General features: G+C 42.0%; 18 protein-coding genes across 30 annotated transcripts in view; 8 read left to right on the forward strand and 10 right to left on the reverse strand.

Annotated features, from left to right (window-relative positions):
* Positions 1–7,181: 7,181 nt before the first annotated feature.
* Positions 7,182–21,647, forward strand: fscn2b (fascin actin-bundling protein 2b, retinal; the record flags this gene model as incomplete). The annotated part of the gene is made up of 6 exons (XM_080455050.1): positions 7,182–7,274; positions 8,208–8,940; positions 19,363–19,519; positions 20,533–20,654; positions 20,888–21,055; positions 21,442–21,647. The coding sequence occupies 6 exons, from the start codon at positions 7,182–7,184 to the stop codon at positions 21,645–21,647; spliced, it is 1,479 nt and encodes a 492-aa protein (XP_080311176.1).
* A 1,541-nt stretch (positions 21,648–23,188) lies between these two features.
* Positions 23,189–30,523, reverse strand: faap100 (FA core complex associated protein 100; the record flags this gene model as incomplete). The annotated part of the gene is made up of 8 exons (XM_080455685.1): positions 23,189–23,535; positions 24,600–24,686; positions 25,628–25,753; positions 26,038–26,974; positions 27,521–27,680; positions 28,970–29,961; positions 30,130–30,248; positions 30,449–30,523. The coding sequence occupies 8 exons, from the start codon at positions 30,521–30,523 to the stop codon at positions 23,404–23,406; spliced, it is 2,628 nt and encodes an 875-aa protein (XP_080311811.1). The 3' UTR covers positions 23,189–23,403.
* Positions 30,524–31,366: 843 nt separating this feature from the next.
* On the forward strand, positions 31,367–33,875 carry birc5a (baculoviral IAP repeat containing 5a). Its single transcript, XM_080454540.1, has 4 exons — positions 31,367–31,541; positions 32,502–32,611; positions 33,148–33,265; positions 33,446–33,875. Exons 1-4 carry the CDS (start codon positions 31,434–31,436, stop codon positions 33,533–33,535), a joined length of 426 nt encoding a protein of 141 aa, XP_080310666.1. The 5' UTR covers positions 31,367–31,433; the 3' UTR covers positions 33,536–33,875.
* A 1,732-nt stretch (positions 33,876–35,607) lies between these two features.
* On the forward strand, positions 35,608–49,660 carry tmem235b (transmembrane protein 235b; the record flags this gene model as incomplete). The annotated part of the gene is made up of 4 exons (XM_080455686.1): positions 35,608–35,791; positions 40,458–40,523; positions 40,929–41,066; positions 49,437–49,660. 4 exons carry the CDS (start codon positions 35,608–35,610, stop codon positions 49,658–49,660), a joined length of 612 nt encoding a protein of 203 aa, XP_080311812.1.
* A 1,569-nt stretch (positions 49,661–51,229) lies between these two features.
* Positions 51,230–62,520, reverse strand: LOC308104758 (uncharacterized protein C16orf52 homolog A-like). Of its 4 annotated transcripts, none has more exons than XM_080455267.1 (3): positions 61,613–62,520; positions 55,138–55,374; positions 51,230–53,754 (listed from the first exon to the last, which is right to left on the reverse strand). In XM_080455267.1, exons 1-3 carry the CDS (start codon positions 61,716–61,718, stop codon positions 53,570–53,572), a joined length of 528 nt encoding a protein of 175 aa, XP_080311393.1. In that variant the 5' UTR covers positions 61,719–62,520; the 3' UTR covers positions 51,230–53,569. The 4 variants fall into 4 exon arrangements, with proteins under 4 accessions (XP_080311393.1, XP_080311392.1, XP_080311395.1 ...); XM_080455266.1 differs by having other exon boundaries at positions 61,604–62,520; XM_080455269.1 differs by having other exon boundaries at positions 51,231–53,754; positions 55,162–55,374.
* Positions 62,521–62,992: 472 nt separating this feature from the next.
* On the reverse strand, positions 62,993–75,107 carry uqcrc2b (ubiquinol-cytochrome c reductase core protein 2b). Of its 2 annotated transcripts, none has more exons than XM_080454693.1 (14): positions 74,985–75,107; positions 72,158–72,235; positions 71,527–71,676; positions 71,203–71,267; positions 70,943–70,999; positions 70,531–70,655; positions 70,228–70,325; positions 70,049–70,106; positions 69,093–69,188; positions 67,419–67,618; positions 66,968–67,048; positions 65,942–66,018; positions 65,271–65,424; positions 62,993–63,395 (listed from the first exon to the last, which is right to left on the reverse strand). In XM_080454693.1, the coding sequence occupies exons 1-14, from the start codon at positions 75,015–75,017 to the stop codon at positions 63,312–63,314; spliced, it is 1,356 nt and encodes a 451-aa protein (XP_080310819.1). In that variant the 5' UTR covers positions 75,018–75,107; the 3' UTR covers positions 62,993–63,311. The 2 variants fall into 2 exon arrangements, with proteins under 2 accessions (XP_080310819.1, XP_080310818.1); XM_080454692.1 differs by lacking the exon at positions 72,158–72,235 and adding an exon at positions 72,027–72,122 and having other exon boundaries at positions 74,985–75,089.
* Positions 75,108–76,246: 1,139 nt separating this feature from the next.
* On the forward strand, positions 76,247–77,759 carry LOC308104469 (NHP2-like protein 1). The gene is made up of 3 exons (XM_080454900.1): positions 76,247–76,483; positions 76,660–76,780; positions 77,340–77,759. The coding sequence occupies exons 1-3, from the start codon at positions 76,481–76,483 to the stop codon at positions 77,600–77,602; spliced, it is 387 nt and encodes a 128-aa protein (XP_080311026.1). The 5' UTR covers positions 76,247–76,480; the 3' UTR covers positions 77,603–77,759.
* A 646-nt stretch (positions 77,760–78,405) lies between these two features.
* On the reverse strand, positions 78,406–82,292 carry crym (crystallin, mu). Its single transcript, XM_080454899.1, has 8 exons — positions 81,748–82,292; positions 81,492–81,642; positions 80,402–80,464; positions 80,171–80,272; positions 79,896–80,079; positions 79,491–79,612; positions 79,019–79,103; positions 78,406–78,656 (listed from the first exon to the last, which is right to left on the reverse strand). The coding sequence occupies exons 1-8, from the start codon at positions 81,912–81,914 to the stop codon at positions 78,586–78,588; spliced, it is 945 nt and encodes a 314-aa protein (XP_080311025.1). The 5' UTR covers positions 81,915–82,292; the 3' UTR covers positions 78,406–78,585.
* Positions 82,293–83,344: 1,052 nt separating this feature from the next.
* rac1a (Rac family small GTPase 1a) lies at positions 83,345–88,815 on the reverse strand. The gene is made up of 6 exons (XM_080454587.1): positions 88,525–88,815; positions 87,596–87,667; positions 87,199–87,316; positions 86,220–86,282; positions 85,745–85,904; positions 83,345–85,539 (listed from the first exon to the last, which is right to left on the reverse strand). The coding sequence occupies exons 1-6, from the start codon at positions 88,557–88,559 to the stop codon at positions 85,409–85,411; spliced, it is 579 nt and encodes a 192-aa protein (XP_080310713.1). The 5' UTR covers positions 88,560–88,815; the 3' UTR covers positions 83,345–85,408.
* Positions 88,816–99,521: 10,706 nt separating this feature from the next.
* On the forward strand, positions 99,522–137,351 carry cyth3a (cytohesin 3a). The gene is made up of 13 exons (XM_080456370.1): positions 99,522–99,864; positions 114,857–114,939; positions 115,674–115,738; positions 117,279–117,345; positions 120,191–120,309; positions 122,623–122,703; positions 123,048–123,160; positions 126,051–126,199; positions 126,384–126,495; positions 130,311–130,387; positions 132,924–132,995; positions 133,304–133,458; positions 136,188–137,351. Exons 1-13 carry the CDS (start codon positions 99,846–99,848, stop codon positions 136,258–136,260), a joined length of 1,185 nt encoding a protein of 394 aa, XP_080312496.1. The 5' UTR covers positions 99,522–99,845; the 3' UTR covers positions 136,261–137,351.
* Positions 137,352–139,907: 2,556 nt separating this feature from the next.
* usp42 (ubiquitin specific peptidase 42) lies at positions 139,908–154,549 on the reverse strand. 3 transcript variants are annotated; one of them, XM_080456368.1, is made up of 18 exons: positions 154,464–154,549; positions 150,569–150,818; positions 149,335–149,544; positions 148,774–148,884; positions 147,993–148,092; positions 147,744–147,811; positions 147,452–147,522; positions 147,114–147,196; positions 146,517–146,628; positions 146,186–146,326; positions 145,948–146,048; positions 145,286–145,445; positions 144,020–144,682; positions 143,833–143,915; positions 142,392–143,513; positions 140,948–141,219; positions 140,218–140,330; positions 139,908–140,057 (listed from the first exon to the last, which is right to left on the reverse strand). In XM_080456368.1, exons 2-17 carry the CDS (start codon positions 150,807–150,809, stop codon positions 140,251–140,253), a joined length of 3,618 nt encoding a protein of 1,205 aa, XP_080312494.1. In that variant the 5' UTR covers positions 150,810–150,818; positions 154,464–154,549; the 3' UTR covers positions 139,908–140,057; positions 140,218–140,250. The 3 variants fall into 3 exon arrangements, 2 of the variants coding, with proteins under 2 accessions (XP_080312494.1, XP_080312495.1); XM_080456369.1 differs by lacking the exon at positions 139,908–140,057 and having other exon boundaries at positions 140,285–140,418; XR_013934911.1 differs by lacking the exons at positions 139,908–140,057; positions 140,218–140,330 and adding an exon at positions 142,025–142,299 and having other exon boundaries at positions 141,083–141,219.
* A 2,139-nt stretch (positions 154,550–156,688) lies between these two features.
* Positions 156,689–170,857, reverse strand: eif2ak1 (eukaryotic translation initiation factor 2-alpha kinase 1). Of its 2 annotated transcripts, none has more exons than XM_080454867.1 (15): positions 170,457–170,857; positions 168,392–168,559; positions 167,957–168,093; positions 167,179–167,222; positions 166,978–167,077; positions 166,358–166,438; positions 166,166–166,259; positions 166,018–166,066; positions 165,027–165,417; positions 163,818–163,926; positions 162,581–162,687; positions 158,855–158,969; positions 158,584–158,663; positions 158,215–158,448; positions 156,689–157,023 (listed from the first exon to the last, which is right to left on the reverse strand). In XM_080454867.1, the coding sequence occupies exons 1-15, from the start codon at positions 170,629–170,631 to the stop codon at positions 156,898–156,900; spliced, it is 2,010 nt and encodes a 669-aa protein (XP_080310993.1). In that variant the 5' UTR covers positions 170,632–170,857; the 3' UTR covers positions 156,689–156,897. The 2 variants fall into 2 exon arrangements, with proteins under 2 accessions (XP_080310993.1, XP_080310994.1); XM_080454868.1 differs by lacking the exon at positions 170,457–170,857 and adding an exon at positions 168,806–168,932.
* LOC308104453 (ankyrin repeat domain-containing protein 61-like) lies at positions 158,896–163,596 on the forward strand. Its single transcript, XM_080454869.1, has 5 exons — positions 158,896–159,801; positions 160,155–160,249; positions 160,559–160,730; positions 161,109–161,309; positions 161,827–163,596. Exons 1-5 carry the CDS (start codon positions 159,631–159,633, stop codon positions 162,472–162,474), a joined length of 1,287 nt encoding a protein of 428 aa, XP_080310995.1. The 5' UTR covers positions 158,896–159,630; the 3' UTR covers positions 162,475–163,596.
* Positions 170,858–181,753: 10,896 nt separating the features above from the next.
* On the forward strand, positions 181,754–189,424 carry pms2 (PMS1 homolog 2, mismatch repair system component). Its single transcript, XM_080454428.1, has 15 exons — positions 181,754–181,967; positions 182,597–182,736; positions 183,012–183,098; positions 183,332–183,434; positions 183,707–183,890; positions 184,323–184,490; positions 184,723–184,820; positions 184,973–185,072; positions 185,159–185,243; positions 185,871–186,023; positions 186,166–187,063; positions 187,325–187,492; positions 187,646–187,746; positions 188,156–188,325; positions 188,765–189,424. The coding sequence occupies exons 1-15, from the start codon at positions 181,954–181,956 to the stop codon at positions 188,906–188,908; spliced, it is 2,613 nt and encodes an 870-aa protein (XP_080310554.1). The 5' UTR covers positions 181,754–181,953; the 3' UTR covers positions 188,909–189,424.
* A 2,120-nt stretch (positions 189,425–191,544) lies between these two features.
* rsph10b (radial spoke head 10 homolog B) lies at positions 191,545–198,641 on the forward strand (the record flags this gene model as incomplete). Its single annotated transcript, XM_080455687.1, has 18 exons — positions 191,545–191,616; positions 191,755–191,823; positions 191,929–192,096; positions 192,344–192,429; positions 192,586–192,706; positions 193,142–193,318; positions 193,649–193,793; positions 194,046–194,173; positions 194,521–194,710; positions 194,896–195,007; positions 195,275–195,354; positions 195,494–195,642; positions 196,334–196,441; positions 196,737–196,859; positions 197,423–197,516; positions 197,853–197,945; positions 198,129–198,360; positions 198,455–198,641. Exons 2-18 carry the CDS (start codon positions 191,758–191,760, stop codon positions 198,639–198,641), a joined length of 2,259 nt encoding a protein of 752 aa, XP_080311813.1. The 5' UTR covers positions 191,545–191,616; positions 191,755–191,757.
* Positions 198,642–199,644: 1,003 nt separating this feature from the next.
* Positions 199,645–207,666, reverse strand: dlgap5 (discs, large homolog-associated protein 5). Of its 6 annotated transcripts, none has more exons than XM_080455276.1 (18): positions 207,559–207,666; positions 206,287–206,537; positions 205,983–206,167; positions 205,686–205,742; positions 205,420–205,588; positions 205,160–205,219; positions 204,976–205,035; positions 204,707–204,828; positions 204,307–204,521; positions 203,992–204,138; positions 203,806–203,894; positions 203,249–203,409; positions 202,878–202,979; positions 202,429–202,684; positions 201,667–202,115; positions 200,239–200,413; positions 200,026–200,075; positions 199,645–199,801 (listed from the first exon to the last, which is right to left on the reverse strand). In XM_080455276.1, the coding sequence occupies exons 2-18, from the start codon at positions 206,522–206,524 to the stop codon at positions 199,694–199,696; spliced, it is 2,643 nt and encodes an 880-aa protein (XP_080311402.1). In that variant the 5' UTR covers positions 206,525–206,537; positions 207,559–207,666; the 3' UTR covers positions 199,645–199,693. The 6 variants fall into 6 exon arrangements, with proteins under 6 accessions (XP_080311402.1, XP_080311401.1, XP_080311400.1 ...); XM_080455275.1 differs by having other exon boundaries at positions 204,707–204,861; XM_080455274.1 differs by having other exon boundaries at positions 204,707–204,882.
* Positions 207,667–210,958: 3,292 nt separating this feature from the next.
* ccz1 (CCZ1 homolog, vacuolar protein trafficking and biogenesis associated) lies at positions 210,959–227,885 on the reverse strand. The gene is made up of 17 exons (XM_080455263.1): positions 227,761–227,885; positions 225,440–225,515; positions 225,234–225,330; positions 224,972–225,069; positions 224,025–224,118; positions 223,846–223,926; positions 223,707–223,754; positions 223,218–223,301; positions 222,218–222,393; positions 220,447–220,528; positions 219,752–219,813; positions 218,620–218,731; positions 217,423–217,456; positions 216,383–216,500; positions 212,836–212,994; positions 212,162–212,289; positions 210,959–211,658 (listed from the first exon to the last, which is right to left on the reverse strand). The coding sequence occupies exons 2-17, from the start codon at positions 225,451–225,453 to the stop codon at positions 211,603–211,605; spliced, it is 1,443 nt and encodes a 480-aa protein (XP_080311389.1). The 5' UTR covers positions 225,454–225,515; positions 227,761–227,885; the 3' UTR covers positions 210,959–211,602.
* A 2,987-nt stretch (positions 227,886–230,872) lies between these two features.
* Positions 230,873–232,500, reverse strand: part of pvalb9 (parvalbumin 9) — a 4,151-nt gene continuing 2,523 nt past the window's right edge. Inside the window, exons 4-5 of the mRNA XM_080456029.1 lie at positions 231,937–232,046; positions 230,873–231,191 (exon numbers count right to left, since the gene is read on the reverse strand). Of these exons, the coding sequence (XP_080312155.1) occupies positions 231,166–231,191; positions 231,937–232,046 (136 nt within the window). The 3' untranslated portion in view covers positions 230,873–231,165. The remainder of the gene's footprint in view (positions 231,192–231,936; positions 232,047–232,500) is intronic.

Raw genomic sequence — 232,500 nt, forward strand, 5'->3', positions numbered from 1 at the left:
TGAAGAAGTGTGGTGGAATGACGAGGGGAGGAAGAGGAGTGTGCAGCAGAGAGGAAAAGGGGGGAACACGTAAATATGAGGAGCAGAGGAGAAGGGGTTAGAAGGCCAGGAGAACACTTGGGGTACAGAGGGAGGAGTGTGAGTGTGTGTGTGGGGGGGGCACCCTGCAGTTCCAGGTAATGGGAGAATAGGACTTAATAGGGTAGAAAAAGCTAGGGGCTGTTAACTCAGAAATGGTCATTTTTAAATTCCCCCCACCCTCTCTCTTGTCCCCTTCTCTCTCTCTCTCTCTCTCTCTCTCTCTCTCTCTCTCTCTCTCTCTCTCTCTCTCTCTCTCTCTCTCTCTCTCTCTCTCTCTCTCTCTCTCTCTCTCATCTCTCTCTCTCTCTCTCTCTCTCTCTCTCTCTCTCCTCTCTCTCTCTCTCTCTCTCTCTCTCCTCTCTCTCTGCACCCGTGTGCTCGCTATATGTATCTTTAACTCAGTTTCCTTCCCTCTGTCTATGTAATTTGCCGCCGCGACACCCCCCCCTCCGCCCACAACACTCTCACGCACGCACACACGCACACACGCACGCACACACGCACACGCACGCACGCACTCACGCACGCACGCACGCACACACACACACACACACACACACACACACACACACACAAACACACACACACACACACACACACACACACACACACACACACACACACACACACACACACACACACACACACACACCTCCCACCCGTCTCTCTGCACCCTTAACTATCTCCCACTGCTCACCATTCCAATGTTCCATCCGTCCATCCTTCCCTCCTTTTTCCTCTCATTCTTGGAATCTCTCTCCCTCTCCTCTATTTCTCTCTCAAAGCTCCTCTCTTCTCCCTACTCCTTCCTCCCTCCCGCTTTCACCCCCCCCTCTTCCTTGTCTCTCTCCCTCCTCCTCCTCTTTCCATTCCATTCTCTGTCCCTCTCTTCCCCCCTGCCTATATCCACACCTCTCCCCATCTCTCTGTCTCCCTCCCTCCCTCCCTCCCTTCCCTCCCCCTCTCCTCTCTGTCTCCTTGGAGGAGGTGTAATGATAGCTATTTGAGTGTCATCAGAGGAGCGCCATAATGGCTTCTAAAGCACCATTCCGCAGTTGCCACGGTGAACCTGGCACAGCCTCTCCCCCCCCCCCCCCCCACACAACACCAAAAAAAAGAAAAACATCTGGTTGCCTGGCCATCGACAGGCGTCGCCGTGCCAACGGCTCCAGCAGGAAGCGTCGGTGCGTCAACAGACAATGACAACGGCCCCTGGGGGCCACAGTGAGAGAGCTAATGACGCGTGGGATAGGACGCGTGGATGGGAGGGAACATACAATAATAGTGATATTAGTGAAAGTAATGAAAATAATGGCATTGATAACAGTAACGGCAAACTGCTATTTTTTTTTGGGGGGGGGAGACATGATTTCCTGTCCTTGCTTTTCCTGCCTACTTCCTTGCACTTGCTCTCTGTTGTGTTGTACAGACCAGAGGTGGTATGTAACCCAGTTTCAGTATGTCGGCCCTATTCTGGGCATGTCATGGGTTGAACGTTTTCAAACATTTCTGAGAATTTTCCAATGCGACGCGTTGTGAGCTTATTGATTGGTTATCTATTATATTATACACCCTTGTATGACCAATTATTAAATAGGGCTTAAATGGTTAAAAGAGGGGGTACAAAAGGAAGCGAGAGAGAAAATACTAGAGATGAATGAGCCGAGATGGTGAGTGGGAGAGAGAAAGCAGAAGAGGGGAAGCAGGAAGAGAGTGATGGAGATTGAGATAGAAAGGAGAAAGGGAGAGCGGCTGTCTTCTTGATGAGGACTCTATAGTATGCAAATGTAGGGCTCTGATTTCCAATTCATGTCCGTTATTTCAAAGATAAGGAGTATTGAATTCACAGAAGCGCGCGCGTACACACACACACACACACACACACACACACACACACACACACACACACACACACACACACACACACACACACACACACACACACACACACACACACCACACACACACACACACACACACACACACACACACACACACAAAGCTCTTCTCTTACAGAGGGGGGAGATCAGTTGACTTGGCCATGTAGAGAGCATAGTGAATGTATAATGCACTGTGAAGTGATTTGATCTCCAAAAGTGAGTATCTTTTCAGATCTAGACGGGTCGGGTGGTTTTATGAATGAAAATTCGCATTTCCAAGTGAATCTGTATAGCAGCTAGATCTGAAATGGCAGATCTACATGCATAGAAACACACTCTCAAAGAGCAGGCTTACAATTAAAAAGTAATTTTAAGTTAAATACATCTATTGTATAATTTAACATTTAAACATAGAGGCACACTGCGCTGTAGAAATATAAGCACACTATCAAACAATAACTTAACATCCAAACTTGGGCAGAAAATGCTGAGGCTGCATGTTTGGTCATTCAGTCTATGGAACAGGAGCGCCCCCCTGTTGGTATACAGTACGAAACCTCCCTAGTATGCACATAATATTTGACTACAGCAAATATTTGTTCTAGTCAGAAGTTAGGAGTCATTTTTTTTTCCATTGCTTTTCCTACTCTTAGTCTAGTTTTAGTGTGTTTAAGGACAGTGGGCAGTGGACACTGCTTTTGCATTTTCCATGTACTGAAATAGACAGTAGGAAAGCTGCATGAGTATGCGATGCGCTGGAGAAAAGGCCCCATCTCCACTCTCTCTTAGGTTATGATGCCTGTCGAAGTTGCACTTGGTCTGATCACCCACGAGAGTCACTACCACAGTAGTCTAGAAATGTCCTCTCAGCACAGGGTTGTGTAGCATGGAATGGCCTTCCTCTTGCGTATAAGGGATTGTGCTACATTTCCATCTTTTAAATTAAATCTGAAAAGATGGGTTGCTTGAAAACCAAAGCTGCAACCATTTGTGATCATGTTTTAGGTTTATTTTATGCTGTGTTCCCTATGTAATGTTATGTAAATGTATTCCACCATTTGTCTGTATGTTTTGTCTGATTCTATGTTTTGTGTGAGGACTGCGGATGAAAATTAGCATCTTTGCTAAATCCGGTGTATTTACGTCCATGTGATGTCCATTAAAGGTATCATGACATTCATTTTCACTTTTTTTATTTTCAATGTTTTATTTGGGGTTTTATGACCTCAATTACACCCAAAAACCTGAACTTAGAACATTCAGTGGATTTTCTGTGGTCTGGGGTTTTCTGAATAATTAGGCAGAAAAGTAATCTGAGCTTGGCCCTTCGAACAGTGAGGTCACTGTCGATTAATCCCGCCCACTCTCCTCCTCGCCCCTCCCCCTCCCCTATCCTTTCCTTTGGGGGGGGCGGAGCAGAGGCGATGATTGACAGGCAAAATCCCTCACCAGCGACACCCGCAGGCAACAGATTTATTTTTTCATTGCAGTTGAAAAGGCTTTAGAAATGTGAGAGAAAAACACCTGCCATGGATCACTGGAATGGAATTTTCACTTAAAACTTTTTGTACACTTTTGAAGGACCAGGACAAAGACTTTGAATGTGGTGTAAATTGAATGTCATTAAACCTTTAATATGCTCTGTCCTGTCCAAATAAACAAATAAAGTAAAAGTAAAGTAAAGTGGCCTTTGGCTTTAAGGTTCAAACAAACCTAGAGCATGTTCCATCTGGGCTATGACTTTATCCAACAATCATTGAACGACGTGTTATAGTTTGAGCGTGGGGTGGTCACTCACTGATGAGAATCGAACCCCTAGTGTTTGTGCCAAGTCCAACTTTTTGAGCTTAACTACTACACGGTCAAATTCTCATTCATGTTCATTTCTGTGCAGGATTCAAACCCATGCCAGCGCCAGCTGTACACATGGCGTCATAAGCCAGCAAGTTGACCCACATATACAGTACAGTACATCTAGTAATCAGGGATGTCATTATTATAGTCGATGGTAGCTCTCTCAGAGATCCAGACCATAAGACCATTTCACTCATAATTGTATGATCGAGTTAATGATTTCAGAATTATATGAAGGCTAACATTCCAAAACATTTAGGTGGTAGGCTGTGTATTAGCGGGTATACACTTCATAGAGTATACAATTAAATGAAATTATATTTTTGATTAAATTAATTAAATCTTTGAAACATATTTCTACGGTAACAATATTTTGCAAGCAGCAGATGACTGAACTTGAATAGTAACTAACTCATAATGTGGTTTACTTCACACTCTCCATGACAACAGTGTTGTGGTTTGAGTAGGTGTCATTTCTGTGGATGAATTCTGTGAACTGTGGAGAGAGAGAGAGAGAGAGAGAGAGAGAGAGAGAGAGAGAGAGAGAGAGAGAGAGAGAGAGAGAGAGAGAGAGAGAGAGAGAGAGAGAGAGAGAGAGATGTTGATCACATTTTGGGTAAGTTCAAGTCTGGGTCACAGGAGGAGTAAATCTATGAGTGGGTGGATTCTACTATGACCCTCAGACCTTCCTCTGACCTCTGTGTGTGTCTAACTGAGTGTGTGTGTGTGTGTGTGTGTGTGTGTGTGTGTGTGTGTGTGTGTGTGTGTGTGTGTGTGTGTGTGTGTGTGTGTGTGTGTGTGTGTGTGTGTGTGTGTGTGTGTGTGTGTGTGTGTGTGTGTGTGTGCGCGCGCGTGCGTGCGTGCGTGCGTGCGTGCGTGTGGTGCTTATGTGTATATTGTTAGGGGTGAATAGGTCTATGTGTATGTTTATGGTTACTTGACGGGCAGATGGCCACTGTGTGTGAATGTGTGTGTCTGTGTATAAGTGTGAGTGTGTGTGTGTGTGTGTGTGTGTGTGTGTGTGTGTGTGTGTGTGTGTGTGTGTGTGTGTGTGTGTGTAATAGGGAGAGGGGGTAGTGGTAGTAGATTAGCCAGGTTGGGATAAATGGCTGGAGGATTAGATGGACTCGCAATGGGCACACATGTTTACTCTGCAAACACAACTTCTATCAGGCTGATAACACACACACACACGCGCACACGCACACACACACACACACACACACACACACACACACAGGCCTCTACCCCAATACTCATGCACCGACTGCATAGTCAAATCCTCATGTCAATTTAACTGAGAGAGTGAAATGGACCCAAATTGACCTGTAAACTCTCTGTTTACAGGATGTGCGCTGTCCCACATTCAGACATGTAGATTGTCTCTGTCAGCCTCTCTAGACTTTAACACAAAAACCCTTCGCTGTATCCATCCTCCACACCTCACCTCCCGTCACACTCACACTTGTTCTATTAGCGCCGACCCACACAGAGCTTGAAATCAGAGAAGGTGTGTAACCCAACCCTCAAGCCTCCGCAGGTAAGGGGAGCCGCATTCAAGCTACTGCCCCAAAGACACAGGGAGCACTCTGGTTACCATGCGACACTGTGTGTGTTAGAGAGAAACACACATATACAGAGAGTGGGACAGAGTCAGTGTGTACCTGCACGCACGAGTGCGTGCGTGCGTGCGTGCGTGCGTGCGTGCGTGCGTGCGTGCGTGCGTGCGTGCGTGCGTGCGCCTGGCCTGTGTGTCTTCATGTGTACGCAAGTGTGTGTGTGTGTGTGTGTGTGTGTGCAGTGCACGTGCATTGTTTCCAGTTACCTGTCTTTGTGCATGCCTCATGGTGAGAGGAAGGCGAGAGGAGCAGAGCTTAGGATAAAGTGGAGAGCAAGAGAAAGGCAGGATTACACACATGGTAGGTTACAGAGCGAGAGGCAGAGAGAGAGTGAGAAAGAAAGAGAGGAACAGAGACAGACAGACAGAGAGAGCAAGGGAGCAAGAGAGAGAGGATGAAAAGAATGAGTGACCGAGAGAGAGACTTAAGACTACAAGAGCGAGCGCTCTTTGTTGTTGAAGTTTAACGGCGATGGAGGGCTTATGCTTGGGAGCAGAGTGAGGGATTCGTTTCTTCTGCCGCCTTTGACCTCGCGGGACCTGGAAGGATGTTCTCCTCGCGCCAGGCCTGCTGATCAAACCCGCATCCAAACGCCCCAGGAACCTGGACCACAAGTCAGCGAAGGAATTCAAAGAAGCGTGCATGTGTAGGAGAGAGACGGTCCGGAAAGCTCCGTGGGATAAAAGACGGACAGAGAGAGAGACGGAAAGCAAAGGGAGTAGGAGGAGAGCCAGAAGCTAAAAACAGAGATAGAGAGGAGAGAGACTTTGGAAATATTCAGGGAGAGTAACGGGACAGGTGAGAAGAGGGAGTTGGGGAGAGAGAGCGCTGTCGAGTAGGAGGTGGAGAAAGAGAGAGGCAGTGAGAGAGAGAGGTCGCAGAAGTGGGAAGAGAAGAGAAGAAAAGAAAAGAGAGGAGAAGAGAAGAGGCTGCTGAAGTGGGGATAAGGAGACTGAAAGAGATGGAGAGGGACTGACAGAGGGTTGCAGAAGTGGGGATAACTAGAGAGACAGAGAGAGAGCGAGAGAGACAGGGAGAGAGAGAGAGAGAGAGAGGGGGGGGGGTGACGTCAGACTCCGGATTGAACCATCAAGTCCTTCACTGGTTCTAATCCTGATTAGGGAACATAAACAAGGAAGGAACCCCGAACGACAGAACGTGAGAGAAGGACCACGAGCAGAGAGGAAAGAGAGCCTTGTCCCAGGGGAGAGAGAGAGAGAGAGAGAGGGAGAGAATAAGTGAAAGACAGAATTACAAAGAAGAACCTTTGTAAAAAGAAACCTTTTTTTTAAATCTGGGAGCCCGGGACGGAAAGCCACAGAAACTCCACAGAGGAAGCCACAAACCACAGTAAGTAAATTAGGAGGCTGTGGGTGGAGAGATATAAAACCAGGACAAGGGCGGAGAGGGGTGGGGGGGCAAGAAATTGTGGTCTCTGGAGCACTTTATATACTGTACCTTAATGAATTGATTTCCTGTCTTTCGGCCATTCTCATTTCATCATTCCCAATTTCCCCATGACCTCACCGCTCAGCCCCCCACCCCCACCCCTTGAAATACATGCCTCTGCGTGTCGTGTACTCCTCCTTTCTTTTCAGTCTTTAGCCCCTCTCTCTCTCTTTCTCTACTGCTACACTCCATTCCTGACATCTTTCTCCACTCCAATCACCCCCTCCACCCCACCTCCTCTTATTCACTCTCTCTCTCTCTCTCTCTCTCTCTCTCTCCTGTTTCTCTTGAGGTTACGATGCCTGCCAATGGGAATCGCCCGTTGAAGCTGCAGTTTGGATTGATCAACCACGAGAGTCGCTACCTCACTGCAGAGGCCTTTGGCTTCAAGGTACACACAAACAACCTATGACATATTATTCCATCTGGGGTACAATTTTATCCAACAACCATGACGTGTTATATTTTAAGCGTGGGTGGTCGCCGACCACAAAAAAAGGACCATACACACAGCATACAGCATAGTAACTATGCGGTTTTATCAAACCATGCCCATAGTTTTATAAACCCATGATTTGCACCTTTCTCTGGGCGTATATTCTTCTTGAGAGTTTCATGAACTTAACGGAAGGCATTTGGAAGAACATTTTTGTCCGCGTTACAGACAGTACTATGAGGGGTTTAGGAATGGGCGTTGCTGTTGGGGATCAAATCCCCAAGCCAAGGAGTGCTGGTGAAATCCTCTACCTCTAGAGCCATATAAGAGCACATTAACTATTCTGGCTTACACCTACCTTAGTAGTACTATTCTACACAGTAAAATCCTCAGTGTTCATACTTCATTTAACTCTCCAACTTGAATGGGACTCAGTTAGTTCCATAGAATTTAAAAAGATTATACAAAAATCCATCTGCTGTACCACCAAAAACTTTGTTGGGATAGACGCTAGCAGCCTTCTCCTGAGGATTATTCTACAGTACATTTACAAGGAGGTGGCTACAGTCTGTGTGGAAGAGGATACCCATGCTTCGTTTCACATGGTTTTTAGTGACACACAGATTATCACAAGTTGTAGGTGAGACATCAAAGCCAAACACACAGAGAGGGATTATTGTGTACAGACGGAGGTAACTATATCCATCATACGAGATGCTTCCCACTCGTGTTGGAAGAATGGCAACAGCAGCACAAAACAACAAAGCATTCATAAAGGCCAAGTAACCCGGCGGCCTTCATGAACTGATTATACAATCGCATTCTTCCAAATATTCCTCAACATGAGAGCTGCCTTTATAAAACAAGCCCTCCGTGTCTCTCACCCAGATCAATGCGTCAGCTCCCAGCCTCAAGAAGAAGCAGATCTGGACATTGGAGCAGGACACCCAGGACTGGCAGGTGGTGTACCTACGCAGCCACCTGGGACGCTACCTGGCCTCCGACAAGGACGGAAGGGTCACCTGTGAGGCAGAGGGAGAGGGACGCAACTCTGACTGCCGCTTCCTCATCGTGGCGCAGTCGGACGGGCACTGGGCGCTGCAGTCCGAGCAGCACCTGCGCTTCTTCGGCGGCACTCGCGACTACCTGTCCTGCTTCGCCCAGATCATCAGCAACACCGAGCTGTGGGCCATGCACCTGGCGCTCCACCCGCAGGCCAATCTGCTGTCGGTGGCGCGGCGGCGCTACGCGCACCTCGCCGCGGAGGACGGCGAGATCGCGACGGACCGGAACATTCCGTGGGGCGTGGCGGCACTGCTCACCCTGGAGTACCAGGACGGGAGGTACTGCATCAAGACCTGCGACAGCCGCTACCTCAGCAACGACGGGAAGCTGGTGGCGCAGAGCAGCAGGGCCACGGCCTACACGCTGGAGCTGAAGAGCGGGAAGCTGGCGTTTAAAGACTGCGAGGGGAAGTACCTGTCCCCCATGGGCCCCACGGGGACCTTGAGGTCTGGACGCTGCTCCAAGCCGGGCAAAGACGAGCTGTTTGATCTGGAGGAGAGCCACCCGCAGGTGGTGCTGATGGCCGGGAACGGCCGCTATGTCTCTTTACGACAAGGTGGGATCATGGCACACACAAAAACACACACACAAGACTATGTATAAGAATACGTGTTTAAACAAATATATGAATACACATGCACAAACAAATTAGAGGTGATGTGTTAGACTGGTATACAACAAATTCAACTTGCTGATTATGTCAACTTCTCTGCTCCACTCCTCTCAATATCAAAATGTTGCACTCTTTATGTCGGGTCAAGCATTCATTATCTGTTTAATTGCTGCAGACAGCATGTCATCCCACAAACATAACATGCATACACAAACGCGTGTGCACACGCACACGCACACACACACACAGTACGCTTCAGGAAACCTACTTAGATTCTACATACCAAACTGTCAAGGCACACACAAGCTGATTAGAGGAGGCCGTGCACAGAATCACAGGAGCCAATTACGAGTACGTGGTCAAAGGTTCCCCTTAGATGCTGGCCGACGGTAATCACAAGAGGACGCGGCCGACACACACACACACACACACACACACACACACACACACACACACACACACACACACACACACACACACACACACACACACACACACACACACACACACACACACACACACACACACACACACACACACACACACACACACACACACACAGGGGGACCACTACATCTACTACTATTACAATTACTACTACTAGCCTATACGTATTCACGCTGTACACCGATACCACCCTGAGAAAGCTGAGCTTTGGCTTGCAGAGGAAGCACTTCAGCGAGTGGACACGGTGAATATGCGCGGCCTATAGGGAATAGACCTCTCTCTCTCAAATGATTGACAGCTGATAGGGGTTGCATGGTAATTATGGGTAATGTAGTCCGTGGTGTTCATGTGCCTGTCTCCATTTATCTGTGGAAGGACATCACACTGGCTCTGGCTGGATCTATCCAGGAAAACATGATTGATGTGGCTGATATGGGAGAACTGAGTACGTCATCCCCTTTTTGAACACGTGCCCCCCTGACAACCAGTATTCTGTGTTTTTATTCTATGTAGAGTGGGAGGATTGGGTCACTCTAACGGACTGCGCCATTCTAAAAGCTTGTCTGTCCATTTTGGAGAAAATTGTGATAAAAGGATATTCTGTATTTATTTAAATAAAACTGATAGTATCATTAGTTTCAGGCCAGCAATCCATTTTTCCAGTTAGGCTTTTTTTCTAGAAACGTCTTAAATGTGATAGAAAGAAATGATGGAGAGGCTTTCACAAAATAAGGGAAGCAACGTGAATTGGCCAAAAGGGAATCCCCCTCGGCCAAAGCAGATATCAGGCTTAGATGGGCCTCAGACAGAGCTGCTGTAATACACTGTACTGTACTGGCTGGTGAGGGTTTATTTAAAGAACCTACACTTTGTGCTTCATATGACTTTTGATTGATTCACTACTTCAGTTATACAGTTATACAATAATGCTAAAAGGATAACACAAAATAGCTGCTCTATCAGTACAGCAGCCCAGCCATCAGCTAAGTACCGTTAAACCTCAAACGCCCGCGTAGGTGAGAGGACTCCACTGGTAAAAAACAGTGAAAGTGGCTGGTGAGTTTTCCACTAGGGCCAGTGGACAAAAACATTTCCTGTGGTTGTTCATGGCGCATTAATGCTTTGTTGCTGGGCCAGGCCTGTTTGAGTGGGTTATTTAATCAGCATGTGGGCACGTCAGCACAATAGCATACTGATGAATTACCCTCTTCCCCATGTGTGCTTCAAAGTCATTCTAATTTGGCTCGATACGATCAAAAGCAGCACAATATGTGTGGTCAGTGTTTAAGCAAACATAATTGCGAGTTCACATTTATTGTAAACCATAGGTTTATTAGAGGCCCCCGCGGGCCCCCTGTGAGCTCAGCCCCTGATTGCCTTGAAGGCCAGAGGACTTATTTGGATCTGGGATAGGGGACGGATAAGTGCACACCAATCGTGTTTGTCACCATACTTGGCCATGACGCCCATCCTTTGGCTGCAGATTCTTGTCTGTAGTGTAGTGTTACCTTAGCCCTGGGTACTGTAACTGTAGAGCTGCCCGCTCATTGTTCCTGGTTAGCAGTGGGAGCTGGAGGCAATAACCAAATGGCTGAGTCCAAGCAAACTGATTGGCCTCAGGGCTAGATGACAGAGAAGACAGAATAGATAAAGCATGTGATACACACACACACACACACACACGTTCACATATACCCAAATACATGTTCATATGTTCACACACAGACAGAAACAAGTAAAGGCAAGCATGTGCAGGAAAAGATACGCAAACACATACCGCTATGTGCATATGAATACACAAACTGTATTACTCATATGCTCACATACAAGAGAATTCATTCTGTCTCTCACACACACACACACGCACGCACACGCACACACACACACTTTGTCTTGTCTTGCACAAACAAAAAAGCTTTCTCTTTCTCTGACACACTCACCCACATACAGTAGACTGTCCTGTTGCAGTGAGTGGTGAGGTGAGTTGAGCATGTTGAATTATTGATAAAGCCAGGCCCTTGTGCATGGAAGCTAAGGGGGGGGGGGGGGGTCTGCTTTCAGAAACCCAAGCTGCCTCTAACCTCAGGGCCAGGGCCTCCATGCAGCCAGGGCCCCTGATCTTTTTGGATGTGCCCAATAGCTGGATAATTAACTGATACTTCTAAAAAAAAAAAAAACAAGGAGAGTGGGTAGTCCATTCCCTGCAGTATTTGTATTCAGACAGACAGAAGGAAAGCAGAGAGGGTTATGCAGCACAATGCAGGCACAGCAGAAAGGGCCCTGGTGGGATTCAATCCCAGGCCAGCACGGGTCTCAACTGCTGTGACATCTCTGAGCACAGCTAAACAGAACAATATTATACATTTTATGTCGTTACTTTTAAATCTGAACATGTAAAACAGTCGCCGCACACTCGTTGCTGCCGATGACAGTAATTTATTTAAGACTAAAAGGAGCCCAATGTTTTAGACAGACTAGGCTGCCTTCTTCAGGGTTCAGAGATCAAGGTATGTGTGGCATTCAAGTACACAGGTGACACAAATTACAGATCAGATGTGTGTGTGTGACCAATCAACAATGAGTTAAAGGAGAAGTTCACCCAAAAAAGTACTTATTTTCTATCAACTGCACACCCTATGAAGCCTTGAATCCATGGATTATTTTTTGTTTTTGTCGCATTCCTAAGCTAATAATTTGATTCCCGTCTCCTACCGGCTAATGTATCCGGTAGGAGACACAAAGTAGATTATTTGTGTCTCCTACCGGAAATACACACGGTCATCAAATTATTGTCTTAGGAATGCCACAAAAACAAAAATAAATCCATGAAATCAAGGCTTCATGGGGTGTGTAATTGATATAAAATAAGTCATTTTTTGGGTGAACTCCTCCTTTAAGACTAGTTCTAATGGTGGGACAATTACCAGTCTACAGTGTGGAATGGGAAACAGGTGAACAGACTCAAATTCCCATCAATTCAATCAAGCAAGCAAGCAAGAATACACAATCAAATAGACATCACAAGTGAAAAGAACACCATGACAATACATTAAATCCAACACAAGGACACTTGTAGAAACACGTAAGCCACTTCTAATAAATACAACATGATGCTTTTAACCCATTTAGACCTGTTGTAACTTATACGTTGTTCTACCTTTCAATCCGAGAGACACCTCTGTGTCTCCTTAGTTGTTTCTATGCATATAGCAACATTATTGTTTATTTATTAGTAAGAATTATTTATTTTTCAGAAATTTTGGTTAGGTTTTAGAAGGCGTTTTTAGAATCGGCCTCAGGTCTAAATGGGTTAAAACTGCAACATATCTTAACACTAACACATGTGTTGCACATAGGGTTGCTATACGTAAATGGGGACCACACTCTTATGTCTCATTTCAAGCACTGTGTGGGTTTAGTTTGGAGCAACCAGTAATTTGCCTCATCACGTATCAGTAGCATCACGTACAATATTAATGCAAAGATTTTGTTTTAATATAATGGCAGGTGTCTTCAAGGTTATCTATCACTGGTGCATTGACAATGGAAACAAGCCCTTAGGGCTTTTTGTGTTATCCTTTCAGCATCATTGTATAATCGTACCACTGTACTATATGCAAACGGAACATAAAGTATTCAATAAATCAAAACATAAAAGACGAAAATAAAAAGGAATCGAGGGTCGTCACTCAAATGCTTCAGCCCTAGAACTTATACCCAGGGCTGAATCATTTGTCTATCCTACGCCTGCATGATTCATTAAAAGATACTCATGAAGTTGATTGGGACCTCCAGGGGTACATCATTGACCCCTCCCTTTTTCCCTCTGCACAAAATCTTTTTGCCAAAAATAGCCCATCTACAAGCTCTCAAGCTTTTTGGCCAAATGTTCACCTATTATGACATGACCAGAATAGGGTCCACAGGGTTGAACTAGGGATGGGACGATAATCGTTATTACCGCGATAAGAAGCCGCTCACAATAATCGTATCGCAGAGATTTTGATATATCGTGAAATTGTCCTCCGTCATACACTAAGATCAATTAGCTTTTGTTGAGCTGCAAATTCAGAACCACTTAAACCCTCTATACTTAATAGAACTGAGGATCAGCCAATTGTAGATCGGCTATTGTTGGCGAACATCCCCCCCAGAATAGGAATGCTGGGGTTTAAAGTGGTTTATTATTTTTGCCACAATAATCGTGACATGCAATTTTCATATCGTCCCATCCCTAGGTTGGACTGGTTAAAATATGCCACGTTGAAAAAGCAGCACAGTATGAGTGGACATGTCGAAACTGATATATCTTTTAAGATTGCACCTGTAATGTTGGCCAAATACACCACTTGGACACAGTATGAAGGATGGGAAAGGGAGAAGATTGAAGAGTGCAGGGTTGAAGGTCTAATCCAAAAAAAACAACAACAAAGGGCCATGAGACAATGGAGAAGAAGCAGGACTGAGACAATGAGAGAACCAGTAAGTGAGGAAGTGGCACAGGAGAGAGTATGGGAGTCGATAAGGCGTCACAGTAAAAACCCCTCAATACAAGTGTTCATTTAACTCTGAGTGGTTTTAAATTGACGCAGAGGTTTTGGCGTGTTGGGTGAATGTGATGGAAAGATGACAAAAAGTGAAACAGAAAGTGTAAAAAAAAAACTGAAAGGAATTCTGAAGAAAAAACAGAAGCACTTTAGAATGGTGAAATACGTTGCTGTTAGCATGGAAGCTGAAGAGATGAGGTGGAAGGGGGGGGAGAGAAGGGAGAAGGGAGGATACAAGTGAAGCAGGACTCTCATAGGACTGGAGGACAATAGGAGCAGGTGGGTAGACAGGTGGGCCTTCGCTATTGTCACCTGTGTGTTTGCACATAAATCAACGCCTGAGTCTGTGCTCCCATCAGTGCCGAGGTGTCAGGTCGACTATTTGAAAATTAACACTAATGCAGAAAATGTCTGGATAAAAACACAGGGTTCAGAGCTGCTAACATGGCACTTGCTGTAATTAGTTGGCTGTAAGGGAATCTTTACAATACACCACACAAGGGATATCCGTGCTTTGTGAATAACTTCTTAGCAGCAGCAATTCTGTATTTCTTATCAGAGGGAAGTGGGTGATCCACTCATATTTGCAATTCATGCAGACAGATAAGATATTTATTGATCCCATGGGGGGAAATCATGTGTCACAACAGCAGTAAGACTAAACACAGGAACAGGTGAGAGTCGGGAGCAAATAAATAATACATTTAAAGATTCAAATAAAAATAAACTATCGGGGGGCATGAGCCATAGCGACGGTCAATAGGCTTCATAGTCCTATAGTGGTCATTAAGGGTGCCTTAATACCACTGTACCACAGTTTTTAGGGGAAAATTGACATGGCCATTTGGCCATAAACTGGAAATAAGTGTGTCATAAATGTACAGTCTATCACCAGTGATTATATGAATGACTATGTGAACATAAATCTCTCAGTCTATCACCAATAAATATATGAATAGATATATATGTGTACAGAGCATCAACAGTATATGTTGAGTCAACAGGCTTCAAAAGTGAGTATCTGGGTAATATGTAGTCTATCAGCAATTAATATATGAGTGAATATTAAGTAAGTCTTTCATCAGCACATCCTAGTAGTCCATGTACAAGTGTGGCAGAGTCAGTAGTAATCCAAAAGAACACAGTGCCAGAGTTAAAGCAGAGAGCAGAGAAGCTGACCGGGTCATAGCATAATAGGTGCTTTGGGGAGGTCCAGGGGAAGGGTGGGGGTACATTCTAGGTCAGCTCTGCTACATTTGCGTCCAGAAACAGGACATATCAGCCACTACTAGTGACTACAGCATCACTGTGCCGTGCTTTCTGCTAAACCTTTGTGAAAACCCTACAGCAATACCAATGTACACAATGGTGAAAGTACACCTGTAGAAAGGCAGGTTGAATCCCTTTTCACCACCTATACGGCTTGAGTGTGTGCGTGCGTTTTTGTGCGCGTGCGTGTGTGCGTGACTGCGTGTGTGTGGGTGTGTGTGTGTGAGTGAGTAATTTTGTCTCTCAACACCTCGCTGTGTCCTTTAGTCCAGAGTGATCTTGGAAGGGAAAAAATGATATGCCAAAGACAGACAGACTCACACACTCAAACAACCCAAGCAAGTACGCACTTGCATTTACACACGCGCACGCAAGCACACGCAAGCACACGCACACACACACACTCAGGCACAAACAGAGCAGAAAGACAAATGAATGGAGGGAAAGAAAAAGAGAAATAAAAATGCAATTGTGAAGGATGAAGGATTGAGAGCAGGAAGAAAACAGAGGGATAGTGGGGCCGTGGCATCACCTTACCATTAATAATGGATGTCAGAGCGGTCCATCGCTGATGGATTAGTCAGGTCTGCTCCACTTCTTGCTTCCAGGCAGGACAACACCAGAAAGTCGAGCTGGATCTGGGGTCTGGTCCAAAACACGGCACTACTGGGGCACTGTGTGTGTGTGTGTGTGTGTGTGTGTGTGTGTGTGTGTGTGTGTGTGTGTGTGTGTGTGTGTGTGTGTGTGTGTGTGTGTGTGTGTGTGTGTGTGTGTGTGTGTGTGTGTGTGTGTGTGTGTGTGTGTGTGTGTGTGTGTGTGTGTGTGTGTGTGTGTGTGTGTGTGTGTGTGTTGGTGTTTGAGTGGACGCTTCATGCACAGGCGTGTAAGAATTTGCATGCAGGTGTGTGCTTGTATCTATCTGTACACCTGTGTATGAGTTTGCATGTGTGTGTGGTGCTTGTATCCATCTGTGTGTGAGTGCCCAATGGTTTACAGTAAAACCGAAATGATACTTCATCATATGACTGTGTACAGTAGTTCGCCCCAAAATTGCTAATTTTCAACTACAAACAAACAAACAAAAGATGATTTCAGCTATTTTGGGGCGGGCAACACAGACATACAACTAAGTATAAATTAGCCACCAGCGAGTGTGGTTGTTACGACATCTTCTTTGGTATACTTGACCAGCTGAGGTGTCAAAGAGATGGCCTCTGTGATAAAGCACGCGTCTTCAACACAGCTACTGATATCCTGCAGATTCCTGGCTCAGATTCCACCCCCCCCATCCAATCTCTCTCTCTCTGTTGTTCTCCATTTCTTCTCCTCCTCCTCCTCCGCCTTCCGTCTCTTTTCTCTGGTCTATCAGATAGTCGTTGCGAGGCCCCAGCTGAGCCCTATCCGTGGATCATATCTGGGCTGAATTAGTGTGAAATAGACACACTGGACTGGTAAACAAAGCATGACATTGAGCTGGAATGAAAGTGGCTGATGGGCATCTAAAGGCTAGTGCATGGCTGCATAGTATAGGAGGGTGACTTTGAGAATTCAAATTAAATTGAAATTAATGCTAACTTAATTGGTTACACCAAGTCACTATATTTACTTTAGATGATTGACTTAAAATAACAGCGCGGGTGGGGTGTGCTGCCTCTGTGATAGGCTGTGGTATGAACCCAGATCAGTGTTTACGTATTTCTTCAGCGTTTTCTCCTCACGACTGAATGCTCACGTCTTAGTTGGCACAGGGGTCGAGAGGGGCAGGTAATTATCTGTACATCCTGCCAAGCATGGACTGCAAAATCCTCTGGTATTTTCCTGATTATTATTATTTTTTTGTTCTTTTATTCTTTCAATGAGGGGATTGAAGGATTGGGCGGTTGGTACTCCAAAGCTGATTATGTCAGAGCCCTGCTGTGACAGGGGTGGGGGGGGGGGGTGGAGAGGAGAAGGGGAGGGAGGGTGGAAGGGAGGAGTGAGGGACGGATAAATAAGGAAGAATGTAAAGGGGGAGGGGGGGCAGAGATAATAAAGGGTGGTAAGGGGGAAGGAGATAAAGGGGTAACGTGCATGGATCAGTGTTGTTATTGGATTAAGAAAATAATTCAGGGATATTCAGGGATCCATCTAATGTGGGATTTAGTCCCCCGCAATCTGCATCATGGTTGAGTGCCTGACAACAAACTCACTGCAGTACAAACATTTAGGATAATATTACGATTTGGTAGGTTGAAAATGAAAAATACTGTATGACTGATGACTTCACTATAGCCTATATACTTGCCTGTTTTGATCACAATGATTTAGAATTCAAACGGCGTACTACTGCAGGTTAGTTGCATGCATGTGTGCGTGCCTCAAACTTTTGACACTAAAGTCTTGAGTTTCATATGATCAGGCATGCAAACAGCCCAGAGGTGAAAAAGGTGACAACATATTGTTTCTTTTTTTCGGGTCAGGTGTCACACAATTGCCCTATTTGGATTCAAAACAGCTATTGTAGCTGAAAAGCTACAAGTTTGCTTGTCTGTATGATTTATAGGTGGTTTAATGAAAACCCCTTAGCACTGAGTATGCCCTGCTTCTAAGCCATGCCTATAGAGCTTGTCATTTGATTGAGAGTAGCTATTTTGTGCTTGGGTCTTCATTAAAATGGCAATGAAATGAGAAAAAAAAAAAAAAGAACAGTAGGCCTATATGCCATCAAATAATGTGTTTCCGTTTGGTCCTAAGTGAAGTAGCTATAAATGTATTTTCTTAATTTGCAAAAATCTATAAATAAACACCGACCTACACCAATGACTGGGCTTCTGGTGGGAAGCATTAACAAGGAGAAACAAATTACTGTAATATGGGACAAATTCATTTTTTAGCTCACCTTTTTCGGTTTCAACCACTTAATGACAGCTTCTGGACAGCTTCTTAATGACAGCTTCACCAATGACTGGGCTTCTGTTTGGGAGATTGTATGCATCGGCTTCCCTGATTGGCCAACCCAAACCGTCGGCTTCACAGATTGGTGGAGCACCACGTAACGTTTGAGCCGCTAAGCCAGTATAAGTCCCTGATTAGCTAACACGACCCATCAGCGAAACTTATTGGCCGAGCTTCGCATAACATTTGTGCCTCATAGCAGTATAAATGGAACAACTTGCATCGATACCGACATGCATGTCCCCAAATAGGCCGGCATAAATTAATTAGACCTATTTCATCCCACAGGGGTAATTCAGTTCTCAGCTTCACCCAGCTGATTGCTGCCCATGTAGTCAGACTTGAGCGCAGGGGGAAGCAGTTAGGAGTAAGGTATCTTGCTCAGGGACACCTCGACACATTGCCAGGGCTGAGAATCTAACCTGGGACCTTCCGTTCACACCCATTCAGCTATGGCGGTCCCATTAAGGACGATAAGGTTGAAAATGGGTGAAGTGCTCCTTTAATCTTGAATGACACTTTTCATATAATCATCATCATCGTATTATTATTATTATCATTGTGGTTTCCTTGAATATGCGGTGAAATCAAAAGTATGCTGGCTTTCAGCAGCTGTCAACAACAACAAGCTTGAACTGGTCCCTCACATAGTTCATGTTCGTAGAGCTTAAAAATTGTTTGAGAGATGAGCGGTGAGATATCGGAGGGACAAATACAGAGGCAAAAAATAACAGGCTGTATTTTCTCTCACATAATGAGTGTTCTGTCATTTCTTTAGCCCAAGTATGTTGCCTATCGCCACTTTAAAGTCCATTGGTTAAGCATCATTTGGACATGATAATGAAGCACAATGATGCAAAATGTGGGTGTAGTAAAAAACTAAAACATAAAAGATAACATTGCAAGGGCTTTGGTTAAATCTATGTTTGGCATTATTCAGCCAAAAAGGAATCTCAACTCAATTACTAGGAACCCATTCCACTTGTAATCCTCTACCAGGCAATTAATTCCTTTCACCAGGTTTCCAAGTCTAAATTAGTGCCTAATTGGATAGCTAGATTGGAAACCAGTAATACTCTGGGTCCCCAGGACTGGAGATGAGAACCCCTGGCTAAACAAGATTAAGCTAGTGACACACAACCCTCACCAATCCATATGCTCTATGCAGGAGTGAGCCTCTCAGCCAACCAGGCGGATGAGACAGACATGGAGACATTCCAGATGGAGATTGACAAGGAGACGAAGAAGTGTACATTCCGTACCAGCCAGGGCAGCTACTGGGACCTGGTGGGTCACGGAGGCATCCAGACAACCGGCACTGAAGTGTGAGGAGACATCATCTAACATCTACTACCAATACTACTAATGCAATAACCATCAGTGGTGGAAAAAGTACTCAAATGTTTTACTTAAGTAAAAGTACCAATACTGCAATATATAAATACTCTATTACAAGTAAAAGTCCAGAATTAAAAAGTATTGGCATCATAATATACTTATAGTACCAAAAGTAAAAGTACTAAATGTTTGAAAATAGCAGATCTACAAGCTCACAATGCGTCACAATGCGACGCGTTGTGAGCTTGTAGATCGGCTATTTTCAAATAGCCTATAGGTATAAAATAGGGCTAAAGTGGTAATGTATGTTTTATAATATAATAATTGATATCTGCAAAGTAACTAGTAACTAAAGTTTTCAAATAATTGTAGTGGAGTAAAAGTACAAGTATTGGAAATTAGAAATACTCAAAGAACTAAAGTACAAGTACCTCAATATTGTACTCAAGTACGGTACTTAAGTAAATGTACTTAGTTACTTTCCACCACTGGCAATAACCATATCACGACTCTATGGATGAGCAGAATCTCTGGACTACAGTACAAATAGAGAAAGGTTTTATATAATTAGCCAATTTTAATTTGTAGCCAATATTGTGTAGCGCTTTCCTGTAACTGAGTAGCTTATTCATGCACTCAAATCAGTGATTGTACGTTTCACTTAAATCAGATTAGGCATTGTAGGATGAACTATTCTACTTTTGAAAAGGCAATAATTACGGTGTAGCCTACAGTTTTGCAGTTAACGGCACAATTACAAAAACTGAGGCACCCAATACTGTAGATATGGACTTATACTAAGGAGTGATAGCTTAAGGTATTATAATGGAAACTTTGCTTACAGCAAGTAATAAATGCTACACATAAACAAGATATAATGGAAATAGCAATTGATAGGCAGGGAGAGCATCTGTTAAGCACATGCTATGTCAAATGGAGTTAACCTTTTTGACTCGATCTGAAATGTTGCGTTTCTCCCCTGTGATGTTTGACTGTACAGTTCAGAAAACAGTATGTTTGCACTGGAGTGGATAGGCCACCGGGTGGCGCTAAGAGCCAACAATGGCAAATACATCTGCATTAAGAAGAATGGCCAACTCCTTGCTGTCAGTGATGCCATAGGTAAGAATTGAGAAGTTGACTTTTATTCCACTCGTCATGATATTAAAACTCCAGAAGACATTGTCCTTCATGTTTGCCTGCATGCTCCAGTTACTCAAAACTACAGAAATATCCAAAGACATTATGTTTTGTCCTGCATCTGTCCCTCAACATGATTGTGCTCTTTACTGCACCATTCCTCTGCACTCTCTCCCGGCTCACTCTTTGTCCCTCTGCTACCGCCTGTTGGTCAGGTGAGGATGAACTGTTGATTCTGAAAATGATAAACCGGCCCATGCTGATTCTCAGAGGAGACACAGGTTTTATCTGCCACCACAAGAACTCCAACACGCTCGATGCTGGACGATCTGTCTATGACATCTTCACCTTGGAACACAGTAATGGGGCATACCATATTAAAGGTTTGTACACACACACAGTCATCTTGATAGACTGATTGATAGTCAAATGCACCCACAAAGATGCATGTCCTAACACATTTTTCCTTAAACAAAGTGATATTGTTTTCTGTCTTGTCTCACACATGCTTGTGCAAGCGTGTGCACACACACACACACACACACATACACACACACAGGCACACATGTGTGTTAAACAAAAGATTTTGCTTTAGAGGTCAATAAGATCCTCTTCATTTTAGGAGACACACACACACACAGTATATATATCCACAGACTCACAGTCCATATTACTGCACTCTAGTTATCAGTATCACCTCCCTCAATCGTTAGATATTGATCACCAAAGTGATTGATCCCTCTCCCACTCTCTCTGTCTGACCCTTAAGGCGTGAGCGGGCACTACTGGTACGTGAACAGCGCTGGGCTAGTGTGTTCAGATGGTGAGACTCCGGAGGACTTCATCTTTGAGTTCCTGCAGCGCGGACGCTTTGCCATCCGACGCAAGAATGGCAAGTACTTGCGCGGAGACCAGGGAGGCAATCTGAAGGGAGACGGCCTCGGCCCCAGCACCGGAGCCCTGTGGGAGTATTGACCCAAGACTGGACTACAGCAGAGGCGAGACCTTCCCTCTGACCCCCATGTCAAGGTAGAGGGTGGCCGCTAATCAACGATCACCGCGGGTCAGGATCGCGGGCTTGTCTTCAGCTGCGCTTGGTTGCATTTTGGGGTAAAGGACATTCATCATCAGTGACTAGGTGCAGTCTCTACCGTGCCACAACAGAGAGAAAACTATTTGTTACGAGGGGATGAGAGTGTGTGTGTGTGTGTGTGAGGAGAGACCTCACATATTCAGCCAAGAAGAGCCTTGATGAACTGAATCGTTTTTTTTAATCGATTTGATTTCAGAACTGCAATATCAGTGTGATCAAACGTTACACTTGCCGTCTTCATTTTTTGTTTCGTTTCCCCCCCAAGAGAATTTTATGCAACGTTTTAATGTAATTCTCCCAACAACTCTAACGTGTGGGGATTAGTCACTGATGTCGATTTCCCAAATGACATACCAGACCCATTTTCCTACCAATAGTTATTTTTTCTTCCAACAATTCTGTCTCAAGCTAGCACCCGAGAAGAAATCAAGAAGCTCTGACCATTCATCTACATTTCAACTTGTAACTAGTTCTTATGATTTATCATTCCCTTTTTCTTTTCCTCTTTTTCTGCTTCGCCCTTGTCTATTTCTCATTTTGCCAATCCTGACAGGTATTATTTGAGTGACGGTGTATATTTGGAGTCAGTCAAAGGCAGCATGTCACAACAGAAGTGTGTAATGACCTTCGGGCAAAAGCAGACCATTCACTCATCCACTTAGCGCTCTGGGGAGTCCCTAGGAATAGGGCGCCATTTGAGACAGCGGTATACCATACCATATTGCATGAGGTCACCTTCTAGCGAGGGTCGGGTTCATTAGTATGATAGTCCTGTCAGAGGATATGCTCATTAACAGTCAGGAATGATTGGGTTTCTAAGCTTATTAGCAGTCAGGAATGATTGGGTTTCTAGCACAGAACAGGCGATCTACAATCACTCATAGATAGTAACAGTAGACCGTAACCATAGAGACCACTGCCTGCATGGTAGTTAGTTACTGTGCTGATTTACAACCCACTAGTTGATGCTGATGCATTTTTCATTTATTCTTATGTTATGTTTTCCATGCAGATTTCTTATTTGACTCTTTCATGAACACAGAAATAAATAAAATATAAAAGCAATAAAAAAAACTCCTGTATGACAAGTGATGTTTCATTTCAGTATTGCCGTCTCATAGCATCTGAATATTGGAATTGTCAAGTAAGTAAGTAGCCTTGGGAACCAACGGATCCCGAGACAAGTGGCGCCTATCTCCTGTTTCTGTTGCGTGAGGCAGCTTGATTTACAAGTACACCCCCTGGACATGACACTAGTATGTCACAGGGACTTATTACCCCAGTACAACCCTTGATGCCAAGTGTGAGGCAGGGAGGCATTGGGTATCATTTTTATTTAAATGAGACAATATGCACCGTATTATATGTTCACAAATGAGACAAATCCCCAAATCATACTGCAAGTTGTTATATTTGAGGTAATATTAGCTCAAGACTTTCTTTTTACAGTACTGTAGGTTTGGTTGCCATCCACTATAAAAGCATACAACTCTCAAACAAAATAGAGTTTACCATGACCATACACAAACACGAGAGGAGGTAAACAGTCACCTATTTTACCATTAGCAGCCAAGACAAGGATTGCAGCTGAGAAAGACTTTCTTAAGTTTGTGCATGCGTGACTGAGAATCATACGTATTACATAATAAGGAGAGGATTCTCTCTTAGCTGTCGGTAGACACTGAGAAGAGACTGGGTCATCTGCCCTCCAGACGAGACCAACCTAAAGGCCTCTGAGGTACGACACTGCTGGAGCTGCTGCAACATGGCCTGATGGGAAGATTCAGTTGTTAAAACGGGTAATACTGTAACTAGAAGTAGATATGGATAACAAACAGCACAATAAGAAATAATTTATAGGGCGCCAATTGCCTAGTGGTTAAGGCGCATACACATATACTTAAGGTTCTAATGCAGGCTGACAACGAGTCGGGAGTTCGATTCCCGAGCCCGATGGCCTTTGCTGCATGTCACTCCCTGTCTCTCTCCCTGTTTCCTGTCACTCTTTACAGTACTATCAAATAAATTAAAAGGCAGAATAGCCCAAAAAATCTTTAAAAGAAAGAATTTATCATCATACTATTACATGCATCTAAACAAAATCTGAGACTCTAAATATAAAAAAGATTCAAATGACAGAACTTGGTATAAAAAAGCAGGTGCCACTGTGTACTTCAACACAGTACTAAAACTATGTTGCATAGTGTATAACTTTATGTCTGTGAAATGTAATTCCTTTTGAACGTCAGTGCTGCCTCTATTGAGGGCATATGTATGGGTTTTGAGTTGACACAATGCTTAAAAGGCCATACCGGCGTCAATACATGTAATTGTCTATTCTCAGCTTCGGCCATACAGTATATAATATATAAACGTAAAACATTTTCCCATGAATTACTTCATTGCTAGAGTTGTCATTTATTAAGTCATTAACGGTACTATGACATCAAAATTAACGCTTACATTTTTTATCACTTGCTTCACTTCAAATATATGGCCCCAAAATGACACATACGTTGTTGTTTTTTAGGTAGCTGGTAGGAAAAAGATTTGATGATGCATGTTGCGCAAGGGGTTGTGCACTTAATTTGTAAATATTTGTATTGCATTATTATTGAAAGTATCTGTGGAAACATCAATCCACCAGGCAAGGAGAAACATTCTCTCTGCCTGAGCCCCCTGCCCCCCCGCCCCCTCGCCCCCCATCACACCAAAACCAGTAAACATCTACACGGTTTTCTCTTTTAGTTGTTCATCTGTGTATATAAAATATATATTCCCTTGTGAGTCGTACTCAATGACTGAACAAGTATAAAGGACTGAGTAAGTCTTACCTCAGCCCTGCGTAGAGCCTGTCTCAGACCCAACCCCTCAACTCTGACGGTGGAGACAACCTCTTCAGAAGCTCTCTGCAGCAATGTCTACCAGGTAAAAAAGCAGAAGATGGAGAAAGAAAAAAAAGACAGTTTGATTTCTGAATATTGTTATACTCTTTTTAAAATGTTTTAAATACTCTTCAATCATGATACTGTACATTTCTGTACATGCGCTTGTGTTAAAGGACAACTTAGTTTTTTTACAACCAAGATTTATGTTTTAGTTTGTACTGTAATTAAAGTAAATAAAAGATGAGGGGGCATTCGGGTAGGTGGCTAAATATGTATTTTTTACACAATAAAAAAGGTCCCGTCCGTGGTCTTTGATGGCCAGATGTGAGTTGTTCGGGCTAGAAGAGCTACTGTAAATAATAATAAAGAAATCGCCGGGTTATTGTGTAAAAAAAAGACATATTTAGCCACCTGCCCGAATGCCCCCGCCCACTGTAAAAAAGATCGCGAAAATTGCTAAAACTATAGAAAGCAGTAAATGAAAGAATTAACACTCATCTTTTATTTACTTTAATTACAAGCTAAAACATAAACCTTGGTTATAAAAAAAAGTTCTTTAAGTCTGTACAATTGGCTAAACTTATAACTATTACTCATAATTTGAAGAACAATACTACGTCTCATCTCAACACCGTGACTTTTTTTAAACATATTTTTCAAATCGAATAGGCATTTCAAAAACCATTGTCAAGGCAATGATATTCTAAAATTGCAATATAGGATAACACATTTGATTAATTGTACAGCCTGAAAGAGAGAGTCTCAGGAGCGGACATATATAACTGAATAAAGGCGGCGCTGGAGCAATAAGCTGTAACCCGACATCGAAACATTGTCGTTTTTTTCTGTGCTCTGCAGTCTGCACCCTGCTATCAAAATTTAAAAAAAGGCTCCAATCATCCGAGTTGCTCCAGCGCCTTCTTTATTCAGTTATGTGAGTGTGAGTGTGAGTGTGTGTGTGTGTGTGTGTGTACCTGTAGACGGCGTAACACAGCATGGTGTAGTCCGCACACAGCAGCCATTGAGGAGCTTTCAATCTGTAGCTCCACTGCACGCAGTGGCATCTCTGCCTTCTCCACCATCTCTAAACCTATAGTTACCTGCAGAACAAATATGTTTGGCATTTTATTCATTTTTTTGCGTTTTATTATTTTCATTCAAGTTATTTTCATAAGGGGTTTTGATCTCATTTGTGTTCATTTGTGTAATAGCAGTGAACTCCCCCCCCCCCTCCAATCACTTTTATTTATTATTATAGTGCTTCCACAGACACGATAAAATACATTGGCCACAAACCTCAGTGAACTCCCCCCCCCCCCTCCAATCACTTTTATTTATTATTATAGTGCTTCCACAGACACGATAAAATACATTGGCCACAAACCTCTTTTGCAGTCAGTTTGACCATGTGCCCTCCTGGACCCCGGGCATGGACCACCGAGATTCCCTGTCCACTCATGTCTGCACAGGACCCCATCTCACCTCTCCCAGGACTTTGGGAGAGCAGCCAGTGCAGCATAGACACACATAGATGTGTGGGAGCCAGCATGGGTCTTTTAGGATCCACTTCAAGTGTGTCCAGCACCACTGTGGCACTCAGCAGCTCTGATGACACCCTAATGCACGCTGAATGGTGCTCTCTCTCATGTTCTGGTCCTCCAACTGGCCTGCCAGTTCCTCTACCCCTGCGAGTGCTTATAAAACCTTGGATCGTATCCATGGTGACGGTATCTGTGGAGATTATGCCCAGTTGCAGAGCATCCAACCAATCCACCGTCAACGTTTCCAGGGCCAAACTGACACAACTACTGTCCAATACCGGACGAGGTCCAGCAACGGCATGTCCATGGGCCAGCAGGCTCGCCAGCACATCCTCACCCACCAGGCTTTTCAGCGAGAAGATAAGTGTGCAGCACACCGTCATGGGGAAAGTGACATCACCTGCAGCCGCAAGGGGCAACGACACTTCAAACTTCTCCCCCGGGTGGAGAGAACTAAAGGGGAACATAAAGGTTCTTGAGGTGTTCTTTTCGGCCACAGCGGGAGAATAGGAAAGCGGTAGAACAATGACACAGAAGGACCAGCCGTGTTCTAAAACATAGCAACTAGAATTTTCCAGAACACAGGTCAGGTTCAAGGAGTCCTGCTGTAGCAACCTGTTCCACCTGGACACAGCGTGACATCTGATTGGCTTCTCCTGGACGGGAATCTGTGGTTCACTGTCGTGATTGGCTAGCATCAGGCAGCTAATGTTGAGGACCTGATTCAGGTGGCGTAGGATGTCATTTTTGTCCTGGATGGTCCTTTTCAACACTGAAGCCCTGGAGAACAGAATCTCACGTTTGCATGAACAAAATAGATATTTTTGGCTGCACTAAATCTGTCTCATCAGAGAATGCAGTGAATCACAATCACAGTTATAAGCCCTGACACACTGCAAGCATCAAAGGCACACATGTCATCAAACACACCCATTGTTTGACACTGGAAGAGTCAAATGGACGCGTCAACACGTTTTGATGCGAAGTGGTGTCTTTCAGAGCACAGTTCTATTTTGGAGCATCAAGGCTCTCAGCAGAGACCACTGACTGGCAGCAACACACCATACCAATAACGGTGTGTGTGTGTGTGTGTGTGTGTGTGTGTGTGTGTGTGTGTGTGTGTGTGTGTGTGTGTGTGTGTGTGTGTGTGTTTGGTGCGTCTGTTTCATTTGGATCAGTACAATATGGTTAAAATTACTAATAATTATGGTGCAGCCACATAGAGACTATTAGAGACCAATGTGAAATAGTTCAACATGACACGTGTCCATGACGCTCGCATCAATGACGCTTCAGGGCCTTAAGAGTCAATGAAATGTAATATACCTGTCACACACATCTCCAATAGCTGCCAGCAGGTCTCTGATCCTTTGGCCCACCTGTGATGAGGGTAGGCTGGGCAAGCCTCTGTCATCTCTTCTCTTTGGCAGGGTAATCCTCTGGAGCCTACCTCTGGAAGACAGCCCTACCAGCTGCACTGCACCTGCTGATCAGTTACACAACAGCAATAATAAAAGTCAGTAATACAAACATATAGCTTAGTGTGTGAATATGAAGATCCTAAGAAATAAAACAAATACAGTACAAAGTATGAGTATAATACTTGACTTTGACACACAAGTAGTACTAACACACATAATCTTACCAGGAAAAAACAAAGAGTAAAGACAAAAATAAAATGAACAACATCTAAGATGAATCACCTTAGTCCAATTAACTGCAATCCGGCCAAGTATTATGCCCTACCTGGGATTCGAACCCAGATCTTTCACATGAGAGACCAAACCATCTACTGCTCAGCGAAGAGGGAATCCCTGCTTGGCCAGGGGACATATTGTGTTTATGAGCTTCAGGCAGTACTACTTATCAACAGTAGTTGACATTAACTGTTGTCTGTTGTTGGTCAATCCATCAGCTTTTGATATCAAGTGATCACCAAACAGTTCCTCAGCCACAAAGTTACAGTACCAATGTTTATGTACTGTCGCATATATTTAAATTCAACTTGATTTGTCACATCGCAATTTTACAGGTGTAGAAGTGTGCAAACTCTCCACACATTCTTGCAGTCAAGTAATAATGACAAAAACATTAAAACAGAATACAGTATCAAATATATAAACAAAGCGTACTAAAAAGTCAGAATACCTCAGACTTGTGCAAGTAAAGATATCATATCAAATATAAGTAACAGTCATATATACATAAAGTGATAGTACCAGTGTAATGGGAGCTTATTATGACTGACATATGGCGATACACAGTGTTTCCCCTATATGCATTAAGCAGTGGCGGGCCGCCACCCCTTAAATCTGTCCGCCACAGTATGATTTTCTTTTTTTTTTAAATAATGGACATATCCGTGATTGGCAGGTAATGTGTTAAGTAAGAAGTGTGAGTACTTCCTCCACCACTGTCTTTTTTGTTATGTATGACGTACTTACTTTTTATGGCAATACATGTATATTCATATATTCATTGGTGGTAGACTGTACATAATGACTGTCACCGTACATATGGTAACTATTTCCTTTAGAGACTCAGTGCAGATGTCTAGTGTCAGGGGGAGTCTTACCATTTTTTTATTTGTTCTATTCTTATCCATCTTGGTTTGGTTCTTGCCTACGTGTCCTGTGTTTCACGCTTACTGCTGTTGCTGCTATGACACCTGAATTTCCTCCCGGATCAATGAAGGCTAAGGCTTATCTTTATCTTTTAAAGTACAATTAAATCAAGTATCAAATACGTGTTTGGTTTTAGATCTAATCTGGTTACCTGCGTTTCTGTGAGAAGGTCCAGTTAGGGTGGTAATTCCATAGACATTCAGACTGGCAGGTCTCTGGAAGGCAACCGGAGCTACTGTCTTGCTGGGTATCTCCTCACCATGACCCAGGCTTTGCCTCTCCCTGTGGCCCACTGCATTACTCCCTCCTGGGCCAGCTCTCTCTGATGCTCCCACTGGTAGGTCCAGAGCGAGGAGGTCTGTACCAGTGCTGTAATAGAGACGGTCTTCATCGACGTACCCACACTCCACAGGTCCCGAGACAAAGCCTTCAGTGAAACCAGCGACCTTACCACCTGCTTCTGCCCCCTCCTCGCAGGTGCTGACCAGCAGCAGTCTCCCCTCTCCTCCCACCACCACCAAGCACTGAGGGCCTTCTGTGCCCGTGTCCATGTCAGATGGAACCACATAAGTCCCAATGAGCACCACTGGCTGCTCGATGCTGTGCAGAATTCTGACCTGTGACCCCGGGAGTCGCAGCGGGAAGGAACACAGGCGCCCGTCGGGCAGGCCGCAGAGGATTATGGGTGATTTGGAAAGGGCCACGTCGACTCCAAACAGGAGCTTGAAAAGAATCGGCTGCAGGAGGCAATGGCCGTCGCTCAGGGATGGCGATGAAGGCGACGATGCGGAGGAAGATGAGTTGGCAGATTGTGGTGAGTTATCACTGGAATAGACACAAGTAAGCACTGGCCGCCTTCCACGCCAAGTCCTCTGGTTTAGCTCCATGTTTTCATGAGAACCATCCGACACCACAGAGAGGCTGAGCTCTGTGACTTTCTCATGCCCACTGGCTGCTGACTGTATTGAGGAGGGTATTTTGTAGAGAGCAAACCCCCAATGCGAGTCTCTCTTTGACAGGGTCAGCAGAATGGTACCGACGACAAGCAAGGAACAAACCGTTTCGTCTTTGACAGCCAGCCAATCAGAAGAAATCTCAAACACAGCCAGGCTGGAGGATTGGTCAACCGGGGAGCTCGGAACCCTGGCGAAGACAAGAGCAGTGAAACTGAAGGAGTCACAGTAGTTGTTCAAACACATGAATTACAATTTTCGAAATGTATGATGTGTGAGAGAAACAGATCTGACACAATCTGTTGTCTGCAGCATAATAATCCTGATCAGTAGTCTACTAGTACAAAGGGGTCCTTACCTAGACAGTATAGATGATAAGTTAACACAGTAAACGCCACTGTCACAAACTGCATAGAGGCTGTGCTTATCCTGACACAGAATGACATCAGTCAACGGAGAAGGGAACAGGAGGCTAGCCTGCAATAAAAGGAAAAGCAAAATAACAGGTTAGTAGGAACAATTCTAATCTAAAAGGGACCACCTTTATCCAAAACAGTAAAAGGACACAAATACAATGTCACCTCAGAATCTTAGGATGTATCACCAATTTTAGGCTAAGATTGATGATACATCCTCGATCCTCCAGACTAGAGCAAACTATAGACTAGCAAACTTGCCGTGAGTTTCTTCTCTTGCTTATTGAAGACATGGACCTCGTCGCTGCAGGCACACAGCAGCACATCTGTCCCCATGGACAGAACTTTAGCTGAGCGCGTTGACGCACGACAGCCCAGCTGTGCCCAGGTCTCTACAACACACCTCCCTTCCATACATACAACATATACGTGTAGTCCTCCTACACACTGCACTCTAAAACACACTCTGTTAACTAGCTGGCATTGGATCTGACCGAATAAGATCGATTAAATTAACCAGGGACACCAAACTGCATTCTTCACTGTCACTGATTCAAGTTCTGATTCAAGTGAGACCGCTTTCCCGTTCCAAACAGTGTTGCCAGGTTTCGCGAGAGAAACAAGCAACCAGGTCTATGAAAGCAAGCCCAAAATAAGTGATTAGGCCACTACGGCGATTTGAAAATAGCATATCTATAAGCTCACAACGCGTCGCAATGTGAGCTTGTAGATCTGCTATTTTCAACCCAAAACAAGAGCTTATTTTGCAATACTTTTTAAACATCATTAACAACACACATCTAGTATGGGGGTCCCACTCCCTGGCACAAAATATTTTCAGATGGCATTGGGGGTCCGTGGACAAATACGTATTCATTTGGGGGTCCTCCGGTCCTTGACATGAAAATGTCTATGAACCACTGGTTTAAAAAATATTAGGAAACAAGCCCAAATAAGCAACTACACTTTAGAAACAAGCCCAAAGTCGCTTATAATAAACAGACATGGCAACGCTGGTTGTTGCGTTGACACAGGATGCAAACCTCCGTGCGTGAACTATCCGTCCAATAGGCGTTAAGAACTACATTTCCCATGAAACAACACAAACCAAATGTGTTTCCGGGTCATAGATCGACCAATCAAATGTCGACGACTCGAATTTTCAAAACCGCTGAAAGTGAAGCAACACCCGCTATTTGTTTGGACCAGGACGGTTTTTTGTTCATTTTACCCATTTAATTTCACAATGGATTTGTTGAACGACGACGACATTAAACTGTACTTTTACGAAAACAGGCTCAAGACTTACGCCGGGTGGCCGTTTGATGAAGACTGTACGTGTACTCCAGAGAACGTGAGTTAACGTTACGTTAAACTATACGCTCAGCTGTAACATAACATTAGCCAATGGCGACATTAGCTCATACAAGCTAAATCCTAGCTGCTAAAGTACCATGTACCATTAGATCACATGCCCCCCAAAAATGTATCGTGCAGTGGTGGAAGAAGTACTCACATTTTGTACTTAATAAAAGTACCAATACCACAATGTAGAAATACTGTTGCAAGTAAAAGTCCGGTATTAAAAATGTACTTGAGTAAAAGTACAAAAGTATTCGCATTGAAATATACTTAAGACTGAAAGTAAAAGTACCAATTTTGCTGAAGGTCCCATTCCACAAGTTTCCAAATGTAAAACAATGCTTTGAAAATAGCAAGCGACGCGTTGTTTTCAAATAGCCAAAGTGTGTAGGTTTTTGTAATGATAATCAAAATCTACAAAGCAACTAGTAACTAAAGTTTTCAAATAATTGCAGTGGAGTAAAAGCACAATATTTGCCTCTGAGATGTAGTGGGGTAGAAGTAAAAGTATTGACAATTGGAAACACTCGAGTAAAGTAAAAAAAAAAATCCTCAAAAGTGTACTTAAGTACAGTACTTGAGTACATGTAGTTACTTTACACCACTGCATGTGGTACCATGGTTGGCTGAATAATGAAAATGTACACAAATGTTTTTTGCGACCTAAACATGGCGCTCTGTGTTGACCTAAATATTTTGTAGTTTTCCCAGAGTCCCTATTTTTTAATCTTTTTACTTTTCTTCCTTCCTTCTAGCCTTGGACCAAGACTGTCAATCATTGATTTATTTGATCAAGTCTGACATATAATATGCAAATGTAAGACTCGAAATCCAAGGCTGTAGTTTTGAGCTTGCCGATCTAGGCTATTTTCGACATTGGCTTAAGTGCTTAACTCTGGAGACGTGGTAGCTGTTTATTTATGCCATTAAATGATTTCCTTCTCCTCTCCAGATGGCCCAGGCTGGTTTTATCCACACCCCATCAGACAACAGTCCAGACACTGCAATGTGTTTCTTCTGTCTCAAAGAACTGGAGGGCTGGGAGCCAGATGACGACCCAGAGTAAGATAACATTATATTATGCCTGTGTTCAGTTTCAAAACTGTCAGCTCATCATCCTATATTTGGCCTTTTATAATACACAGTGGTGGGGAAAGTACTTGCATGTTTTACTTTAAAGTATCAATCTGCAATCATGTACAAATACTGTAAGTAAAAGTCCGAAATTCAAAATCTACTTGAGTGAAAGTATTGGTATCAAAATGTACTTAGAGTACCAAAAGTATAAAGTACTTATAATGCAAAAAAATTGGAGTGGTTAATGAATGTTTTGTAATAATAATACAAATCTACAAAGTAACTAAAGTTTTCAAATAATTGTAATGAAGTATAAGTATAATATTTGCCTCTGACATGTAGTGGAGTAGAAGTAAAAGTACAGAAAATTGCAGAAAAACAAATACCTCAAAATTGTACTTAAGTACAGTGCTTGAGTAAATGTACTTAGTTACTTTACACCGCTGTTTATATATGAGATCACTCAATTTGAGTTGGTCGACACCATCACCAACAGTCTATTTTATTTCTTTCCTTTCCAGAAAGGAGCATAAAGATCATTCCAAAGGCTGCCACTTCATATCCCTGAAGAAGAAAGTGGAGGAACTGACGGTGGAGGAGTTCTACAAGTTAGAAAAAGAGAGACTGAACTATATCATTGTATGTTCCTCAGACTACACCATGAAATACTTTTTTTTTAATTTTTTTTTTTACTGTTGTTAGTTTGATAACTGAACACTGAATTGTTTTTAAACCTAGACTACCAACACTAAACGTAACTTGTAAAATATAACTATATTACTGTAGGCCAGATTGTGATTCCTTTTTTGTCTTTCACAGATCAAAAAAACAGCTGAAATCAAAAAGTTTGAGGAGAAAGCCCAAGAGACGAGACAAGCAATGCTCAACAAGGCCATGGATGAAGAATGACCCGAGATCAATAGAGTCTAGATCTGTGAGGGCGCTGTATGTGTATTCTGTGTGGTTGTGTTGTATAATTTTTATAATGGCGTTTTTTTTTGTTTAATAAAGTTTTGGGGAAGAAACAGTCTAGATCTGTGTGTGAAATGAGGATTGATAAATGATATAGAACATTAATTGAAAAACAGCAACAACATAAACAAACAACAGTGGCTTCATGGTCTCTCTTAGACAAAGATTTTCCGCTGTAGCTGAGGTCCATTTTACCCTCAGATTTACTTAATTAGTTTTTGTCTTATGTTTATATTCCTCTGGTGTTTATATCATTAAACATGTTCTGACTGTTTAACTATCTTGCTTTGCAGTCATTTCTATCATGATGATATAACAGTGTTGTCCAAGCTAACCTAGATACAGATAATGGTACTTTTGGGTATGCAAAGCCATAAAGGTGGCTGTGGCAGTGTGGCCTTATCTACAGTATAACAATCCTTACCATGAGACAAAGACAGCTGAGATACAATAGTCTCACTCTCGGATGTGGGTTTGTTTGTTTTTACCATGTACAGTTGAGTTGAGTTCTGAAAATGTGTTTAGCTGAGAATGGTAGGACAGAGGCCATAAAGTTTGGGCTATAAAATATGTATACTCTTTAAAGGTAGGGTAAGTGATTTGCAATTATTCAAATAATTGCAAAATGGGTCTATGTTCTGATAGAGCTCGTTACTATAGAGTGTCCTGTCCATATAAAGAGTCTCCATGTCTCTCCAGCTCTTTATAAAACAGAAAATGTATTTTGTAGTTTTTTTTTTTTTTTTGTAGTTTCATTTCCAATTTTATCCAACCAGGACAGAGAACTAAATCAGGATATAGATTAAACAAGTGAAATTGGAAGTGATGACACTAAGAAATGAGCAGACAAAATTTTAACTGGAACACTATACAAATTAAGCTTAAAATGGGTACTTTCTCCTGATTGGTTGAGATTTTGACACCTACCGAAAAATGTATTTTCTGTTTATTAAAGAGCTGGAGAGACAGGGAGACATCTGTTACTGAACAAACACTCTATAGCAATGATTACTATCAGAATATAGTATTTTAACCTTTTAACAAAATACTTTTTGTTTTAACCAAAAAATATCACTTACCCTACCTTTAATGCACTGTGTGGTTTGAGTGAGACTGTTTCTTTAAATGTGACTCAAACATTGTGAGTCACATCAAAATCCAGTCTACCCCATGCAGTGGTGTAAAGTAACTAAGTACATTTATTTAAGTACAATTTTGAGGAACTTAAAATAATCTACTGGAGTATTTCCAATTTTCACTACTTCAGTCCTATATTCACTGGTTTCCTAGGCTGTGTGTTTTCCACTTCCTGTCGGATTTCATTGGATATCATTAGTCATTTGACCAGTTTCATTGGATTTCATTGGATCAAATCGACAGGAAGTGGAAAACACACAGGAAGTGAAAAGCCTAGGAAACAGGTGAATACATTCCGGCCATTTGAAAATAGCCGATCTACAAGCTCACAATGCATCGTGAGCTTGTAAATCTGCTATTTTCAAAAGATTTTTATAACTTTGAAATGGGACATTCTGCATAATGAGTACTTTAAGTACATTTTGATGCCAATACTTTTCTACTTTTCTAATACTTGTACATTTTGAATTCCAGACGTTTACTTGTTGTAACAGAGTATTTCTACATTGCTGTATTGATACTTTTACTTAAGTAAAAAATGTGAGTACTTTTTCCACCACTGCCCCCATGGACTTGATTACGCACGGCGTAAACTTGATTGGTGCGTAAAATTGTGCGCCAGTGCCCCAAAAAAAAACTCGTGCCTAGTTGCTGTCGTTGCTCTGTTTTAATCTCTTTAGACCGCCACCCACACGCACGATCGGTCATTTGGCACATTTCAACTCTAACTGAAATGGTAGTGTTAAGGAATCAGCGCAAACCTTTACCTAAAATATAAAAAGACCGATTCCAGGTGATCCGTGGCGTCTACAGCAGGACGCCACTGACTGTCACGCAACGAGTTTAAACTTTAACCAAACAAACAGTACAAGATGAGGATAATAACTTTTGGCACCTTAGTGATTTCTGCGGGCATCTCTGGCATGTTGAGCTTCGCGTTACTGGCAGCAGCCATTGGCAGCGAGTATTGGTACATCATAGAGATTAATCCACTGAACCGAAGCGAGCTGAAGGATGTCAGCTCCCACTCTGGACTGTGGAAAATCGTGGAAAATGGTACGGTAAGCTATTATGTAGTTATTATCATACCTCTGCAGTGGTGTAAAGTAACTACTAAGTACATTTACTCAAGTACTGAGTAGAAGTAAAAGTACTGAAAATTAGGCACTACTACATTTCAGATTGGGGTCTGCGGCCAAATTCATATCAATTTGCGGGTCCTTGACATGAACATTTTTGAGAACCACTATATTAATTGAAGGGGCAGCCATAGCTCAATGGATAGAGCAGCCGCATGGTAAGCAGACGGTAACCATAACAGGTTCAACTCCCACCCTCGCCAGAGTCGCCAGTGTTAAAAACTTTATATTTGAAATCCGAACGTTTATGTAGATATTCTAAAATAGCAAAAACAGCAGATCGACAGATCTCCGTAAACGAGATGGTGTGTCTTGATGATTTTTGTTGCGCGAAAAAAAAAGAAAAGCGTTCAGCATTGGTTCTCAAAGTGGGGTCCGGGGACCCCCAGGCCAGGGGAAAATGTTATTATTAAATATGGCTATTTTAACTTTTTAATGGATCCTACAGTCTGATAAAAGTCCCCAAATACACCAGAATACTGGAAATTACTTCTAGGCTACTCTGTAAAAAAAAAATCCGGGGGGGGGGACCCCCAGCGTGGTCAAGAGCGCCCCCCCCCCGGACGGTCTGAGATTGGCAGGTATGGCACACATACAACAACGCCCAAACGCCGTGTATACGCCGTCCATACGGCGTCCGAGTCAGACGTGAGTCGACGTCGTTTCAACGTATTTTTTGCAAATTAGCTGCTGACTGAGGCTCTTACTCGGACGTCGTATGGACGGCGTATGCACGGCGTATGGGCGTTGTATTGTGTGTGCCCAGTGGGTAAAGAGATATCTCGCAAAACGCTGATGGATGGATTACTGACAATGAATTACGAAATGGTAGAACCCCCCCCCCCTCTAAATTCAATAAAGCTAAGATATGATTGCTATTAACTAAATAGAGAGTGAGGTTCCCTTAACTACCATAAAGAACATAAAGTAAAGCAGGCTAAAATGATTGTGTCAGGCGCCATAGAGTTAAAAAAAAAATAAGGATGTCAACCAGGCAGGGACATTGCCTGGTATTATTATTTTTATTTATTTTTTGATATAAATACATTTGACTACAAAAGGCAAAAAGTCACGTGACTATCAAGTATTTTGGTCTCATGTTGTTGCCGTGACACCTGCTGGCTGACAAAAGTCAATGCAGGGCTTAATAAACGGCACTGACAACATAATTATTCATGGCATATTTTTATTGTGTATGTTACAGGTAAATTGGCATTCCAGGTAAATTGGAAAAAGGGCGCTTGTTTTCACCGCCCCCGGGCAATTCTGTAGAACCAACGCTAGAGGGCAATGAATGCACACTGAATCCACGCTGAATCCACACGCATGCACATGCGTGTGTGCGTGTGCATGTGTGCGCATGCACACGCATGTGTGCACACGCGTGTGCGTGTGTGCATACACAGTTGCGTACACATGCACACGCACACATGTGTGTCGTCGTGGACACTGGATAGTAACCATAGACTGTATGATAGTAACCCATAAAAAGATTTATTCTCCCCCATCGGGTTACAACTCGGACGGCGCTGATTCGAATCAGCAGACCTTCGGCCGGTCGGCGCGGGCTCCAGGCGCGAGCCTCCTCGGCCTCAAGCTCTGCTGAGTCGGCGCGCCTCCGTCATGGACAATAACTATTATCACGTGCGGTCCGCGTCGCATCAAAGCCCCGCATCGCGCCGCCACCTCCTTCTCCTCCTCCTCGCGCCGCCTCTTATCAAAGCCCCGCTTCGCGCCTCCTCCTCCTCCTCGCGCCGCCTCGTATCAAAGCCCCGCATCGTGCCTCCTCCTCCTCCTCGCGAGCCTCGCGCAAAAAACCCTGTCTCGAAAAGCCCCGCCTCGCAGCCCCGCCCCACGCCTAAAAACAAGCGCTCCCCTTCCAATTTACCTGGAATGCCAATTTACCTGTGACATATTCACCTGTTTCCTAGGCTGTGTGTTTTCCACTTCCTGTCGGATTTCATTGGATATCATTAGTCATCTGACCAGTTTCATTGGATTTCATTGGATCAAATCGATAGGAAGTGGAAAACACACAGGAAGTGGAAAGCCTAGGAAACAGGTGAATACATTATGTAGATACATCACTGATAGCATTCGATGTTGGTGGGGAAATGTAAGGTGTGTGCGTAATGAATCTAAAACTCACCTTTGGACAGAGACGACAGGAGGATTGTAGACAGTGTCTTAACACAGTGACCTTACCAGCTGCCTGCTCAGCATCTGTTTTCCTCCTGCTTTAACTAACAACAAACATAATATATATCAAGATAATTATGCAGTTGAATTTATTTTTGTTTTTTAATACAGGTATGTCGTTGTTTGCTGTGCTGTTGCTTGTCTGGATTGTTTATGGAGACATTTGAGCACAATTTTTTTTTATGATAAATCCATTTGGCTTCTGAAAAGTAACAATCTCAATAGCTCACAGTGTAAAAACACTCTGTACATGATCCAAGGGTCCTGGGTTCAAATCCAATATAATTGTCACACAGATTCTTCTCAGTTCAGTCATGATAAAAACCTTTAGTCATCCTCTGAGAGCCTAGCCCACTTGAATTTACCACCATGCTTGTTGTTATCACAATAGTGGTCAACTCAGGAGGTAGCACAATAGAGACACAGACAGGCATATGATCTGTTGCTGCCAGCCCATATAAGATCTCAACTTGCTCCACACTGTCATGAGCGTCAGCTGTGCATATAATATGGTCCAGCCAAGACGTAAATTATGCATTTCATCCTCTATATATTGTCCAGCAACCTTTATGATAAAGGCGAAAAAAGATAGTAGACCCATGGGGGCCAGATTGCTCAGATGCCGAGGTCCTTGTGTTGGGATTCGATCCCATGATCTTGTGGTCTGAAGTCAAGAGCTCTTCCGACTGAGCTAAAGCTGGGGAACATTGGAGCAGCTGCCTTACAACAAGAAGTCACACTTTCAACTCCCACCCTGCATGGTCAAAAACTTTATATTTGAAATCCGAACGTTTATGTAGATGAATGAACGGGTCAAAAATGGAGAAAGTGCAAACACCAGGTCGACCGCATGGCTCATTTGCATAAGACGTTACCATATTGATTTTATCCCACTGTTGAGGGTTAGGGTTATATTTTATATATTTTATTTAAGACTTACAGTAGGCTGCCTTGCCCCACTGGAATACAGTGACTGATATGAATTAATAATATACTGGACCATATGTAAAATGAAGAATACCTTGTGATGGCAGTGACATTTTATTACAAATAAAATAAAAATAAGAAACAGTGCAGTAACAATACGTTTTCGTATAGCAGCAATTTTGCATGTACAAAATATCCTGAAAAGTAACAGTTTTTGCCATAATGAGGTTTCCGCCCGACAGACAATATAACAATTCTAAAATAGCAAAACTAGCAGATCGACAAAAAAGACCAAGACTCTCCCAACTAAAATCGGCAAGACACACATTGGAGGCCCTCATTGGAAACAAGACCGCAAGGACTTTCATGAACAGACCTGTTAGACAAAGTATTTTAAATGTAACTGTGCTGTTAAATTTTTTTTGCCTAATAAAATATTCAATCAATATTCAATCAATCAAACACCATCTCCGGTTTACTTCCCGTATCTGCATAGTCTCGCGTCTCACTATCTGCATAGTCTCGCGTCCCACTTCACGCAGATAGCTACGCGAGACGCAAGACTACGCAGATACATGAAGTAAACCGGAGATGGTGTGTCTTGCCGATTTTAGTCGGGAGAGTCTTGATTTTTTTTTTATCGATCTGCTAGTTTTGCTATGGAAGGAGTGGGAGCAGGGTGGCTGGGAGTGGGACATACCATATAAATAGGCTATGGGACATTTGGACTGCTCCACTCCTTGTAATAATAATAATAATAATAATAATAACAATTATTATTATTATTATTATTAGTAGTAGTAGTAGTAGTAGTAGTATTAGTAGTATTTATTAGTACCAAAAGTAAAAGCACTCATTATGCATTGCAGAACTTGCAGAAAGCTTACCGAATGGCTGAAATGTATATAGGGCTGAAGTGGTTAATGTATATTTTGTAATAATAATCCAAATCTACAAAGTACCGAGTAACTAAAGTTTTCAAATAATTGTAGTGGAGTACAAGTATAATATTTGCCTCTGAGATGTAGTGGAGTCTGTACTTAAGCACAATTTTGAGGCATTTTTTACCTTGTTGGTGTATTTCCAATTTTCAATACTTTTACTTCTACTCCATTACATCTCAGAGGCAAATATTGTACTTTTACTCCACTACAATTATTTAAAAACTTTAATTACTAGTTACTTTGTAGATTTTGATTATTATTACAAAACATACATTAACCACTTCAACCCTATTTACATTTCGGCCATTTGAAAATAGCCAATCTACAAGCTTCCACCTCTGTACCTCTACTTAAAAAGGAAGGCGATTTCAGATGTATTAATCTCACACCACTCTTCTCTTCGTAGAACTGTCTGTCGTATTTCTATGAACCCTTCTCAATAACAAACTGCATACAATTGCAATTAAGTTTTCAAATTTTCCTTAACGTCCCTTTTTTCATTCCAATATCCAGGTGGTAATGTGTACTCCTTCACAGCGGACTCCTCCAACTACTCTGAGTCTGAGCTGCACATGCTGAGTGAGTCTCATTAGTCATTACAACCCCTGAATTGTACTGCTTGACATTAATGAAGTTCCATTGTCAGGGCACTCCTAACTGCTGTTACCACATAGTGTGTGTGTGCGTGAACGTGTGCGTGAACGTGTGTGTGCGTGCGCGCGCGAGTGTGTGTGTGTGTGTGTGTCCACATGCATCTGTCTTTTCTTCCCTTCATGTTTTTTGATAATTAGTTGTCTTTGTTAGCTTGGCACTGTTGTAAATGAGGATAATGATGTGTGTGTGTGTGTGTGTGTGTGTGTGTGTGTGTGTGTGTGTGTGTGTGTGTGTGTGTGTGTGTGTGTGTGTGTGTGTGTGTGTGTGTGTGTGTGTGTGTGTGTGTGTGTGTGCATGTGTGTGTACTGTATGTGTGTGTCTGTCCCACAGACATGCACAGTGTCATTGTGGTGGTCCTCCCCCTCAGCCTGGTCCTGCTGGTGTTTGGGGGAATCTGCGGACTGGTCAGCTCCATGGCCCGCAGCCCCACCCTGCTCACTGGCACCGCCTCATACTTCTTAGTGTGCAGTAAGTAATCTAATAGTTCAGTTCGTTGAAACAATTCCACCAGTTCTGGCTCAATCGTGCCGCCCGACGTCTTGCATCAGAGTCTGGGCCTGGCTGGTAGGTGATGTCTTTTCTCAGCGTTGGCTAGTTTGGAGAAAAGGGCGATTCTGGGATGCATTGACGACAACAAATGTAACTCCAGTCCAGTCCACTTACCTTGTTTTTCCACACACTCATTCTCTTTTCCGTTTACCCCTGTCTTCAGACTTCTAGGCTGTCTTCAGACCTTCAGGCTCTTACATAACACAGGGAGAAAATTGGATTTTCTTAGTAGTCTAGGACCTGGCTAAGATATGTATGCACTTCATTTAGGAGAGAATATCTCAACTGTTCTTGGCTAATTTGACCCCAGGGAACAACTTAGGAACTGTGACTAATTCTCTATCCGGGACGAAATACCCGAAAATGACCACGCCCTTTTTAAAATGACCATAACCGGTGCACTACTTCCAACATGGCTCTATCTGCTAAACCGTTGGAGCTACAGATGAACTGAGGTGCTCAAAATGTTCAGAATACTTATATTTAGGGAAACATAGTAAAGTGTAATATTTCTAATTTGATATTTTATGACAGAACAGCTAAAAAACGCAAAAGAAACTGCCAACATATTACAGTCCAGGGCTATAATTTTGTGTGAATCAGTCTAGAAGAAACTAAATTGATGTAACCCAGGGCATGCTCTAATGATTTAGCAAGGGTACCTGAGCTATTTAACGCTCTGGGTCATCATTGTGGCCAAATCCAATATGGCCACCACCTGAAAAAGGTTTTGGCTAAAGCTTTGAACCAGATGAGCTATAAATGAGCAAACTTGGTGTCTAAATCATGTTTTTTGACAATTAGAAACATGTTGGAATGCTTATCTTTATGACTGGGTGTGGCTGGACCTCCATTTTGCATATTTCAAAGAAAGAAATGGAGGATGGCGCAAGCTTTACTGGCATCTGCAAGATGGGTCCAGTACGGTTCCCAGGTTCTGACATGCTGAATCAGTGCAGCTTAGGTGGGAGGAAGGTTCTCAAGGGACCTGGTACCATTTGACCAACATCAGCCTTCCCTGACTATGGGAAAAGGAGTGCAGGTATCTCAAAGAAACTCTGGTCACCCTTACTTTGGAGCCTGAAAAGATCGATTTTCCATGTCCAAAGATTGGAGTATATGGTCATCATCATATACTGTACGGCAAGAGCCGTGGTGGCCACAGCAGAGTAGATGAATCCTGACAGTGGCTTTTCTCAGTCCCTCAAGAACATTCCTCCCACCCAAGCTGCACTGATTCAGCATGTAAAAACTGCTGCAGACCAGCTCCTATTGGAATCAGACAACCTCCGTCCAACAAAATATCCCAGATTTCAAATTGGGCTGGTACTGGGACTCCATGACTAGTGTGAACCTTACTGGACCTATCTTGCCAGTAAAGCTGTTGCTGTTGTAACACCAAGACCATAATGTGATATAAACATTATTGTAAACAATTCTATACACCTTTGACTATAGTACTGTATGATATCATACTAGTCAATGGTGTATAGAATAGTAATACTATTGTATAGTTGACTCCCACAATGGTTATTTACAGGATTCCCCCATCTGCACTTTAGGCGGATGTACGCGTCGCACCGCAACGCGTTGTGAGCTTGTAGATCTGCTATTTTCAAACATATTAGTACTTTTACTTTTGGTACTTTAAGTACATATATACCAATTATTTTGTACTTTTACTCAAGTATTTTTTTTATTCTGGACTTTTACTTGTAACATTGCAACATTGATACTTTTACTTAAGTAAAACATTTCCTCCAGTACTTTTTCCACCATTGAACATCATCATGCAATGACATTACAATGTCATCATCACACCCATGTCATTTTCTTTTTAAATGAATTGTCGAACACAAAATATCAGTTTAGCTGCTTTTAACAACCGATCAACTAGCTTTCTAGTAACATCCGCAGAACATTAGTTGTGAACTCTGATTCAGGGCGGAGCTGCTGTGTGAAATGATTCGCTGGACCGTACATCTGAAAGAAGGGCCACATACACACTTCCTCTCTGCTGTGGTGGTGGAGGACAAGCTGTACTGCTTTGGAGGAGACTTTGGAGATGTTCACATCTTCAACACAGTCTCTTTATGCTGGAGGAAGTTGACCCCAGTGGCACCTGCAAGAGTTCCCTCCGTGCGTGAGGGACAAACAGTTGTGCTGATAGAAGATACAGTCTACATCTGGGGAGGCAGGTGCAGAGAGGAGTACTGCAATGTGCTTTATGCATTTGATGTCGACACCCACAGATGGTTCAAACCCAGGGTTTCCGGGACTGTTCCACAGGGGAGGTTCAACCACTCAGCCTGTGTCTTGGAGAAGGTCATCTTTATCTATGGAGGATACAACCAGCTGACTGGATACACTAATTATATCTACAAGTTGGACACCAGCACAATGGTCTGGTCTTTAATTAACACCAGAGGAACTCCACCACCTGGTTCATCACGTCACTCTGCCACCATCATCGGGTCAAAGATGTTTGTATTTCAGTGAATATGGGGGGTACAAGAACCAATCCTCAGAGTATTTGACACAGAGACCACCTGCTGGCTGAACACACCTTCTGCACAGCCTCTTTCAGAAAGATGCTGGTGTCATCCATCATTTACCTACAATGGAGAGCTGTACATATTTGGTGGTAACTGGAGCTTCGAACGGACCTTCGATCTGTGGAAATTCAATCCAAAGACCTTCTCCTGGAAGGAGGTTGAGCTCAGGGGGAAAGGACCAGGTCCAGGTCCAATATATAACATTTGCTGTTGCATGATGGGAGATCGTGTCATCCTCCTTGGAAGAGACAACACTACCACTGAGGACCTGTATATCTTAGACTTAAGTCCTCATTTGAAGACACTATGCAAGCTAGCAGTTATTCAGTACGATCTGGAGCAGTCTGAACTCCCACACAACATCAGGTGGGAGCTGGCAGCCATGACAGCCAACAACAAAAGCGCAGGTCTCCGGCAGGCCAGGTTGCCTACCCAGCACCCATAAACTTTGTCATAGCCAATTGCAATGGACTATGACGAATCTGACGTATACGTCACAGCTAGAACAAGGCTGTGCATGGCACTGGGGGCGTGTTCTCTCCTCCGCGTTATCAGTGCCCATACCCTAGGTGGGGTTGGCGAAAGGGTCTTTCTGTGTGGAGTTTGCATGTTCTCCCCGTGTCCCCTAGGGTAGTTAATACCCTCACAAAAACATGCAGTAATCCTGGTCACTATACTGCCTCCCCCTGGTCAGACGGGGCGCCTGATGGAGGGGAAAGGAACTGGTTGGAATAACGTGTTCCTTCCACACGCTACATCCTACCGGGGAAACTCCCCCGTCAGGTGATAAGAAGGCTTGTTAGCTCTCATGCATTGAAGGAGGCATGAGCTCGGCTCTGAGCTCTCCCTAGGTTGGCAGAGGGAGTGTAGTGCCCAGGATTACTTAGATAATTGGCACTGAGTGAAAAAATGGGGTTACAAAATTGTGGGATAAAAAATGTGTTAAACAAATGATAAAATAAAAATAAAAAGGAAAATGTGCTCCTCGGAGCTAGGCGAGTACTGTTCCTGATTAATCCTGTCTTATCTATGACCAATGTTAGCTTGGCTGAGACGGACACACACACGGAGGGTAAAACTCTCCTGGCGGAGACAAAAATCACACCCCGTGTGAAGTGAGCGGTGTTATTTAGAAACAACAGTGGTCATCACAGTGATGGAAGCTCACTTAAAAAAAAAATGCTTTTTTGAAGTGCGTGGTGCTATTTATAGGTTATTATTTCATCATGCGTCTCGCTAGCCAATCAAAGCAAAGGGTCTGAATAGAGTCAGCCAATCACGGTACAATATTACATATTGTCACGTGTCACCGCCTGGGAAGCCAAAGGTCCCAGGTTTGATTTCCCGGCCTGAGTAATATGTGTCGAAGTGTCCAAATTATTATAATTGGGCCGCTTCGCGGCCCTCACATCTAGGCCCTATCAGAGCACTGATCAACATTCTGTGGCAAGTTTCGTGGCAAAGGAGTGATCGTGTGTTGAGCAACCCCGGAGGTACATTGGTGGTCATTTCAATTAAAGTAGTAGGAAGTAGGATACCTATAGTAGTATAGTATAGTAGTAGGACCTATAGTAGTATAGTATAGTATAGTTGTAGGAGTAGTAGGAGTAATAGTAGTAGGACCTTGGCCACCTCTGGGGCCAAGGTCAGTAGACAGGACGAACAGGAAATAGCCATAGATTGCAACAGAACTCAGTAAGGATGTTTAGAGCCCGGAGATGATGTCATCACTTGATAATAACAGAAACTATACTACACTTCGGGGGGGCGCTACGTTGCGGCCCTCACACTACGCAACACAGCCGATCCGACCGATATGCCCATACAGAGATCTCTGTATCTGTCATTCCATGTCCCTTTTATGCCCATACTTTATATGGAGATCCCTGATGTCATCAGTATATGCCCATACATGGGCAGGTGACGAGGTTATGTCCGAGTCATAGTGTCTTTCTTTCTCTATTTAGACGGGACAATGCACATTAATGAGCTCGTTTTCACCAAAAACGCAATTTGAGAAAAGAAATCCGAGAAATAATGTATTATATATATTTTAAATCTGATAACATTGTAGTGGACGGAGTGAAAATGTTCTAGACTACGTCAATTCCGGGTGTATCCTTCTCTCGAAATCAAGGCGTCATTCATAGGTTGGCGAGGAGCGCCCTCTAGCCAGTATTACATTTTATGCTGAGCATTGTTGAACATACTGTATTAGCTGTAGCTGTAGGCCTATCATCATAGGAATTAGTTCTACTGTTAAATCATTCTTGTTTCGATACAATTACATCGTAAGATAGATTGGTTGTTTCATAACATAGTGGCCATATTTGTGATAATCAAATTAGTGTCCTCTAGATGGATTAAATCATAAAGATAAGCATTCAAGCATGTTTCTAATTGTCAAAAAACATGATTTAGACACCAAGTTTGCATTCATAGCTCAAAATGTGGTTCAAACGTTATAGCCAAAACTTTTGTCAGGTGGCGGATATATTGGATTTGGCCACTATGATGACCCTGAAGGTCGCTGGCTCGGGCGCCCTTGCTAAATCATTAGAGTATGCCCTGGGTTACATCTGGGACAAATGTGGTGCTCTTAGATTGATTTGCGCAAAAATATCCCTATGGCCCTGGACTGTAATACATTTTTAGCGGTTTCTTTTAGCTGTTCTGTCAAATATTTACACTTTACTATGTTTCCCTAAACATAAGTATTCTGAACATTTTGAGCACCTCAGTAAATCTGTAGCTCCAACGGTTTAGCAGATAGAGCCATGTTGGAAGTATAATGCACCGGTTATGGTCATTTTAAAAAGGGCGCTGTCATTTTCGGGTATTTCGTCCCGGATAGAGAATTAGTCACAGTTCCTAAGTTGTTCCCTGGGGTCATATTAGCCAAGAACAGTTGAGATATTCTCTCCTAAATGAAGTGCATACATATCTTAGCCAGGTCCTAGACTATAGCATGTTGGCTGAGAAGTGCAAAGAGTGAGGAAACACTGAAGAGCTGAGCAAACACTGTAACATGCCAAACAAGGTCAGATTACTTGGATAGTCTTGACCACAAAGAATGCCAACTACCCAGTACAATAGTACAGTATACTATAAGAGAAAGCTCTTACCCTTTCAGCATCATTCTCCCTATGCTTTTCTTTGACAAGTGCAATGTGCTGCTCCAGAAACGTGTGGAATTTGGAAAGGCTTTTAATCGCCCGATTGTGGCCTTAAAGTGTTAAATCCTGCTTGACAATGACAAACTTGACAAGGCCTTATGTGACTCTTGCATTTGAAGGGCAAGGATGACTAAATGAACTGTGAATTTTAGCTTTTCTAGCAGCGGGTGTGGCAATACTGGCAATATCAGTCCACTTGGCCAACACATTGGTCCCAAACAACATATCTCAAAAAACAACTGGCTGGATTGCCATGGAATTTAATGTGCATCTTCATGCTCCCCAGAGTATGAACCTTACTGATTTTGGTGATCTCATGGCCTTCCCTAGAGCCACCCTTATAGACCAAAATGTCCAAGACAAGATATCTCAAAACTCTAATAGGCGGATTGCTGAACCACATTGGTCTAGTTAGGTTTTTAAAACATTCTTAAATTCTCATGAATTCCCTATGAAGTCCCCATAATTGGAATGGGAAGCAGTCTGAAGCTTTACAGGTGCTCTTTTAACAGCAACACGTTGCTTCATGTGGATACAATAAAACTGCCCTCTATAACCAGTTTTGGAGAAAATGGCCTTTTAAGTGCCTTGCAAAAGGCAGCTGGTCTGGGGAATCAAACCGGCAACGCTTTTGGTCACAAGCCTGTTTCTCCTACTGTATGTCTGGGCCACCTCCACCCTACGCTGTGAAGGCGAAGGTGGAAGGAAGACGAATGCGTGAGGTGAATTTGTTTACCTATTAAACACTGAACAGTTTTGCATCTGAGCTAATTTCAACCCAGAGTGTCCGAGTACAGGCTCTATGGCTTCCTGCAAACATCCCAGTGTCATGCTCCAATCAACACCTTATGACACTGATAACGGAGGCCCTTGTGTGAGAGAATCCACTAACTAACCCCTCTAACCCTTTAATCAGCAGCACATGGAGGTGTATGAAATGGAATCAAGGCGAGAATTAGATTGGACCTGTCTTGTGAATTTTGCACGCCATCTTACTGCATGTCCCATCTTGTCCTTGACACCCTGCCGCTACCCAGGCTTGGGAATGCTTTCCTTTTGATGCCAGTGTTTCCACTGCTTATCTCATTTTATAATTTGTCTCTTAACTCAATTCACTTTAGTTGATCCGGTGAACCTTTCTTGATCTTCTAATGCCTCTGACTTTTCAGACAGGCGCATGCATGTGTGTGACTGTTTGTGTTTTATCCGTGTTCCCTGACAGAACGAAATTTACTGAAACCTTTAAGCTAATAAAACGCTGACATGAACAAGATCTTCAGTGTTAGCAGCCAGACGGGGGGATGTAGAAAAAGAAAAATATCCATATATCCATTATCTTACGGTACACTACCATTAAATCACACCTTTATATATACCAGGTATGCTTGATTAGGCATTAAAAATGTTTTTATTAATTGCTTCCATTGCTGCCACTAAGGTAGGTTGGTTTTATTTGCTCTAACATGGCAACCAATATTTTCCAAAGGCCAATAAACAGTGGGATAAGATATTTGGTTGTATCCATACATGAAACTGTGGATATCAACAAGGTTTATAGTAACAGCATGTAGCCTATTAGTTTAGCAGAGATAGTCAAAAAGATACAAAACATGGTATAAAACTCTGCCATGTACAGAATGTACAGTAGTATCAATAGGGTGACATGCTATGTATAGCATATAGTTTGTAGCATGTAGTTTTGTTTGATCTATACCAATTCTTTATACAGCAGAAAATGTGACCATTCATCCAAGTCAGTGGACAGTGGACACACACTTTATATGCAACAGCAACCTAGAAACAAACAGCCTTACTAACAATATTAACATATTGTGCGTGTGTGCGTGCGTGCACACTCTGTATCTCTATACTTCCATCTGTTTGCTGTGAACTGTAGGCCTGTCAGAATTATTACACAATCGCATTTATTTGAGATCGTACTTATTTCGCATAATTTTCTGAATTGTTTCCACTCATCTGGAAACGATTACATTTACAGTGCCAAAAACACAATGAAATCATTAAATAGTTGTATTTGTACAACCATTAATCGTCAACTAACATTTAACGATCGTGACAGCCCTGACTGTGTATGTCTTCTTTGGAGGATTATGGTTATTTAAGTCAAATGCATCATATGTGTCAGTGCATTTCCTTTTGATCTTGAGATATCGCCCTGTGACGTGGGATATTCTGTGGCTCAGATGTTATTGTTCACTCTTAATATGTTAAATTTGATGAGTGGGCCTCTTTTGTGGTTTCTACTCTGAGTACTCTGATGATGGCTCTGATCTAAAATAACTGTGTTGTGGTAGGATGTACGTACTCGTACATGTATGCTTGTGCATATGCATGAATGCGTGTCTGTGTGCATTGTTTGTGCCCACACAGTCACACAGTGACACACTGCTTTATGTTTCAACATTGTCCTGCATTACACATCATTTTCACACTGGGGACAGTTTGCTCTTGCGTCATAATATTTGAGTATGACATAAGCACAGTAAGAGAAAATGGTCGCTGTGTGAGTATGCTCAATGTCCTCCCTTTTGCATTAGGCCTGCTGACCCTGTGCGGTGTGAGCCTGTACATAGTGTACTCTTACCAGGCCCTGGCTGAGACGAAGAGACGGGTGGGGCCGGAGTACCTGGCTCTTGTCAGCACGTCCTTCGGCTGGTCCCTGGGCCTGGCCTGGCTCTCCTATGTCCTGGAGGTCCTCACTGGCCTGCTGCTCCTCATGGCTGCCCACACAGCCAGGCTCCAGCAGTTGGCCATGGCCTAATGTAAACCTGGAAATGGATGCACGTTGTAGGACATTTCGACAGCACTGAGCTGCCTCTGGGCATTGGAACTTGTGTGGCTAATACATTGCTAATCACTGGTCGAGTTATTGTACACAGGTACAGAAGCGAGATATACGTATAAAGGATGTGATTGAGAAAGGAGACTGCTACCTTGAAAGTGAAAGGAACCTTTTCTTATTAAAGTATTTTTTTGTCCTCAGTATCATAAGCTGTGATGTATTTTAAAAGTTATTTAAGTCAAAGATTGTTCATTGGAGCCCAAACTACAGTACTTGGATATGAACCACATGAACCCCAGTGTCCCTATTCTGGGGGCGAACAATCAGCGAAAACAGCCGGTCTACAAGCTCTGCGAAGATATTTAGTAGAGGTAAAATAGGAGTGGGCCTACTATAATATAGTATATAGGTGACTATTAGGTAGCCTACTGTATATAGGGTTTAAGTGGTTAAGAACTACAGCAGCAGAACAAGTTCTCCCCCTTGTGGTGAGAACTGAAATGACATTTCATTGCACAATGCTTTTGTTAATTGGTAGGAACTTTTACTCTGTGCCAAACATAATTAATATGCTTATTGGTTTATAACTTTTGTTTTGAGATTGAGGTGAATTTTCTTCAGATTCCTACAGTTTGTACAATCTTTTCTTCGAGCTTTTTTGAGTCATTGTCACTGTATTTTACATTGAAATATATGAGTATCAATAAATGTGTTTATTGTACTGCATGTAATGGAACAGTGATGAAGACTGCTATGACACCACAAACCAAACCTAAAAAAGTAGATTATATACATATGTGTTAAGCCATATAAACATTTTCATTGACTGTGCATTGTCCTTTTCATGCTACGTTGATGTGTATACAATTGCTGTAAAACAAAAAATCATCTGGTTATATTATTTGATGAAAACAGACCACTGAAAGGGGACATTGTGACAAATGACTCAATCCTTCTTGAGAGCCTCTTATCTTTTGTGACCAGGTGATGTCACTAAGGACAAATTGTACTCAAATAAAGTAATATACACTTTACACCTGTGGTTCCCAAAACAGTATGCCACGAGACAATTGTGATAACCACACATTATTGCAATATACAACTATACACAATGTTGTGAATTTATTTAATTTACTATATCAGTAATCTGAGTTCCCAGAAGTTTTTGCCAGCTCTCGCATACAAACGGGAGGGGCGAGGAAACTATCAGTAACCTACTTTTTGCACATTCATTCCCCAATACAGACTGGCAAATGATACTCACAAATATATTTAAAACCTATTTGTCATTAGTAAATAAAAATAAACATTTAAGAATGATAACTTGTTATAGAAGATATTTTGCACAAATATGAATACAGCTGTGGCTTGATTTACCCTTTGATGTGCCTTGGCGGACAAAAGCTTTAAAAAAACATCGATTTACACCATGCTGCCCAAATGTACCAAGTAAGTAGATAAAGAAAATAAATGAGACAAAATATTATACATGGTCATTTATTTATTGCAGAAAAGGATCCAATATTGCAGATCTGTGAGTGACAAAAGTATACAAAACTCTAGGAGTTTAATTCATTATTTTTAAATATTTAACACACCTGATTTTAATCTCACGTTGAAATTAACCCAAAATCCTAGAGGTTCACATACTCTTGCCACTAACAGATATGGAATTTTGTCTCAATGGTTTAATTGGGTTCTCTTTATCTACATTTAGGACTTCACAAGGCTTTGGGAGTATGTAGTGTAAAACAGTAGTTTTGAAACCTTTTGAACACTTTCATATTTCAAATAACTAATTTACGCTACTATGAAATTAAAATCAACTCATTGAATTGACAAATTGTTAAGGTGTTTCTCAGGGTTTTATTTACAGTATAATAAAAATCGAATTACTTCCCCTCAAAGACAATGTTTTGAAAAAAATGTATTTGTGACACACCACCACTCGGAACGCATAGCATTTTTTAAACCAGAAAAATGACATTAAAAATACACTAACTGAAGTACTCTGTGTTTAAAAGTACCGTTTTATTTCATGTTTATTTCAGTATTTAAGTTCATCATTAGGAGTACTTTGTAAGAAGATAGTTTGATCAATCTTGTCCACGTTAAGAGCGAGAGGACATGCTCATCGATGTAGCTACTTACCAGCATCCCCCAGTAGCAGCCATTTGTTACCATGGGAACCACAAAGTCTAAATTGAAAAGCGGGTGTAAAGCAACGAGCAAGGACACTGCAAGTACACTTGCAGAGAAGGAGAACAAAAAGTATTTGAATAGCAGCACTTTTGAGGCTGGTTGAATTAGCTAGAAGGTCAGAGGCAGGAAGCATATTGAATATTGAACAATAGCAGGGAGTGGATGTGAACCTCTGCAAACAACATGGGTCTCTGGTCCTGCCGTTCCCTGTGTGCTGTCTATACACAGATAACACACTCACACTCTCTCTCTCTCTCTCTCTCTCCCTCTCTCTCTTCGTCACCATCACCTCTCGCAACAATAAATACTTTTCTATCAGGTTTCCATAGCAACTTTAACATATCCTGCGAGTACTTTAGTGCAATGAACCTCACAGATCCCTCACATGAAGGAAGAAAGTGGATGGAAGAATCGGGCGGCATCTTAGCTCTGCCTCACTGGTGGGAAAAGAAGACAGAACTAAAGGATTACATTTGTTTTAGTTACATGTAACTAACTCCTGCTCCAGAGCGCCACATGACCTTAAACATCTACCAACTCAGCTGAAAAGGTCTTGTGGTGGCATGGTGCTGGTACTTCACCTTAGGAGTGAGTTTTTACACCAAGTTTACTCCAAGGGGACAAATTAATCAGGTTACACATAATACAGACACTAACGCCAATTGTCTCATTTATATCACATAACGATGTGAATTGGTTATCATCAAAACAGTCCACCGCCAGAACGAGTTGAACTAATGAGCGATTGAGTGAGGTGGTTCTCCATACTGATCAATGTATGATCACAGTGCTTCTCAGTCCTATTTGTCTATTGCTATATACAGGAACTGGGCAACAAAATACCTGTATAAACATAGAAAACAAAGACGTTTGACAGATTTATGGACCTCTTTGATGCAGTGCATAATTATCATTTCAAATATAATAAACCACAATGCAGTGAATTAACACATTTGCTACAAAAAAAGGGATTACAACTGAAACATCACCCCCAGAATAAGTTTTACTTGCTGTTTACTGGCTCCAATATTGACCGACTTAAGAGTTCACAGTCAGACACCATCCTAGAGAACAGCTTCATGTCCTACTGTACATGTATGTTATCCAGAGATTAACTTATACAATGTATTTTTTTCTCCATTTACTGGCCCTCTTTCGGCATGATCCTCATATTAACATGGACAGATTCCTGAAAGCATAACCTTGTCAGACCCCACGAAATCTGACAGATTAATGTAAAATTACATTCTGTGACATGTGATCTTCTCGGTCTTGCAAAGACAGAACAGTCAGGAGGCTAGTGGACAAATGCACATGACGACCTCTCACTTTCATTGAGATACAGTATATTGACACACATACGATGGAACAGGCTTCTATTCCAGTATTTCATTCCTATGACTCTCTTTCCCATAGCTTCCTCTCTTCGTCCGTCGGTTGCCCATCAATTGGATCGTTGAGAGCCATCTGAACCCCTCTCACACCTGCCCAGTCTGAGGTCAGTGCTTACAGATTATTCAACGGATACATACTGGGGTAACCAAGCCGCATCAGTACGTTAAGACCCCACAGAAAGATCCACACAGCGGCACACCCAGGTCTACTCATCGTTTTGACGATAGGCTAGTAGCCTCCCGTGCGCGGCACTTTTCTGAAGAACGCAAACGGAAACGCAGGTCCAATGTATCAACCAGGCAAGCAGACCTTGCCTGCGAACAGCAGTCCCACTATGGTGAAGAATATTGAGAGAACAAACAGCACATAGGAGGAACCCACCACCGTGTTGTTAGGGAGCTTGTACGGCTGACCTCCCACCTCATTGATGTAGAAGCCTATCGGGAATATGAGTGCTGCCATGCAGAATAGAACCACTGTGGACGAGAGACAGTGAGAGAGACAGAGGTGGGGAAAGAGAGATGCCGTTTGTTAGAACAAAGTTGAGAACACAATGTGAAACATTCTGTTTGTTATGTACCGGTACGTATACATATGATCCAATGCAACTTCATCCACAACGTGGAGCACCTGCAATCACAGTTATACCAAAACTATTACAAGTACATCAACAATAACAAAGAAACTCAGAAATGAACGAATGTTATTCAATGCCTGTGTGCATGTCTCGCTCTGTCTTTAGGGTGGTAAAAACCCCAGTTGCTGCTCCTCACTGCAGCTGCTAATACAAACAGGCTCCATCTCAGCTCATAAAAATAGAAACAGCTCCATCTAGGACAGCTTTCAAGCAGCCACTCAGACAATGAGATCCTCCTCCTTATTAAAAGCTAAAAGCTTCTTTCTTTTTTTTACTGAAATTATGAGCATGCATGCATGCATGCATCACAAAATGTTAACATCAAATGTAATGTCCATTACACTAAGGCTGCACAATATGGCTTATGAATAAATACATCACAATTTCAGTTTCCACAGTTTTTTTTTGTGGAAACTTTTGAATTAAAATCTGACAGGTCTAAATGGGCCTTAGGTCTAAATGGGTTTTAAATGGTCAGCTTCTAAAGTTTCTTTTTTTTTACTTAATTTTTTTATCCCACGATTTTGTAACCCTATTTTTTACACCCAGTGCCAATTGTCTATGTAATCCTGGGCACTACCTTTCCTCTGCCAACCTAGGGAGGCCAGGGCCGAGCTCATGCCTCAATGCATGAGAGCCAACTGACCTTCTTGTCACCTGACAGGGGAGAGTTTCCCTGGTTGGACGTAGCGCGTGGAAGGAACACGTTATTCCAACCAGTTCCCTTCCCCTCCATCAGGCGCCCCGGCTGGCCAGGGGGAGGCAGTATAGTGACCAGGATTACTGCATGTTTTTGTGAGGGTACCTACCCTAGGAGACACGGGGAGAACATGCAAACTCCACACAGAAAGGCCCTTTCGCCAACCCCACCTAGGGTATGGGCACTGATGACGCGGAGGAGAGAACACACCCCCAGCGCCCACAGCGTCCCCTGCGGGAATCGAACCCAGGACCTTCTAGCTGTGAGACGACAGCACTACCGACTGTGCCACCGTGCCCCCCAGCTTCTAAAGTTTCAACATAATTACCGTAAATCTCATCATTGAACAATACAACTTGGGAATGTATTACCATTTACTAAACCAAAGGACCAGTTACCAAAACCAGCAATATTTTTGTATTTAATCTTCATCATTTTGTTGTATGTTATTCATGTATGTCATGTGTGTATGATATTCAATAATGATTCAGAGGAGGGCTGTGTAACAAATGGACACATTACCCAGGGTAGGGAAGGGAGACCTACTTCCAGTAAAGGCGACCCAGCGTGCGTAGCGCGTGGCCTCTCGCCGCCAGTGTGACATCACCAGCAGGCCACAGGTGACAGTGAGGGAGATGATGCCCAGGATGATGAAGAAGAGGGTGGTCACCCACTCCGGGGGGAGACTGGGGGGGATGCAGACCCGCTCCCGTCCATGGATAGTCTGACACTGACGCACAAGACCCACCGTCAGAGAGCCTAGAACCAGAGAGAGAGAGAGAGAGAGAGAGAGAGTGGGAGAGGGATAAAGAGGGAGAGGGTGGGACACACACAGAGAGAAAGACGGAGGAAGAGACAAAGAGAGAGTGAGGGAGGGAATGAAGAGAAAAGGAAAAAGACAGACATTAATTTTAATTGTTTTTATTTATTTGATGATTATTACATTGTCACTCATTACCTTTTTAAACAGTCCAGTGCAAATACAAAAGCTTCTTGTGAACTCTCTTGGTTGTTTCATAATGAGTGCGGACGATTGTGCGCCCATGACATCATTTATCAAGCAGGCCGACATGTCAGCTGGGCATGTTTCTCTGTATTCCACAGAGGGAACAGAGACCTAATCACCTCCCAGATGACAAGATTTGTGCTCTGGGGCCAAGGACTGAAACAACCGCAATCCAGCAGCAACCAATGGATGGATGGTTCAGGGAGCTAGAGAGACAGATGAGGAGCGAATGGGACGGACAGGCGATCTACCTCTCAATCGATGGAGTGTAAACAGGTACACAGAGGTAGAAATGAGGGGCGAAAAAGAGAACGGGAAGGAAAGGGGATAGAGAAAGAGGAAGAAATGGACACGAGAGGAAGAAACAAGAGAGAGAAAGGGAGGAAAGAGACGGACAGAGTAGTGAGACTCACAGAGCTCCCAGGCAAATGGACAGGAAGAGCCCACAGACCAAGAGAGAGGGGAGCGAGAGACAATGGGAGAGAGCAAAAGACAAAGAAAGACAGCAAGGAAAAAGAGAGAGAGAGACCAATAATTGAAAGTCAGTCTGAAAGTCAATGGAGTGCAGGAGGAGTGGAAAGGACCAATCAGTGGTTCCATGTCAAGATGGTGAGTCACTGGCTGAGACAGAAACTCATATGTGCTCTTAAAAGGCCTGGTGGGTCCAATTAGAAAGACCTCCACTCCACACACGCATACACATCTTGTGTCTGTGTGTGGTCATGGTCTGTCCATTATGCATCTATCCTGTTGTAGGCTATTCATACTAAATTCCTTCTTGAACTTCTCACAGCTGAACAACAAACAAAACTCTCGACTGACAAACTACCAGATGATTCCTTTTCTAACAGCTGATGATGACAGAGAAAATTGTTCAATGTCAGTGGAGCGAAAAAGAACTATTCGTTTTGATCAAGCAAATATAAATGATTAATTGTGCAATGGGCTGCATCTGCACACACACACACACACACACACACACACACACACAGTAACCCCACCCTGGCTGTGAGACCCAGTGGAGATAGAGAAAGCATCTGCTCTCAAGGCCCCGGCTGCCTGACTACAAAGGACTCCTCACAACAGCTTATATCATGTCATGAAAGATGAAGCCCAGTTTTTTACTCTGTTTATACCTTAAATTCAATTCATTCTTTTTTTCTCACTCTTTATATTTATTTATCCAGTTACCCACTAATTGTCTTGGCTATTTTGAGACACCTTGTTTATATACTTCAGTACATAGTATGTAGAAAAAGAATAAAAATAAAGAATGTTTAAAAAAAACTATAATGATGCCCAGAATTATCCTCCTATCTTACAATTTGACCAAATAAAGTCCTTACTAGTTTGTCCTGCCTTCTCTCAATAGTGGTTGCTAATGTTGACGAAACTGTTGATTGGCTAATGTGGTTCATCTGGGAGTTCAAGTTCCTTTTACTGTTGTAGTCATTGGAAGCTGTTGTGGGGAAACAAATCAAACGCAGGTCTGCATTCATTGCCTTTGGGTGACCCTCTATGGACAGCATGTTATGAGAGAAAGCCTAAATATCCCATACAATCAACCCTTTTATCTCTTTTATGTCTCATCACAAGACAGTTGTTTGTTAAGCAAGAGATAAGGCACAATTTCATTTGAGGAACTTGAGGTTAGCGGTTTACAGTTACATTTAAGTTCCTGAAATATTGTTCATTTTGAGAGTGAGAGAATGTAAATAGTGCTACTGTGTAACTCTCCCACAGAATGTACAGAATAATTATAAGCTGATATTCAGCTAGGACTTGAGGTGCGTTGTTCAAATCTCATTTCAGAAGATGCATGCCGAGTTTAGAATGAGTAAGCTATAAAACTCCCAAGTGAAAATAAGATTTGGTAACCTAAGTTCCAGCAAGATACTTCAAAATGTCTGTCTCAGGTGGGAACAGTTTTTTAAGAGGGCAGTGTGTGTGTGTGTGTGTGTGTGTGTGTGTGTGTGTGTGTGTGTGTGTGTGTGTGTGTGTGTGTGTGTGTGTGTGTGTGTGTGTGTGTGTGTGTGTGTGTACGTTCACATCTTTTAAGGGGCTAAAAACAGCACTTCCTGAGTCCCCTTCAGTCCCCCCACAGTTTCAAAACTCACAACAAAGAACCTACTTGAGAGTTGCAGGGTGGCTGGAAAGCACACACACACACACCCACGTACAAAACGCAACCTGCTGCATGACAAAGCCTCAGGGATTATTACAGAGGATAGAATGAACACAGTGGGGAAACAGCAGGTTTGCGTTAAGTGAGACAGCAATGTCACAACAGCGGCTAATGAGCTAAAGTTGTCACCATCTGTGAAACTGCCGTCTAGAGATGATGACTACATTACAAGAGAGAACAATGTGGTGAGCAACAACAAGTGCAATTAGGGATTGAACTTGAACTGGTTGTAGCCTTGTCTCGGACAAAATTTCAGGTTGAAAAAGCCCTTAGCTCTGAGCTCGGTAAAATCTGCACATGGCTTGTTGATAACAAACTGTCACTACACCTGGGCATGGGCAAAACTTCTCCATTCTTTTTGGGCCCTCATAGATTTTTGTGTTATGCTTTTAGCATTATTGTATAACTGTACCTCTGCACCTTTTGCAAACTGTTAAAGTATTCAATCAATCAATCAATCAATCAATGTTAACATTATGAGAAGAACATCACAAGTGTTCTCAGTCCTTGGGGGAGTACACATTCAAAAAGTGCACCCTAACCAACTTTCAGGATGGCGATACACGAGTTAGTCAAAGATGTTTTAGTTCTTCTGCGTAGTTGGTTCTGGGCAGATAAAAAAATGTTTCTCCAGGGTGTGGCACCTATTTTCTATCATCGGTTTGTTGTTCTTTTTCATCCCAATAAATTTTTATTGTAGCCCATAGTCCCTGTCACTGCGAATCCCTACGGTTTGGTCTGGGGAGGATGTAGACAGCCACATATCTCCTCCAATACATTGGCGCTTCTTTTCACCTGACAGTGAGGAGTTTCACTGGGAGGGTGTAACGTAGGCGGGTGTAACGTAGGCGGAGGAACACAATACATCTCTCCCAATTCCGATCCCTGCTGAGCAGGCAGCTCAACCAACCTGCAAGCGACTCCTACAATCACTTCCCACCTGCGAACACGTACGGCCAATTGTGTTTGGTGGAATGCCCAGCCAAGCTGGAGGCACCGTGGAGGAATCAAACCCCAGTCTCCTGGATGTGGCACCTCTTCACATCACAGGAAAACTCCTCTGATTTATTTTTCTAAATTCCTCACAGACGTGGTGAGAAAGCACAACAGAACCAGTGTAGGCGAACACACAGTCTGAGCACCGCCCTGTTGGAACACCAACACCGATTCTGTAATGTTTTTCACTTCTAAAACAAACACCACACAAATGCCTCTAGCCAAGTCAATTTCCGTCATAATTGGGGCTTAGAGAGCCTTAGTTCTCTCAAAGGAAAAGTTTTTCCTTCCCACAAGACCTAATTAAAATTCACTGCATACATCTCCATTTACAAACAACACTTCCCCTGGTCAGGTAATTACCATTAGGCTAATTAAACTGGAACAAGAGCCTTTTAGCTTTGCATCTGCCTGATTTCATACCATGACTTGCAGGATGAAATGGGAGGGCAGAGGCCCTCCCGATAACAAATTGAATTGGGTTTAATTTTGCAGAATGAAAAGGTAGGGCGCCTGGGTCAGTAATCACACACAAACCCTTTAAGATAATTTGGTGGATGGCTGCCTGGTTAATGCAACGCATTCTGCTTATCATTTACTGATTTACCTGCATGACAATTCATGTGGTGGTAAGTTATGAAACACAAAATGCAAGACAAGAACCGTTGACATGAATGTAGTGATATACGCTATTTGCTCTTGCCTATAGTCTATGTGCCTGGCTAGTCAAGTGCACTACTGTGATAATAACTATGTGGTATCTTCAGGTATCTGACAGATTAAGTAGATTGTAACATTTTATCCCCTTTGGGTCTACATTTTTTCTCATCACTGAACAAGTAAACTAAACAGATGAGGAAATGCAACTACAATTCACTAACAATACTGCAAGTTCCACATGGCTATAGCTGTCCATTCTTTCTGTCTATATTGTATATCCCATGCATGGCAGGGTCGGACTCAAACACCCATACACACGTAACACTTTACAATACAAATCTGTTTCAACACTTTTGTCATCTGTCTGTCTTGCCTAGAAACGACACAAAGAAGTGGAGATTCCAAAGTGGAGATTTCTTATTTTTGATTGATTTTATTTCACACTTGCTTTGGCAATGTAAACGTATGTTTTTACAATAAAGCTCCTTTAAATTCAATTGAGTACTTGGGTTCCCAAAAAGGCAAAGGTCCCAAGTAAAAAGGATACCAGGAGACCATTGTATAATGCAAAAAATAAAACAATCACACAAAAGACTTAAAAACATGCACACTACTTGGCAACAGGCTTCGAGTCACAACAACTCTCCCTCCTTGCCAGTGCTGCCTGAGAAAGAGTTTTTGTGACTCCAAATGTGTTGCCGAGTAGTCTGCATGTTTTGTAACTTTTAGTTTAGTTTAGTTCTAGTGCCTAGAAAAACGCTGTAAACTAAAGGATGCAAATTTGAAGGTGTTAAAAGATTTTTGCATTACAGTGGTCTCCCACCCCTACCTTTGTACTTTACATCTAGAAGCGCCTAGACACAGCCTTGAGGGGGTCACAGAATGTGAACATACTGCATAATGACAAACAGAAGGTTGTGAACCACCTTTAGTTCTGTATGCAAAACACAAGAGGTGCCAAGTAACTGCTCAGTAGTTGGAGACAGTTAAACTGGACATTCTGGAGGTGGTGCGGTCGGAAGCTGGACACTGGCGAAGCCCTCCCATCTATGATGAGCTAGCAGAGACAAGGAGCAATTCGCAACCTGGGACAGTCCTTTGTGCCCGTTGCCATCAGGCTCCACAACAGAGCCTGACCCTCATATGAGAAGAACTGAAGACCTACACTGACTACACTGTCTGTTCTGTTCTCTGGGACTACTGACTCCTGCTTGACTAGGTTTTATTTGTCACTGACTCATACAAGTATGTGCAGTGAAATGTTGGTGTGATATGCTCCACAGACTGTGCTAACCAAACACAAACAAGATATAATAACAGGTTATAACAGTTTACAGGGTACACATGCACAATGGACTACTGGGATGTAAATAGTAGCCTACAGAACTGTCACGTTTGCCCAGGACTGCATAATATTCATTGTTGATAGACTGTAGGCCTACATACTTTTGATTGATTGAACACTTTTTGAAACTTAATTCAAAAGGAGAAAAGAACAAAAAAGCCCAATTACTTGTTTCCATTGTGGTCCTTTTGGGGAAGGGAGCAACAACACCAAAACAAAGACAAAACAATACAAAAAACAACAACAATACAAAAACATATTTTCACACAAAAGGGATCAAAATAAAAGTATTTCCACATTAAAGACAAAATAAAAACAGGAAACACGTATTTAAAATTAATCAATATAAAGCAATACTGGGTTAAAAACGAATTATTGGACAACCAGTTTCAGTATACCCATTCATATATTAATTGGCGATAGATATTATGTATATTATGCTTTATGCATATAGACAGATTGTACATTTGTACTTATATTTATACAAAATCTAGTTATTTATAGAATATACGTTCATCTTAATGTTAACTCAGCCAGATCCAGTGCAGATGTATTGTATTTCACGCTGGTGTTGATGCTACGTTTCCAATAAATAACGGTTCATCTAATGAAAATTATTCAGCCTTTTTCATAGTTTATAATAAAGTCTTATACTGAAGGACGGGGGAACTCATACGAGACAGTCCAAACAGCACAATTAACACAGGTTCATGATAGTTATGCATTTGCCACGTATAGGGGGTTTCCAATGCAATGATACTTAGAATAAATAAAGAATAATAACTTGTGCCCTCACCTAACTTACCAGACGATTCCCCCGTGTTGATCCAGTCTGGATTGGCAATGCTGGCGATGGCGAACATGTCTGCGGCCAGGAAGAGACATCCTGATATAATAGTGAGTTTATCCATAGCAGAGAGAGGGAGAGAGTCGTGACCGACGACGGAGCGTGGTGTGTTGCTCCTCTGGAGGTACAAAGGAGGTCAGTTTGTGTTAGCCTCTCTCTATCTCACAGACGGGCTCTTATGTACTCAGTTGCACGGATCCACAACGTTCCAATCCTGCCCCTAGCACCGTCGTTTGCGGACAAGGAGATGAGTCTGTGTGTGTGCGTGACTGTGCACCATCTTTAAAGCGACCCCCACGGCGCGGTGGACACATGCAGAGAGGGTTTAGAAGTTCCCTGTGATGTTCTTCAGAGAGTTCACCACCATGATGGCCAGAGAGATGTGGGGAGTTTTCCAGGCAAGGTGGCGAGCTGACCGAGCCCAGCTCGTCGTGCTGGGGGCATTTAAAACAGTACAACTCCCTGCTGTTTTCACACCGTTCCAGACGGCTAAACGGGGTGTTACCGCAAGGAACGAGACAAACCACCCCACTGGTTTATTCTTAAAGCGTTTGGTTTTTAATTAATTTACCCACGATATAAACGAATTCATGCTCGCAGCCTACTTGTTTCCTGACTCCGACGAGAAGCCCCCCCGCTCCTTCTCATTTGGAAGCTGAAGCCCCCCGTTCCAGGCAAACATAAAAGGAAAAATCACATTCCACGCTAACGCGGCCAAAGCTCTTTGTTTGGAATGTTATTGAAAAGGTTACAAAAATCCACTTCCACTTGCAATTCCGTTATTTGTATTGGGCGAGAATCCTTTTATGTCCCGAGTTTCTTCACAACACTGTTGTCTCTCTCCCTAAAAACTGACGAACCGACGCTTCTCTGCCTTGTAGTCATAGTAAGTACACACTGCTCTCTCGCGAGAAACGCCGTGAACCTTGCACAGAGCAAGCATGGTCTATACCTCGCCGTACGACGGTGTCGCGCACCGAAGATAGCCGATCAGCAGCCATCCTTGGGCGCAACACCGCTGTAACACGAATCATAAATTAGGAATCAAAACGAGAATGAGGTGCACGTAATTTCAGCTGCTGTCTGCTGAAACAATACATTTGTTTTTACCATTAGTACACAGCCTATTGATAGAGTACATACTGCAGAATACATTCAGTTTAAAAAAAAGTTATAGATTCACAGAATGTAGCCTAGTATTGTACCAAATTAACTATTTGATCTCTCTTGTTATGCCTTGCACTTGATATATTCATTTTCTTAGAACACTTCTACTACAGTAAAGTTCACATAGGCTGAATGAAAAAGACACTACACAACACACCCCCAAACACCAAGAATGATCTAATGTAGATAGAATTTTATTCATTAATTTACATCAACTATACAGTTCAAGAGGACAAATGAGAGGACCGTGATATTTCAACGCACCAGGGAAGGGTCCACTAAAATATAGTACGAATAGAAACACCCACTTTTGTGGTGCTGGTGACATTTAACCTCTCTGACAAAAGAGCATTATGACAGATCAGTGACCAGTGTATCTCTTTCAATGGTTTGTTGAAATGGAACAGAATGTCAGACTTCGTTCTGTCTTGTGCCATTTAAAATGACAGGTGGATAGAGTGGTAGAGGGAGGCAGGAAGGAAGGAGAAGGTTAGATCTCGTCAACGAAGGGTGTTTTTACAAGGTTGCCACTGGACGCCATGGATTTCTTGCCGGTCACAAACTTCTTTGCAGCCTGGAAAAGAATAGGAATTAAGATAAGGTATTCAGCACACTAACACAAGAAAAACTACAAAATGTTCATATTTACTTATATTAATTAATGTGTTCACAGACAGACAGGCTCCATACAGATAGATAGATAGATGGATATAATATTCGTTTTATGCTGCCGATAGATAGATATAGATATAATATTAGTTTGTTATGCTGCTTTTTATCCAGCTGTTGCATCATGTGACATTCAGTGTAGGCTGCTTGATGGTGAGTTAGTAGTGTAACAGACTGCTTCAGACAGAACATCTGACAGTCAGTGATGGAATGTAACTAAGTACATGTACTTAAGTACAAATTTGAGGAATTTTCACTTTACTGGATTATCTTAAATTTTCAGTACTTTTACTTCTACTCCACTACATCTCAGAGGCAAATATTGTTCTTTTACTCCACTACAATTTAGTTACTTTGTAGATTTGTATTATTATTACAAAACATGCATTAACCACTTTATCCCTATATACTTCAGCTATTTGAAAATAGACGATCTACAAGCTCACTGCGACCCGTTGTGAGCTTGTGAGTATTTCTGCATTGCAGTACTGATACTTTTACTTAAGTACTTTTTCCACCACTGCTGACAGTAGCCTATTACACCTACCTACCTAGTAACAGTAGACTAGCAGGTCACACAATGGATCAATGATATGCATATGCATCCAGCTAATGTTAATTCATGGTGTTGACAAGCTTTTGTAAGCGAGGTACGAATTGTTGTTTTTAATCGGTACGCGAGGTCCGTCGATCCATGTGCGTGCGTGCACTCTTTATGCGGGGATACCGTGGCTGTTTCACCCACGTTTGGTTAAAAGTTATATCGAGTGACGTTCGAACATTGCAAACTTTGCTATTAACTTTAGTTTGCACCGTGTCGGTTTTGGAATATCCAAATGAGCCTGACTCTCCGTCCATTACTGCTGTTGTGCAGACTGACAAGAGCGACGGTCCCCTCGCTGCCAAGAAGAAAGGGGGCGGGGACTTTGGGAGCCTGTGTGATGAACACAACAGATCTTCAAGCAATCAATGCGGTCCGGACGTGCGGTTGAGACGCGTTGTTAGCTTGTAGATCTGCTATTTTTGGCGAACGAAACCGTCGTACTACAGAAGTATAAATTAAGGTATAGAACTGCAAATCATAGAATGTGAGTGCACACTCTATGACTGAGTGACTCACTTTATGACGATAGATACGATAGCTCTGAAAACGCATATCGTGGGGACATTCTATCGTCTCGACGATAGTTATCACAATATCGAACACCCCTAGTTTTATTTATAATGTACATTATGCTTGCTCCAAAGCAAGGAATTCAAGCTATTTTGTGTTTCTTTTTTATCTCACCTACCAAGTGAGCGATTGTTGTTTTTTTGTTATACATTGTATCACAGATTTTAATCACTTGGATTCTGTGATACATTGTAAACTAAACCTAAAAAAGTAAAATAAAAACCTCAAATCCATCCTTAAATAAGTAAGTGTCATCTGACCTGGTCAAACCCACCATCTTACAACAGAGGGTATGAATCACAAGCCAGCATGTCCAGCAAGAAGTCCAGGGAAGCCTATGATTGCTTGGGTTGTGACTGAAATCTGTGGTTGGTCTAATGATAACTAACTTTTTTTGTGTTTTATGTTGGGGTGGTCCTTTAACACTTCTCAATAATTTGCGCACCCGACGGCGGTTTGACGTCTCTCTAATCGGCTGGCTACTGAAAGACTACTAAATAAGTAGTCTTGAAATCCATCCCTAATATTTATACATGTGTTATTACTTTTCAAATAAACTCAACTAAACTAAAGCAACCACAAGCAGAGAGAGGAGAGAAAGCTTACATTGGCAACATCAGTGAGGGAGACATTGTCGATGCTCTTAGTGACTGCGTCAGGAGTGAGGTAGACTCCTCCAGACAGGGCCTGGGAGCCCATAGCATCTATCAATCCTTCAGAGGTCTCCAGAGACATCAGATACTGCGCCTTCAACTTGTTCCTGCACCAACACACATAAAAAAACATCTGATCAGAAGCCTAATAAACCTTCATTTATGTAGCATCTTTCCAAAGTGCTCCATAATGGGACACACAGGGAAAATAGCAAACACATACAGCAGTAAACATGAATCAGAGTCAGAATATGAAAATACAGATTTCACAAGCGGTGGGAGAAACACATCAACATAATGCTAATTAAACATCAGAACCTATCAAAGGCAAGAGAAAAACATGTGAATCAAAATGACAATTGATTCAGATAATTTCACATCAAGGGAAAGGTTCAGAAGAAACTATATTAAAAGCAAAATAACCCTTTAAATTTAGTGAAATTACATCACCAACGAATGCAAAGAAATGGCAAAATACAAAACAACTCAAACAACTAAAAAGTGGTTTTGGGATCAAAACATCCAACAAATGACGGATCACACAAATCACCTAACAGCAATGTGTACTGTAAACCACATACAGTACAGCACAACGCTAAATAAATGTGTGTGGAGTTTTCATACTTGGCCTGGGTGAGGTCAGCAGCAGTGACTGCACCATCAGCAACAGCTTTCACCTGGGCCACAGCAGCTTTGATCACCTGGAGACAAACAGGAGACCATGGACAGGTCAGTCAGCATTTGGCAATGGTTCTTCTCACCTCCAGTCCAGCAGGTTCTTATTTCAACCATCTCTATATATAATATAATCTATTATATATATAATCTACCGTCATGCAGCCGCTGCCACACTCAAGCCTAGACTCAATTTATCACTCAGCTCTGAGGTTTATTACTGGTGACAGCTACAACACTCATCACTGTGCCCTGGGCTAGGTGGGCTAGTCTTCTCTGACGGAGAGGCGCAATAATCATTGGCACCTCTTTATTAATAAAGCTCTGGTTGGAAAATTAACACCTTATATCTCTTCCATGCTACGTCAGAAACCTAGTCACATTCTAACTCGCTCCAGCGATTGGCTAGTCCTTCTGGTTCCTTTTGCCAGTTCGGAACTGGGAAAGACTGCGTCTTGGAACCTCTTGCAACAAGAGCTTAAACGGAATACCCTAGCATATATTGGCCATTTTAGGAATTGATATAATAACCGTGCATTACCTGTATGAAACGGTTTTAACTGATTGCTGTGAACATGCAACTGTTTTAACTGTTTGTTGTCAACTTCATTGCTGTTCTTATGTTATTTATATGTGTGTAATCTCAGCATCATTGTAAATGAGGGTCTCCCTCAATGATCTCTCAGAGAATCTTAAATAAAGGTTGAATGAATTAATGAATCTCATCAGGGACTCATTTAGATCAGGATACCAGGCAGGGGTGGAGCTTGCCTTTTCACCATATGGGTGCAAGCTAGTAGTGAAATCATACCGTAAAAAGCTACCTGCCTGTGTGGAGGAGAAGGCTATGTAGGGCACCATATTTCTGTTTGATTGTGATGAATAAACAAAAAGAGAAATTTCCCTTATGTGTAAATGAGAAATAAGTTGCACATCAATGGAGCCAGTCTAGACTTAGAACAGTGGAATACTCACATCACCGGCTACAGCATATTGGCAGATCGTGTAGACTCCAAACAGACCAGAGTCAGAGTAGTTTGCATTGAAAGCAGAGACCTGCACAGAACAGACAAGAAATTGGAAAACCATAAGGTTACCTTCACTATCAGAATGACTTTTTATTCCACATATGAAAAATAAAACTTAAATGCATAGGTTTGCACTACCAAAGTTCATATAAATTTAGAATCTCATCAAAACCAACTGGGTGGCTATCAGCTGAGTGAAGCTGAAAACTGAATTTCCCCTGCGGGACTAATGAGGTTATCAAAAATGGATGCCCTAGTAAATAAATAAATAATAAGGCTTTGTGGAAATGGCATTAACTCTATTTCCCTCCAAGTCCAGCCCCTGGCTGTGACATTAAGCTATGTGTCAACTTCAACAGAGGGTAGCGTATGAAAATCCCCAACTGCCGGCCACTCACGTCAAACGGGTCACTGGTTGCCTTGGAGACGGCCTGGATGAGTTTGCTAGTGGTGTTGGAGCCCCTCTTGACGTGGGGGCCGGCCCCCAAGATGTGCTGCAGCACGCTGAAGGCCAGGGCCTCCGGGGACCCTACGATTGCCGATTGGCTAACCACCACAGAGTGGACCAGACTGTTGGAGCTCTGCTGACGCACCTCACCTGGAGAGATGCGACCGAGGAAATAGTTGAGAAAGAGACTCGTAGGAGGTAGAAGCACATACTGTACATGTGTAAACACACACAAAGACCAAGACATAGAGATAGAGAGATAGGGAGACAGAGAAAAGGAGACCTAGAGAGAGAGAGACTCCATAACAAAACCCTCATCTACAGAGAAACTCTACAGAGATGCCCCCTCAGCCACACAAACACAAGCAGAGCCACCAGAAAGAAATCCCACTGGACTAAACCAAATTATAACAAAACAAAAAGAAAGATATCTAACACATATTGTAGTATTAACCCAAAACCAGAGCCAAATGGAATGCTATTTGGTGGAATGGTGGAACATGGTGGAAACTGAGCAACACTTTCTAACCACCAACTATACCAAGACATGAGACAAATACTTCCCACAGATGACACAAAAAAAACAGTACAACAATGTGCAAACACAACAGTAAGATTTGTGAGCAGTTGTGACAGGAGAAGGATGTCCAATGGAATACAACATTTGGAAAATTAGCCCAAAAAAAAGAGTGCAGACTAGCCAATACCAACTCAGGACTCCTGAATAGGCTCTCCACTCCCTCCTGTCTGTATAGCAACAGAGGGTCTTGAGCTCTGCAGTATTGCTAGCTCCGCGGTCACAATGTGTCTATGTAGGTGGTGCGCCTCTTTTCCATCCTAGCAGTGCCTTGTGTTGGCTCCCACTGTGTCAGTTTGCTCGCTACCCGTTCCTTTTGCCTGACACAGTACCCTGCTAGCCTCATTCTTCTCTCCCTGACCCTGACCATGTCCATGACGTTTCATGGACGTTTCTGACGTGGTCTGCCCATGTGATATCAAGTGCCATTCCTAGCATTCTTGTGTAGGTCAGAACCTTGGCTAGAGTCCGACTAGCTAGCCGCTATCGTCTACACTGCATCTTCTCAGGACCACCATAGACCCCTTTGCTTTGGCAATGTATAATAAAGCCCCTTTTAATTGAGAGACAGAGAGCTGGAGAGACAGAGGAAAAGAAAGCAGTGTGCAATAATCCAGTAACACTCTAGCTAGTCTGTGTCAAATTTGTATTAACATACAAATCTGACACATACAAACATACTTATACTAACATATGTTGGTGGTATTAAATTACAACTGGAATAGATGCTGTATCTGTTTTTTCACCTCTTAGGGGACAATCACACAGAGAAGCGTTGCTAGAAACGCATCAACAGCAAAACCTTTGTGTTCCGATGGTACATGTACTCTTCCCTTGCGCCGCCGTTGCGCGCATTTTTTAGATGCGATTAAAAGTTAAAATATTCTCAACTTTTCACCACTCCTTCCGGTTTGAAACTGGTAAATGTGGTAGAAATGGTGGGACAAATTATTGTGTGCTTATCAGTAGTGGTACCTGTTGATTAGTTTATGGTGATAGTGACAGTCATCTAAACATGTGGTCTGTATGTGGCATCACTGTGCTCACCTCCACGGTACTGGGACATCGCCCCGGTGGTTCCAAGCCCACTGCGGATGTTGAGGAACTGCTCTCCCACCTGCCTCAGCACAGCATGGTCCACACCTGGATGAGAAAACAAAATCTGTAATTTATTACCACTGTTGAGGAAGTTACTTTCGATGTGTAATTAATTACATACCGCTTTCATATAAAAGTAATGAGCTACCTTAGTAGTTTCATGCATTTAAAGTTACTTCTTTTTTTTAAGTCTCTCTCTGCTGTATTATCTATTGTACAGAAGGCCTTGCCATCTGCAGTTGTCATACTGTTGTCTTAACATGAGCATCCATATATCTTTGTGTAACTGTCACAGACAAATTCCCAGAAGGAGCGAGTGCATTCTCCGGCAGCGGCAGCGGAACTGCCGCGGAACTGCCGGTGGAGGAGCGGCAGCTCCCGGCAGTGACTGCCGGCGGTGGAGCGGAACTGCCGCGGAACTGCCGGTGGAGGAGCGGCAGTCGCGGAACTGCCGGTGGAGGAGCCGCAGTCAACTTATTTTTTCCGCCGATAAAGTATAGTTTTGGACCATGGCGGAGGCGCGCCGACTCAGTAGACCTTGAGGCCAAGGAGTCGCGCCCGAGCGCCTCCAGGCGCGAGTGCCCGCGACGACCGGCCGATGGTCTACTAGTCGACTAAGCGCCGTCCGAGTTATGTACCGATAGGCACAGAATCGTAAATAATATTGGTGGGGACTGCGTTACACAAACGCAGCACACTCCCAAAGCTGGCGCCCCCGGCAGCTCCGCGGAAGCTGCCGCTGCCGGAAAATGCACTCGCTGTCCCTCCAAATTCCAGCAGCGCTACTACACTTGGTAGATGATTCTGTCATCACCATTCATCAGAGGTTTAGTAGGTAATTGTTCGGCTTATTTCAGCAAGTAAACATCCAATAGAGTCAGATGCTGGTAGTAACAACCCCTTACCAAGTCCAACAAGAGCCATTCTCGAGCTTGTGAAATTGTTCTGGACAAATTGGTGCATCTGGGGAAGAATGCAGACATTACAATGTAGGCATCACAAAGATACAAAAACATACTGAAGTACTATTGACAATGTAGTTAAAACTACATTTATGCAGTGGTGAAGATCTAAGGCGTCTCACCTGCTCAGAATGGATGTTGCCGACCATGTGGTCTGGACAATACAGGGAGTTAGAGAGTGCGTTCTTGTAGGCAGCTCCATGCAGACTTTCGATCACAGCTGGAGGAGAGACATCAGAAGAATATGAAGTATAGTGTTTTGATTTCACAAGCTATATAAGCCATGTACGGAGTGAAACATAAAATGAAATAAAAACGGAAACCATGAATTAACCTTCAATTATATGACTTTTAAACCTTTTACAGAATTGGACTGTATACTAATTGTCAGGAAAATGAATGCTAGAGAATGAATTAACGCAGACCATTCTGTGGGCTTTGAGCAGCCAGGGCCTTGTCCATCTTCACCCTGGGGGTGAGATCTGACACTTCCCATGACCTGAACTCTGGTGCTGTGGTCACATTGATCAGGAGCTCCATCACTGTATCACTGTAAGGAAGGAAGATTTTACTTTACATTCACAACATAATAACTTGCAAAGAAAAAAATTATAATTAAGAGACATAAATAAATAAATGAATGGGAAGGTGGGCAGAGGAGGAAATGTTGTCCGCTATGGAGACTGGCTTGTCTGTCTCCTATGATGCTTTTGAAAAGAGAAAAATGCCTGGTTTGCACTTGGAACTGTATGTATTGTCTTCAAATCAAAAATGTCAACAAAAAGGTTGTATGTGTAATACTTTGTCAGAAAGAAAAGTCATTATCCTTGAACTCACATGTCATCTCTCAAACAGTCTACAGAGTAGACCATGTTCTCTCTGGATGCTGTCACACTGCAGGGTGAAAACACACATACGTTAAGCTTAAGCATACGCACACATTAACAGGTTTGTGCTTGGACCGACTATCACCATTTCATAGTCCTCTGAAATGTACTTGTGTTTATTCTACATCGTGACTCAAGAGTTTTTTTGTTTGTTGTACACTGGTTCAAGGTGACCAGACCATATAGGTTGAGCTGAACAGAAATACTAACCTCATGCTGCCTCCCACTGCCTCAACGCCACGACAGATTCTGAAGGCTGAAGCCCCTTTGGTTGTCTGGGGGGGATAAAAGGAATAAAAGTGCCAACATTGGTCAATAGGCAGCTCGGACACAAATTGCATTCAACTTTCAAACAGAAAACTTTCAGACTACGAAAAAAATGATTGTTGAAGACAACCTGACTCATGAAAATGTTTGTTAAATAATGAAATATTTAATTTTAGAGGGGTTTATTTATTTTACTTTATTTTTTTAAACTATTTATGATTTTCCAGCAAATGTGATGAAAACAGGGAATTGTATTAGGAATCTTACCAGGCTGGCAGCCAATCGCAGGAGGTGAGTAACCCCCAGGTTTTCAGGGGTCTCATAGCGACAGCCGGCTCCGACAAACACCCCAATCTTGGAGACAGGGGAATAGTTCTCCAAAGAAGTGATCACCAGCCCACTTGGCAGTTTGGTCACCTAGAGAGAAAGTGTGTGTATTTAATGACAACTTAAGACTCTTTTCCTACAACTTCTCTATTAAATTGCACGATCATTGCAATATTATCACGGCACTTGATCTCTCAACCAGTTAATAGTAGTATCATAGGGATCTAGGAATGTAACCTCACTCTACAGATAGATACACTGAACGTATCTGAAATTGTTAAATGGCCAAAGCACCAGTCCAACACACATACTGTAGTCGTGTTTTTGAATAAGGCAACAAAAACGGCATCCTTATTCTCAGGCCACACACACCCACACAATCAAACCCAACATCCCTTCCTTTCCCGGCCCAGCCCTTCTCCACTATTCCCCACACATACATGGACATCCTGGCAGGAGTGGGCAGCTCCGAGTTTGAGGCCAGATAGGGGCTGGATAAGGGACTGGCCTTTGCTGGTAGCCGCATAGCAGCGTCTCTGTGGAGAAGAGAGAGAAGTCAACACCCACTGACCTGCGCTTCCTGCAGATCAAACTTTACATGGTCGGCGACCTCAACCTTACGGGCAGCCTGGGCCGCATAAAGCCTCCTCTGAAAGAAAACATAAGATACATAGGTGGAACGTCATAGTAGGGCTGGGTAGGCCTGTCACCAATTATTACATAATCGTTTAATCGCAATTATTTGAGATAGTCGCAATTATTTTGCATAATCATCATAATCCATGTTGAGAAAGCAGAGTCATACATTTTTTATCATTTTCTAAAAATAGTGGAAATAGCAGATATACAAGCTCACAACGTGTCGCGTTGGGACACGTTGTGAGTTTGTAGATCGACTATTTCCACTATTTTGTAACAAAGTTTGAGTGTAAAATATGGCGTATTTTCACTATTTTGGCCATAATACATTATTTATTTTGATTATTGGTATCGGTCATTATCAGTCATTTCTTTGTGTATTTAAGTTTTTCTTTGGTCATATCTGGCCTAAAAGCCACACAATTAAATCGTTAATCGCATTTATTTGTACGACAATTCATCTTCAAGTGAAATATCATAATCGTGACAGCCCTAGGTCTAGCTAGGCAATTAACCAAAAATACTTAGAAACTCGTTATTTTGAGCCAATAACCAACTTAATCTTGCTCATGTAGGCTAGCTAATCAAATACATATGTAGTGGGGGCCCCTGCTTTGTCTCTCTCTCATCTTTTTTATACAGTAATTGACCAAATGAATAAGTCTGATTAACCACTTAAACCTCTACTATACTTCGTTGTCACACAATTGTACAAAAGATAGTGAAAATAGCTGATCTACAAGTTCACATTGCGATTCACATCGCCACACTTTGTGAGCTTGTAGATCTTCTTTTTTCACTATATTAAAAAAATCCTTCATTAATAGTAATCGAGGCAAAAGTTTGACATAATCATGATATTGATTTGAAGTCATATTGCCCAGCCCTATGTCATAGCAAAGGGGACTGCAGACCAACACTAAGGCCAGTGTGAGTGTCGGTGAGACGAAATCAATGACAACAATGCTGCAGATTAACAATCTGATGCCTGCTTTAATATGTTCTTGAAAATACTCATTATATATTTAAATTATATTGAACTCCACCAATAAGATATATTTTAATAAATTATATGAAGAGTTCAAGATATTGAATTGAATATACTTATTCACTTTCCATCTTTCAAATATAATATACATTGCTTAGATGTAATTAAGGGTGTTTAGAGATAATGTGATGATATTGTATATTGACACTGTGTCAATGTTCAATATCAACTGTGTGCTAATAAGAAAACACCATGACATGTATCAGAGTAAGTAAGTAGCCAGCCTTCCTAGAAAGTGTATCTCCTCAGTCAGTTCCAGGCTGAGGTCAGGAATGATTATTTAAGGGGTTGACACTTAAGGTCTCAAGAGGCACTTGCCTGTCGGGCAAGTACAAGTCATATTCTACTTGCCCAAAGGTCATGCCCACTTGCCCGAAGGGTTATTTGTCCATTACAAAATTGTGGAAAAACTTGTTCTTCATAAATAGCCAATATTTAATGAAGACTCAATGAAGTCGGGCAACCTGAAAGCAAACACCACTTGCCCAAACGTTTTATTTACTTGCCACGGGCAGTCGGGCAACCGTTACTGTCAACCCCTGATGGTTAATTCAAGCCCATTCTGTCCTGGAACTGGAAGTTTAATAATACTGGCTCAAGTTCATGGAAACTGAATGGTTGGTCCTTCACAGACAAGACTTCTCGTGTATATTACAAAGCTAACCCCATCTGTGTCCTCACCCATTGCTGAAGCTCATCCCGGGCAAAACATAGATACTATAATCACGCCATGGAATTTGTTACATGCTAAACTAGGAATGGCATCGTATTTGTTCCAGTCACCCAATTCCAATGTTGTTTTCTGAGGGGGGAAATGCAGCTGTGCACGTAACTAAAGTTTGCAGTGACTGTATGCTGAAAACACCTGGCTACGAATACGAGTAAGATTACATAACTACCTGTCAGTGGTGTAAGTAACTAAGTATATTTACTCAAGTACTGTACTTGTACTAATTTTTACAAGTACAATTTTGAAGATTTTTTACTTTACTGGAGTTTTTCCATTTTTCTATACTTTTACTTCTATTCCACTGCATCATTATTGTACTTTTACTCCATTACAATGATTTGAAAACTTTAGTTACTAGTTGTTACTTAGTTGTTACGTAGATTTAGATTATTACAACATACATTAACCACTTAAACCCTATTTAAACGTTGTCTATTTGAAAATAGCCAAGTATATTTTTTATTCCGGACTTTTACTTATTATTTTAGTATTTCTACATTGCATTATTGCTATTTAATCAAGTAAAACATGTAAGTACTTCTTCCACCACTGCTACCTGTTATCTGTACATTGTTGACACTATGTGACTGACGGTGGTCGGCGGTCAGATGGATGAGGATCTTTGACAGTCAACGAGCCATCAAATGGTTAAATTAAATAGCATGACATCACGGATGAGTTATGTAGCCTAGTACTGGGGTTTTAAAGAATGACCAAATGTACCCTCTGACTACAGAAACATTCCCTATTTCTACCTTGCGTCAGATAATAAATAACCAGTTAGATTAATATTAGATTTATTTGAGTGAACCTGGTGTTGAGGACAACAAGGTGTGTGTATGTGACGTCTAGATTCGTGTATGACATCAGAGCTGGTTGGGGACACGTTTTAAAAGCAACGAAAATGTCAGAGTTTCGAACAGCGGACTGTTATTGGACGGAACCGTTCCTTTGTGTTAATATGTAATGTTTATTCCTTACCGATAGTTGACTTATTCCCCGAACACCCTTCATATCCCCTCTTCTCTCCTTCAGCCAGGACGATAAAACAATATGGCTGACCTGAACGTCCTACCCAGAATTCCAAGCACGCTGAAGTCTTCCTCGTTGCCTTTATTGGCGGGTTTGACGCGAACGCGTGCGCCCCTTTGCGACGAGGAGAAACATAGTCGTGTACAGTGGTTGTCAAACGTTTTAAGGACCCCCAGCCCCCACAGTTACAGACATGTAAAGGGTCCATTTGGAACAGCAACATAAAGCATGGGTCTTCAACAGGGGGTCCTCTGAGTTAGGCTACTACAGGCTAAATACATGCACATAAATCCAACATATCATTAGCAAAGATAATGTGTAAACAAACGAAACAAAACAAAACAAAACCACAAAAACATTTCATTTACACACAACACTGATAATAGTGATGTCTCAAATGCAAGCGTCATGCTGCAATTTTGCAAGAGTTTCTTTCCCCAAGACATCAGACTTGTGAACTCTAGTGAAAGTGAAGTGCAATATCCCCTAACCTTTCTCCTTATGCTGCTGAGGACTCCTCGCTGTGCAATATCTCATTATGATGAACTGTGATTTAGTTTTTTAGTGGTGTTTTTAGTATTATAGTATTTTAGCATTCATTTAACTAGGAGTAGTTTTAGATTATAGTAAGCCAGTGGAACAATATTTTGTTCAATTATGCATTTCATGTGACAATAAAGCTTTCTATCAAGCTAAATAATGGTGAGCTAGCTTTGAATTAAAGGCTCTTATCAAAGGCTCTTACCCCTGAGGAACCCTGAGGGTCACTGGAGTCTCGAGGACCCGACTCTGAGAACCATGTGTGGAAGAGTTGTATTTAATTACGCATTTGATTGAAATAACTAGCCTAACAAATAATGGTCTGTCAGCAGACCCAGAGAGAATAACTGCATTAACCAATACTGACAAACCAAAAACAGACAATATATTTCCTGACATAGGCTGGTCTGTTATGACAACTTTTCATGTTTGTAGCATGACATTTTAAACAATAGTATGAGTTGTTTTTTTTTTTATTGTTTGTCTGTAAAGACTGCTGGGAACGGAATCAATGGATCATATTACTTTTTTATTACGGGGTTATGACTTCCTTTTAAACTGCACACTCCGGTACGGTAGAGGGCGGTACACACAAAGTATGGGGGCGGGGCAAACTGAATCGTCCAATAAGAAGAAGCCTGGGGGAGCTCAACACGCATGTGTTCCAAGAACGTTTCACACACGCGTCTACTGCTCAGTTGCCTTGCATCTTACCTACATGCTCTACAACTCGTAAAATCTATAAAGTATAAACAGTTATTAAATTTTTTTGGGGGTCCGTTTCTCTATTCTCTCAGTATTCCAGCTTGTGTTAGTTTCACTCTCTCTCTCCAGTGAAGGCACATAGTCCTCCGTGAAGCATTTCGCCGAGAGGACAGAACATCTTGAACACCGAAGCCGCAATCATGGTGAGTTGACGTAGGAGCTAACAAGCTAACCCCATGGAACCCGGCTACTAATGCTAGCGAAGCTCCTAGCCTAGGTATCTTAAAGTACTTTCGGTTTGGGTTGTTGTTCTAACGTGTTTGTTGTAGACAGCCATCTCACGTTTTAAAAGTAATTCGACTTTTGTGTAAACTTTCAGACTGAGTCTGAAGTGAACCCCAAGGCCTACCCGCTGGCCGACGCTACCCTGTCTAAGACCATCCTGGACCTCGTGCAGCAGGCGTCCAACTATAAACAGCTGAGGAAGGGAGCCAATGAAGGTGAGCAACGCGATTTAATTTCAACAGGGTATAAAACTGTTTACCCATCTTCAAAATGAAGTGCATTCATTCTATTAATAGCATGGCTAGATTGAAACATGTGGGTTAAAGAGCTGGCGTAAAAATTCCCATGTGATGCTAGCATAATATGAAATGGGCCTACATTCTATGTTTTGCTATTACTCCAAGCCATAAATAATATAACATGAAATTAATGTAGGGGGCTATTAGTTTATCGATTTAATTGATTATTAAACATATCTATTATTAATAACCAATCCCTGCTTTGGACATGTCATAGGTGAAAAGTTTCAAAAAGTCAAATTTTCAAAAATAGTGAAAATAGCACATATGCAAGCTTGCATGGCAATGTGTTGTGAGCTTGTAGATCTGCTATTTTCCCTTTTTTGTATGATGCAGTTGTGCGATAAAGTATAACTTAACACTTCAGTGGATAATCGTTTTGTCAGAAGAAAATAATGGCTAGTTGCAGACCTAGTGTGTACAGCTTTAGACACTTTATATCCTAACCATGCTGGTGTCCTCTTGTGTTCCACAGCCACTAAAACCCTGAACAGAGGCATCTCTGAGTTCATTGTGATGGCTGCTGATGCAGAACCCCTGGAGATCATTCTCCATTTGCCACTGCTGTGTGAGGACAAGAACGTCCCCTATGTGTTTGTCCGCTCCAAGCAAGCCCTGGGTCGTGCTTGCGGGGTGTCACGGCCTGTCATCGCTACTTCAGTCACCATCAAGGAGGGCTCACAGCTCAAGCCTCAGATTCAGGCTGTGCAAATGTCCATTGAAAGACTGCTTGTGTAATTGCCTTACACAACGATGAAGTTGTCTCTTTGAAAGGGACAATCAGAACGGATTATATTCCCCTTTTTTTTTATTACTTCAAGACATAGACAGTGGTCACTTTATCCGTTTTCAAATTATGTACTGCTGTTCTGTGAATAAACCAGTTTTTTTGTTACATTTCTCTTTTGTCTCATTTATTAACAAATTTGAAATAAACATGGCATTTTTTTTAGGTTTTAACTCCTGAATTTTATAGTGAGAAGTAAATGCCAGTAAAAAACAATACAGCAGTATACTTGTATAATGTATGGGCTATCATAGAAGAGGAAAGGGAAAACTGCAAAACCGTTGTTAAAACCGTTGGTATCGACTTAACCTACTGGATAATGAGGCAAAATGGTAGCTATACTGTAGAAACAATTATACCAAATGGTAGATCAGAAGAAAATCCACATCGACGTAAATGTAACAAGATTTATAAACCAATGAGCATATTAATTGCATTTGGTGCTGTCTATTTACACAAACATGTCATAAGTGCCATGAAATGCCATTTCAGTTCTCACCACAAGGGGGAATACTTGTTCCACTGTAGTTTTGGCACCAGTGAAGAATATCCCATCTTTGATTTAAATTACTTTAAAATGCATTAAAAATAGGCCACCAATTCCATTAACCTTTGAAGTACTCCTCTGTCAATCACATCCTTACTTACTTGATCTTGCTTATGTGTACAATAACTAAACCAGAGTTTAATGTAATCCTACACATTCTTAATGAACTGCTGACTGCAGTGAAACCACTTGAAGGCTGGTACAAAATACGATTCAAATATTTTATGGATAGCACCGACCAACTAAATTATTTTCACTGTGTCAAATGTTTCCTTGACTCATGAACTCTCAAGAGAAACAAACAATTTCAATCTAATGTCTAATTTATACTCCGTAATACGACTGTACCAAATACCCAAAGCCACTCAATGATATTGGCTGACTCTTTCAAAGTTTGGTTTTGTTCTTCCATTGGTCCAACACCAGCTTTGCTGACACTGCATCCTCCACCGCCATCCCTTTTGTAAAAGAAAATAAGAAAGAAGAGACGATTTAGACTTTTTTAAAAACCCTATATACTTCATTAACCGGGGTCCCCCAGGGGTCTGTAATTGGTCCTCTCCTTTTCCCCCTCTGTACACCAAATCACTTTGCCGATCTATAAGCTCACAATGCACCGATCTGCTATTTTCACTGAATCTTTGCCTAGACCTAGGTCACTTGAGTCCATGTGGTTAAGCAAACACATAAAACCAGAGGTGTATGTTTTAAGTCTAGAATACTATGAAAGTAATTACACCTCTACATGTGAATTAACTGTACAAAGGAAGGTGTAATTGGAAGGACAAGCCACTGGGGTGGAGTATAATAAATGTCTCACCAAGGGATTTGAATACAGTTGTCCTCTCTCTGTGGGCAGGTCTAGCTCCATTAAGAACCTCTCCAAGCTCTGCAAACACCTCAGCCTGGAAAATGCACACACACACACACACACACACACAATTTAACAAAATCTCTCTTAATGCACATCACACTTTTCTTTTTCTTATGTATTTGTTACACTTTCTTCTCTTTCATTCAAATCTTCCAACAAGACAGACAAAACACAACACAACCACATCAACACACACCAGATGTATTGTCATTCATGGTGTGTGTTGATGTGCTTGTGCAAAACACTTCACACTTTTAAGTGAAACAGAATAACAGAAGAGTTATAATATGTTTTTATTAAAAAAAACTTAAATAACACTGACTGACACATTTCTCTTTTGTATATGGTGATTCTCTAAATGTGTTTTCAGTTTATATTTGTTACATTTGAATAACAAAAAAATAAAAACAATTCTCACCCCAGAGAGGATGACATCTCCAGACTCAGCCACCGCCCCCTCCTTACTGTCCACGTACACCACCGCCCCCCTCATCAACTCATCGTCCAGTTCCCGCCAGTCTGGACGGCAGGCTCCCACAGCTGTCCAGTCACATGGGAAGAGAGAGAGAGAGACAGACAGAGTGAAGGGAATAGGATGATTCAGCCATGGAGGGAGAGGGAGAGTGGAACCCAGCAATGGTGTGCAAGGCTCTTGCAAGAGTACCAGAGTAGCCCTGCCTGAAGACCAGAAGTCAACGGTGGACCCAGGCTCGATTCCAGATGGTTACACATGCAAGCTAGCCTGGTACATGCAAGCGCACATGCATGATGTACGTGTGTATTTGTGAAAGCATACATATGTGATGAAATTATGCATTCTCACCCGCCACATGGGCTCCTGGTTTGACCCACCGACCAAAAAGGACCGGGTCAGTGGCGCGGGTTACAGTTACTATGACATCTGCTCCCCCAACTGCCTCCTCCACTGTGTCACACACAGTCACAGGCCCACCGACAGACCTCCTAAACCTCTCTGCACTCTCCCTTCTTATGTTCCAGATGCGCACCTATGGAGAAGTCGTCAAATAGTCACTGTAGTACAGTACAGTACATATCCAGCCCATGTTTGTGCCTCGGCTATATTTTCTATAACCGTACCTCTTTAAAAGTAAAGAGTTCTGTGAAGACTTTATAGTGACTGATGGCCTGATGGCCTGTTCCTAGGATGGTGAGCACCGAAGCTCCAGCTGGCATCAGTAACTGCAAGAAGTTGATAAGTTTTGAAATGTTAGTGTGCAGAGGTGCAGGGACAGCCGCTATCACATGCTGCATACAAAGATACTGGGCGAGTATGTTTGAGAAACGGTAGTTAAGTTTATTATAGTTTACTTTTGCAGAGATGGCCGAAACGGCTGCTGTCCTCATGGCAGTGATAACTTCTCCATTGATAACCTGCAGATGGATAGATAGTTAGATACAGTAAGATTTCATGAGTGTGCTATTTATGCAAATGCCTATTAACGACCAAATAATAATATGCACAATATCAGTATGCATTTATCAAAATTATAAATGTATAATGATTTGTAAAATAGAACAGCATGTTCTGGATAGTGTATGAACATACTCAGTAAAGTCTTGATGTTTTGGGGTTGTGCCCGCTTGGAGTCGCAGGGGGGCCGCCAAATCTTTGTGTGATAGGGTCTTTAATTTGTAATTTTTACATGAACCACTTGGACCCTTGCATCCCTATTCTGGGGGGGAACATTAGCCGGAAATTGTAGATCGGCTGTTTTCAGCTAAGAGGTTTGGTGTACAGGGAAAATAGAGCAGACCAAGTACCGAGCCAAAGGTCAAGTTTACAATGTATTGAGGGTTTAATTGGTTAAATGTCTGAAAACACACATTTAACATGAATCCAATATGTGGTGGGGGTCCCTGCTTCATCTCTCTCTTAGCTATGGGGGTCTTGGCCTGAAAAACGTGGAAGACCCCTGTGTTAGAGGTATAGTCAGTCAATAGGAGTGTCTACAACGTGAATCTCTGTCAAGTTGCTCTTGCAACTAAGCTACATCAACTTAACCATGTCATGTGAAATGCAAGTATACTTTGTTGTTAAGTATTACTTACTGGGACCACTACAGAAAATTAGCAGATGAACACTTCAACATCCAGCATCAATTTATAAACACTCCCACACTTAGCCATGGATCAAGACATCGGTCATAATGATATGACTGTCATATAATATATGAGTCTTATATCAAGGCTAGTATCAAGGCTACTCCCACTCTGACTATCCCTATAACATACAATTATTTCTGCTAACTGATGATTAAGCATTAGACCCCCAAATCCTTGCAGCAGTTATACAAACTTAATCAAACATGAATTCTGAATGACTGTAACATTGTTACAGTCATGTTTTGCTTGCATCATATTTTCGTGTGTTAAAAATTTCACCCATCATCATACTCACAGCTTTTACATCCCCATGTTCTGCATCAAAGACGAGTACAGTTGACTGTGTGGATGGCAAAGTAGACCCGACTGGCCGACTGTAAAAGCACACCATCTTTGTGCACAAGATTCCTTCCTGCTCCATGTATGCTGGCATCAGCCCCAAAAATCTGTCAATCCGTGATTTAATGCATGCAAATCAATACTTTTTGCATACAACTGCACTATGTTGTGTCTCTCGAGAATGATGACGAGTTTAAAGTGGAATAACTTACCCATTATATTTCTGTAGAGGAACAGTGCTGCGTACAGGCTGGATCACTAATGCACTGTCCCTTTTTGAAAATGTCCCCAAAGCTGCCTCCAGACGAGGAACGAGATCTTTGTAGTGCAACAGGCTTTCAACTTCAGCTTGCCCGATAAAAACAGGGCTGTCAGCCATGGCTATGGCTGCCCCGCCGCAGACTGTGAGATTCTATTCAGAGCTGTTTGTTTACAGCGCTTGTGTTGAGTGTGTCGACTCCAAAGGTCGGCTGATTCCTGTGAAATATTTGCCCCTGCCCAACCCAGAATGTTTAGTAGGACTGTCGATCCAACCTAGCCCTGAAACATGACTGTCAAGCGTCATGTGAACCATGGATAGATAGATCCAACCAAACGCGAGTAGCGTTCGGACTCGCAATTTGTTTACTTAAATAAAAGTATCAATACTACCACAATGTAAAAATACTCAAAAAGTACTGGCATCAACATGTACTTAAAGTACCAAAAGTAAAAGTAGTCATTACGCGGAAATGTCCCGTTTCAAGTTTTCAAACTGAATAAAATCATTTATTTTGGTGTGACCCCATGTGGCCTTAACTCTAGCGCCACCCCTAGACCCAAATGTCTACTTGTCTTGACTCTTGCACACAGAATATCTCAAAATCTAGGGTAGATTGCTGAACCACTTTGGTCTAGTTAAGTTTTTAAAACATTCAGGTTCTTCATGGTCATTAATTCCCTAGCAGTTTTACGCATAGAGTATAAATCAGTATTAAGGTTATGAAAGCCAAATATCTTCTTGTGACGTGGGATATTCTGTGGCCAGAGAGCAGATGTAATCATCAAGTTCAACCAGGGCCTCTTGGGTGGTTTGATGATTGTTAGTACTCTGGTGGCTCCGATTTAAAATAATTGTGATGTGGTATAGGGTATACATACATACATACATTTGTGTACAAAGTGTGCTTGTGCACATAGGCTACATGAATGTCTGTGTGCTTTCTTTGTTTTTGCCCACAGTCATGCTATTCTACATTTCAATATTGTCCTGCAGGCTGCAATGACCATAATTTTCACACAAGGGACATTTTGCTTTTGCATCATATTTGAGTATGACTAAGTAAGAGTAAATGGTCACTGTGTGATTATGCTTTATGTCCCCCTTGAGTCTGTACATAATAAATGTACTACCAGGCCCTGGCTGAGACCAGTGGGGCCCGAGCACCTACAGTAGCTCGTCAGCACGTCCTACGGCTGGTCTCCTATGTCCTGAGGCCAGTACTCACTGGCCTGCTGATCCTCATGGCTTCCCACACAGCCAGGCTCCAGCAGCAGGCCTTAGCACTGCCTCTGGGCACTGGAAGGTGTGTGGCTGAAACATTCCTCAACTCTGGTTCAGTTATTGTACATACAGACGCAAGATGAAGTATAAAGGATGTGATTGAGAGAGCAGTGCTACTTCAAAAGTGAATGGAATTGTGGCATCCCATAATGGATAAAGGGATTGCTTGTAAAATCTGTGCCTTACTCCCATTTTATTTACCTATAAAAAACACTACTGCCTTGAATTATACACTTTGAGACCATACTATACACTTGAAACAAGAGTAATTTTAAATGAATTTATTTGCTTAAAAAAAAAACATCAGCAGATTACTACTATATTATGTCAAAAATAAAACCACATTTAGCGAGAAGATAAATCAAGTGTGTACTTTTCATTGTGCCAAAAACACTGCTAAAATAAAGTAGTTACAATGGTTCTTCAGACCATCTATGCATTTTGATCACTGCTCTTTTCAAAACTATAAAAAAAAAACATGGACTTGGGAATATCACTGCTTTAAGTACAGTATGCTGGAACAGACAAAGACATTGTAGTCAGTTAAAACCTCTGAATGATAATACATTTGCTCAGATTTAGTGAAATACAGTCATATAGATGTGGTCACAAATGGCATGGTTACAATTACATACTGTCATGATAGCAATAAGAGACTTGGTATATTGGGTCAAAAAGCCTAAATGCCCAGGTAGCAAACACCAGAATTCTTCAAACTGGAGTTTTGTATGAAACTTAAAACATGGCCTCGGCTACCAACCAAGCCTGCCATGGAATGTTAGAGAGTGGTTACCAGTGGTTACAAGGGACGTGCCACCATGATAGATGTTAACCACCTTTCTCACTAATCTTTCCCATCCCTTTTGTAGGAGAAAGATACTGTACTTAGTGTTCCCATGATGGAAGAGGTGACATTTCAACCTCTCCATGTGTCATAATTTCTCCAACATGATTGTGACTCGCGAGTCCCTCGTATTCACTGGTAACCGCTGTCCAAACACACGACATGCCTATGTTGATAAAATGTTTACAGGAATGGAAAAATGCGGGTTCACGCAACATTTAACATTACAACATAACATTGGAGTGTTAAGATTTCTGGCTGACGATGCAGCATCCATTCACCTCTGGTAATTAAACGTATGTACAGAAACAGAAACCAGGAAGTTGGTAAGCCTTTGACTTTGCTCCGAGTAGGAATTTCACCATTAGACTTCCGCGCACCTACGCAACACCTGACATTCAATGTAAAATACTATGTGTTTCACCTTAACAGAATGAGACAGGATGGGCACAGAGATAGTCAAGATTTGTTTACAAAGCTTTTCACTGATTAACAGATAAAATTATAGGCATTGCACATTTAATATCTAGTGTACTACTGTAAAGCCATTGCTCTGACTGTACTGGATGATGACAAAAATGCACTTCAACAAGCATGAGTTGTGCTCTAGATTTTTCTTCCGCTGGAATAATCATTACAGGACTTAGCAGCTACTACTACAACACTTGTTTAGAGCCATATTAGAGTTTGTTAAAAAATTCTTCACAGATGGTTAAAACCATTCTTTCAAGATCACAAAATGATGGTCATATCTGAACAAAACAAAAAACCCTCAAAAGGAACAATATCATTTATACATTTAGTGTACATGGAGTGACCACAAACCGAAGGCTGTTAACTGCATTTTGGCAACGCCTCAACTCTACAGTTTGTAAACAAAAGCAAAATGGGCTCTCGAGAAAAATTGGGGGAAAATGAATTGAAAGCAAGAGTGTTTAGTTTAATCTACCCCCTCAAAAAAACTTGAAACGAAACAAAAAGTAACATTTTTACGAAGGCAGCAGGAATTTCTTAGTGTGTTGGGAAAGGTGACATCTTTCTCTTAGAGTAGGAGAGTTAATTCTAGGGTCATTTTATGATTTAAAAAAAAGAATAAGTAGTACTTATTAAAATACCAGAGAGAAACAAAATGACATATGGATGCATATGCTTTTGTTGAATCCTCCCTCTTTCTCTTAAGACACTAGCCCCCCCAAGGCCCTACTTAATTCACTGTGTTGATCTGAAATAAATTGTATAGATGTAAGCAAAACTATTATAAATCCACTTGAATTATCAGAGGTGGTACATCTATTATAGTGTTGCTTAAACCTAAACAATGTTTTCAAGAGCTTGACAATCAGGAGCATTTGGGGAAATAAGGATTAGAGACTAGAGGCTTGACTAGAGACCCAAGGTAACTGCACTGTCAGCCTTCCTCCTCTGAATAGATGAGCTCAGACTGAAGACATGGACTTTCTCCTCTCCGTTAAATGTGCCTACCACTTTACAACAGTAAGCACTTCCTCTTCTTCCTCTTCACGGGTGGCGGGCACAGGACGGCCCTGATGGCTTCATCGAAAACTGTCTTAAGGCCGCGCTGTGTCAAGGCTGAGCATTCCAGGTACTTCACTGCTCCTAATGGGTTAAAAAAATGGTAATACGTTTACTTTGATTGAAAAATAGAGACAAAGTGATAGCAGTCCAATAAAATGTTGACAACCTGGACGGAAATAATCAATTTGCAATATAAAAAAAAGAAAAAACAAACTTCATGTGTTTTAAGTAAATAATATAGAAATATTGCAATTAGTCATAATTAAATGCATTAATTAGAACGGACCAATCTCTTTGGCCATGGCCAGGCCCTGAGGGTAAGTGATAGGGGAGAGCTTCTTCTCCCTGAGCTTTTCAATCGTGTCCTTATCGTCCCTCAGATCCAGCTTGGTGCCCACCAGGATAATGGGCGTGTTGGGGCAGTGGTGTCTCACCTCAGGGTACCACTGGGGACAGACGAGAGAAGAGAGAGGACAGAGTTAGAGCCTATGGATAGTATAGTCAGAGGCAAGTGCTGAATATTTTCTCTGAAATGTTATGGTATGAAACAAAACAAATAGTTTAAAAAAAGAGAAGAAAATCCACACCAATACAGTACTACAGAATTTATTAGGTAACACTTCAAGCCTCTTCCTCGGACCATACCCAAAACAAAAAGACCTGGACAGCCAAGTGAATTTAACCCCAGTACCCAAGAACTAAGCATGCCTTTTCAAAATGCACAGAATATGAACGCTGATGAAAAGCAAAGCTATTCTCACCTTGGCACGGACGTTTTCAAAGGAGGCGGGACTCACTAGAGAGAAACAGATCAGGAACACATCCTGCGGGAGGCAGAACCATACATTTGTTATTTGAAGATGTAATGGCTAACAGAAGACTGTGAATCTTTGTTAAATGACATCAGAACATCATCAGAACATCATTCGATCTACCAGCAGCATTGTGAGCTTAGATCACAATCAAGACCCGCTATTTTCAATTTTTTGCATGATACCGCCGTGGGACAAAGAATAAAATAACTTAATCGATTTGTTGATGTATTAAAAAAAGAGAATAAAAAACACTTTTTGTTTATTCGATAAACCAAAAAAAGTAATGGACAGAATAATTTCTCAAGCCATAGCATTGAAGCTCATCATAAAATGCCATGTAAATGGTTTGATATGTACATTGTTTTTAGCATTTAGTCTTTGCGTGCAGACACAACAATAAAGTGCAAATGACAGCAAAAATAATTCCAGACAATTTGGTTGAAAACGTATCAAGTCTAGTCGCTAAATGGGGACTGGCTCCTTTCACTTCCCTGTATGCCACTGGCTGATGGTTAAGAGCACAGAGCTCAGTGTGTTGTGAAGACAAAGAAAGCGAACAGAGTCCCCTTTCACTTCCTCTAGACATTGTATAGGTGCTGTGGACACAAGGCTCCACTCTCCACTGAGTGCACCATAGACTCTGTCCCTTAGCCATCATATACTGTGGCTCATGAATAACTCCAGTTCAATCCGAAAAGTGGCATTCTCAAGCAAATGGTGTTCATGCATTGTCTGTCTGGCTGGTTTGGTTCAATGTTAAACAGTGGCCTGGAAGAAGCCATTATTTAAGTGTGTGTTTGTTTGTGTCTGTGAGAGATAATAGATGCTATAGATTCTATCTGTGCCTAAGGCATTTGTCTGACACCAACTATTATTTGTGTTTTGTGTAAGCGTGTAGATCTTTTGTGTGTATGTGTGTCAATACCGTCTGTGGGTAAGACAGTGGTCTGAGCCTGTCATAGTCCTCCTGTCCAGCTGTATCCCATAGGCCTAGGTTGACTGGTTTTCCATCCACCATTACATTGGCAGAGTAGTTGTCGAAGCTACAGGGAAGGAAACGGAACGTTAAAAACTACCAACCATCTTTCATTCTGGCTGATGAATAACACAAGTTCAACACAGATGATTGCAAACAGAAAAGGGCGTTCAAGTGGGACAGTAGGGACTAGGGAGTCGAGCACTAAAAGCTCAAACCTGGCATCATTCCACATGCTGACTAACTCCTTACATCAGTCATTCAGAGGACAACTGCTCAAGAAACGTACTTGAACGCAAGAAGAGGGCTCTCAGAGTCAGCAAGGGTCTGTGTGTGTGTTACTTACACTGTGGGGATGTATTCCCCAGGGAATGCATTGGTAGTGTAGCTGATGAGCAGGCATGTTTTACCAACCGCTCTGGGGGAAGAGAGGGAATACATGTTATTTTTAATACACAATGATAAATAAAGCACAGAAGCTTGCTGATAACAACTGTAACCTCATTATTATTTTCGACATCTGGCATTTTGTTTTTCGTCAGGGCTGGTATGGCAGACTTTAAGGGATTTAGAAAAATGTATATGAGTAGCTTAAAATAAATTATATATATATATATATATATATATACACACACACACACACACACACACACATATATACACACACACACGCCATTAAAACAGATAAAGAGGATTTATGGGCATTGAGGAAGGGCGATGGGAAGGGTAAGAAATGTTAGTGATGGTGTTGCTAGGTCCAGTTTTCAGTCTCTGAACTGGAAATGAATGAAAGTGACATTTTAGTCAGTATCGTTGTGATATCTGTCAACTTAAAACAAATGCGACAAAATGGCATTTATTGTAGAATGTTTTAAAAGGCTTAAACATTCGGCAGCATACTGAATTAACGAGTTACTCTGATGCAAACACGTGAGATAATAACATGTGTCTTTAGTAGTTAAGTAGGAGAATCTATAAAATGCTTGTGACCCTTCCAAACGCAAGGAATGCGGAAAGCTAGCTTGCTAATAAGTATCTAACAGTGTGCTGTGACTGACTGACTGACCAGCTGGAGCCACAACAGTTGTCAATAGTTAACGTTAGCATGTTAACTAGCCTGCCGCAACACAACTAGTATCGTCAACTAGACTTGAGCAAATCAATGCCCCAAAAAAATGCCAAAAACTGCACGAACTTAATTTTAATTTAATTTAACTAAGGTAGTGTTGTAGTTAGCAGTGGCATTTCCTAGATATAAACAATAGTGCAACTTACCCGTCCCCCACCACCACACACTTGATGGCCTGCATTGGACGCCTCTCTCTCTCTCTCTCTCGCTAGCAAGCCAGCTACAACCCAACAGCCCCTTCTCTAGTTAGCTTAGCTCAACTAAAACCACTCTTTTTGTTGGTGTGAAGCTATTTTCCCAAACAGGGGGCAACAAGCGATAACAAGGCCTCGGGTTTACGGATGAAAGTGTTTAAAACGCGCTGTTGTGAAATATCCCTGTCGCCCCTCTCTTGGTGGAATTCCAAACTTGTAAAACAGGAGGCAGCCACCACCCAAAAAAACCTCTGGAGCAGATTGAAAGAGTACGCCCTCCTTATCCCATGGCCAGGACGGATGGTCGCGTTATGATTGGGCACTTTTTGGTTGTCAAGGCAACTGCTTCGTGTGCTCCGTTTAGAGCAATTATAATGAAACAATGTGATCAGTGGTGGGGAAAGTACTCGTATTCACTGGTAACTTAAGTAAAAGTATCCTATACAGCAACGTAGATATACTCTGTTACAAACAAAGTAGAAGTCAAAATGTACTTGAGTAAAATTACAAAATATTGGTATCAAAATATACTTAAAAGTACCACATGTAAAAGTACTCAATGTGACTGTCCCATTTCAAAATGTATAAAACATCTTTTGAAAATAGCAGATCTACAAGCTCACAATGTGTCGCATCGTGACGCATTGTGAGCTTGTAGATTGGCTATTTTCAAATGGCCAAAATATATATAGGGTTGAAGTGGGTAATGTATGTTTTGTAATAATAATCCAAATCTACAAAGTAACTTGTAACTAAAGTTTTCAAATAATTGTAGTGGATTAAAAATACCTCAAATGTTTTTTACTTAAGTGCAGTACTTGAGTAAATGTACTTATTTACACCACTGATAATGTGATAATAAGTTAAGAATGTATCGGACACGAGGAGCCAATATTTCCAAATATTTTATATAAAATATGGATCAGCAACTTTGTACAGTGGTAGAGGTTTTCATTAGACTAATATTGTATCTTTAAGATCTATGACTTTTGATTGGTTGATTGAATACTTTACTACAGTTTGCAATTTGTGAGGTACGGTTTACAATGATTGAAGTTACCCTCACGTCATAGCTTTACAGTACACACTCTCTAGGTGTAAAAACCATGGAAGAAACCTAACTCTATGGGAAGAAATCGGTGTAAACCATAAACTCTGTAAACAGTTGCCTGACTACCAGTAGCCAATCTCAGCGTTGCCTACGTCCCTCCTGGCAATGGGATTTTTTGATTGAAACGCCCTCGGACGACGGAAACTGCAGCTCCAAAGCGTGCAAGTCATTTCCGCCGTGGAATTTTCAGAGAAGCGTCCAAAATTGCCACCTAGTGGCGACAATTAAATAAAAGCGACAACATTCTAGTGTTAAAAATATCCCCATATCCTTTATATTTGAGCATTTGACCACCAGAGAGCAGCACACCCTTGGCATTACCATAGAGTTGGGCATTACCCCCCTTGTTTTGTGCAATTGGAGTTTTGTTGTATAATATGATATGGAAATCTCTCTTACAAAATTATTTAAAAAAAAAAAGGTGCAGTTTCTGTCAAAAATAGTTATAGGCCTACATCCATATAGGAAAGGGTAGCTTGGTTTAAACTTTTGGAAGTTGATAGCAGTATTTCAATGTTTTCCATTCAGTTGCTATAAAACCTTTGAGACAAATAGCAGCAATTTATTCAAATGTAATTAAAGGTAGTTGCTCTCTCTCTCTCTCTCTCTCTCTCTCTCTCTCTCTCTCTCTCTCTCTCTCTCTCTCTCTCTCTCTCTCTCTCTCTCTCTCTCTCTCATTGCCTAATGGCTTTGCTTCTGCGTTAATTAATTAGTGTTGCCATAGTAACCATTCTTTGCAATATCACCTTTAACCCCTACAGGTGCACATACACATTAACCTTGGCTCAGGATGTCTTGAATAAACAACTCATTAATAGGAGATAACATCAACATTAAAAGTGTGGGGTTGGGGGGGTGGGGGACTGAAAGCAGAAGAAGAGATTAATGAAGGATGGAGAGGCTGTGCCAGGGACATTAGAGTCAGTGAGACAAGAGATGGGGGACCAGAGGACCTTGTCATGACAAACACAAGATGTGTCTAATCTGTCCAAATCTGACCAAAATGTGACTAAAGGATTGGGGCAGCAATCAGCTTGGTGAAGCTGAAAACTGAATCCCCCCTGCAATCCCCCCTGCATTCACTTGGTACAAAACCTTTGCGACAAATAGTAGAAATGTATTCAAATGTAATTAAAGGTAGTTGCTCTCCCTCTCCCTCTCCCCCCTCTCTGTCTCTCTCCCCCTCTCTCTTTTCCCTTCCAGTCCCTTTCCCATCTTCCCTCCATAAAAGTGAGAATGCATGGAAACACCATTTAACTGGATCATTATCCTCCAATGTTATTTCTCAGAATAATCACCAGTACTTAATGACCACACATTTCGCATACCAGTCAGCTTGACGGTCTAGAGTCGAATCTCATGCGTATGCTCAAACCTATGTATGTGGACTTCATAACAGTAGCACTGACACTACATACCATGGTCGTGGTTGTTCTACGACAGTGGTTCTCAAAGTGCAGTCCGGGGACCCCCAGGGGTCCTTCAAGGGTTCCAGGAGGTCCTCAGCAAAATTCGTTAAAATAGCACTACAATCAGTTTAACCACTTTAACCCTATTTTATACTTATGCCTATTCAAAAACAGCCGATCTAGATGTGCCATTTTTGAAAGATTTAGAAAAATCTTGAAAACATCACAATATTTTGAAATAATTTATCTTTTCAGATAGTTGTCCACAGCCAAATATATATCAACATGGGGGTTCTTGACAATGTCCTTGACAATGTCCTTGAAAATGTTTGAGAAAAACTGTGTGGGCGTCAGCAGGAAAAACACGACATTAACCCTACAATGAAATGGAATGAAAAACAGGTGTGAGAATCAGTGATGGAAGTAACATGGAATATTAAATCCCCTACTAAATAAAATCTTCTGTGTTAATTTAACTTTTAAAGTGAAATTAAAGTGTCCGTATTTAATGAATACAGAAGCTGAGGCCATGCTGTTGATGCACATACTGTTACTTGATGCTTTGTGATCAATAGATGACCATAATGTAACATGATACAGCACATTTCTATGTGTCATGCCTGTCATTAGCCGTTTGGGACACTTGATGGATGGAAGGCATCTGTGGGTACTGCATGGTATATTTTGACCTAATAATATGGGTTTTATAACTGTGCGTTTTGATTTCACAGCTGCACCAAAGAACAAAAATATTTGGCTCCACACGGACGTCTTTCCTTTCCATAAAATCCACCCACTAAGCTGGATGTTGCACATAAACTAACACAGGTCACATGCACATTCCGTATGTACAAACACACGCACGCACGCACGCACACACTCACGCACGCACGCGCACACACACACACCTTCTATTTCAGTGGTGAAGCTCTACACAGCTGTGTCAACACAGCACCACAACGCAATAAACCATCCCAAGAAATGCTGTCTCAACATTGGAAATTAATTAATTGTTTTGCCTGTTCACTTTCTCAAAAACACCATATTAGTCTAATAATATGAAGGTCCGTTTTATGTATTTTTCAGGTTGCTTTGCACAACCTCTTGGTTGCCTGTATAGCTGCTGACTATGCACAGTAAAAAACCTTGGAGTTAAATTAAAACTCAGGATGTTACAGTATGCAAAAATCCCCTTTGATGATGTGTATGTCCAACAGTGATGTACAGTTCAGTACACAGTGCATGTGCAGTACAGTACATGTTGGTTGTCATGGCATGAAAGGGTCTTATTGGTGTGATGTGGATCAAGTGTCCAGTCACATCTATTCATAAGACCGTTGATAATATGCTCTGATGAGGGCAGCGTTATAAGAATCAACAGTGAGTCATGTGCAATCACATTTGATCAGACGGAATAGAATCGGTAGATCCACGTTGAGTCACATCAGACTACAGAATACATGACTGATGATGAGTGAATGATGAGTGACCCAGGCCGGAAGAATGTCTCAACCTCCCACCACCACCCCACCTCTCTCTACTGTATGTCCCTCTTCTCTCACTATAAAGCCTGCTTCAATCTCCAACTCTCTGTGAGAAAGGAAGCGTACACTGTAGTCTTCCTTTCTCACACACACACACACACACACACACACACACACACACACACACACACACACACACACGCGCGCGCGCGCGCGCGCGCGCACACGCACACGCACACGCACACGCACACGCACACGCACACACACACACACACACTCTATGATAAGGAATGTGTGTGCATGTGTGCCTGTATGCATGCGTGCGTGTGTGTGCATGCGTGTGTGTGTGTGTGTGTGTGTGTGTGTGTGTGTGTGTGTGTGTGTGTGTGTGTGTGTGTGTGTGCGTGTGCGTGTGTGTGTGTTTGTATTAGCAGGAATGTGTGTGGGTCTGTTTCCTCGTGATGAAGAAGAGCTTCTTACGCAGTATGTATATATCTGTGTACATATAAAGAAACCATAGTAATTGTTATGCCATATTTGACTATATAGGCTTCAGAAAGTACCAAAAATCCATGGAAATATTGAATTCTTCAAACATAACTCAAGTTTGATCCTCTTCTTCACAAGCAAACAACTGAATGTGGCCTGGTGAGAAGAACAATAATTCAACCATTTCCTCTGCTACGTTATCAAACATGCTTTTAATAGATCTCCAACATTATCTAAACATTTGCCCTGCCTATTCCTAAAATTCTACAGAGAAGTGTTACTGGGAGCGCCCCAGTGGATCACCTGGTAGGAGTGCATACCACATAAATAAGCTGGCCCGGCTTTGAATCCAAGTTACCTGAGGTGCTTTGCTGCATGTCACCCGCCTCTCTCTGTTCACTGTCTCTATTCAAATAAAACAGAACTCCCCAAACATATATATGTTTTAAATTATTTTAAAAAGCATTACTGTAAATTCTCTTAATCACTGTGCTGTTTTGTTTAGGAGATGTCCAACTGGGAATGTCTTAGCTCAAACACTGCGTGCAAAATCATGTTGATGGCAAGATATACTGCAGTGTATCACATGACTGAAAAGATCTTAAGTAGTTTGGGAAAGTCCCAGAGCATCCTTGGACTGACTGGATCAATGGAGGTATCTGGAAGAAGCCTACACCGCTCTTCTCTCATACAGATGACTCAAGCTCATCCGGTTGGCTCTCAACATATAGCCCATTAACATCATGGGTCATGGGTTGTTCTATCACTTGTGTATAACATGGCCTCAGTTGCCGCCGAAAGATAAAACTGGCCTCATGAGTGGTAATTTGCTGGAGGAGTATAAAGAAACTTCAGAGCATTAAATATGAATGGAGAGATGCAGCAGGGATATGAGGAACACAGGCATGTGTGTCACAGAGGCTGGGCTTCAGTGGAGCTAGTCCAATGAGAAATCCCTTGCGGGCCTACAGGCATAGTAGAGATGGTGGAGAAGGGTCCTATACTTACCATGTTACTGGAGTTGCTTATGGCACACTGCTGTGCTTGCATGTGTGCGTATGTGTGTCTCTGTACGGGTTTATATAAAAAATGCTCTTGCATATATGATGAGACACATATACCGTATCTGCTTGTGTATAATGTGCATTTGGCAGTACATCTGCATGGATCTACTGTACTGTATGTGCATTTGCACATGAATGCCCATGCTTGCAGCATGTGTTGTTGCTCAAGACCCACACAGAGCCACCCCCGGCTCCCATCAGGGACAGAGGCAGATGAACATGATCATCTGTGACGGCTCAGCGCAAAGGGGAGGTTAACTTGGTCCACTCACCACCACCACTCCCTGGCGCCGCAGTGCGATGCCTTAATCTGGCTGACATATGCTGCACTGAGGGAAGCCGCTGTCAGTGGCGGATGGAGAACATCCATGCACATTTCTTCTCCTGGTCTGTAATTGTAAAAAGAAAGAAAAAAGGAGAAATATTGCTGGATGCTATTACGGTCCACTTTATTTTAGGAGCAAGTTCAAGAGGGAAGGTGACATAGGATGAGAGAGCGAGGCTCTGATAGGTTCACAGTTAAAGTAAAGAAAGTCAAAAGTCTGTGTTAAAAATAGGCCGTAAAATCCTCAGTGTAACTTCACGTAAATATCATCAATTTGTGTAACTTTTTACACCATCAGAGTGAAATGAACAGAGGATTCTACTGGGAATATTATGTTTCATCTGCATTTATCAAAAACTAAAGATGTGTCTGCACTCACATACTGTAGGTGAATTAGAATAGAGTAGAAATAGAATTCCAAATCAAATTCCTGCACGGTTTCCCTTCCCACAGGACTGAGGTAGGTCTAAGTCTAAATATTCCTAAATCAAATTTCCCCCGGAAACTATGTGAACAGCAAATGAGCCAACTCGCCCTCTCTGGTGTTTTATATTGATTTGAGGAAAGAGAACACATTTTGTCTGATTGTGCCTGCATGTACTCCACCCTGTTGGCGTATTTAAACGCCAGTGAAACAGTGGAAATGGAGCCTCTTCCTGGACTGGGCCGGACATGCTCTCAGCACAGGAAATCATTCCCCAGACTGAAGGCCCCCGCTTCCCTGACGCACAAATGCTCTCTGTTTCTGTGTGACTGAGAGAAAGTGTGAATGTGTATCTCTACATAATGTGTCCACATGTTTATGTGTTGGAATCTATAATAAATGTGGCGTGTGTGTGTGTGTGTGTGTGTGTGTGTGTGTGTGTGTGTGTGTGTGTGTGTGTGTGTGTGTGTGTGTGTGTGTGTGTGTGTGTGTGTGTGTGTGTGTGTGTGTGTGTGTGTGTGTGTGTGTGTGTGTGTGTGTGTGTGTGTGTGTGTGTGTGTGTGTGTGTGTGTGTGTGTGTGTGTGTGTGGGTGTACTGTATGTTGCAGGGGATGTGAATTGTTACATGGGACTTCCTCCTGTGCGCCAACACAGAGTGTGTTGCTGGAGGAGAAACATATAATTATCTAGATCTTCACTCTTGACTGGCCCTAAGAGCATTGTGAGAAACTATCAGTGAGTGTATTATTCTGTGCTGTGGGGAAATAGAGATGAAGAAACAGATGTGGGTAGATAGAGACAGAGGATCAGGATAGATATGGAAGTGTGTGTGTGTGTGCGCGCGTGCGTGTGCGTGTGCGCGCGCGCACGCGTGTGTGTGTGTGTGTGTGTGTGTGTGTGTGTGAGTGAGGGCCAGCTTGGGCAAGCCACAAGTGTAGTGGGATTAGAAAAATAGACATTGTGAGGACAATTGTCCTGGTCCTCGCAAGAGAAATGGTTGTTTTATGGTTTTAAAAGATAGAAAATGCAGGAAACAGAAACCCACATTGTGCTTCTGGCTATAGCTATGCAGGTCTATAAAGAAATATCAAGAAGACTTTATGAGAATGTACTGCAAATTATCTGTAACCACCAATGCTGAAATAAGCTGAAGACACAATATTTGTTTACGCCTGCAGGCTGCAGCCTTCGAAGGGGGGGAAATCTGAGGACATTCATTTTCTATTCTACGACAAATATGGTACAAGATAGCACAGTACGGGTGGATAGCAACCGAGATACCTTTACTCAAGTCTTGCACAAAAAGTACTTGAGGTTAGATAATGAATAAAACATTATATTAAAACAACAGGGGTTATTTCAATACTGTATACTGTACTGTACAGCCACTTGTTTAGAAAAACCTCCATCCATCCAGATGATATGTTTTTCTTCACTTGTTTTAATAAAAGCACTTGATGAATATCAAACTAAAAACAGATGCACACCCAGTCACCACATGTGCTACAATCTGGGAACCCATTCAGTAAAAAAAAAAAGGGAAACAAAACATTTTTTTAACCTCTGGGGGCACCACCTCCTTTTTTGTGTAGAAACAGTCCACTTCCGTTTGGCCCCTCCCCTTTCTTAGTCCACTTCCTCCCGGGTGCTTCTGTGTTTATTCCTACTAATGTGCTGTGACTCTGTGAAATGTCTTACAATATCTTCATAATATAATAAAAGATATCTTGACACATGGTCATCTCCAAACATCTGATGACATCTTTAAATTAACTCCAAAGGGTCTCTAACATTGGGTACAGATATAAATATAGGTCAAACAACGGGAGGTCATTCCAAGTGTGTATCAAAACAACAGTTACGTACACCAACTTCCCCTAATGCAGTTATGTCATGCTATATTGCTGACAGTGTGGCTGCAAGAACAGCAGAACACGTCATTTAAACACTATAGTGATGCAAAGGGTGGGGCAGGGAAGTCAGTTTCCTATAATTGTTGAGCAATGGCTAAAGCTTTCCATGACCATGATGAGAATACAGTAGGGCAAGCTATTCCGACCCTCATCATGAACACTTGTGTCCCTCGCCAGTGAACTTCACTGAAACAGAATCATGACTGACCATTTGTGCTATTCGCCCACAGTCATGTTCAAGCACAGGCCTTAAAAACAAGGCTCCAAACATCCCAAAACAAACTTGTAAGGCTACTTCTTGGCCTCAATCACAGAACCCATCTAACCCCTGCTCATTTTGCTAGGATTGGATGGCTTAGGGTTGAGGACAGAGTACAGCAACTTGCTATGGGCCTGGTCTTCAAGATACACCACAACATTGGGATCCCCCTGTATTTGTCAAAATACTTCAAAAATGTTAATGAAGTCCATGATCATAACACCAGAGGCAGCTCCACTGATCATGTTCAACCCAGATTTGGCTCAACTAAGGGTATGAACTCGTTCTCATGCTATTCATCAAAAATGTGGAATGCCCTACCAAAAGGAGTAAAGGAGTGTAAAACCCTACTCACTTTCAAAACTGCCCTAAAGATACACCTTCAGGAGGCTGCAATTCGAAAATGGCCCCTGTCTAAGTCTTAACCTACCCCTCCCTACCCCCCCCCCTCCTTCATTTTCCTCTTTTGTATATATATATATTTTTTTTTTTCTCTCGTCATACCAGTAACCTGAAAGCTGATTGTATGACATTCTGTATAGTAGTGTGTATATCTGCCTGCCTCTTATATTTCATCATGATTTGTGTGCATGGGGTTCTCATCTTAAACAAGCGTAATGCTTAATGAGGGTTTCCAGTTTAGTAGACCTTGTATTGTGAATTTGTACTTCCATGTACTGTTATGTACTGTCATGTACTATTCTCATGTCTTTCTAAATAAACTACATCAATCAACAGACATGTTCTGTTCAGGTGATCACAGCAAATGCTCGGAGCCTGCAGTGCACCCGGAGGGGTGTAAACGAGGAAGGGCAAGGAAAAGACTGAAAGAATTTGTGTTGATGTGTTTCTACCATTCCCACAATCTGCACCCCTTGTTTTTAAACAATATTTGAGGGTATTTCAGTTTTATTGTATAAGAATGGCAGGATAGAGAGAGGTAATGATAGGTATGACATAGGTCATGAACTAGATTTGAACCTATAGAGACTAGAGCACTACATTGGACACTTTCATGTTTTACCGAGTGGGTGGTCTGAATGAAAGGAACACTTCCTTTACCGTAACTTTCGTCTATCCTCCCCTGTAGTGCCATACAATGGCTCTCCCACAGAACTCCCATCCTGCTGTTCTCCTTTCTCCATTCTCCTCCCTACAGTCTGATACGGCTGCTGGTTTGAACTGGTCCATACCTGGGAAATCCTCTGTGAGTCAGTATACTTCGTTCATTGCTGTGAGGTCACAGGTGTGGCTGGGCTGGAATAATCAGGACGGAACTACGCAGGATTCCAGGATCACAGTTTCTCTCTCCTCCTCTCCACGCATTCATGTCCCATCAATACATAGTTTCTCTCATAGGCTGCCGTGGATCGTGGGCCCACTGGCTGTGGATTGCGGGTTTCCATAGACTATGGCTGTGAACTGTTATTTTAGTTGCTATTGTTGTTATTATTGTTGTTGCTGTGCATCTCTACCCCCCCCCCCCCCCCCCCCCCCGCCCCAACCCAACCTGTACACACGGATGATCAGATGTCCACCCACCTAGCCAGGTTCTCTTCAAGGTTTCTTCCCATTAACAGTTTTTTTCCCCCTTGCTGCCATCACCAAGTGCTTGCTCATGGGGGAATTGCTGGGTCTCTCTCTCTAAATTAAAGAGTACCATCTTGACCTGCTTTATAGGCTATGTAAAGTGCCATGAAATAACTGCTATTGTGATTTGACACTAGTGACTTGCATAGATTTGTCTCTGGTCCCTGCCCCCTACGCCTTGAGAGATGTCATCAGGCTTTTATTTTTACTATGTCATCAATATTGTCAATACACCCATCCCACTAGACCCTTTACAGGGCTTTCCATTAAGTCATTGCATATCTGTAATGTCATGTAAGAATACATTTTTCTGTTCGCAGCCAGTAGTTAAACAGAAAAGTAGTTTGACATACGGTTCTCGGTTCATTAGACTGGTATTATTGTCACATTCACATACGTCACATCTCTATCTATTGAGAGATGGTATGTATGTCATAAGTGTATATCAAAGTGGGGGTCCACAGACCCACAGGGGTCCTTGGGGTGGTTCCAGGGGGTCCAGACACAAAACCTATTTCGGCTATTAGAAAATAACCAATCTACAAGCTCTGAAAAAAAAAATCTTGAAAATGTTGAGACATTTTGAATAATTTAAAAACATTTTGAACAACAAAAAATCTTCTCTTATGGGGGTCCCTCGCACGAAATCTTTTGGGGGTCCACGGCCAAATACATAGCCTACTAGGCCAAGCCCTATCAATGTGGGGGTCCTTGACATGAAGTCGATGCTTGAGGACCACCACAATGTTGCTACTCGCCGTGCAGTGCTGTTTGAGGAGGGGGAGTAGGGGGCGGAGCGTTGTGACGTCCCTCTGGTTGCAGTGGAGAATATGTGTGAATGCTGCTGACCACTGAAGATCCGACTTGGTGGGAGAGGAGAGTGATCGTTTCGATCGCTGTTACTGGAACTGGACACTGTGTCACCTAATGCTATTGATAGGAAATGCGTTCACATTTAGCTTTTGCAATCATTTAGGACTAGACTGCGGCTTCTGTGTTATTTTCCATTGACATCTGCTCGTTGTTCCAGTTGGACTCTGCGTTGCAGCAACACCTAGTCCTAGGCTATTCGTGCACTCAGTGCAACCACTGACTGTCAGCCTGTCATTTTTATTTTTCATCTGTACGCAGTTAACATACATTTTTTTCGCGTAGTTTCAAAGGATCGTGGCATCTGTTTGGACCGCATAATCGGCGTTGTCGATATGGATGAAGACAATCAAGGTAAGGCATCGTTTTCTCACCCAGTCAGATCAGTGTGGGGATGGAAAGCACGAACTGATGCGTCTCGAACCGTATGTGACAAGGAGGATGATGTTGGTGATTGTGATTGGTTATTTCTTATTTAGTGCTGTTGTGTTTTTGTAAGTAAGTATTTATTTTTAGTAAAATAAGTATTTATTTTTAAACAAAAAATATGAAATCAATTAAGTAATAAGACCCGTTTAATTTCGAAAAAGATTGGCTTACCAATCTCACAGGAGTGAGATGTTTAGCCTGTATACATAAAACGTTTATTTACACAAAAAATAATAACACATCATGAAATCCCCTGCAACCCACTGACTGCAGTCTGTCGTGTGAGTGCATGGCTTGCCATCTCCATCTGTTTGATGTCATGCTGGAAAGCTTTGAAGTTTGTTTGCGCTTCTCCTCACAATCTGGTCGTAGCTCTTTGAAGGGACGCTCGTGTCCCCAAATGGGTATAAAACCGATAAGATAACGTCCCAGTCCCACTTTTCAACAGAAAAGAAGCCGCTTCGGTTGACGGGGTTTCCATTGAGATGTAGATGGATGGTATCTGCAGCCCATTCAGTTGTGTCCCATAAAGAAGAGCCATCTATAAACCTAATTCTAATCTAGCGTAAATGTGAGTGGTAGATTTAGCTAAATTGGTAGACCACAGCTTGAGCTACGCGCACGCACATGCACGCGTGCATGCATGCGCGTGCATGTGTACTTTATTGTACTGCAAGACAAGTACAATAAAGTCTGTACTAGGCCTGGCTATGCTGCCACTTTATGGCACTTATGAGGACTTTCGGCTGATTTCCATTAACTACATTAATTCTAAGTTAGAATGAATGTAGGTAATGGAAATTAATTAAGAATTTCTAACCCTGTTACCCTAACATTTGCCAAATCATCACAACTTCACGTCTAACCATATCCCGCACCCCATAAAGGGTTGCCAATCTTCCCTCGAAATACAGAATCCTGACTAAAAGGTGTCCTTATTGAACTGATAAGGGACACACTTTGCTCCATGTTTTGGGAATCAATCAAATCAATGACACATATTACATGTTCAGACAGCTCAAATATACTATAATACAGGTTGTTATATAATATACAAAATACTGTACATATATAGGCTACAGTGAGATTTTTTCTAGGCATCACTTATTTTTCTTGGAAATAAGGGAGGCCCGACCGGTTGTCCCTTTATTTGAATTTCAGGTAGTTGGCAAGTTGGCAACTCATGAAACAACCTGTTGAAAGATGAGGACCAGGAGAATATCCTCACTTTCTGTAATGTTTCTCTCCACGTGAGGATAGTGGTTCTTACAATGTACAGTACACTACACACACACACACACACACACACACACACACACACACACACACACAGACAGACGTGGTTGCCGAAGATATGAAGATAATCCAAACGGTTTTGAGGAGTGAAGTCTGTGTCAATGTAGTGTAAACAAAATGTCTTAAGGTGGACCAGGATAACATTTTGTCAGTTAAACTGTGAGGCCTACCAGATGCTGGCTGTGGGTTTAAGCTTTTGCCTACCAAATCACACATCCCCCTGGTCCTTCCTGTGGTCTGTCAAAGAGCCTTTCACCCTCTCCAAATTGTGACCTCAGCTGCATTTGCATGATGAACACTGGGCACTGAAAACAGAACGTTAAAGTAAGGAGTTTCCTGTACGAATGTACAGTATGTATTTGTCGTCTTCATTTATACATTGGTTATTAGGCAATTGAAAAAGTTATACAATTATATACTGTATGTATTGGTCGAAACTTTAGGTTGAACTCCTTTATCTCTTTAAAAGTTTGTCATGGTGTTTAAATACAGATCTTCATCTCAATACATTGGGCCCTGTAGAAATTAAAGCCATGTCCCAGCAAGTCATTTATCTCAGTGTTTTAACCACAGTTGTAGATGTCAAACTGCTCCTTCACATACGACAACGGTTATTGATCTAATGTCTATAGATTTAAGCCACTGTGGCTTGAGGGTGAATCTACATACACACAAAGCCATCTAGCTGTGTTGACTATAGGCTGTAATTACACACACCTCTAGAATTATTCGACCTAGAGTGAGGGCACTATATCTTACGTATGAATAATGAATGCAAGCATACTGTACAGGCATCTATCGCACAATTATTCAACAAAATGATTTAGTTAACGATTTGAAAGCCCTGTTGTTTGTTACTGAAGGTAATAATGAAGTTGGACCTACAGTATAACCTTTATAAGCCATGAGGTGATGAGAACATAATAAATGTCTATAATCTATCAAATAACCAGGGAAGTGTTACATACAGTTCGTTCTGACCGGTTATTAAAATGTGTGCTCTTTAATTCTTACGAGCTCAGAGCTGAGGCCCAGATAGCTAAATGGATAGACACTGGTTACTGTGTCTCACATGACAGGATGCCAGGGCTCACAGACGCATGTGGTCCTGTCTTTGATCAAACCAGGAAGGGAATCCGTGATAAGAGCTGGGAAAGGATAAGGATTACGTATCCTATGCAGTGTGTGTGGTATGAATTATTAAAATAACTTACTGTAAATGGTGAATGCACGTCACGAGAGCTACTGTAGTGCTCTCTACCTTTCTCTCCCTCTTTCTCACACACACACACACACACACACACACACACACACACACACACACACACACACACACACACACACACACACACACACACACACACACACACACACACACACACACACACACACACACACACACACACACACACACACACACACACACACACACACGCTCGCATGCATACCATATGCATTGATTTATATCCACATAAGCACTCACAATCATACACTGACTATTATGCAAAATTAGCTGCTTCTTGCCTGTAGATAAAATTCCCCTTCTATAAAGCCTGGGCTGAACAGAACAGAGTAATAATTTACTATATAATGTGTTATTATAGTGTGTGTGTGTGTGTGTGTGTGTGTGTGTGTGTGTGTGTGTGTGTGTGTGTGTGTGTGTGTGTGTGTGTGTGTGTGTGTGTGTGTGTGTGTGTGTGTCTGTGTGTGTGTGTGTGTGTGTGTGTGTGTGTGTGTGTGTGAGAGAGTGTGTTTGTGTGCCCGCACGCTCACACTCAAATGTGCACATTAGGCGGTATGTCGTCCTCCTCATGCCTGTATGTGTGCGGCTGTGCGTGCAAACTGGCCAACATATGGTTGAAGTTGGGCCGTAATTTGTTCTGCATGGGTGGACCTGCCTGTGTTCACTCATCAAACGGCAGTAGGGCGAAACGCCAAAACGTGGCGTGATTCTCTATAGGATTAGATCAGTGGCTGCCTCTTATGAACACAGAAAAAGACAGTGTGCATTTAAATGCAAAAGCATGAGTGGAACTATACCACTGTTTAACAAAATCAAACAGTTGTAACTGGTCTTTAAAAGGTTACAGGGCATGGCCAATGGGATTTAGATTCCATCTTGCCTGAACATTTTACCTATGAATGCTATGAAACAATACAACAATGCGTAACGAGGCCAGGTACAGGAGAATGACCTGAAGATGTTTTTTTCTCAGTTTCTTTACTCACGCATTTACTGCAGTGTGTAACAGTATGGGATTCATTACTGCACATTTACTGCATTCCCTAAATCAGACTTGGCGCGTCCATGCTCCGCTAACATGCCACGGAGCAGACACAGTCTCCCCTCAGAGCGCATATAAATCATTTAAATCCTAAGTGTTGTGTTATTGCTCCTGGGTTCTATTTTTAGAATCGACGTATTGCTGGACGAAGAAGTGGAAAACGCAGAAGCAGAAATTGGCTGACAGCAGTATGTGTGACGTCAGGTTAATGCTAGATGTTTGCCATGGGTTAGTGGAAGACTCAGCATTCTAACCTTTTCGTCATGAGATGATAAGATAAGATAATCATTATGCGTCTCAGTCTCTGCTTGCTATAACTGTACTGCATTATTTTGTGTAGAGAGGAGAAGGGAAGTGTCATAAGCGGTGTGGTTGTTTTTTGTGCATGCTGCAGGTCTTAACTTGACAATTTTCCTGTGTGGAAGTTGTGATGCCCTCCCTGACTGACCCTTGCTGTCAATCATCACTCTTCGGAAAACACAAAATGGGAAAGACGGGAATTTCCGCAAATTCTTCTGCTCTTTCTGTTTAAATGAGTTTTAAACAAAACAAAAATCTTACTGCAAATATTTTGCTCATTTATTGTATCAAAACTGTGTATCGTATGAGTATGTAGCACAAGAATTTCATTGCCTGCTATGTTGCTACCTGCTGAAGGCCTATTGTGCATGTTACAGTAAAACACTTTGACCCTTGTGTGTGTGTGTGTGTGTGTGTGTGTGTGTGTGTGTGTGTGTGTGTGTGTGTGTGTGTGTGTGTGTGTGTGTGTGTGTGCATGCGTATGCATGTGAGCCCGCAGGCTGTTAATAGACATTCCTTATCACGAACATGCACCTTGCCTTTTGCAATTGTTCCTCAAGTTCTGCAAATGAATATTCCTCTGAGAATTAGCACTGCGTTCGTCCTCACATTTTTCACAGTCATCCTCTCGACCCCCATGAATACCTCACAGGCACACAAATTATGCCGGATCAAATTCACCCCCGTAGGCATGGAGCTGAACCCACCATGCTTTTTTCGGAGAACATGAATCAACACATTAGCGGTTGCCTTGAGTCTAATGGTTCCATGGGGGTATTACGCAGGAGGAAGTTGGCTTGAGCCGGGCAACATCTTTGTTGTGGCTGGAGGGTGAGTGTGTGTGTGGGAGGATATCACACACTTACTGGAGCCATAGTGTGCGCGCCAGCTGTTGGTGCCGTACCCATGTAGGTACTAACTCTACTACACTATAGACTCTATGCATAGCGGTAACTACAGTTGTGCACACAGTCTATGTGGCATCTACATGGGCATTGACCATTGCCATATGTAGGGAGTGAGACGCCATGAGATCTGTAGTCAAGTCGGACGGTGGGTGGGTGGAAATGCGGGTATGGACTAGTGAAAAGATAAATACATGGATAAATGGATGGATAAAAGTGTTGGGCAGCAGAGACACAACCCAAAATAATCTCTATCATGATTTATATCTATTGTAGTATCACCCTTTAGATGTATTTGTGTGCACTGAGGCCTGGGTAAAATTAATAGTCAGCAGGTCTAGAATAAATCATTTATTTAACTCTTTCTAGTGCCCACTCACTGTTGAACCAACTGTACGCTGACAGGCCTTGGATTGAATCCTGTCTCCCTCAGCTTTCTGTTATTTTCAGTAAAGATATTAAGTATAGTACAGTGGACTATTCCTTCTGCCTTTAAAAAAATTAACCGAAACATTGTGTTGTTCTTAGCATAGCCTCATTTGTCTTCGGTGGTGGTCTTCTTTAGATGCTAAAACAAATCCTAATGTTGTGGATGTTAGTACAGATGAAAAAAAAAGGGCCCAAAATTAGATTTATTGTTGTATGCTATACAAGGATTTACAGGGATATTTGTAAAGAATACACTTGACTTTGAACTGGCAAGATTATGAGTTTTGCAGCACAACATTGGCAGGATTAGAGAGACACGTTGCACCACATGCAAACAGGCAAGTAAAATACCCAGACCCACAGACACACAAACACACACATCCCACTGTCTGGTGGCGGGGTTATGCATCACTGACAGCCTTGGCGCAGCATTGAGAGGGAACTTGTAAAACACTGCAATATATGTAGCTGTTTAGAGAGCGAGAGACAGCGACAGAGAGACTACATGTGGAGTTGATTAGGAGAGAGAGAGACTAGGGAGGCTTAGCGACATGTTCCCATCACCGTGGTAGTGTGTGTGTGTGGGTGGGTGGGTTTTGGGGGGGGGGGGGCTGTTTGTGTGGCTGCCTGGCAAGGGACAGATCACATACACATTGTTGCTGTCGGGTGGATTGTGACGGGTGAGACGGTGCTAAAGAAAGGCCGAAGAGGACGGTGACACAAAATACAGTAAATAGCAGGATAGAGGGGCCAGAAAAGTGCTACACCACTTGAGTAATCTACACCTAATTTCAATGGAAAGGAAACTAAGTGTAGGCAGAGCTTGGCAAACCACACAGGCATTAAGAGGGGAATTCAGTAAAGCTGGAGGCTAGAGGACGTGTTTTGTGCGTTTCTTGGCCTGATGTAGCTGGCGGTTAGTGCTCGCCTCTAGAGGTGAGAGGCACACTAACACCCACCTTATTCTCACCTTAATAAAAGGTCCTTGTGTTCATTTTGGCATAATCCCTTTTTTTCCTTGCACATTTTCTGTTCTGGATAGGAATGGACTCATGGGAAAAGCTAGATTGTTAATTTCACTCAAACAAAATGTGTTTTAGCCAGCCATGTGATGTGACAGACATTTAACATAACATAATAAGGAGGTGTGCCTTCAGTTACTGTAGTTGCCACCACTACCACCACCATCATCGCAGAATGAATTACATCAAACACACATCTTTGGTGGCCTTGGATCAAATACAACCAGAGCCTTTCTCCTGTGCTTCCCGCTTAGTTTCCCTGCCGTCTTCCTCACTAAAGAAAAAAATACAAAAGGGTGAAGGAACAACGTACTCTTTTAAAAAGCAAAAACAGAACTCCAGCCAGAGACAGCAGTCAGTACAGCCAGGCATGGAGAGACTCCACAGTCTGTTGTTCGCTCTAGGCTCAGCTTTAAAGGGATCTGCAGCATGGTCATCCAAGGACAGTGCTATTGCAAGGCCAATAGACAGGCCTTGGGGATATCCTGGACCTTCAGGCTAGGTGTGGTGGATCTGGACTGGACCTTCTCCATCACCAGAACTACATCTGGTGAAACTTAGCTGTACTCTGTGTGGCGAATCTCACATGCTCTGTGGACCATAGGCGCCGGAGGCGGGGTCACACGGTCCTCTGTGTCCCCCCACTTTTCAGCTATCGACTTCTTTTTTTATATATATAAAAAAATCTTTTGAAAAAAAAAAAAAAAAAACTGTCTTTTTTTTTCTCTACCGGCGCAGTAGCTCCGCAGCCTCCGCCCACCCCACCGTTCGCATTGTCAAGCGGCCCCAGCCAGACATGCTAATTGCCTCTAATAAACAAGTCTTGATCACTGTGGCTGTGCTAAACATGTTCTGCAGGTTTTGGGGAGGGTGTCATTATTGTCATTATTGAAATGAAGGGTCGCTATGCTGTGTCCCTCAACTCCCTCGTCCTGTGTGCACTAACAGTCACTCACTGCATGCACTGAATACCAGTGGTGGAAAAAGTACTCAAATGTTTTACTTAAACAAAAGTATAAATTCTGCGAAGTAAAAATACTCTGTTACAAGTAAAAGTAAGGTATTCAAAATGTACTTGAGTAAAAGTAGAAAAGTATTGGTATCAAAATGTATTTAAAGTACCAAAAGTAAAAGTAGGCTACTCATTATGCAGAAGGTCCCATTTCACAAGTTTTCAAATGTGAAAAAAAAGTTTTCTAACCCTTGATACTTTTACTTAAGTAAAACATTTGAGGATGGGACACACTGGGATGGGTAGAGTGTTGTTAACTGTTTTATGGTCATTTCATGAATTAATTAAGCAAAAAAAACGCGCGTGCTTCGCGCGCGTACATGCCCGCAACACAGTGGGAGGGGGGCGGGGGGAAGGGGGGAGTCATGACGTCGTCGCTGTCCCCCCACTATTTAACCCCTTCCGGCGTGCCTGCTGTGGACCGAAAGACAGTGGAGAGTATACTAAACGTGAAAACTGTAATAGCTTTACTCCAAGTTTATTATTCCAGTCATTGTTTTACTAATGCATAGACTCTAATACGAAAGACACCCTAAGCACAAACAACACTAGTCTTAATGGCCCCCGATTACAACCAGGGAGTTAACGTGACACTTCATCCCCTACAAAGGGAGAACAACATGTTTCGGGGCCATCTGAAACCCAAGCTGATCATATGAGATCAGTGTGACCTTCAGTGGACAAGGACACAGTGAAGGGGGCTGTTTGGAATGGAATCTGTTTAAAATGCTTGATCCTTGAGCCTGGCAGCCAGAAGAAACACCATTCATCCATCCACCTCCGGCCTCCCAAATCATCGGATTATAGTGTTCTTTGGCTGCAGGCGTACAGATCAAATCAAATGTTGACACAGTGATGATGCTGAGCAGATGCTGAGATGATGGTCCAGACCACCACACGCATGTTCACGTGATGTCGCCCCCACCCCAGCACTGGTTTTGATTCTTCTTTGACTGAACAGTGTTTGGTGTTTGCCATATCCCATGCAGGAGACTCAGGTTCGAGTCCAGCTGGCAGGGGATGTCAGTCAGTGGCCTGCTTTTGATTGAGCTACACACAGGATATTGAACCCTCAACCCTGGCTGTGTTTGGACTGTGCTCTACCACCTTGATATCTAAGGGTGGCTGAATGGGTGGAGAGGCTGCCGGTGAAACAGAAACTGCTCACTGAGCGCCCCTGAGCGCTCACCAGAACCATCTCAGCAGCCATCTGCTGGGTGAAGCTGAAAACTGAATTTCCCCTGTGACATTAACCAGCTTTTTCCCCCTTTCCCTTTCCTGATACGTAACATCATGAGTACATTTCCCACCACTGCCTATGAGCACACAGCAAGCATGCTGTTCATTTCTCAACCTCACCTACATGTACACAATCCTTCAGCCTCTGCCCACCACTGTTATAATAACCTCTGGCCCTTGGCTTGGCCCCATGTGCTAATTGCCCAGCATTCTGGCATCTTGACTCTGTGCCAAGATCTCTGTTCAGATAGCCACACAAGACTACTACATCTGCTACTACCGTTACTTTGGCCACACTACACAACCAAATTCTGTGTGTTCAGTTTCAGATTCATTCTTTATTGTCCTTCACAGAGTACATTTTGTTTTCAGGGTCTGAACACAATTAAACACTCAGAACAGGTAAAACTCACATCACAACGCAGACAATTACAACACAAATTTGTTACAGTGTGTCCAGGCTATTTGAAGGTCTATATGGATTATGTTAATGACGTTTCGGTCTTACGACCTTCCTCAGAGTCATGAAGGCCGTAAGACCGAAACGTCAGTCACTTTTTGTACTAATGCACCTAAATAATAAAAGGCTGAAATTGTCCGAGTTGCTCCAGCGTTGATCTCTTCTGCATCTGTTGTCCCTGCCGCTGTGACGCACCGGACTAGCTGTTTTAGGCTGAGGCACACCGGTAGATTCCCTTTGTTCACAATTATTTACATTTTGGTAGAGAGGTTGTGTAGTTACTTTGCCACAATCTCCAAATATTGGTGAGATATCTTCAATAGTTGATCCTTTCTTTGATTAAGAATTGATAATTCAAAATAATCTAAAGCAAACAAAGCGGATTCTGACCATTTATAAAATTGCAAAACACAATTCTGCATAGAAAATACAATTATTATTATTATGATAATTTTTTATATCAGTGGAGCAACAATTGAAGATATCTTGCCAATTTTAGGAGTAACATCGTGGCAAGGTAAGGTAACTATACACAACCCAAACCTCTACTAAAGTGTAATTAAGGGTAAAAATGCACCTCGAAAATGCACCTCTCGATGTTTAATTAACACCCAGGATTTGGCTGTGTAGAACCACCACCATGTTGTCATTCAGCATCAGCACTCAGCCAAAGTAGGTTAAAGACACATAAAGGCTGGATGTGTGCGTGTACTGTATCACACCTCCACTCTTACACACACCTATAGCTGGTTGGCTTAAAGAGCTGTTGGAGAGGGGAAGTGCGAGGGATTAAGGGCAGCTGGTCTTGCTCTGTGTCTGTGTCTCTCTCTCTCTCTCTGTGTGTGTGTGTGTGTGTGTGTGTGTGTGTGTGTGTGTGTGTGTGTGTGTGTGTGTGTGTGTGTGTGTGTGTGTGTGTGTGTGTGTGTGTGTGTGTGTGTGTGTGTGTGTGTGTGCGCGCGCACACACACAGTGCACTTGTATGCGTGCCTATATGTTTGTCTTGTGTGATAATGGAGAACATGTGTCTACTTTTAAAGGGATTTTGGGCAGTGGGCTTTGGGGCTGGATCCAGGGAAAGCTCTCTGCCTTCCTTCCTGCCTCACTGAATGACTGTGTATCTCACTGTCTGTCTGTCTGTCTGTCTGTCTGGCTGTCTGGCTGGCTGGCTGTCTGGCTGGCTGTCTGGCTGGCTAACTGACTGTTTGCATAATTATGTCACTGATTGACTGGCCTACTAATAATTTGTCTAGCTGTCTGGCTGACGGACTGACTGACTGACTGACTGACTGACTTACTTACTTGCTGGCTGCCAGTGGCTGACTGACTGACTGACTGACTGGCTTAAGTCATTGAGTACTGCACAGTCAAAGAGGCTAACAGGGTTATCCTCTCTCATGTTTCTCTACTTTAAAAGACATTACTAAGAGTGTCACTGGTATTAGGCCAAAGATCTGTCCAAATCCCTCTCTCTCTCTCACACAATTCAGTGAAAACCGGGAACAGGGCCTGTGGTAAGTGAGCATAGGATTTGTTCTCACTGAGCTCCACTGCTCTAAGTACATCGCTACTGGTTCCGCCCAGCTGGGATGAGCTACAGTCTTTCTGGGTAAAAGTACTGTACCAAGGCCTCCAAATGGCTTTTTTTTTTAATTACTTGATGTCAACAAGTGGCTGGAATGGATGGGACAGAAATGGACAGTGAGCACAGCATGAGAGAGATTATCCTAATGGGAAATGTCATGAACACCACTTCCCGTTAATGGCTTTATGTTTCCATTTAGTGTTTGTTTACATTTTCTCAAAACGTTACCAAACTCAAGTAAACAACTGAGTCTATATACAGTGTATATGTGTGTATGTGGCTGTGTGTATGTGTGTGAAGTTGCATGTAGGGGTGCAAGAGTTGATCGAATTAATCGATTTAATCCATTATAAAAAAGAATCGCTAATGGATCATTTAACAAAACTAGAGGTTCGGGCCCTCAGTTACAGACACCTAAGTTGCACCGCCGATCCGACTGATGGGCATACAGTATATGGAGATCTCTCGGGCAACGGCTGTCATCTTAAAGGGCAAGACCACTTTGGTAGAGGTTTGGGTTGTGTAGTTACCTTGCCATGATGTAACTCCAAAGGTGGGCAAGAAATCAAAAATAATTGCTCCATTGATTAGAAATTGATAATTCAAAATATGCTCCTCATTGACTTACATTGTACGGTAAAACAGCTCTCAAAGTCATTCTTTTAGCACAAAAACGAACGCAAACAAAGTTGATTCAGACAATATAGAACATCACCAAACCCAGTACTGTTTTTTTTAAAATAAAAATGTCAACTTCCTGTTGATTTAGCCATTTTTAATAAGTAGAAAACCCGGACTGGATCGGCGGATCCGGATCCAGATCTTCAAATAGTAAAATCAACAGGAAGTTGAAATTTTTAATAAAAAAACAAACAGTACTGGGTTTGGTGATGCTCTATATTGCCTGAATCAACTTTGTTTGGGTTCATTTACGTGCTAAGAGTGTGACTTTGAGAGCTGTTTTACCGTACAATGTAAGTCAATGAGCATATTTTGAATTATCAATTTCTAATCAATGGAGCAATTATTTTTGATTTCTTGCCCACCTTTGGAGTTACATCATGGCAAGGTAACTACACAACCCAAACCTCTACCAAAGTGGTCTTACCCTTTAAGCCTTATTATTTGTGCATGGTGTGGAAGCAATTACACTGCTGGGGGGCTAGAAGAAGGCACACGGATAAACAGGAAGTCCACCCCTACGTGATTTTAGGATAATCAATTAATAATCAATATCTATCTTGGGCAGGTCATTATAGCCCAAGAAAGATAGAGTAATCGCTAACAAAATAATGCAGCCCTAGTTGCATGTAAGTCATGGTGTAACGTGTACCTCTATGTTTTTGTGTGAAAGCCTTGAGTGTGTGGCCTGAACAGTTGTTAGTTTTGGGTGTGAGGAATGGGCTGGGATTTAGTCCTTCCTACAAGTAGATTTAGATTTTTAAAGGGTGGGGTGGGGTTTAGGATTATTGGAGCCCCTTGTTCTGTGCTACACGTGTTAGCATTTAAACCTTCCAGCTCAAGCTTTGCACCCTCTCAACCCGAATGACCTGACAAAACGACAGAAATACAGAGCTCTCAATCTCAGACAGTGGCACTCGATTAGGATAGGCTCCAAATCAGATTTTGTGTATACACACACCAGACGTTTACTTGGGAGACCCTGAATATTTTATCTTTTATCTTTAGTAGCCCATTTGGAAAGATGCACCAATCGTTAGCTCCAGTAGTAAAATGAGTCTGCTTTCTGGCAGTAAATTACATACAGTATTATATGAAGACTTCACATGGAGCCAGTGCACAAATTGAGGTCGGTGCCTCAAAAACCACACAACCCACTGTTGGCAGATCTGACACCATGGCTTCTGTGTACAGTGAAGAAATGACTCAAAGACATTGCTTGATTCAACATGATGGCTTTAGCTGGGTGGGAATCCAGTAATCCACCCATGACTCCTTCACTGAAGACACTGAACTCATTTCCTGGATGAGTCGAGTGGTTGGGATGGGGGCGGGGGGTGTTAACAATGTCATTAGTGGACCACCCTGGTTGAGATGCCCAGTACCATTAAACCAAATTGTCATTGGGCTAAAAGCTACTGTTACAAATTACGAGTTCTTTGAAGCATCACGTGACCTTTGTCCAAGCCATATATTAGATTCAGCAATGGAGGTCTGTTTTGTGGATGATCAGGTTAAGACTGCTATTAATGGTAGGTGGGCTTTTAAAGGGAGCATCAACCATTTCTCATTCGATTTGTGAAGAATCGGATTCTAATCGTGCACATTATTTCAGCCAAGGGGTTGGTTGATATGCAATTTCAGGCGCTGGGTAAACAATGATGTCAGAATTTGCCCTACATGACCCATAGTAATGACCAAAAACTAAATCATATGGGAATGTATTTTGTCTGAGTGAATTGTGATTTTCATATCAATTAATTAATGTGGACATTAATTGCTGTGATGATAAAATGCTCAAGGAGGAGGTATGGAGGATGGGGACATTAGCATTTAAGATTCAGTGTGGCCGAAATGAAAGTTTGTTTTTCCCCCTATTATGCAACCTGATTTGTAGCTCAAGGATACAGCAAAACCCTGTTGGAATAACAAAACGCTCTCAATTTGGAAATTGCAACAGCTCAGAAATTGCTGTTTTGATATTTTTTAGCATATAATTATTAGCAGAAGAATCGAGAATTACATTTATTCACATTTTGTTTTGAAATGCTGTGGTAGAAAATACTAGTCTAGTTTTTAATACTAGTAGACAATTCTAAAATATCGGACCCAGAGTTGACATGCTTGCAGATATCTTAAAAACTAATTTAAGGTGATAATTGGCTTCATACCTAACAGCAGTCAAGATTTTGTTGCATAAGTGCACCAAGGGTATTCCGAGGTTAACCTGGCTTAATTAATGTCCTTATTTTTGCGCTGGATTCCGATCGGGGCTCATTGTGTGTCCACATCCGCTCCCATTGTCTCTTTTGAGCCCTATTCACAAAGAGGAAATCCCTCAACAGTCTCTGCCGCTGTCTACCTGACCGTAGCCATGGTGCTGGTGTACAGCAGGGAATAGTCTTTTTTCTGTCTCTTTGTTTGTGTGAATACAACTAAATATCAATACTTAGGTCTCTGAACTCATCCCTCTTACAAACTGAATCACTGTCAATTTTAAAAGTGCACTCAATGCACTCACTGGATCTCAGCCAGCGTATTTCATTTTAATTGACACGTGCCTTTCTGCCTGGAAATAGCAAGTGCTTTTTGTTTTTGTTTAGTTTTCGTTTTCGGTTAAAAAAATATAATCTTTACTACCTTTTGCAGCTTGGAGCTGGTATAGAGCTAGAGACATCTAATATCTGCAATATTAGATGTGTCCTTTTTCCTGTTGAGAGATATGGAGAGCATTGCTGCCTCTTAATTGACATAATGTAACAAGGTCATCCAGCCAGACACTGGTGGGTTCAGAGCATTGATCAAATGAAAATGAAATTCCGAGAAATGTGATTAAAATACAGTAGACCAAAAAAACACAGAAGCACTCATAGGTTTACAGGTAGAGAGAGAGAGAGAGAGAGAGAGAGAGAGGGAGAGAGGGAGAGAGAGAGAGCTCTAAGAAATGAAGCCATTGAAAGATGAATTAAATTGCGGAAAACCAGATTGACAGTTAATACATTTTTATATATAGTGAAAGGAAGCTGTTGAAAAAAGAGGGCCCCACTCTTGCTCTTCTCACCCTGCAAAGCCAAAGACCCAGAGGCCCGGGGATTTCAGGGTTGAAGACAGTGCTCATTTGCTAAATTCACTTTTAGTGAAAAGAAACTTAATCTGGATTGGTTTTATTAATAGAATATTCCCTTGAGCTAAGTGGGATGAACGAGAGAGAGAGAGGGGGGCGGGTGGGGGGTTTGGGGGGGCTTGTACACTTTCAAGTAGAATAATTAAGACTCTTTCCCTTTCTCCCTTTCTCTCCGGCTAATTAAGAGGAACATGTTGGCCCTTTGATGTCTGTTGCTCCAGTCCAACTGGGTGGAATAGACCCAGTAGTGAAACAGCCTCAGTAGCAGCAGCAATCTGTACATGAAGAAGAGGATGAATCTTTTAGAGATGTTTCTCCCTCTCTCGTGTGGATGGTTCACGTACATGTAGTCACGAAGTAAGCTTCAGGCTCTTCTACTCTTCTATTGGCCTCTTCCCGTTATTGTACTTTTGCAGCAGAAACGCCAGAGCGTGAGAAATCCCTTCGTTGCCTGTGTGATCTTAATTTCTGTCATATATACGTAGATGATGAGAGTGAGAGCTGGGCTGGATGGAAATGCTGCTTTGCTCAAGGTAGTTGACTGTTTAATGATCCAATCCATTTCTCTGTGATCTTCTCCAGTTCCTGAGGACCTGTCTCTGGAGGAGAGGGATGAGCTGTCCAACATTCGACGCAGGAAGAAAGAGCTGCTGGATGACATTGAGGTTTGTGTGTGCGTGTGTGTGCGTGTGTGTGTGTGTGTGTGTGTGTGTGTGTGTGTGTGTGTGTGTGTGTGTGTGTGTGTGTGTGTGTGTGTGTGTGTGTGTGTGTGTGTGTGTGTGTGTGTGTGTGTGTGTGTGTGTGTGTGTGTGTGTGTGTGTAAATTGTCAATCAAATACAGCAATCAGAATAGGGTGGGTTTAAGCTTGAAGATTAACCAAACGATTGTTTAATCTGCATGTATTTAAGGATACAATCCCTGGCATCACTATGCAACTGTGTGCATTCGTGCATGCTTGTGTGCACTCAGTGTGCATGCATAGGAATTCCTATGTACAATGATTAATTATTATAGCTCTGTTGATTATTATAGGCCTTGTTTTTGCCTTTATAATCTCAATCTGTGTAATTTGTAGGACTCTTGTTTAGACCCACTCACATGCTGCAGGTGATACATTTACATATTGCAGTTTCCCTCATCACGTTCAGCACTGCAGCTGACAAAAGTCAATAATAACCTAACCCACTGTTACTTCCAATTTCAATTTGTGTGCTCATTTAATGAATTTTCCACCACTCACTGTGCACTCTCATATTGTGCTGTAAGTATCTTCCGTGCCTGATCTCAAATCCCATTTCCCTCAGCGAGAGAACACCAATACCAATGCTGTATATCCCCCCCCACTCTCTCTCTCTCTCTCTCTCTCTCTCTCTCTCTCTCTCTCTCTCTCTCTCACAGCGGTTGAAGTTTGAGATAGCTGAGGTCATGACGGAGATTGAGCAGCTAACGTGTGTTGGAGAGAGGTAAAGTCAATCATACTCTAGCTACTATCATGATCATTGTCCTGGTCAGTATCATGTCAGTATCATGGTCAGTATACTGGTCAGTATCATGTCAGTATCATGTCAGTATCATGGTCAGTATCATGTCAGTATCATGTCAGTATCATGGTCAGTATAATGGTCAGTATCATAGTTAGTATGATGTCAGTATCATGGTCAGTATCATAGTCAGTATCATCACAGTATCATGGTCAGTATCATAGTCAGTATCATCACAGTATCATGGTCAGTATCATGTCAGTATCATGGTCAGTATCATGTCAGTATCATGGTCAGTATCATGTCAGTATCATAGTCAGTATCATGGTCAGTATCATGTCAGTATCATGTCAGTATCATGTCAGTATGTCAGTATCATGGTCAGTGTCATGTCAGTATCATGGTCAGTATCATGGTCAGTATCATGTCAGTATCATGGTCAGTATCATGTCAGTATCATACTCAGTACCATGTTAGTATCATGTCAGTATGTCAGTATCATGGTCAGTATCATGGATCTGTGCACTGGGATATGCTAAAACAATGTTATTTTGTATGTTAATACACAGGTTAACCACATCTACAAGCTCACAACACATCGCAATGATTGTAGATTGGCTATTTCCGGTTAAGATATTTGGCATAGAGGGGGAGGGGATGAAGTATACCCCTGGGGATCCCAGGGTTTAAAAGTGGTTAATGTTCTCAAATAAAGTGTGATATATAAGCACTAGTATTTAGCACCTGGAAAGTTGAAAACATGTTTTTGCACCATATTGGCACATTACAGTTGTGCATGAACCTTGCATCACAAAAACTGCAACTTCAGGGACAAGAGCCATTACATGTAGTCTTTTACCCACAGTAGCTACTGGTTGATAAGGAGTTAAAAAAAAGATCAATGTGTATGATACAAACTGCTGTTTGGAATAACCTTGTCAATTAGCAGATGTCTTCTATTCAGCGGTTGTGTATAATCGATAGTGGAAGTGTACAGTGGTTGTGCTTCACAAATCAAGGGTGAATGTGCACTATGCATTTTTCTTAGATAAATATCCACATGCTACAAGTGTGTGTGTGTGTGTGTGTGTGTGTGTGTGTGTGTGTGTGTGTGTGTGTGTGTGTGTGTGTGTGTGTGTGTGTGTGTGTGTGTGTGCACGTGTGCGTGGTCTCTGTGTATTAGATTACATTTTGTCATGAACATACATGCGCGTGTGTGTCTGTGTATTAGATTACATTTTGTCATGAACATGCGTGTGTGTGTGTGTGTGTGTGTTTGTATGTATGTATGTATGTATGTATGTATGTATGTATGTATGTATGTATGTATGTATGTATGTATGTATGTATGTATGTATGTATGTATGTATGTATGTATGTATGTATGTATGTATGTATGTATGTATGTATGTATGTATGTATGTATGTATGTATGTATGTATGTATGTATGTATGTATGTATGTATGTATGTGTGTGTGTATGTCTAAATGAAATATCTAAAGTGTATTTATGATGTTGCAGCAAGACAACACAGAGAAACAAACAGATTGCCATGGGCAGGAAGAAATTCAACATGGATCCCAAAAAGGTACTTTCTTTTCCTAGCCTCACTATGGTCCACTGCTGACTTTGGTTACTTAACAACCATAGAATGTATTGTATGCCTTTCTTGTTTTATGTGTGAATCAAATTAATTCCCACTAATGAGCTGGTCATCAAACCTTTTAATTTCAAGCACCCCCAGTGTAATATGCATTAGGCCACGGTCCATGGACCCCCATTTGATATGATTTGTATCTCTCGCACCACAATCTACACTGTAAAATCCAGTGTTCATTTTAAACTAACCAAATGGACCTGCAAGGACCCAGGTGCATTTGGTTCCATTTGTACACTCTCAGAGATACAGCCCTATAAGTGCTCATTTGATTCATAAGTTAACTATCAGTCATTTAGCTGAGGACCCCTTGGAACCCCCACAAGGAACCCCTGGGGGAGTGGGGGTCCTCGGAGCCCACGTTGAGAACCAGTGCACTAATGAACTGTGGTCCTCTTTGAACAACGCTGGCTGTCCATGATCAGAACTGAAGGTTTTGAAGCAGCAGTTTATTCAACTGGTAAAGTTTACCATAGCCAATATGTTGTCAAATGTGCACACACACATCTATACACACTGGTAAACACCAGAGCTACATAAGATATGGTATGATGGACCTATTGCATGTGTCTTGACAAGTCATTACACATGGTTCCCGAGCAGGTTTAGGTGGTAAGGTAAATGGCTGGTCACTAATAACTCCTACACCGGGGTATGCCCATTAAAGCGTGGAGACCAGAGTGCAAGTTCAAATAGACCTCCACACCCCTGCGCTACCCACAACGGGCAGTCAGGTGGACACAGCACGCAAATACACTGCTTGTGCTTGGGTTTCAAGGCATGTCTGGGTCAAGAAAGCACCTGTAGACAGTTTATCATACAGGATTTACAGTCTGTAACCTAATGTATTTGCATGTAATAATAATAACCTTAACTTGAGCAGTCTTGCGGACATATGCCGCGCCAACATTTCGCTGCTTGCACCACGAATAAGTGACAAAAATCCTTCTAAGGCCAAAGAAAGATATACAGTATAAAAGCCATAAATGTAAAATAACTATTTTTTATTTTAAATGTTGCACAGTAGTCCACCTGAGCAGTACTAAATTACCACTGCTACTCACTATAAACCCAAATATACAATATGCACAGTGCCAGACAGTGTTATAATGAAGAATAGCAAACATGCTGCCTCTCTGCTGTGTAATGTGTCACAAGAAAAGGCAACCCGTGCCAGAGCAGAGCCATGCCCTTTTGAGTTAATTGTATTCAACAACCCCGGGCCTTCATCAAGCAAGGCAAACAAACGCATAATCAACGAAAATGCACAATCCATTATATGCACTCAAATAGGCCTAGGTCAGTCAGGTAAGAATCCAATAAGCAAAACTAGCATAGAAAAATAAACAATGTCTTACCGTACAGGAGTCTCTTTCTCGCCTTCCTCCTTGCAAAGTTATCCACTACTTTTTGACGAGGTCTGATTTGTTAGCCAGAAGTGCAAGAAAGTTTAGTTGTTTTTGGACATCCTTATCCTCAGTTCATTCTTAATTCCGCCCATTTTGGAGAATGAGCGCTCTCCCTCACAGTTTGTAACTGGCAGTGTCAGGAAAAGCTGTAGTGCAACATAAACGTTCGGGAAGGATGATTGTAAATCCGGATCTATCATTGTTTGAAGCATTTTAGCTGGACAGTTTTCTTGTTCTTCTGACAAATGATCTGTTCTGGATCAGTTCATTTGCCAGCTTCATGTCAGACGTGTCCAAATCCAGTGGATATGCCTCTAAGAGTGACTTAGCTTTTGATATAATACCATTGGGTTCATGCACAGACAGAACACCAAATAGCTCAGTCAAATGTGTGTAAGACTCCAAAAAAATGGTTTAGACAAGACACTAGTGTAACTTTGAACTCCGAAACCTCCCCCTTCCATCAAGTACCACACCTGGCTCTGCGCTTTCGTCTGCCATAGTTTTGGGCTTCTTTGCTCGCTGGAGGTCATGTTTGTAGGACTGCGAGACACCAGTGACATTCAAGGCTGCCTTTTCAAATTGTTGTGCTGCCACAAAGCCGCGCAACGACGAAAGGAGTCACACAGCCGTACATATGTTAATGTCATGCCTCTGTAACTGCAAACTTGTGGCTTGAAACCTCTCCAGTATTGTATCCCAAAAATTGGCCATGAATGCCATCTCCAAAGTGTCCAGTTTGGCGCAGAGTGCAAAGGCCTCGCTTCATGTTTCGTGTCTTTGGAGATGTTATCCAAGGCCTCTCTCAGTTGTACGTAATGTCTCCAAAGTGCCTTACTGGAGTCCGCCTGTGCGCTCCACCGTGTAGACGACTGTAGATGATTTCAGTGACAGTTTATCATGGATTTAGTATCATGGAAAACCTTTCCCCATTGGTGTGTGGACTATGAGCAAAATGCATACATCGATACAAAGAACAACTGAGTAGTGCAGTAGTAAAAGTTCTATAATTACCCCCGGAGCATTGCGATCTCTGGGCTGGCAGCACAAAAACGGGTATGAGCAATCTACCTTGGTGTGCCTGGTTAGCCTGGGACCAAACCCCACCGACCAATCAGTGAAGATAGGAGACCTAAACTAGGCCTGATTTTGCACTGCAGGGTTCATCGTGATTTTCATGTGGAGAGGGTTAGCCTGGAGTACCTGGAAATTAAATTAAATGTAACCACTTTAACCCTGGCATGTCATCATAGGTACATTTTCAAATGTTTTGTTTTTTGTATCTTTTATTTTTGGAAATAGCGAAAATAGCAGATCAATATCTATCAAGTATGTTAACTGACGTCTTGTTCTTCTCTAATTTACAGGGGATTCTGTTCCTCCTGGAGAATGACCTCCTTCAGCATACCGCCGAAGACATCTCCCAGTTCCTCTACAAGGGAGAGGGCCTCAACAAGACCGCCATTGGAGACTACCTGGGGGAGCGGTAAGTCACACACCGTCCTTTATCTAGCAATATATCAGGCAGCCAAAGAAGATGTTTCCCCTTCTGTTCCCATTCACCCATGCCCTTCACGGCAGATTTACAAACTAACCCCACCCCCGCATCTGATTAGAACACTCCTGTCGCCAAGGGGAAATTATGGCTGGGATTTATTGATCCAAAAGGGCAGATGTGACATGTTCCCGCTCCTGCCTCCAGAATACAAATCTCCATGGAGACGTGGGTGTCTTGTCGTAGAGATAGTCTGCCCGTGTGGGCAGCTGACTGGTCATAAACCAGTCCCCCTGGTCTGCACACAACTCAGGCCAGAGTGTCAGAGAGCAGGGGAAGAGAACTGGATGAGTCGGTCAAAGTCACACACAAGGACTTTTTCGGTTTGTTTTTTCCATCGACTTGGAGTTATGGGTCAATTTCTTTCTTCGAGGTTAAATTAACACTCGGGATTTTGCGGTGCATACTTGCAGCATCACAGGTTGGAGTCCGGCTTATGATCCCATATCAGGCCCTCCTCCCTACCCCGTCTTTCCTGTTTACAACCCTCTCTGCTTTTTATACGTTGTAGCTAACGCTACAATAAGACGCTATAATAAGAAGACTGTATAAAAATAGTCTTAAAAATTCCTCATTGTGCTTCCTGACTCCAATCCCTCTCACCATTCAGGAAAAAACAAAAATGAATGGACATGTGCGACTGTATTGTCTTACCTGAGGGGGGGAAAAAACATGCAGATTTGGGCATCGGTAGAGCTATGAAACAATGAAACGGCCTCACTATCAGGCCAGCTGGATGAGAATGAAGGTTTTTTGGAGGGGGGGGGGAGCTCTGGGGACTCCATCAATGGGGGCTCCTTTCACGCAGGCTTTACATGGCCTCATTGCGGGGGAACCATCAAAGAGCCACCACGTGCTCAGTAGGAATCACAGTAAACATAGGTGGACGGGTTACACTCGGTAATTATCACTAATTGAGTTGATGCCGGGAGCCGGTAACTATAATTACACGCTGCGTATAATTACAGCTATACAGCTTTAATGTAGAGAGAGAAAGAGGTAGAGAGAGAGGAAGTGGAACACAGGGAGGACACGTGGAAAGTATGTGTAATGGAGGAGGGATAGTGGCAGAGAAAAGAAAAAAGAGGAGTAGTAGTAGTGAGAGAAAGGAAGTAATCGAGGGGGAAGCTATAGAGTGAGCAATAAAGGTGGCTCCAGGCCACTTACTATATATCTTAGTGTCACATACAGTGCTGCCACAGGTATCACAAGACATTTACTGTACTATGTGTTGTGAGTTTCTTCTTGTGCTACACTTTATTAGCCAACAGCAGGCCACAGCTGAGGACATCTGTAATGCATTTAACTGTAGCAACAAACCTCTCCCTGGATCTCCTTCTATGACCCCAACCTGTACAAACACTTTAAGATGGGAGTGGTTTATATTTGGTTGGAGAGGAGACTACAATACACAATGCAGTCAGTGGGTCTTGCACATACAGAATAAGTAAGCAAGCAAGCCCTAAAAAAATCAAACAATGTTATCGTGATGCAAGCTGCGGCACTTTGGTGCTTTGTAAACCTCTCAGTGGCGTCTTCCCATGCACAAACACACACAAAAAAAGTCTACTCAAACGTCCATTTCCTGGCTATATGGCAGCCATCTGAAATGTGTCAACGATACGCAATACAAAGGGCGTTGAGGCTAGGGAACATGGATCAGGATGTAAAAACAAGCTAGATCAGAGGAGTTGCGGTGACCGCAGCCCGAGAGCTGCTGTTGACTTTTCCCCTAAAAAACCCTTTGCTGGTCAAACAAATCTCTGACAAAAGACCCTGTGTGGATTTGGTTGGGCTGGTTCTCATCAGCCAGACGCCGCACACCGCCATTCACCATGACAAGTTTCGGGGGAGTCGAACAGCCCCAAGGTAAACGCCGGCTAACGCTAGCTTTGGCCAGCTGCTGAAATTGCTTCCAGACTTCCACATCGCCGCCTCACGTATGAGCAAGAGCAGAAATATGACAGGAATGTCAGGAAGGAGAAGTAAGGAGAATGCAGGCTGAGAAATGTATTTTTGGAGAAAATATTGTTTCCCCCCACCCTTCTCCTGGGCTCATGCTGCCAATCCAATTATCTTCTCTCGGTCATTTTGATGTTCCCTGAATAATATTGGTATTTATTTAAATAAATTGCATAAAATAGCATGAAATAAAAACATTGTCTTGAAGGGAAGAAATAACAGCATTCTCTAATTGAATTACCATTCCATAGTTTACTCTGACACTTTCATTTCTCCCCTTAGGGATGACTTCAACTTAAAGGTGCTCCATGCGTTTGTGGAGTTGCACGAGTTTGCAGACCTCAACCTTGTCCAAGCACTAAGGTCAGTGGGATAGTCAGGTCCTCTGTGGAACAAACATACTGTATGTATGTACCGTATGTATATATCCACAGTCACACACTGTATATTAAAATGACCAACTGCAGTGCCATAATCTCTTCTCTTCTCTTCTCTTCTCTTCTCTTCTCTTCTCTTCTCTTCTCTTCTCTTCTCTTCTCTTCTCTTCTCTTCTCTTCTCTTCTCTTCTCTTCTCTTCTCTTCTCTTCTCTTCTCTTCTCTTCTCTTCTCTTCTCTTCTCTTCTCTTCTCTTCTCTTCTCTTCTCTTCTCTTCTCTTCTCTTCTCTTCTCTTCTCTTCTCTTCTCTTCTCTTCTCTTCTCTGGTGCAGACAGTTCCTGTGGAGTTTCCGTCTTCCAGGTGAGGCCCAGAAAATTGACCGTATGATGGAGTCCTTCGCTGCACGTTACTGCCAGTGTAACCCAGGAGTCTTCCAGTCAACAGGTCAGTCCCTCAGCAAATTACTGGTATGCACAAGAAGTTGCCGCCAGACCATCTACTTAGGGGCTGTTTAGTAGAGCCTTTAAGTGCAATTATTATGCCATTAAAATTTGCCAATGAGTATAGAACACATCACAGGTGATTGCTATACTGTAAATGATTGATGGAATTTTTGTCGCAGATCAATCCGATTTTCAAGCTCACAATGCATTGCAGCGAGATACGTTGTAGATCGGGTTTTTTGTGTGCGGCGCCTGTGCGCAATTAAGTATAAATCGGGCATAAAAGGTTCATGGAGTGAAACATCCACAACAAACATGTGATGTAATGTTACATTATTCAAGAAGCAGTAAATACTGTATGTCTCAGCACAGGCCTGGGGCCATACATGTTGCAGCGGTAAAAGAAACCCTACATCAACAATAACAAGTCAATAAATGATGAATGGCCTGTAGAGGAATCAATTGGTTGCTCCTAGCAAGACATCAGGGCTGCAGTGGATGGTCACGTATGGTTGCATGTTGTCCTTTGCAGGTCAATCGATATGGAGAATGGGTCGACAATGTGAGAGTAAAAGGCTTGACTTTCACCCAAGTCGTCTATGCTGAAATAGGCTCTATGCACAGCAGCCAACGTCCTTCATAGGTGTTACCAATGATACCAATGAAGGCTCTGTTCCATTCTGGTCAATTGTGCATGTTGGCTCACTGGAAAGACTCTGCAACAGCAGTGGCTCTCAAATTGGGGTCCAGGGACCCTCAGAACCACTGTGCTACACTAAATTGAACAAAGCTTTCATTAGTATCATTGGTAACACCTGGGAAGGAAGTGAGGAAGAGGCCCAATTGAAGAGGCCCAATTCCTTTCCAATTTGGCTGCTGTGCATAGAGCCTATTGTAAGCACTGCCATACTTAAGAATACAAGGGAGGAAAGAAATAGCACGTTGCGTCCGAATTGTTGCATCCAGAATTGCGTTCATCCTCATTTCGATGTTCCCTTATTGTGCCTCTCAGACACTTACTTGGAACCAGTCCCTGTCCAAATGCTGTGACCACGTGGTGCAGTTTTTGCACAGAATAGTTCAGCACCGACCGGCCTGTTCTCACTTTCTGGAAGAGGGCCATCTTTTCTCTAAGCCACAAGCGAGTGTACATGAAAGTGTGTGTGAGTGTGTGTCTGTGCAGGTTCTGAAAAGAGGTCATTTCTTTGTTTACTTCAGCAGATTCAGAATCTCTGACCCGTCATTTGTGTGTATACGTGCACATCCTCAGAAAACCTGGCCCAAGAGATGAACGTGTCGTGTGTGTGTGTGTGTGTGTGTGTGTGTGTGTGTGTGTGTGTGTGTGTGTGTGTGTGTGTGTGTGTGTGTGTGTGTGTGTGTGTGTGTCTGTAACTGTGTGTGTGTGTGTGTGTGTGTGTGTGTGTGTGTGTGTGTGTGTGTGTGTGTGTGTGTGTGTGTGTGTGTGTGTGTGTGTGTGTGTGTGTGTGTGTGTGTGTCTGTAACTGTGTACGTGTGGCAGGATTCATAACAGTGGGTGTTTCTAGTAGACAGACAATAGGCAGAGGAGACAGGATGGAGATAGGACTGAAGATAATGAAGGATGTATTTAAGGCGGTCACTGTTTCTCAACTTGTCAAAATGTCAAAACAAACATTGACATTAAAATCTCTGTGACACTTTCTCTCTCTTCAGACCAGATTTGATTGCACTTACTACCCATCTTAGTGTGTCACATACAGTGCTGCCACAGGTATCATAAGAAATCATTGAGGCACATTTCTGGACATTCGATTCGGCGACAATAGGCAATCTTGAGCTTGCAGATTAGCTATTTTAGGCAAAGAGATTTGGTGTAGAAGGAAAAAGGAGTGGGCCAAGTACAGACCCCTGGGGAACCGCGGACAATGAAGTATATACAGTAGGGTTTAAGTGGTTAGTGTGGTTGTAGTTGAGGGGTTAATGAAGGTCGCTGGGTCGACCCTTGGCTCGCCCAGTCTATTTGTCGGAAGTGTCCCCGAGCAAGACACGTAACCCATGACAGCTCGATCTCCTGCACCCATCTGAGCAGCCATCTCCTGGGTGAAGCAGTGAAAGCAATTTCCCCTTCCCTTACTTTTTTACACACGGTCCAAAAAATGTATACAGTGTATATGCTTATGGTAGCTGTGAGGCACTCTGCATGGAAGCAGCCGTCCAGTGTCCATCCTTAACCCATTAACACATTGATTGCCAAGAACGAGTTAACTCGTTTTTACTCGTTTTTAAAATCCATCACTTGATTCCCAAGATCGAGTTAACTCGTTTTTAAGAAAAAAAAATGTTTTTTTTTATTTATTTATTTTATTTGACCCAAAGACCAAGGAGATATGATTTTTCGAAGATCTAGACTCCCATCCACTTCCTTGTTAACTTAAAACTTAAAAAGTCTGTATCTCGGCTCCTGAGTACTTTTTTTTTTTCAATGAAAAATCTCTGGCAATAAACTGCAAAAAAATCTGAAATACCGGGAACGCATCTGTGTCATTTTTTGATTTCTTTGGGCTATTCAAAAATAGCAGATATACAAGCTCATAGCGCGGCACCTCGCCGCGCTATGAGCTTGTAGATCTGCTATTTTAGAAAAATCACGAAAGTGCAAATCTTTGAATACCGGTACATATATTTTTTGAAGCAATATTTTTAACTTAAATCTTTGCTTCTGGGGGTCCCTGGAACAAAATATTTTGAGATGGGGGTCCGCAGTCAAATACACGTCATTTTGAGGGTCCTTGACATGAAAAAGTTTGAGAACCACTGACATATAGAAGACATTTGTAGAATCGGCTTCAGGTCTTAAAGGGTTAATGTTCAAATCCATCAACCCGTTTGCTGGATGTTGTTGTCGCCCCTAGATACGTGCTATGTGCTGTCGTTTGCCATCATCATGCTGAACACCAGCCTGCACAACCCCAACGTCAGGGACAAACCCCCCGTCGAACGCTTCATCTCCATGAACAGAGGCATCAATGAGGGAGGGGACCTGCCCGAGGACCTGCTCAGAGTGAGTCCCTAATGTGTTTGTTTGTGATATGTGTGTGTGTGCGTGTGTGCGTGTTTGTGCGTGTGTGCGTGTGCGCGCGTGCTTGGTCTCCATGACAATATGCCATGCCTCCTACTGTGTGAAATTTAGCCTATTTTCCCTCATTTGATAAATGTTGCCTCCCCCCACTTCCCGTTTTGTACAGAATCTATATGACAGCATCAAGAACGAGCCTTTCAAAATCCCAGAGGATGATGGGAATGATCTCACGCACACATTCTTCAACCCTGACAGAGAAGGCTGGCTGTTAAAGCTAGGTACGTAGTCGTGATAATGGCCCCCGATGTGATTCATGTTTCAGCTCTGAACACCTTGATGTGTACTAATGTTAACGTAGCGTCAAAACACAGTGATTGATGAGTATTATTTGACGCAGCCTTTGTTCCTTCCATGATGTGTGTTGGGTGTCAATTTCTGTTGGTAGTGTGTGACGTCTCTCCTCTCCTCTCCTCTCCTCTCCTCTCCTCTCCTCTCCTCTCCTCTCCTCTCCTCTCTCACCTCATGTAATGTGTATTTCTGTCTGTGTGATTCAGCTGTCCCCTCGTCCCTCTGTTTCCCTGTTGTCTGTCGTCACAGTGATTTGTGTGTTCGCAGTTGTCTTTCAGAAGTTCTGCTGCCCTCTGTTTTTTCTCCCTTCATGCACTCACTCTGACCTCTCACCCTTTCACCTCTCTGCTCTGTTCTCTGTGACTGGCTCTTCCTACTTAACTCTCTGCATTAGGAGGTAGGTAACCCCTCCACCCTCAACCCAACCCAACCCACCCCTCTCCTCTTCTCCCCTCCTCCTCGTTCGTCATGGAGCGCCATCATACTGGCATTTGGCTGCTGTTTTCTCCTCAGTAAACCAGAGCTCCCTGAACATGCTAGCCACTCCATATAATTGCCTGGTTTGCTGTGGAGCTTGTTTAGTGCGTGGATGGGGTGGGGTGGGGGGGGGGGGGGGTGCAGTGAGTTATAGCGGTCCCAGAAGGGATGGTTTATCATTTGGGGAGGCTAAGAGGATGGTCTCTGTCTGAGCTTTCTTTATGCTCGGCGGGGGATTGGCTGACTTCCTCCACTGGGGTGAGGGCTGGTCTCAACTGGTGCTCTGCAGAGAACGCCACCACTACGTTTGATCACTAGCGGATCACCTGAAGCCTAGCATAAGGCTTTCTTCACAGGCTTTCTTTAACCTCATCATATCACAGCGTTTTATGCTCCTGATCTTTATGTCTACGCTTCCTCAGTAGCTGACACAGCTGTGTAGCAGGATCACACAGGTCAGTGTAGGTAGTTATATATAGGTTTCCACTACATTTTCCACCAGTAATCATCTTGCGATGAAGTATAAAGGGGAAAAAAACGTATTCATCTCATGTACAGTATAAGCTACGTGCCATTTGAGACTTGCCCTCAACTCAAGCTTTGGAAACAGTGAGATTGCGCTCAGCGTGACAGCATCTATAGTGCCTGAGGTGGAGCAGTGAGAATGCGTGCTGCTGTTTGGATGTAGCGGATGCATTGGTTTCTAACAGACTAACAGAGCCCCCCCTGAGGGACCTCTCTACTTATCTCCTTTCTCTCTTACACTTTGTCTTCCCCTCTCTGTCTTTCTCTCTTCTCCTACTCTCTATATCTGTCTCTCGCACTGTCTCCATTCCCCCTTACGCTCTACATCAGCCGGGCTGTGCTTGCCAGATCGTTTTAGTTCCAGCTTTTCCTACCAGTGAATTCCATGCTAATTTTAGCCCCACCCCCGTAAAAGCCCCCGCTCAACTGAGGGGAAGAATGCGCTTCTTTCCTTTATTTTCTTTTTACGGCGTAGTTAAATGAGGTATTCTGCCGGCCTGTCAGGCAGTTGGATATGAACGACTGCTGCGCTGCTCTGAGGCTGCGTGACGCTCCATAAGCCAGTCATTAACACCAAGGTGCCTGCTTATTTCCCCCCCAGCCCCGAGCCTGTGCTATGCCTGAATCCATCACCATCCTTCGTACACAGCATGTCACAGTATTTAAACAGCATTTGAGCATTGTTAGGAGTGTGTGTCCTTGGCTCCAAAAGTTATGGTTCAGGGTTTGAGCTTCTTTAATTGTCACGCGGTTGACACGTGTTTACTCTCTCAGTCTCTCCTAATACACGAATGGAACAAAGAAGTGCAACTGGCTGCATTTGAGCTTTACAAACTCAGAGGGCTGTGGTGCAGCAAGCATACACTGATACATGGCAGTTTTGGGGATGAAGTTAAACACCCTCTAGACTGAACAGAAAAATACTTTCACTCTCACTTTAATTGGCTCATTGACAATCGTGAAATTGTATTCCGTCAAATATCCATCCTCGTTTTCTGTTTGAGCGGTGGATAAAAATAGACGAGATATGCTGTAGACCTCCTGGGCATTGGACTATTCATATGAATGTAAAAATTCCATGGAAGTAATGAAGTGTTTAGATGGAATTGTGGCTGATATGACAGGGTGACATCTGTGTGCGTGGGGAGTATTGCATATTGATTACATCAGTAACCGTAGACGCCTCCGAGACGGGGCGCTTTCTGGAAAGTCAGCAGGCATGTCATTATGCTGTGTCCGTGTTGCAGCAGCACATGCAGTATTGTAGGATGGACAGGCCGCACATGATTTATAGTGCGGCATGTCTCAAAAACATCCTCATGTTTCTTTGCGTGCACTGTAGGTTTTCAGTGTTCATTTAACTCAGTGTACAAAGGTCCATTTGGTTACATTCGTGTACACTCTCTGAGTTACAAATGGATGCATTAGCACTGAGAATTTTACTGTGTACGTGGATAAATGACATCATCCGGGGTCTAATTAACCAGAAAATCCAGTAAGCTGATAATGATAATCTGGTGTGACATCTCACAATCTCCATATAACTGCTGACAGTGGCAGCAGTTTTTTTTTAAACATAGAAGAGATTAGCGGTCATTTCTGCTTGTTTGAATTTCAACCAATGAATGACAGATCATGTTTCTTTCAAATGTCCCGACTCCCACATACAGGGCTTTAGAATGAAACCCATCAGATGTTCATAATGTATCTGTCCGTCTCTTGGTTCTGTTGTTTGTTTTCTGTGGTCAGAAGTGTGTATTATTGAGCATGAGTCAGGGGAGTCAGGGGCTGAAAATAGATTTCCCCTTGTAAACGAAGAAATATAAAAAGGGCTTGACTCACATGTTTGTAAACGGTTCCAGGAATACCCCCGTTTAAAATTCACCATTATTACTTTAACCATTTAAATGCTGTCCCTTTTGAGAATACGAATTAACCACTGAAACCCCATATGGTTGAGCGGAGTCCCTCAGGGCTCTATACTAGTGTCTTTTCTGTTTTCTGTCATTGTCGGGAAAGCTTTCTCTGAAAATAGCCGTTCGACAAGCTCACAACATTTTCTGTTGTTCTTGTTTTGAGTTGAGATGTTTAGTGATTTTGCTCTCCTTTTGTGTTTGTCTTTCTAAATATTTTTCTAAATGATGTTTCATAATTTGTCCCCACTGTGAAAGTCTGTTCTTACACTCTCTGGGTCAAATTAACACTCACCCACCCCTCTCCCCCTCCTCACCTTCCCTCCATCCTGCCTCCCGGGGTGGGGAGTGCATTGTAATATTCAGGGTGTGATCGAATCAGTCTACCCCCCGCAGGAGTTCTCAAATATACGTTTTTGTGACCTATTTTTGGTCATGGTCATGGACCTGTTTTCATGGGTTACAAGTAAATATCCTATTTTTTAACCCTTCCTACAAAATTGTGAGTCTCGAGCTGAAAAGGTTTTGGGAATCCTGTTTGAGGGTTAGGGCTGCATGCTGATCAGGATCAGATGTTGCATGTGGACTGACTAGAGATCTCAACAGGTTGACCCAATACTCCAGAACTAACACTGTCATCTTCATCACCCAGTGGATGAAAATTGGCATGGCTTGGCTGTCTGGCATCCCTCTTCCTTCTTCTGTTTCACAGTCTCTCTCTCTCTCTCTCTCTCTCGCTCTCTCTCTCTGTTCCTTAATATCTCTCTCTCGCTCTCTCATTTCCTTTGGGTTGTGCTTTAACTCAAAACCTCCTGTTTCTCTGTGTGTAGGTGGGAGGGTGAAGACATGGAAGAGGAGGTGGTTCATTCTAACAGACAACTGCCTCTACTACTTTGAATACACAACAGTAAGTGGACAGAGGTGTGTGTGTGTGTGTGTGTGCGCGTGTGTGTGTGTGTGTGTGTGTGTGTGTGTGTGTGTGTGTGTGTGTGTGTGTGTGTGTGTGTGTGTGTGTGTGTGTGTGTGTGTGTGTGTGTGTGTGTGTGTGTGTGTGTGTGTGCGCGCGCGCGCACGCGCCTAGCCGCTCACTCTATAAAATGAGATCAAATAAGATCACCTGGAGGCCAGGAGGACAGGAAGTCAAACAGAGTGACAAAGGGATTAAGTGACATATATGTGTGTGTGTGTGTGTGTGTGTGTGTGTGTGTGTGTGTGTGTGTGTGTGTGTGTGTGTGTGTGTGTGTGTGTGTGTGTGTGTGTGTGTGTGTGTGTGTGTGTGTGTGTGTCCACACACACACACACACACACACACACACACACACACACACACACACACACACACACACATACACACACACACACACACACACACACACACACACACACACACCCTCTCTTTAGCAGATGCAGTCTCTGACCTCCATCCAGCAATTAACATGATGCATCATGGGAAACATCTGGGAAGGCTGCGGCAGCACATCTGGCCTGGTTAAGCCAAGTGCTTCCCTCAGCCCCCTCCCACACACACACACACACACACACACACACACACACACACACACACACACACACACACACACACACACACACACACACACACACACACACACACACACACACACAAATAATAATACCCAAACCCTCTTCATCACCCCTTCCTCACAACCAGCTGTGAGACCCCCCCTCTCACCACAAGTCCCAACACGTGCCGTCCCCTGCCACAGCCCCTGATTAGTATACACTACAGACATGATGGCGGCTGACAGGGGGCTGTTCCTCAGGGCCCCCCCACCTCACATCACCCGTCAGAGAGAGACATTAGTAGCTCGTTGAGGAAGTTTATATACATTCAGTGGCTCTACCTCTGCCACAGTAGTTCTCAAAGTTTAAACTTCAAGTTCAAGGACCCCCCCCCAGTTTAGGCCACGGTATGAAGGTGAGTGAGGAGTAGGACCCAAACTCATCAACTCAAGAGTTTTAATTATTAAGGTTCACCAAAACGTGGCATACTGTACAGTCAGTGTTGCCAGGTGGGAAATGTTAAATTATCCGCTTGAAATTACTTGAAAAGTCGTACACAGCCAAAAAAGATATATCACAGCCAGGTGTAAATATGTAATTTCCCCCCAAAATGACATATTTATTGTAAGAAACAACCTCGTTTGAGACTCAAAACGCACATGCTGCGTGGAATCAGACAACTTCCTGGACCTTACACAAATAAAAGCCTGAAACTGGACTGGAAAGACGCAACCAGTGTTTTTAATGCCTCCAAGTACAGATCTGGGGTCAGATTTACTGACTTATTTTGAAAAGCCAAACAGGATCCCGAATCAGCAGCCAGGGAATTTACAAAATTCACACACATGTTTGTGATATGACAAAATTATCGTATATTTGGGCACAGAGGGTAGAATTTACATACATCAGGCAATACTGCATACAGTCCATAAACTAAGGTTCTCCAGAAACAAGGCTGGTCAAACATTACCAGGTTGAACACTTGATTCAAAAGTCTTAACGCCCCAAACACATACATGAACTCACTGCGAACTGTGGAGTTTAAATAGACAAAGGGACTAACAGACCACAGGTGACTCAACTGACCATAGACACAGGGATAGGCAAGGACATACTACAAAATAAAATACGACACCTGGAGATGATCAGACTGAGGGAATTACAAGACCTAAAACCACTGAATACAGAACAAACTGAACATAGAGCTACAGAAACTAAACAATCAGGTAAACACGACTAAACATTAAAATCAAAACAGGGAGCAAGAACACAAGAGAGAACTAAATGCCCAAACCAGAAAAACTGTCCAAAGTCCAACGGCTGAGGAATGGACCATGACACACTGAGGACTGACCATGATACTGACATGACACTGACCATGAATGATACTGCCATGATACTGACCATGATACTGACATGATACTGACCATGATACTGACCATGATACTGACCATGATACTGACATGATACTGACCATGATACTGACCATGATACTGACATGATACTGTCATGATTCTGACCATGATACTGACCATGATACTGACCATGATACTGACATGATACTGACCATGATACTGACCATGATACTGACCATGATACTGACCATGATACTGACCATGATACTGACATGATACTGACCATGATACTGACCATGATACTGACATGATACTGTCATGATTCTGACCATGATACTGACCATGATACTGACCATGATACTGACATGATACTGACCATGATACTGACCATGATACTGACCATGATACTGACCATGATACTGACCATGATACTGTCATGATATTGACAAGATACTGTCATGATATTGACATGATACTGTCATGATATTGACATGATACTGTCATGATATTGACATGATACTGTCATGATATTGACATGATACTATCTATCTTTCTCTGTGTTTCCAGGATAAAGAGCCTCGTGGCATTATTCCCCTGGAGAACCTCAGTATCAGAGAGGTTGATGAGCACAGGAAACCTGTAAGTAGCCCTTCTGGCCCTGTCTCTGCACATTACATTGTCCATTTAATAACAGCATAATAGTAGCATAATGTGTTTATGTCAAGTAACTTACATGTTTTTTGTATTCTTATATGTCTTGCCACAACCAAACTTCAAAAGTAGCCTTGAACTCATATATTGCAACAGGGCATCACATTTGAATTGGTTTTAATACAATTTAGAACACACAATGGAAACAACTTATCAACACATTTTGACACGGTGCCCAGTTGGACAGAATCCTGACATTTAAAACTGTGCTCTGGCTGTCCCACTCTCCTTCGCAGAACTGCTTTGAGCTCTACAATCCCAACCACAAAGGTCAGGTGATCAAGGCCTGCAAGACGGAGGCGGATGGACGTGTTGTGGAGGGCAACCACATGGTGTACAGAATATCAGCGCCCACGCCAGAAGAGAAGGAAGAGTGGATCAAATCCATCAAGTAAGATTCCCCTCTAGAACCTCTCTGTGTTTCTCCCTCCGCTAGCAGGGATCCTTTTACACTGGAAGGGCACTTAGCTGACGTCGAGCCTATTTCCCATGTGTGCCTTTCACATGTCTGACCTTGACTGTGAAGAGCACACACACACACGCACGCACACACACACACACACACACACACACACGCACACGCACACACACACACACACACACACACACACACACACACACACACACACACACACACACACACACACAGATGTAAGTTCACACCCAAATGCGTGGACTAACACACACATGCACAGATGGGATGCACAAACGCAAACACTCACATGTGACTGTGTGACTCAGTTTCTCACACTGTGAGACAGATAAGACTGTGGACTCAGAGGTGATTTGTGCTCTCTGGAGGTTAACCAGGCTTCCGTTCGATAAGGCCTGGAGTGTCAAGTCAAGTATGAAACAAAAAACATGCGCTCACCCACACACACACACACACACACACACACACACACACACACACACACACACACACACACACACACACACACACACACACACACACACACACACACACACACACACACACACAGAAATGGAAGCACTCAAATGCATTTAGGCAGCGTCTGCACTCTATTGGTCACATCCAAATGCTGTCTTGTTAAGGCAGGAAAAGAGACTCGATTACTGCAACAAATTGGACCCAGTGGGTAATCGATCGACTTGTTGGAATCACTGAGTCCAGCATCACTGGACAATTCACTGATCAATACCAGAGCTGAAAATATCATATTATAAGATCCCTCCATGCTCTCACTATACAGCAATCACATTACCATTGACATGTGTTTCCATTAAATCTCACTGATGGATCTTCGGCTAATGCTCGGACGTTAAGTTACACTAAGTTAAAATCTCGTTTGAACAAGGCTGCTTCGTGGGCAGTTAAGTGGATTTCAAAGTAGGAAGAGGTGACCATTTGTCAGGGTTTGTGTGATTTAGAGTTAACTGACTTTGAGATGACATTGTGAGAGCAGAACCTTCAGAACCTGAATATTTCCAAATAAGAAAACACTACACAAGAAAGACCGATACCAGACTGTTAAGACCAGCTCTATGTATCTAGTATAGTTAAACAATATCGTTGTCAAAAATGTACACCAAAGCTTGGGAATACCTTAGTATGGTATGAGTCATAGCAATGTAGTTACGGCATGTTTTCATCGTCATATGGCAAAAGTAGCAGATGAGTTTGTAGATCTGCTACTTTTGCTATTTTTGAACTTGAATCCTGGAAAGTAACAGTTTTGGACATATGAGGTTTCCTACCGACAGTGACGATATGCAAATACACAATGACAAATGCTGTAGACAAAAAGTAGTGGGGAACAAATTATTTTTTAAATTTGATTAAACATACAGCATATAAAACTGTTACCAAAAAAAGAAGAAAAAAAAATGATATCACCAATAAAATGGTGAAGAAAAAATACTGTACTAATAATATGTTGGTGAAAACAAAATCTCACTATACTAAAGCATGTCACAGAGAAAATGCCATACTATACTATTTCACAAAGAAATCTGCCATACATGTACAGTAGCTGAACAAATTGCTGTATTTACTACTGTATGTCTCTAAAAATATGACGTGTAGCATTTTGCTGAATAAATGCCATATTATGTCCCTGGACTGGGCAGATTGGGGGTGTGCTACTTCAATGAGACTCGTGTCTCTTGACTAAGCTGGTTGGGGTGGCAGACTAGCCTGTGGTCAGCTCATTCTCTCTCTCCTCTACACACACACACACACACACACACACACACACACACACACACACACACACACACACACACACACACACACACACACACACACACACACACACACACACACACACACACACACACACACACACACACACACACACACACACAGTGCAGCCTTGCTGTCTCCCTGACTCATCTGCAGGGTTGGCAACTTCTCCTGTGGCTAGTATCACACTCACACACACACACACACACACACACACACACACACACACACACACACACACACACACACACACACACACACACACACACACACACACACACACACACACACACACACACACACACACACACACACACACAGCCTCAGCATGTCCTGCAGTCTTGCTGTTTTGGTAAACCATTGCTTATATTATTCAGCCTTATTACATGCCAGTGTGTGAGCTCTCCCCTCTCAGGGAATAAAGCTTTCTCACAACAATATACGTCTACAGGGAGGGATATTTGGAATCATAGAGCTCCATTATGCAAGATGTGTTCGCAATTATGAAACGTACTTTCTAGTCTGGAACCTGTCCACCTGTTATGCATTTTGTCTCAGCATAGACTATGTTCAGCTATTATTGCAGACGTAACAGAAATGACTGATTTAAGCCATATTCCGCTGTTATATTTGTTGTGGAGGGTAAATCTGAATGCATAGTAGCATTAATACTGGCTCCATCTGGCAATACAAGCAGAAATGTCATTTTTGGAGTGAATGCTTTACAGCAGTAGTTTGGAGCAATGTTTGTTGAAAAATATAATATATAGAAAATGTTGTGAAATCTCCTTTGCAAATGTGTAATCAGTGGGAGCTGAAAAACAGCATATCAATACATTGGTGTTAATATTGAGGCTGGGCCAATCGCTTAACAAAATCTTCTCTCTACCCCCCCCCCCCACCCCGGTTTACAGAGCAAGTATCAGCAGGGACCCTTTCTATGACATGCTGGCCACCAGGAAGAGGAGGATAGCCAACAAAAAATGATGACTGCATGCCCGCCTATAGACCAATAAGCATTCTGCATCGCTACCGCCAACGTTGTCACCAGCAGAGCCCTCCCAGGTGCCACAGATGGATCATTAAGGTCTCTTACCCATTCATCCAGAGGGACTGAAGTCACACGGTGATGGGTGGCACCGGACAGAGCAGCAGAGTGCTTTTGACAGATGTGTCTGGGGGGCGGCAGTGAAGCCATTTGTCCCCTTACCCTACCAGAGATTTGGACTTTATGCACCTCAGTCTTTATCAATCTGCTCTGTTGGGGCCAGAGAGGACAGTTGCGGTTGCAATATCTTTGACTAAACTGGATTCCTAACACAAACTACAGTAAGATGACCAGATTTCGCCAGTTATGCAGCTATAGTACATCTCTGCACCATTACTGTGGTGTAGTTATGCCCTCTAGTGAGTGGGAAAGGAATTGCATCTACCATGCTGCATTATAACAAACAGGTGGCCAAGCCAGACACCCTCAGTATGATCGAATCCCATGAGACCAACATCTCCTCAGCGTTAGATACGCTATTGTTCTTGAAATGAGTGGACCTATATCCATATCCACTCACTAAAATCCAATTAATACCCTGTTCAACTGTTCTGAGCAGCATTTTGTCAACGTGATGTGACACATCCTGTCAACAGCTGTTGACAACTGCAACTGTGTGTAGTTGTTGTTGGTTAATTATTGTAAAAAGAATCAGCTGGTCTGATTGTTAACACCAGAATGACTGTTTCACTAGTAACAGAAAGAGTATTCTTTAAAGACTGATAAAAAGTATTGATGGAATGACAGCCAAGGAAATCTGGTTCATTTGTAGTAGTTCACTTCTAGTACATCATGTAATTTCAAATATTTTGTATTTTCCTGTGAACTATCACTTTTACTATGGAAGCCCATTTCTGCCAATGTGACCTAGTATCTCGAAATGAGAAAATATATTACGTCATAATTTTGAGGTTTCTCATCATCTAGAGTTATTTTGAGTAAGCTTCTCATTATTTTGATACCAAATCATTATTTTTGAGATTGTCATTTTGAGATTCTAACTTTGAGAAAGCTTTTCATTATGTTGAGATACTACTGTAAGTCATTACTGCATTTTGAAAATAAGCCACAGGGAATTTTTATTTAAGTTTCTCATTATTTTGAGAAACCAAGTATTTATTTTGAGACACCAAGTCATTATTTCAAGTTTCTCATAATCACTTACAGGATTTCCCCCCCATCATATTGGTGGAAATGGGCTTCAAACTGTAAAACACAACAACCTTGCTCTGAAGTTGTTTTGAAGACACCTCTATAACCAAGATATCTTTTCCATATTTATTTTGTCTGATTTTCTTTAACAAAACAAATTCTCCCCTTTACATTATTCATGTATATAATGTACATATATTTTTTGTCTTTGTGTTCTTATGTAGCACGTAAAAGCATTATGGCTGTAGCCTACAGTATACCCGTTCATTTTTTATTTTTCGTATTGTTTTGACAACATAAATGTTTACAATAGTGTCAAGGGAAGCCTCTCTTAGCTCCTCACTGAGCAGTGAAGATATAATGATGGGATCTTCATATTGTGTTGCGATTGGAAGTTCTGTTGAGATGTCATTAAAACAGCAAAAGCCCACTGCACTGAGTTTGACATGTGGGAGTATAGAACAAAAGGGGACTGACTGAGGATGAAGGATCTTAAAAGTCCTCAATAGGTGAAGCTGACAAGAAGATACTGAGATTTTTCTATTGAAGCCCAAATAGTGTGAAGGATTACTGGAACCCAAGGGCTGGTTTCCCAGACTGAGATCAAGCCAACATCAGAGAAAATCATACTCGTTCGAATGAAATTGTAGGCATGATACTGGATTGGTAGCAAACTGGCCCTAGCTGTTTTGATGAATATTTTGAATTAAAAAAAAAGAATTGTAAAACCTAGACTGTGTGTGAATTGATTGAAATACAATTAGCCTAACACCCAGCTAAACCTAGTCTTTGGTTAATTGCAGTGCTATTAATAGCATGTGGATAGTATCACAAATACAAAAGGGGGGGGAGGGGGGGCAACCCCTTTCAACAAACGGCTAGAAAAAAAACGTGTAGTGAGTGAAGCACAAAGCCTGAATACGAAATAATTCCTTTAGTCTCTGGCCTTGTGGAAAATTCACTCAGTATCAACTCTGGTGGGCTTTCCCTTCACCTACCCAACCAAACAGAGACTGATACACTCAAATTATTATCTGCTGTACAAATGTCAGACAGAAGCATCTTAAATTCGTGTCATCACCTCTTCCACCATTAGTGTACACTGTTCACTTCACAGTTCACACTACAAACTTGTAAACAAATGTGAAAACAGAGAGTAAGAGAAGGGGCGAGTTACAATTTCTGACATTAACAAACGTATTTTAAGGCTTTTTTTTTTATATACCTTGTACAATGTATAAATTCGGACATGCTATTGTTGAACCAAAGGTATAACATCTGCTCTTTCCAACATTTTTTTTCGTCTTTCAAAGATTGTAAAAAAAAAAAAAAAAAAAAGACAAAAGCAGAAAGCAAAACCCATACCCATTACTGACTTACGTCCATAGAAATGGTCTAAGTTGTGGTGAGGGGGTATTAATTTCTAAAAACAAACCAAGATGACAACAAATAGAAAAACAACTCTGGATAATCCTGATACAGGACTGTTTTATATGTATAAAAAAATAACTGATAGTACAGTTCAAAATCAAATTCACAGTATTCTTTCTGATGGACGCTAAAAGAAACAAACTGCATTATTCTTTACTTTTAAAAAGCAAACACAAAAAAGGTCCGCAGCAACGTTTTTTTCTGAACTTTTTTGAATGCTTGAATAAGTCTAAAAATGAGAAATGTGAGAGAAAAGATGAGAGAAATAAAGGATGACAGAGAGACAATCTCCACATCTGTGAAAAGGTGGGGGAGACTGAATTTTAGGCTCCAGTACAGTAATGGAAACATAAAAAGAGCTGGGAGGGTGGGAGACAAATGTCCTCAAGTCTGTCCAGGGTTAAAGCCTAATTTATACTTTGCCGCACTGACAACAAGCTAATAACTGAACAATTATGTTCAGTGAGTGGCAATGTTGTGTGACAAAGTATAAATCAAGTTTAACGTGTCGTAGAGGTAATTCCGAACACAGAAGCCAGTTCCCTTTGTCGCACACCTCCCGTCTCATCCCAAAAAACATCTTCCTCGTATTATTGTCCATTCTCTAGAGGGAATAATAAAAAAAGCCCAAACAAAACACAATTTCACCATTTTGCTTAGGGCTTCCAATACAGATATGTAGATACATTGACATCTTCAAACCGTGGCCGCCAACTTGTTGATGAGTCACATGGTCCGTCTCGCGGGCAGCAATTCTACGTGTTTCTTTCACCCATATTCCTAGTCTGCTTGAAGCGGGTTGAGATAGTGTATGATGATAAAAGTCCTGAGTCTTCAGCTGAGCAGCAGTGGAGATATTGTGAGCTCCAAGCTTTGTTTCCATTCCTCTTTTTGGATTTGTGTCTATAGAAGTACAGTATATATTAATCTTTGTTTTTGTTTTCATCATAAATGTTCGGGTATGTTAACCATAATTGGGAGAATAAGAACGTCTTTAAAAAACAAAAGAAAGAATTTTAATGCGTAATAAAAAATACAGTATATCCCCAGTGATTAAGCACCGCATCCGAAAGGTTCATGATTCATTCCTTTGCTGTTGAAAATGTTTTTCTTTTTTCTGAGACGCCGATCCATACATAATTAGTTTCCAAGTCTGGAAGGAGAGAAAAGAGAGTGATGTCAGGTTATACATTTTAATCTGCTTATACAAAGCTATTAATGTTCATAATAACTGCCCTCCGTAAAGATACAGTAGCATTGCAGCCAGCAGAGGATATTAGCCATCAAATATTGAAAAAAATACATCAGCTCACTTTGTTCTTTGCGTGGATGAGGAGAGGAAATGGTCAGTGTTTCATGGCGGTGCACGGGCCGTTTGAGGAGGCGGTGGAAGCCCTCTCGGAATTTGTTCGGCTGCAGCCATTGCCTAAAAAATAAGACAATACCCTCTGTTGTCACTGTTTGCTGTCCTGATAAAGACCAATGATGTATTAGTACTTGCAATTCTGTTTAGTCTGAAAGAATAAACAAAGAACAACTAGACAAATATAAATTATATTTTAGACTTAGTACCTAATCTGTATTTTGTCATAAGATGGCTCTTTGGTGTCAGTGTGTTTAAGGAACAATAATCTTGTCAAATCATCTTAAAACGCTCTGGTAGAACCATAGCTACCTGGGTATCATCATAGTAAGTCAGTCCAAATATTGCCGATCAATTCCATCTGAATAATTTGAGGAAAGTAAAATGGCTTAATTTATGTTATATTCATGTTATATTACCTCTGACGGAAGGTCACCAGTGTCGTAGTAACACACCAGCAGGTGAAACACAATTACATACCGGGACCATACTTCTATATTGTCCAAATCTGCTTTGTGTTTATTCTAAAAGTGAGATTTTGAGACCCTTTTCACTATACAATGAGAGTGAACAATATCACAACATAATAGATGTTTGACAGTATTTGGATACTGTGTCATACCCAGGTTCTACCAAAGTTCTACATTGCTCGTAACCCTAAATCTGTTGTGATGCAATACCTGTGTATTCATTTAGATGGTAGTGAGTGGTGGCGTTTTCAGCTGCCGCGGGTGATGTGAGGGGAGAAGCGAGGCGGTAGTCATCTCTGCCGCCATTGCGCCTGCAATTCTCAGGAGAGCCCCTGGTGGTGTGTGTGGCTCCATCGTCATCAGATCGCCGGCGTTTGCGGCTTTCCCTACTCTCGCTGTCACTGTCGCGCTTCCTCTTTTTCTTCTTGTGTTTTGAAGATTTGCCTTCAGCAGTTCTGTCTGGGGAATCCACATTTGAACTCCTGGAGGAAAAGTAAAATAAAAGATCTGAATAAACAAAATGTAAACCTGGCAACCTGCTTGTGATGTGGACAATGAGCTCTCTGCCGGGGCAGAGCAGCTCGCCTGTCTAAGTTGAGGTTTTCTCAACTTTGACGCTACGCCTTTTTTGCTGTTGAGGGCTCGATGTTGTGGAAAAGTGTCGAGCCGCTCATTACCACAGACCTTGCATTAAAACTCGATGCTCATTCAGAACGTGCCAGTGTCGTGTGGCTGACGGTATAAATTGTGTGTTAAAAGGGTTAATTATATCTGAACCTTTATGAACCATTTATAAATGCAATCAATTTAAGATTTACGAGTGATTAGTTATTATATTAGTGTTGGAAGGTCTAGCTCCCTGATGGACTATGACATTCGAGCCATTGAATGAAGGCCCGGGAGTGCTCTTCTGTAAAGAAACAGAAGGAGTCATTCTATTTGATCCAGAAATGTCTCAACCGTGAACTGTACTCGTATTTGGCAAGAGCCCCTGCTGTTACTTTCGGTCAGTTCCTGTTTTTACTCATGCTTCAGTATAACCATATTTGGCAATAGCTTCAGCTGCAATCAATCAGATAAACACAACACAAAGCAAAAGGGATGATCTCCTATGCCTCTCACAATGAAAGGAGCAGAAATACTGAGCTAAAGAGATCAGTTCAGGTCTTTAACCTGAACCATAGACAGAGCGGTACAGACTTCAGTCAAAACCCTTTCACTCTTCGGGGAATTTTAATATTTTTTTTGCTCTGCTTAATCACTACAGAATAAGGAATTTTACTATACCTAGGACCTCGCCCTGTTGTCTCTTATTCTTTATGTCCAATTTTCTAACTGTCTGACTGGTCCTCCCACAAGAAGCCACGGTCAGTCCCTGGGCGAGCAGTTTGATGCTGGCCTCGTCTTGCAGCAGGATGCTGAGATGAGATGGCCTGCCAACAGCTCGCCTGGGTTGTAGCCGAGCTATACAACTCTTTCCTGAACCCTAGCAACTCTCTTTGTTGAACCCTAGTCCAGATGGAGGGCAATGCCGTGGTTCTATGGGACCTGTAGTCGCATTCCTATAGCCCCGGACGGTGGGTGGAAATGGGGTTATGGATTAGTTTTGTTATTAAAACTGCTATTAAAATAGTGAAAGGTAAAGAATACTCACTCGCTGTCGCGGTGTCTGTCCTTGTCCTTAGATTTTTTCTTCTTCTTGCTCTTTTTGTGTTTTTTAAACTGAAGCCTCTCTGAGCTGTTGTCACGGTCCTTGATTGGGAAAGCATCTGTTTTCTTGTCCTGATCCTCCCTACTAGGAGGGAGAGCGGGCCCCAGGGGAGGGGAGAGTGGGGACCGAGGGGGACTGGTCTTGTTACAAGTCTGTGACGCCGGGGCAGACAAGGAAGTATCTTCTTTCAGGGGGTAAACGTCCCTATCCCTGCCCTTGGTCTCCCGTGAGTCTCGGCCGTCGTCCTTCCAGCGGGCGCCGTGAGACTCGCCGTGGTGAGAGCGGCTATGGCCCTGCCGCTCGCGTTCATCTCGGGAGTGGTGGCGATGGTAGTGGTGGTAGCAGCGGTCGCGATCGCGCTCCCTAGGGTGGTGGACAGTGGTGCGCTCCCAGCGGCGCTCGCCCTCCCAGTCGCGGTGGTGGCGGTCCCGGTCGTGCGCGGGCGAGCGGTCTCGGTGGGAGGAGTGGCGCCGATGGTGGTGGTCGGTATGATGATGGCGATAGTCCCGTTTGTAGCGGTAACGGTCTGCATCAGAGTCTCGCTCTCGGCTCCTGTCGCGGTAGTGTCTCTCCCTGTCCCGCTCTTGGCTCCAGTCGGTGGAAGGGTACGGTCTCTCTTTGTCCCGGTCCCGCGAAGATCGCCTCTCCTTTAAGCTGCCACTAGAGCTGGGCTTGTTCATGTGGGATTCCCCGACCTCCGGTTGTCCTTTGACCCCCACTGCTGTTAGGCCGTTAGTCTGTGCTGGAGCCTCATGCGAGGCTGCTGACACATCCTCGCTAGCGACGAGGGTGTGATCTGCCTGGAGGGACGAGGCCGATGGGTTGCTGTGATGTGACGATGAGGATGTCGATTCTCTGGAGGATGAAGAGTTGCTCTTGGTGGCAGTGGCTGGAGAGGGAGAGCCGGCAGCGGAGGAGACCGCGGGCTGAGGCAGAGGGTTGGCCGGAGTTTCAGCCCTTATGTCATCGGTGGAGAGATGCTGGCCTTGGCTTGCAGCAGGATGCTGAGATGAGATGGCCTGCGAACAGCTGGCCTGGTTTGTTGCAGAGCTATACAACTCTTTGCTGGAGAAAAAAATACAAATGCAAGCATTCAACTTTAGTTGTTTTCCGAGGCTTTCACGCAATGAGTGGCACAGGTTTTCTGATTCTGTGGCTATTCTGCCTAATCTTCATCATCTTCCACTCTCCACATTTGAATTCCACACTGTTAGAAATGAAATAACCTATTTTCTTTCAGTGAAGCAAGATACTAGAAACATTGCTCATTTCTTATCTTTGTGGCATAACCTCATTGTCTTAGGACTCTTCCTTGACTACTTTTACCACGTATTCCTTCAATCAGTGTTATTATGTACTGTATCGGCCAGAATGGTAATCTCACCTGGGTTGACAGCGGTCTGAGTCCAAGCCATTAGTAGCACTGCCATTCACACCAGACATACTGCTTTGTTTGCTGCCAGAGACCTGAACAGCACAGAAAGGAAAAATACATTTATGTATTGATTGCATGGAAATAAATGTTGGTGTGAACTATCGAGACATAATGCACCGGGGACATGTGAGCGAACCTTCTCAGGGGTCATGTGTCCGTTGTGTCCGTTGTGGTGGCCATTCTGATGTCCGTTTTGAGTGGGCCTGGAAATACCGTTGGTTGACCCATTCAGTCCGTTAGCGTTACTGTGTGCTCCAGTCTCACCGTTGGTGGGTGGCGGTGCCGGTCCATAGACGGCTGCTTCCCCTCCTCCATTCCTCCCATTGAAGTGTGACTTGGCCTGGCAGCCATTCTCCATTATGGAACCCTCCTGGTCTGACTCGTCAGACGACTCGTGGCCGTACGGCACCAGGAACGATGCTCCGTTCCCTCCACGGTGGTGGTCCCCATTACCGTAAGAGGTGCCGTTGACGTGATGAACCTGACGTGGGACGAAGTGGAGGTCCGAGCGGACGTCTGAGGTAGACTGAGAGGAAGAGGGAGGCTGGCCATAAGAGGATGACATCTCTGTCGCTGACGAGGACGGGCGGCTCTGTTTAGCCTGGCCAATGAAGAAGGAGAGCTTCCGCCGCATGTCAGCGTGTGGGAGCGCGGTGGGACGGTGGGAGATGGTGGAGGAGGCGATGGTGGAGGAGGCAAGTCCGTGGCTGGGTTTAGCCAGACCACTGCTGCTGGTGCTAGGCTTAGAGCTGGAGGGATAGTCTCTTAAAGAGCCATTCCCATTGATGTGGAGGGTATTCTGTGCAACACAAAACACAATAACAATATTATGTTCATGTCTTAACCAGCTATTGTCACTTGTCAAGGGGAACACTGTCGATTTGATTTTAGACTTCTGTTTAATCGTTGCATGAATATTATACAACATGTGAAAAACGTTTTTTAAGGGCATTCTTTTCATAGTGGTCTTGGAAATGCTATTTCCTTTCATTACGTTTTCACATTATGAGTAAAAGATGATGTCTAAAATAGGCACAGTGCCCCTTTCAAAACAACAGTTTAAAGAATCTTAAACTCTACCTACAGTACAGCCCTGTTTATCTGATCCATATTTGTAAGAACATAAGTGGAAACTGAAACCAGCTTTTCCTTCTTAATTCACCACTGCAAATGCAAAATAATAATGCGTATAGCATATTTTATGGTTCCTACCTACTTTATATTTATGTTTCCTATTGTTAAGTAAACGGTATTGGATATTCTGATGTTTTGTAGCATTTATAGATCTAACACATTTTAAGGAAAATATGACCTTTGACATTCAAAAACACCTGAAAAGTAGTTAGCACTGCATAATCAACAATATAGGTCCGTAGAATGTCAGCAGTGTGTGCAACAGTACCTTGGTCATGTGTGGGGGCAGCTGGGGGCCTATGAAGCCGGTGGAGGGGTGTCGGGGGGTGGTGGTGTTGATGCGAGGCGCCATGACTGGCCGCGGTGACGACTGGCCGGGGTTGCGGCTTATGAGGCTGTAGTCCCCTCCATTCTTAACATCAGTAGATCTGGATGGTTGAAAGACAAGAATTAAGCAACAACAAAAAAGAAGCACTTTCATAGTCTATTTCTGGTGTATCGATGACGTCGGTCATCTCCAAATAATGTAGGCACATATTTGACAATACTTATAAATGTAAGTTAAAGGGGGTGTAAGTGATATTTTTGTTACAATCAGTGTTAGTTCTATATTGCCATAGTAATCAATGGTATAGAGTGTTTGTTTAATAAGAGGGGTCTCCCCATCTCTACAGCTCTTTCGTGAGCAGAAAACCTTCATGCAGGGATACCAATTTTCATCCAATCAGTCGAGAGAAGTCATACAAGTGAATGGAAGTGATGAAAAACTAACTGAGAAGACAAAATTTAAATTGTAACACTGTGAAATTCAAGCTGATAAATGCATTTTCTCTCTCCTCAATTTTACATTTAATTTCAACTTAAGTTCAACTGTGAAGAAATCTAAATAAAAAATCTAATGAAAGCAGTTGAATCCACTTTTGTACTCACTTGACGTAGAAGAGGACATAGGCCTGCTGGTTGAGCACAGTCCTAATGTCACTGATGGACACAGAGGAGTCATTCATTTGGTACCACTGACCGTTACTGGCCTAGGGAGGAACACAGAAGACGATCGATACGACTCTAAATTCACTATTTTGTGTGATATCTTGTAAAGTGATATTAGTTTAAGTCACTGTATGTTTAGAATAGCTAGAGGGAGTTTCTTGTCGGGACAACATAATACCTTGATGTAGCAAAAGTAGTGTCCAGCGTGACAGCTGTATCCGGAGTGGACCAGCACGGCGTAGAGTACGTACAACTGTGAGTCCCCCTGGGACTGGGACAGGAAGGGGCGCATGTCCAGGGACTCCGGGTACCTGACATCCTGATAACGATGGAACAACAGTCGGCTATGTTAACCCCATTCAACCTGGCATCCCTGTTTTGGGCATCATACTGACGATAAAGTTTAAAATGTTTCAAAAATAATTTCCTGAGGGAAATTCAGTTGTCAGAGCAGCTGAATTTCCCTAGCAAGAGATGTTGGAATGGGCAAGTGTGTATATTGTACTTGCCTTGGTGAGTTTGCCTCCGGTGAAGTTGGCAAAGCGTTTCAGTGAGATGGTGAGGACATTGGAGCAGCGGTGGATGGTGAATTTCTTTGAGGCCGACACCAGTTTCTTGCACCTGCACATTAGTAGACAAATTGCCAAATCATAACACAGGCTTTTAGAATAGAGGCGGACCACAGGATGACTTATCTTTAGCTATCAGGGATAGACCTGAATTGCACTAGTAGTACTGTATATGAAGACACTTTGATTTGCAGATAAAATGTATTATTGAGGCTGACAACCTACATTGTTTTGGCCAGATAGGTCATTACCTTGAAAACAGGGTCCCCGTTATTTGTTTCCATTCCAAAACTTTAGATAATTTAAATTTTAACATTTCCAGGCTTGGAAAATACCATTACTAATTCCATGACTACGAATAGCTATCCTAAACAGCTTGTTTATGAGCAAGATCAAGTGCATTAATGTCCTTCAGAAATACAGTTCTCTTCGCTGAAAGAACTGTATTTAAAGTTCTCTCTTCACAGAGGAACATTACTGTGTTCTGAAGTAGACAGGTGGGTATACATACAGTACATAATACATACAGCCACTTACTTGGTGCATCTGTAGGCATTTTCCCCTTCCAGTTGTTCTGGCTTGACAAACTGCTCAAGAGCCTTGCTGACACTGGGGGCTGTCTGCATAGAGACAAAAACAATACTCAGTTTAAACTCATACTAAAAAAAATGTGTTTATTGTTCTGTTGGAGGTTTCAAATATACAAAGAAATACTGAGTGTATAGCAGTGTGTAGCATGTGAATAGCGATAAGGAATATTGTGTATTCCTGAGTGCTGTTAATTCCAGCACCAATATTATCACATTCTAGTACATGTACTGCACTTGGTGAATACAGTGAAAATAAATATATATCTAACAAGACTGAATTCTTACCTTAATTTCCAATGCAATGTCCAAGAAAGGGTCAAATGTATCAGAGACTGCTTTGCAGTTTAAACATTTGACTGTAGTGGGGGAAAAAAGGCCAAAGTTATTGGACAAAATCACTGAACCATACACACTCAAATATAAACAGTTTAGTATACTGTTTATACAGTATGCAGTAATATTGCCGTACGCAGTGTGTGTGTGTGTGTGTGTGTGTGTGTGTGTGTGTGTGTGCGTGTGCGTGTAAACTTGAATAAATGAATCAAACAGAGAATGTTAATAACAATTATTAACTTGCCTCTTGACCTTAAGTACCCCCCAAAGACCTGATGGATGAAACTTGTTGCCTGCGTTTGCCTGTCCAATCTGTTAGAAGGAAAAATTAACAGCAAATACCATCAGGTCTGGGATCAACAAAATCACGTTAAATGCCTCAACACTTCCTGTTGATTTTGTTATTTTTATTAGGATCCGGACTGGAGCAGATCCGGATCTTCAAATACTCAAATAGTAAAAACTACAGCACAGCATGGCAGTTAATACTCACTTGGTTCCAGGCAGGCAGGACTTTTGCATAGCATCCAGTGTGTAACGCAGAAATTCGTGGGCGTCTTCCTGGCTTCCAAAGCGGAAATGCTTTGCAATCCCTGCGTAAGCAATAATTAAACATTAGAAGCTACATGGACACAGACCAACCTGACAATGTGTCAACCTGTGGATATTTAGAACAGAATAATATATTTCTAAGAGTCAATAACAATATCGTAAGTGTTGTGTTCTTCCACAATTAAGGTTAATGAATATAATACTGATCCAATGCGATGCCGCTCTTGTTATCTAACCGTAAATATATTTTTAGTTGAGGTGATGTCATGATGATTTGATCTATAACCCAGGCTTTAGTCCTGCAAAGTTTTCCCTCCAAAATAAACTAAACAGCAAGATAGTGCCTCCTACTGTGTGTTGGAAGGATAGCATAGATTTTATGCAACATCATTGGACCCTGATGAAGGCCCCTGAGATGAGACGCGTTAGTCACCTGTGTTTTTAAACTTTGCCAAGCAAGCCATGACAAAATAAAAGCTTTTAAAAAAAACTCAACTGAACGCCAGTGCCTTGGATCTCCCTTACGTTCACCTGATTCTCACACTTGTCAGACTACAACAAAGGGAAGGAACTTCCCTTTGTAGTAGGCTGAATGTTTTGACCTACAATTGAACACTCTCCAAAGAGCACCAGTTTCAGTTCCTGGCAGCTACGGACTAACGCAGTGCTTCCTCGTCTCTTAGTTCAACATTTACTATAGTGATTTTCAGAGAGCCACTCACTTTTGAGGTCATTGTGGACACCAATGGGCTTGATGACATTCCCAGAATTGGCAAAAACCTGAATGATGTGGTTTTGCATGGTGCACATCATACAGAAGCCTGGCTCATGACCTACCGCAGGAGAAACACAGGTACAACATTCAAGATTAAGGCAACAGTCTACTGTAAAAATAAACCATTTCTAGATTACAGCTAATAATAAAACAAATTTGAAAAGAATCTACTAGTTTAATACTGTAACTACTGGCATTGGCATTCCTATTTTGGACATGTAATTATAGGCGAAGAATAAAACAATAACATTTAAAGAAATTCCAAAAACGTAAAAGAATTAATTTACAATCTTTTAAAAATAGCATATCTACAAGCTCACAACGTGCCACGATGCAACGTGTTGTGAGCTTGTGGATCGGCAATTTTCACAATTCCTCTATGATTAAGTATATAGGGCTTAAGTGGTTAATAATGACTGTTAATGTATTGAATATTTGTAATCAGGCCGGCCTTGGAACAAAGTATCACAAAGATAATCCACCAAAGGGAGTAAAGAAAAAAACATACATGTTTTGGAATGCTCCCGTGTCAACATGTAGTTGGTGAATGGAGGGGTGTAGGTGAGACACTGCAGGGCAGAGTTGAGGAAGCAGGTGTTGCCCATGTTCTGAAGTCCGGCCCCGATGCGGTGGACCTGGATCCACTTCAGGTTAAGCCGCTCCATGGGGAACAGAACCTTTTGGGGAAGACCAAGGCCATCTCCGCTGGTCATCACCACTGGTTAAAAACAGACAAAACACAGCTGGACATTATTATGTGGTCAGAATTTAACGAGGGAAGCACAATTAGGGCCCAAATGATAATACTAATCATTTAGCTAGATAATGTATTCTATCATGGCATTAAATGAATAGTTTCATTGGGATTTAAACATACATAGGCCTTGAAGTTAAGTCCAGGGATAGAAGTCTGTTTTTCAAGCTTACTGTTTTTATATGAGGAGTAATGTAATGTTCAATACGTAAGGGATAATGAACAGCGAGGCACTCATTCTTGAGAAATAAATATCGACAGAGTGATGCAGGACCTTGACGCAAAGCGGAGGGGTCTTGAATCACCCTAAAGAGGTTTCTTTCTCAATAATAATGACATGACCACCTCACTACTACTAAACATTATCCCGCTTATTACATCAATACTTTTATTGATTTACAAAGGATTCCACTGCTCCGCTTAAGAAAATAGTCCATTCGATTCTACAGTTACCACAGCCAAGCCTAAAAGAAAAAAACTGTGAGCAGCCATAGATAAATGGGTAGAAACAGAAGGTCCCTGGCTATGTGTCGAGGTGTCAATGCCATACCACTAGGATTGCTAACAACAGGTAAAAAAAACTAAAGGAAATGTAATTAATGTCGTAACAGAAAGACGTGCTACCTTTACAGGGAGAAAATACTGCATCAAGTTTACCGGTTTCATGTGTTAAAAGCATGATGTGCCATCAATCACTATCTGACAGCAGACAGTCAGACAGGCACGCAGATATTGTCAGCTCCAGGCGTAGGTTGTAGTTTCATCACACAACCGAACATGACAGCAGGTACTAGATTAAGTTCAACTTGCACAGTCTGACAAGGCGGATGAACAAGATTTGACCTTTTTCCTATCTCAGTGTTACATGCAATTAATGTATGAGATGGCCAAAATCATGCAGTGTGTCCTTTAGATAGCGTCCCACTAGGTTTCAAGTCAAATGGCAAAATTGTACAGCTGACGATGAACCACCAGAGCTCTTCCTTACCCTGCTCCTTGGGCCGGTCCACTGAATGGGGTGTGTTGTTGTAGATGGTGGCTCCAGGCGTGGGGCCCAAGCAGCCCCCCGGGGACTTCAACCTAGGAGAGTCACTAGGCATGGTGGGACCCACTCCCCAGCTACTGGAGCAGCTGCTGTCCATCACGGCGTCTCCGCTGGTGAAGGAGGAGCGCTTGCAGCCGACCGTCTCGTGGTCAGACTTCTCAGAAGATCTGTCAACTATGGTCATTTTTCATTGCTGTGGGGGAGATAAGTTATAAATCTTATCAACACTGTGCCGCTATCAGGTAACACTTTAATGGCTAAAGGTTTGCAGAAATATTTAGTACCAAGGGGCATAGGGTTACACTTTGGCTTACATCATATTTTGAGCTTCCATTTGAACAATGTGGGTAAAATAAATTGTTGTGTAATATATTGTTCTATAAGCACTTCCAATGGAAACTCTGCAATTATGATTTGAATTAACATGAGGCGGGGCCCTCACTTCCAAAATGCAATGTATGCAGACGAAAAAAAGCAGATTTGATGCCTATGCATACACTATAATCACCCAAAAAGTATTACTTTTCAAAACCTGTTACCGGAAGCGATAAGCAGACATAGGTATACCCGTCCACCTACAATAATTCCAAATCGAACATCGTTGAAATTGTAAATTTAAGCATAGCTACTGTAGTAAAGAAATCACCATTATTTTGCAATAGAAAAATTATGCGGATTAATGTAAAAACAGTAACAACAGTATAGTGTTTATATATCTAAAACAAAAATCTAATTGGCACGGTCTAAATGTTTAATGAACCCATACCAAGCCTACAAATTAAACTTTAGTTGCTTCTCTTTCGGCAAAGAGAGCAAGCTGTGAGAGTAACTCCTCAGTCATAGGGCAGGTAGGCGTACGTTATAAATAGGTTTTTAGTCTGCTTAAGGAGGATTCAGCCTGCTGTTATGCACTGCCTCTAAACATATCAAATAGAGATTTGTCAGTCATCGGTGCGTGAGATCCATGGCCAGGGCACCACTGAAGGTGGTTTTAGTACATTAAACTGTTTCCAAATGATTATAGAGATATGAAATGTGCAGTGTAAAATTAGCTTTGACTTTGGATTGTGGTCATGTTTTTAGGTGAGTAGATAGTAGAGAAATGTGTTGTTCCAGCCTGGGTCATTGTTTTGGTACACTAAACCACAGTGGGCTATGGCTTCTTTCACATTAAAAAGGAAATTTCCACCCAATTGCTTCATGTATTCAATGAGTTGTTTTGTGATCCAAGTATAATCCTTTTTGGTAAAACCATTTCCCCTACATTTTGTAGTTTACTGAAGTTTCCTACATTTCTCAGAAAGGTGTTCCATTTAATAAATGTTTATTATTGCTGCAATCGTGCAATGCTTTCAAGACATCTTGTGGCAGCATTGCATCCTGGACTACTGTTATATGCTATATCTGCCTCTTCAACACTGGATTTTACCCTTTGGTTGTTCAACATTGCTGCTCAATGGTGAGTCTGGAAATAGTGCAAAAGGGAGAACACGAACATTTAAAAAATAAAAGTGGCGCTGGAGGTGTAGTTTAAGATGATTAAAGAGAGAAAAACACAGCACGCTGCTTCTAAAGCACCCAAAAGTTTATTCACACCATTTCTACACAGCTCTTCATTGAGACATCTTGTTTCCACACAGCAAGTCACTGATAAAGACTTTCACTTCTAGTTCTAGTGTCAAAACTCAATACTAAAAGTGAAAGTCAAAACTAAAAACGTGGGCACATAAACATTGTGCTTGTGATTTCGACTCGGAATCTGGAATGCTTAGGGGGGACACAGCCCAGCATCTTACAGCCAAGTGTTTGTTTTATTTATTTATAGTATTACTACTATAAAATTCCACTAGCTGCGCTGACATGACGTTACGTCGTCTACGTTTGAAAATAATACGTACAACCATCAAACTACACCAGAAACAGCAAGGTATATCGAAATAATTCGCGTTTAATCCTCTACAGTCAGTCAGTGGTCAAAGTCTTAAGATGATCATGTAACACAACTAACCGTGGTATGGTCCCTGACCCCGACTGGACTGTCTGGAGCACATTTACAACAACTGTTCCCTCCCCACCTGCTCCCGGCAGCCTGGTTCCAGTGTTGCCATGTCGGCTTATTATAAGCGACTTTGGGCTTCTCTTTCGTTGCTTGTAAAAATTGGTGGTTGCGGTTAATTGGGTTTGTTTCTAAAGTGTTGTTGCTTATTTAGGCTTGCTTTTTTTTAAATGGTTTAAATCTTAATATTTAAACCATTCATGGAAATGTTTTGTGCCACAGGGAGCATTTGTGTTGTTAGAATGTTTCAAAAACAATAAGAAATATTCCACATTTTATTGCAAGAGTTTTTAAAAATAGCAGATCTGTGAACTTATAGATCCGCTATTTTCAAATAGCCGACGCATATAGGTTTAAAGTGCTCATGTGGCCTATTTAGTTGCTTCTTTTGGGCTTGTTTTCCTAGACCTGGTTGCTTCTTTCTCTCACATAATCTGGCAACGCTGTCTGGTTCCCACTGACTGGGGTTTACAAGCTAGCAAACGAAGACTAGGCCTCTGACACGCAGCGCACCAAAGCTGTTATATAAACATCATTTCAGCCGCCGGTGTCAAATTATGAACACAGAGGGATCAACAACTAACATTTAAAGTCCAAGTCAACAATAAAGTGACTGAGGTGCACTACGCGCGCACAAAACCTCATTGAAAACGTCATGGTAACGGTGGAACGTTAACAATGCTACTAAAACATAATGGCATAGGGTACATTTTGGCCTTTCACAAACGAACGAGGCAGCTCTTCCTCTTATGAATGGAACATCATTTTATCACACTTTTGGACTTCTGATAACCAACGACAATAATGTGAATGTGATCTCGAGATCCCGTACGAGTAAAACGTGACTGTAATCAGTGGTGTAAAGTAACTAAGTACATCTACTCAAGCACTGTACTTAAGTACAATTTTGGGGTACTTTTACTTTACTGGAGCATTTCCAGTTTCAGTACTTCTACTACCCCACTACATCTAAGAGGCAAATATTGTACTTTTACTCGACTGTTATTTAAACTTTAGTTAGTAGTAACTTTGTAGATTTTGATTATTATATAATTGCGATGCCTTGTGAGCTTGTAGATCTGCCATTTCATATTGAACTTGTGAAATGGGACATTCTGCATAATGACTTCTATAACTTTTGGTACTTTAGGTACATTTTGATACCAATACTTTTACCCGAAGTACATTTTGAATACCAGGCTTTTACCTGTAACAGAGTGTTTCTAAATTGCAGTATTGATACTTTTACTCAGAATTTTTTTTTAGTACTTATTCTACCACTGACTAATAAACATTTCAGGCACGGGGGGGGGGATGCCTTATTGAGATTCAAACGGCAAAACAATAACCCTATGTAAACACGGGACATGATCTAACAGCACGGCTGGCTGTAAGGAGAGCGCTGAGTGTCTCCTAGCGTCGGTCGGCGCTAGCACTAGACGTGCTACTGCGCTAGCATAGCGCGCGTTGCAGCTGGTCAAACAATGCGTGGCACGTAAATAACCCCGTTTCAAGTGAATGAATAAAAAAATACGACTTGTGCTTATTTTAATGGCCCTATCGAACGGAACAAGTCGCTGAAAGGAGGGGCTCCACCACACCGGTGGCAGTGTGTGCTGCTCAATGCTCTCATTGCGCTGTTGGTCCATCCGACATGACACTATCACTGGCTTCTAACCGGTGTAAGGCGACTACAACACATTTCCAACGGCTAAACCCGGCAAAACATGACCGCTGGACGGTTAAAGGGCCACGTATTGAATAAAACGTCAATTCGCTTACCTGTAATGCATTATAAACATCTTATTATCCATTCTAACTCCATTCCTTGATTCCAGCGGGTGTCCGGCGGTGAACAATGACGTAGCTAATTGCCCCACGGGTACATCCGGGTATCCGCGTTGAAAGACGCTTCCCCATTCGCTCATTGGGCTGTCTATCAGTCCGCGGAGGAGGCGTGTTCAGAGAGAGCTGTCGCCTCTGTCGCACGTCCACACACAGCCCTGACCTTTGTGTACATGGCGTTCTTTATACACACAAACATGAATAATATGTCCATACTGGATAGGAATGCACGTTTGAGCGTACCGGTGGTACAGCAAATAAGTGTTTACATTTATCCAGTCGTCACACCAACATGAGCAGCAGAGTAGACAACCACCGTCCACCTCCTGTCTGCTACCATCCATCACCACCTCCCATGTTGACCCTACCGCACCCACTCCTCCCAACTCAACTCAAATGCCTTCTAAATCAGTAGTTCTCAAACTTTTGGGGAATTCAAAATTACCCTATTCAAACATTTTCAAACACTTAAAAGATTTTTCTAAAATGTTCAAAAATAGCAGATATACAAGCTCACAGCGTGTCACTCCCTGTCACGCTGTGAGCTTGTATATCAGCTATTTTTTAATAGCTAACGCAAAAATCTAAAATGATACCGATGCTTTCTCGGTTTTAATGGGTTAACCAACATCTTCCTAGACCTGAAGCCACCCTCCTCGTCCTCTGTACGGCTCTCTACTGTTGTATGGACTGTATGGCACTTTGGATATTTTAGCACGCACATTGCACACATACTACTTGTGCCGATACATGACTGATTCCAAATCTATCCTCAGTATGTGCGCTAGAAACGTTATATCTCTAAACATATATGGTATATCCAGGACTAAAAGTATCTATTAAACATGGATTAGGAAATCTAAAGTAATATTTATTATTGGTTAATAACATTGTGGGAATTTTCAGGCCCTCGCCTGAAAATTGTGACCTTTTGGAGTCAGGAGGGTGAGAAGGCAGTCACTAACAGTCAGGCAACAAACCCCCTTAATTTGAATCTGCTATTGATGTGTTGATCAGTCAACCCTTTAAGATCCTGGTCTTTGTCCTGGAGCAGAAGCTCCTAGCTTTAAGTGTGAACCAAAACAAGTCTCTGGGCCAAGTCTTTTGTTACCAAGCGGCTGATTATAATACTATTGTCCTTATGCAAGGTGATGGCTAAGGTGAATGCATATGTTATCTCTCTCTCTATCCTCACAGACCTCTGGTAAAGCCAGATTGAATTCATACTGTATTATTCTTATTTCACAGTAAAAGCTTATGTTGTAGTAAGTACACAAGAATGAACATTGGTGAAATGTGGTTGGTGGAAGAAACCAGTTAGTTTCATGTAAACTTTTCTTCTTGAATCTAAGGAATAATGTCATGCTATTTAAATCATCTCTTTTTGTCTAAATCATTCATACAAGGTTGAATACATATATGTGTGGTCTTATATTGAAGCTAATAAGATGTTAAACAATGATTTCATAATATGAGCTTGTGTAAAAGTGCAGTTTGATAGATAAATGTTATGTGTTAAAACCAAGACAGATTGTGTGATCCATTGTGCTGACTGAGAAGGACCACCCCAAGAAGCCTTTTGTTTCTAAAAAAAAATGTTTGTGAGTGGTCAAGAAGGAGAACTGGGAGGGGTCCTACGTCAAATGTCTGTCTGTATAAAGTGCAATGTTGTTGTGATTTAAGTACACTCTGTGGATTGGCAATGCAGGTGTCACGTCTGTGGAAATAAAAGCATTTCTGTGGACAAACCCTCTTTCAAACTGGATCCTTGTTGTTCTTGCACTTAGGGAATAGTTATGGAATAGTGTTTTTCTTGTCTGATCAAATGGCCAATATACGACACATATCACCAATCTCACACTGTACAGTACAGTACTACAGTGGTCTGTGTGGTAAATATAGCGTATATTAATTGAGTACAATTTAGACATTTTGTCTAAAATGCGGAATTTCCCCCTTATCATGTAATTTCATCCATAAAATCACAGCCGAAACTTACGTTTATATCAAGTATTTTGTCACCGTTTAAGTCTTTTCATCTATGTTATTTGTTTTAATTAACGTTATCTGTAAAATTGAAACCTATTGAATTCACACTTTACAAATTGCCACAAATGGCATATGACAAGCTTTATAAATTTCACAAGTGGATGTTTGGTCAAATAACCAGATAAATATGTTTTATTGTACAGTTCAATAAAGTTAAAAAGCTGTACATCCACATTCCAGGTATAGAGAACACACACATATATACACTCACTCACTCAGACACACATTCAACAACTATAGCACCAAGTCAAACAATTCTGTAAAGGTACAGAGGTTGATTAATGCAGGGTTTTGATAGTCTCTTAAGTGGTTGACGTTATGGTCAGGTCCTATCCGAGTTTTCAACGTTGTTTTGTGAACTCTGAGTCTGAAGCTCACTGATCTGTCTCCGTAGTTGAATGAGCTCTTCATCCTGTTCCTCCACCCTCCTCTGCAAGCCATGGATAACCTGTAGGAGAAGACATTTTTACAGCATGGATCTGCAGGAGTCTAGCCATCTAGAGCAGTGGTTCTCAACCTGTGGATCAGGACCCCCAAATGATTTTTGGGGGGTCCCAAGATGATTTGCTTAATGTGCAACCTTGTTTTCTCACTCAACAGTAAACGCACCAACATACAGTAAAAGTGTATACAGGGTATCTGCACATTTCTAAAGTGCCAATTCAAGGACTTTTATATTCCTCTAATACCTCTAAAATGAATAATAATAATAAATAAGACCAAAAAGTAATCAACACTATACTATAACAAATGGTCAGACATTGGCCAAATTGTCAAATATTAGAGATAATATTATTTTCACAACATTTATCTGTGGAACCGAATCAAACTAAATGTAATGCCTCAAGTCCTGAAATTCCAAGTACTTGTCAGGGTGGGGGTCCCCAGTTCAAATATGATTATTTAGGGGGGTCATGGCCTGAAAAGGTTGAGAACCACTGATCATCTATAGCCACAGAAGTACCTTGCTGAAAGTTGTTTTCAAATATGGTTTATACTTAATATTATAAACTATTTAACTTTAATTCTATAATGAAAGTCAAAGGGGCTCTGATTGAGCTGAAACGTAATACAGTACGTCATAGATCAAGTCCGAGATCCACATTGGAGCCATGCTGTTACCATGTTTCTGAGATCCACATGATTGAATTTTTACATTGTGATTTTCAGTATTACGATCCCAAAAAACTCGCTGAATGCATGCATGCTCACTGAAGGGCGGCCCAATTGATTTTTGTGACCCAATGGCCTTTTCTCTAGTTCCACACTCAAATACCTCCAAATCTAATGGACAAGCAGATTGCCATGAAACTTGATGCACTAAACGAGGATGAACCCTACTGATTTTGGTGCCCCCATGGCTTTTCCTCTAGCACTTCTTCGACCAAATTACAGTTTGCTGCTAGAACGGATTTTAGACTAAGTGTGCATTATTATTATTATTTTATGTTTACACAAAATCACTACAACTATAAAAAAAAAAACATTAAAAAAATGTGTGCATAGATTTGGGATAGTATGTTACATATTAATTCAGAAGGGCATTTATGGTAAAAGTCATCATAGATACAAGTTTAAGCAATCACATTGACTGAAAGATACTCTAACTAAACCATATTATAGAAAGGCTATACCATACCATGTCTTTACTGCTGAAGAGTTCACTGCATAGGAGTTGGGTGGCATCGGGGCGGACAGAGGGGTCTTTGCTTGTGAGCTTTGTGACGTGCTTGGCCAGGACTGGCCATCGTTGGCAGAAGGCATCTGGGATTTTCCCTTCTCTGAGATTCTCGAGGGTCCGTACTCGTTCCATCTCTGTGCCAAATGGCTGGAAAAGCTCAAGGGCTACCACTCCTATGCTGTACATATCTGACTGGAAGAGCAACATGAACAACTTTAAAGCAAAGACTCAATACAGTTTCATATAAATTACTGTTAGGAAGACGGTACAGTTGATATTACAGTGTGTACATTGATGTCAATTATAGTGTCTACTTGATATATTTACTTTGGAATCATAATGGGTGCCCTGTAGTTGTTCAGGAGCAGCATACACAAATGTTCCCACACCTGTAGTGTGTGAAGAGCCTGTAAAATGAGAAATGAACGGTGAAACAAATGTGGGTGGCACCATCTAGTGGTGATTTCAGGAGATACATTTGGATACAACTGTCACACAAGCCATGCATATCATACAAATTATTATCTATCTAGAAATGCATTTACTGAGCCAATTTTTCAAAGTAGCGTAAGGATAGGATACAGCAACTTTTTCGTACCAGTGTCATGGAGGGAAGAAGGCAACGATTCATCAACTATTATATCCCTGCAAGCCAGGCCAAAGTCTCCTATCCTAACATGGCTGTCATGTCCATGAAGGAAAATGTTCCTAGGCTGTGAAAATGACAAAAATAAAATCCATATAAGTATATAAACATGAAATACATTCATTCTACATAACATGGAGCACCTTATTTTCATTTGCTGTAGGTGATGCGCGTGAGCGCTCACAATATTCGATACTCCAAGTATTTAAATACACTAAGACAACAATGCTAAGATTTTAAACCATCTCAGATTACTTTTTCAATTTCTATGTTTAAGGCATTGTCCAGCACTCCAGAAACAGGTTAGTAAACATCTACTAAGTACTAATTACATCTTTCCTCAAAAGCAACAACTCAGTTACTACTGTCTAAATTCAGCTACCTCAGGCAGCCTCTCAAGACCTCTAGTTCAGCTTATCAGTTCCCATAATTCACCCCAAAGTCAGTAAATTTATCAGCTGTAACAGAAAGAGTGTATGTCACAGTTGAGCATCAAATTGACAAAGTGACCCCAATGATAAAGTCGTAAAGTTACGCAAAACACCCAATACCACAAACAGGCTGAGCTGTGAAGTCTATTTCTTCATTTCCTCTTCCTCATTTCCCTCCATGTAACTGCCACTCATGTCAGTAAATTATGCTCATGCTCAAAACCAGAACGACCAGCTTTTGACACCACAGCTTAACGTCTTCAACTCCAAACATACAGAGGATCTGCAACGAGTATCATGTTGGACGACAGCGAGGACCAGGACTCTCATATTCAATGTTATGACAATGATTTCTATGTTGCAATTATGGAAGAAGATCTGGGACGCATTGACGACATATCAAAAAAGCATGGGAGCAATCTTATCATAAAAATAAGATGCGGGGGATCCGTTAAAGTAATCCATAAGGTAAGGAAAATGTGTTCTTGTTCTTGTAAATATTGCTATTGAAAAGAGTATTTCACATATTTGAAGACAGTGTCAAATGGATTAAAGTACCTGCTGTAGCCTATATTGTATGTTGCAAGATATCATCCAACTATAGATATACATGAAAGCTGACTATGCATAATTTCATAATAATGTTTCTTATCTGGTGAAGCAGTGAAGTCTAAGAAAACTATTTTACATTTGAAAGAATACACAATACTATAATACTAATTTGAATCATGAGCCAAACTGTTTTTCTATTCCTGTTAAACACATATTCTGAATATTTGACTACCATCAAACCTGTCTCGTCTTGCCTTGCATTGCCTCAGGGGCCACCTATCCTTCCCCTTCATTTGGCCGCATGCTACAGAAGAGTAAAGAGCATGAAGTGCCTCCTGTCAGCTGGGGCGGATCCTGAGTTGAGGTGGCTACAGTACACACATGAATATATTCCCGGATGTATTAACACGTGCCAGTATTACAAAGGATTTAAAGTAGCTAACTTTTAAATGTGTGGGACATACACCACCACCACTTATACTGAGATGTAAATATAGCTTCCTTTGGAGCATTTAAAAACACAACCTTCTTTTAATTCTGACTTGTGAAAAGTGTCTCCTAGTACAGCGACACACATTTCACTGGCTTTATTCCAGCTAAATGGTTGAGTGCATCTTTCTTCACTGATACTTCCGCATAGGTTTCAACCATCTTATCTCTCTACCATTCACAGGGACAATTACGGCCGCAATGCCCTGCACCTGGCGATTATCAGTTGGCCGTGTATCCAAAACGCCTGGCCCAAGTCATCCTCCAGGTTCCAGGCTGTTGTGAACAGCATGCAGCTGCGGTCTGAGGCCTGCCTCCGCATCCTCTGTGACCATGGGGTTGACATTAATGCCGAGGTCAGTTTCATAAAGTCACTGACTGTGCAGTTCTACATTATGAGCTTTTAGGAGACATCCGTATTCAGAATAGCATGAGCAGTTGGGTTGTCCAGGGAGGGACACATCAACAGAACACATTGTCTACAGTATCAACACAGCTGTTGATAGACCCTCTTGTCTACTGGATGAAGGGAGAAAACCTCAGACCCTGCTCTGATTATGAGTCTCTGACCACCAGACACACTTTTCTAAGAATTAGCACTATTCCAAAGCTGGCGGTCAAGTGATTAAATATAGGCAAACTCTGGAAAAATCTTACAAAACAATTTTGTGAGTTTCATCATCAACCTGTCAGTACTTTGTCTAATCTTCCCGTCGGATGTGATCTTATTTTAGGTGAAGAGCCAGCGCCACCAGACAGCTCTCCACCTGGCTGTGCACTATGCGGCTCTGCCCGCCATCCACATCCTGGCCAGCTACGGTGCCGAGATCAACGCAGTGGACAGCGCTGGGATGACGGCCCTGCACATGGCCTCTGGGACCCTCTGCAGAGACATTATAACCAGCCTGATCAGGCTCCAAGCAGACGTTCACGCGGTTAGTGTCACGTCCTTCAACCTTTGTTTGTATTATTACAGTATGTTTGGACATATGAGTTCTGTGCAAATTGAGTGCTTCAGAATTGTAACTTTGCAGTGTGTATGTAGGCGATAAACACCTCTTACATACAGTAATGCATAGTAGTTACATTTCAGTTATCTCTTAAATTCTTCTCATCTGGATTCAACTGTGACTTGCTCATCTTTGCTTTGCTTTATCATTTGCTTCAAGTTTCCACTTAAACCCAAAATACTTGACTGACCGGAGCCCCCTAGGGGTCCATACTAGGCCCCCTCCTTTTACCCTCTACGTCAAAATAGCCGATCTACAAGCCCACAATGCAAGACAATGCTTTGTGAGCTTGTAGATTGGCTACTTCCGCTGAATGATCCCATTTGATCACATGCCCAGAACAGGGACGCTAGGGTTCATGTGGTTAACTATGTTGTTGAAATTCTGGTTGAAATCCTATTACATACTTTGTATTACATTAACACCATGATTGGTTTTAAAGGTCGTGACATCGTCGGGTAACACCCCGCTACACATGGCTGTCACGGCGGCGACCACGCGGAGCACCAGGACGCTGGACGCCGACACGAGCTGCATCTCTGAGCTCGTGGAGCAGGGGGCTGTGGTCGACGCGGTGAACCAGGCTGGCAGGACAGCGTTGCAGGAGGCCTGCAGCTGGGCCAAGGAGGAGATGGTGGACCTACTGCTGAGGCACGGCGCTGACGTCAACAGACTGACCCCAGTGGGGGAGAGCTGCCTGTATCTGTTCCTGGACCACGCGACAAACGTGAGGAACGGCTCTCTGCTTGCAAAGCTCCTCGGCCTGACGGCCCCGCTCACTTTCTACAACCGAGACCGGCGGCTGCCATACGCCCTGAGGCAGCCACAGTTCTCAAAGCAAAGAGACCAGCTGCTGAGCATGACTCGGCAGCCCAGGAGCCTCCAGGACACATGCAGGAATCACATCTATCTAAACCATGGCGGGGTCCAGAGTGAGGAGCTGAGAAGAATCCTGCCCTGGAGGGTTTATGACTTTGTCTTCAGCTGCTGGGAAACTAAGCACATAACTTTTATGACAGAGGATGCTAATACTTTCAATAACTTCTTTGGCAGTCCTCTGCCTAGACCTCAATACGCTGCGTCAACGTGATGTTGACTGCGCAGACGATGACATCAATATGGACATAAATATAACCTTGTGTGACCTTTCACAGCCAGATTACATTAAATTCACCCGACATGCAGAAGCACGTTACCTTCAAGTCTCTATGCATGATCCCCCTGGAGTGAATGTATTCCACCCCTTCCAGTATTTTCCTCAGAAGGCCGAGAGTGTGCTCTTTGTCCACACCCCCATAGGGACCTGAAAATAAACACAACAGATTAATCTCACAATTAAACAATATTACACTACAGGATGTTCTTCATACTGTTGTTATTGCCATCACAGTTAAGAATTTGTTCCATAATCATCACAGCATCACGATTATACAATGGTTACCAACAAAAAAGCTAACAGTCTTTTTTTTTTTACATTATTCAGCAAAATCTGAACATATATATTTCATGACTTCAATGGAAACAAGACCGCAAGGACTTTTTTGGACGGACCTTTTAGACAAAGTATTCTAAATGTAATTGTGATGTTTAACTTTTTTTTTGCCTAATAAAATTTTCAATCAATCAATCAATCAATGACGAAAACTAGCACTTTTGTGAAGTACTAGTCCTTACACACCGAAGACATACTCATTGTTGATAAAACTTTATATATTTATCCACATCCATCCATACTTATTGTTGATAGACTGTACATATCCATTGGCAACACATGTAGGCCTATAGTGATAGATGTACATACTGTATATATCAATATTCAATGACATATTCACAGTACATTTATATCTATTTATAGACTGCGCAAAAAAAGGAAGGCAAAAAAGAAAGTAAGAGACCTCATTCAGAGGCTCATTGCAGACATCTAGTACCGGAATTTAAGCTTATTTTATTGTATCTGATCTTTATTTTTATTTATTTTCTTCTTCATCTTGGTTTAGTGCTCGACTCTTCTCTTATCTGTACCTTTCACTCTTACTGCTATTGCTGCTCTAACATCTGAATTTCTGTTGCGGGATCAATCTATCATCTTATCCTTAGATATGCGTTGACATTTCTGTTTGGCTGAGTGATATTTACAGTGATGATTGAGCATGGCTGAGGTGTGCTTTGTAATGTGAGTACGGCTAGAGAGTGTACTTTGACCAATAAAAATGCTTTTTCAGAACTACCCGTTGTAAGTAGTAGTTCACAATAAACCCACAATTGAATTGATTGGATGCTTTGCGGGTGCACTTCAGGTCTTTATCTGCCATGTTTTTAATTATAATATAAGTAAGTAAAGAAAATATTTAGCTGACCCTGCTCTGCTCACATTTGCGTGTGTGTGGTTTTTGTGTGCATGCATTTGTTATTGAGTTGCAGCAGAATAATTACATCTAGAGGCGAGTTCGTCTGTGGACCTGGCGTTCCGCTCTAAGATCCAGTCTTTCAGTGAGTGCTCACACAGCTGCATCTGGATGTAGAGCATCAGATGGAATTGGACCTGCACACATGACACAACGTTAATCAATAACGTGGATGGACAATTTAGTACCTGCACACATGACACAACATCAACCAATAACATGCATGGACATTTAAAGCTGCACTTTCATGTCCAACCCGAGATTCAAACCCGGGTCCCCCACGCCAAGAGCTGAAATTCTTACCACTGAGGTAATAAAGCACACCTTCTTATGCAGTACCACTTGTCAACCAGTGCTGGTCACTGGTGGTGAACTAGTTTCAGACCCTACCACAGGATCTAAATGTCTCAATAGAAGGTAACAATTCAAATGTCTACACTAAAAAAAGTGACATAGTGTAGCTTTAAGTACCTGCTCACATAACACAACATCAACCAATAACATGGATTTTATTGCAGACAGTGTTAGGAAAGCACCCTAGTTACTGTACTTAAGTAGCTGTTTTGGTCAATTTGGAGAGCATTTTAGCTCTACTTGAGTATGTGTACTAGATAGTCAATTCTGAAAAAAGATGTTTAGAGTATTTACAATAGTAATTTCACAATTTTCTCTTTTAGTATTTTGTTGTATTTCAGTGATTAACCACCTTGAATATGGACAATAGTATATGTATTGATATAGTTGAAAGTGGACCCAGAAGATTTCACATTATAATCCATCAGATGATATGCAAAGACCCAACCAAAATGGGTAATATTTTCAAAATGATGGTGGTAATTTTATTAACTAATTTAAACCGGGAAAGCGTCCGTGTCATTTTAGATTTTTACGTTGGCTATTCAAAAACAGCAGATATACAAGCTCACAGCGCGTCACTTCGTGCCACGCAGCGAGCTTGTACATCTGCTATTTTTAAGGCATTTGTAGAATCGGCCACAGGTCTTAATGGGTTAAACACATTCTTCAAAATAAAATGAAATAAAACACTAAAACTAAAAGTGACAAAGCCCGAGTTCAATGGAACAATATCAGATCAACATCGGTGTATGTCTCATGTGTCTCATACACAGTAAAATCCTAAATGGACCTACGAGTACCGGGTGGTCACTTTGATTACATTTACTCTGTGAGTTAAATTACTAATCACAAATTAGTATCTGTGAAGTGGATGGCCTACCTCATTGAAAGAACTTCTAGCTGCTTGTTTATCCAGCCATTGCTGACACTCCATGCCAAAGCAGGAGTTGTTGTTCAGCTCCGCTCTCATCTTGCTGGAGTCCTCCTCTGACGGGTCTGAGTCATCCCAGACCACTGCGGGACAGGCAGAAGGCGACACTGGTCCATGCTGCTGCTCACCCAGGAACGCACAGGGGACGTAGTGCTCTGGGATGCGACACATCGTTTTGGGATACAGCACCTGGCCCTGATCCGGGCTTGAAACTAAGGCTTTAACCGAGACTGTTTCTGTTGGAGTTCCATTGGCGGCTATAGCAGCATCCAGCTCGGAGTGACTGGCGTTTTGGAAGACTATCGATGAACCACCACTGTCATCATGGCTTTCATCAGTGCTATGAAGGTAAGATGAACATCAAGTTACACAAACTTTATTTAGACTACCTTTAAACTTAAAGAATCTTTATTTTTCTTTGTTCCATTTCTTCATTTTTCTCCCAGTTTAGTCATGCCAATTCCCAAAGTGTATAGTCCCTGTCACTGGCTCACTGCTGACCCCTACTGGGTACAGGGCAGCCATAGCTGAGTGATTAGAAATGCCGCCTGCCTGGGAATCAGAAGGTCCCCAGTTCAAGTCCCGGACCAGACCTACATGTCAAAGTGTCCCTCTGTAGCGACTACTACTCCTGATACTTAGGATGGGTTAGATGCAGATACCACATTTCACTGTATATGCAAATAAACAGTGACAAATACAGCAAAGGAGTTCGGGCCAAATTATTATTATGATAATTATTACAGGTTGGTCTTAGGGAGGGTGCAGCCAACTACACTTTGTATTTTGTGCTAGTCTTTGTTTATTTATTTGACTTTGCATTTCTGTTCTCCAAGCTTTTTTATTATTATTATTATTATTATTATTATTATTATTATTATTATTATTATTATTATTATTATTATTATTATTATTATTATTATTATTATTGTCATCTTACCCTTCTTGCGTTGCAGGTGATTCCAGTGATGGCAGGACAGGCTGAGAGGCTGGAACAGAAACAGTTCACAAATTAAAGTTTCCCTGATTTAGTGCACCATATCATCACACTACAAGAAATGTGTAAACTGAAACAGGATGCAACTCACATAACGCAGGCTGAACATGCTCCATCCAGGCAGTGTGATAGCCTACCACATTCACGTGCTGTAAACTGGACAATACCTTAACCTCCCTGAGGACCTGCAGTCAAGATAGATAGAGACATGTATTCACTGTAGACGTTTGCTTTTAAGCATTACCTGACACTCACAACCACAGTAATTTAGCAAGTATCCCACCTTCATGCAGTCCTCCCTGGACACACTCTTAATGAGAATTTTCTTCACAGCATAATTCTGTCCATCCAACTTATTTGTAACCTAGAAAAATAAACAGACAGCAGTAAAAAAGAAAATTAGTTTCAGTGTTGGATGCAGAATGAAGGAGTTTCAGTTGGTGCACACAAATCCTGCCAAGTGCAATAAATAACTTTTTTTGGATTAACAAAATATTATATGTAGTATAACATGTATGTCAATACAATATAACTAGCACAACTGCTGTGGTTGTATTTGGTCTCCCTGCTCTTATATTGAGAACCTCCTGTGATCGGGTAGGACCACTGTTGGTCCCATCTACAATACTTTTCTTGTCCAAGGCTGTAACTGTATCTTATCTGCTGTATTGCCTTTGGCGACTGAATTTCCCCGGTGGGATCAATAAAGGTCTTATCTTATCTTGGTGGACAAGCGGTATTGCCTTAAAGTCCAAATTCAATTTCTCCCATGAGTAAGTAATCTAATTAGCTCAGTGGCAGAAACTTCAGCGCTTGCACAGGGGACCAGGGTTCGAATCTCAGGTTGGACATGAAAGTTACGAATTGCATCTTTAAAGGAACGGAGCGGAGTGGATGAACTACCTTAAAAACCTTGCCATAGGATCCTTTCCCAAGTCTACATATCTCTTCAAACTCGCTGAGATATCGTGATGTCTGTGGTTGGAATAGTCCCTCTTTGGGTCTGTGGGAAATAGAAAAGAATATCTCATAGACATATTCCTTACAACCACTGCGAGATCAATCAGTAATTGAGCAAAGAAACAAACAAATAGTGGTACTTACCTTACAGTGAGCTCCTGAGTGTCTGTGCCAAGAAGCTGTGGATCCTATGAGACAATGAGAGTAAGATGAGCATTGTGTCTATACTACAGAAGTAAGTTCTGACAGCATAATATGATCAACAGGGAAAGCAGGGAAATAAGTGTGTGGGGACGGACATTAGCAGCAACATTTTTACTGTTGTGTTGACTATTCTAGACGCATCAATGAAACATCTGTGATGATGGGAGGCGGTCACTTGATAACTCACTCTATCTCACCCAACCCCCCCCTTTCCTCTATCACCCATGCCAATACAGTAAGCAAGCACTCAACCAAAATAAGCCAAATACAGTACATACTTGTTCAAGGTATCAAGTCAACTCTAAATAACTGTCATACCAGAGATGGTATTGCAACAGATACTAGAAGTAGGAGAAAACTTGAATGAGAAGTTAAAACTGCTTGCAGCCATCCTACTACTGTTACTACTCCAGAAGAGACTTTGTTTTGCATTTTTGTGAAAACAACAATACTAGTAAATGTCAATATAACTTCCTGAATATTGCAAAATAATTGTTACAATAGCTTGAAGCAGAAAATGTTTTGTTGATGAGGATGAGGATATTTGGTAATAAATAGCAGTATATTATATTCCATGTTAAGACAATTTATGCAATTCAGCCCAGCTGATGGAAATGTAACCAACTCATAAGCTTTAATTATTTGAAAGGTTAGCATAAAACTGGTATGATGGTAGGATGCCTTTGTCAATGTCTACATAAGTTATGCCTCCAGTTACCTGTGTCAATAGTGAGGAGCTGGCTGCATGCAGCAGCTCAGTGAAGGCCCTGTTGTGTTGGAGTCTGATGGTGCTGAACTCATCGCTGATGGCCAGAGGGGAGAGGAGGTTCATGGCAGCTAAACGTTGGCCAATGGCTATTCAAGAGAGAGGAGAGGGGTGAGGGCACAAAACGACATAAATGCTATGAGAAAATAAAAGACTGTTCTTCTTATGTGATTTAAATCCTTTCATAGACTTGTATATAAAAAAGCACATTATGGTAAACTGGAAATGGCACTCAATAGTGATTGTTCTGTAATTATATGATAGAACATAGAAAATGTAATATAAAGGCAGCATTAAAATACATACTTTGAAGGACACAAATAACTCATCTCAAGACAGCCAACAACATATAAGAATAAGGATAATTTCTGTCCATGGGGGGGTTACCTTTGAACAGCATGTGTGAGCGGGTCGGGTCGCGCTCATAGACAACACACAGGTGCTCTAGCAGAGAACCCAGGAGAAGCTGGTTGGGAATCGCCGAAGCAAATTCTTGAATGGAAGGGTAGTGCCTCCCAGTCATCAGAACCTCACGGCTGTCATCAGTGTCAGTAGCTGAAAGCACAAATAGGAGAATATCCGGAAAAGGGAAACATCATTTTGGTGAAGTCAAAGATAAGTATAGATTGTGCTGTGTTTTCACTTTTGTTTCCTCCTTTTTTAAATACAATTCTGATCATGAAATGCTAATTTACAGCACCCAAAACTCTAGCAATAACATACATAACAATAACAATCAACAAAGTGTTTAAGTTATGATTATGAATATTATATACTCTATGAAACACACAGCTAACTTACCTTTAACAATAGCTCTTACTATCAATTCAACAATGTGTTTTTCACACAGGTCCATTTGTTTCTTTATGCAATATAAAAGAACACAGAGCAATATCGAATACAATCCTCCAATTCACCTCCACAGCGGTGAATGTTAGGAGAGCATCTTGTTTATGCATATGGGGGAGTGCTCAGTGGTAATGCTTATCTGCCAAGGCCAGTGCACACACAGGCGCTCTCCACCTACCCTTCACTGAAACCAAATGACGAGACGGGGCAGTGTGCCAGAAAGGGGGAAAGGGGGCTGTTCCGACTTCTACTTTAGCTCCTCAAGCCTCTAACATTACTGTCCCGTCTCTCTCATATTTCATCATTATTGCAAATGTGGCACACAGGGACTTAGATGGCAGTTTATCGTGAGCAGACATTCCATTTTTCTTCACTTGATTATTTTTGGGTCCAGCACAGTGTTTAAAGAACTGTGTGGATGTGCATGCCCTACCTTTTAAAAAAAAAATGGATGTATTCATCCATTGACAGTAGAAGAAATTACGTAAAGCTAAAACGTTTCTGATCAGGGACACTGTGACTGAGGTTAACCAGGATGTGGGCATTTTAACTAGAACAGAAAACAGGGCTTTGTGTTTATTTATTTTTGTAGTTATTCATTCTTTAGACTAACTAGAGTGTAGCTACAGTGTGCTATTGCTCTTTTCAAGCTTTGAGAGAGTTTGACAAATATTGGACTTAATTCTATTCTCCTTTGATAACTTATCTAAATCTTGATAGACCTCATCTACTATTAATAGACATTTTCAGTATATTTGCGTTCCTGTGGAACAGCTTGTGTCGCTGACAGGAAGTGTATTTCCTGCAGCTACTGATATTCACAAACACTGTATCAGGAATTAAAGGTATAGTATATATAGTACAGAAACACATGGCCCTCTCCTGTTGTCAATGTTGTTATGGTACTAGAGGGAGTGTTTCTGCAGGTAAACACCACCACACTAATCCAGGGTGTACATACTACTATGCCTTTATGTGTTGTCAAGTGTTACAAGGCTACATTTCTTGAAAACAATTACATTTGGGTTTGCTAATTCCATGCACCACCAGTTTTTCCAGATCTACATGCTTACATGGCCTTGCAGCATGCTTTGTGAGCTTAAGTTCAATCTGAGCTTAAGTAGATCTGCTATTTTGGAGTGTATTTGTGCAGTGGTGTAAAGTAACTAAGTACATTTACTCAAGTACTGTACTTAAGTACAATTTTGAGGTATTTTTTACTTTACTGGAGTATTTCCAATTTTCAGTACTTTTACTTCTACTCCACTACATCTCAGAGGCAAATATTGTACTTTTACTCAACATAATAACTTTCTATTTTGATACAAATACTTTTGTTGTACTTTTACTCAAGTACATTTTGAATTCCAGACTTTTACTTGTATTTCTACATTGCAGTATTGGTACTTTTACTTAAGTAAAACATGCGAGTACTTTTTCCACCACTGAGTCTATTGTCAAGGTGATTATAGATTGTGAGTGACAGCTGTCAGTGGGCCCCCCACTGACTCCACCCACCGCCGTCAAAGGTGAAGTCTGGTCAATCACCAAACAGCAACAAGCTACTGTAACTGTACTATTACTCATCATATACTGTACTTACTATCAAACTGAACCTCCTCCTCCTCCTCTTCGCTTGTCAGACTGAACACACTGGCCTCGTGTCTTCTGGTGGTTGTAAAGTTGCGGTGAATCAAGAGGTTGCTGTTATTACTTCCACTACTAGAACATTCCTCCAACCTGAACCCTTCAGCTGTTGATGTAGTGGAGCGGTACATTGCTATACGTTGTGTGGTTACTTACGCCGGGGTGAAGAAGGAGTTATTTTTTAAACAAAAATGAAAGACGACAAGAGCTACGTACATATTTGAGTCCAGACCCGACACTTTATCCAGGGTTGGTCATGCCTCATGCGTTTCTATATTTCGATTTTCAGTGATATAAATAACAGGAAAAGTGAACCGCTTGCCCATACAAGTACAGCGAGTCAAGTGTCGGCCGCCATGATCCATCGGGACTCCCTCTTTCTTTGGTGTTTCGACCAGCTAGGCGTGGTTACGTCTTGAAGCGTGCACTGCTGCGTCCTGTACAACCACGCCTACCTGGTCGAAACACCAAAGAAGATCCCTAACTCTCTACTCCGCATTGGCCAGCGTAGGTCAGGGGGACAGATGATGAAATCATTGAAATGTCTTAACATTTTGAGGATTCCACTTCTTCGCATACAAACAGCTATCTAGTTCCTTTCAAGAAAATGTTTTTTTTTATTCATAGTTTCTGAAGTTATGCCTATTGTTCTTTAAACAAAGTTGAACCATAGATAAATTAAATCTTCCCATAATTGTATTTTTTTTTTAAAATATATAAATAGTATTACGCCTAGGATTTTTATTTATCTATATTTTGTATTCGTTTATTATATTCCGTTTTACTTTATATACACTTGCATTGTGCACAAAACAAAGTGCCTGGCCTTGTGTTCGACATAGAAAAGGCTAGCCTCACTCAGGCGGCCCACAGGGCTCAAGCCCACTCCTGGTGGTCTGAGTTGTATACAGATTGGATTGAATACTTGATTGAATACTTTATTAAACACAATTGACAGTAAAAGTAGTATATTGAAAAGTCATGCTAAAATGATAACAAATGACATTGTACTCAATTCATCAGAAATGCATACTTTAAAAGTGCATGAGCAAACACGGTTTAACATAAGTTTCATGCTGTTATATATTTATAGAAACGTCAAATGTTTGTATGCTACCAATAGTGTAGGCTAGGCTTATACAGCAATGTTGTTGTTGGGCAGATCAGAATTGAAGGAGACAATGATAGGTCGGTGGGAAAACATGTTCTGGTGTTTAAAGTGGTGCAATATCTAATAGGCTGCTTTATTTAAAAAGAACATATTGCACCCATCTTATGGAATAACCTGATTAGATGGTTACTATAGTATTCAACTCCATTCAGTGCCTTGGACTCAATGCAATTTGCCCAACACCATTAGGCGTAATGTGTGCAACACCGCCACCTCCTGTCCATAATAATTTACTAAAATAATTAACTACCTGACTCTTGTACACGAATTTCCAACATTAACACCATCTTAAAAGGTCAAGGAAGGGTGTCTCGACCCCGAAGGTTTAACAGTTTGCAAAAAAGGTACGGTTATACAATAACACAAAAAGAGCCCGGAGGATTTGTTTCCATTGTGGTCCTATGTATTCAATTAATCAAGACATACAATGTCTGAGTTGTATACGGATTGGAATGATGCTTCTTTAAAAGTGCATGAGAAGATATTAAAACACACAGTTTAAATTGCTTCAATTTACAACGACTATTTAGGCATTTAGCAGACGCTGTCATCCAGAGCAACTTACAATAAGCAAGGTAAACGCATACAAATGCAGAGACAGTAGTGCCTTAGTAAACTAGGATCACAGGTAAACCAGTCTAAACAATATAGTAACAAAAATTGTACAATGAAACTATGTGATACCAGGTAAACAATGAACCTAGTATCTGTTTAAATAACCTGCTATCTAAATTACATTCTTAACATTGTCAAGAAAAACAAGCCTAAGTAACAAAAACATAAGAACGAATGTCTTGGTCAGTGGCTAGCATGAAGGGAGGCAGAAGGTGGCAGGAAGGGGTACAGGGAGAGTGAAGTGCTAGGGACCCCCTAGCCTAGGGGGTGAGGTGGAGTCTGAAGGCTCCACCTCACTCCCACCTTTGGGAGTGACTCTGCAGTTCTGACTGCAATGGTGAGTTTGTTCCACAGTTTGGGAGCCAGAGGGAGAAGAGTCTGGGATGTGTGGAGCGTTGTCCCGGGGGTTTTAGGAAAGGTTCAGACAGCTTTCCTGCGTTAACTGATCTGAGTGAGCAAGAGGGGTTGTAGGTTTGGATCAGGCTTTGAAGGTATAGGGGTCCCATGCCTTTGGTTGCCTTGTAGGCCAACATCAGTGTTTTGTGCTCTGTGCAGGCAGCAACTGGGAGCCAGCAAATTGGAGCCAATGGAGGGAGTGGAAAAGGTGCGAGACGTGAACATTTTGGCTGGTTGAAGACCGGGCGTGCTGCGGCATTCTGGATCATTTGGAGGGGCTTAAGTGAGCATGTCGGGAGGCCAGTAAGGAGGGAGTTACAGTAGTAGAGTTTTGAGATGACGCCTGGATAAGGATCTCTGGCTGACTATTCTGGTGCTCCACCTGGAGTTGAAAAAAAAAGAGAATAGATTACTGGATTGTATTACTGCAACCTAAATAAAATCAGATAGAATGCACTCTGATGTTCAATCCACAGTAACAAAAATATGAAGAAATCCATCTGAAAACAAAGAATTGAGTATCACCTCTTTCTCCCTGTCCAGCTTAGCGTGGAGTCCTGACACATCACTGGTACTGAAATGGGCTGAATTCAGCAGCTGGAGAGGACAAACACACAACATCACATTAAGGTGGTGGAGTGGAGGACTGGGGTGATGCGACTAGTTCAGCTTCCTCACAGGGCAGGATGCATCATTTACAGCAGTATAATTACTACAGTGAATGATTGCTAATAAATCTACTTTGTGATTGATTGCACACCCGCTCCTGTATGGTCTGATGAGAAAAGTGTTGCTCCTGGTAAAGTCAGACTGGGATTATCTTTCTCGTTGCTGCTGTGTCGAGGCGCATAGTCAGAAACATTTACATAACTGCACCTCTTAACTTTTTTGTCTTAATGCTTAGAGCAACACAACATGTCGCAGTAGTAAAATAATTATAGTTTTCTTTATAGTGATTGTGTAGGGCAGGCTATATGTGAACATGCTTTCCAGCATGCCTTTTCTACATGCTTGAAAATGTAATGAGAGATCACATAACCATGAGACAGTAGGAATTGTAGGCATTACATTTAGTTTGACTCTGTTCCGCAGATAAATATTGTGAAAGTAGCCGATCTACAAGCTCACAACGCCTCGAGGCGTTGTGAGCTTGTAGACCATAATGTTTGCCTCTTTCTTACATAATATTTGACAATTTGGTATTAAAAAGGTCTTAAAAGTCCCTAAATTGTCACTTTAGAAATATGCAGATACCCTGTACACACCTATACTGCATGTTGGTTTGTTTACTGTTAAGTGAGAAAACAATGTTGCACATTAAGATAATCATCTAGGAGTAGGGACCCCCACCAAAATAATTTGGGGACCCCCAGTTTGGGAACCACTGCTATAATCGATGGTCGTCATCAAGGGAAAACAAGATGTTTGTAGAAAGAAATGAGCTGTAAGAGGCTTGCTGTTCCATTCCAAGACCAAGCTTTTTAGGCTCAGAGGACAGAGAGATTTGCTGTAGTGTTCATAACATACTGCAACTCCTGCTAATCTTTAGGATCATTTGACACTGGTTGACTGACCCCGTCTCCTCTGCGACCCCTTCAGTTAAATCTACGGTATTAAAAGCGATGGGCGGCTGCACCACTCCTCACCTGGTCAGCGGTGCTGTAGGCTACAGCTTCTCCTGGGTGGAGGTCAGCTCAGAGCAGACAAACTGCTCCTCGGTGAGATGTTTCTTTTTGTCTCCTCCAGGGCCACCTGCAGTGTGAACAGAAAACCAGGACATTTACTCAATTTAGTTTACAATGCAAGTCCTGCATTGTCCCTCCCACCACCAGTGGTAGAAAAAGTACTAAAAATGTAAAGTACAAAAGTATTGGTATCAAAATGTACCAAAAGTAGAAAGTACTCATTATGCATAATGTCCCATTTCGCATGTTTTCAAATGTATAAACATCTTTTGAAAATAGCAGATCTACAAGCTCACAATGTGCCGCGATAAGACGCATTGTGAGCTTGTAGATCATCTATTTTCAAATGGACGAAATGTTTATAGGGCTGAAGTGGGTAATTTGTAATAATAATAATAAGTAAAAAGTACAATATTTGCCTCTGAGATGTAGTGGAGTAGAAGTAAAAGTAGTGAAAATTTGAAATACTCCAGTAAAGTAAAAATACCTCAAAATTGTACTTAAGTACAGTACTTGTACTTAGTTACTTTACACCACTGCCCACCACCCCTCTGGTTTAATTATTATTATTATTATCTTTTCCTTTTGGACTGTAAGGTGGTGCAGAAACTAAACCATGACAACTCAAGCAAAGACTCTGCCTTAGTGGTTCCCTAAGCCAGTGGTTCTCAAATTGTGGTCCGGGGACCCCAGGGATCCTTGAAGGGGTTCCGGGGGGTCCCCAGCTAAATTAGGTAATATAGCGCGAGCGTCACAAACATTGGCTATTTGAAAATAACCGATCTACAAGCTCACATGGCATCACGTTGCGAGCTTATAGATCTGCCTGATCTGATTGACACATAAATCTTGTATGGGGGTCCTTGGCACAATAGCTTTTCAGATGGGGGTCTGCTGCCAAATATATCAATTTGGGTGTCATAATGAATTATGACCAGCACTTATAATACACATTAACCTTGTTATAAGTTGTTATAAATATTTATAACGAGTGTTATGAAGCCTTATAAGTGCATTAAGAATGCATTATAGACCTAGCCTTTAAGTAAAGTGTTACCCCAGTTTCCTTCACAGCAGAGCTCTGTTCTGAACACATCATAAACAATACTAAAGGAATATTGGCATAATGAGTCATACAACATGTATATAATAGTTCTTACATACCAGGCTCCATCACTGGTGGTTTCTTTTGGGTCCAGGAGATTCCATTTCATGCCCAAACCTTCTCAGGAGGGGCTTCTACCTTGCACAGGTGTTGTCGTGGCTGGTACCTCCTCCCTGGAATGCTTTGGTTTCTGTAACATGTTTGTTTTAACTATGGATTGTCCTTAGTCTGATCCCTTACCCTTTGAGCTGCCTGGCATGGTGGCACCTGCCAGGAGCTTAGCTCTCTGGGTCACTGGGATAACGCAAGCTCCTCCACCAACGACAAGGTGACAATCCTAGGAGGAGATCCCAATTTAGTCATCGCCAATTCCCAATTGTCCCCAAGTGTCCTTAAGTCCCTGTTGCTGGCATCACAACCACCTCCACAGCTGGAGCGAGGTATAAACTACTGTGTGCATCCTCCCATACACACTTGCCAGTAGCTTCTGCAGTGCAGCAAAAAGGACGGTCACTTGATCCATCGGCAGATTAAGTTCCCACCCGTAAACACGGCCAATTGTGTTTGATGGAGCGCCCGGCCAAGTTGGAGGCACCGCCGTTACTGCTGGGTGTTGAACCCAGCTTTCTGCTGCGGTGGTGGGAGAGTGCGTTTACCTCTACCACACCCAGGCGCCCCATAGATAGACAGACAAACAGACACTAAACACTCAGGTGCAAGACGCTACCTAAAGCCTGACCCCGCAAGACTCCAGGGCAAGAGACCATCACATAGATAGACAGACAAATGTTCTTTTTGTTTTTGGTGGGGGGGGGGGGGGGGGGGGGGGGGGGGGGGGGGGGAGTGGATTTCCTGAACAACAACTATTACTAATTGATGTTAAAAGTCAAAACCCTAGAAAGTTGTTAGTCAACAGAAAAGCTCAGGCGCAAGACGCTACCTAAAGCCTGACCCTGCAAGACGCCAGGGTTAGAGACCATCACATAGACAGACAAATGTTTTTTTTGTTTTTGGGGGGTGGGGGGTGCATTTCCTGAACAACAACACGCATTTCTAATACGACTATTACTACCTGATATTAAAAGTCAAAACGCTATCAATTCGTCAGCCAACAGAATAAAAAGTCAACAACCACCCCTTAATTTAACCTCAACTTAACATTAAACGACCTATCAATATCACAAACAACATACAATCGGAGCAACTGTGTGCCCCAGAGGCAAGAACACACCCTGGCATCAGCCAACCTGATCCTATCACGACGCACTGACATCAGACGCAGGGTTAGAGGATGAGTCTGATGTCAGTGCCTCCGTAAACAAAAGTTGCACAGGGCAGATATGAAAACAAACACATAAAATAAAACATTAATAGTGGAAATAGCTGATGTACAAGCTCAAAACGCGTCGCGATGCGTTTTGAGCTTGTAGATCAGCTATTTCCACTATTTGTAATTTTTTGAAAACATATGAACTTTTAACATGGAAATGATTATTACGATTATGCAAAAAACAACTGCGATTATCTCAAATAATTGCGATTAGGTAATAATTGTGACAGGCATACTCACCTACTCACAAACTGCGCCTTTCCTTCAAGTGGTGTCCCTGTCACATCTACACATACCGTTTCCACCAGCATCTAGTCCAGTCCCGGAGCGGTGATGTCCACTGAGGCTACTGTTCTCTACCAGCATCTACTCCAGTCCGGGCGCCTCCTGTCCCTCCGCTCCTTCAGGTGGTGCCAGCAGCCCCTTTCAGGGGTTCCAGGTGCCCCATGCGCCTCCACTTCTAAGTGGTTTTCCCTCCAGCTTTGAATGGGTGTTTCAACAATCCCACGTCTGTCTGCGTTACAGTCTTAGACGTGGCTTGCTTCGAGGGGGGCTTCTGACGATGGTCTCATCGACATCAGCCTCCCTCTTCCGCCGGGTAGAAGGGGAAGGCGCCCCGTCTTCGCTGAAGACGATACGCCTCCGTGCCTTATCTCCGGGGATTGGGAAGCTGCAGAACACGGACAGCATCATCTGTCCGTCTGTCCTGTACACGGACACCCTGAACTGGCGATGGAGCACCCGTCCCCCCTTCTCCCATGTCGTCTCCACACAGGAGATGACTCTGGGCAGCTGCTGACCAGAGACCTCCACGAGGTCGTACTGGTTGCGGGCGTGCCTCCACCTGAAGGGTGATGTTAGGGTGGTGGGATGGGGCGGAGTCACCAGGGACCCGGAGAAGACCTGGTAGAGAACAGTATCCTCAGTGGACATCACCGCCGGTTGCTTCACGGGGGGTGGGGATGGAGCGGGCCATCCCCAGGCTTTGCTGAAGCCACTGTATGTGTAGGTGTGACGAGGCACCGCTGTGAAGTACCTCCCGAAGTCCTTTGGAGGTCTGAGCAGCTCCTTGTCGCCCAGTGTGAGTGAGGAAAGGTCCCTCGTCTGGTCGATGCGAGTGTACAGCTCTGGGATGCACTCTGTGATGACCTCCATGTCGTCATCGGACAGGGGACGGTCCCTAAGGTTGTCCACGTGAACGTTGATCAACCTGTTCTCCCTTCTGCCACGCTCTGCAATGGAAAACACAACATTAGTTTACTATTGTTATTCTTAACTGAAAGACTCCTTAAATTCCAAATCTAATTGCATTAAAAAAAAGAATGTGGATCTAGTGAGGTGAACGTCAAACAGCAGAAATTGATTACAGTAATGAATTATTGGTCAAATAAGAGTAACTTACTTGCACATCCAGAGGAAGGCCCAGGGACCAACTTTCTTGTAGAAAAATAGGAAGGCGACTTGTTGATCAACTGGATGCGATACAGCTCCATCTTGCTCTGTGGAGAGAGAGAGGAGGGAGAGAGAGAGAAATAGAGAGCGGGAGCGAGCAAGCGAGCGAGAAAGAGAGAGAGGCTGAGTGCTGAGAGGGAGAGAGAGAGTTGAGAAAGAGCTGAGACAGCTGTGAAAGGGAGAGAGAAACAGAAAGATATGTCAGTTTATTATGTTAGTGGTGGAAAGTAACTAAACATTACACAGATACTGACTGTAGCCTAATTAAGTACACATTTGAGGTTGGCTACTATAGTAATATGGAAGTAAAAATGGAAATACTGTACATAGACTGTTCCCATTTTTCAATATTGTATACATCTCATTACAAAACATTAGCTACAAGTTACAGTGTAGATTTAGATCATTACAAAACATACATTAACCAATTAAGCCCCATTTGTTACTGCATCTATTCAAAGATGCAAATCTACAAGCTTGCAATGAGACACATTGTGAGCTTGTAGATCTGCTATTTTTGACATATTGGGGCCAAATCCCCAACAATTGTGAAATGCCATTCATAATGAGTAGGCCTACTGTTACTTTGGTATGCTACTTCAAGTAATTTACTTGCAACAATACTTCTACATTGTGAGATTACTACTTTTACTTGAGTAAATAAAATCATCCGAGTAGGCTTGCTTCAGAACACAGGACCCTAATGGAAACAAGCCATTGGCTTTCTTGGGTTTATCCTCTTAGCATCCTTATGAACCGTTAATAAAGTATTCAATCAATCAATCCCATGCAGGCTTCTTACATGGACCACACAGTATGACGGTTATCGTTTGCCAAAGTAGAACAGATCTAACAAAAGCTAACAACGGCCCTAGCTCTGATCCATTCCATAGCGTTAGAAGGAGTTCTCCTTAACCTTCTAACGCAGTGGTTCTCAACCAGTGGTCCAGGGACCTTGAAGGGATTCCAGGTGGTCCCCAGCTAAATGATAGATAGGAACCGTTAGGAACCAAATGGACCCTTATGGGTCTGCAACTCTGAGAGTGTACAAATGGAACCAAATGGATCCCGTTAGGGTCCATTTGTACACTCTCGGGGTTAAATTAACATTGATTTTACAGTACAAATTGGGGTCCCATAGATAGAAATGTTATTAAATGGGGGTCCGTGTGCATGTCAAACTGGGGGTCCTTGAAATTAAAATGGTTGAAAATCACTGCTAGAGCCATAAAAATCTTATGAGGGTAGCCTACTTGGCATATGAAATGGGGGGTCCGCGGGCTACTAAGTGTCAATTTGGGGGTCGTTGACAAAAAGGTTGAAAACCACTGTTCTTCTAACGCTATGGACCAGAGCTACAACGGCCTTACAAATCCATTCAGGTTGTTAGCTTGACGTCTTTTGAACGACAGCGCCAATCCCTTTGATTTCAAATGTAAACAAGCTACAATGAGACGTTTTGAATGCACTTAACTCATTTCAACAGTACAACCATTTACAATGACATTTACACCGTTATCTCAAGAGCGTTTTGAAAGACAACAACACACAACACACATTAGACAGACGTTACACAGCTAGAAACAAGCTAGCTGTTATTTTGACAACAATCATAACGACGACAGCAACAGCCATTAACGGTAAACGGTAAACTTCGGTTACCGGTAACCGACGTTATTTAGTTAACATTACGGCAACGGCTGTTAAAATAGCAGATCTACAAGCTCACAAGGCTGGTGATGCATCTGGCATCGCGTTAGTTAACATGACAGCGATGGCTGTTAAAAAAAAGCAGATCTACAAGCTCACACGGCGTCGCGATAACGCCATGCATTAACATGACAGCAACGGCCGTTGAGATAGCAGATCTACAAGCTCACAACGTCATAGCTACGTGTTGTGAGCTTGTAGATCTGCTATTTCAACAGCAGATCACGCTACAATCAAACATAATCAATAAAATAGCATTAAAATGACAGTTCCCCCTAACCCCCGGGCCCGAGCATTATGAAAATAAATCAAACTCACCAGTTGGTAGAGGAAAAAGTTGGTTGAAAAGCAACAAAGTAGCACTGCTGCAAGAAAAAAGTAGAAAAAACAATCTGTAGAGGTTCTTCTGGTTGGTGGTTCCGTCCGTTAGTGGCTGTTAAAGCAGGTAAAGTGGCTGTTAAGCTCTGGGTAAATGCGACCGAATCTATGAAAGTTTCAGACACATCTGACGCTGCTCGCCTTGCTTAACGACTTTATACCTGCAGCATCCAGCGTGAGCTCGCCTCTCGCTCGTCGCTGATTGGTCAGCTGTCGGTAAACAACTTCAAACAGAGTAGAGAGTAGTGAAGATGACGTCATCGCGCAACGTAACAAATCGGTTACGTACGTGTGTTTATTTTTTTATTGCAATTGTTATTATTTTTGTTTTGATATCGAATAAGAAAAGAAAAGACTGTTTCTGGTCATTATGTGACACATATACGTTTAGAGGAGAAAATATTAATCATTTAACTAAAACAACAATAGACATATCACGTATTTCCACCTGTGTGCAGTGATGGAAAAAGTACTCACATCACATTTCATACCTAAGTAAAAGTATCAATACTACAATGTAGAAATACTCTGTTACAAGTAAAAGTCCGGAATAAAAAATGTACTTGAGTAAAAGTGTACTTAAAGTACCCAAAAAATAGCAGATCTACAAGCTGTGAGCTTGTAGATCTGCTGTTTTCAAAAGATTTGTATACATTAAAAAAACTTGTGAAATGGGACATCTTGCAAAATAAGTACTTTTAATGTTGTTACGTTAAGTACATTTTTATACCAATACTTTTGTACTTTTTGAATTCCGGACTTTTACTTGTAACTGCATGAGTATTTCTACATTGATACTTTTACTTAAGTAAGAAATGTGAGTACTTTTAACCGGGGTGAGTTTTCCTTTTTGAGTTGGGGTGAGTTGGTTTTGGAGTGAGTCTTCTTGTATTCGACTGCGCATATTCCGTGCAAAATGTATCTTCCTGAAGGTGTGCCTGTCAGCGCGCGCTGAACCCAGCGTTGCCAAGTCCGCTTATTATAAGCTACTTTGGGCTTCTTTTTCTGTAAAGTTGCTAGTAAATATTGGTAGTTGCGGGTTGCAAGTTTTTGGGGCTTTTTTCTAAAGTATAGTCGCTTACTTGGGCTTGCTTCCAAATTTTGTAATTATTATTTAAACCAGTGGTTCTCAAATATGTTCATGTCATCATGGGACCGCCAGAATTAATATGTAGCCTATTTGTTGTTAGAATGTTTCAAAAACATTTCCAAATATTCCACATTTTATTCGGTGGTAAAAAAAAAATAGCAGATCGTTTATTGAAAATATACATGAAAAATACACATGAAGATACACATGAGCACGGTCGCTTCTTTTGGGCTTATTTTCCTAGACCCGGTTGCTTGTTTCCGTCGCAAAACCTGGCAACACTGGTTTAACCACTTGTGTTTACAACACAGCTTGGAGTACGAGCGCAGCACCAGCGCCACATAATATATAAGGATTAAATACAATTATTTTAAATGCTCAGGAACATGGTGAATGAATGACAGCAAGTTAACGTTAACGTTTACCTCTTGCCCTTTTTCCACACCTTCTTAGAGGAAGATGGCAAGGCATTGCTAAGTTACAAAGTTAGCAGTCTGAAGCATTGTCACTCCGCATTAAACATGACTGATGCTTGGTAAGTTATCTAAACTAAATCACCCCCTATGTTTTCGGAATTCGGATACAATTACTGTTTCACTTCAGGGTCTTAGACAGGAGCATGATTACCTAGCTCTAACAGTGGTTCTCAACCTGGGGGTCCCCATATGATGTTGGGGGGTCCCTAGATGACAGTGAAGTGACAATTGAAGGACTTATAAGACCCTTTTAATACCTCAAAATAAGAAAGAAAAAGAAAAAGACCATCATTGCATCAAAAGTAATCAACAAACTATACTATTAAAAACTGGTAAAACATTGGCCAAATAGTCAAATTACATAAGAAAGAGTCAGAAATTGTGAAAATAGCTGTAATAATTGTGAAAATATCTCACAAGTGAGCTTGTAGATGTAATGCCTAAATGTAATGCCTACAATTCCAAGTGCTTGTCAGGGTGGGGGGTCCCTAGCCCTGGTCCAGAGCGTTCGAGAGAAGCTAGGGGGTCCCCAGTTCAAATATGATTACTTTGGTGGGCCCCGGCCTGAAAAGGTTGAGAACCAACTGCTCTAATAGCCAACATAAGGCTTGTAATAATCAGCAGCACCACAAATACCATCTATTGTACAATTACGTATTGTTGCACATTATGCTTGCTTTCTCTACAGTTCTGAGCCAGCTGGAGCCATCAAGGCAATTGACAGACAGTCAGTCCATCAAATCTGTTCTGGACAAGTTGTGCTGACCCTGTCCACTGCTGTCAAAGAGCTGGTAGAGAACAGCATTGATGCAGGGGCCACCAATATTGGTATGTATATAGATATATTGCAATTTCTGTCTGTCTGTCTATCTATCGGCTTCCATAATAAGACTTTATTAGATAGAAATAATGTTAATTTTATTTGCTATACTGAGGCAGATTATGATTTCAGTCATCTAGTCTGCACACATTTTATTCCTTCCCGTCTTGCATTTGCATGTCCTTATGTGTACTGAGTCTGAACTTCTGTGTAAATTAAGACAAGTTCTAATTCTAATACATATGTGTATACCTGTCCAATAAGTCTTATTCTGATGTTCCAGATGTCCGGTTGAAGGACTGTGGAGCCGAGCTTGTGGAAGTGACTGACAATGGCAAAGGAGTGGAGGAGGACAACTTTGAAGGATTGAGTAAGTGTCATCTTGTATTTGTACGGCAGTCTGGTATCAAAAAAATAAAAGTAATTAACAGGGAAATGGTCTTTGTTTATATGCGATATATGGCCGAAGCTGTAAATAGACAATGGCGTGTATTGACACCGTATTGACACTGGTCTGTGTTTGTGTCATTCCATTCATTATTCTTAGTCAAAATGTTGGCTGTTCTCTCTGATCAAGACAAACCATTCCCCTCTTTCTCCCAGCATTGAAGCATCACACATCAAAGATCAGGGATTTCTCTGACCTCATCCACGTGGAAACGTTTGGCTTCAGAGGTGAAGCCTTGAGCTCTTTATGTGCTCTGAGGTAAACCAACAAAGACCAACATTATAATCCGGAAATTTCTTTCATGATATGTGTTAAATGAGTGAAAAATAAAGATTTTGTTTCACAATTATATGATTAGTACACTAGTTCATAACTAGTTCTAACTACTGCATGTCTTTGGAGGGGGCTCTATATCCACCTAGTTACAGTATATAGGGAATTCATTTAAGTTTAAACTTAAATAATCATTCTGCATACAGACTACAAATTTGATCACGTTAATCACCCCAAAACGAACCCCTCTTTGCCAGTGACCTGAGTGTGGTGACATGCCATGAGTCGGCTCAGGTGGGGACCAAGCTGGTGTTTGACCATAATGGTGCCTTGGTGCAGAGGTGTCCCCACCCTCGACAGCAGGGCACCACCATCACCCTACAACAGCTCTTCTACACCCTGCCTGTGCGATACAAAGAGTTCCAACGCAACATAAAGAAGGTTAGTTTGTTTTGTCCCATTTAGGGACATCTAGAATGGAATCCCTACATTGGGGTTTGAAAGTATGATTATTTGATTATGAAGATATGATTTGCAATGTAATGCCCTTGTGGAATCTTCAATGAGGTTTTTGTTATAAGATTTACTTGTGTAAATCCTATGTGTATACAGTCCATACATAATTTAAATGTGTCCTTTATCTGCTCCAATACTCAATATAAAGGCTTTACTTTTTACGGTACCGTAGCCCAATGTAAAACACAATTTCATCAATCCAAAAGTGTGTGCGTGTGCGTGTGCGTATGTGTGTGTGTGTGTGTGTGTGTGTGTGTGTGTGTGTGTGTGCGCGCGTCCGCACGTGTGTGTATGTCACCAACTTGTACGTGTGTGCTAAGAAAAATTCCTGTTCTGATATTGATTTTGTGTTTTCAGGAGTACACTAAAATGATCCACGTACTCCAGTCATACTGTATTATTTCCAGTGGAGTGCGTATTACCTGTTCCAACCAGACTGGGCAAGGAAAACGCAGCCCGGTCCTCAGCACTAGTGGCAGCCAGAACATGAGGGACAACATAGGTGCCATATTTGGACCAAAGCAGGTTGGAGGATAACATAGTAGCATTTGGTGAACGTTTGGCTGAAAATACCTTACAGTAACATGAGTGAATGCAATGTAAGCAAAATGTCAGTTTTCGTACCATTCTTCTCAATTCAAGACGACATCAAGTGCTCATCACTATCTACAGTATGTCAGCAGTAGAATTGCATATTTTTCCTTTCCTGAAGACTTTTATCCCACTCTCTAATAACACAAAACCTTTATTTCTACAGATACAGAATCTGCTGCCTTTTCAGCAACTGCCCCCAGCAGAAAATATTAAGGAAGACTATGGACTCAATGGTACAGAATTACCCCAAAATCTCTTTACGTAAGTGAAGAAGATTGCTGTATTGTCAATCTATGCAACAAAAGTTTTATTCTTCTATACTTCTATTATTCACTTCGACATGCACCATTTGTATTCCTTAATCTACGATCAAGAGACAGAGTATTTACACATATAAATGGCCTGTGTTGCAGCATCACTGGCTTTGTGTCACGAGGAGACCATGGTGTCGGGAGAAGTGCCACAGACAGACAGTTCTTTTTCATCAACAACCGGCCATGTGATCCCACTAAGGTATTAATTAAAATGTGTTCTAATTGTAAGCGTATGTGGCTGTATTTTGGGCCCAACTTATGTTTTTTTTTCTCTCTCTCTCATAGGTGATCAAAATTGTAAATGAAGTATATCACATGTTTAACAGGCATCAGTATCCGTTTGTTGCCTTGAACATAGCAGTTGCCTCAGGTAAGACCAATACACCCATATCAAAAAAGAGGTTCATCATTACTTATCATAAAAACATACCCGCTCTTGACAAACTCATGAATACCTTTTTATGCAATTTGAAGGTTGAATGGTGAGCTCAGCCTAGTTTAGCTCAATTCATGGATGTCTATAGAATCAAATAACAGCTCATCTCAACAGTAGGGAAATAGACCTTATCCAAAGTCGAGGGTTTGTACTTGTTAATCTAGCGTTAACCATTAAAAAAGGTTTTCACAAGTTAAGTACATACAGACTCCTAACTATTACATTATAGTTTTAAGTACTTTTTCCTAAATACGCCTATTGTATTTATCCACCTTGGTTGTTTGATTTAATCTCCTTTGCTAATGGTGAAATTGGCAACTTTATAAATATGTAAATTACAATGTGTAGTTTTGTTAGACCAGGTTACAGGTGGGGCTGGTCGGTATGTACAAAATACAAATTCTTCACGAAGTACCTTGATATTGATCTTGTGCTGGATATTGTGGGGATAACTATCGGTGCTTTCACAAAGTATTTACACAATGATAATAAACCAGATCCTATATCCTCAGAAAACATCATTCTAAGCTTCTTGTATTTTATTTGGTGGTGCTTCTCCAGAGTGTGTCGATGTTAACGTCACTCCAGACAAGCGCCAGATCTTTCTCCAGGAGGAGAAACTCCTGCTGGCCACTCTGAAGACCTCTCTCATCGCCATGTATGAGACTGGAGTCAATAAGATCAACCTCAATCATATACCCATCCTCAGCACTAGTAAGAACAAATGTTAAGGCTTATTAATTAATGGATAAGAATAGTAATATTATTGATTCTCACTTTGTTTATGATTAATGTTGGGGACTGGTGAATGCACTAATAAAAATGCAGAGATTTTACTTTTTGTTTCTTTCTCTAGATGCCCACAAACTTGTGAAAACGAGGTCTGAATCTGAACAATTTCAGGTGGTCCCATCTGACGAGAACATTTCAGAACCTGGAGAGGATTCTGAATCGGTGTTCCAAAGTCCCAAATCATCTCTTAACCTGGCTGGGCTGAAAGCTGCTTTCTCAATGCATCACGGTTCCAGCAATGGGACCAAGTCAAGTGCTCCCAAAGCTACAAACAGTGGACCAATGCAGAAGACGCTGCAGTCATTCTTTAAGGGTTCAGAAAAGACTTCCGCCCACAGTTCAACGATAAAATCCCCTGTTAAATCCACCAGAGATTTAACAAAATCTTCCCTAGTGGGGAGGTCAGTACTAGATGGGTTCAGGTATGGAAGGACCCCACAAAGTGACGTAGACAATGGAAAAGATGATACCTTGCCTGAATGTTCCTCCATTTTACCATCACCAGCTAGCCCCTGTTCGGGTTCAGAGCTCAACTCTCCCAATCTGGCAACTGACACACCTAGCAACAAACACGAGACATTTGAGGAATCCTTGGACACGCCTCAGAATGTCCCGGAACAGCCAGACACACAGACTGAACCATGTTCTTCCAGTGAAGACTCCAGCCAGACCCCAAGGGCCAAAAGACCCAGAAAAGAGGATCTGCCTGTAGAGGAGAGATCCGCCACTCACCCACTCTCTTCTGAGGACTCTTCCGTGTCCAGTGTGGATGCTCCCATACGTTTAAGGAAGAGGACACTGCCACTCCATTTCTCTTTCCACGAGTTGACGGGGAGGTTGAAGAGGCTGCAGGAGCAGAAGACAGCGAAAGCCGACAAAGGTCTGAAGTACAGGCGCTTCAGGGCTAAGATCAGTCCTGGAGAGAACCAGAGTGCAGAGGATGAGCTCAAGAAGGAGATTGGGTGGGATATTGATGTGTTGACCATACGTTCCCTCATGTCTTCTGCAATACTGTTCTGTGATACTTGGACTAGTTGGACTAGACTAGTATACCATTTCATTATGGATTACAAACACTAAATACATGCTACCCTTTCATTTAAGACATAGACATTACCTTATTATGCAGAACAGGTTAGAAGAACATATCTGGAGAAGCAAGCAAGTAACATTTAGCATTAGGACCTAAAAACCACTGAAATTGCTTTCTCTCATTTCTGCAGTAAGGACATGTTCAAAGACATGGAGATCATTGGTCAGTTTAACCTGGGCTTCATCATCACAAAGTTCAAGTCGGACCTCTTCATGATCGACCAGCACGCGACAGATGAGAAATACAACTTTGAGATGCTCCAGCAGCACACTGCCCTCCAAGGACAGAAACTCATAGCGTAAGGGCATGCTTATCTGTCTAGAGACGTTCCACATCTTTGCATTTCAGTAATTAGGTTGTTTGAAATTCCATTTCCTTTACAAAACCATGTTATTACCACTGTTTTTGATAGCTTGAGTAAGTTTTGCTTTGAATCCTGGTCCATTTTCAGGCCTCAGAATCTTCACCTTACTGCAGTCAGTGAGAATGTACTGATGGAGAACATTGAGATCTTCAGAAAGAATGGCTTTGAGTTCGTCATTGATGAGGATGGTATGCATAATTTAGAAAGAGGGAAAGTAGTACAAAGTACTTTGTTATATGACACTGGTTACTGTTGATTTCCTTGTGACAGCATATCATCATCACTGACGAGCAGAAACATTGTATCTCCATATTTCATCTTTTTATGTTTTTAAAAATATATATAAATTAATGCCCAATTTATACATTGTCATTTGACAATGTCGTGCAATTTTTTTTTCCAAAAATAGCCGATCTACAAGCTCACAATGCGAAAACAATTCAATTTCAATTTCCTGAAAAGTGGCGGTTTTGGACAAGGTTTCTGCCCGAAAGCGACAATATGCATATTCCCTGAAAGCATCAGGTCTGAAATGACATGCTTCTGAGAATACATGATGCCAATGGAAGGTCGAAACATTACTGATTGTGTTTGCAGCCCAGGTGATGCAGAGAGTGAAGCTGGTGTCCAAACCAACCAGTAAGAACTGGACGTTTGGCCCGGCGGACATCGAGGAGCTGATCTTCATGTTGAGTGACAGCCCAGGGGTCATGTGTCGCCCTTCTCGCGTCAGACAGATGTTTGCCTCCAGGTCCTGTAGGAAATCAGTGAGTTCATGTTGATCATTGAATTTGCTATGTAAATGAAAAGGAAATACATATTTATTTTTTAAGAGGGGCATGTGTAGAGGAAACAGTTTCCTATTAAGAGAATATTAAAAACCATACTGTATATACTTTGTTTGACTGTTTGGGCCCCCCGGGGGTCTATCCTTGGCCCCCTACGATTTCCCTCTACACTAAATCTCTTGAAAATAGCTTATCTACTATCTCAAAACTTGTCACAATGCGGCACGTTGTTAACTTGTAGATCTGCTATTCTTTCAGAATGTTCACCTACAGTATTATGACATGCTTGCACAGAATAGGAACATTAGTGTTCATGTGGTTAATTAAGAATATCTTTCCATAGGTTTTTTTTCAACAATTATATTTCATTTTACCTCCTAATGTCCTGTCTGATATTTGTGCTTGGCTGCATCCTCAGGTGATGATTGGTACTGCTTTGAGTGTCAGCGAGATGAAGAAGCTGGTAGTTCACATGGGAGAGATTGAACAGCCGTGGAACTGCCCGCATGGAAGGCCCACCATGAGACACCTGGCTAATTTGGATATGATTTCACAGGACTGAGGATACTGATTGTCTTGACACAAGTTTGTTTGTTAGAGGTAGTCTGATATATTGGATTGACCGATCCTATATTGAGCCCATATCTGCATTTTGTACCATAGCGGAATCGGTGGCTATTAAAGGAGATTTAATTTTTTCTCCGCAATTTCTTTCCCCTCAAATCTGTGATACAGTAGTGCTATATACAGTAGTGTTTGTGGTAACAAGGGTCTCCCCAGCTCTTTGATAAACAAAAAATAAATTTCAGGTGGGTCACCAAGTTCATCCAATCAGGAGAGAGAACCCATTTATAATCTCCAATTGTGTATTGTTTCAATTCCAACTGTCCGCTCATTTGTTAAAAAACACAATATTTGTGTTCTGTATCTTCTCTCATTGGATGAAACATTTGTTTTCTGTTAATGCAACAGCTGGAGAGACAACGAGACCCGAACACTAGCTTATATAGCAATTATAACTATAAAAGCTGTTCAACAATTATTTTAACAAAAAATATCACTGTACACCCTTTAATTTGCATTGTTATGTCTGTCTCCTGACAGCTGACCTGCAAGTTTTGTCAAACTGGTGTGTTTTCACTGTGCTTCGTGTATTAAAGTGTTCTTTTTTTATGTAGTGTGTGTGTTATTTAAAACTACTCTTCTCTTAAAACTACTTGTAGCCTACTAGGCCTACTTGGTGGCTTGTAATGTTCCACCAGAGAGTACACCTTTTTGAACTCTGACAGATCCCGAAGCGCAGTGGTATTCAACCTTTTCAGGCCGTGCCCCCCCCCCCCAAAATAATCATATTTGAACTTTGGACCCCCCACCCTGACAGGCACTTGGAATTGTAAAGGCGGTTACACACCGGCGAATGTGCGAATATACGCAAAATTCAGACTCGTTCCGAATAATTAAAAGACGCTTTTTCGCTTCGCTTTTCCGCTTTTTCGCGCCATGTACGCTTGCATTGACTTTATAAGGTTTTTTAAAAAAGCGTATTATTCGCACGAAAAAATCGCCCCGGTGTGTAAGGACCTTTAGAGTTGAGGTATTAACTTTAGTTTTTCGGTTCCACAGATACATTTATTTGAATTGTTTGCCTCATTCTTATATTGTTTGACAATTTGGCCAATCTTTGACCAGTTTTATAGTAGGTTGTTGATTAATTTTATGCAATAGTGGTCTTTTTTCTTTTCTTTTTTGAGGTATCAAAAAGGTCTTAAGAGTCCTTAAAGGTAGGGTAAGTGATATTTTTGGGTATATACATTTTCTGGTAGGTGTCAAAATCTCAGCCAATCAGGAGAAAATACCCATTTTTAAGCTTTATTTTTATAGTGTTCCAGTTCTAATTGTGTCTGCTCATTTCTTAGTGTAATCACTTCCAATTTCACTTGTTTAATCTATATCCTGATTGAGTTCTCTATCCTGATTGGATAAAAATGAAACTGAAACTGAAACGAAAATGCATTTTCTGTTTTATAAAGAGCTGGAGAGACATGGAGACTCCTTATATGGACAGGACACTCTATATTAACGAGCACTATCAGAACATAGATCCATTTTGCAATTATTTGAATAATTGCAAATCACTTACCCTACCTTTAAGTTGTCACTTCACTGTCATCTGGGGACCCCCCTGGTGGTCCCGACCCACAGGTTGAGAACCACTGCCGTAACGTTGCTATGGAGACGATTGTTTTGGACATCGGTGCAGTCTGAGAACCCCGCTTATTCAATGGCAAAGGGCGATAAAAAGAAGAAAACAAAGGGTGCTGATAAAGCTACTACACCCGAGTTAACGGAGAGTAAGATCTTGTCGGATGGTTCTGTCAGTTTTGTGTTGGAACCAGGTGTCGAACACGAACAGGAGTCGGAACAACAGTCAAATTTGACAACCTCGTTCACTTCGCAAGTCGACCCGATAACTAACAACCTGCCGGAGAAAAACCAAGAGATATATGAACTTCCTGACCTTTCTGATATTATTGTTAAGAGGTAAATCGGTATTAATTAAATATAATTCAAAGATGAAGTAATGACATGTTTAGCCTATGTAGCCCTGAAACACGACTGTTATATATTATATGACAGTCATGGATGTCATGAACTTCAACCTACATAAACCTTCAGATTTCAAATATTTAGTGCTTACCCCATGGCCACGGATGTTACAATTATGTCCGGTTCTCAGAAGTACCCGTATCTTCCGTATTGTTCAATAAAAAGTATTTTAATCCGATCGATGGCCATTTTCTCCGTATTTCCTCCATATGCTTTCAACTACGTGACCCTATCGGTTGGGAGGTGTACTGCTCTCTGATACATAATAATTATGATAAAATGACCACCGATCGGATTAAAATGCTTTTTATTGAACAATACGGAAATTACGGGTACCTTTGAGGACCCGTACATAATTGTAACATCCATGGCCATAGGATAAGCACTTTATATTTGAAATTTGAACGTTTATGTAGATGTACAGGCTATAAATGGAGAAAGTGCAAACACCAGGTTGAAGTTCATCCATGACGGTCGTGACAGACGACCATCGTGTGATCCATGGCTAGCCTATACAGTTTCTCAGGGACAGGTGGTGGACGTGGACTTGCCTTCAGGAAATATGAACTTACATTTTACACTGACAGGTATGAAGGAGAAAAGTGTAAAGACCGTTTTCATGGAGAAGGTGTTGCATATTTTCAAGGAGGCCATGTGTACAAGGTAGGCTCCTTAAAATTAAATTAAATAGCGCACCTTGATGTGAACTTGTGAAGTTTGTAAGGAAATTTGATTAACTTAACATCAGCAAAGCCCGCCTTGCTCAAATATTAACTGATTAATATTTATGTTTCTCTGAAGGGTATGTTTTCAGAAGGACTCATGCATGGGCGTGGTGTCTACATGTGGGAAAATGGAGTGAAATATGAGGTATATTATTATTATTATTTATTATTATAAAGTGATGGCCATTAATTCACAAACTTTGACATATAAAGAAAAAAACTAAGGGAACTAATCTTTCTAATGTGACAGGGGGAGTTTGTGTCTAATGTGCCCATGGGCCATGGAAAATACACCTGGTTGGATGGAAGCACCTATGAGGGAGAGGTGTTCAACGCCATACAACATGGGGTTGGAACCCACAAGTGTGCCTCTGTGATATTCAGAGGGACATGGCATCGTGGCAAAAGACATGGCAAGGTATGATTTTCCAACTAGGCCTCTAACCCTTTCTTAATCAAAAGAATACTTGCTTGCTACTAGGTATTTTCTGCACTGCCACTGGTGTATTATGAAACCCAATTTGCCCTATGTTATACTTAAAACATTTATTTTAAAGAAAATGATTAGAATGTTTATGAAATATAATGACATGCCTAAAATAGGGACGCCAGGTTGAAACTGACTCATGCAAAAACTAATGTGTTTAACTGTTGCTTATTATTAGGGTACAATCCATTACAACCGGGATGCAACATCCTGGTTTGACGGAGACTGGGTGCATAACAACATAGAGGGATGGGGAGTGAGACGGTATGCACTGAAAAAACAAAGACAAAGCACAGTTAGTTAGTTTGCCTTTGTTTGAATACTGTCCTTGATATGACATTACACGAGGCCCATCATGCAGTATTTGAATTTCCAATGAAAATGATCATGAACACGATAATGACATCTGTTTCCTAACAGCTACCCATCAGGTAACCTTTATGAGGGTGAGTGGAAGAACAACCAAAGGCACGGTGAGGGAACTATGAAGTGGCTACACCTGAAGCAGGAATACAGTGGGACATGGCACAACGGTGTTCAGGTATGAAAGAAAACATCAATATACACTGCTAAATCCGGCGTGATATTTTAACGCAGACAGTGTATAAATGTAACTAAGTGAATGGGTCCAACTGGTTCCATTTGTACACTCTGATTACAATTATTTTCCTGTGTAAAGTTCTCATTTTTCATTTTACTTTTATATCAGATGATGATCACCTTTATTTATTGTAGCCTATATTATATATTTGTTTCACTTGCATCTTTAAGTTGGACACTATGTAGCTAAATTGTGTTTTTTTTTATTGGAACTGTGTCCTCCTATAGCCTATTGTTTCGGCAGAGTGCAGATCCACCTTCTGTATTTTAGTAAATTTGAGGGATTCCTGCGAGGTCATATAATTCATGTAAGTCCACAGATTCTCTTCCCTGTAGTTGGTTATATTACAGTATGTTCTATTGTCTTGCTTGTCAGCATGGGAAAGGCACACATACCTGGTTCCTGAAGCGAAAGCCTGGCTCCCAGTACCCCCAGAGAAATGAGTACAGGGGGGAGTTTGTCCAAGGTCAGAGGCATGGACGTGGCACCTTCTATTATGCCGGTGGGGCCCTCTACCAAGGAGGATGGAAGCACAATACAAAACACGGACAGGTAAAAATCGATCTGCTGGCGTCTGCAATTCCCTAAATATCATTATTTTGTACTCTTCTATTGATTCCAGTATTCAAAGTTGAGATATATTAAAGTGATGAGTTTGACGTATGACAGCAGCAAAAATGTGCAAGCTCAAAATACATTGCGATGCAATATGTTTTGAGCTGACGACCAACGTGTGATGGACTATAAATTAAGAATATAGGCCTAGGCTTTTTAAGAATCTTGACCTATAATGACATACCCAGAATAGGGATGCTATCATGCTAGGGTTCATATCATGGTTAATTGGAGATTCTAAAAGTGACTCAAATGTTTGTGTCGCAGGGAAAGTTCATATTCAAGAACGGACGTGTTTTTGAAGGGGAGTTTGTGGATGATCACATGGCAGAGTTCCCTTCCTTCTGTTTGGATGGTTCAAAGACGCCCAACCTCAGTGGGATCAGAACTCATACTCCCCTCCCCGAAGACTGTAAACCAATTTCCATTGTTTAGTGAATGTGTCTTACATGCTACTGTATATGTGTTTTATTATGGATAGGTAGTATGCTTTAGGTCCTGCTACAAATCAAATGTATCATTTGTGACAATAAAATCTTGAAAATGAAGTTGACTCTCTAGTCTAGTGAATAACAAGTATAGAGGAAGTGGAGTGGAGGTATTAGACCTTCTATTGACTGAGTCTACTGAGTGTCATTAATGAGTGTGGTGTATGTTGTCGTAGGCATATGTCCCAGGAGGCTGTGGGGCTCAGATAGTGACTCGGTGGTGCTCGGGCCGGACGTGGCTCTGGATATTGGATCTCTGCTGGAGAAAGTCCCCAGCAGCCAGAGGGATGTGGAGCGCAAACAGGTCTGGTCACATTTCACAGATAATTGTCAATGTATGCTGTCAAGGTTTGAAGAAAAAAAATAACTTTTCATTTAGAATTCCTGCTGCTAATTTGGTCAACACATCAATATACTGTATAACTAAATAATTGCCCACAAATCAATCAGTCAAATAATTTCTCAAATCAGTGTATAACTCAGGCTTTAGGGTTACAGTTAAAAAGGACAAAAACTTATAAAATTGGCGTCCTAAAATGTTCCCATCCTCACAAGTATAGTAATACAAATGTGTGTGTGTGTGTGTGTGTGTGTGTGTGTGTGTGTGTGTGTGTGTGTGTGTGTGTGTGTGTGTATGTGTGCGTGAAACAGGTGGAGTTCGTGGTCCTTCGACACATCTCTGAGCTGAGGTCTATCTACAGTTTCTACAGCAGCCTTGGTCACCCTCAGTTGCCAGACAACACCTTCCTGCTGTCGCGCCTGCAATTCTGGCGTCTGCTGAAAGACTGCTACATCCACCATCATGACATCACTCTGGCACAAGTAGACCGCCTCATCAGAGGTGAGGGGACCCTTGCTGTTTCAGTCATATAGTATTATATCGGCTCAATACATTGTGTGCGATTGTATTTCGCAATTTTGCTACAGTTGAGAACAGTAAATACATATGTGTTATATGGTGAAAATCTTGCTCTTGTAAGCAAGTGTAACATTAACTCTAATGATCATGTGTGTGGATGTTCTCAGAGGAAGTCCCTCCAGAAGAAGAGGTCCACTCTCCCTTCACTGCCATGCTTCTACGCACATTCATCAGCTGTGTGGTAGTTCTGGCCTACCACATGTACCATGAGGGCATACAGTGAGTACTGAAACCTCTGTAACTCTGACATGGGAACAATACAACGTCCACACTGTTATTTTAACTCTGAAAGCGTACAAATGTAACCAAATGGATGGATCAATGGGATCAGAACTCACGTTCCCTGCCCCAAAGATTGTAAACCGATTTCAATTGAACCCATTTGGTTACATTTAGCTATAATCTCAGTTACAAATGGATACATTAACACTGAGCATTCTTCTGTGCAATAAAGAGCAACGTACAGTATGTCTTTCATTGTCCCAGGTCATCAAACAGTATTTTGGTGGCATGCTTTTCCAAGCTGATGAATGACAACATCCTTCCTAATGCAAAGAATGTAAAAGGTGCATACAGCATTCACATTCCACCACATAGGCTTACTATACACACAGATGACTATATACGTACTGTACACGTACAAGGACACGTCCAGTGACTGCAATCTCACCCTTCCTAAAATTCTAAACCTTTATTTTGATTCAGGGCTTCTGTTCAGTAACCCAGTTCATGCAGTGGTTACTGTGAACTACACAGAGAGGTGCTGGGAGATCTATCAGGCCTTTAGTGTAGTCAAGCCAGCATCCTCAGCTGACCGCACCATGACCTGCAGGCACCTTGTGTGGATGTTTAAGGTAACCTTTTTACTCCTCTGAACACTACATTGGTGAGCACAGACTACTTTCTGACTGGGCTGTATAGTATGGACAGTCCAGTACTCTTTAGATACCTCAATAAAGGTAGGCCTATATCGTGTGCAGAGCACGTCTTAAACAATATGAGGTCAGAAAACAATGCGATATGTCTTTTATTTTCCTGAACCGAATATTTTACTAAGTTTAACTGTTTATTCATATACTTGTTCTCATTGACTTCAATGCATTCCATCAATCCTCCAGCTCCAGTTTGCCTCCCAGTGCCTGGAACGTGTTCTGTGTGATCTCTCCTTTTTTAATATAGTCATTGAGGTGGTGTAGGGAATTAAGAATGATAGGTGTGGTTTAATTACTTTTCGTTAAGGTTAGACATTGTTTGTAGGTCAAGTTTATATATGGGATTGGTGTGGTGATGATAAGATTCTGGGCAGGGTGTTCCATGCCTACACTTCCTAGGATATAGCACTAACCAACAGAGAAATAGGGCTGGAAGTATGGCATGTGTTAACTGCAGCAGGGCGCCACCCTGTGGCTCTCTGCATGCAGCCGCCAAGAAACCACATCCCACTACCACACGTTTCTATTGTTTAAGTCATTTGTTAATTGATTCATCCTAAACCAGAATGTTAAAGTCCGTTTTTAAACAATCAATGTTTCTCACCGAAATCAGGATCTTGGTCTGTTTGACGCCAAGCTGACCACAGGAAAATTATTGAAGATCATGAGTGCAGAGAACATTGACACCGGAAACTGGTCCTGTTACAATCTGGATCTAGAGGTGAGCTCTTCTGTTCTAACAATATCTATGCTTTGTTACAAATGAGAAAACATATAAGTTTAACGTTTCATGGTTTGACAACAAATACAAAATAAATCAAAGTAATATTTTTCAGAATAGATACAATTGATGTACTTACATCATATAGTAGCCTACAAATCAACGGCAAAAGCTTGACTTGTTGCTTGCGTGCACGCAAGAAACAACTGTGCAGTCGGCCTACACTTCTATCCAGTAAATCTCCCTCTCCTGCTCATTAATATTTTACCTGTATCTACTTCTTTATTCCTTGTAGATTACATTCCTGGAGTTCTTAGAAGCTCTCCTAGCCTGTGCTGAAGTGAAGAGCCAGCTGATTTGTCAAGATAGACAGCAAAAGCCCTGTTCAGACATAGAGGCCATAAGACATCCACATTTGGTTAGGACCTTTCATATTCCCTAGTCTTCTCTCCCTCTGTGTATACTAGAATGTCATTCTCTTGTCTCACTATAACACCAAACCCTTTCACCCTCTTTGGTTTGATCACTGATTCAATTGTGTGTGTACTGCAATTTCGGCAAAAGGTTAAGGTGGGACACATTCCTAGTTCGAAACAAGTTGAGTTAAAGTGGGTCTCATGGAAGATGTTTGTTCATGCAGGCTGCAGCTAGAGTGAAGTCTCCCATCTCTCCTGATATCGCCAGCTCCAAATCAGTGGAGGTTTGTCAAGTCTGAAATTTCTATTTTCTGTTTCTCTTTTTCCGTCTTTAGTCGTTTCACTGTAAATCTTGAAATATTATGCAATACCTCTACAAAATTGATAATCACTCATTTATGAAATTGTGTTCTTCACACATCTTTTACCAATATTTGCATTTCAGATGTAGATGCCTGCCATTATTTAAATTAAATAACAGCTTCTTAGATAGACCGACCCTAATTTATCCCATGAGTGAAATGAATGTGTCATATCATATTTCCTACTGTACTTCTCTACACAGACAGCCAGGTCCAGAGACATTCTGCAGTTGTCCTCTTCCGAGTACACTTTGTCCCAGCATAATCTCAGTCCTGTAGCCACCTCTCAGACAGCAGGTTGTTTTTTCAATATACACACCGATACCATTTGTGTCACATTGTGACATATGCATATTGTGCTGCACTTTTTGATTAATATGTACAGACGCAGTTCTGAAACACATTTTCACTCTGTAGTTATGTAAGTGTATGCTTGTGCTGAGTGTGTACGGTAATGTGCGGCAAACATACAACTTACAGCATGTCTTTGATTAAACTGAACCACACTAAGGCAACATTTGCATATCAGCAGAGGTGATTGGAATTTGATTCCAATCTTTAAAGAACACTGTTCTAACTACAAATCCTTACATTAAACGATGTCACCGTTTTTTTTGTGTGTGCATTTCTCAGCGATGGCCACTGATTCTGCCACACAGTCATCAGAGGTCCATAAAAAGGAGGAAACTTCTCTTCAGAAGGAGTTGCTGGCTATACACAGCACAGGTACTGTACACTGAACAAGGATTGTGTCAAACATAAAGTATATGGGCATAATCTATACTTTGTCCTACAATACAAAAATTACTTATACGTAGTGACATGGTTGTGCAACAAAGTATAAATTAGGCTTTTAAATATTCCCTGCAAATCATGCTAATGTAAAAGGTTGTCCATGATTGTAACCAGAACCTGCAGAAAGGGCTGGCGAGGAAGTGAAAGTGATGGGAGTTGGCGGTCCAGAGGCTCATGGTGATGAAATGGATCAGTGGATCCAGAGGACGCACCAGTTCTTCAGCCAGCTCTTCTTCCCTGCGTACGACTACAGCAGACTGCTGAGCTGGGAGGTGGAGGAGGAGCGGTTACGCCAGGAGGCCCAGAGACGCATCGGCCTGGCCAAGGTCTTAGACCAGGTAGTCTGGTTCAAACTAGGTGTAGAAACGTATGTAGAATATTTATATCTGAGGCAAATGAAACTATTTACTAGTCATTTCAAGTGATCTCTCCTGTTCCAGGCTGAGAGAGTGGAAGGAGGTACAGGAGAGGCGGCAGAAGGAGGAAGAGGAGGAGACGGCAGCAGAGAAAGCTGAGGGACAGGATGATGAAGTCAATTCATCCTCAGTGGCTCAGTCACCGATAGCATCACCATCTCTCCTGCAACTAAGACCCTCTGCTGGCACCGGACCCAGAAGGAAGAAATGAAATATCTTCAAATACTAAAGATTTTCAAATGGGCCCCGATCCAGAAAGGTTGAGAACCACTGCTTTTATCTAACCACCCCTTAGCTTTGATACCTGATGTACTAGTTCCAAAGGCCCCAATATCAAATGGTTGAAGTGCAGATACCCGTACACATTCCTCAAATGGTCACCGCTATCCTGCCAGTCCTTCCAACAAAAGGCGATTTACCAATATACAACTGTATTCAGACATAGCAAGTTTGGTTGCTACTATATATATATATATATATATATATATATATATATATATATGAAATTAATTCAAGGACCCCAACGGAAACAAGTCCGCAAGGACTTTTTTGGCCGGACCTTTTAGACAAAAGCATCATAAATGTAAATGTGTTGTTTTACATTATTTTGCCTAATAAAAATTTCAATCAAAACACTGCAATTATTGGATGCATTCTTGTCTTGTTTGACGTCAATATTTCCCAGACAAATACACAGAAGACGTATTTTTTTTTATCTCTCAGAACAGGTTTAGGTTGAATGAAATGAAAATTGCTTTAGTTCATGTGATTTGATCTTTTGTCTAAGCCCATTACTTCTCTTTACAGAGAGATTAAATCTCACAACAGATTTTTTTCAGGTTTAAGGCCACGTCCTAATCTGTGAAACAGCATGAAGCCCCCCTGTGATCATTAGAATTTTCTGGAAGATGGAACATGTTTTCTATGGCTAGTTTGACCACTTCAAATACAGAATAACCGAAAATAGGTAGTCTACAAGCTTACAGTGCATGATATGCTTTCAGGGAAGTCATGCTGACATCTATGGAATCCAAAAAAAAACTTATCCATGACAGTGTGACAGAGTTTAAGTGCACAAGTTCATTTAAAAATTAAAAGATAGATTGCAAAAGTCAATTGTAAAACAGACATCTTTATTTAAACCTTTCAACATTAAAAAGGCTTATCTGAACAATATGAGCCTCCCCAAAAAAAACAGGGGTAAAAAAGCTGTAGAAAAAAAAAGACTTCTCACACATACAAAGATAAAAAGATGTGCTCCCATTAATTGGGAGGGGTGAACACCATCAGGTCATTTGGACAGACACTCTGCCTTATCCTGTTCCTCAGGTCAGGGGTGAACAGGAGGAGGTCTGAGTCAGCATTCTGGGCCTGAGAAACACAAAGCAGAAAGACCATGTGTCAAAAGGCCCAAAGCTAACAACATACATTGTGAAATATGAGTTGGATTATCAGTCCTGTTGAACCGTTTTCAACCCGGCATCCCCATTTGGGGCATGTCAATATTGGTGAAAAGTATAGACGAGGTACAACAAAGTAGTGCTTAAGTGGCTAAGAGTTAGATTTGCTGAAGAATAGAAAAGCAATGGGTGTACCTCAATAAAGACAGCCTGTGGTAACTGGGGTGGGAATACCTGAGCCAAATCTGAAGTGAGAGACGAGACAAGTGATTGACAGCCACATTCAGTGAAAATGCAGTGACATGCGCTGGATACACATTTCACACAATCACTTTAATTACATTCCGCCTTAGCATCCATCCCAGTGCTTTAGTGGTGGAAACACAGGCATGTGTGTAAAATCCTTACCGGTGGGAGGCATATCGGCATCCTCCTGCGTTCGCTCATCCCCATGTCGAGCAATAGGACTCTCCATTTCTACATCCACGGGCAACGACGTCTCCATGGCGTCTGTGTTCCTCGGTGACAGGCTGAATCTTTCTGAGGGTTGCAAGTATCGCTCCATATCCAAGCCAGGAGCATCCTTTAAAATCACAAGAGACTTGGTTACTGAACAGATTAACTTGCACAAGTTTCTCTTCAGCTCAATGCATTGCAAGAACTAATGCAAAGCAGCCAGGCATGAATACGACAGGACAATAAAATGTTGGCATATGCGTCATGATGAACCTTTGTCAATCAACTATACTGCTCAAAATAATTAAGAACACTTTGATCACATACTTTTAGCAGTATATATGTTACAGGGTGAATGGAGAACCAGGTAGATTGAAGGCGCGTTCGTTTTTACCACCCACCCAGCAATTCTGTAGAAGCAACACTAGAGGGAGCCACAAGCCAGGCTTGTGCACAAACATATATGGCTGCGACCACACACAGTCACACACACACACGCGCGCACGCGCTCATGCTTTTTTTGGTTTATTGAAAGCAGGACTGTTAAGATACTTTTATTGTGTTTTGGCTTTTGTTTTACTTTCTCCCTGACACACACACACCCACACACACAGTGATCCATGAAAAGAACTATTCTGTCCCTATCGGTTTACAACTCAAACGGCGCTGAGTCGACTAGTAGAGCATCGGCCGGTCAGCGCGGGCACTCGCGCCTGGAGGCGCGAGGGCGCGCTTCCTCGGCCTCAAGCTCCACTAAGTCGGCGCGCCGCCGTCGTGGACAAGCGTGTGCACGCGTGTTCAGCGTTCCCCTAGCGTAGCTTCCTGGTTGCTATGTGGGGGGGAACAACAAAAGACAGGTCCGCGTCGGCACATCAAAGCCCCGCCTCTCCGCGTTCTCCTTCTCGGAGGAGGAGAAGGAGGACGGTTTATTTCGTGAGGAGGAGCTCCTCCTCGCGAGCCTCACGTAATAAACCCCCGCCTCGCAGCGCCGCGTCCTCCTTCTCCTCCTCCTCCTCCTCGCGAGCCTCGCTAATAAACCCTATCTCGAAAAGACCCGAAGCCCCGTGCCTAAAAACGAGCGCTCTGTCTTCAATCTACCTGGTTCTCCATTCACCCTGTGACATATACACTGCTCATGAAACCTGTTGTACAGGATCAACGTGTTTCATTCATTTCTTTGAGCAGTATAGTTAAGGAATTAGAATTACAGAAAGACAAGCATGTGCGTCAAAGTAACTAGGATAACAGGGTGAACAAAAATGTAGGCACAAATCTAAATATTATAGCACAACTGAGGCTGGTCAGTCTCAGCTGCTGTCATGGAGTCGTGATGGTTACGGCATTGAGCCAGCATTTAGAAAGCATACATAAAATGTTTACCTCAACAACTGAGCTGTCTGGACCGTCATTTATCGACTCCTGGGCCCGGACCACTGTGGGTGTCGATGGCACAACAGGGCAGGGAGACACTGTGAAGCTCAGGTCTGGTTCAGGAGCCTGGCTGGAGGGAGAAGAAGGTATGCACGGAGTAGGGGAAAGCCTCGGCGAAAGTGGCTGGCTGCCGATCTCAGGCTTTTCTTCTCCGTCTTGCACTGGATGAGAAGCCGATTCCGGACTGCTGCCAGCTTCAGTAACTGTACAGTGTTCCGACTGAGTGTGGGGGGTATGAGGCAGGGCGAGAGCGTGGCGGGCAGGAGTCCGTCTACGGTGATCAGGGGAGGATTGGTTGAGAGGGGAGAGGTGGGACATGGCAATGGATTGGCGAGTCACTCTACCACAGGGAGAAGAAGCCTGAGGCGGCATGGCAGCACTCAGGCGGCTCAACGATCCTGCAGACACATAACCAGAGAATGAGCATTGTTCAGGCTGTTGTAATTTACTGGTTTTGAAACATAGGTTCCTAACTATGAGATGCATGCTTGTAAGCAAGAGAAACGCTAACTTTTAATCAGGTAGCATAAAATCAAAAATCACTAGCATGACTTAGATGATGCAACCTTGATTCAAAAGTCATGCTGCACAGTCATGTCTGCCAACATTAAAATGACAGATTTCAGTCTTGCGTTTGACTGGTCTCTACCATGATATATAAGAGCACAAAAAGGGGTTTTCGTCCTACTCTGCAAAGTGAAGCACTCTCACCGGTCTGTTTGGCTGGGCTTTCCACTTTAAAGAAACCACCATTGAAGACCACGGTGTCTGTGGCCTGGGTAACTGTCGGGGCTTCAGACACCTGGATGCTGGGGTTGTCCTCCGTGCCACCAGCAGCCTGGGCAGCTTTCTCTGCAGCCGCAGCCTGCTGCTTGGCCTTCATCGCTGCCTTCACAGCCGCCAGGCGAGACTTGGCCTCCGCATTCGTGCCCGGTCCCTTTGGAGCAGCAGCAGTGGGAGGTATTTTCTGAGGAAAGCACAAATTGGCTCCAAGTATTAGCAAATATACAGGCAGCAGAATTGTTTCAAGAAGACTAATAAAGAGACAAATATGTAACAGATATTACCCTAGGCCTAAAACATCTCACCCCATGCCAAGCAAAAGGAAGACATACAAAGAAAAGTAGACAAGCAAATATTTGGGCAAGTTAGATTTTTACCTTGACAAGCTTCCTCCGACGCGGTGGAGGTTTATCTTCCTCCACCCAGCATCTGGCTTCAGCCTCCTTGAGGGCATCAAACTTCCTAAATACATCCTCAACCTGGAAATAATTGCATCAAAATGCTTAATATCTACTGCAGTACATATTCACATATCATTTCTTATATTAATGTTTAATTTGCCAATAATTTGTACCCACTTGCAATCACTAGCCCACAGGATGGGAATTGCTGCATTAGAGCATTAAGACATTAAATTTTCTCAGTTCAGTCACACCATTCCAACAGATTTATTTTTGGATCAATCCATCCATCATAAACCAAAATAATCTGTTCAAAACAAACTGGGATGAAGAACTTGAGCCCCTACCTGGAAATACACCATCTCCCAGAAACCCTGCAAGTCAGTGCAGGTGGTGAGCTTCTCCCCGCGTCCAAGCTCACAGTCATCAACCAGTCCCAGAAACTGGCCAAAACGCTCCTTCATGAGCAACCTGCCCTGGCCCACCGCTGTGCGCATACGATCCCTCACTAGACACAAACAAGGATGTACAAGAGGGAAGAGTTCAATGAATTACAACTCTGGATAATCTTCAGTCGGGAGGAAACCTTGCATCTCCATATTTCAACGTTTTTTTTAATAAATTAATGCCCTACTTCCTCATACTACAGTGTCTCAAAAGTAGCAAAAATACATTGTGAGCTTGTACATCTAGTTTAAAATATTGAACCAATGAAAAGCATTAAGAGCTTGAGACTCAACTACACAGATCCATTGGAACACAGGTTCTTTATATCCCAATTTTCCTGAAAAAAAATATCGGTTTGGACATCCAAGGTTTCCTTCTGACAGCAACGATATGCATGATTACAATATTGACAAGTCACAAAGTGTCCCTCTGGTTCCTGTTGAGAGGACAGACTCACTCTCTTCAGGGATGGCGTCATCATCCACTTTGACCTCCCAGAGCTGACAGAGGCTGGTCAGCCTGCCTGTCTCAATGGTGACCTGTGACCTGATGAACGCGGAGAGACCAGACAATGACTAAACTGAAACACAGACACTCTATACTACGTTAACAGACTTGTGATAGTTCTGCACCATTTTCTCACCTGAAGTATGGCACATCATGCTGGGGCTCCTGGGGGCCGGCCAGAGCCTGGGGGGAGCGGTGTGGTGATTTAGGGGGAGATGGTCCTCTGGTCGGTCCGCTGGTCTCAGCCTCAAAGAGGGGAACGGGTGGGAAGTTGAAGTTTGGGCTGGCAGGGGGAAAGCAGAGTAAGAGTAGCGTTTGTCAAGCCATGGTTTGGGAACAGATTCTTTTGTATCACTGTCCCACATAGCAAGGTCCGCGAACCCCAGTCATGTGACAAGACCTAAAACCCAAGATTCTGAGTCAAGGAGGGTACGCACAAACACACACAAACCTGGGTCTGAGGAATTCGTCCGCAGAGCGTGGTGTAAGCGGCTCGAATTTGAATGTGGAGAGTCCAACGGGGGCCTCAAACACAAACCCTTTAGGGGCGAAGGAGGTGGGACCACCGGTGGCATTTCTGGGAGGTAGGGCGTCAGATTCCGCAACCACCTTCTCCCCCTCAACTTCCTCCTTCTCCTCTTCCCCACGGTGATTCGACTCCATGTCCTGGGGTAATTAAACAGAACCACTTTACTCACCACATACAGAAACTGTGAAAAAACTACCCCTACTTTTATCCACATACAGCATGCATCCAGTCCCATTTAGTAGACAATGTGAAGGACAACACAACAAAGATTAGTAAACAGTCGTAAGGCCCACTGCACTGTGTGTATAATAAAAGTTCTCACCTCCGACACCACAGGAGTCTCGTCAACCACCTCCGACACCACTGGTAGAGTCTTCTCAACCACTGCTGGTAGAGTCTTCTCAACCACCTCCGACACCACTGGTAGAGTCTTCTCAACCACTGCTGGTACAGTCTTCTCAACCACCTCAGACACTGCTGGTACAGTCTTCTCAACCACTGCTGAATAATTGAACACAGAAATAATGTTATCAAGTACAGCAGGCAAATAAAAGTCAGTTGGGATATTGTGTACTGTGATGTTAGGTATACCTCTGTTCCTTCCTCTGCCAGTAGAGGGTGCCACAGGCTTAGCATTGCCTCTTGTCCTACCTGGAGGACAAAAAAAAAAAAAAATTCTTGACAACCAGCTACATTTTCTATGACATTATAAAAAGGGTTAAGGCCAAAGGTTTTTACTGAAATGCCACAGGAGACTAGCAGAAAATGTGTGTACCTCCAGCAGGCTTGTCCAAGTTTGAGCTTTTATGAACTGCTGCAGGAGCCACTGGCTCTGCTAAAAGAGGACAAGACAGAGATGATAGTGTAATCTCAGCCAACAGATCAATAAGAAAACATGATCAATTAAAACTGTAAAATCTTCAGCTTTAATATAGCCATTTGTAACAGTACAGGTCCACTTAGATTTTTATAATGCATCATTATAAAGCAAGATACGGCCAAACGTGGCTACTTTCTCAGAAAGCAATTAGTTACCTCTAGGGACAACTTTGCCCCTTGTAGCAGCTTGTTGGACAGCTTTGGGCCTGGCAGTAGATGGTACAGCTGGTTGGACAGTTTTGGCCCTGGTTGTAGCTTGGGTTGGCTGTGGCTGGACAAGAGCTGTGCGGCTCCTGGTCACTCGTCCCATGACAGGCTTGTTTGGCTGTGGGACAAGATGGAGAAAAACATAAGTAGAAGTCAAAGCTCATGCAAGTTGACGTGACAACAGTGCTGGGTGGGGTTATGGAGTTACACGTCACCTGCTGGTCTGGCTTTGATGAACGTGTGACCCGGGTCTGGGGCACCGTCACCTGTGTCTGGTAGGAAGAAGGGACAATAGCTAATGTATTATTCCATTTAATAGTGCAGGTTACCATAACAGCTCAACCATTAGCATTTTCAGCACAAAACAAATGCAAATGCAAATGTGTGGTTCATGTAAAACAAGTAAAGCTTTATTATAAACATGATCTACATCATAGTCTATCTATGTGACAAAAATCTGTAGAAGAGACACTTTCATCTTGCAAAGGGGCTGGCTTTGAATGCACTCTCACCTCCCGGGGCCTGGCGGCAAACGTGGCAGCCGGAAGCTGGAGGGAGAAGTAGTCCTCCTTGGCGTGAAACAGCCCGACCTTAAAGACTCCCTTCCGTTCCTTCTCCCTCTTCTCCTTCTCCTTCTGCAAGAGCTTGTCCTCTTTCCATCTTTTCAACTGCTCCATCCGTTGTGTGGCAGCCACAGCTGCGCAGAAAAGAACAAGCTGATCACAACCAAAGTTCCTTTTTTTTAGGGCAATATAATCTTGAATGTGAGATAACATGTGTAGGGTTTTAACTTGCATGGACACAATCAATGCTTACTTTTAGCTGACGGCGCCAAAGATGGACCGGTCTCCTTAACAGTGGACATGTTGACCGCCATGGAGGCCTCCAGTGTCGAGTCCATCTCAGGCACATGGTCAAGCTGCCGGCGGCTGTTGACGGCACGCTCCCTGTTCTCCTTCTGCGACTGAGACCTCCTCCGGGACATCTTGAGTCTCAGCATGGGGACACTGGCATCTCTCTGCCGCAGGCGAGCAAATTTACTCGGTGCCTCCATATTGTCTTGATTCCTGGTACAGTCAGGTTAACAGAGGGTGAGAAATGTTGATATGTGGTACAAAATTATTTAAACAAACATCTTGCCGATTGGAATTGTGTAAATGTGTGTTTCAGACTTGTGCTTGTTACAGTTCAAAGGTTATGACTGGTGAGATTTCAGTTTTTTTTAACTATATGACTTGTTTAGGTTATAATAAAAAATATATCCTAGCAGCAAGTCTCCAGGTAGACTAGGACAACTGTATTTTGAAACGTTGCCATGTGTGGGTTTAATGTAAACTCTGGCGTAGATTTTACGCTGTAAAACGCACTACTCCCGTCTGATGTTACCAATGACAACAACGCAACTACTACCCAGTGTTGCCAGATTTAGTGAAAGAAATAAGCAACCAGGTCTAGGAAAACAAGCTCAAACGCAGCAACTTAGACCACATAAGCACTTTAACTAAATCTATATGCATCAGCTACTTGAAAATAGCCGATCTATAAGCTCAAGCGACGTAAGCTTGTAGATCTGCAATTCTCTCTTCCAATTAAGAATCTTTTGTAAACAGTCTAACACAAATGTTCCCTGGCACAACATGAAAATATTTGAGAATCACTGGTTTAAAACATTTGGAAGCAAGCCTAAATAAGTACACTTTAGCCCAAAACGCAACTACCAATATTTTCAAGCAACTTTACAGTAAAACAAGCCCGAAGTCGCTTATGATAAGCCGACCTGGCAACACTGCAACTACTACGAAATTCAAGTTGTTTAGTTAACGACTCACCCAGTATAGTTTCTTAAAATACTAACCTTGGACCAAGACCGTCATAGATTCCTTGGTACGAGTCGAGGCTAGTAAAATGAGTTCATCACTGGTAAACAAACTATAGCCACATTTCGGCCGCTTTCCGTGTTGCTAACGGCTAGCAACCCTAACATGCGTTAACAAACCTGATCACTACATTACGATGGGTCTAGTGGTAGATTCAGATTGTTGGAAAGGGTTTCAGTTCTTGGTTGCATAACACATCTAAATATCTTACCGTTAGTGGGAAATTAATCTTCAAGGAGTTTGACGCTTACTTGCTTCCTTCCAAACTTTCTCCGACGCAGCCGTTTCCTTCCAAGACGAATGTTGTCAACAAACAAAGATGGCGGGTTAGGTTTGAAAACGGTCTGCAGAGGCTCTTATTGGCTGCACGCTGCTGCCTGCTGCCTGCTGATTGGCTGATAGAGGAGCACCCAGCTGGGTGCTATTGGGCTAATAGGCTAATGCCTAATCGCGAGATAAAACGAGAGTAGTGACAACAACGGAAGTCCAAAATAATAGTGATTCACATCGGTGTTGCCATGTCCGCTTATTTTAAGCGACTTTGGGCTTGTTTACTTTAAGGTCGCTTGTAGTTGGTAGTTGCGTTTTTTTGGGCTTGTTTCTAGAATGTAGTTGCTTATTTGGGCTTGTTTCCCACTGTTGTTTAAACCAGTGGTTCTCAAACATTTTCATCAAGGACCCCCAAATTATTATGTAGCTATTTGTCTGTGCGGACCCCCCCATCTGAAAATATTCTATGCCAGGGACCCGCCCAAAAATATTCAAAATTTTTCGAATTTAAAAATAGCAGATCTACAAACTCTCAACGCGTCGCATCCTTATTTTTTAACTCTTGGTCGCAACGCGGCGCGCTGTGTGTTATTTTCAAATAGCCATTTAAAGGGCGAAGGGCTCGCTTCTTTTGGGCTTATTTTCATAGAAGTGGTTGCTTGTTTCTCTCACAAAACCTGGCAACACTAACAACAACAATAATAGTAATTCATGTGACCTCAGATAGTTCCAGTTTATATGGTTTATACATGATAAATTGTAATCAGATACATTTACCCTTGAACTTCTTGTTTAGCCTCAAAATGACTGGCTATCATAGGTTTTGTTGCAATTTGTAGAAATATTGTGCCTTAAATGTATGTAATTAAGAACATATTTTATGTATTTGGCCCCTCATTTGTAAAATAAATATAGGCTAAATATAAAATAAAATGGGCATGAAAATGGTGCCCAGTGTTCTCAGGGGCCCACTGTTCCGGAATACCTCAATTTGATGATTATAATCTGATTATTTAAACATATTTTATAAGTGAATCATACAGTAAAAGTAGCTCTTAGAGGGCTGTGTCACCCTGGGCTAAACCATTTCAATCCTACCAGTGATGCTTTCCAAATGATGACAATCTCTTCATTTTAAGAAAAGATTACTTAAAGGTGATAAATCGGCCTCTTCAATGCTCATGTGCCAAGTCAGATTGATTGTCAACCCACTGAAACATTCATGAAGACAGGAGAAAGGCAGGTCAGACAGACAGACAGAGGTTCCCCCCATTTTATAGTAGGATAGTTGTATTATATAGCACTATCCTATTCTATCCTATAATATAGGATCTCCTTTAGGCATAACAACTGTGGGCTACTCTGCCTCTCTAGGTTATATGCATATCTTGTTTTCTAAACTACATTCAGCCATGGGTGGCAATAGTCTGGGGATCATAAGGTCCCTGGTTCCCCTCCCCCTGCCTATTGATACACAGTATCAAACTGGTCAGGTGCTGTAGGTTATTAAAGGTGCAGTGTGTGATTTTCTTTTTTTAATATCAAGTGTTAAATAGCTCTATATTCTGATAGATGCTTTATAAGCACATTATAAGGCACTATAAATGCGATTATAATGCATTATAGACCCAACCTTTAAGTAAAGTGTTACCGAACTGGAACATAAGCTGATAAATGGTCTTTGTGGGGTTCCTCTGTCCCGATTGGATTACATTTGTAACCCACCTGTAAATCTATTTTCTGTTTATAAAGAGCTGGAGACCACTATTACTGAACTCTACAGCAATGATTACTATCATGGTACTTTTAAGAAGCAGAGGCTGCGGAGCATCCTCTCCCAATGTGTGGTTTGGGAGATTGCACATCCGTTAAAGCCGTGTTGAAGGAAGCCGAACAAAAACAAGTTTTATTCTTATATAGCCAATCTGTGCACAAGATGTAACAAAGAACAACCTTGAACCTTGATATCACCAGACCTGAAAATTTGAAAATGTTTAATTGAGACATAACCCTATATATTTCTAAAGCCTCCATTCAAAAGCCTGCCTGATCATACAGTAGACAGTTATATCCTAGGCAGGGATGTCAAACTGGCAGCCCACATCTGGCCTGAGAAGGGGCTCAATGATTGGGATAAATTACTATTTTCATCTGTAGGACAGTTGCTCTCAGGCCGCTCTCTCACTGTCTGCGCCCGTTTGTTGTAGGAAACAATGGACATAGTTAACCCATTATGCATGACTTGTCAATCCTCCAGCCGTACCAGTGCATCAATGAGGTGCTTAATGTCACTTGCAAGGCCCCATCAAACTTGTTAAGATTTAACCAGAAGTACATTTGAAAGTGTGAACTTCTGCTGAGCCCATAACAAGTTATGGAAAACTGAACTGGAAGAGGAAATGTGTATGCCACCTTCTGGAAACCCAGGACTACAGTTATGTACAGAGCCTATTCTGCCATTAAACAAAATGGGTGATATTCCACTTCTTTGTCCTCATCGATATACAAGCAGATGTTTAATTCATGGGTGTTTCTATATCCATATAAAGTGAACTGTGCAGTCGGGCTGCTGCAGGTGTGGCCAGTTCCACGATGACCGAGATTTACTGTATGAACCAGAAAGCTTTTTGATGACTGCATGGTTTACATGTCTTCGCGTGGGTCCATGTGAGATTGAATTTTCAAATTTGAACAATTTCTAAAAGTAATGATTGCTTGGGAATCTGCTTAAGAAAAGGAATTTATAAGCTGGAATATTTTGTAGTTCTAGCAGAGGGACACACGAGAGAAGACAAAGGTGCTGTGGGAGAACACGTGTGCACAACTGCTCCTACCCACATGAAGTCACATTTTGCCCAATCCAGCCCATGACCTAAAATGAGTTTGACACCCCTGACCTAGAGAGAACATGATCTGCCATTTTCTCAGCTGTTAGATGGAATGAGAGGGGGCTCAATCACCAGCTAGTGTGTGTGACGCAGTTGGTTGGTCAGTCTGTCATTAAGATGGACTGGTTCAACTCCACTGCAAAGGTGACTACACACTGACATCAGCCAGCTTAGTTGCAGATGAAGTTTCCGCATCATAGCAAAATTGTTAGCGATATAAGTCTTTGGTCATTCAGTGTGTTCAGTATGAGCTGATCCACAGCGTAGCAGGCTACATCAGAGTTCTGGTCCCCTCTATGGGCCCAAATCAAAGCTGGTCAAAGACTTTTCCTCTCCCTGAGCTGTTCCCAGGTTGAGGACCTCCCTCACTCTCATACCCATGCTTCCCTCTGTGTGGTCCAGGTATGTTCCCACTTTGGTTGTGGTAGTAAGTTGGGCACGTGGCATACCGAACAGTATCACACACTGCAGCTTTAATGGTTTAGAACAGCCTCAAAAATACATTTTCTTTATAATCAGTAAAATTAGAATTTCTTAATTTATTGAAAGTTTGGGCAGCTGTTTACAAACCACAATACTTTTGTGACGTGATGGTATCTTATTTCAAAACTATACAAGCTTATTAATCAAACATTAAGAAAACATGTAGGTTTGTGTGTAGGGTTTGGAATCCATTTTGACTGACCATGTCTGGGCGTCTCCATTAAAAAACAAACAAAAAAAGAAAATAAAGTGTGAACAAGTGATGTCACTTACATGACACCATCATTAACAGTTAACCAACTCATACCAGGCAATGTATGTACAAGGCAACAAATCAAATTAAGTACATGTACAGTGGAATTCTGATTTTACATTTAATTACAATTTGTATAGGTTAAATAAAAATCTAAAAAAAAAAAGGATGTGAAAAGCTTCAATTGTTTTCTTTTCTTTTTACAATGCAATTATTGCATTACACTGATGCTGTCATAATACCCTCTGATGCTGACAGTTTTTAGTGTGGTTAAAACAGTCCATGTGTCTCATTCCTCCTCTGCTCTTCCAGTTATCTTTCCGAGTCTCTCTGTCATCCTGAGAGATCTCTGGAATGGCTGTCAGTCCAAGAAGAATATATTGTTGAACTGTGTTGCACAAAGCCTCTTAACTTCCTCTGTATGGGGGGGAGAGACAGAAGGGCAGCGATGGTTAGATGGGAGATTAAGTATTGGGACAGATTTATTGTGGTGGTAGTGGTGGCACGCAAGTCCACGTGGATGTCATCTGGATGTCATCTGGGTTCATTTTTATTCATGTCTACTTACAGTATGTTGTAATGTAATTAATTGCCACCATATCCCACCATGCTGTATTCTACCGTGATTCAGTCCAGTTGGGCATTTGCATTTTTGTCCCATTGAAGTAAGATGTTTTGTAAACCCCTTGTTGTTTTATCTGGCCTTACACAAATCTGTAATCTCTCTCTTTGATGTGCTTTAAAAGAATAATGCATTTCATTGTAATTTGAACAAATGTGCTTATCACTGTACCCTTATTTTAGACCCGTTCCCAGGTGAAGGCAACTGCCTTCTCAGTAGAAAAGACTATCAGTGGTCTCTGCCACTGAAAACCACTGAACAGAGCTAAAGCAAGGCCAGTCGTTCATGTTAGTCGTACCGTTTACTTCAATCAGATTGGCATTCTTCTGGTTCAGGATGACGTACAATTCTCTCTGGTCTGACTTCTTGCCAACTACCCAGTAGTCCGTCATAGCTTTTACAATAATTTCTTCATCTTCATCAACTCTGGGGGGGTGGGGATGAAAAAAAAAAGAGTTATATATCTATCTATATATATATACACACACACACACACACACATGTCACACACAGTATATAGATATAAAACCAGAGCAATGAGGAGCATGGAATAGGCTGGGCAAGGACAGTATAACATTAGGTAGACAGTCTAAATTAAATGTTTACTACACATGGCAGTATACAAAACTGCTTTTATTGAATCCAACAGGCAAATTACAGCAGCATTACTATGTAACTTTCATCTTCTACCCCGGATTTGAACCTGGTTTCCTGCTTAAGTGCTGACATTTTTACCATTGACTAATAGAGCCAGCATGCTTGCTCTGGGAATGAATTGAATCTTGACCATCAAGTCAAAATTCGTGTCAGATCCTGTGTCTAGGTGAGACATGACCTTTGAAACTATCTAAATGTCTCAATAGAAGAGCAGGGAGACAAAATATAACCACCCAAATTGTATAAGTTATATTGTATTAACATACTCCACCATACAGATTGTAAAAAAAACAAAGTTATTAAAAAAAAAATCACCTGGCAAAGTCACAATTAATGTCTCCCAAGATCTTCATGAGGTCAGGATGAACAGAGGTGAGCGACACGCTGGCTGTTTTCCTCATGTGGATGGTGCTCTTCTCTGCCAAGTTCATGTGGTTGAAGTAGATGAACTTGAACTGGGGCTCCTTGTCTGGCCTAGGTGGACACAGAAATGAAAGAATATATAAACTAGAAAGACAATGTATACAGTAGGCAGGAACATTAAATTAGCCTCGCGTGGATTCGTCTGGTCCCAGGCTAACATTAAATACCAACAACATATCTATTGTTGATATATAATCGTGATAAATAAAGTTTAAAAAAAAAGGAAGGAATACAAATCTTGACATTATATTATAAAGTCAGAGGAAACTTTATGATTTAAATATATTATATTTATTATATACAGTATGTTTATTTAATATACTAGATGGGCACCGGCCTACACATTTTTTTTGTCGGCATGGACACTTTTTGCAGAGGTAAAGTGTGTACTGTATGTGGATTGAGACTAATCTCTTCTCTCTCTCTCTCTCTCATGGATATATTGTCGCACGCACACACGTCTGTCTTTCTTGAGGCTACTTTTGTCATTCCAAACACCCAGGTAATAAAAAGAAAGAAAAAAGAAAAACAACCGTATCTGTAACTGAGAAGTGTGTAGGAGAAAGTGAGAGCATAAAGGCCTCTACAGACCAAGCTGTCTTGTCCTGACTAACTGCGACTACGTCGGGAGATCAAATTGGGTGATAGTGGGTGATCGCTGATTGGTGACGTCTCCAGTCTCATGTTAAAAGTTGCTTCGAACACACTACACAGACTACAGCTGATGGCGCTGTTCTGCACAAAATTCTGAAACAAAATCTGCACCTGCGTGAGAAGTAACAAAATCTACAATACATGAATGAATGAATAACCTACGTTATAGCCTACCCCGTGCAAAAATGTGTTTTGACTTTAACCCATTAAAACCGGGTGTCATTTTAGATTTTAGCGTTGGCTATTCAAAAATAGCAGATATACAAGCTCACAACACGTCACTTCGTGCCGCGCTGCAAGCTTATACATATGCTATTTTTAAAAAAAAATCTTGTGAGAACTAGAAGGCATTTGTAGAATCAGCTTCAGATATTAATGGGATAATGAAAGCAGCTCTTTGAGTTGTTAAACATACTCCTGCAGTGAATTCTGTTCCTGTAACATGAGTTTGACATTAAACTGTGGATGCAAAGAGTCAACATGGTGGTCTGTGAGCTTTCAAACTCGATGCAGAAGTTATCTCCACCATTACAAGTCATCTTTCAAATTGTGACGTTCCGTTCGTAATAATTTTCTTTCTCTTTCTCATCATGCACACTGCATGCACACTGGGCAAATGCAAGTTAAATATTCTCCCTTCCCAATGCGTCCCGCTGCAGATTCAACATACTTAATAATGCCTGGCTACCACTGATGGCGCAATAAACTGATGGTGCACATTATATGACCAATTTTCGGGCACAGATGCTAATCGATGGCCAGACAACGGCTAAGTGTGTACCAGCCTTAAGAGAACATGTGTGTAAGGGTATGACTGTGCATGCATGTGGCAGAGAAACCGAGTACACGTGTATGAATGTGTTAATCAGTAACCTGTGTGTGTTGTGAGTGTATGCAGTAGCAGAGTGCCACTGTGTGTGTGTGTGTGTGTGTGACTGTGGGTATTAAACTCAAGCATCCCTCCTGTCGTATCACCCTATCTGAGTCTACTCGACAGTTCCGGCAGTCTTGGTCAGAGGACATGGGCTGGGTGCCAGCAATGGACTTTTTGGGCCAGCATTACTTATTCACTCTATTCTTCACTCGGATGACTAAAAAGAGGCTTGTCAAACTGTCCAAGCCACGGAGTCCAGAGTCTTGGGTTACTGGTCAGCGCTTATCTCCAGTTATCAGTAGGGTTGGCGGAGTACCGTCCATCCAGCGTGCCAGGCTCCCAAGTAACACTGGCCACAACGCTAGTGTTACCCCACAAGAAGTGCGCCTGTGACAATATCCGATGGAGTAACAAGAGTCTCGTCTGACGCTTTCGCCCCTATGTGGGTCAATTCAAAAAGGGATTGAATGCGTGGCGCTGTCAAGTGACACTGTCTGTTGGGTATAATCACAGAGGGAAGTGCTTTGTGATAACCCCCCCCCCACCAAAATAAAAAACTAAGATAGTGAGTGTCATTGAGTACTACTGGAATATGACCAAACACTGTCCAGAAAAAAAGAAATAAAAACATTTAGATTAACTTAAAGACTACATTGTATTAAGATACTTAAGCTAGGTTTAGGGTTAAGGCTGAGGTCCAACCTGGGCCGTGGGATGATTTTGGGAAGAAGAAAAACAAATTTTATTAGCATTTATTACGTATCTGTATGGCAGTCCCTCTCAGGCCACTCCCTTGCCACCATCTCTCCCTACCACTAGTCTGTAGCCTTTCGCTCCAACAGCTTGTTGTTGTTGTCTGTACTTAAGAAAGCAATAGACGTCGATTAACCACACACCATGCGCAACTTGTCAACCCTCAATGTCCAGGGCCTCAACGAGGTGCTTAATCTTAATGTTAACATGCAAGGCTTGTGTAACAAACGTGTCACAGAACACTACAACATTATTCATGCCTTTCAAATTAAAACGGGTCAGTGGGAGATGCAACCGGAGAAACCCAGCTAATTGCACCTCTGCGGTATGTGGATGTGTATTAGGTGTTAGGGGTGTGACAGTACAGTATGTTGGGTTCAGTATGGGCATGCACCGAAAGAGTGGAGCTTAAATTCTGAGTTTCCACATCTTCATATTAAGCAAGCACGCTTTACAACACGTTCCTGTTCCCCAGGGGGGTTGGGTAAGAGAAGCGCTGGTTTTTGTCATCTCAACATCCTTAAAATCATTTTATAACAAGACAGGCAAGTGGCCATGAGTCTGTGTATGGTGCAAGCGCACTATACACAGCATGCTGCACGCACAGCCCTAAATCCTGTCATGTTGCCAACTGAGAAGGAAGAGCTTGGATACTCCTGTTATAATTAACCTCTCCTGTTTGGGAACACTTCAGTTTCTCTGTGATTGGATGCTCCATCTTCAAATACTTGTGCATTGTTCTTGTTTGATTTGTGCCAGTCTACAGTCAGATAGTAATCACTCCTACAGTTTTTCAGAACCCGTCTCTTTAGTAAACAGAAAATACATTTTCAGTTCGGGATCAGGAGAGAGAACTCATACAGGATACAGGGGAAGTGAAAATAGAAGTGATGAAACAACAAACTGAGCAGACAAAATTGGAACTCTAAAATTGAAGCTGATAAATGGGGGTTCTATTGGTTATCAGGAGGGAGGGACAGTGAGAGAGAGAGAAATTAGGGAGAGAGCCTATTTCACCAGCACAATACCCCGGCCGATACCATTTGAGCATTTTGTGAGCATTTTCATGTCCCTGTACTTGTGATGAGAGTCCTGTACAGCTACTGAAACTGTTAAGTGGGATTACATTTCAGATTCAGTAGTGGATTGTCCATTTACCCTGATATCCTGCGATTAATGTTGAACTGCTCGCAGATGTCAGATGCCAGCAAGGTGAGCTGGGGCCCCACAAGTCCATCTAGCTCCTCACAGAACTCCCTCGTCAGCTCCACCGAGGCTAGAGAGAGAGAGGGGGGGGGTTGAGATATAGAGGCAAGGAAAGAGTAACAATGAGATATAGAGGCAAGAAGGAAAGAGTGAGGTGGGAGGGAAAACATATGGGTCGTGTGGGATTATGTGACCAGAATCACATTTAAGAATTTATCAAGTTTTTTTTTTAAGAGGCCGATGCCGATGATTGTCTGTACTGATGAAGGTCTAATGATCGAAACGTCCAATAAAGAGCAATTTATTTTTTGCAAGTTCCTGACAATGTTGCGGGTCCTTTTCTTTAATATCATCATCAGAGATCCCCTTCTGAGTATTTATCAAGTAGAAAAATATACATTTGAGACATTGGCGATGTACCCCTAGATTCTCCATTTAGCCCCCCACCAAAAGCATACACAACTTATTCAGAAGAAAATCTATAGAGTACTGAAGTCCTGACACTCCCACTACCCCTGGGTCACGGCTTTATTTTTTATATTGGAAATCCCATAGGCAAATCTTACTTCGTGTCATGTAAGATCTGTGTAAGATCAGGTATGTGACTCTGTCGTGTATGATTTGAGAACTTCTGTGTTTGGAGAAAAAAAATGTTTAAAACTTTGGATGAATTAGTACTTTTCACCGTCAGTTGATGCTTCATATCCATATGAGTACAATCGCAGGGGTGATTATTATTATAATTTTTTAACAGTTCTTATATGACGCGATCTAAGATTTGCCAATGGGAATTCCAACAGAAAAATGACCAGGCCCAGGGGATAGCACCCTCTAGCGGCAGTGATGTCAGACTTCGGTGATCTATTCTGAACAAGGCTGGATAAAACCGAAATGGCCTAAATCTATAATAATTTGACTGGTTACTGGCATTAATTTCATGGAAGGCCAATGAAAATGTGACATATCATATGACTAATAGTGTGATTACTTACCGCTGATCATGAAACAAACTGCCGCACTCATTGCCTAAAAAGGAGCAGATTGAATGCAGTTTTGAGTACAGACCGGGGAAGGCTACATACAGTACAGTATGACATTAAAGCCTCTGGTAATTTGGCTTGAAATAGTAAAAATGCATATGATATCAAAGTAGTTGAGTGTCTCATTAAGCATCCACAAGAGAGCGGGAGAGAGAGACACAGACACAAGTTGATTCAAACTCAGAAGGTTTTGTTGTACCTGTTTGGGTGGGATAACTGACATGCATTTTCATGATTGGTTTGCAGAATTTATTGCAAATGTTCCTATCAAATATGTGAGCATAACCACACGCAGCCAATTCAAACCTAATGTCATTAAGGTTTACGAAACTGAAATGACAATATTTCAAATTTAATACTATATGTAAGACCCCAAATTACACAGTTAGAAGGCTATTTTAGACTTGTTTTCTAGTGACTTTAATGCAATGAGGGACACACTTGATCATGTTAATACTCTGCCATTTATTAATCCCCTTCCCAAAAAAATCCATATCATTAGACAGAGCAGCGAGGCCCTTCAGCCTAATTCTATTCTTACCTATTCCATGTTTTAACCCATTTAGAACCTGAGGCCGATTCTAAAAAGGCCTTCTAAATCCTGACCTAAGTTTTCTGAAAAACTTCAATATGTATGAAAAAAAATACAAAAAAAATATGTTGCTATATTCTGTACATAGCAACAGGAACCCCAAAAGGGGTTCCCGTCTTGAGAGGTATAGTCAGGGTTGCATTGCTCATGGGACGGCCTTGCACGCCGTGCAGGAACCTATTTGACCAGGAGCACGCGCAGGCACATGTATAGATTTAAAACAACTTTAAATTCACTCCTCAACAAAGTTTACAAAGGCTCCCGACTCGCACCAGGTGAATTAACATAGGAATGAGCCTAGATGCATATCAGTTGTCCATTGTGTGACCTGTGGTGTAGGTGTTAAGCGACGTGCGCGTCACGTCATTAAAATAGAGTGCAACCACGTTCCAATTCAGCATTGCAACACTGGGTATAGTTACAAATAGGGGTTCCCGCCCAAAATGGGTTAAAGCATTAAAAATAAAGCCCCTGGATGAATCCAGAGATTAAACCAACTAGGCTGTCACAAACACAAGCGGGGGCTTAGCTCGTCGTTAGTCACGCAAATGTGTCACCTTATAAACGATCAGATGCAGCTCCTCATAGCTGTCCTCTGTGTTGACAAATATTCGGGGAAATCTGAATTTGGCCTCGGGATCTTTGAGGTTGGACGGTCCTGTGAGAAACCTGAAAAGAAAGGAAGAAAAAATAAAGAAAGAGAGGATAAAAAACATTGCCTCGTGCTTGTTGCAGGTCAAAACTGGTGTCGACAATAAAAAACACACTGACACCTTCCTCTAATAAAAACTGGGCAGGCATCAGGTGAGATTAAACATTTAAAACATTGACTGAAATCTAGTCACGCATTACACAACCTGTTCTTAGAACATTTCATGGAAATAGATGAAAGAGCCCAGCACAAAGAAACCATGGCCCTGTCTGAGCCTTGAACTTATGTACAGTACAACTGTTTGCTTGTAATGTGACCTAGCACTTGAATTTCTGTTCATGGATGCATTTTTTAAGTCATCTTAATGACTGAAACGTACAGTAAATGGGAATGGAAATCAATGAGTTCCAGTTAACCACAGCATCCTTGGGTTTGATTCCCACCAGGATCCAAATGTTACATGTCAATCCTTCCTTGCTGCATTCACTTCTCTATAATTTGCTGCATCACAGCTAATGATCTACACAGTAAGTACAGTGTTAATCTAACTCGGAGAGTTAATGGATAAATTGACACTGAGGATTTTTACAGTGTAATCCTAATTGCCGTCTTCTGTTATCTTGTTACAGCTGTGCAGGCAGGAGGATCCCTGCACAGGATCTAGGTCAGCAGAAGTCAACTTGCGTCCTCTGACCACCATAAGAGCTCCAATTTCCCTTTAGTCATGGGTCACATAACACATGAGTACAAATGTGATGGGATAGCATGAACTTGGACGTAGGGCGGTCACGATCATTTTACTCGATCATTTCAGCCGTCAATTGTATCCGATGCACACCGAATCAACCGGTGCAGTCGCATCGTGCATGTTTATACGACTGTTGCCAAAACACACAATGACTTCAATTAATACTGCATATTTTATTAGTGATCAAAAAGGCAGTTGTTTTTCAGGTGCCCCCTAATTGGGAAGCTGGAGGTCAGGTAGTTGTGCTCAGATAGCTTCTTACCTGGGGAGACAGCGTTAAAAGGCTTACCTTCCATAGTGCAACAGATTCCCTGCCACCTCAGGCCTGAGTGGAGAGTCCCTACCAGCCAGCTGGGACAGGGAGAGAGAAGGAGAGACAGACAGACAAACAGGCAGACCATCATTACTCGAAATCGAAAGTGAGAGGTACACATTCATCATTTTATCATACACTCCAAAAACATATCATACACTCACTACTGCTACTGTGTATCTTGAGCTGCAACTATGACATTTTGAAAACCATGTCAGGCCATTAAATAACATGTTCTGGTCTAGAGCAGTTTGGTATGTATACATTAGTGACATCACAGTAGAGGAAACACCATGCAGAGGAGTGGATTTCTAGAGGTCAGAAAGAGAGCAGTGGATCTCTCCTCCTCTTTCCTGTTCAAAACATTCTATCGCTCCGTCAATCCATCACCTTCCCTTCTCTCGCTCCTTCAATCCATCACCTTCCCTTCTCTCACACCTCTATCCAAACAGCTTTTCTTTCACTCAAAATCAACCTAGCTGTCCCTCCCCAAGTTCATCCCTCCACCTCTTTTCACACACACTGTACACACACACACACACACACACACACACACACACACACACACACTCTCTCTCTCTCTTTTAAAACCATTTTGACATGTCTTTCTCCCTGGTCGCCTATGCCATCCCACGCCTGCACTACATCACTCGTCCCTAAATTCTACTCACCTCTGGTTCAGAGTGCCTGGGAAACAATGAGGTGGTCAGATACTTGTACAGGATCCTCATATCGTCCTGTTCTAGTCCGCTCCTGCAGTCACAACCACACAGAGTTTAACCACTTAAGCCCTATATCATTTGTTGTACGGTGAATTTTCACCTATGACATGCCCAGAATAGAGATAACAGGTTGAAAGTGGTTAACCACAACTTTAAACGCCTCGACACATTCACTTCAGTGAATACAGGACAAAAGGTTTATTATTAATAATGGGTGCTATAACGGGCTAGATAGGAAGATTGAGAACCAGATGTGAGGTAGATTTGTTAATTTGATTAATAATAGGGGTTATTGATTGATTGATGATTTTTTGATCCTTTTGGTGACTGGCACGTTATCAGTAACCTGACTCCGCCTGATGGGGGCGGTATTGACGTCACAATACAGCCTCCATCTGGACTTGCTCAGATAGTACAGCTGCCCGCACTGCTGCGTGTTCGAACCAATCGCTGGCTGCTAGGGGCGGGATCATCCAATCACCTGCCAAGTAGCTTGAAAAAAAAAGGAAGTAGCCTGTGAAACAAATGTGACGCAAGCTTCTTCCATCTGGCAGAGTCAGGTTACGTTATCAGGTGTGCTGTCTAAGAATGACCACTGTAGCTGGTGTAGAATGAGGCATAGCAATGTGAGTAACTAAATAGAAGTTAAAATCAAGAAACCAAACTAATTCATGTACAGTATCTCCCCATGCATCCCTCAAAGGCTTACAGTATAAGGGTCACGCTAAGGCAGTGAAAGCTGCTCTCTGGTCAATTCATTAGCAATCACATAATCCATCCATGTCAAGCTGGTCGGCTGACAGTGCAATTAAAACGGCAAGTGAGATATCAGAATGCATATATCCCACAAAGAGGATTACTGGTTATTTGGGCCCGCCTCCGTTCCACCCAGCCTGTGGTAATAGGATTGGAAATGGCAACAATGCCTAGCCTGGTAAACCCCCCTCCCTCCGGAAATCTCATTTGCATTTGATTTCAGGAAGGAGGTCTGGGATTGCGCAGGGAGTAAAGCTGCCCGAACACTGCGTGTTCGCACCAATCAGCGGCTGCTAGGGGCGGGATCATCCAATCACCTGCCTAGTAGCTTGAAAAAAACCGTCTGTTATCGATTCTGCGACCGGAGTCTCAGATGGGAAGTAGGCTGTGAAACAAATGTGTGTCGCAAGCTTCTTCCATTTGACGGTGTCAGGTTAAACAATGCCAGCCGCACACTTAAGAGAGTGGGGAGCCCCCCTCCCCCACCCCCAACTGTTTGCTGTACTGTACATGTGTTTTATTGCTACTAGTGTTGATGATGTCAAGGATATATTATTGTATGTATTTAAATGTCACTATGAATGGAATACATAGGACACCAATGGAAACAAGTCCTCTGGACTTATTTGTGTTTGTGTTGACTGTACCCATACTGTTTGCATTTCTGTCTAAAGTATTTAATCGATCAATCAAAAGGTGATCTAAAAATGACTGTAGTATAACATCTCTGTCCGGTGGAAACCTCATCCATAAGGTCCAAAACTGTTATTTTCAGGATTCAAATTCAAAAGTAGCAAAAGTAGCAGATCGACAAGCTCAAAACACGGCGGCTGCTACTTTTGATGCTTTTGTGTGACGCTGTAGTGTGATCAAGTAGGGCGTTAATTTTCGAAAAAACACAAAAAGTTAGAATATGGAGGTAGAAGATTTTCTGCCCGAAAGCAACGACAGAAATAGCATGTACCAGATGAGTTGGTCGTTGTACAGGAATGCTGTGTATTTGACCAGGCTGAGGCTCTCCTCCACTCTGTTCACAAAGGACTGGATCTTCAGGTACGTCATCTTGTCCAGTGGGAAAAAGCTGATTCCGCCAAACACGTCCAGCAGGTCACATGACTGTAGGTGCAGCGTCTGGAGATACTGGTCACAGACACATACAAACATTATTTTACATGCATGAAATAACAGGAGATTGCCCGCACCACACACACACATGCACGTGCCAGAGCACACATGAAGACACAGAAACAGGAGATGGAAAAGAGAGAGGGGTTCATTTACCCGCATTAGTAGTGCTCGCTTACCAATGCAATAAAAACAGTTGGGCTCATGCTCTCTAAAAACGCCCCAGTCACCCAAGGACAAGAGGAGAGGTTCTGACATTCGACCTCTGACATGCACACCACCGGCTCTCACTTTTTTCTCTCTCATCTGCGTCTTTGAGTTACATTCTGGAAGAGGGGAAGCCCACGAAAGCTTAAGAGGCACCAGAGGGTATCCTCTTCATTACACATTAATTATTCACACTCGTTAATAATCTCAACGGGTGCGCCTAAAGCCGGCCCTCCTTACATCGAGGCGTGTGGCTAGCACAACGCCAACAGGACTAATGAATGTTGTGCGTTTATCAAGAATCATTAGGCTATGGCGGCCGGCAGTCTGGCGTGTCTGCCAACACGGGATGATGTGAGAACTTTCGCCCAAATGTGTCCTGTGTCAACGCCTGTTTACACTGAATGAAAAAAGAGGAGCTAATGTTTATCTGACTGCCAATCAAATGAAAGTGCTACAGTACATCACGAAGTAGACATTTAGTATCAGGTAGTAACAGTCAGGCATGATTGACTTCCATACCACCAACAAAAAAATAAGTTATATGACATATGAGTATCCTCTACCTGGCAAGAGCAAATATTTATGAGTCAGTGAAAGCGTGGTGATAGATGTGCTTTTCATCGTCTTACCCTGTAGAAGAACTTCTCGAGCTTCTGGATGAGAAGCTCCACTCCGCCTGCCTCCATCGCTCTGCTGAATGTGCCATTGAAGAGCTACAGCATTAACAATAACAACGTTAATGTTTTACATATACAGTACAAAAGCTTCTGCTATTGCTTACCCTTGTGCCACTGGGGGTCAGTGCCAATCAGAAAATGTGGCTTGGAGGTTAGAGAAAAAGGGATGATTGAATTTGTGAGTAAGCGTATGTCATTGGGGTTTGTTCAATGGAAGAATACCTACAGAGCATTTATAACACAATACAATGGTTCGACGGTGTCTAAAAGTCGTGCCGTGAATTCTGGTAAATGTACTATAATAATAAATGATACTTTCCAAGGCAGCCTATGCAGTGATAGTAGTGTGTTGTCAAACTGTCTGCATTTTTGAAGAGCATCTCTGATAACCAAGCAAAACTGGCCTGCTGTGAAAGTATTTGAAAGCAAACTGGTGCTTACCTTGTACATACTGTAGCATTGCTTTACAACTGCACCATAAACTGTGTCCTGCGGACGCAAGAGAGTACAGTAAGGCTATGTATGGACAGAATCCCCCCAATAAGAAATAAGAAAACAAAAGTTACTTGAAAAGACCTACAAGAATCTCTTCTTCTTGATATTCTACTGTAGGAGGTTTCCCATCTTTGTTTGGTTTCTCTACCATTGGGTTTCGTACAACCTGAAAATGCAATTCGAATACAGAACCATTATGTCTACAATGTCTCAACAAACACCTTATGCATTGCAAGTAAAGAAAGTGAGAGTTTTATTTTGTACCATGACTACCCAGAAACTGTCCTCTGGCTCGAAGAAGAATTGCCGGTTCTTCTGTGTATGTAGAGACTTAGCTGGTTTTGTCGGACAAAATGTCCTGAAAGACAAAAAAAGGCGACACATTGACAACACATTGACAACACTCTCCATATTTGGGGGTAGCTGCATTTGGAATTCCTTATATGGTTATGGCTGAGTCATGGTGACATAAGCGTGAAGTCAGAGGGCCACCTTATAATGTACAGTATATCTCACAAAATACCTGGAACATTAATTAAAAATCACACCCAGTGTGAAGTGGGCGGTGTGGTCATCACAGTGGTCATCATAGTGATGGAAGCTCACTTAAAAAAAAAATGGATTTTTGGAAGTGCATAATCCTATTTATAGGTTATTAATGTCATCATGTGTCTCGCTAGCCAATCACAGTGCTGAATAGAGTCAGCCAATAGAGTCAGCCAATCACAGTACAGGAAAGTGGGCCAAGTGGGCCAATCACAGTGCAGGAAACTAATACTAATGAGGTGTCCCAACCTCACTTATAGGGGCGGCTACACCGCCCAAAAATGGGAATTGGAATGAAATATTATAATTGAAGACAATATATGAGAAGAGGTGTGTGCAAACTGTCACCAAGGAATCAACATTCAGCTATGGAAAGAATTTGACAGGGACAAAAAAATATCAGGTTCTGGAATACATGTTTCATTAGTTCTTGATATGTGGGGGAAAAAACTAACTTCTGTGGGCAGTGACATTATATGGGAGAAAACGTGTTCAAAATAGTGCTAACTTAAGTGTTTATCTAAGTCAGAGTAATGTTTTATTCGTTTTACTTTTCTGATGTAGAACAGATACAGAGAAATATACTTCATGTAGTAAGTGAGTCACTGGGAGAAGTACAGTATTGATTATACACTCTTCAGATTCAAGAACAGAGAGATCTCTACCTGGTAAACTGTACAATGGCTTCACAGAGGCCCACATTCCGGATCTTCTCATTTTTCTCCACCTCACTGGGGTAGTAGAACAGGATTTTCTTCTCCTCCTAAAAAAACAAGACATCATAGGAGTGCTCAAAGGACCGTATCAAAATAAGCCTTCAGCAAATACTGACTTTGATAAACAATACCATGGAAACGGATCAAGCATACAGTGATAACACTATGATGTGTTACAACAAACAAGACACTGTCTGGAAGCAGGACTCACCTCTCCTTCCCGTGGCCCGAATGAAGGGTTGTAAACGAAGAAATTAAGCAGAGATGGAGTGTACTGTTTCTCTTGCATTCCTGAGGCCATTCTCGGACTGCAACAGACAGACACAGACAGAGGGGAGAAGACAACTTGATGAACATACAGTACATACGTATAGCGATCTTAAAACCTTCATGCTTTCATTTGACTTGATCCCATACCTGATCATCAGCATTAGTGTGACTTGTGTCTGGACTTCCTCTGTTCCAAGGAGAGCGGGGTTAGCATGCTGTGTACCTGCAGAAAAAAAGAGAAATAAGATGCCAGTCTATACAAAAGAATAAAGTTGGGAATTAAAACAAATATTGGGTCTGTGAGTAGAAGTAGGGGTGCAACAGTTAATCGAAATGATCAATTTAATCAATTATAAATTCTATTCTATAATTAATGCATTTATAAAATAATCGATTAATAATCAATCACTATTTTGGGATAGTCATTATAGAAGAAGATTTTCTGAAACTTTCAAAAATAGTGAAAATAGCAGATATATAAGCTCACATTGCGTTGCATCGCTTCAAATACAGCCAAAATAATCAAACAAATCAAGAACATTAAAACAATGACAATCACAGAGACAGCAGAGAGACCAATGCACACAGCACAGTATGTGCAACAAAAGTCTAAAGCTAGAAACTGGAATAAATTTGTAATACACACCACAGCTACAGTATGTCGTAATAGTAGCCCGATTTGGAACCTCTACCTCCGCTACCGCTCCGAGATGAGGTCCCACGTTTGTCGGTGCAGTTTGAGTAGGACATTTTGGAATATTTCCCACTATACATGATTCTTACCCTTTTCCGCACATCGTATCCAAAAAGTAAAGGTATTCTGCACTGCTCTCAGATGTTTTAACTTCTAGCGCCAAAGAAAAATTTAACTGACGGGTTGAAATAAGCATTTAAATCGCTTAAAATGTCAGCCTGTGGCCATGTTTCCCAATGCAATCTTACGGGAGCAGTACTGCGCATGCGGACGGGGGTTGACTAAAGTGGAAAATATCCCGGTCAAACGGCACGGACAAACGTGGAACCTCATCTCGGAGCTATATAGCGGAGGGAGAGGTTCCGAATGGAGCTACTCGTCATAGCTGTGGTGTGGAATCCGGCATCCACTTGACCAAGAATTATTTAAAAATGATATTTATTGGTGTGGATGGCTCTTAAAACACCCTAGTTAAAAGCCAGGCAAGTTTGCATTTAAATATTCCTTAAACATCCTGAGCCACGCTCAGATCCTCTGGGTGCCATTCCAGCGGCTCGGACCAAAAGTGTCGAAATGCCCGCTCACCATTTTAGTTCTAGTTTTGTGAATGATTAAAAAGGGTCCTCCCTGAGAGAACCTGAGAGATATATATGTATGTCTCATTTCTTAAAAGTATAGTAGAGATATACGTATAAACCAAAATAATTATCTTAAATCATACATTTAACAGGCAGCCAATGCTTTGAGATTTTTAAGATTGGTGTAATATGAGCTCTCCTTCTGGTTTGGGTCAGAACTCCAGCAGCAATTAATTCTAACTAACATGTGTTTTGAGGGAGACCATGGTCTGCAGACATAATGGCATTATGGTACTCCAGACTATACGTGATAAAAGCAAACAACAAGCATTAGTCTCTCAGTGTTGGCTTGAGAGAGAAACAGAAACTGATGTGAGGGAGGCTCAAAGTTCAAATCAGAATCGAGGATAACACCTTAGGTTTTTTTGCTTGGTGACTTGGACTTAATTAATGCCATAGTTTGTAGTTTAGCTAGTTTCTCTCTGGGCCTTAGTTAGCAGCACCAATAACCAACCAGTACTTTACCAGTACAGGTTTTGCCCTGGGTCAGCTGAGCCATCCCATGGCTTTAACATCAAATACAGTTAAACGGCTTTGTGTCATCAGAAGAAGACACAGTAACATAATGTTGTGTAATAATCAGCATAGCTGTGTAAGTTGATGTCGTGCCTCCTGGTGATTCCCAAGGGGCAGCAAGCAGATCACTAGAACGATAATGTGTTACAAGCGAAACCCCAAGCCTGCCTACTAGTGCCTACAGCAGTGGTTCTCAAAGTGTGATCCAGGGACTCTCAGAGGTCCTTGATGGGGTTCTAAATGGACCCTTACAAGTCTGTAACTCTGACTCTGACAGTATACAAATGGAACCAAATGGACCCTAACGGGTTCATTTGGTTCCATTTGTCCCCCCCCCCCCCGGCCTAGAACGGAGGGTCGCAAACTTGGCATAGTTCATGTTTAGTTATTTTCCCTCCTTGGCTCTTGTGATTATAACGACAAAGAAATCTATTGTGTCCCGTTAGCAAAGCAGTGAGTACAACAACATGTAGCAATTAGCCAACGTTAGGTGCTCAATTTGTGTGTCTGTGTAGCAGCTATTCAGTTAGCTGTGACGGCAGCAGCTGTGTTTTTCCATTGAGTACAGCTCGCTGAAACACACTTTATACATGACAGCGCAACACAACTGTGACACTCACCTTACAGTGCATGCATTTGGAAAAATTCACAATGTTCGGGGTCGTGGTTTACGCGAAGATGTCTGTGGAAGTTGAGTATTATGAGCTTTAGGGAGGAGGGAGACGCCGCTTACTTCCTGGTGCAGCTTCTGACAGCGAAGCGTCACGAGCACAACTGCCCGGGTGGGTTGAATTTCAGCCAACATAAGGTTCCGCTATAAAAATCGTCCCCCTCCCCATTGGACTCACTCAGAAGCCTGTAACATTAGCAGTGGTGGAAAAAGTACTCAAATGTTTTACTTAAGTAAAAGTATCAATACTGCAATGTAGAAATACTCTGTTACAAATGAAAGTCCGAAATTCAAAACTTTACTTGAGTAAAAGTACAAAAGTATATTAGTACCAAAATGTACTTAAAGACAAGTACCAAAAGCAGAAAGTACTCATTATGCAGAATGTCCCATTTCACAAGTTTTCAAATGTATAAAATGTATTAAAATCTTTTGAAAATAGCAGATCTACAAGCTCACAATGTGTTGCATCGAGACGCATTGTGAGCTTGTAGATCGGCTATTTTCAAATGGCCGAAATGTATATGAAGTGGGTAATGTATAACTAGTAACTAGTTTTCAAATAATTGTAATGGAGTAAAAGTACAATATTTGCCTCTGAGATGTAGTGGAGTAAAAAAACTGGAAATGTAGTTAGTAACTTTACACCACTGAACATAAGTGAATAGTGAGTAGACATTTGGTTATGTGGAAATAGGCTAAGTATGATTTGGGGCTAAACTAGTAATTCAAAAACTAGTAATTCAAACAACTTTGGTAAGGCCTCTTATAAGAAAGGAAGGCACAGACGTCTATCCTACTGAACTGATTGCTGGTTGTCTCAAATGATAGATGATAATCAAAATCAGTTTCTACTCTGCAACTGACAATATTAAATTAAATATACCACCACATCAAACCCTGCATCAATCCCTGCTGAGCTCCTCAAATAAATCTAATATCAAATAGATAAATTAATAAATGATAATATCAAAACTAATGCTCAGTTTCTACTCTCCACAACTGACAAATGGCTAAATCCCACCAGATCAATCCCGGCTGAGCTCCTCTCTTCAAATAAATGATACATAATAAAAATAATATAGATATTAATCTATCATGTTGATGATGGATCTGGACGGTCTCTTTCCCCACATCAATGTACCACTCAGGCTGGGTTTGGAAGGTTACTTTTGAAGTGTACTCATTACAGATGACTCCCCTCATAAAAATTAAAGTAATAATAATAATAATAATAATAATAATAATAATAATAATAATAATAATAATAATAATAATAATAATAATAATAATAATAATAATAATAATAATAATGTTTTTGATAATAATGATACTTCTTTAAAGAAATGTAAACTTATTAAATTAGATAAATTAAAACAAATTACTTTATTTAAATAAATTAAGTAAATGTTTTAAACCTGGATAGTGTATGCATCCAATAAGAACAGGCAATGTTCTATTTCTCTAACACTTCACTCTTTATTATTATTTATTATAATATTATATAATAACATAAATAAAGGTTGTCTTGTTTTTATTTGGAAAATAGTATTAGTAGAATAGAGTAAAGTAGAGTAGAGCATGGAAATATCATTTTGGAGTTTCCAATTATGGTGCTTTTTACCATCCAAAGATAGTACCTCATGTTGTTGATACACTAATTACTCACTTCCCCCTGAAAACCTCAGTCCTGTGAATGAACTTGTGTTAATTGCATCAACACCAGTGGATGTCCCAAAACTGAACAAAAACAATACTGAGATCCTTATAGATCCTAAAGGTCAGAGACAGCAGGAGATCCATTCTGATTTGTCTTTGAAACCAAGTGAATGGGTCAGACACCTGTGGATGCAGATCTTAATGTCCAAAATGATATAACTAATATTAGGATGTTTGTCATTTAAAAGACATCTCCGAAATTAGAAGCTTATACTCTGAAAAACAGGTCCATGCATTCATCTTCAGCAGGTCGCGTCGTTCATTTCATTACATCTTCATTTCATTTCATCAACAACGTCTAGCCTGGTTTTGTATTGGAATTGTCTGTGAGAGTCTTGATTACAGCACACTTGGGATTTTACACTTGGGATAATGATGGCTTGTTGGTGTGGTCAGTGTAACACTCCTTTGGCAAGCCTTGTGAACCGTATCAAAGAGAGTGGTACCCTTTTTGGTGTAATGGTAACACAGATACTTGGGATACTTAAGGTAATGGAACTAATCCCCGCCAATGAATACATTATTTACCCATTCGGTCTTCTAACTACAAACAAGAAATACAAAAAATCTTGTGAAACTGGTAAATCTCATAAAAATTGGAAGACTGATCATATGCTGAATTGGCTGAACTGTCTGACAGTGATGAATGATAAGAAAAGATGTGAGGACTGCTTCTGGTCTTCTTATTTACTAGCCCAATTCACTCAGCAGAAACCCTAGAGGGGACAGTCCAGCCACAGAGACATTGAGAGGCCCCAGTCCTTTGTAACTTTAATCTGCACCCTCTGTCCCCTATCATTTCACTGCGAAGTTGACTTTGAACCACGTACCATTTGATATAGTTTGCCTCAACATCTTCACAAGGTCACTATCAATAAATAACAGAAATGTCTCTAATACTTGCATCTTGTACGCATCCCCTTTCTTCTTAGTTGACTTTTTTGACAGCTACAGTATACTGTAGGTCTTGTAAACTGAAAAATGACGTTTATCCATACTTTATACGGTGACATACGTACAAAGATGGCATCCTTCTTTCAAGTAAGTCTACAGTAAGTAATTAAGAAGTAGCCTAAGTAAGATTGGCCCAAAGGAGGGCTATATTGACTCTTGTTTTAAACTTGACCACCTAGAATGGACAACAAACTTTCTGTATGGTCTTATTTATACGGTCTAAATTAAATCCTACTCTCATTTACAATGGAGGCATTCATTAGTGTGCAGTTGTGAAAACCTTTAGATTACGTTTTGAGACTGTATATAAATCTTTGACTTTGACTGGTTAGCTGTTTTTCAACCATGTAGTACGAAATGAATAAAAAACTGAACAGAAAGCAACCGAGTAAGTTCATACATGTTTATTTGGTCATCTCATTCATCATCAGTTGTGCAGTGGTGCGTGCATAGAAACAGAAGAAGCAACACAGTGATACAGTACACTCACGAACAAAAGGCAAATAAAAAGTGTTTGTTTTTTTAATCAGGAAAAGGACATTTAGAAACAGTTCAAGTGCACAGAGTTTCGGTAGTAAATGAAAGGGAATGTATGTCGGGACCTGAGGACTCCTGAACAAGAGATGAAGGGAGGAGAGGATAGAAGACCTGAACACTTGTGCTCTCTTCCTCTGCAGACATCTCAGGACAGGACCAACGTCTTGAATTCTAGAGTGAGAAACAGTTTTGGGTTACTTCCCAGCTCATTTATTGCACAAAAAAACACAGTTCTTCACAGTGAGATTAAGCAGATGATGTCATTGAATGCATTTTAAATATGATTGACATTCGGTTTCCAAAAATCCTAGATTAACCAGCCATTTTGCAACAAGAGATGCTGACTTAATGTGGATTTTCTTTTTAAGGATTGTCCTGATGACACGGAGGTGTCCGTGGCTAAAGTTCAAATACAATACTACCAGGCCATGGTATTAGGAGTCATACATGTTTTTACAGGCCAGATTACATTTTTAGCCGATATGCAACAAGGTCACACAATGCTGTATGCTAAAGATGGAAGGAGACCTGCTGCTGGGAGAGGATTATTATAAAGAGACAGACGTGTTTGTCCCATTACCAATGGGATTTTTCTGTTAAAATATCAGAGACTGTCTTTGAAATATAATATTAAACTCAACGAAAACGTCATACAGTAATAATATATATATATTTATACTTATGGTACTGTGATTTTTAAAACAAAAGTCCTATAATGTGATTTAAAATATAAATTGTAGCTCTTAATGTTCTTTACATAACATGACAACGAATTTAAAAGAGCAGGTGTTATTATTTTCAACTATTGGAATGACAACCAGGTCTTATCAGTTACTGCAGTAAGCGCAGCATAGCTTGCATTATGTGACACCCTGTCCTCATCATAGCCAATCAGGAGTTCATATTCAGAACTGACCCTCTGCTCCGATCTTGCCATCACCATCATCATCAGCCGCTGAGATGAAGGCCGTGGCCTCTGCATCAGACAGCTCCCGAGCCCCAGGGGAGAACCGCTGCAGGAAGCCTCTGGATGGAAGCAGGTGTGTAAAATTAATATGAATAGAAGTAGACAGAGCCTATAGTATATACAGTTTAGCTAGGTCCTGTAAAGACTGTAAAAAACGGGTTCATTTGGTTCCACCTGTGCACCCTAGTCAGTTAAATTTAAATTTTAAGCGCACGCGCGCACACACACGCGCACACGCACGCGCACGCACACGCACACGCACACACACACACACACACACACACACACACACACACACATGCACATGCACACATGCATCAGAAGTGGCACGGTCTCTCCCCAAATAATACATTCATGAGTACGTAGCATCCCATAGGTCCTAAACCCTCATCATAAAATTATACAACTGTGGATTAGTATGTTTACAGCTTAATGGCACCATCCATTAAAACAAACAGTGGACTTTGTATTAAATCTCTATCATTCAAACACAAACACACACATGGACAGACA

This window comes from Gymnoscopelus braueri (genome assembly GCF_963280865.1).
Source record: "Gymnoscopelus braueri genome assembly, chromosome: 17".
Classification (NCBI taxonomy): domain Eukaryota; kingdom Metazoa; phylum Chordata; class Actinopteri; order Myctophiformes; family Myctophidae; genus Gymnoscopelus; species Gymnoscopelus braueri.

Excerpts from the sequence above, each read along its gene's own strand:
- rac1a (XM_080454587.1), bottom strand. The coding sequence starts at position 88,559 with ATGCAGGCCATCAAGTGTGTGGTGGTGGGGGACGG. Across the intron at positions 87,317-87,595 it reads GGGGAATACATCCCCACAGT|CTTCGACAACTACTCTGCCA; the intron begins GTAAGTAACACA and ends CCTTCCCTGTAG. Across the intron at positions 86,283-87,198 it reads CACTGTCTTACCCACAGACG|GATGTGTTCCTGATCTGTTT; the intron begins GTATTGACACAC and ends TGCCTCCCGCAG.
- crym (XM_080454899.1), bottom strand. The coding sequence starts at position 81,914 with ATGGCTGACAGCCCTGTTTTTATCGGGCAAGCTGAAGTTGAAAGCCTG. Across the intron at positions 80,273-80,401 it reads TTTCGGCCATCTCTGCAAAA|TTACTGATGCCAGCTGGAGC; the intron begins GTAAACTATAAT and ends AACTTCTTGCAG. Across the intron at positions 80,080-80,170 it reads AACTCTTTACTTTTAAAGAG|GTGCGCATCTGGAACATAAG; the intron begins GTACGGTTATAG and ends ACTTCTCCATAG.
- pms2 (XM_080454428.1), top strand. Across the intron at positions 183,099-183,331 it reads GGACAACTTTGAAGGATTGA|CATTGAAGCATCACACATCA; the intron begins GTAAGTGTCATC and ends TCTTTCTCCCAG. Across the intron at positions 185,244-185,870 it reads GAACATAGCAGTTGCCTCAG|AGTGTGTCGATGTTAACGTC; the intron begins GTAAGACCAATA and ends GTGCTTCTCCAG.
- LOC308104453 (XM_080454869.1), top strand. The coding sequence starts at position 159,631 with ATGTTGGACGACAGCGAGGACCAGGACTCTCATATTCAATGTTATGAC. Across the intron at positions 159,802-160,154 it reads CCGTTAAAGTAATCCATAAG|GGGCCACCTATCCTTCCCCT; the intron begins GTAAGGAAAATG and ends GCATTGCCTCAG. Across the intron at positions 161,310-161,826 it reads TCCAAGCAGACGTTCACGCG|GTCGTGACATCGTCGGGTAA; the intron begins GTTAGTGTCACG and ends TTGGTTTTAAAG.
- LOC308104758 (XM_080455266.1), bottom strand. The coding sequence starts at position 61,718 with ATGGATAAACTCACTATTATATCAGGATGTCTCTTCCTGGCCGCAGAC. Across the intron at positions 55,375-61,603 it reads GGAATCGTCTGGTAAGTTAG|GCTCTCTGACGGTGGGTCTT; the intron begins GTGAGGGCACAA and ends CTCTGGTTCTAG. Across the intron at positions 53,755-55,137 it reads GTCTCCCTTCCCTACCCTGG|TGGTTCTATTCTGCATGGCA; the intron begins GTAATGTGTCCA and ends TCTCGTCCACAG.
- cyth3a (XM_080456370.1), top strand. Across the intron at positions 123,161-126,050 it reads AGGAGTCTTCCAGTCAACAG|ATACGTGCTATGTGCTGTCG; the intron begins GTCAGTCCCTCA and ends TGTCGCCCCTAG. Across the intron at positions 126,496-130,310 it reads AGGCTGGCTGTTAAAGCTAG|GTGGGAGGGTGAAGACATGG; the intron begins GTACGTAGTCGT and ends CTCTGTGTGTAG.
- dlgap5 (XM_080455271.1), bottom strand. The coding sequence starts at position 206,524 with ATGGAGGCACCGAGTAAATTTGCTCGCCTGCGGCAGAGAGATGCCAGT. Across the intron at positions 205,036-205,159 it reads CTTGGACAAGCCTGCTGGAG|GTAGGACAAGAGGCAATGCT; the intron begins GTACACACATTT and ends TTTGTCCTCCAG. Across the intron at positions 204,139-204,306 it reads GACGAATTCCTCAGACCCAG|CCCAAACTTCAACTTCCCAC; the intron begins GTTTGTGTGTGT and ends TCCCCCTGCCAG.
- eif2ak1 (XM_080454867.1), bottom strand. The coding sequence starts at position 170,631 with ATGTACCGCTCCACTACATCAACAGCTGAAGGGTTCAGGTTGGAGGAA. Across the intron at positions 167,223-167,956 it reads GCTCCTCACTATTGACACAG|GATCCACAGCTTCTTGGCAC; the intron begins GTAACTGGAGGC and ends ATTGTCTCATAG. Across the intron at positions 158,664-158,854 it reads TTCTTCCCTCCATGACACTG|GCTCTTCACACACTACAGGT; the intron begins GTACGAAAAAGT and ends CTCATTTTACAG.
- LOC308104469 (XM_080454900.1), top strand. Across the intron at positions 76,781-77,339 it reads GAGGAAGGGAGCCAATGAAG|CCACTAAAACCCTGAACAGA; the intron begins GTGAGCAACGCG and ends TGTGTTCCACAG.
- ccz1 (XM_080455263.1), bottom strand. Across the intron at positions 225,070-225,233 it reads TCGGGCCACGGGAAGGAGAG|GAGGAGAAGAAAATCCTGTT; the intron begins GTGAGTCCTGCT and ends TTGTTTTTTTAG. Across the intron at positions 219,814-220,446 it reads CCAGGCACTCTGAACCAGAG|CTGGCTGGTAGGGACTCTCC; the intron begins GTGAGTAGAATT and ends TCCCTGTCCCAG.
- usp42 (XM_080456368.1), bottom strand. The coding sequence starts at position 150,809 with ATGACCATAGTTGACAGATCTTCTGAGAAGTCTGACCACGAGACGGTC. Across the intron at positions 145,446-145,947 it reads TATGTCCTCTTCTACGTCAA|ATCTACTGATGTTAAGAATG; the intron begins GTGAGTACAAAA and ends TCAACCATCCAG. Across the intron at positions 144,683-145,285 it reads TGCCCCCACACATGACCAAG|AATACCCTCCACATCAATGG; the intron begins GTACTGTTGCAC and ends TGTGTTGCACAG.
- birc5a (XM_080454540.1), top strand. The coding sequence starts at position 31,434 with ATGGATTTGTTGAACGACGACGACATTAAACTGTACTTTTACGAAAAC. Across the intron at positions 31,542-32,501 it reads GTACGTGTACTCCAGAGAAC|ATGGCCCAGGCTGGTTTTAT; the intron begins GTGAGTTAACGT and ends TCTCCTCTCCAG. Across the intron at positions 32,612-33,147 it reads GAGCCAGATGACGACCCAGA|AAAGGAGCATAAAGATCATT; the intron begins GTAAGATAACAT and ends TTTCCTTTCCAG.
- uqcrc2b (XM_080454692.1), bottom strand. The coding sequence starts at position 75,017 with ATGAAGGGTGTTCGGGGAATAAGTCAACTATCG. Across the intron at positions 70,656-70,942 it reads GACTGTTTGAGAGATGACAT|TGATACAGTGATGGAGCTCC; the intron begins GTGAGTTCAAGG and ends CCTTCCTTACAG. Across the intron at positions 69,189-70,048 it reads AATGGCTCTTGTTGGACTTG|GTGTGGACCATGCTGTGCTG; the intron begins GTAAGGGGTTGT and ends TTTCTCATCCAG.